Source organism: Schistocerca gregaria, chromosome 1 (assembly GCF_023897955.1).
Source record: "Schistocerca gregaria isolate iqSchGreg1 chromosome 1, iqSchGreg1.2, whole genome shotgun sequence".
In the NCBI taxonomy this organism is placed as follows: Eukaryota; Metazoa; Arthropoda; class Insecta; order Orthoptera; family Acrididae; genus Schistocerca; species Schistocerca gregaria.
Window position 1 is genome coordinate 676381584 of NC_064920.1, and position 232810 is coordinate 676614393.

Sequence of the window (232810 nt, forward strand, 5' to 3'; positions counted from 1 at the left end):
CTGTAGTATTATTTTTTCAGGATAAAATTGAGGGGGTCGGCGCAACAGTGGTCAAACCCTCTCCAATACGGAAAATGAGATATTGGTGCCATCTGTTGTCTACTGAGGTTAACTAACTTTCTATCATGTGGCATACACCAATATCACCACCTACACATTTATTTAGAAGCCACTAATTTCTTCACTTGAACAAACTTCCATTTTGTTTGAGTGCAACCTCAAACAGCCAAAGACAGGTCAGTATCTGGATCACATATAATAACATCAAGTATGGCTGACATTCAGGCCGAGAGTGATGTCTCAAGCAATGAAAATAATGAAGAAACAGTGGGAAACTGTGGAAGGAAAAGGGCAAGGTGTATACAGTCCTGGGACAGGAATATAAAGAATAGGAAAAGAAATGCAGGAGAAGAATATGTAGGGAGAACAGGTAAGAAAGTCAACAAATGTAAACAAGGCCCACTATGTGGTTGTCAACATAAGTGTTACGTATGTTTCAGTGAAGAAAAACCCAAAACAGTGTCCAAAAGCTTTTGAAATTTGTGTGACTTTGGTTTCCAAAATGTGTATATTAGTGTGTGTGTTAAAGTAAACCTAGTGGAGAAAAGATATGGTGTGAGTGTAAATGAGAGTAGGAGACAACTCACCCATGAATATTATATTTCGTTAGATGGTAGTGATAAAAGAGTTTGCAAACAGGCATCCGTATCTTTGATTGGAATCAGTAATGGTAGACTTTCGCGGGCAGATTCACAGATACAGACTGAGGGATTACCAAAACAAGATGGTCGTGTAAGACATGGAAATAGACTCAATAAAACTAGTGATCATCAGTTCAATTTAGTTGTAAATCATACTAATAGTTTTCCATTGTGTGAAAGTCATTATTCTGCTCCAAACAGAACATATTTGCCTGAAGGTCTTAATACAGCTATGATGTATAAATTTTATGTTACTTGGATGAAACAGCTACATAATCCTGAAGATATTGTTAGTGAGTATATTTACAGGGATATTTTAAATACAAAATTCAACCCCACTTTTTTTCCTCGCCACCTACTGACACATGCAAGGTGTGTGATTCAACGCGCATAAAACTTTCACATGCAGAGGAAGATGTTGAAAAAGCTAATGTCCTAAAAGAGTTAGATTTGCATCAATTAAAAGCACAACAGGCATATAATAAGCTAAAGAATGATACAGCTTATTCTAAAGACCACAGTTCTGTGAAACCCATCTACACACCAGTGAACTTTTCTACAAGAGGCAGTTGTGGACTTGTAACTTTTGTGTTCATGATTGTACTTCAGATGATTTGCACATGCATGTATGGCCAGTACATATTGCAGGATGGGGTGCTGATGAAATAATATCATGTTTAATTAAATATATTTCCAACAATCTTCAAAATATTGATAAATTAATCATGTATTCTGATAACTGTTTTGCTCAAAATAAGAATATATCCTTAGTATGCTTTTGGTTGCAACTTATTCACAAACAATATGTTAAGGAAATAGTTCACAAGTAGCTTTCTCGCTTCCCGAGCACAGGGTCCCGGGTTCGATTCCCGGCGGGATCAGGAATTTTTCCTGCCTCAAGATGACTGGGTGTCATTGTGTCGTTTTCATCATCATCATTCATCCCCATTACGGTCAGAGGAAGGCAATGGCAAACCACCTCCACTAGGACCTTGCCTAGTAAGGCAGCACGGGTCTCCCGCGTCGCTCCCCTACACTCTGTAAAGAAGTATGGGACTCATAATCATGATAATCTAGTATCAGGTCATAGCTACCTACCCTGCGATAGGGACTTTGGATTCATAGAGATGAAAAAGAGATTGGAAAAATATGTGTATACACCTGCTGGTTGGGTAGATGTTATAAAAATACTAGGACATGTAAAAGAAAATTTAATGTAACTGAAACGCAACACGTTGATTTCGTAAGTTCGAAGACTTTAACTGACAAAATAACTAATTGTAAACATACTGAGGATAAAGAACCTGTTGCTTTCAGTCGCATTTCAATGCTGGAAATCTCTGTAGAACAACTGTGGAAATATTGAGTCAGGTATTGTTATTCAGATGGTATAGAGCAAGGTGCATATCTGAATATCATTAAAGGACAAAAGAGAAAGAATAAACACACCCTTGAACTACAACATGTAAAGCTAGTACCAAAACATTCCAATCCAAGGCCAATAAACCCATAGAATCTTAAAGATATTAATAACCTTTTGAAATATGTTCCACCCATTCACCATTCATTTTACAATAGTCTGGTATCTCAAAATAGATCTGAGGAAGGTGAAAATATACAACATATTGTGGAGGATGACAGTGAAGAAATTTTTCATATTCCTATTATGTATAGTAGGCCTACTGTGTAATCTTGCAAAACACACACTTAAAAAGTTTACAGGAAAAGAAAGCTCTTGCTTGTAATGATAAGTTTATAATCTTAATATTTTACTGACAGAACCACTTTGTGTAATGTGTTGTTACTTTAAATTCATATTAAAATTTGTAAAAGAAGTATTAAGGCAAACATATGATTAATTACATTACATTTATTAAAATAACATTTTTCCTTCTTTCTCATGTACACAAAAATGTCAATGGAACAGTGGTCTAACTAAGAAAATGAGTTGCAGGTGCCTCATAAAAACTGCACTATTGCTAAAACTAATTCACAAAAAACTTTATAACATTGCGGTTAAGTTAACCAATCATCATGGAATACAACACTACCAAAAAAGTGGGATTTCCAAATTCCAAGAAAAACCACAGTTGTATAACTTTGACCTTCTGTTTCTCTATTTCTTAAAAAACGTGGCTTAGGCCACTGTTGTGCTGACACCCTCAATTGCAACTGACTGAATTTTATCTGAAAAAAGACCCATTATTTTATGATTGCACGATTTATAAATCACTGGAAGCAGTCATATCCATAAAATATCTGGAAGTGTGTGTGTGTGTGTGTGTGTGTGTGTGTGTGTGTGTGTGTGTGTGTGTGTGTGTGTGGTGATTTAATGTGGACCAACCACACAAAACTAATCATTGAAAACACAGACAAATTCATTGGAAGGATCCTCGAGAAGTTTAGTTCAGCCCGAGGAAGATAACTTACAAAATCCTTGTTCAGGCAATATGTAAAATTCTTTACTTTGGGACCCTTAACAGATAGGAATGATAGATGAAATAGAAAATGTCTAAAGAAGAGCAACATATTTCGTCACAGTTTTCTTTAGTAAAAGTGAAAACTCACAGAGATGTTCCACTGGCAGACACTAATGAGAAGTGTTGTGCATCACATTGTGATTTGATATTAAAATTCCATGTGTGTACATTCCAAGACAGTTAAACAATATTCCTTTTTCCTACCTGTATCTTACAAAAGTAACATGGGATGATCAGAAACTAGGATACAAGACCAGTAGTTTGGAGTTTAGTCTGTTATAAAGAAATTGGTAGTGTGCGGTAAGTCTGATACAAGCGGTTGGTAACTGCATAGAGAATCTCAATTAGATTTTACAAAGAGTACTCTACAGCATTGTCCCCTTGCATTTATCGTGAAACTCTCGTCTCGCACAAAGCTCTAAGCAACTGGAAAAAAGTGCTGATGACTCCAGTATGTAAGAAGGGTAAAAGAACGGACCCGCAAAATTACAGACCGATGTCCTTAACTTCTGTTTGCTGTGGTATCCTTGAATGTATTCTCAGCTCGAATGTAATAAACTTTCTTGAGACTGAGATGCTTATGGCCATGAATCAGCATGGTTTTAAAAAGCATCATTAGTGCAAAACTCAGCTTTTCTTACATGATTACTGCAAATAATGGATGAAGGGCAACAGACAGATTCTACATTTCTAGATTTCTAGAAAGCATTTGACATGGTGCACTATTACAGGCTGTTAATGAAGATAAGAGCATATGGAATAAGTTCACAATATGTGGGTGGCTTGAAGGCTTCTTAAATAATAGAACCCAGTATGTTAACCTCGACAGCAAGTATTCATCAGAGACAAGGGCATCATAAGCAGTGCCCCAGGAAAGTATGATAGGACTGTTGTTGTTCTCTATATTTATATATGATTTGGCAGTTGTTTGCTGATGATGCCATTGTGTATGGTAAGGTATCAAAGTTGAGCGACTGTAGAAAGATACAAGACAACTTAGACAAAATTTCCAGTTGGTATGATGAATGGCAACTGGCCCTAAATGTGGAAAAATTTAAGTTAATGTGGGTGTGGTCAATTCATTTACATATCTGGGCATAACGTTGCAAAGCAATTTGAAATGGAACTTTTGTGCCATCTCATTGTCACTGTAGGCTTGTACCTTGGGAAGCAAGGAGGGGATGTTATTTGGTGGCTGGTATCCTCTTTCTGTAACATAACTGCATGCATGTATTAACAGAGTTCTTTATTAACGTAAACAGGAAGGTTCTTAAGATCGACCAGGTGTTGTGGTACAATCTTCCCATAATGGTCCACATTAGCCTCACGGCTGGTGAAATACAAGTCCCTCTATGTACACTACTCTGGTCACTAGGTACTGGCTGATTCTGACTGTGAATGGGCTGCAAGTGATGACTCAACTCTGTCTGTGACTGTAATTGTGACTGACTGGATCCTCCGGTCCACAGCAGTGATCTAAATACTGGCAGTCAAGATGCTGTTGGTGGCACGTTTCTTGCGAGTTTGTCTTTGGCCTCTTTCCTGATAGGTTCACTTGCTCCAGCACCTACTAACAATTTTCTCACAGCCTCCTGGCTGTCTGGTGTGCTGGCAACAGCTTACACCAGCACATTCCTCCCCCCTGAAATGCCACACCATTTTCGTGTAGTGAGCGTTCTTGGATCGCGCCTCTTTCCCAATGCCCATAGTTGCCATAAATCCTTAAAACTTAAAAGAACGAGATCACATGGCACAAAGTAATGATTGAGGACCATTGGCGGCACCGGATGCTGCAGTGGGTGTAGCAAGTGGAGCAGCATCTGTTGGCAGCGGCCATGCAGAAGTTCTGCCGGTGATGGTCTGTCTTGCGGGTGGGAGTGATAGGAGGTGAGGAAGAGTTGCAGCACCTGTTCCTGTGTGTGGGTGGTGCAAAGCTTGGCCAACTGTTGTTTGAAAGTGCATACAAAGCGTTCTGCTTCTCCTGTGGAATGCGGGTGAAATGGAGCACTTGTGAGAGAGCGAATGCCATTCCGTTCACAAAACTGTTCAAAATCATGTGAAATGAACTGTGGTCCACTGTCCAACACAAGTTCTTCTGGCAAACCTTCTATGCAAAATATGGAGGACAATACTTGAATGGTGTTACATGGTGCAGTAGAAGCCATAGGCACCACAAATGGGAACTTGCTAAAAGAGTCTACCACTATGAGCCAACAAGTGTTCCAAAATGGTCCTGCAAAGTCAATATGCACGAGTTCCTCACGATGAGGTAACGGATAAGTGTCAACTACTGCCTGTGGGTTGACTGTAGACTTGAAGTCAGCACAAATGGCTTAGGCAACCAAATGAGAGGACTTGCCCATTGAATAGCTAGAATGGGAGCAATTACATCATTATCTTGCAGTTCTTTCAGTTCACTGGCTACTTTGGCTCTGAAAGCAATTGGAATGGGGAAGACCCGGAAAAACTTAGGCATGCATTGTCTTTCAATGTAACATGCACTAAAAAGTTACTAGCTTTTCCCATTATGTATGAAAATAGTTCAGGAAATTCTTTGAGCAAGCTAGCGACACCGTCGTTTGGATAACAAATGGATATGAAAAGTACATTGTCATGGATGCTAATTCCAAACAAATCAAAGGCATTTAAACTGAAAATGTTCTCACTGTGTCTTGATTTCAACACAGTAAAATTCAGTATCCTGGAGTGAAACTTGTAAGTGGCAAGCAAACTACGTTGTCCAAGCATTGTAATTACTTGTCCATTGTAAGCAGTGAGACACATGCTAGATTTAGAAAGGCTTGGTGAGCCTAACTGTTCGTACATGGCACAATTAAGCAGAGTTACTAAGGCACCTGTGTTCAACTGGAAGTTCACATGATGGCCAGCAATTCTTAAGGAGACAAATAGTTTGTTAGAACGCCGTTGCACAGCACTAGGGCGAGAATGTGGCACAACCTTCATTTTACTTTTGTCAGCACCTGTTGTACACTTTGTAAACATAACATTCATTGCATGTGCACTAACCTGTTTTTTCTGGGAATGGGCAAAATTGGTGTTTTTGTGCCAGCACAGGAACGAACATGTGAGAACTGTGGCAGGGAAGGCGAATGGTTAACTTCAGTTTATTGGGAGAGTTTTAGAAAAAAAGTGGTTTGCCTATAAAGGAGACTGCATGTAGGACACCAGTGTGACCTGTTCTTGAGGACTTCTTGAGTTTTTAGGATCCATACCACATTGGATTGAATGAAAACAATGAAGCAGCTGAGAGGCACACTGCTAGATTTATTATCGGTAGGTTCGAACAACACGTAAGTGTTACGGAGATCCTGCAGGAACTCAAATGGGAATCCCTGAAGGTAGAGCGACATTCTTTTTGAGAAACACTATTGAGAAAATTTAAAGAACTGGCGTTTGTACCTGACTGCTGAACAACAAGATGGCGCCGAATGAAAAGTGTAACGACACGCCTGTCTCTAGAAAGGAAAAAATGAGCGGTTCTACATGTAAGCAATGCAGAAAGCATGTGATAAAAGGAATCTTATGCGTAAAGTGTAATTTTTGGCTTCATGAGAAGTGCGCAAAAGTGAACCTGAAATTCATTAGTGACGAAGTTCCGTGGACATGCACCGACTGTTTACAGTAGGAAACATCAGAACTTGTAAGTACCATAAAGTCAAAAGAAGAAATAATTAAAGTGATATCGGAACTCTCAAAAAAGAGATTCAGTCTCTGAAAGAAGAAAACGCAAAGCTAAAAAGCGAATCGGCAAGCTGTGTATGTGAAAACCCATTACAGAATCAAACAAACAAATGGGAGGACTCATGTGCGCAAATTTCGCTGCCGAGCAAAAAACAAAACCATGTGCACATTCCGGCAAAAACAGTGGCAGAAAGCGAAACATGTGGAAATTCCGTAAACTCACGCGTGCAAACTCCGTTACTGAGAAATAAACAAACCTGTGTAAGTTCGTATGTGCAAATCCCAGTGAAAACAGTGGCGGAAAACGAATCGTGCGGTAAATCTAAAAGTAAATATAACTGGAAAACTGTGACGTATAAGAAAAAATATAATTGTGAAAGCAATCCAGCAAAACAGATCGTTAAAAGTGATTTCTTTGTGATTGGCGACTCGATATTAAAAAATGTGGTGGTTCCGAACTGTAAAGTCGATGTTCGCCCTGGAATCCGACCACATCAGATTGTGAAACATTTCAATAACATTAGGAACACTGAAAAATCCAACCAAAACAACAACGATTCCAACACAAACTTTAAAGGCGTGATAATTCACGTAGGGACCAACTCTATTAGAAGCAGCAGACAAGAAGAAATCATAAATGATATTCGTAATGTAATTCGGTCTGCCAAAGATTTGTATACAAACTCCAGAATTGTTATCAACGGAATTCTACAGAGAAGATCGGTGAGTAACGCGTATATAAACAAAATAAACACTGGCATCAGGGAACAGTGCGACGAACTTGGCGTTGTATTTGTTGCCCCAAATAAATTTCTCGACGACAAATGTCTTGGTAGGGATGGCTTGCACCTAAACAGACTAGGTGCAATTACTTTCAGCAAAATGCTCCTGGACTTATGTAAAATTATAAAAAATAAGGGAAACTAATACAGTCTGCAGGGGGTGACTATCCAAGAATACCATATGCAAACAAAAAACACAAGTGTAATCGTAATAAAGAAGCAGCTGAACCAACACAGAACGACATTAAAACGAAAAAAAGTGGGAATGCAAATGGTGTTAGCAAAAATTACTTAACAGTTGTTCACCAAAATATATGTTCCCTAGCAAACAAGACCCAACAGCTAGAAGTGGAGCTGGTGTCTACAGAGTGCTCATTTGTTTGTCTCACTGAGCATTGGTGATATGAGGCTGAAATTAATCAATTAGTTTTGCAGCCTTATAATTTATCGTGTGTATACTGTAGGACTTCTATGAAGTGTGGAGGGTGTTGTATTTATGTGAAACAAAATTATCAGTATAAGACCAGAAGCGACTTATGTGTAATCAGTGAAGAGCAACATTTTGAACTGGCAGCAGTTGAAATCAGAGACAAATACAGGTGTAGGAATTTGATTATCTTATGTATATACAGATCTCCTAGTGGAGACTTCAACATCTTTCTCTCTAAACTTAATCATGTTCTTGACAAGATATCCACTCCAAAGAACCACATTCTCATATGTGGAGACCTAAATGTAGATAAACTGAATCCTGATGCTACATGGGACTCATTACTAAGTCTTGCTCAAAGTTTCAATCTAGTTCCAATGGTTAACAGTGCAACAAGAATAACAAAATACTCAAAGACTGCTGTTGATCAGGTATTAACAGATTTAGGCAAAGAAAACTGTGAGGTGGTGGTAGCAGAGCTATCTGATCACTCAGGTCAAATCATTACTATAAAAGTGGCTCCAGAAGAAACAAAGAAAAGGCATATTTACAGACGAATTTTTTCTAAACAAAATAGATATGAGTTTGCCAAACAGATAGCAGGACTAACATGGGACTCAGTATACTCGGAGGTAGATGCAAATGAAAAATTCAAAAATTTCATGACATTGTTTAAATTAAATTTTGAAGGAACATTTCCCAAAGTGTTATGTCCATGATCAACAGCAGGAAAAAACAAGTGGGTCACAAAAGGCGTCAAAAAATCGTCTGAAACACTAAAGTACCTGAGCTCCATTAAACACAGCCAAACTAATCATGCTTTCTCACTCTTTTATAAAAGATACAGGAAAACATATAGGAAAATATTGCTTGCAGCAAAGAGAGCTCATAACTCCAAACTGGTGCTCTCTGCTGAAAACAAAAATAAGGCAGTATGGAAAATTGTAAAGCAGGAAACTGGTACCAGGAAAGTGAATCTGTCAAACCTGAAAATCAAAGAGGAAGGGACTGTAATAAAAGACCCAATATATTTGGCAAACTATATAAATGATTATTTTAGTAGCATAGGAAAAAAATTACAGGAAAATTTTTTAAGAGCCCCTCAGGTCAAAAAGCCAAATAATGGTGTATCACACTCGATGGTGTTATTCCCTACAACACAGGAAGAAGTCTACAAAGCAGTCAGCAAACTGAAAAACAAAAACTCAGCTGGTCTGGATGAAGTCCCCATTTTTATAATTAAGGACTGTATCAAGAGCCTACTTCCACCTTAAGTTGATATTATAAATCAATCTTTCAAGCAGGGCTACTTTCCAGACTATTTAAAATATGCTAAATTACTACCTCTCTTCAAAAAAGGTGATGCAGGAAAAATTGAAAATTATAGGCCAATTTCTCTCCTCTCATGCTTTGCAAAAATATTAGAAACTATTATGAAAGATAGGCTAATGAATTATTTAAATAAATACAACTTACTGTCTGTTGACCAGTTTGGATTTCAATCAGGGAAAAGCACAGAATCAGCAACAGCACACCTCACAAATCACATTCTAGAAGCGTTAGATAAAGGGAACTACACAACAGGTATATTTCTTGATCTAACTAAAGCGTTTGATACAGTTGACCACAACATATTGTTAAATAAGTTAGATGAACTGCGAATAAGGGGACTTGTGAAAAAGTGGTTCCAGTCATATCTAAAAAATAGAAGACAGATAACTGAAATCTCACATATTTCAAGTCGCTCAAACTATATTGTAAAGTATACTTCAGACCCAAATTATGTAAATATAGGTACCCCACAGGGTAGTGTCCTTGGCCCAATACTATTCCTCATTTACATAAATGACTTCCCACAGAGCATCAAGCATGGACAAACAATATTGTTTGCAGATGACTCAAATGTACTAATCAATGACAAATCACCAGATGCACTGAAAGAAAAAGCCGAACAAACACTAAACAGTGTACGTGAGTGGGCATCCAATAATAAACTAACACTAAATTTTAAAAAACAAATGCTGTAAACTTCTATGCCTGCAAAAAACCACACTATAACAACTTTAAGTTAAACGATGAAACTATAGAATGTGTAGACTACACAAAATTTCTTGGTATGCATGTTGATAATCAGTTAAAGTGGGAGGAACATATTAAAATACTTAGTAACAGAATCGCTACAGCATGCTATGCTCTCAGAATTCTGACTGCAGTGTGTGATACTACATGTGTCAGATCTGTATATTTTTCTTATATCCACTCTGTTATTACCTATGGAATAATATTTTGGGGAGTCAACAGTAAAAATATTCAAATAGTTTTCAAATTACAGAAAAGAGCAATTCGTATAATAACCAAGAATGGCAGTAGGGCTCACTGCCTTGAACATTTCCAAAAGCTGGAAATCCTAACTGTCCCCTGTGAATACATTTTTCAAAGTATTATGTATGTAAAGAAAAATATTGACTGCTATGTTAAAAATTCTTTAGTACACAGCTATGGAACCAGAAACCAATACAATCTGCATCTAGAGAGAAAAAATAAAGTTAAAACACAGCAGAGCTTGTTGTACAATGCTGTTAAATTGTATAATAAATTACCCCAAAATATAAAAGATATTGACACAATTGGACAGTTCAAAACAAAACTAAAAAATTTTTTATTAAATAAAAGTTATTATGCAGTAACGGACTATCTGAATTAAAACATGTAGTGAAATTAAAGTAGCCTGCATTGTAATACACGAGGAAATAATTAAAATATGAAATCCAAAATTTTACAGTACTATAAGAAAATTACATAAGGATATAAAACTAATGTAACATACTTTAAAAATTTGTGTAAATATTAATTTTATGTGCATAATTTGTAGGTATATTGTATTGTATATGATTTTGCTGACGAAATCCACACAATGTAAATTGTTACATGGATTAATAAAGAAATCAAATCAAATCAATCCTACCACAGCCAACATACATTGTGCGTAAGCATCATGAAGATAAGATATGAGAAATTAGGGCTCGTAAGGAGGCATATAGACAGTCATTTTTGCCTTGCCCTAGTTTCAAGTGGAACAGGAAAGGAAATGACAAGTAGAGGTACAGAGTACGTTCTGCCATGCACTGTACAGTGGCTTCCGGAGTATCTATGTAACTGTAGATGTAGTTTCAGCCACCCGCCACCTACAGTGTTACTTATAGATAAAAACAAATGGCAGCTCACTTAGAAAAGTGGTCTCAGAAAGCAGTCTGATGTTATTTGATTTCTGCGCGCAAAACATTTAACTGTGACTGAAATTTATTGGCAGCTGGTGGAGGCTTATGGAGAATATGTTGCAGAACGTCAAATGTTTGCAGCTGGTACAGAAAAGTCACCAATACGGATCACAGTGACTGACCCAGCATGGCTTCAGCATATCTGAACACAGCTCATGTGCAAAAGCTGATTCACAACAACAGGAGGGTTACATTACGGTATATGATGGTAGAATTCGGAATGCCATTCGGAAGCATTCATCACACTGTTCATCATAATTTGCAGCACCAGAAAGTTCGTTTTTGATGTGTTCCACAAAATCTGACCAACTAACACAAGGAGAAGCTCATGGGGGGCAAGTCTGCCATTTTTGCAACAGTTCTCCAGGGAGGGGAACAGCTTTTTCACTGCATTGCCACAAGTAAGGAAACCTGGATCCACCACCATCCCCCCAGCAGTTATCAATGGAATGGAAACACCCCTCCTCTCCATAGACAATGAAGTTTTAGGTGATACCATCTGCTGTGAAAGTGGTGGCCACAATGTTTTGGGACAACTGAGTTATTGTACTCATGGAGATATAGAAAGAGGGAAGACAGTGACAGCTGACAGGTACTGTGAGACCTCGACACAATTGTGCATGCAAAGGAATCATGAGGAAATGGCTATTGCTTCTCACTGAGGGCATCGTCTTCCTCCACAACACACAACTGTGACTTCATCGACTACATGCTGGACCTTGCTCCTAGCAACTTTCATCCTTTTCGTCACTCAACGTGTGTATGGAGATTACGGGCATTCAGTGGCAAGGTGATAAGTGCCCTTACACATATTAAAAGAAGTGAATCAGGAAATGGCTAAAATTGTTGACACACAGTGAGAAGGAAATCTACAACACGATGCTTACTCACTCCAACCTCACTTGAGTTGACCACACAATCACTCTATGTCACATGCTGTATGACAACGGAGAAAGAGTGAGAAGTGCTATTCATGGGATTAAAACATAAGTTTAATGACTGAGGAGTTAAAATAACAGCACACAGAAATGTGACTGGCTAGCTGCTTAAAATAAAAAAGGACCAACATGAGTGAGCCAGTCAATGTATTAAGAGCATCTCCCTAAAATCTTAGGAAACACATTGCACAAAACCCTAACCCGAGTTTCATTTGAAAATCACTTAAAATAAAGGGCAGAGCTGTTTGCAAAGCTACTGCTGCACTCTGTTTTGAAAATGAAGACAGTACAATTAAATGTGGTGCACAGTATCTATATGTCACAAGCAACACACATTGGAGGATCCTTTTACCAGTGCAAAAAGTCATGTGTCACAGGCCTGTGCCCATGTGAAGACAAGTAAAGATGACCTTGTCCCACCTGCATCACTGGAAGGAAGTATGCCATGGCCGCATTGTGGACTTAACTAGACACAGCTTATTATCTGTCACTTCCAACTCTTCTTCTCATCAAGGCACGACTCTGTATCTCAACAGTGAGGAGGCAGCATCCCAGGGGATGGCACACTGAACTGAGGATCAAGACCCACCTCCTTGACTGCTATATCCATCCTTTCATTTGCTGCAATGCCCATGTGCCCTGCACCCAGAAGAAATATACCTCCTTCTTCAGTTTTTGTAAGTGGAGAAGGGCATCCCAGATATTATGGACTGCTTTATTGGCTAGATACAAGTGTTGCAGAGATTCAAGGGCACTTGGGGAGTCAGAACAGAAGAGGAATTTACTAAGTATGGCACAATTCATCTGCTCCAGTGTCCTTAAGATCACAGATAATTTGGCATTGTATACAGTGAACTCTGAAGGTCATCAAATCTTGAAGACCCAATTCGGACAAACAACAAAGCAGCCAATGGAATCCCATGGTTTAGACCCATCTGTGAATACAGCTACATAGTTGTGGTGCTCATTTAAAATGTTGGAAAACATTGTATTAAAAACAGAAGCAGGGGTTCAATCTCTCCTGTATTGCACAAAATCTAAAATTACTTTGAGCCTCTGCAGTAACCTGGATGACATCGGTTCAAACCGTGGATTTGAGCCTATACATGCCCCACACGAAGGGTCTCCAGCATACATTTTCTATGGATCCCAAATGGCCTCACTGCTGATGGAAAAGTGGTAAAGAGGTGTTCCATAGCTGGAGGAGCAACAGTGTGGTATGCTGGGGAAATGGGAGTAGTGAGGAACATATGTGCCTGGTGCACCACGGGAAGCTGCTGTTGGGTGATAAGTGACAGTTCACCAGGCTCCGCATGGAGGTGGGTATAAGGCTGGTCCCGTAAGTGCCTGATGCCCTCTTGGTGTACAATATCAAGTATCTTCAGGTAAGAAGGTCTCGCTTACCCTTACACTGTCACCCATAGTCCAGCTGTGATCACATGAAAGCCCTATAAAACTGAAGCACATGTACCCTTTGCACTTCCCAAGACCTGTGGCTAAGGTACTTCAAAATGGTCCGTATCCCCTGGACCTTTGCCCTCATGTGTGGTAACAGCTACAGTTTGGTGTAAAAAATGATACCACACACACACACACACACACACACACACACACACACACACACACACACACACACACACACACACACCTCCAGAAAATGTAAAACCCATCTAACTAGTCTTTGCAGCCCATTCCTCCAGCCTTTTCACAGTAAGTTGCAACTGACAAGTTGCTGTTGCAGTAATGCACACATTGTGGGACTAGTACTCCCTTCTTCCAGGATTGCTAGTCCCACAAGATACACATGAGAACTTATGTGAAGTTTGGAAGGTAGCAGATGAGATGCTGTCATGAGTACAACTGTGAGGATGGGTCGTGAGTCGTGCTTGGATCACTCAGTTGGTAGAGCACTTGCCTATAAAAGGCAAAGGTCACAGGTTCAAGTCCCAGTCCACACGGTTTTCATCTGCCAGGAAGTTTCAAATCAGCATACACTCATCTGCAGAGTGCAAATTCATTCCGAAAAAATGGGCTTGGTTTCTTACACCACTTGTATGGAAAATTGTTTGATGCTAATAGCATGTGAAGCTGAACAATGCTTTTTTCATTGTTTAGTATGACTCCTTGGTTATAAATGTATACATAGTAATCACAGCAGCTAAATTTTTTTGCCATGTGCTAACTGACATGTTGGCATTTGTGGCTAATATAAATTCTACTTGAGAACTGTTCTTATTAGCGTTATAAATATTAATGTATTCATTTATTAATAACAACTTTGAACCATAAACTAATTTCCCAATAATCATAGGGTGGAGTCTTCTAGGTTCTTGTTCTTTCCTTCTACAAAAAAAAAAAAAAAAAAAAAAAACCATAAATGGCTCTGTATCCTTTACTCTTCACACATGCGTCTTAAATAATCATGCAGGACCTGTACTTGCTATGGAACTATGCACAATGGCCATTGCTGCATCCTTTTTATTGACAGAAATACTGCTGGAAAAAATCTTGAGTTCTTTCTTATCTTTAATGATGTCTGATCTTTCACTGTGTTGCTTGTCAAAATGCTTGATTTCATGTGGTGCTGATCTTAAGGGGTGGGTTGGTCATTCAGATGTTGGTGGTATCGCTTGGTGTGGCACTGATTTGTCCAATACTTCAGCTGATTGACAACCTGCTAAAGAATTTCAGTGTGTTCCTGCTGAAGACTCTTATGGTTCTGTAGAGAACTAGAATCCTATCTCATATTTTCCACCCTTCCCATAGATTCCACATGACAAGGTGAGATGTTTATAGGGTGTGAACCTTACTAATTTAATGAAGCAGTATCAATAAAATCTGGCAATGAGTAATACAATGCAACTTATTGAGGGAAGAGCACACACTTAAACAACTCAGAACAAATTGGTTAGCAGATAGTGTTTGTAAATGAGGGCACAATGAGCACTTTGCAAATTAACCCAAACAGTTCACAACAATTACAGCAACTTCCGCTTCTAGAGTATGGCCATTAGTAGGCACCTGTCTTCCAGCATTTGACTTCAATACTACCGACATATAGGATACCATCAAGCAATACACGCATGGTTTGACCCACCTCTGAGCATTTCCATGCATTTTCAAGTGGTGATTATGTGATGAAAATGAATTGATTTGTAGTGAAATGTCCAAAACATTTCATGTATTTGTGAAAATACCTTCGAAGTTACAAAATTCTCATACAATTAAATATGCATGATGTACAAATGGATAAGTACAGAATTCAAATTAAGAACCATGATCCTGGACAGTTGCTACATGCTGGGCACACCTGCTTCACGTGTTTACAATGTGATTTTGTAAATCTCTCTATGGCAACACCTCCTCATAGTTTTCTGCACAGCTACTGGTTTCACCTACAGCTATTTGCACTTTGCAGTTGAAAGCTGTCAAAAGTGCTGCCAGGGCCAGGAATTTTCTTAATTTGACACAACTGCGTAAGTGTCTTAGTAGTGAAGAATAAATCTATTAAAACTTTGTGCATGATGCAGCAATCTTCCATGTATCTCATTATTTATGACACCATATCTGTTGCACTGTATGTCGTACAATGATGTATTTGTGAAGATACATTCAGTGGCACATTTGAATACTGTCTGGAAAATGTGTTAAGAATAGAGTTAGTAGAAAAGTAATAAATTTAAATGTCAGTGTTTATGATGATATATCTCCCGACTATGTGTGATACATGATATGCGTTTGTTAGTACATTATGTGGATACTGTCTGCGAAATTCATTGTGAATACATTTAGTAGAACAGAAGTACTACATTTAAATGTCATGTATGATGTGGCAGTTTCTCAAGCATCTCATTGTGTCATGTCTCCTGAACTATTTTAGGCAGGTGAGTTCTTACTTCCACAGTGATTATTGCCTGACAGTAAAGGCTGTGTGTACCAAGTTAGATTTAATTGCTCCCGTGGTTTAGAAGGAGATGTGGAAAAAGCACACACACACACACACACACACACACACACGCACGCACGCTCTCTCTCTCTCTCTCTCTCTCTCTCTCTCTCTCTCTCTCTCTCTGTGCACACACATTATTTAGGTAAATAAGCATACATTACGGAAAGTATAAAGTACAAGAGTACTGAAAGTTCAGAGTGGAATACAAACAATGGGAAGAGTAAAGATAAGCATTTACCACAGTGGCAGACTAAGGGATGGGCACAGAAGGCATTGGGCTGCAGTACCAGACATTTTTAATCAAATTCCAAACACCAAAATATGATCAGTAGATAAGGAACAGTTTGGACTTCGCCTCAAATGTATGTAAAATATAAACATAGGTACCTACTTACCTATTATAGGACCCATGCAATTGTAATGGGTGTGTTCAGATTGCATGAAACTTAAAAAAAAACTGTTGAATGATAACCAGTTGTCTGCTAGTAGCAGTTATTCTGCATGAAACTTTTTTAATATCTATGCCATCTGAAGATGTGTCCTACAAGTACAGTTTGAAAATACGAGCATAAGTACTGTGAAGAGCTTGTCAGTGATCCATTAATTTTTTTTAACTGGAGTATTTAATTCTAAAAGTTATTTGGCAGAGCACTTGCCCACAAAAGGCAAAGGTCCCGAGTTCGAGTCTCGGTCTGGCACACAGTTTTAATCTGCCAGGAAGTTTCATACTTTTTTTAAAGGTTATATATAAATATTATATAGTTTATTTTATGAATATGTAAACCCAACTAGATGAATTAGACAAGAGTCCTCTAGATTTAAGCAATGATTTTTACCAAATGTAGACATCAAGATCAACACTAGAATCACCTAAATTTTACATGCTGGAACTAACCATAGATAAACATTTTGTGCCCCCCCCCCCCCCCCCCCAAACAAATCCAGTATCGCACAAATCTTTATCTAGTTATAATCAGCACCTTAAAGGGGTGCACTCTGTGCCTCTATGGTGACTTCTGTGCGAAACATAAATACCACATTTCTAATTAGGTTATTATTATTTTGAACTTTTCTAACACATACAATCAGAATTAGAAATGCATGGACAGTTAAAGTTCTATAAACCCTTGTCTACATTAGATTATTTATTTACACTCTTTTACAGAAAATAACAGTTTGTTTTAATATCAGAATGTGTTACAAATTAAAGAATCATGATATGTAACTAACGAATAATGGTTTATTAAATAGTAAAATAAAAACAATCTTTTTATGCATTGAAGATTTCTGCTTTATTGTCAACCACAATATAAACACTACATACAACATGCATTTGAAAATGGCCATGTATTTATGCTCATGATGGTACCTATCTGCTCTCTACTATGAGCCTACAGATTACGTGGAGAGAAAAAAGTTACTGTTAATGGATGAGTAGGCCATGATCTGTCACTGAAATAATATATAGTGGAGAAAATGATAAAATCTGAAGCTTGCTCCAATGTACAGATAGTTGTTGAGACTACAGACACAGATGAAAAGCATACTGCATGTGGTTATAATGAAGACGTTGACATTAGTGAACTAAAATTGATGAGAAAATTTTGTAGCACTGGATAATCTGTTAGAAATTTGTTTAATAAGGCGCATGTGTTGCAAGAAATAAAAAGGTTTCACTGGCATCTATGAGGGCATGCTGAAAATTAATTCCTCTGAATGTTCTATGTAAAAACTCATAAAGGTTTTCAAATAAAACAAAAGTTATTAAAATCGTGCATCTTTCATCTTCATGTCTACATGTTTCTTTCTCTGCCGATGCCCTAGTGATGAATGTATTTCTCCCAATGAGAGACCAGTTTATTGATGCTGTTATTGTAGAATATTTGACTTTGCTGATGGAACCACAATCTTACACCTCCTTGCACCGCTTCATCTCTATCAAAGTAATGTCCTCAAATGTGTTCTTTAAGTTTAGGAAACAGATGAAAACTGGGACCAAGTTGCGACTGTGTAGAGGATGGTCACCCTACGGTCTGGTATTCTCATGCCGGAGGAGAGGGTGCTCCACATAGAAACAAACTCTTTAAACTCAAAACTCGATTAAAGCACACTGTTTCTCCACCATGATGATACACATTACGATTCGGAGCTTGTTACTGGCTTAGGACTGCAAATACACTACTGGCCATTAAAATTGCTACACCACGAAGATGACGTGCTACAGATGCGAAATTTAACCGACAGGAAGAAGATGCTGTGGTATGCAAATGATCAGCTTTTCAGAGCATTCACACTTGGTTGGTGCCGATGGTGACACCTACAACGTGCTGACCTGAGGAAAGTTTCCAACCGATTTCTCACACACAAACATCAGTTGACTGGCATTGCCTAGTGAAACGTTGTTGTGATGCCTCATGTAAGGAGGAGACATGGGTACCATCACATTTCCGACTTTGATAAAGGTTGGATTGTAGCCTATCACGATTGTGGTTCATCGTATTGCGACAGTGCTGCTCGCGATCCAATGACTGTTAGCAGAATATGGATTTGGTGGGTTCAGAAGGGTAATACGGAACGCCTTGCTGGATCCCAATGGCCTCGTATCACTAGCAGTCGAGATAACAGGCATCTTATCTGCATGGCTATAACGGATTGTGCAGCCATGTCTCAATCCCTGAGTCAACAGATGGGGACGTTTGCAACACAACAACCATCTGCACAAACAGTTCGATGATGTTTGCTTCAGCATGGATTATCAGCTCGGAGACCATGGCTGCAGTTACCCATGACGCTGCATCACAGACAGGAGTACCTGCGATGGTGCACTCAACGATGAACCTGTGTGCACAAATGGCAAAACACCATTTTTTTTTTTTTAGATGGATCCAGGTTCTGTTTACAGCATCATGGTGGTCGCATCCGTGTTTGGCGACATCGCGGTGAAGGCACATTGGAAGCGTGTATTCGTCATCCCCATATTGGCGTTATTACCTGGCGTGATGGTACGGGGTGCCATTGGTTACACGTCTCGGTCACCTCTTGTTCACATTGACAGCATTTTGAATAGTGGATGTTACATTTCAGATGTGTTACGACCCGTGGCTCTACCCTTCATTCGATCTCTGCGAATCACTACATTTCAGCAGGATAATGCACGACCGCATGTTGCAGGTCCTGTGCGGGCCTTTCTGGATACAGAAAATGTTTGACTGCTGCCCTGGCCAGCACATTCTCCAGATCTCTCACCAATTGAAAACGTCTGGTCAATGGTGGCCGAGCAAACTGGCTCCTCACAATACGCCAGTCACTACTCTTGATGAACTGTGGTATCGTGTTGAACCTGTATGGGCAGCTGTACCTGTTTGAGTCAATGCCCAGGTGTATCAAGGCCGTTATTACAGCCAGAGGTAGTTGTTCTGGGTACTGATTTCTCAGGATCTATGCACCCTAATTACATGAAAATGTAATCACATGTCAGTTCTAGAGTAATATATTTGTCCAATGAATACCCCTTTATCATCTGCGTTTCTTCTTGGTGTAGCAATTTTAATAACCAGTAGTGTATGCAGAAATGAAGAATAAAGATGTACAAAGCAAATAAAATTTGTTTTATTTAAGAAGCTTTCAAGAGCTTTCACATAAAAAAATTTGGAGGCATAACTTTTCAGCAAGCACTCACACATGCAACTGATGTGAGTGTTACAATACAATATTTCTTGACCACCTGTGTCTCAGTTCCATCATGCAAGAGATGTTTTTCTAGGCTGAAACCAATAAAAAATTATCTTTGATCTACCATGTATCAGTAATGACTAGCCAATCTGTCCATTTTATCAAATGAAAGAAAAAAAAAGTTTCAAATGAAATAGATTTCAATGATTTTATTGAGAATTTCAGTAAAATTGAGGCATGAAAACCAACTACAGGGTGTTGTCCCACTCGAAATAGGCCTCACAACCATGTGTAGTAATTCTACTGAAATTTTGCCGTGTAATTTGTGACATTTGCTGTAGGAACACTGCACTCTGCAACATCATTTGATGCAACAGTGTGTTTCTGCATGTCACTGTGGCTGGAGCTCAGCATTCAGCGTTTAGTGTCAATGTATCATTATTCTGTTGAAGAGCGTGTTTTTTTGTGAAACAATATTGGATTGCTGGTTCCATTAAGACAATGTTTGTCAGATAGTTTGGTGACTAGTTGGTGAACAAGATGGAGAGCTGTGGAAAGGTGTTGGATCTTCACGGCAGGTGATGGTTGCCATTATCGGAAGAAAAAGTGTCCGACATGAAATGCTTCTTGTTTGCCTCTCTTGCAAAGCCTATTCGACATTTATCTCAGGAATGTGGAATGTCATGTAGAACATGTCACAGAGCTGCAAAGAAAGCCGTCATGTATCCATACAGGTTTACGGTTGTTAAGGAACTGAATGTCAATGACAAAGACAAATACATTACATTTTGCTGTTGGCTTCAGCAATTTAGTGATCACAGACCAGGAATATTGCAGTTCACATGGTTCAGAGATGAAGCGTGGTTCCACTTCTCTGACTATGTAAGCTCTCAGAATACGCGTTTGTGGTGTAATGAAAATCCGCATGCATTGGTCGAGCAATCCCTGCACTCACAAAAAACTGGCATGTTCTGTGCAACATAACAGTGTCAAATCATTGGACCAATTTTTCTCGAGTCTACTGTGGCAAGTGCAGTTTACATCAAAATGTTTTGGGAATGAACCAGCTGGACAATGAAGAAATTAACCTCGGATGTTGCCAAAGGATGGCGCCACACGCCACACTTCTCAAGTGACCATGGCTGAGGTCGAATTATTTTTCCTCTACACAGTGATTTTGAAAGGACTGTTGCCCGCAACGTCACCTGATTTAACGACACCTGACTTTTTCCTCTGGGGTGGCCTAAAAGGCAAGGTATGCATGAATAAACCACACAACTTGGAAGCTATACAAGACAATATCATCTGTGAAATCAAGGCAGTGATACCAGAGGTTCTACCAGCAACATTTGAGAATCTGCATCATCATGTTCAACTGTGTTCACAAGTTGGGGATAGTCACTTCCCGTACGTCTTGTGATTCACCTTTATTTCCCCATGAACAAGGTATGAGATGTTCATTTCATTTCCTCGTTTTTATGCAAAGCCTTTATGCATAATTTAAGCAAATGTTAGTTTGTGGGGCTTCTTTCGAGTGGGACACCCTATAGTTATGAAACTAACTGATACTGTAACTGTACAATCGTAGTTTCCAGATACATAACGTAAAGATAATTATCTTACTCTATTCTTTATTGTTTCTTTGCACTCTGCCTGATGATTGCTGTGCTAAATGCCAATTCACATTCTGAGTTTCTTGCTTATATATTTAAGTATGTATATTACAGTTACTGTGAGCATAGAGTACACACCTTATAAACGGAACCTGTACAGAAAATTGGAATAGAGATCAAAATAAACATCATTTCTGCCCCTTTTATTACTCATGAAAACCACACACTGCATGTTGTACCACCATATAGCGAGAACTTCAGAAGTGGTGGTCCAGATTGCTGTACACACTGGTACTTCTAATACCCAGTAGCACATCCTTTTGCACTGATGCATGCCTGTATTCATTGTGGCATACTATTCACAAGTTCATCATGGTACTTTTGGTCCAGATTGATCCACTCCTCAATGGCGATTTGACATAGATCCCTCAGAGGGGTTGGTGGCTCATGTCGTCCAGAAACAGTCCTTTTCAGTCTATCCCAGGCATGATCGATAGGGTTCACGTCTGGAGAACGTGCTGGCCACTCTAGTCAAGTGATATCATTATCCTTAAGGAAGTCATTCACAAGATGTGCGCGATGGGGGTGCAAATTGTTGTCCATGAAGACGAATGCCTCGCCAATATGTTACCGATATGGTTGCACTACCAGTCGGAGCATGGCATTCACGTATCACACAGCCGTTACAGCACCTTCCACGACCACCAGCAGCGTACGTTGGCCCTACATAATGCCACCCCAAAACAGAAGGGAACCTCCACCATGCTGCACTCGCTTGATAGTGTGTCTAAGGCGTTCAGCCTGACTGGGTTGCCTTCAAACACGTCTCCGCTTGAAAGCATATGCAACACTCATTGGTGAAGAGAGAATGTGACGCAAATCCTGAGTGGCCCATTCGGCATGTTGGGCCTATCTGTACCGAATTGCATGGTGTCGTGGTTGCAAAGGCAGACCTCGCCATGGACTTACAGAGTGAAGCTGCGCATCATGCAGCCTATTGCGCACAATTTGAGTCATAACACAACGCCCTGTGGCTGCACAAAAAGCATTATTCAACATGGTGGCATTGCTGTCAGGGGTTCCTCTGAGCCATATTCTGGAGGTAACGGTCATCCACTGCAGTAAAAGCCCTTGGGCAATCTGAGCGAGGCACGTCACCAACAGTTCCAATCTCTCTCTATCTCCTCCATGTCCGAACAACATCACTTTGGTCCAGTCTGAGATGCCTGGACACTTCCCTTGTTGAGAGCCCTTCCCGACACAAAGTAACAACGCGGACATGATCAACCCACGGCATTGACCATCTAGGCATGGTTGAACTACAGACAACACTTTTTTTTTATGTGTGTACTTGACTGTTTTTTGTCAGCTATTAAATCTACATTATTCATGTTTTACAAAATATACACTACAAATAAATCAATTTCCAAGCAGACTGAGGGTCTCATTTACTTTTGACACCCTGGGTCTCCGACGGGCTTAGTCCGACACTGACTCACCATATAGCTGTTTGTTAACCCTGTTTACTAAGTTTACATACAAGGTCAACTTTGTTTGTGTGTCTATCAAACAATGACCATCTCTACTACCAGTATATGAAGGTGTCCTTAAGCTGTGTATTGTCTGTCAGTCAACATAAAGTCTGTGAATTGTTGTAAAAGATACCTCAGTTAAGCTCAGGGAAATGTGAAAATTTCTCACTAAACTGCCATAAGCTTAATTTATACAATACGAAAATAAAATCATACTTAAGATATGATTTTTATTTTGCCTGCAGCAAATATAGCTGAAGCAACTGAAATGTTTGAGCGGCAGCTGAGAAGTGATATTCCATGTTGTGGTTAAGAAGGAAGCTTTAGGCAAATGAAAACTGGAACAGTAGTATAATGATTTTCAGACTATATTAGTAACCTACAGAGAAATAACACCTACACAGAGATGACATCCCGGTCAGAGTGCATCTCGTGTAATTTTGTATCCACTACATTTCTCCAAGCAGACATTTGGCTCAATCAGGCTACATGATTTTTTTCACAAGTTCACAATATGAATAACAATAAAAAAATCATATCTGTAATTCCTAGAATGATGTTATACCTTTTATAATAACGAATTTCAACTCAATTAATATGGTAACATAAAAATATGGCAGAGGTTTCTTGATTATCAAACAATAAGCAAATGGGCATAGTTTATCCTAGGCTAACAGATTCATGGGCCATCTAGGGGAATTCTTCAAATGACTATGGATCCCAAACCCCTCATCTGGTTCAGATTCAATGATGACAACTTTGTAATCTGAAAAAGAGCAAGAGGATACCCTATTTACATTCCTTCAGAACCTCTACAACTTCTCCCCCATTCACTTCACCTGGTCGTCATCAATCTTTCCTCGACGTTGCCCTCACCTCAAAGAAAGCTACATCAATACCTCTGCCCATATCAAACCTACTAACTCACTGAGGCCTTCACAGATTGTAATTACACTCTTAACCCTGACAGAAACAGATATCTCATGCCTTATCTCTCCCGTCACTCACCAGCTTCCAAAGTCCCACCGTCTGCCCACAGAGCAGCATTCCCATTATGGCTCAGTACAACCCAGGACTGAAGCAACTGAATTACATTCCACACCAGAGTTTCAACTACCTCTCGTTATTTCCTGAAACAAGGAATGTCCTACCCACAATCCTTCCCACAGTGGTGTTCTGGAGCTCACCGAGCCTACACAATACCCTCATCAATAACTACTCAACCCCTGCTCCCAACCACTTGTCTTATAGCTCATATCCCTGTAACAGACCTAGATGCAAGACCTATCCCATTGAAAGCAGGGTTAGCCGCGGAACATTCATATCATCTACAAGCTAAGCTGCAACCACTGGGCTACATTCTACGTGTGCATGACAACCAGCAAGCTGCATAAATAGGCACCGACAAACTGTGGCCAACGAACAGCTGGACCACCCAGCTGCTAAGCACATTGCCTGAGACAGCATTCTTCATCTCAATCACTGCTTCACAGCTTGCGCCATCTGTATCCTTCCCACCAACACCAGCTCTTCTGAACTGTGCAGGTGGGAACTCGCCCTACAGTATATCCTATGTTCCTGTAACCTTCCTTGCCTCAACCTTCGTCAGTCACTGTCCTTCACACACCTATCCCCTTCCCTGTTCCCCACTCCAGCACTACACATCCTGCTATTCCACCAATGCACCCACAATCTTTTTATTTCTCTTCTTTTCCATTCCGCACCCTTTGACTACCATCCTAACTGCACCTATCTGCCCTACATTCTCCCCTCCTCATCCCTGTATGCTCACACACAAGTAGCACTTTACTGTCTTTCACCCCTATCCTGCTATCCGTTTCCCTTCCTGTCCCAACCACCTCTTGCTCCCATGATGCGCTGTTGTTCGCAGTCTGGCCTCAGTAGCCAATGACAGTGCTTATGTGTGTGAGAGTTGTGTTTGTGGGAATGTGTGTGTATGCTGTCTAATTCAGAAGAAGGTTTTTTGACCTAAAGCTTACTTGTTCAGCAGTCCTTTTTTTGTGGCTGTCTGTGACTCAACATCTCCCAATATGGTGAGTACGTAGACGTCTTCATCACTAAATTCCATGTTCTTATGTTGAGTGTGCAGTTAATAGTAACTGATGCAAAACTGATTCATATTTTTTGCATGTGGGATAGTTACGATTCTACGAGATAATTCTTACAGTAAAGTAAACACAGCAATCAGCCACTGTTAATAACCTACACTACTATCTCTATACTACTATATTAAGGCAAGTTGTAGTTTAACATTGTTACCAAAAATCTTGAATAATTCTCACATTTTTATTATATACTATAAAGTAGAAAAGACTGTCAGCAATAATACATTCTTCACCGTTTTATGTCAAATTTTTACATGATACTGTAATAAACAATAGGGCTGACAAAGGCTATATATATTTTAATATACACAATATATAAACACATATATAATATGCAATGGGGAAATGTTGTACCAAAAATCTTGAAAAGTTCTTTACTGATTTACTTCAGATTGTTACACGGTACTCTGATGAACATTGGAGACAGGCCATACATTTTTAAAATATAAATATATATGCGACACACAAGGAGGAAATATTGCTATCAAAACTCTTGAAAAGTTCCTGACTGATTTACTTCAAATTTTTACACAATACTCTAATGAACATAGTCTATAGAATGCACATGAGCTACATATTTTTTATACAATGTACAAGTATTCAGTTAAAACTGACTCAAATTAAGAAAATCCTGTGCTGCACTCTGATGTGAAAAGGAGCTTCCTCGTAGTCATAAAAATGGTTTCTCCCATATATATTCTTTCCCATTACATTCATTTAAAAAAAACTGTATGTACAATAATTTGTAATTTTGTTTTCTTAGTTTTCACAGAAAACAGAAAGTTCTGAGTATGGCTTATTGGCTTACAATTAGCATTGTACTAGGGAACATAGACTTGCAGTAACAATACACAAGGTTCAAGGTAGGGGGAGGAGGGGGGGAGGGGGGGGAGAGAGAGAGAGAGAGAGAGAGAGAGAGAGAGAGAGAGAGAGAGAGAGGGGGGGGGGGGGTAACATAAAGAAGGAGAATGAGAAGATGGACAAAGAGAAGTGAGAGCAGGAGATGGAGGGAGAGATGGACAAGAGGAGACAGAGAAAGAGTGAAGGAGGAGGTGATGGACAGAGAGAAGGGGGAGGAGGAGGAGATGTACCAAGAGAGGATGGGAGGAAATGGATAGAGAGAGGGAAGAGAAGAAGATTGGAATGTGTATCCAATTGCCATATGTATTTAGCAATTGCAAAGCACTGCCGGGTTCATTAGTACTATATATTTTTAAAAGTTGCGAACTGACAGGCTTATCATCATAAGGCTCTTAACATTAGAATTCTGTATAGTTTATGCTGCATGTAGTATAAAATGTATGGAATTTTAAATGTGAACAACTGTATGATGATGAATGTGTCAGTTCAAAACTGATCAAGTGCTATTTGTTCCAAATTAAAAGTGGCTGGTTTTACTTTACTGTAAGAATTAATCTCACTATGACCATTTTCAAGAAAATAGCAGTTATGATTCTCTCTCCAATTCCTCACAAACAATATTAATTTAGCACCTGTCATCTCAGTGTGCAAGTCATTAGATATACTTTTCACATACATGAGAAACCACATAGTAAAAATGTATTATTCCAGAAAGAGAAAGGATGTAAATCAGATCCAGAATGAGGAATATACAACTTCTTCTGATACGGTCCCTTCAAATGTTGCAAACACTTCAATACATGTGGTTTTTTAGCAGTCACTTGTGAATGTTCAGTGTCCCTATCACATATATTACTTCGTAGTTTTAAGTCTCGATTGGAAAGATAGTCTTCACTGCAGTGATCAGTATAATAAATGACTAAGCCAATCACTAAATTCAAACGCAATTTGTTTTCCATTTATTGAGTAAGTGCATCACTGAGAACACTTCCTTATTAAAATAGGACTGACAATTGTGATAACTGTTAAATTTAATTGCAATGAAAGGAGACATAGAGTAGAAAATATAGTTGAGAGGTTATTTATGGCCTTTAAAGCCAATAAAACAAATAGCCTTTACACAGAATTTAGTGGTTAACACAAAACATATACATCAGAATGTGAAACAGCAAACAGTTTTGTATTTTCAAGTGAGTTATCAATGGGTAAATAGTGTGTCAAATTTATCAATTAAAATAATAATTTTAAATTTGTTTTATTTTTTCAAAATTTTATTTTGTAGCTGCAAATTCAGTTTGTACTTTAGTGGCACAAGCTATGAAATAATTTATAACAAATAGACTTTATCAATAGATTCCACAGTTTTAAATATCCCTTCACATACTATTCATTATCTGAAACGTGTGTTACAAAATCAACAGGTGGTGAATATCCCTCATAGCTAAGTTTTTCATCTTCAGTTGATCTACTTGTTTCCTGATTGATTGGTGTATGCACTTGTGAAGACTGATTTCCATCTTCATCATCCAAGAGGCTGACATCTTCAATTGAGATACTTAATTCCTGCTTGATTGGTACAGGTAAATGATAAGAGGCTTGTGAAGTTTGACTTTCCACAAGGATATCACCCCTGTCACAATGTAATGATGTCACATGAGATATCTGTAAAAATGGCTCAGTTCTACTGTTTTCATTGTTCACAGGTGAAATATTTCCAGCATAAGACTGAAGGCAGCATGCTGGAAGAAAGAAGAAGAAACATTATTTTTCTTCATTATCCTATAATATCAAAAAACAATAAAGAATGTATTGGCAGATTCCTCTAATCTTACAGCCAAACAAATAAAGGAAAAGACGCGCCCACAGGATATTTCTCAGTAATGTTCTGCATGATACAAGTAACAACCACCTGGCAACTTTTTATGTGTACCTAAAACACAGACGTGACCATATAAATAGTCTCCTAACAATAAAAGCAGCCTGGTAACATTTCAGTACGTGACTTGAATTCCAATGCATATAAATTCAATACATGGTTCAGTATTGCGTTCAACTACACAGATGCAGCAGGCACACAAAACAATGAGTAGAGTGCATTCATTCATTTCATTCACACACTGTTTTCCATAAATCCCATAATGTAGAGGAGCCTTTAGGAGTGTGGAGTGAGTCAAGTTACACATTAACAGCCAGAATCATAGGAAGAAGCAGGCTACTTCTGTGAAGAAATTATAACTAATGCTAATCTGATCGTACTCACAATTATGAGAACTATTACTATATTACTGTAGTCATGTATAGTGAAAAACAACCACTTTGGGAGGAAAAACTATTGCTCCATTTTTTAAACTAGTCAGTTGCTGTATTTATCTAAAGTGCCAAACAAATCCTTTACTTCATACAGACTACAATCGGATGCCTATACACAGGCAGGATCTAGATCTACCTAATATGAACATTAAAACAATGGAAAGTCCAGGATGGAATAACAACAATATGAAAAGGATAGATTCTGTTTACCACATCATAGTGGAGATGTTAAGCCGCTGACACATACAGTAAAAGAGACTGCTAAACATTTAAGCTTTTGGCTAAAAATGTACTCCCCAAAAAAGCGCGCGCACGCCAACACACACACACACACTCACTGCTGTTTTGTGTGTGTGTGTTTTCCCACAACTGTGCATTGTGACAATACATATTTATTATATATATAAGAACACACACACACTAACACACACACACACACACACACACACACACACACACACACACACACACTGCTGTTTTGTGTGTGTGTTTTTTCCACAACTGTGCATTGTGACAATATATATTTTTTATATATATTAGATATTATTTAAGATGAACAACTAAATGAAAAATACATTAGGTTTAGTTGTGTTCACTACCCAAGTATGAGGGGCATTTGTAAAGTCTGTGCAAAAATAAAAACTATTTACTTGTTTGGAGGTAAACCTTTTTTATTTTTCAACTTAGTCTCCTTTTAGACTTCTACACTTCATCTAACACTATTCTAATTTGTTGATCCCTTCTGAATAATAGGAATTGTCCAAGTCTGCAAGATAGCTATTAGTGGCTGCAATCACCTCATCATTTGAATAAAATCTTTGTCCCATCAGCCATTTCTTCAAATTGGTGAACAAATTGTAGTCCGAGGGAGCCAAGTCTGGAGATTAGGGGGGATGTGAAATGAGTTGGAATCCTATTTCCATCAATTTTGCAACCACAACTGCTGAGGTGTGTGCTAGTGCATTGTCGTGATGGAAAAGGACTTTTCTGCGGTCCAATTGCCGGCATTTTTCTTGCACTCGGTTTTCAAACGGTCCAATAACTTTGAATAATATGCACCTGTAATAGTTTTACTCTTATCCAGCTAGTCGATGAGGATAATAAAGTTGAATAATATGCACCTGTAATACTGGTAGTTTTACCCTTATCCAGATAGTCGATGAGCATGATCCCTGTTGAATCCCAAAAGATAGTCGCCATAACCTTTCCGGCCTTTTTTGGTGCATATTCTCCCTTGGTAACCAATTGTTTTGATTGGTCTCAGGAGTATAGTAATGTACCCATGTTTCAACGACAGTGACGAAACGATGCTTAAAGTCCTGCAGATTCTTCCCCAACAGCTGCAAACCATCCTTGCAAAACTTCACACGATTCCATTTTTGGTCAAGTGTTAGCAATCGCGGAACCCATCTTGCAGACAGCTTTCTCATATCCAAATGTTTATGCAAAATATTACTTACCTATTTATTCGAGATGCCTACAGCACTAGCAATCTCATGCACCTCAACTTTTGAGTCATCCATCACCATATCATGGATTTTATCAATGATTTCTGGAGTTGTCATCTCCACAGGGCGTCCTGAACATTCAGCATCACGTGTTCCCATATAGCCATTCCGAAAATTTTGAAACCACTGATAAATTGTTCCAATCGAAGGTGCAGGGTCACCATACAGCTCATCAAACTTCTCTTTAGCCTCCTGATGCGTTTTGCCTTTCATAAAGTAATGTTGATTCACCACACAAAACTCTTTTTGGTCCATTTTCTGACAGTCACTCAACTTCCTTGATTCACTCGAATGCCACACACAAAGAAATAGACCAATATGCTTAAAACTTGGCATGCGTTCTTTCCAAAGATGCTACTAATTAAACATTACCTCAATAGGTGCCGGTGGTGCCATTTCTTGGACTTTGCAGGGACTTTTCAAACGCCCTTCGTATAATGGGAACAGAAACTTTAATGTGAAATAGGATATCACAGCAATATTGTTTTCTCTAAATTGATGAAAAAATTTATAGCTGTTCTTTATAAAGTATTAACTAATACATTTACTATATTTAGTTTTGTTGTCCTTACGAAAACGTTTATGTTAATACTTCTAAACTCCAGATACAAAATTAGACTTGTAACTAGTTATTATTTCTGGAAACAGATTTTTACTAATGAAACAAACAAATTTGATGGTGTTTAAAAATTACAAATCTTACAAGTTTGGACTGGGAAGGATGGGTGTCACCCAAGTGAAGAAAGCTGCAGTTACCAGAGGAAAGGCAGCGCATGTGCAACCTGTAGCTAGAAGTCAAATGAACTATTATGTTTTCCAAATTCTGCCCGGTGCACTCAGCCATTACAGAACCTAAGGCAAGTATACTATCAAAGCACTTATTCTAATGCAGGGCTTCCCAACCTTTTCAGCTGACAGACCCCTTCTTCAGTAGAAAATACATAGCAGAACCCTAGTCACTCAAGAGCACAGTAACTTTAAATTTCAGAGCGAAACCCATGGGAACTGAAAGCTTCTTAATGCAAATGCCACATTCCCAATGACACGACACCCCCCGAAAGTATCAATAGTCTTTGGTTTAGAGATGAATGGAAACAACTTGAAATTAACAATCCAATTTGAATTTCCACTGTATCCAGACACCTACTAGTGGATTTACTGCCATTGTTGAACACACTATAGCCTGATTAAAATTACTTGGTAATTGACATTTCACACGTTGGAGCTGCCTTCCTTCAAGAGCAATCAACGTCACGTCCAAACTGTTCACTGTTGACAAACTGTCGCTTGTGGTCTGTTCACTTCCACTGTTTGGCTACTGTTGTGTAAGGAGCATGCATATATCATAACAGTCGTGTGTGTGTGTGTGTGTGTGTGTGTGTGTGTGTGTGTGTGTGTGTGTGTGTGTGGTTTTTCGTGAAATCCAAAAAAAATGCTCAAATGTATGTAAAATCTATGGGACTTAACTGCTTAGGTCACCAGTCACTAGTCTTACACACTATTAACCTAAGTTTAACTTCCGCTAAGGACAACACGCATGCGCGCGCGCGCACCCACCCACCCGCGCACCCACCCACTCACCCACCCACCCACAGTGAATGAGTTGACCACCTATTCGTATTTCTGCAGCTTCTCATCTTCAGCTGTCAGGAAATAATGCTCCAACAACGACATCATGCTTCGATGATGTTCCAGGATTTGATGAAACATAATGATGAATTTGATTTTCACATTTTTATTCAATAATTTTACTCATTATTTTACATGATTTGGTGAAAGGTGGCCGCGGACCCCCTAGAAATAGTCGGCGGACCCCTAAGGGGTCCGCAGACCACACATTGGCAAGCCCTGTTCTAATGTATGACCCAACTCTGATGTTTAACTTTACCCTAATTATTCACATTTGGTATTGGTAATAAATCTCTATGTACAACTTTTTACTTCTTAATGGCTATAAATAGCAACCACTACTGGTGTCCAGCCTATTCTTGTGATGTAAAGTCTATTCGTAATTGAAGATTGCATTGCTATTCACTTCTCATTTCGGCTAGCTTTCTGCTCATAGTAGTACTATGTCAACATTATTATTATTATTATTAACAACAACAAAACTAAATAATGATGATGATTAATAATAATGATAATAATAATACAATGGAAAGCCCAGGGTGGTGTGACAACAGCTGTGCCACACAGTTGCTAAACAGATGTCCAACGCAATGTGCTTCACTTCAATGACTGCTTCACAATCCACCATCTGGATCCTACCGACCAATACCAGATTTTCAAAGTTGCACAATTGAGAACTGTCCCTTCAATATAAAATTAGCTAGTCCCTGCCTTCCACTTATCTAACCCCTTCGCTGCTTCCACTCCAGCAAAAAAAACAGCCTTCTATTCCACTGGCACACCCAGTCCTTTTGCCCTTCTTTACTTTTCTCCTTTTCAACCCCCACCCCCCTCTTCACCTTGTTAAAGTTCCTGACTGCACCTAACAGCACTACCCTATCCCCACCATGTCCCTGCACTCCCACAAGCAGCACCTACAGCTTCCCCCACACCACCCTGCTATCCATTCCCCCCTCTCCCATGCCAGCTCCATACCTTCGCTGCTGCAATGCTGCTTCCGTCAGGCAGAATTACAAAGCAGTCCACTCACAGTGGCAAGAGACAGCTGTTATATGTGTGTGAGTTGTGCTTGTGTGTGTGTGTGTGTGTGTGTGTGTGTGTGTGTGTTCCTACTTCAGAAGAAGGTCGACTTTTGGCAGAAAGCTAAAATGTAAAGCTGTCATTTCCTTGTGTCTGTCTGCAACCCTATGTCTCATCTATATGGTGAATAGCAATCTTTCATATTGTTGTTAATAACAGTAATAATAATAATAATAATAATAATAATAATAATAATAATAATGAGTCATGTGACCTTACCCTGGATACTTGGGCAGTTAACTAACACAATAACGACCTTTTCTCTTTCTTTCACGACCTTTTCTCTTTCTTTCTCGCAAAGACAAATGATGTTCCTCTGATTAATGGTTGGTGAACTACTCATATTTCTGAGCACAGTACGAAATGGTCCATTCTAAGATTTCTCTAAATTAAAATCCCAAAGATGCATGATACACTCATAGTTGATGACTCCTGAGGGCATTTCTTGCATGTGGTGCACACTTCACTTCTGAGAGGGACCTATGTGTCTTCACTTAACCGTGTGAGTCAAGAAATACTCATCCACAATAAATGCACACTATTCATAGTCTCTCATTCAAGCCCTCTGCCTACCACCAAGCTTGAGGACTACTACCAGTTTTGAGAATGCTGCTGCAGATTGAATTCTGTGCTTCTGCCATGCAAGTATGGCTACTGGTTTTCACTGCTTCAACCAAAACCTTAATGGAAACAAATCAAGGTGATAGGCAATCCTGGTACTGATACAAGCCATTAGTTGCAGCTAGCTGCACCCAGTGTGTTCAACAGCCATCACCCAAGAGTCTTCTGTCTAATGTTTTGGTGAGATGGCTTGCTATAGCTGTCAGGAACTTAAACAACTGCTTTCCAGCCATCAGCTGTATGCATTATTCTTCATTCTTTACCAGTTTCAGCCAAAACAATCATCATCACAGTAAGAAAAAGCAGTACATCAGATTGATAAGCAGTTCATTTTATCTTAAGAAGACCTGGAAATTCTCGAAGTTACAAGATAACCATGTCATACGCCATGATTCTAAACAGAGTAAATTTGGCTGCACAATAACTCACAACCAAGAACTGAAGAATTAGCATGAGGACCAAGATCAGTCTTCATGTTTCTGTGATATAGTCCATCACCCACCTAATGCCGGAGCTCCCAGTAACAAGTATATCCACTCATTACTTTTGTATGTAATTGGGAAGAAATTTATTTTCAGCAGTGGGCAACACCTCATACCCATTGTGAAAGTGTACCGAGACCGCTATGTGGCTGGAGCCCTAATCACTTCCTGTCATAGTATTCAATCCTTCCATTGTCGGCCAATCACCATTATGTGAGTATTAACTAGCCAAGTCAATCATATTGAAAGACATAAACGGTCAGCAATAGGGAGATGATGTCATACTGACACGTAAGGACTTAACTTCATTTTGATGAATGAAATGTTTATCTTAAGACAGTTTATGTTGCATGGACACACATGAATGAAGACATCACATAAGTACATGAAGATAATGATGATGTTTGGGATGGGATGCATGATAACATACTTATTAGTGCCAAAACGTGAATTTATAAAATAGCAGTGCGGGTATGTTAATGTAGAAAGCCTTTCAACAAATTTTGCTTGCTGAGCTGGCTAGTATCATTCTGTTGCGCAAAAATAAAAAATGTTCTGTAACAGTATGAATTAAATGAGAATCTGTACAAAATTTTCTAGAGTACTTGGCATATGATGCGTGATTGCGAAAGTTCCCACACAAATTAGGGACGGTCCGCAGACCATAAAAAAAGCATTCCAACAAAATGTGGCATAATGATGTCTGCACACAGACTGAATGATCCACATTACAAAAAAGACCCACACATCCAATAACAGCATTTTACTTTAACTTAACTTAACCTTTCCTCAGTGGCTAGAAGATACACCACTAAGGTTGGTTGGTTGGCTGACTGCCCTCAACATGTTATCTTTCACTTACAGCAAATTACTCTGTCACTGACATTACATGTACCTGAACACAGTATGGTCACTTCATGTAGAACATGGGTTGGCTTGAGGGACACCTTTGGATCACACTGTCAACAAAATGTGGAATGTATCTGTTTTTACAATTTCTTCCTTTAAACTAGATTAAAAATTCATTCTAGTAGTCATTAATGGGAACAAGATAAGTCATAATGTACTTTTGTAAAACCTGTGTTTTCATTACACAGATGAACAAATGATTTCAATGAAAACACCATAGTTTGCATGGAGTGCAATGTATAAAGGCATTTTAACACAAACTATTCTGGGTATTACAGAGATCTTTCTGAACATGCAAAAATGAAAAAGTAGTGCCAAATGAAATTTTAGTTGGAGAAGTAGCAAACTATTTTTATCAAACAGAGCAAAAATAACCAGATGACAACAAGTTAGTCTTTTTGTCACATACAAATTGTAAACAGGGCCAAATGAAGAAATGTGTGCTTGCTGTGGCCAATATCACCTGTTCAAACAACAATAAGAATTTTGAAAGTATCAGCATTTCTAGTAATAACACTGAGCTAAAAAGAGGACACAAAACACAATTTGTTTGAACAGTCGACAAGACAGAACAAAATTTGTCTGAAAAGTTGATGCATAAGCTTTAATTTGATGGAACTCTTTCACATCAACTGCTCTTCCCAAAAGGCTGAAATTTTGAGTTTGTCAGAACTTCTTTATTAAGAAACTCATAATCAACTCATTTACCTGTCCCTGTGAGTCAAAGTCTTATGCCCCCCCCCCCCCCCCCCCCTTTTACTTTCCCCTCCGCCTGTTCTCTGACAGTTCAGATTCTGGGTAAGGCTTGGTTGCTAGTGAACAAACAGAAAAGTTTGTCCAGCCCTAATGCAGAGGGGGCAGCACGTATAACATCAGTAGGGCTAATGCAGTTCTCCTAGCTGCATTTGTCTTTTTGTCACTTTGGTTACCTCAAATTCCTATGCTGTACTCAGCAAAATAACACCTTTCTTAGCCTCCAAAGGTAAAAGATGTGGACCCCTGGGATGGCCTGGAGTGCTTGTTTTTGATGGGAACATGCAACAGGCTGCACTCAAGTATATAGCTTGTATGCATACATGGAATGGTCTCCCTAGATTTCTTGCAACAGGAATGTCAACACACCACACCACCTTGGAATCTCCACATCACAATGAAGGAAGAGTCCTGAATGTATACAAATCATGCATTTCTGCTTGCAGCTGAAACCCTGCTTGCAGTTGATACCCTCCTTACATTCATGGAGTGATGAAAATTTTTGTCATGGTATAATGCTGTTCCCAGTACAGCTTTCATTGTGTTTCAGTCTATTATTAACAACTCCTGCTACAAGAAGTGAATAGTGTCTGCATATGCTCCAGATACTTGGTCTCTTCCTGTATGCATGCACATGTTAACAAAAACTAGAGAAAGTACAACTGATCCTTGGCAATTAACAAACCGACGTATGACCCAGATTTTGATATGAAGTAAACAGCTGTTTTCTTGAATAGATCTTTAGTCAAAAAGATCACTTGTAATACATAAATATTTCTAATGGGACGTTCACAGTTACAGTCATCTGACACTCAGTATGTCCCCAGGAAAATGTAAGTCTGTCAGATCAATAATTCACAGTTACATTTCCTAACACAGGTGAAAGATAAGGAATATATCAACATGAAATACTTTGTTACCAAGATATATGTTAAATGTAAGTGGCTACACTTCATTCACTGGCCAACTTAAAATGTAACACAGTGGAATAACTCGACTTGCTCTGACACCACTCGTAATGTAAATAATATATGCTTTGTTTCTTTTACGTGAAGTATCTGTATGCAGTATCTATGCAAGTAAAAATAAAAATAATGATGCGAACTCTATTTTTGTATTAATTTATTGTTCAGTTTGTAACAGAGACTTGGTTGATTACAAAGGTGGGTGGGTGGGTGGGTGGGGGGGGGGGGGAGGGAGAGGGAGAGAGGGAGAGATAGAGATAGAGAGAGAGAGAGAGAGAGAGAGAGAGAGAGAGAGAGAGAGAGAAGAATAATCAAAACAAGTATTACCGCTGTCACCTTTAGAGCCAGCAGCAGTAGGCCGATTCAGAGGTTCAGCAATTCTTTTGTCTACGTCGTTTCTATCCTGTAACAAAGGTAATGCTGAAATTGGGAAGACTGCGATACATCCAGAATGATACTATCTTCATAACTACTGTAACATTTAAATAATCAATCTTGCTCACTTTAGATAGTAAAGCACAACACGAAAAGAGGTGAAAACATTGTTAGTGATGGTAGATGGTAGTTATTCTAAGAAATTACATCAAAACAAACAAAACAAATCAAATGATGACAAAAATATCATATCATTACATTGAAGTTGCTGCATAAAAGAGAGAGAGAGAGAGAGAGAGAGAGAGAGAGAGCTTGCGTGTATCTATCATTAAGGCAGAAAGGCACAACTATGTAATTTTGACCACAATGATGAAATAAATCAGGATCTTGTAAATAAAATTAGAGGAAGAACTGATCATTCACTTAACAGATGGTCATAAACAATAAGCATTATTTTCCAGATTATCCAATTTGTTAAAAAAGAAAAAATGTGCCCAAAATAGTAGGCAAGTTATTTACACAGGCAAGGCATACAGTCTTAGCGGATTTGTCAATTTTAACTTAATTTTTTGCCATGAATTTTTGACCTATCATTTTATGAACTCTAAACAGGTCGTACACATTCAATAATCACGGTGACATACAATAATTTATATTTGTATGTAGTAGTAAATTATATTAACAGCAACCATTTGCAACATTAATGTAAAAATAAGACATAAAATTGAAAATATAAATAATAAAAAAGCATAAAATAACAGGAATTAACTCAAGTTCCAAAAGGAATAATTTCCAGCTTATATTACTAGATATGTTATTGGCAGCCTCAGCATAACTTGAGAAAACATAAAATAACAGGAATTAACTCTAGTTCCAAGTGAATAATTTCCAGCTTATATCACTAGATACGTTTCTGGCAGCCTCGGAATAACTCGAGATTTGCTTACTAGCCACAACTATATGTACTTCCAAACCGATTGATGCTACACTATTCTACACTGCTCACACTGGTACATGTATGCATCAGCAATCCTCGAGTCTACACATACCTGTGTGGGTGTCTATGGATTTCTTTCTTTTTTTATGTCCCCAAAGTTTCTCTTAATTAATTTATATGTACCTGTCACTGAAATGGAGGAAATGCTTCTTGTGATCTGATGATGATGTTTGGATATTCAGAGCATCCATTTTATCTTACAGACTGAAAGTTAAGCTGCTGCCTTTCAGAAACTCTTAAATGATGTCATACTGACTATAGTCGACAAGTTTTGATTACTTACAACTGTTTGCAGATCGTACGCAAACTGTCTGCATTCTCCTTTACCCAAAGATGGGGGCATCTGAGAACGACATGATCAGTAGAGCCTTCCTCTCCACATTTAGAAATTGGTGTGTTACTACAGACCAGTCAATGCAATGTTTGGGATATGGACCATGACCTGTTAATAGGTGCATCATACATCGAGTATGGGCGATGTCGAACAGTTTGAGCCTGTCCCAACACTTGTGAATACACTGTAAACTCGCATTTCAGTGCTTCTAGTATATCAGTCAGGCTTCAGAAACTTCCATGCTCAGAAACGTCTTTTATCAGTAACATGAGTACCTTTGATCTTGTATACACAGTCTTATTGTCCATGCCCCAACCAATACAGCACTGCCCTATAACGTATCACGATATCCATCAAACATATCCCAAGAGCCAGCAGTAATCCATCAACATGTGTAGTACGAAAGGCACCAATGAGCATCAAACAAATGCACTGACAAATTCATCGCAGTACTCTTTTATAGCTGCCTCATCAAACATATGCACTGTCAAATTCGTCGCAGTACTGTTTTATAGCTGCCTAGTTGAAGGCGATGTGCCCAGGCATTGGTAGCGAAGCCCATTATGGCATTGAAAATTGCTTCCTGAGATGACCGCATCACATGCAACAGTAATTTATAATCAGCAGTGCCAGCACGGGCAATACAATGCATAAATTTAGCAGCTTTCTGAGTACCAAATTTTGCATGTTGTAGAAAATTTATTTTCTCATCTAGAAGAATACCTAAATATCTACAAACTGTGCTGCATTTTACAGGGATTCTGTCAAGCTTCAACGAGGAATTTCTGGCATGAAAAAGTCTTCCCTTTGATGTGTGTGTGTTGTTTTAGGAACAGATATAATCGGTTTGTTACCCTTGTACCAACTCTGCATCTGAACAAGCACACCATTTGTCTTTTCCTCAAGTCTCATCCTGGAGCCTGCAGACACAACTACTTGGATATCATCTGTGTATACAACACCACCTTCAGTAGTATCTGCCTCCTCTAACAAATGTAACAGGGGTTAAATACTAAGTTCCCAAAACAAAGGACCACTTATGGAGCCTTGAGGACAGCCCTTGGTAACTTTTTTGATTACCTTGCTCTGCCCAAAGCTGTTATTCAGAATTTGGGAACACTGATACCTAAGAGGCATGCAGACACCAGAGGGCACCAAAGATTATTGAATGTGCCACAATGTCAACCACGAGTGTGACTGCATACTTTGATATCGAATTTTCTACGATATGAGGAGCTCTGTCAATCACATCATCTGTACACTTCCCTTTTCTGATGCCATATTGACCCAAGACTTCCCTGTGCACCTGCAACCAATCGCAGAGTAGACGCTCCTGAACTTTGGCCAAGACATTTAATAAACAATTAGATTTATAGCCTTTCAGTAATGTCAGGTCTTTATCCTTTTCCTTTTGACTCACTACTGCTCTGGTTGTTTTCCGTATAATCAGAATCATACCTATTTGCAACACCTCATTTAGTAAGGCTGTCATATGTTGCACCATCCGTGGAGCTTCCTGTGGCATGATCTCAAGATAAACACCATCTAGACCAGATGTCTTTCCAGTTTTAAGCTTGAAAATTGTGACAACAACTGCTTCTTGAACGAAAGGTATCACCAAAATCTGACTGTCAAATTCATTACCTAGTTCACTTCTAGGTTGTGAATGTATTTCATTCTCTGTGTTAGTGTTATCATTAGGAAGTAGAGCGGTCAGCAGATATTTTACTGGTTCCCTCCATCCAGTCATAATTGAGTCACCCTCCTTATGAATTGTGGACATGATAGTAGGTTCCTTAATGTTTTCAGTCAACAGTTTATATCGTTCCCCACAAGTCAAATTGCAGTTGCCTCCGTAGAAACTTCTTCTCGTGTATTATTTTAGTATCCTGAAGCAATGTTTTGTAGTATATCTTAATTGCACTGTATTCAAGGAACTTTGCAGTGCACTCTGATTGCCCTAAAGCACGTTGATCAGCTCTCCTTCTTGATCTTACCCTTCGCTTCAGTGTGGAAAGTTTGGGGCTCCGAAGGATTGTAGCCTGACTTCTTACAATTTTCTTAGGTCTATAAATGCCCTGTGCTCTTTGCAAGGGTTCAGTTAGTAGCTGCACACACAAGTCAACATGTAGTGAAGGCAATTCCATTGGAAATGCTGGAATGTATGCAACTAAGCCACTCCAATCCATTTTCCTGATGTCTAACCCAATCAGGCTTTCCTCTCTTTGTGTCCCTCCATTACCACCACTTTCCCTTTGATGACAATTGAATTACGGTCACTGGATTGTTCGAGACTGAAGCACCTGCCAACAATTAATCTTAGCTGCTGGTATGTGGTTTGTTAAAGTAACATCTATGTTGGTGGCTTCACTTGCTCATTTCTTGAGTGTACAGTTTGCCTGCTGTGCCACAGAGAGAATTTCGCGTCCGTATCTCTTGCCATTAGGAGACACTCTACTCATCCATATTAAGCTACCACCTGGAGTTTATCTACATAAGGTACGATGGGATGGGAATACTCCATGCATATGCTTACGACAATCCACTTTGGCTGCACATCCTTCTCTTCTACTGTGACCATGTGCCTGCCACACAACTGAGCTACCTTAGTCACAGTGAATTTCCTACTTGTAGTAACAAGGCAGACATTATCCCATTGTGGCTTGTAACTATTAACATATCCACAGATAAATATGGGAGCCTATTGTTTCTACAGTATGGCTCTTGCAAACAGGTTTATCAACACTCAGCTCGTCAATTTATTTATTTTTTAATTTTGTGTGAAATCTTATGGGACTTAACTGCTAAGGTCATCAGTCCCTAAGCTTACACACTACTTAAACTAAATTATCCTAAGGACAAACACACACACCTATGCCCGAGGGAGGACTCAAACCTCCGCCGGGACCAGCTGCACAGTCTATGACTGCAGCGCCTTAGACCACTCGGCTAATCCTGCACGGCAGCTCGTCAACTAATTTTCATATTTCAGTCACAGCCAATTTACTTCACACATATTTTTATCAGTTTTACATTTACCCTTTTATGTGTATTGAGTGTAAACAAAGCACTTTGGAGAGGGGAGGGCAAGGCCAAAGAAAATGCATCCATATGCTTCTACAAAATCCTTGTGTAAATGCTGAATGTCCAACGGTTCATTTCTTCTCCTGAACGCCTGCCAAAGGAGGTTACATAATGATTTAAACTCTGTTGGCAGTCTATACATTCTCAAAAGAGTCATGTCTAATGCAACAGGTGTAGGATACATAATAGATTTCCCCTTGGGATGCCCAACTATGATAATATGTCTAAAGAGCAACCTGCAATACACTGGGATCCTCCAAATGACTTGACTTGACATTAACTTCTGAATTATTATAAATTTCGTGTGCATGTAATTGTGTATCAGTTTGAATAGGGCTCAAAGTGTTAGAAATATTTTTCTTGTGTTTGATGGAAAGACCTGATTTTCAGGGTTTTGCAGCTGTTATATTCATCAGCATTACCATGGTCACCACATTCCACTTCATGCGGGTACAGGGAGGATCGCAGATAATGTCGAAGCTGTGTGGGTGTCTGGTGCTACTGCAGGTGCGGTGCTGATGTTGTCAAGATCATCACCATCTTTATCATACACTTTGCAGGATCTCTCTGTACATGTGGTAAGGCAAGCTAAAAAGTCAGGAAGCCTTCCGTGGCAGGAGTTACTGCACCAGGAACATCTCTTCTGCGAGCAGCCCCCAGAGCCTTGAACAAAGTTCACGAGCCTACTCTGGTGTGATTGTGCATGTGACGACAAAGTGCTTTCTTGTCTTTTGGACAGGTCATTTTGAGTTATACTGTCTGTGCTAATCTTCCTGAGTGTTCAGCTTCACTTACACAATGTTGCTGCAGCTCAAGTATGTTTACCATGCAACACATCTCTATCTGCTTTATTACCCATTCAAGAGTGAGTCTTCTAAGTTCCTTTGCAGCTGCCGTCTCTGATCTCTTCTCTGGTATCATGTCATCTATGAAATTCAGGAAGTCAGCATGCTGCTTCTCAATAAACTCTGTAGTGATTTGCAGTGGCATTTTGTCATAAGATGACATTCCTCTCCCTGGTAGTATAATCCTAAGTTGATGACACCAGGCTACAGCATGAGGCCAGTTCCTGGCTACTGTCAATGGGGACTTGGGCTTCTGTTTCCTGTGCAATGTGTATTCTGTTACTTGCTTTACACAGATTTGATATGGTGTTGACCACTCTACATTTGCTATTCGTTTAGATGTATTCATAGTATGTATTCATTCTAACAGCATTGCGTTAGTTGCACAGTTCTTGCCACGTCAGTTAAATTTTTGGTTCCTGTTGCAACAAGGGATGAAGACAGGCTTCTCAATGATTTCTGTATGTGTACTTTTCTGGTGGCCCTAAAGTCCGCAGTGGGAGCACTCACATTCCTTAAACTCACAGATCTTCTTGGAGTGCCCTAAGTCACAACATTTGTAGCTTTTTGGTATGTCCCTGTAATTCATAGGGCACAGAAACTGACATACATCTTTTCTTTTTGCTGCAGGAGTTTACAAACACGAGAAGTGGCTTCTATAATGTGATTGACATCAGTTTTCTCTTGGGATCTGGTTCAGAATCTCTGTTGTGTTTTAGGGGAACATTTTACGGTAACAAGGCGAATGTCTAAAGTTTTATTTTGTACTTCAGCCTTAGGTGACAAAAGTGGTGTCATACCACTAGTGTGACATGAGGCTGAAATATATAACAAAAGAATTAGCCTAGTTATTGACAGCTGCTGAAAGATACCAGTGAAAGCCAAACTGTCTGCAGTGAAATGAGGATATACTGGATATATCTGATGTGTTCAGAAGTATATATATTTGCAGGTTCCTTCCTAATGCTTTCTATGACAAAGCAATGTTGATCATGGGGTATACAGACTAAAGAATTCCAAATCCCAATGTCCCCTAGTTTTCTACTCAATATTCCTGGATCAAGAGACACCACCAAACTTTCATCAAGAACAAGGTTGACCACTCCGTGGCCAACATGAAACTGAGCATAACAATCTCAATTTCAATTGCTGTTTCATAAATTGGGCCATTTGGGTCCTCCTTCCACCACCAGCTTCTCTGAATTATACAGATGGGAGTCCTCCCTGTAGCACATCCTTCCGCTCCTGTAATTATCCTGGCCTCAATCTCTGGTAACCCACTGTCCCACACTATCCACCCAACAGTCTCCCCTCCCTCCCTCCTAATACCACCTCCCAATTTACATCCCAATGCCACTTTCAGTGTGGGCCTAGCCAGTGCATGTGTCACCCTTCCCTTTGCATTCCTAGCTGGCAAACAGGTCTCACCGAGGCACTTGTCAACCTTGCTAACCCCTCTTCCTGCTTGCCACCTCCCCCCCCCCCCCCTCTCTCCCCACCCTACCTGACACAACACCCACCACAAACTAGGCCACCTACCGAACTATAGCACTGGCACTGAGCATCCATCTGACACTAGCGACTCATGCTTCAGCTTTTCAGTGAGTGGTCTCCTTCAGTCCAAAGTATATACATTTTACCTGCAAATTCAGGCTATTTAGATGAGACAGATCAGTTTAAATTTATATTTAGTGAAATTTTTAAATTCTTAATTAGGAATTACTGTTATTAAATATAACACAAGGAATGCAATATTTTGAAATTGAAGGAAACTGCCATTATATCCATGACAGCGACAATATTTCACAATTAACATTATTAACGTTGGTACAAATAATGGATCTGGAAGTATATGTAAGCTCACAAAAACTCAGAAGTTCAGTCAGGAAGGACATCCAACCATCAAATCCAAAAACTAACATGACTATCCTGTGAAGGTACAGCATTCAGGCCAGAAGAAAGAAGACAAAAACTCAGAAGTAACAACATGTCAACAATGAGAACTGTTGTGGAATACAATAAATACTGAAATATACATAACATTTTAACTTCAAAAAATCTCCATGTTATTGATGTTCTTGTAAAATAATGACCCCTCTTGAAATGTTGAATTAAATCTTGTGCATACAACATGTTGCATATGTTTAAGGTGATTACCAAATTACAGTCTGCTTAAAAGCTGTTCTTTCCTTTCCCTAGTACCATATGTAATGTGTGGTTAACACAAAGATGCTTAAAGAAAATCCTATTTTTCCTCCGCTTAATACTGATAACAAAGGGTAACAAAATATCTACATCTAGACACCCGAGCCACTGCACAGTATATGTCAAAGGGTACTTTGTACCACTGCTGGTATTCCCTCTTAATGCTCCACTCAAGATGGAAGAGGGGGAACAATGATTGTCTGCAAATCCTAATCTCCTTTTTTTTTTTTTTTGCCCTTATTTGAGATGAATGTTAGAGGCAGTAAATTCACTCCACATTTGATCACAAATGCTGATCCTCTAAGCTTCCTCAACAGCTTATTGTGAAAGGATAATCTGCCCCTCTCCACCAAGGATTCCCATGTAAACTCCTATGATACTGATCAAACCAACCAGTAACAAACCCTCCAGTGTTCCCCTGAATTCCTTCAATGTCTTCCTTTAGTCTGACTCAGTGGGGACCACAAAAATGTAAGGAATACTCCCAGAACTCTCCCAATAAATTGTGGTTGGCCATTTGCCCTCTATAAAACTTACTTTATGTGTTTTTTCCTTTTCATGTCGTTTCACAACATTATTTAATCATTGTGATACTGCATTTGCACATTACCAACGTATTTGTTCTGTAAATCAACATTAGTTTACATATTCTACATTTACATAAAGCTGCTGTTCATCACACCATTTAGAAATTATCTCCTTGTCATGTTGTATTCCGTAACTGTCATCAAACGCAATACTTTCATGTATTCAACACAGTCATATGCAAACGGCCCTAGATTGTCCCAACCCTATCTATAGATCATTTACAACATAGAGCACTGGAGTGGTGTTAACACACTTCCCTGGAACACTCTCAACATTAATTTAGTTTTGATGACCATGGAATTCATCATTAAGAGTTTAGTAATTTATTACAAACATAACACACGAACACTGAATTTGGCTGCTCTTGAACACTTCACCAATAGAACCACTGATATTATGCTTATTCACTCATCTGTAGAAGCCTCCAAAATATTAAAAATTGTGTGTCAAAGACATGAAGATTTTTAACATATCTTCTGCATTTTGAAATAAAAACAACGCCAGAGAAAGAAGTGGTCCACCCAGAAGGAGTCGGTGGTAGCCAATGTAACTTTGTTGATGTACCTACCATGATCATGTAAAAGGGCTCCCTGAGTGGATTAGTGTTGTTATCACTGTCTGATAGGACGTGAAAAGGGCCTCATTGTGAGTCTACATTTGTTTGGCCGATCAAATTATGTAGCACCTGGCTCTGCGGGACATTCAGATATGACAATGGCCCGATGTTGAACAGCATGGGAATGTGAGGGCAGGCATATTCATAGACAAGCAGAGTGCATTGGTGGGCAAGTAAAATAAATTCCCGGATTCCCCAGTTAAAAATACAATATTCCCTGGTTTTAAGTGTTAAATGACAACATACGAGGGTTGACTGAAAAGTAATGTCTCCACCCTCATAACTCTTTAACAGTTGGCAGCATTAGTATGTGGCAGGTACTCGCTTTTTCCGTAGCCTCTTCTCTACAACTCCAGTTGGCGGGAAGGCTTGGCATTGAACGGTTGTGTTGTTACAGTGTGAAGTATGGAACCCTGTGCAGACGGTCAATCAATGCGATTTAAGCAATGTGCAGTCATTGAATTATTGACAGCAGAAGGTGTGACCCCAAAGAAGATTCATCAGAGAATGAAAGCAGTTTATGGTGATTGTGTTGATGTGAGAACTGTGTGTCATTGGGCATGTAAGGTTAAAGATGTTTTCCTGCAACATGATAATGCCAAAACACACACTTCACATGCCACAACAGCAGAACTTCAGAGACAGAATCTCCTAACTTTATGGCATCCTCCATACAGTACAGATTCAGTACTGTCTGACATCCTTCTGTTCCCGATAATGAAATACAATCTGTGGGGACAACATTATGCTTCTGATGAAGATGTTGAGATAACTGTGAGACTGTGGTTTAGGACATAGAGTGTCAACTTCTTACGTGACGGATTCAGAAAACTTGTTCATTGTTGGCAGAAATGTATCCATCTACAAAATGTGGAAAAGTGAATATTGGTAATTAAAGATCACATCTTAAGGATTATTTCTGCATTCGATTTATCAAAATATTCCCATGCACTCCCAATTAACGAAGGTGGAGGCATTACTTTTCATTCAACCCTCGTACTTTCCCTCGGAGTTGTAAAACTTGTCATCCTTTGAATGGTAAAAGGTTTTATATAACAGCAAAGAACTTCATGGCACTTTAGGAAATGAAACACAACAAAAAAACCAATGTGTTTTGAAAAATTTTTGAGATGCATCAAAGTCTACACCGCATATTTTCATATTATGGAAGTATAAGTACAAACGGCTCAAATGGCTCGGAGCACTATGCGACTTAACTTCTGAGGTCATCAGTCACCTAGAACTTAGAACTAATTAAACCTAACTAACCTAAGGACATCACACACATCCATGCCTGAGGCAGGATTCGAACCTGCGACCGTAGTGGTCGCTCAGCTCCAGACTGTAGCGCCTAGAACCGCAAGGCCACTCCGGCTGGCAATAAGTACAGATTCCATTGAAATCGGGATTGCGAAGTGCTTTTGTCAGCCAATCATAGCTCATGTTATGTGATCTTCAGCTAATGACAGCAGATATTCAGAGGATAGAATGAGTGATGCAGTCAGCCAATAGCAACATTACTGTTAAATAGTGTGTAAACACAAACTGGCAAAGTTAATGGTTTAAATTAACATACACTCCTGGAAAATGAAATAAGAACACCGTGAATTTATTGTCCCAGGAAGGGGAAACTTTAGTGACACATTCCTGGGGTCAGATACATCACATGATCACACTGACAGAACCACAGGCACATAGACACAGGCAACAGAGCATGCACAATGTCGGCACTAGTACAGTGTATATCCACCTTTCGCAGCAATGCAGGCTGCTATTCTACCATGGAGACGATCGTAGAGATGCTGGATGTAGTCCTGTGGAACGGCTTGCCATGCCATTTCCACCTGGCGCCTCAGTAGGACCAGCGTTCGTGCTGGACGTGCAGACCGTGTGAGACGACGCTTCATCCAGTCCCAAACATGCTCAATGGGGGACAGATCCGGAGATCTTGCTGGCCAGGGTAGTTGACTTACACCTTCTAGAGCACGATGGGTGGCACAGGATACATGTGGACGTGCATTGTCCTGTTGGAACAGCACGTTCCCTTGCTGGTCTAGGAATGGTAGAATGATGGGTTCAATAACGGTTTGGATGTACCGTGCACTATTCAGTGTCCCCTCGACGATCAACAGAGGTGTACGGCCAATGTAGGAGATCACTCCCCACACCATGATGCCGGGTGTTGGCCCTGTGTGCCTCGGTCGTATGCAGTCCTGATTGTGGCGCTCACCTGCATGGCGCCAAACACGCATACGACCATCATTGGCACCAAGGCAGAAGCGACTCTCATCGCTGAAGACTCCATTCGTCCCTCCATTCATGCCTGTCGCGACACCACTGGAGGCGGGCTGCACGATGCTGGGGTGTGAGCGGAAGACGGCCTAACGGTGTGCGGGACCGTAGCCCAGCTTCATGGAGACGGTTGCGAATGGTCCTCGCCGATACCCCAGGAGCAACAGTGTCCCTAATTTGCTGGGAAGTGGCGGTGCGGTCCCCTACGGCACTGCGTAGGATCCTACGGTCTTGGCGTGCATCAGTGCGTCGCTGCGGTCCGGTCCCAGGTCGACGGGCACGTGCACCTTCCGCCGACCACTGGCGACAACATCGATGTACTGTGGAGACCTCACGCCCCACGTGTTGAGCAATTCGGCGGTACGTCCACCCGGCCTCCCGCATGCCCACTATACGCTCTCGCTCAAAGTCCGTCAACTGCACATACGGTTGACGTCCACGCTGTCGCGGCATGCTACCAGTGTTAAAGACTGCGATGGAGCTCCGTATGCCATGGCAAACTGGCTGACACTGACGGCGGCGGTGCACAAATGCTGCGCAGCTAGCGCCATTCGACGGCCAACACCGCGGTTCCTGGTGTGTCCGCTGTGCCGTGCGTGTGATCATTGCTTGTACAGCCCTCTCGCAGTGTCCGGAGCAAGTATGGTGGGTCTGACACACCGGTGTCAATGTGTTCTTTTTTCCATTTCCAGGAGTGTATATGCAGAATATCCACAAGCAAAGCTAAGCTTTCACATATATTAGTCATGATAAATGAACACAAATGTGCCATTAAAATTTCAAATACGTAGCTGGTCTTCTGGACCTGAAATTTTCCTATGCGGCTAGTCCTCAATATGTTAGGTTCTGAATGAGAGTCAAACACTCTGTGATTTGAGAAATTCTTCACACATTCTCATATGTAACATAATTCATCTTGTGGAAAGGAAAATTACTTTGAAGTAATGCTTGTCAAACCAGCATTTGCAATATTTTCCTGTGACCTGTTAAAAATAGGTTTGTTTCAACAGTTGCCAGAGAACACCAGAAAACAGGTGTAACTGCACATGTACAGCTTCAATCATGTAGGGAGCCCATGATTGGTGTTTCCTCTGTCTTTTGTCGCATGTCTGTTTGGAATTTCATGTGTAGTGGGACATCATGTGGCCTTGTGCAACACTACGGTATGTAGTTCGGCAAGGGCATATGGAATTATTGTACTAAGAGCAATAGTTTTATTGTATCGTATCCTATGCAGATAAGGAAAGCAAAATGAGAAAGAAGTGCTTGGCGTAATATTCATTTGAGAACTAGACTCTACAACTCAAAGAACCCTAATATTTTGCTATGTGGTGATTAATATAGTTTTTTTTATGCTCTGCAATACTGTCATCTAGCATTTCCTATCACGTTTACATCCACACAGCACTGAAAAAAGCTACAAAGAAGGAATACAAATCCCTTGGGGAGGGGGAAAAATACCGGTTGTTTGTATGCACCAGAACTAAGGACAATAAGATTTTCATGACTTTTTCAAACAGTTTAAAATCTTAACAAGGTTATCTGTGAGGCCAAGAAACTGTATAATTGGCAGTTTATATTCTACTCAAGGAGTAAATATAAAGCCTTGCGGGGAGTTACAATGATAAAAACATGGTGGTGTTGCCAGTCTATAATTTACCAAAGAATGCTGTTCGGTAAATTTAATATGTAAGCAATACAAATTAAGAAATAACATCAAACCTCGAGGAAGTACCAGACAACTGTTGAAACATGTCTTATGATCAAAAAACATTGTTTTTTGTGGAATATAGAATTTTAAAAATCTGCTAACGCTGTCAATATATATGAAACACAACATTTTATTCAAGGTTACTAGCCAAATTTACCTGCTTTGTCATCTTCACGCAAATATTTACATCTATTCATATGTATATAGTATTCACAGATCTTCTAGATCTACATAGATACTCCACATGCCACCATACAGTGCGTGGCAGAGGGTACCCTGTACCACTACTAGTCATTTCCTTTCTGTTCCACTTGTAAATATAGTAAGGGCAAAACGACTGTCTATACGCCTCCATATGAGCCCCAATTTCTCATACCTTATCTTCATGGTCTTTATGCGCACTGTATGTTGGTGGCAGTAGGACCATTCGGTAGTCAGCTTCAAATGCCGGTTCTCTAAATTTTCTAACAGTGTTCCTCGTAAACAATGTCACATTCATTCCATTGATTCCCATTTGAGTTCCCAAGGTATCTCCTAGTACTTACATGTTGTTCAAACCTACAGGTAATGAATCTAGTACCCCACCTCTGAATTGCTTCAATGTCCCCCTTCACTCCGAGCTGGTACAGATCTCAAAGGCTAAAGCAGCATTCAAGAAACGGTTGTACCGATGTCCTATATGTGGTCTCCTTTACAGATGAACCACACTTACATAAAATTCTCACAATAAACTGAATTTGATCATTCACCTTCCCTACCACAGCCATGACATGTTCTTTACATTTCTTATCGCTCTGAATGTTACACCCAGATACTTAAACAATGTGACTGTGTAAAGCACTACACTACTAATGCTTATACAAACATTACAGGTTTGTTTTTCCTACTCATCTGCATTCGATCCCTTACTGTACACTACAACATCAGTAAACAATCACATATTGCTGCCTGCTCCATCCATCAAATCATTTATGTACATAGAGAACAACAGCAGTCCTATCACACTTCCCTGGGGCACTCCGGACAATACCCTTGTGTCTGAGGAACACTCACCATCAAGAACTACATACTGGGTTCTATTACTTACAAAGTCTTCGAGCCACTCACATATCTGTGAATTATTCCGTATGCTCATAGCTTTGTTAACAGTCTGCAATGGAACACCGTGTCAAATACTTTCTGGAAATTTAGAAATATGGAATCAGCGTATTGCCCTTCACCCACACTTTACATGTGAGAAATGGGCAAGCTGAGTTTTGCAAAGAATGATGCTTTCTAAAACCATGTTGATTCGTGGACATAAGCTTCTCAGCATCAAGAAAATTTATTGTATCTGAACTGAGAATATGTTCAAGGATTCTGCAGCAAACCAAAGTTAAGGGTACTGGTCTGTCAATTTGCAGATCTGTTCTTTTACCCTTCTTATATACAGGATCCACCTGCACTTTTTTCCAGTCACTTGGGTCTTTGTACCTGGTGAGAGATTCGTGATAAATGCAAGCTAGATAAGGGGCCAAAGCGGTAGAGTACTCTTTGTAAAGCATAAGTGGGATTCCACCTGGACCTGGTGACTTATTTGCTTTGAAATCTTTCAGTTTTTTTCTATGCCAGGGATGCTTATCACAATGTCATCTATATGGGAGTCAGTCTGATTGTAAAATGCCGGTATGTGTGTACAATTCCGCTACGTGAATGATTTCGTGACTGCAAAATTTAGAACTTCGGCTTCTGTTTTGCTGTCTTCAACTGCCACAGTAGATTGGTCAAAAAGGAACTGAATGGAAGCTTTAGAGACACTTAGCAATTTTACATAGGACTAGAATTTTCTCAGGTTCTCTGCCAGATCTTTTGCTCAGGTATTATGGTGGTAGCTGTATGCTTTGCGCATAGATATTTTCAAGACACACAAATGTCTACTGATCTTTTCTTGTCCTCATTTACGTGTTCTCTTTTGAACCTACAGTGTAACAGCCTCTGCTTCCTCAGAATCTTCCGAATTTCATTATTAAACAATGGCATGTCTTTTCCATCCACTTACTAGGAACATAACTCTTCAGACCACAATTTACAATCTGCTTGAACTTTGACCATTATACCTTTACGTCCATCTTACTGCAACTAAGTGACATCAATTCACTCTCTAAGAGACATGCTAACTGCTTAGCTGCTTTATTTAGCTGAAACACTGCCTTCTTGACTGATTTATTAACTTTTGTTATGGTTGCTATAACATCACGATTGCTGATCCCCGTTTCTATACTGACATTCTCCTGTACGCTTACAGTATTGTCCAAAATGATCTTTGCAACTTTGATCACATATATTTTATAAATGGGAATAGGTACAAAGGTGCTGTTTATGGCATTATGTTCACACAACCTAAAGCTGATTCCCCTCCCCCATATTAGTTATTGGCTGGCCACCTTCCAGCAGTTGGCAAAATGTGTGGAACACTTGGTACAGACCAGATCTGACAGCCAGGTTCTGTGGAACCCCATAACATTTTTTTCTTTGAACAGCACTTGCACGACCTGAGAGCTCACATCAGAGCAGCAAAGCACACTTTAATCAGGACATCCTAGGTCAGACACAGAACTGGAACATTGCTTAGATAACCTGGGTGCTACAGACAGCGCACACATTTGATGTGACGATCCGTCCCTCTGTCCACCCTATTTTCAGGACAGTCACAATTTTCCCAGCTCTGTCTCGATTTTTTTCAAAAGTAATTTGGGGTAACTATTTGTCGTGGATTTAACAGTTATGAAATGATTTATCTTGAATTATATGTTCATTTAATTTGTACTGGTATGCTGATATTGAAAGGGTATTTTCCCAAACGAATAACATACAGAGCAGTGACAAAACACAACTTGTTGTAGAAACTAGAAAAGTGGTGTTGGTGACTACAGTGAATTATGATGAAACTTGAGTTGAATGTTTTCATAATGCTGTTGAAGAATACAGACATCATGGTCAATAAAATTTACAGCACCGATGAATACCGTGTGTCTGCTCACACTCCTCCATCTTAGACAGTACTATAAAATACAAATTAATGCACATTTTGTAACAAAGTAAAGTGATAATTTGAATTAATTACATTCTATTATGATCTTCTTTGCAGTGTAAATTTTTTTAATGTGTTGCAAATTTGACTCTAGAAAATAAGGTCACCTTAACAAACAGAACTCTGTTAAGAGGCTACTAGAATCTTAGATATGTATGAACATTATTCCACAAACCACGCTTTTCCACCTATCCCCATTTCTGAAATATATGTGATCAAAGTTGTAAGAGTGAGAAGGCACAACATTGAGAAGCAATCAACAATGGGAGATTGCATACGCTACAACACTACCCCACTCACCAGAGAACTGATTCATTTACGTATGTTTATATTGCTTACTGCAATTTAGTACTACGTCTGAACATGAACTTCTCTACAGTGTGCTTTCACAAATCCTTGTCACTCTCATGTGTAATTTATATTTCCTGATCTGATGGAGGTGCAGCCTGCTGGTGTTGCTGGCACTGAAACCCAAGCGAGAAAACATTCTCCCTCTCATGTCCCCAATTGTTGCGCAACATTGCGGCCATCGACCAACTTATCCTCTACAGACTGTTTGTGTTCGGGAAAATAATCCGATTCCATCCAGATGTTAGGGGTTTTGAAGTTTTTGTCTGGGGGTTGGAAATTTACGTGATGGCAGGCCTACCCAGTGATATGCCAGGTTAAGTAGTTATACATTAATGGCACCTTGGAACAATTTAATCCACAACAATATATCAGTTTTAAATGACGAAAAGAAAAATTACTCCATTCAGTACGTAATTAAATGAACTAAAAACAAAGATGATGTGACTTAACAAACGAAAGCGCTGGCAGGTCAATAGACACACAAACAAACACAAACATACACCCAAAATTCAAGCTTTCGCAACCAACGGTTGCTTCATCAGAAAAGAGGGAAGGAGAGAGAAAGACGAAAGGATGTGGGTTTTAACGGAGAGGGTAAGGAGTCATTCCAATCCTGGGAGCGGAAAGACTTACCTTAGGGGGAAGGGTGTGTGTGCGAGTGTATACCTGTCCTTTTTCCCCTCTAAGGTAAGTCTTTCCGCTCCCGAGGTTGGAATGACTCCTTACCCTTTCCCTTAAAACCCACACCCTTTCGTCTTTCCCTCTCCTTCCCTCTTTCCTGATGAAGCAACCGTTGGTTGCGAAAGCTTGAATTTTGGGTGTATGTTTGTGTGTCTATCGACCTGCCAGCGCTTTCGTTTGATAAGTCACATCATCTTTGTTTTTAGATATATTTTTCCCACGTGGAATGTTTCCCTCTATTATATCCATATCATTAATTAAATGAACTTGTATACTGCTTATTTTAACTTTGGCATACCCCTGAGATATGCCTCCACTTAGGGCCACACTCTGTCAGTATAATGTAGCACTGCTTTAGTTCAACTAAATAAATTACTGCAGGCTGGTTTCACAAGAACAAATGGATAGCCCGGTCATATAAAATACTAAAAAGTGGTTTCAATAAAACAGAAAGAAACTTCCACATGGGAAAAATATATTAAAAACAAAGATTCCAAGACTTACCAAGCGGGAAAGCGCCGGCAGACAGGCACATGAACAAAACACACACAGAATTACGAGCTTTCGCAACTGGCAGTTGCTTCGTCAGGAAGCAACTGCCAGTTGCGAAAGCTCGTAATTCTGTGTGTGTGTTTGTGTGTTTTGTTCATGTGCCTGTCTGCCGGCACTTTCCCGCTTGGTAAGTCTTGGAATCTTTGTTTTTAATATAAAAAGTGGTTTCAGTTAGAGAACGAACACGTGGTTCAACTGACAGAAAACTATTGATTGTTTTCACTTGAAAAGAAAGAATGAATAATTCAGTCAATAAGCAAAGCTACAATGATGTCAAATCTTTTCATTGGAAGCAACCTTGAAAAAAGTAAATGAATAATAATCCAACCAACAGGTAAAACTAGAACCAACTGGTTGCTCCCACATACCGGTTTCATTCTAAAGAATGAATGAATGAATGAATAATTCAACTGATACAAGTAACAACTGAATCAGTTTGACAACTGAATGAATCCAAAGTTTTCATTTGGTTATTCCCATCACTAGTTAACTCTGAACAACTAAAGATGAATTTAATTGTTAGGAAGTCTTCTGTGAAGGTGTATCAAGTGTAACATTGTTGAGAAGTTAAATGTGGATGATAAGCAGTTGAGACAAAAAGAGAATAAAGTTTTGAAATGCGGTGCTACAGAAGAATGTCCAGATTAGGCGAGTTTTTGACTAACTAATGAAGATGTAATGAATTGAATTTGGGGGGGGAAACATTATGGCACAACTTGTCTAAAAGAAGGGATCGGTCGAAAGGAGACATACCGAGACATCAAGAAATTGTCAATTTGCTACGTGAAGGAAATGTGCAGGATAAAAATTGTAGAGAGAGACCATGGTTTGAATACAGTAGGCAAGTTCAAATGGGTGTAGGCTGCAGGAGTGCAGAGGTGAGGAGACTTACAAAGAATAAATTAGTGTTGAGAGGTGCATCAAGGCAGTCTTTGGGCAGACGACCACTACAGAAACAACAGGTCAACTATGCAATATGTCTTTTAAGTGAAGTCAGTTTCCTGACACTGAAATACTCCATAGTGAATCTACTTCATAAAAAGGGGAAAATATATAATACAGACAATTACCAGCATTATTTTTGTTATTTGTATTTTCAAAAATTAAATAAACAATCCTCCAACATTTGTCCAGCACTATGTGATGACATTTTGTATACATAGCCTGTCCAATTAATAAGTGAGTTAATACCAGTACAAGAACTGTTATTAAGCATAATGTGGCAGAAATGTACAAGATGACACTAGAAATAGAAAACTAATACTTACTGGAGTTTCTGTTACATTCGGCACTAAAACTGTCATTTTCCTTGAGTCCTCAACTGAGCTGCTGTGAGATAGTTTCCCAAAATCCACTCTCTCTGAAGCACCTATTACACAGACTAATTTATCTTTTAACACATCACTTTTATTAGAATTTGAGGAAATAAATTCACTGTTTACAACACTGTTAGACTCTTTTGCTCCACAACGAGATTGAGTAATTACTTGTTCATCTATTTTGGAAATTTCTTCTTGTACACAAAAACTTTTATTTATATATGTTGCAGCACAAGAATTCTCTCCATTTAAATTATTGCAACTGTTATTTTTACAGTAATGATTATCTCTTTCACTTGAAGTTGTTATTTCTTTTAGTTTCTCAGTAAATGATGGCAATTTGCTGATGTTACCATTTTCATAGTAGTGTACAACAGAATTAAGCCACTGTTTCACATAAAAATCTTTGTAATTTGACACATGCTGGCAATGCTTGTCTCTATCCAGAAGAGAATGTCGATTGCTGTTTGAATACTTCTGATGGTATCCTGGTGAAGAAGATTTATCTTTTTCTGGCACTGGTCTTCCATCTTGCACTGTAGAATGTTGTGTAGCAGGAGACTCTTCATCCTGGTGTCTATTTGAATACAGTATATTAGTAATTTCAAACTGAGATTTGCATTGCACTTTGTTGCTGTCACTGGTTTGCAGTTTACGATATTCAGATGACATCTGGCTATTAATGCAGTCATTTACATGATTTGTAGATTTTTCCTCATTCATTTGCAAACTAAGTCCAGAGCTTGTGCTACTTGTACTGAAAGAGGGTGAAACAATACCTTCCTCTATTTCCATCCTGTTTTGTGCTGAATTTTCCTTGCTGCGCTCTGAAATACACTCACTGTTGTTGACAAACATCCTAGATTCTGTTTTGTTAAATACCTGGAATGCCTTTTTGGGTGTGCTATGGCTTCTCACATTAAGTGGCTTCTGACCTTTATCTGGAAGTGTTTCCTTAGTTTTGCTTGAATCTTGTATATACTTAACAAATCTTAAATGATCAACTGCAGCTGCAGCTTTGGTTTGTTCTCCGAGCATGCCCTTGCTGGAATAAGCTGCAGAACCATTTTCGTTTCCATATGAATGGCAGCTTCCATAGACAGTGCTACCATTGTCATCAGGACAACTATTCTGATTCCGTCCTTTGTTATTCAATGTTTCTGGGGGGGCTACAGTGCCACTCTCAGTCACTTGTTTATCAAATCCTGCTGAATTAACAGGGGTAAATATCTGAGGCCACCTGAGAGGAATGCTGAATTTTTTATGGCCACTGTTTTTTTTTATGAGACTGATATCCCCAGATCTTACACTGACATTAATATCAGATGACGGTAAAATATACAATTTGCGCCTATGATTAGGTTGTGCCCCATCTTTTACTGTGAACTGACTTTTTGTTTTATGAAATGGTGAACTTGTCTCTCTAAAGCAACGTTTTGGTTCAGTTTCCATCTCAATCTCATCATCACTGTGTGTACTGCTTGCACACGAAAATGATTCTACACTATTTGTATGACACTGTTTCACATCCAGTGGCTTCCCATTTCTCACATAATTTTCTTGGTTTTGCTTTGCTTGAGACTGGACACTACAAGAAAATTTTCTACCAATGCTCTCAACTTGCACCAGTGCTTCACTTCCAACGGCAGTTCCTGCTTGTATCTTCATACGCTGGCTGCAGTGACAAGAGCATCTTACGTTTTCACTTTCATTTGCAACCTCACAGCCATTTAAAGCCATTTTAGGACAACAAAAGCAACATTTGCCTTTAGAAACTGAGACGGTCAGTGAATTACTATCCTCAGTTGTTGTTTTACCTGAAAAATAAGTAAGAGATTTCCATTTAGAAACAAACTCTTGTTCTTCTAAAACATAAAAATAATTGATAACTGAATTTGTTAATCAAATATAGCATATACAAACAGCTGGAGTAAGGAATCCGAGGTAGATGAGGCAGACATGGTTTTCGCTAAATTTATTAACACTATATTTATGCAAAATTACATTACATCTGATAACATCTTTATACCCAGGGGAAACAAACTCCACTGACGTATATTCAAATGTCACGTGTTGTTCAAGGAGGGTTGACACTGCATTTACCGGACTATAAGATGTCCCCCACCCTCCCTTTTTTATGAGGTTCCTTGAGAAAAATTTATTTTTAACATATTCTGGCTACTCAAAATTACAAACCATTTTACTGACATAAAGTATTTGCCAAAAAGTTAACATTATGCCTATCTTTCACTGTAAACTGACTTTTTGTTTTATAAAATGGTGAACTTGTCTCTCTAAAGCAATGTTTTAGTTCGCTTTCCATCTCAATATGATCATCACTGTGTCTACATTTTGACAATACTAGGAGAAATGAAACAAACATAAAGAAATAGGTTACATTAACTTTTGGACCATTTTCTTTTCTACATTTTCTGATTACTAATCATGCAGCCTGTGGTATCACTACTTTTAATAATAATAATAATAATAATAGTCCTCATGCTAATAGTACAGCTGTTTCTTCTGAATATGTTGCTACTTTTGAGGCTGTTATTATGGTGGGACCTCAGAACACATATCTTTTTTTCCATATACATATTGGATTTTGCTTCTATACTGACTTGATGGTATAATGTCTCTCGCTTCCAAACATACTGCCTGCCCTCTGCTCTTTCGTTGGCTGTGTAGAAATAGCTGACACACTCATTTCATTATCGTCATAACTCATGGAGAGTGTTGACAACATTGCAGCAAGAAACACGTAAAGTACACCACTGGCTACTGTCTAGGATTTTAACATTTCTTGCAGAGACAAATACTACTGCTGAGTATTTGTCCAATTTTAAAGTCACTTCAATTCCAACTACAAATGGATTAAGGCAAACTGCAATTCTAACATGGCAGATGCTCTTTTTATCTTCTTTAGGGCCAGCAGCATAATATATATCTTATAACGACATGATTATTAGAGTAGATGCACCAAATTGCTGCTATAAATAATAATTTTTATTTACGACAGACTGTTTCGGCTTTATTGTCATTTTTAGATACGTCTAGATTGACGTGACATCCATATTATGTCATTAGTGGACTGTCTTATAACTGTCACTGTTTAATAAGACAATAAATAATGTCAATATGTTGAAAATAAAATGTTAATTACAATGTGACAGTAGTTTGACAGTTCCACTCTTATGATGCTACATGTTTACAAAGATTGTGCAGAATCTTTGTAAACATATGGCGTCATAAAAGTGAAACTGTCAAACTACTGCCACATTGTAATTAACATTTTATTTTCAACAACATAACAACATCATTTACCATTTATTAAGACAGTGACAGTTATAAGAGAGTCCACTAAAAACGTAAATGGTTGTCACATCAATCTAGATGTACTTGAAAATGGCGACAAAGCCACAACAGTATGTCATACATAAAGATTACTTATTATAAGCAGCTGTCTGGTGAATCTACTCTAATAATGGTAGACGTTCATAATAAGCCAAAGTACATGGTGTAGATCCTATGGTTGGCAACATGAAGAAATCTTCTGGTCACTCACTGCTCCCCTCCCCGCAATCATCCAAATTCTCAGCCAAACTGGAGTCACTGTTACCCTTCGAATCCTCCTATAATGCTGAGCTTGAGCAAATGAGAAAAACAGACTGTGATATCTTCTAATGTTCTGGTCATATGTAAAAATGCTAATACACAAATAAAAGATCGCAATTGTGATTCAGTCCCATTCTCTAACTTTAACTTGTTCTGCAGTCTAGTGACATGCGTTGGTATTATCTTCATGACAGATCTTGCCACTGTAATTTATTCTCACAATGACAATTTCAGTCAGTTTAATATGATTCATTTATTTAAAGACATTTTACTCTGAATTAATTTTCCTTCTTGTTTCAATTGAATGTCTAAAGATGATTAAAATCTGGTAATGTTTTCACCCGGTATTTTTAAAACGAGAACAGCAACCAAACTTCTCATTTGCAATCCACTTAGTAAATCATTACAGTCTCTCATAACCAAATAAAATATCTGACTGGGTTCTGAATCAACTAATGTTTTTCGAAGGACAACATTTCCATTTTTTAATGTTACCTTTGCTTAAAAAGCGGCATTACATTAATGTCTCCTCCCTGATCTCATCTCCCATCCTGTTGTTTGCATTCAGGTCCGAGATGCTGAACTTGGCAGTTGTGTGTGGGTGAGGTGTGGTTGTTTGTGTGTGTATGAAAGATGTGTGTTTCTTTTTCTTACTGTCAAAGGCTGTGGCTGAAGGCTTTACGTGAGTGTCTTTTAATTGTGCCTGTTGCAACCTGACATGTCTTCTTTACGGTTAGTACCAATCTGCCTTTTCCTATAATGCTGATATTCCTACCTCGAGTCTTCATTGTTTTATCTTGGTGTTGTGACCTCAATAGCCAAAGCTTCATTTCTTATGTAAGACGACCCCTATAAATGTAAGACTACCCTTACATATCACAATAAACAATGTAAAAATGTTGACCTCAGCAGCAATAGGTTAATCTGTGAATATAAGACAACCCAGTATTTTTTGAATGATGATTTGGGAAAAAGACTTATCCTATAATCTGGTAAATACAGTATAAGGAAAACATGGTTTCCAGTGAATCATTACTAAGAAATATGTTGGCTCTATCTTTCAAGATTGTGGTTACATTTATTTTCAATTTTTAAATTTACATATCAACTATTCAGAACTTCCTGAAGACTGCATATACAGTAACAGGAATAGATAACATGAAATTACAAAATAAATTACATGGAAAATACAAAAAACTGTCCAGCAATCCAGCAAAAGAGACTCCCCCATCCCCAATACAAGATACAAATCTCTTTAATCAGAGCACACTATGTCTCTAAAGCAGCTGTTCAGAATGCTATCATGCCCAAAACAGAACATAAGTGAATATATTAAGGAAGTAAAAAAGGAAGGAAGGAAGGAAGGAAGGAAGGAAGGGAGGGAGGGAGGAAGGGAGGGAAGAATGAAGAGTAAATCCTTATGTCCTGTTAAAGATGAAGTCATAAGAGAGTGTGCACAGTTTCAGGTTGTGGAAGCATGTGGAAGGAAATTTTCCTTTTCAAAGTAGCCATTCTATAATTTTAATTTATGGAAATCAGGGAAAACTTAAATCTGGATGACCATATGGAGGTCTAACTGCAGTCGTGAATGCAAGTTCAGAGTCTTGTCACTGTGCTATCTTGCTCAATGAATACATTACAGGTCTGCATACATGTTCTAACTATTCACAAGACTGCTGTACAGCTGCCATAATCCTAGGAACCAGGCACAATCTAGTGCTGAGACTGTTGACTAAGTTCCTCACACACAACCCTCACCCACCTAAAATCCATTGACATTGCATGATGATCATGTACAAAGCTGTGGAATGGAACTACACCAATAACATCATCACTGCCTAAAGATAAGCAACACTGAAGTTGTTTGTTAAAGAGAGTGTACCATGAGAAACTTGATGCATTTTGTATGCAACTATGACATTTATTATTCCCTCAACAACATATGTATCAGTTTAAGTATGAACTGAACGAAATGAACTTTAGTACCTGATGATTGTCCTTTGGAAAACTGAACCATTCAACAAATATTCCAGAACAACCATCAATAACTTGTTACAACAGCTCATACCAATGGTATATATGTGATTAATTTTCTAAAACAATGCTTCTATGTCTTGCAGTATAAATCTGTTTACATTATCAGCTACATACAATTTATTAAAACCCAAATCCACCTGGTGAAAGTTAAGAACACATTTAAAAAGTCTCATAAAAGAAAATTTTTCTGTAATTAAATTTCTATCTGTGAACTCTACAGACAAAGTTACTGGGTTCCAAGTTCCTTAGAAATGATAATCTGTATTTGACAACCACCAGTCTCATGAGCATGAAGATTTGATGGTTAAGGACTTTTGAATGCAATACTGGATTTAAAATACAAAGTCTGTTCACAAAGACTAAAGAAGGAACTGTAAACATAACCAGGGTCATTCCATGTCAATTCAACCAATATGAGAAAATGTTCCAGCTGATAGTCTCAGATTTGGCTGAAATTCAGCACACCAATGATATTAAGTGTGGAACACTCATGTACAAAATTTTAAATTCTCCTGCCAATTAGTTCCAGAATTATGGTTTATGAAACAAGGTGGCGTGACCTGGAAATTGTAACTCGCATCTGGCAGTCTATCTTCAGACCCAACTTCAGGTCTTAATTACTATGGAGCTATTCCGCACAGTCCAGTGAAATTTTTACAACCCAGTAACATCCACTTAGAGAACACACTCTATGAATCAAAACACCAACAACATATATTTGAGGGAAAATAAAAAATTCCAAAATGTGATTAAAACTTGTTTCTTATAAACAATGGACACACATGGATCGCAAAAGTCTTGAAACAAAGCAAAGTACAGTGGAAGATTTTGTTGAAATGTGTTGTCAAAAAACAGACAAACTGACCACACACAGCTTCACAGCAACAGCGCAATTGGCTTATCTCCAGTTTTGTAAGGATAATTTGAAACAAGATGAATTTATAGTAATACTAGACTTTTCTGAAAATTATGCATTTATAGTTCAAGATGCTATCCAAGGATATCATTGGGACAAAAGTCAAGCAACTCTCCAGCCATTTGCGATTTACTATAGATGTGAATCAGGTGATGTGTCTGTCATGAACCTGTGCATTTTTAGCGACAGTTTAATTCATGATGCCATTGCAGTTCATCCCCACATTTGCACTGTCATGGAATATATGAAAAACAAGCTGCCTCACAAACATTTTGCGAAATACTTCAGTGATGGGGCAGCTAGTAAGTACAAAAACTGTAAAAATCTCAAAAATTTATGCATGCATTACCATGATCCTCAACTCCTTTGGTTCCATCAGATTCACCTGGTCCTACTCCAAATCCCATGCCACTTTCCTAGACGTTGACCTAAATCTGTCCAATGGCCAGCTTCACACATCCGTCCACATCAAACCCACCAACAAGCAACAGTACCTCCATTATGACAGCTGCCACCCATTCCATATCAAACGGTCCCTTCCCTACAGCCTAGGCCTTTGTGGCAAACGAATCTGCTCCAGTCCTGAATCCCTCGACCATTACACCAACAACCTGAAAACAGCTTTCGCATCCCGCAACTACCCTCCCAACCTGGTACAGAAGCAGATAACCAGAGCCACTTCCTCATCCCCTCAAACCCAGAACCTCTCACAGAAGAACCCCAAAAGTGCCCCACTTGTGACAGAATACTTCCCGGGACTGGATCAGACCTTGAATGTGGCTCTCCAGCAGGGATACGACTTCCTAAAATCCTGCCCCGAAATGAGATCCATCCTTCATGAAATCCTCCACACTCCACCAAGAGTGTCTTTCCGCCGTCCACCTAACCTTCGTAACCTCTTGGTTCATCCCTATGAAGTCCCCAAACCACCTTCCCTACCCCCTGGCTCCTACCCTTGCAACCGCCCCCGGTGTAAAACCTGTCCTATGCAACCTCCCACCACCATCTACTCCAGTCCTGTAACCCGGAAGGTGTACACGATCAAAGGGAGAGCCACGTGTGAAAGCACCCACGTGATTTACCAACTGACCTGCCTGCACTGTGACACTTTCTATGTGGGAATGACCAGCAACAAACTGTCCATTCGCATGAATGGACACAGGCAGACAGTGTTTGTTGGTAATGAGGATCACCCTGTGGCTAAACATGCCTTGATGCACGGCCAGCACATCTTGGCACAGTGTTACACCGTCCGAGTTATCTGGATACTTCGCACCAACACCAACCTATCCGAACTCCGGAGATGGGAACTCGCCCTTCAGTATATCCTCTCTTCTCGATATCCGCCAGGCCTCAACCTCCGCTAATTTCAAGTTGCCGCCGCTCATACCTCACCTGTCTTTCAACAACTTCTTTGCCTCTGTACTTCCGCCTCGACTGACATCTCTGCCCTTACTCTTTGCCTTTAAATATGTCTGCTTGTGTCTGTGTATGTGCGGATGGATATGTGTGTGTGTGTGTGTGTGTGTGTACACCTGTCCTTTTTTCCCCTAAGGGAAGTCTTTCCGCTCCCGGGATTGGAATGACTCCTTACCCTCTCCCTTAAAACCCACATCCTTTTGTCTTTCCCTCTCCTTCCTGAAGAAGCAACCATCGGTTGCGAAAGCTAGTAATTCTGTGTGTGTGTTCGTGTGTTTTGTTCATTGTGCCTGTCTGCCGGCGCGCTTTCCCGCTTGGTAAGTCTTGGAATCTTTGTATTTAATATATTTTTCCCATGTGGAAGTTTCTTTATATATATATATATATATATATATATATATATATATATATATATATATATATATATATATAACCTTCAATAAAAAGAAGCAGTACTGACACTACATAACTTAATGGAACTGCATGCTGATTCTTAGATTACATTCTCCGTGGAGAAATTTTGATTACTGCTACCTTTCCAAAGAAATTTGCTACATATTATCACACTGTCATGTGGGAAATGATAAAAGATTGCAATCTTTGGCCATTTAGATTGGGCACAAGCATAATTCACATGTCCTGATTTCCCTCACAGAGTAAAGACAAAACTAAAAATAACAGAATAAATATCTGAAACACACAGAAATTTCTAGCCTTGACCTGTGAGGCAATAGACTGTTCTGCCGATTCAATTATGGCATCCAGTAAACTAAGTGTAAAAATGTCTAAGGGCACTGTAAAAGTGAACATGAAACTATGAAGCACTAAACATTAACTTTGTAGATGACTCAAACAGAATCTGTAATAATACTGATAATTTATGTGCTTTCTATACTGTAAATCCAGAACAAAAACAGCAGCTAATTAATAAAAATGAGGGATCAGCAGTTTTTTAAAGAAACAGATTTGTTGTTAACTTTACTATGTCATACATTGTCTGAACACTTATAAACAGTCTATGGCAAACTAAGGTCCCAGAAAACAGCAGTGACACAATGAAGGAATGTGAACTCCCTTAGAGTGGGATGAACTATTGCACCTGCTAATACATAACTAAATACCATCGTGTTAGATTTATTCTGTTGGGTACTTTTAACACTGACAATAAACAACAGTTTAAAAAAAATACAATCATAAGTAAGCTATAAAACTGTGTTCCTAGGATGTGGTAATTCACAGCTGATTCATAAGAAACATATCGTACACTTTATAAGAAACAAACATGGAAAGTAGAAGCAAAATAACAGGCAAGTATTTGACAAAGAGTTCTTCAGAAAGAAATAATAAAATAAACCAAAAATGTTTTTCCTTGTGATAAAGCATACCTTCAAGCTTTCTTATATCTTCATCACTTAGGTCATACCTTTCTGGATGGAGACGGATAATACGAAGCCGATTTTTCATTGACTGCCAAGATCTGTCTGAAAATGGAAAACCAAAATGTCACGCAACTAAATTTGAAAAGATGGCAATTCAATCTGATCCAAAATATTAAAAGATATTAATACAAAGGCTTCTGCAAAGGGTGTCAAAGCTGCATCATCTTATAAAATACTGTTAAAAGCAGAGTTGCATAAATTCCATCAGCAGAAACCTATCCATGCCAACAGGTACCTATACACTGAAACCCACCATTATCTGGCTTGTAGGTGTTCTGTCTTATATATGTGTACACTGAACATCCTAGCCTACCACATCAGTGATATTCTATGTTCAGTTGGAGCAGCACAACAGATAGGTGCTAGTGAAGCTCCATCGCAATTGTGGGCAGGTTCTTAAGTTCTGAGAAGCATACAAGACACAATGGTTGCACAATCATGAAGTCAGAAGGGTAACTGAAATCCTTAAGCAACTTGACAATATTAACAGAGAAGACGGCTACAGGCTTTCAGCATCCTGGCTGTGAGCAATTCCAGTATGATGGGCTACCTATGGACGCAGGAAAGTAGCCTCAGTGGACACTACTGTAACATGCTGAACAGTCAGTCACTGTTTCTCTGCAACTAACAGCAGGAAAACATGACCTTCAGAAGTTTATCACTGATTTATGTAGAGAGCTGCCAATTACCAGCATGTCGTGTAACCCACAAATAGTCTGCCACTTATCCCCTCCCTCTCTTCTTACATCAACCAGGGGCATTTTAAGGTCTTTTAAATTCTACGAAATGTGACATCACTGGTTATAAATGCAAGATATTGAAGTCCCCCCCCCCCCCCCCCCCCCACTCCAGCTAATCAATTTATTGCCCTGACGAAAGCCACTGCAAAAGTCTTTATTTTAATATTTTAACATTTGTAAGTATTTATAAGATGATGCAGTAGCACAATCATACGTATTTTAATGAGGTTAAAATGTTTGTTAAGATTATAACACAATGATACTTAAGGATTTTTTCTTTAAATTGAATTACATACTGGAAGAGTTATTAATATAAATTTAATGGCACGACTGACTCATTGTGAAAATCCGTTCGTTGTACACTAAACAGATATAAACACACTCATTTATTCCTATTGCAGCTCTGCATCAGCGAAAACTGTCATAGTAATGCACAAGTAACAGAGAAGCTTCTGCCAAAAGACATTTGTAATAGCATTGCTCTCAAAAGAAATATACAGGCCCTACTAGAAGGTCTATTCAAGACTTGAAACAGCATTTTAAATTGAATAAGAGGATCTTGCTGGCCCATGGGAGTACCTTGACGTCATGCAGACAGTTCATTGAGACATATGCCATGTGTGAATGAGCAATGCCCTATTGAAAAATAGCACCACAATACTGTCACGAGAGAGGTTACATACTGTAGTGGCAACTTCTGACATAGAATGCAACAGCAACACCAAATGTAGCGGGAAGAAGTAGAAGGCACCATATTAAGACTCGTCTGAGCTTTCCTAGTGATTTATTGTTTCCAACTACAGTACCGCGTGTCCCTCGTTCTGCGTCACCGGGTCCTGCAATGCTGAGGACACCACTTCGCTGACTGCGAAACGGCTAGGTGTGGAACGGCTGCCTCAGTGGCCCATGCACGCACTGCTCTGTATTGGCCTTGTATGGCCACGACACCAGGATGTGCTGGTAGCCGACTTAGCGGTCTTTGCCTCTGCTGCCTCAGTGCCGCACGCTGCAAGGCAACCCGCAGCGCACTCCCTCACCTGCGTAGCTAAGAACATGGCGACAATGACACCTGCGATCCAGCAGTTGAATCTGCAATCTTCGCTTTGGATATCTCTGGTGCATGTTGGGAGCGAGTCATTGAGTGGTCCGTCGCTGGCTGGCTACGGACCCCTCGTCTGCCTCAGAGGGTCAAACCAGTGACCCGCTGTGGACTGGCGCCCCATCTGCTGCTGCGTGTAGCCTGTGATGTGACATGCCCCACCGTCCAGGAGAGCTGCCACACTTGAAAGCTTTGTTAGTGAACCAACACCTATTTGTATGCGGCTGTGCACCTCTGTTTTTCTATTAAATGCGCCGCTCCGCGTCATATACTCATAACACTTGGGTTGCCCAGTGGGCCCCTTCTGCCTGTGACTTGCGCCATGCAAACTGTTGCGTGTACAGTTTCTGGCAGTGCTACACCCCTGTGGCCTCTATTTTACTTCGCAATTGCTGGTGAGCATAACTCACTGTAAACACGTCTCTGCCTGGCTGCAACTTGTGTGCTCAGAAATATTGTATCAAAACTGACTTTTCCTATCCCAAATGGTAGTGCCACTACATTATTTCCCCCTTCGGAAAGACCCGGCCCCTGCGTCGACCTTCAACTAACTCTTAACTTGTTTGGGTTGGCACTTATGACATACTTCCTTATTTTTAGAAAACTTAAATGTGGTCTAGTGCCCCTTAAAACTCATGACATGAAACAAAACGTAAAAATTCCATTCTGGACGAACACTGCTTGATCAACCCCTTACCTACTCGTCCCACCCCCACGGTAAGCAATCCATTGGGACTTGAACTACGCTTGGTTCCCTCTTGGAATTAGCTCTCCGCCTGATCAGAATAAAAATAACACATAATAAAGTTAAGGCTGCGAAGGCACCTGGCACAGAGGTGCTCAAACTGATCATTATTTGTCTTGGCCTTTCCCTATATAAAATTCTGCTCCCCTTGAGCCCTATATGTTTCACTTCTGCAAACACTCCCTGCTCAAAACAACTTGCTACTACTATCAAATTTTCGTAGGTGGAGAAGATCCAATGTATCCCGACTTGTTGCAAGCTCAATTTTGGCTCCATGATGTCCCTTGGACAGTCTATTTCTTCCCTCCTTCCTAAAAATGACTGCACCATTCACATGTCCAGATTGGTGCTTATCACCCTGGCTGGACACCCCATTACCTTCCCTCAATGGCAGCTTCATAATTCCTCCATTGTCATCTTGGCCTACCAGCTGTTAACTGCTGAGGTCAGCACTACCTCCTCAGTTTTTTACTTCTACCAACTTGCTCAACGCTCCCTTTTTCAGTGACCTGAGGACAGGGATCACCATCACCCTTCCTTCTTCTTCAGAAAGACTGCTGTCCCTAGCAGGCTCACAATGCTCGAAAACACACACACCATTTGAAAATACAATGCCTAATTAATCTATGCAAACCAAATGATACATAAAAAGAAAACAATAAACTACAAATACTACTTTCTGAATCTCAAAGTATACAGTACATCATGGTGTACTCTATCTTCCTGGTTTTCTCTGCACTGAACACCTCTCTTCACTCTTTCTCTTGCTCTTCCTTTCCTGTGAAATGCCTGGAATCACATTGGGACAACCCTTAAATGGCTGCAACCACCCAATGTGTACTATCGTTGTTCTAGTTGGCAGCTGAAGCTTAACATTAACGGGGGATGTGGCTTCAACTAATTGGTATGGCCCTTGATACCTCAGGAGGAAGTTCTTCGGTTTCTCTTTTGGCGGATAGGAGCTGGACAGCATTACCCATTGCCCCATTCTGTACTGCAGTAAACTTCCTTTCCGCTTCAATGCGTCTTCCTGCCTTTCCGAAGCCTTCATATTCGCCTTTTGTACCTATTTCCAAACATCCCGAATTGTTCTCACTAATTGACGTACAGATTCACTGGTCTTTCCTTTCTGTAGCCTCAACAAATCAAACAGTGATGGCATTTTCGCACATAGACTACCTCAGATGGAGACAAACCAGTATTTGTATGGATTTTTGCAATATATGCGCATACAATATGCTTCAAATACTTATCCCACAGATGGTGATGAGAATCCACATAAAAATTCAACATCTTCCCGAAATTCCTGTGTACCCGCTCTGTCCTTCCGTTCACCTGTGGATGCAACGCACTCATCCTCAACTTCTTCACATTCAACAATTTACACAGTTCCTTAATTAAATCCAACATGAAGTTGGTCCCTTGGTCAGTAATTATTGCCTCTGGTACACCAAACTTCATAATCCAGTTGTTTACTAACGCCTGTGTGACCATTGCTGCCTGTTGATTTGGCATAGCCACCATCTCCACATACTTCGAAAAATTGTCTATTATTGACAGAGTGAATCTGTTCCCCGATGGTGTTTGCCTGAAAGGTCCTAAGACATCAACCCCCAACATAGAGAATGGATCTGTTCCTTCTAGCAATGACATGTCGCTTCCAGCAATTGTTATAGCTGAAACTGTTTCTGACTCAAACCTGCTCTCTGCGCACATGGTATACAATTCTTTGCATACTGATCCACATCTACGCCAATACCTCTCTGCCACACTCCTGTTCGTTGCTCTACACCCACCAAGACCAGATAACATGTGATCATGTGCTTCCTTTAAAACATCATCTCAGTTTTGCTGACACTACTATGGCCCTAACTTCGTTTCCCTGCAAAGAAGACCGACGTGCATCTTAAATTGTGGTTGGGACCGATACAATTTACAATTGTTGTCCGCGCCCTGTAATTCTTGCTGTACTACTAGGTCATAACCTATGACTTCTACTTTTACCACTTTCCTACTTAGTGCATCCACATTACTGTGCTTCTTCCCAGGCTTGTGCACCACCTCGTAGTCAAATTCACTAAGCCTCACAGCCCACCTAGACAGTCTAGTGGATAGATCCTTCAACCCCAAAAACCACTTCAACGCAGCATGATCTGTCACTTCCTGAAATCTTCTCCCATATAAATAACATTTAAAATATGTGATTCCATAGATTATGCTAAGCATCTCCATCTCTGTTGATGAGTAATTCCTCTCTGCTGCATTCAACTGCCTATACGCATAACCTACAGGATGTTCTTTCCCATCAATTTGCTGACTAAGAACACACCCTAATGCTTGATTCGATGCATCGCTTGCTAAAATAAATTCCTTTTCAAAATCTGGAAACACAAGAACCGGACTTGATGTTAACACTTCTTTCAATTTGTCAAATGCTTTCTGACACTATTCAGTCCACTCAAATTTCACACCCTTCCGTAACAATCATGTCAATGGCTGTGCTAAATCTGCAAAATCCTTCACGAAGTTTCAATAGAAATTGCAAATTCTGGTGATTGATTGCACTTCCTTAACTGTTTTCAGTTCCCGAAAATCCCTTACAGCCTGTACCAACCTCAGATCTGTTTACACTCTGTCCTTACTGATAATATGACCCAAATATTTTACTTCTTCTAATGCAAAATGACACATCTCCAGGCTCAACGTCAAACGAGCTGCTCTAAACCTCATAAACACTTCCCTTAAGTGCTGTCTATGTTGCTCCATACTACTTGAAAACACTATAATGGCTGGCCGCGGTGGCCATGTGGTTCACGGCGCTTCAGTCCAGAACCGCGCGACTGCTATGGTCGCAGGTTCGAATCCTGCCTCGGGCATGGATATGTGTGATGTCCTTAGGTTACTTAGGTTTAAGTAGTTCTAAGTCTAGGGGACTGATGACCTCAGATGTTAAGTCCCATAGTGCTCAGAGCCATTTGAACCATTTTTGAACACTATAATGTCATCCAAATAGACAAGACACTGCCATGGTTTCAAACCCCTCAAGACACTGTCTAGCAAACTCTGAAACATTGCCGGACCATTTTTCAAACCAAATGGCATTCTAATGTACTGGTAATGGCCCTGAGCAGTAGAAAACGCAATTTTTGGACGATGCCCTGGAGCCACCTCTAACTGATGATAACCATTTGTCAAATCCATTGTAGAAAAGTACTGGCACTGTCCTAAGTGATCCAAAGTCTCCAGTTTGTTTGGAATGGGGTATGCGCCCATTACTGTCTTATTATTGAGGTATCAGTAGTCACAACAGAACCTGTATTTCTTAGTTCCATCCGTAGATTTTTTAGGCGCAACAACAATGTCTACTCCACAACAACTATTACTGTGCTCTATAATACTGTCCACAAGCTGTTGATCAATGAAATCCTCCACAATCAGCTGCAAATACATCAGTATTCTGTATGGTTTATAGTAAACAGGTGCTTTATTCCCTGTTGGTATCCTATGTTGAACTAATGGAGTTGTTGGTAACGGCCCTTGTGGTAAAAACAAATCCTTAAATTCCCACAATAATTCTTCCATATGCTCTCTTTCTCCTCCTTTCAAATGCTAATTTTGTCATGCAATGCAGTTCTATCAGCAGTTAGTGGTTGATTGCTTCGCCTACCTCTCGAACACCAGTCTCCGCATCTGGCACATTGAAATTTGCTACTTAAACTCCTTTTCTCAAATTCACGTCTACAGCACTAAAATTACCCACATCCACGGGAACTACTCGCCTGTTACTGGCAGCAAGAACTTTGAAGATTATAAGTCACAGCACCTGACAAAGTCATTAAAATATTGCACTGAAAAATACAACCTTCAGCAAGGATACATATCCTGCAATAGATCTGTCAATCACACTGGGAATTCCACTGTTACTACACACAGAATATAGCAAGCTTTGTGATCTGTCAGCTCACATCTGATCAGCAGTATATATGAAGCTTGATTTTTAAAAAGCCTCTAAATTAATATCAAGCCAAATATGATGTTTGGCTGCAACAAAGTAGTACATGAAAGGTGGGGCATTTAAAAACAGGAGGTAGTAGCAGTCAGAAGTTCCTATACTTACATGTCCAGAAGCCAATACCTATTGAGATATGGGCCTTTTTACCTGTGAAAAATAAGATGTAGTATTTGGTGGTGTAGGCTGTCTAACTGTTGCAGTTCACTATAATGAATAACCAGTACTATTGCAAATAACACCTTGTCACCCCAACACTTCATGGGCAACGGACTGATAGAGAAGGTCCAGTTGCATGACCTCATTCATCAGAGCTGCTCCATTGGGCTTCTGGCTATGAGGACATTTAAAGACATTGGTGTATACCCAACATATTGACAATGTACATTCTTTGATATAAAAGCAGACCGGTGGTCGGCCACTGGAGTCTAGGTCTACACCAATCGTAACATGGGACAAGTAACATGGCCATCGTGATAATTATCTCAAGTCCCAAATTGGCAACACTGTAGGCTGCGGCAATTTATGGAGGAAGTATTGTATTCCGTTTGAGGTATTTTGTGACAATTAAGCCTGTGATCTAGCAGTAAACTGTACGTCATTTGAATGCAATGTCTCGCAATCGAAACCAATCACTGCTACAATTTTACAGTGCCTTTTGTCTGAACGCTGAAGTCTTGAGCATAATGGTAGCACAGCTACAATGTATCACACTTTCTGACACACTGGTAATAATAGTTCTGTCCACTAACCGTTTCGTGGCAGACATCTAGGCAGTTGGCCTATGAATACAGCATGTGTCACAGCTCTCTAGGATTCATTTGCTAGCAACCAGGAGCAGCAGCAGCGCCGGCCTTATGCTCCTTTGGCCTTTGTTGAAAGCATCAGCAATTAATCATCATTTTGGAGAGAATAAAATCCTATCCTGTTGTTGAGTGATGTTAAACAGAAAATGAGTACAATTTGCATCTCACGCTCAATAGCAATGGAGGCACAGTAATATCCAAGAGATGAGTATGGCTCAAAATTAATCTTATAATTCGTGAAACAATTAAAATACCTCAGTAGAGTGTTTAATGGTATTATTAATGCTTTATATTTTGTTTCTTTTTCTTTTTGAAGCGAATATTCATGCCTTTCTTTGTCAGGAATTCATATTTGTTCCCCATTCCACACTGAATTAGCGTGTTATTTGATTTCTTATGGTAAATGTATGTAATAAACTATGTGAATACCTTGCAGTGCATGCTCTATAAGTGACACAGCACACTCCACATTTTTTGGCCCACGTTTAGGTTCATGGAAAACTTAACACTGATCAAAAGTGATATTTAAGGTATTCAACTGGATTCAAACCAACATAATTGCCAATTTTTTAAGATGCCCAGAGTTATAGGAAGTAGCTAATGCTGGTGTCAACAATGTATACAGGGATGCCTAATTGTTATTGCAAAGATTTAGCGCAAAAGAATTATATTCACTTCAAAACTACTCCCCTGACATACATGTTCTAAGTGACGTACAAAACTCAAATTCATATTGTTGGTGGTCGAATCGCAGCTCTTCAGAGACAGATGTACTGTGAAAACGTGTTGTAACCACAAAGCAGATAACTGTAACCATTAAAAAAGCTTACTGAGTCAAGCTTGTGAGATAACTTAACGTGTACAAGTTTTCTTCAGATTTTGAAACAGAATTTCTTTTAGCAATTGCAGCTCCATTAAGTAAATTGGAAAATAAAAACATAGAGTGAACTGGTCTGTACTGGGATTGAAACTGACAATTCACACTGCCCTTGCATTGCAGGACATCTACGGAATCACTCAACTAATGAGACACTGCAGGGAGCATGTTTCCCTCTCATTGCAAAATAGGTCACTAAGCATCATAATGCAATGTTAAAAATAAGAATGGCTGTTACTTGTGCGATGTACGGCATTTCTGCAATCCTAAAATGAAATTCTCTGTCTCAGTGTCTCATCTTACATGATAATTATGTAGGATAAGTCATCAAACTGGAGAGGGAATGCCATGCGAATTTAGCAGAACAATTCAGGACCACATGAGGATGCAAATGCACTACTACAGGGTTGCCAAATATTTACAATGGTATTGCCAATTCTTAGCTGCATTAGGGGCAACTATGTAGCAAAATGCTTGATATGCTGCTCTTACACATGCTCTCGGAGAGGAGACACGAGAGCATTTGGTTTTTATACAGAGTTATCTCCTGATTGTCTCTAATGTCATCTTTCGGGTTCTCTATCTTCAAGCCTCTCAATTACATATAATGTAGAAATCATCATTTTTGAAGCTTTTGGGGTGGAATGGGGCAGTTAATGACAGTGTTATATAGTTTCAGCACAGGGATAGCAAAATTAGTGATACTTGTTTCTCCTCATGCAACATATGGCATGTGAAATGTTGAGATAAATAACTTTTTAGACACGATTACAATTTCACCAAAATACAAACAAATCTACATTTACATCTACATCCATAATCCGCAAGCCACCTGACGGTGTGTGGCAGAGGGTACTTTGAGTACTTACTTTAGTAGACTGCAACGAAAACTTATTTCAGTGGAATAAAAAGTAATTGTATATTAACCTTGCCCCACACATCATGAAACAGTAAGATATCAAACACTTTGCACCTCAAAATTGGCTGTGTTTATGTGCTCTCTTGTGCCACATACAAATAGGCTTTCATGACTACCACAAGACCTAAGAAGTATTACAGTGGAGACAGAAGAAAGAAGAAATGTAGTCAACTCATTATTCAATACCCCACCAGTAATCAATTCATTTGAGGATTGTTGCTGTCTATTCTGAAAGCAATCCACAATGTCTGCTCCCATGAGGTAATGGTTCGAGGTTGCCAGAAGGCTTACAAACTGTATTCAAAATCGACTGTCACAAGTAAATCACACACCTGATTATCCAGAATTTCCATACTACTTTACACAGCTGAGTGAATAAACGAAAGAAGAAAACCTAATTTATCCACTGGCATAACTCATCCAAACAGCAACAGAACAAAATTATCTAACATAAGTCTTCCATTTACAGTTTAAATAATATAATCAGAAGCTGAGCCATTGGTAAACCATGGTTGTAGTCATAAATTATTAGCTGTTCTGTAGCAGTGCCCTTACAATCCATGCATATTCAGTTGTTGTGTAATATTCTGAGACATCAATTTATCTGTTGTCATGGTGTTAAATCAACAGAAATTGTTGGATAGCATTGCCTACATTGTCTTTTCATATTGGGCTTTTCCTACTGTCCAGGAAATGAGACACAGAGAAAAATGTTTATATTTCGTGTGGTGAAACATGCAGGATTCCATTTTTCCAAGACACACTGGTCATGTGTATTGATAACAAATAAGCTCTTGCTAATGAACAAATAACAATAATAATAGTAACAATGACAAAATAATATTGAATGATGTTTATTGGATTACAGCAGGTTGACAAAAATAAAAATATTTTTTTATGTTCAGTTGATGCAGCACAAAGGTTTTTCCAGCATTTTATTGCTGAGTTCTGTTATGGCTATTTGCAGAGGGGGTGGTGGAGAGGGGGTGGAGGGAGACTGATGGGATAAATATACACTCCTGGAAATGGAAAAAAGAACACATTGACACCGGTGTGTCAGACCCACCATACTTGCTCCGGACACTGCAAGAGGGCTGTACAAGCAATGATCACACGCACGGCACAGCGGACACACCAGGAACCGCGGTGTTGGCCGTCGAATGGCGCTAGCTGCGCAGTATTTGTGCACCGCCGCCGTCAGTGTCAGCCAGTTTGCCGTGGCATACGGAGCTCCACCGCAGTCTTTAACACTGGTAGCATGCCGCGACAGCGTGGACGTGAACCGTATGTGCAGTTGACGGACTTTGAGCGAGGGCGTATAGTGGGCATGCGGGAGGCCGGGTGGACGTACCGCCGAATTGCTCAACACGTGGGGTGTGAGGTCTCCACAGTACATCGATGTTGTCGCCAGTGGTCGGCGGAAGGTGCACGTGCCCGTCGACCTGGGACCGGACCGCAGCGACGCACGGATGCACGCCAAGACCGTAGGATCTTACACAGTGCCGCCACTTCCCAGCAAATTAGGGACACTGTTGCTCCTGGGGTATCGGCGAGGACCATTCGCAACCGTCTCCATGAAGCTGGGCTACGGTCCCACACACCGTTAGGCCGTCTTCCGCTCACGCCCCAACATCGTGCAGCCCGCCTCCAGTGGTGTCACGACAGGCGTGAGTGGAGGGACGAATGGAGATGTGTCGTCTTCAGCAATGAGAGTCGCTTCTGCCTTGGTGCCAATGATGGTCGTATGCGTGTTTGGCGCCGTGCAGGTGAGCGCCACAATCAGGACTGCATACGACCGAGGCACACAGGGCCAACACCCGGCATCATGGTGTAGGGAGCGATCTCCTACACTGACCGTACACCTCTTGTGATCGTCGAGGGGACACTGAATAGTGCACGGTACATCCAAACCGTCATCGAACCCATCGTTCTACCATTCCTAGACCGGCAAGGGAACTTGCTGTTCCAACAGGACAATGCACGTCCGCATGTATCCCGTGCCACCCAACGAGCTCTAGAAGGTGTAAGTCAACTACCCTGGCCAGCAAGATCTCCGGATCTGTCCCCCATTAAGCATGTTTGGGACTGGATGAAGTGTCATCTCACGCGGTCTGCACGTCCAGCACGAACGATGGTCCAACTGAGGCGCCAGGTGGAAATAGCATGGCAAGCCGTTCCACAGGACTACATCCAGCATCTCTACGATCGTCTCCATGGGAGAATAGCAGCCTGCATTGCTGCGAAAGGTGGATATACACTGTACTAGTGCCGACATTGTGCATGCTCTGTTGCCTGTGTCTATGTGCCTGTGGTTCTGTCAGTGTGATCATGTGATGTATCTGACCCCAGGAATGTGTCAATAAAGTTTCCCCTTCCTGGGACAATGAATTCACGGTGTTCTTATTTCAATTTCCAGGAGTGTAGATAGTCAAACGATAACCTTGCACAAATCACAAGACAAGACCGGTATCATGGATCAAACATGGCACTATTTAATTTTGTTCTTTGCCATTCCTCTGGCGGTTGTTAATGCAGACAGAGCACAACATGACATGCAGCACATAAAATCTAGTGCACATTCAGCTATGCGGTGTGGTCACTAAAAAGAGCAGAAATCCGAATAATATTCAATGAGTGTAATTACCATTTCTGTGACTGATTGTAAGTAATACTCAGCTAGTGATAAAGTTTCTCTCTACTGACAACAACCTACACAATTTAATAACAACATTCAGGCTGCAAATACTTTCATAAAAATCTTCCTAACATTCAAATTTGTATTTCATGTTAGCATGTTTATCTTTTCAGAAAATCTGTTGATACTTTTGCTAGTCTGTATTTTATATCCATGTTACTTTTTCTGCAATAAGGTATTTTGATGCCTACATACCAAAACTCCCTCTGTGTAGTCTCACTTAATTTGAGTACAATTTACTGGACTTATATTTATGTCTATACATCACTTCACTCAGCAAGCTTTGCCAATAAATGTGAACAGCATCTGTTAAACAAACTTTTCAATTTGCAGTCTACTTCAAACCAAATGAAAATAATAATAATAATAGTAATAAAAATAATAATAGTAATAATAATAATAATAATAATAATAATAATAATAAGAGCAGCAGATTTACCAACTTGAATGTGGGTAGGGTCAAAGCAGTGCCCTGAATTTGGTACACTTTCCTCCCAGTTTACTACCTGGTTGCTCATAAAGGCATCGTTAGAACACAAATATCAGCACTTTCATACAGGAATTATTATTCAGGTGTAATCATTAAAATACCTTGCTACATTCCTATTTTGCTGCAAAAGCTGTATCTTATCACTTCCTTTGGCTGCTGTTTTAATTGCACTGCTAAGTGTCATAAGTAAGTGGTGAATCTTAACACTACATGAGATGTCTCCTGGCAACTTCACTTGACTGCTTCGTGAATATAAAGTTACATCACCAACAAAACAGGAGAAAGTGCCTGAACAGATTTGAAGCAGCTGTCAATGGTATAACACACACGACAAAAAAATTATGGAGGCAATGGACGAGCTTGTTAGTACAGGGTGTGGAATGCAAAACTGCCCCTTAAAGTCATCACATGAATTAACATAACTGACACTCCTCTTCTCTCAAGTTTGAATAAAACTCCTCCAGGCGTCTCCTGGTTGGCTTACAAGGACTTCTAGCCATTATCTTCTGTACCTGCCTCTTTAGTTCAGATGTGCAGATAGGTGGTGTTATCTTTCTGGGAGCATTTTGAATGACATATTCCTGATATTCTATCTGTACATGACACAAGAATGGACATAGACACAATCTGTTTGTGCTCAACAGCGGGTAGTATAGTATGTTTCTTGACTATTTGGAAAAGATTTTTTGCATACATCTTTAGTTTTGCTAAAATAAGCGTTTGAAACAAGTCGAACAGTATAAGTATGCAACCCATTTGTATTTTTCAATTGCGTAATCTGCTTTCAGTTTCAAGCCATTCCTTATATCGGCATCTAGTAGGTTAGCTCCACTGAAGGCTGGTTGGAGCAGGCTGTAGATAGCAGTGTGGAGATTATGAGCTGGCCGTGGAGTAGTTCATATTGCTACTGCAGATGAGACTTGGCAATACTGCTGACAATTTTTGGTGTGTGTGAGTGTGTGTGTTGGATCCTATGGGTGCTCAATGGTGAGGTCCTCAGTGCCGTTACACTCATTAAAACAAACAAATGTGGAGGGAAGTTGCTATACATGAGATTAAAACACAGAGAAAACAAACCACAGAAGAGCTAAAAGAAAAGCCCAGGGAACAACCTCCCTAAAATCTTTGGAAAAATGTTGGACAATTCACACAACTTTAAAACTGGAACCAATTTTGTGTGAACTTTTCTTAAAATAGAGTGCAGATCTGTCAGCAAATCTGCTGCTGCCAGCAGTTCAGAAAACAGAACACAGTCCAATAAAATGTGGTGCACAGTGATATGGACACCACAAGTACCACACATTGGAGGGTCCTCTCGCCAGAGTAAAGAGCCACCCATCACAGGGCCTCGGCCTATTCAAAGACGAGTAAGAAGGACTTGTCCCATCGAAGTGGCTGGAAGGAGGTGCGCCAGGCCAAGTTGTGGGCTTTACTACATGGAGTTGGTCACTTACATACACTTGTCTTCCCATCAACGCATGACTTTTCACCTCAACAGCGAGGTTATATAGCATGCACGGGGATGGCACACTGAAATAACTGAGGATCACAACATGCTTCCTTGGATGCTAGAACTGCCCTTTCATTCCCTGCAATACCCATGTGCCATTGCACCAAGCAGAACGACACCTCCTTCCGCAGTCATTGTAGCTGGAAGAGGGCATCCTGGGTTCCTTTATGAGCTGGATACAAGCGTTCGAGACAGTGAAGGGCGCTCAGAGAATTGGAACAGACAATAAATTGAGCACTTTAAGAACATCTCATCTGCTCCAATGTATGCAAGATCGCATATAATTCTGTGTTGAAGACAATAAATTCTTAAGGTAGTTGGACCTTGAGGACACAGTCTGGGAAAACAGCAGAGCAACCAATGGAGTCTACCTGCTTAGACCACCTGTAAAGATAGCTATACAGTTGTGGTACTCATATTAAATGTCAGAAAATATTGCATTAAAAACAGGAGCAGAAGTGCAATCTCTCACATAATGCTCTAAGTCTAAAATGACACTGGGCCTCTGCAGTAACCAGGGCTGCAGGTGGTTAAAAACCTGAATTTGGGGTAGCATGTTCTCCACACCAAGTGACCCCAACACATGCTGCATGTAGATCCTAAATGGCATTGAGGCTTGTGGATGGTTGGAGACAAAGCATTCCAGAGGTGGATGACTGACAGTACGGTATGCAGGTGAAGAAACTTATTTACCTGCTGTACCATGAGGAGCTGCCACCAGGTAGTGAGTGGCAGTTCTCCAGCATCAGCACAGTGACGGCCAGCAGAGTCCACTCATGGTGGACATCGTCAATGATCTTCAAAACAGAAGGCCTCATTGATCTATACGTTGTGAACACATGAAAGCCGTATAAAACTGGAGCAGACATGCCCTGTCCATTCCCCAAGACCTGTGGCTAAGGCACTTTATGATGTTCAGTGCCTCGAGGGTTCTGGGTTTCAGGTCTCTCAGGTGTGGCAATCACAACAAATTGGAGTAAAAGAAGAGGCCCGGAAACCTCGCTGTGTCTCTAAAATGTACTATGGTGTCCCTCATATGCATGTCAGGTAAATTAAAAATACAAAAACAATTGAAAGGAACATATACACAAACTTATCTGTGGAAAACTGAATACCCCTCTTTGCAGCCCACTACTCTAACCTCCGCACTGTAAGCAGCAACTGATGGCTTGCTGTTGCAACACTGGAGGAGGAAAAGAAAACAGCAAAATCATCCAATAATAACGAGCACTGTACAGGACTCCTTATCATAGATGCACTACTGCTTATGGCCATGGCAAAGAGGGTAACACTTAAAACACACCCCTGAGGGACACCATTCTCCTGCTCAGAACCATCTGACAGTGAGTCACCAACCGGGCCCCAAAAAACTGATTATACAGGAAAGACCATATGAAGAAGGGAAGTGGCTACAAAAACTCCACTGATGAAGACATGTCAGAATATGGTTTCTTCAAGTAGTACCGTACACCTTACCAATATTGAAGAATATGCCAATACAGTTACGTTTACATAGAGAAGCCTGCTGAATGGTTGCCTCTAGCAGGGTCAAGTTGTCAACAGTGGACCAAAATCTCCAGGAACCACACCGACACAGCTAAGGAGTGGCCTCATCTCTAACAACTTGACCAGATGAAGATTAAATGGTTAACCATTTGCTCCAGGTCCTTCCCAACAGCTGCTTAAGGCAATACTCCAGTAACTACTGGGACATGTGCGGTCCTTTCCTGGTTTGAGGAAAGGTGTCAAAAGTCCCTCTCTCCACAAATTGAGGAAGTTACATGTCTGCAACATAAGATTAAAATATTCGAGGAGAATTTCCCTTAATCTTGCTGGCAAATGTTGAAGCATGCAGTACTGGATTTAGTTGTGACTGAGTGCAGAATAATGAGTCTCAGACAGGGCCAATTCCAGCTCCCACATGGAGAAAGGGTAGCTGTAAGTCTCAGAATTGTTGGATCTGAAGTCCAATTTTCCTTTCTCCACAGTCACATGGCTACAACTAAATGACATATCTTGGTTGGTATTGGCCGTATTTTTTGCAAAATGCTCTGCCAGCGTCTGAGCGATATCTCCAGGTGTTGTTTGGAGATACCGCCATTTCAGTACTGCTGCAATTGGTAAACAACTGTCTTTACCCATACTTTCACAGAACAAATGGAACAGTTTATAGAGTTCAGGAACGCTTCCCATGACCTTTTCTTGCTTTCCTTAATTACTTGTGGAGCCTTGGTTCTCATGACTCTAAAGGCTATGAGGCTGTCTGCTGTAGGGTGGTATTTAAACTGCCGAAGAGCTGTACCAGTGTCCTGGGCTGCTCAATGGCACTCATCTAGCCACCAATGTACAGGTTGCCCCATAAGATAACCTGAGGACTTTGGGATGGAAAAGTCAGCAGCATGATGGTGATGTGGTCCATCCATTCCTGGATGCTGTCATGATGTTCAAACACAGCTGGCTGGCTGAACAGCATTCAGTTAGCCCTGCTGAATATCCATTTTGGTGGGTTTTGTTGAAGCAATCTTCTACCCAGTAGGTTAACGCGGAGTGGAAAATTGTCAATGGAATGAAAGTCATGGTGGGAAATGGCAACTGCATCAATGACTTCCCACTGAACAGAGACCGCAAGGGCTGGAGAGCAGAGCAGAGCAGAGCAGAGCAGAGAGAGAGAGAGAGAGAGAGAGAGAGAGAGAGAGAGAGAGAGAGAGAGAGAGAGACGCTCAGCTCTTGGGATGTCATGAGGCCCTCCAAAACCTGACCCTGGGGGCAAGTAGAGGTCGAGAGCCCCAAATTACATGGTGAGCATTGAAGTCTTTCAAGAGGAGAAATGGGTGGGGGAGTTGTTCTATAAGATCTGTGAGAGCCTCAGAGTTTACTGCATCAGAGGGACGCAAATACAGTGATCCTCAGGCACGTGTGAATTTCAAACCCAACTGTCTGCAGGTCAGTAGCCAGAGGGAGATCAGAGGAGTGGTGTGTGTTATTTACAAACACAGCAATGCCTCTCTTGGCCCTTTCTCCAGTCAAGTCATCCTTGCGATAAACTGCAGAGCCCCACAGGACAGGGGCATTTCCTGCAGACAGATGCACACCGGGCATCCCTGTGCTGAGTGCTTCCATTCTTCAACATGTCACCTGAACCCATTAATGTTCTACTGGAGGATGAGAGCAATTTATCACAGGGATTGCAGTTTCACTCTGTCTTTCCTCCTGGGAGGGAAGCCGACAGTATGAGGCAGCTCAGCTTTCGGGCGAGATGACTGCTCCTGTCCGACATCTAGTTCCATTAGCTGTGAAGAAGAATCAAGAGATACATCAAAGACGATGAATTCTACAATGTTGGACAGATGACTTCCTAGCTCTGTCAGTAGTTGACTCTTTGTCTTGGATTTTTTGATCTTAGTAGGCTTTGGGCGCACAACGTGGCTGTGGTAGCGTCAGCACTGGACAGTGGACCAGACTGAGCCTTCAGAGGGGCAGGGAGCTCTGCAACCTTGTCCGAAGCATTGAGTGGAAGTATGGGCTTCTAAATGACTGCAGCAGAAGTAGTGCACTGGCAGATGCAGGTACTAATGCTGACACTGGCAACCTCCGTTTGTGTAGCAGCATCGCTTTTAGGGAATGGCTGTTTAAGAAGAGATGCAAGGAAGTGGCAAACATTGTGGACTGCATGGCCTTATAGATCTTTTTGGCCTCTCCATACGAGATATGTTTAGTTGTGTCTGCTTCCGTAGTGCAGCGGTAGCGTTACTGCCTACCACGCAAGCGGGCCTGGGTTCGATTCCCAGCAGGAGACTGGGTATTGTGTGTCCTTCTTTATCACTTTCATTGCCATTGACACACAAGTCGCCAAAGTGGCGTCAACTAAAAATACTTACATCACAGCCCCCGAACCTAGAAGGGGATATCCCGGCCAATAAATGCCATATGATCATTTCATTTTTTCATGTTTAGTTGTTTTTCTTCCTTCAAGAAAGACACTGCAGTTCCTACTCCAGACAGGATGATCCCCAGAGCAGCTGACACACTTCATAGGAGATGAACAACTAATTCCTTCACGGGCAGCTTTTCCACATTTCCTACAAGTGGCTTCTCCCTTACACCCAAGAGTAGTGTGCCCGAAGTGCTAGCAACTGAAACAGTACATTGGGGTGGGGACATACATGCTGAGACAAAGGAAACCTGTCTTAAAATGCTAGGAAACTTGTCTTAAAATGCTCAGAAAGTTTCGTGCTACAGAATGTCAGGATAAAGGAGTCGGATTTGATAAGATTCCCATCCACCCTCTTCACTATGTTTTGCACATAAATTCAAGGTGCTATGCAGTTCTGTGTTTACTGCATAATCCCCAAAGCATTTTACATTTTGTACAGTAGTGGCTTGCTGGGAATTTGAAGCTTCCACTAGCAGCGTCCCACTGCACAAACGATTTACTAATTTTAGGGAGCCACAGATTCCCTCTAACCCTTTTGTATATAGAAGGGCAAAACCTTCTCAAAACTACCCTCCTCCTGTTTCACTACTAAAAAAACATTCTGAAGCCCAGCATGCATTTTGTTACTATAGACTGTACTTTAGCGGGATTGCCACAAGTTTCTCTGATATTTCCATGATTTCCAGATTAAGTTACAGCGTTTTTCCCTGACAAATTTTGAGATGAAATTTGGTTCTTCTACACTCCTGGAAATGGAAAAAAGAACACATTGACACCGGTGTGTCAGACCCACCATACTTGCTCCGGACACTGCCAGAGGGCTGTACAAGCAATGATCACACGCACGGCACAGAGGACACACCAGGAACCGCGGTGTTGGCCGTCGAATGGCGCTAGCTGCGCAGCATTTGTGCACCGCCGCCGTCAGTGTCAGCCAGTTTGCCGTGGCATACGGAGCTCCATCGCAGTCTTTAACACTGGTAGCATGCCGCGACAGCGTGGACGTGAACCGTATGTGCAGTTGACGGACTTTGAGCGAGGGCGTATAGTGGGCATGCGGGAGGCCGGGTGGACGTACCGCCGAATTGCTCAACACGTGGGGCGTGAGGTCTCCACAGTACATCGATGTTGTCGCCAGTGGTCGGCGGAAGGTGCACGTGCCCATCGACCTGGGACCGGACCGCAGCAACGCACGGATGCACGCCAAGACCGTAGGATCCTACGCAGTGCCGTAGGGGACAGCACCGCCACTTCCCAGCAAATTAGGGACACTGTTGCTCCTGGGGTATCGGCGAGGACCATTCGCAACCGTCTCCATGAAGCTGGGCTACGGTCCCGCACACCGTTAGGCCGTCTTCCGCTCACTCCCCAACATCGTGCAGCCCGCCTCCAGTGGTGTCGCGACAGGCGTGAATGGAGGGACAAATGGAGACGCGTCGTCTTCAGCGATGAGAGTCGCTTCTGCCTTGGTGCCAATGATGGTCGTATGCGTGTTTGGCGCCGTACAGGTGAGCGCCACAATCAGGACTGCATACGACCGAGGCACACAGGGCCAACACCCGGCATCATGGTGTGGGGAGCGATCTCCTACACTGGCCGTACACCTCTGGTGATCGTCGAGGGGACACTGAATAGTGCACGGTACATCCAAACCGTCATCGAACCCATCGTTCTACCATTCCTAGACCGGCAAGGGAACTTGCTGTTCCAACAGGGCAATGCACGTCCGCATGTATCCCGTGCCACCCAACGTGCTCTAGAAGGTGTAAGTCAACTACCATGGCCTGCAAGATCTCCGGATCTGTCCCCCATTAAGCATGTTTGGGACTGGATGAAGCGTCGTCTCACGCGGTCTGCACTCCCAGCACGAACGCTGGTCCAACTGAGGTGCCAGGTGGAAATGGCATGGCAAGCCGTTCCACAGGACTACATCCAGAATCTCTACGATCGTCTCCATGGGAGAATAGCAGCCTGCATTGCTGCGAAAGGTGGATATACACTGTACCAGTGCCGACATTGTGCATGGTCTGTTGCCTGTGTCTATGTGTCTGTGGTTCTGTCAGTGTGATCATGTGATGTATCTGACCCCAGGAATGTGTCAATAAAGTTTCTCCTTCCTGGGACAATGAATTCACGGTGTTCTTATTTCAATTTCCAGGAGTGTATGTTCGTTAATGTCAGTTATTACCCATTACGTAATATCTATTATTTTACAAGCATTTTGTGATTTTTCTTTTGGGAAAGCGTACAAACCACCAATGACTGACATAATTCTCTTCTTCTTATCATCCATACTTTGTAACATATAAACTACTTCTGAAGTGCCCAAATGCACTAAAACAAATAAAATGCCACATTGTACAATGTACTTGAGGTGAGACAGTTGGAATTCCTGAAATCCAGCAGCCATGGTCTCTGGCCTGCTGAGAAGCACCGCAGTACTTTGTTAATGGATAAACCACGAAAATCCCCTGCATTACACCACACACAACCAGACCCAGCCAGTGCGCAGATCAGTGAGACCAGATCTGAAAGGCAGGACCTGCACATTAGTGGGAACCGAATGGCTTCAGATCGGCAAGCCCAATCCATTTCAGATAACTGCAGAAATGGCCCGCAAATCTGGCTGGTCACTGAAATTCCACTTGTGCGGCCAGCTTTTCAGGAGCCACTAACAACACGTTGATGAAACGAGATCACATTGATAAATCCATCTGACAGATAACTTGTTCAAACACTTTGATAACCAATATTATGAAAAGGAAAGATGCCAATCACCATATAGCGAAGATACTGAGTTGCAGATAGGCTCAACAAGAAGACTGTAACACATAAAGCTCTCGGCCCATAAGGCCTTCGTCAAAAGTAGACGACACGCACACATGCAACTCACAAACATGACTACAGTCTCAGGCAACTGTAGCTACAATGCGAGCAGAAGCACCAATGCATGATGGAAGTGACGAGGAGAGAAGTAAAAACACTGGGTACGATGGTGGAATGAGGGTTGTATAGACCTGGAATTGGAACAAGGAAGATGGATGGGTGAGGACAATGACTAATGAAGGTTGAGGCCAGGAGGGTTATTGGAATGTAGGATATATCGCAGGCAAAGTTCCCACCTGCACAATTCAGAAAAGCTGGTTTGGTGGGAAGGATCTATGTGGCACAGGCTGTGAAGCAGTCATTGAAATGAAGGATGTCATGTTTGGCATCGTGCTCAGCAACCAGGTGGTCCACTTGGAGGGATAAGGAATCTTTTCTGTATTGGTGCAGATGGAAGGATCAAGAATCTATGGTGGTGGAAAAATGAGAAAAATTATGTAAATATCACAGTTATGTACCTACCCCTATTGAACACTACCCTTCCCAACGCCCAACTGATTCCAAACCAACAACCTCCTTCCAAGTCGCCATGACCAACTACATCCTCATACACAATTACTTCTCCTTTGAAGGCATAACGTACAAACAAATCCAAGGTTTGGCTATGGACACCTTGCATGGCACCATTCTATTTATGAAACATCTAGAGGAATCCTTCCTATACACCAAGAATTCTACACCCCTCACCTGGTTCAGATTCACTGAAGACATCTTTGTAATCTGGATCGAGGGTGAGGACACACTATCCACATACCTCCAGAACCTCAACAACTTCTCCCCCATTCGCTTCACATGGTCCTACTCGACCCAACAAGCCACCTTCCTAGAAGCTGAACTCCACCTCAAACATAGCTACATCAGTACCTCCATCCATATCAAACCTACTAACCACCAACAATACCTCCACTTCGACAGCTGCCAAGTCCCTTCCATACAGCCCAGCCACCTATGGTGGCCACATCCGCAGTAACAAGCGGTTCCTCTTGAAATATATCAAGCGTCTCACTGAAGCCTTCACAGACCGTAATTCTCCTTCCCACCTTGTACAAAAACAACTGTCCTGTGCCTTACCCTTTCAGTCTCCCTACCACCTCCCAAAGTCCAATGGTTCGGCCACAGAGGAATATTCCCCATACAACTCAGTACCACTCGGGTTTCGACTACCCCTTGTCATGCCCTGAAATAGAAATGTCCTGCCCACTATGATTTCCACCACTTGCACAGTGGTATTCCCCTGTCCAGCAAACTTACATAATAAACTCGTCCATCCCTACACAATCACTGCTCTTAACCCCTTACCTCATGGCTCATACCCCAGTAATAAACCCAGATGCAAGACCTGTCTCATACATCCTCACACCACCACCTACTCCAGTCCATTCACAAACATCATCTATCACATCAAAGGCAGGGCTACCTGTGAAACCAGTCATGTGACGTACAAGCTAAGCTGCAACCACAGTGCTGCGTTCCACATGGGCACGACAACCAACAAGCTGTGCGTCTGCATGAATGGCCATCGACAAACTGTGGCCAAGAAGCTAGTGGACCACCTGGTTGCTGTGCGCGCTGTCAAACATGACACGAGTCGTGATTGGGTAGATCAGTTGGTAGAGCACTTGCCCACGAAAGGCAAAGATCCCGAGTTCGAGTCTCGGTCCGGCACACAGTTTTAATCTGCCAGAAAGTTTCATATCAGTGCACACTCCGCTGCAGAGTGAAAATCTCATTATGACATCCTTCATTTCAATGAATGCTTCACAGCCTGTGCCATACGGATCCTTCCCACCAACATCAGCTTTTCTGAATTGTGCAGGTGGGAACTTTGCCAGCAAAATATCCTACATTCTCAATATCCTCCTGGCTTCAACTTTTGTTGGTCATTGTCCTCACCCATCCATCCTCCCTGTTCCTATTCCAGCACTATACAGCACTCATTCCACCAACGCACCCAGTTTTTTTACTTCTCTCCTTTCTGCTACCTCTCCCCCCCTCTCCCCTGCCCATCATCTAACCTCCCGGCTGCACAATACTGCCCTACCCTCCCCATCTTGTCCCAGTGCATTGCTCAGCAGAACTGCACTGTCTGCCATTCCCACCCCAGCCTCCTCCTTACCCCCACCTAGTCGCCAATCCCATCATGCACTGGTGCTGCTGCTCGCAGTGTGGCTACAGTTGCCTGAGATGGCATTCGTGTGTGTGTGTGTGTGTGTGTGTGTGTGTGTGTGTGTGTGTGTGTGTGTGTTCTATTTTTGACGAAGGCCTTATGGGTCGAAAGCTTTATTTGTTTTAGTATTTTTGTTGTACCTATTTGTGACTCAGCATCTTTGCTGCATGGTCAGTGGCAATTTTCATTATATTGTTACATTCCATCCTGGATTTTCCATTGATTCGTTTACTCTGAGAATCAACAATACTGAGGGTAGGTAGCAACTCACCATAAATGTGATTGCTGAGCTGTAGACCAGACATGTGGAAAAGACAATTTTCAGTCACAGTTTTTGTCAGAAAATGAGTGAACACACACACACACACACACACACACATTAGCACAGTCACTCAGACACAGTTCATACACACATGACTACCATCTCCGGCTGCTGCGTCTCAATTCTCTGAGAATCAGATCCAAACAAACCACTCCTCATGCCTCCCTGCCTCTCATTGGCAGCTGCTAGGTTAGTGGCAAGAAGTGACTGTAAGCTGAGGGGTGCATTAGGAAGGAGAGAAGCAGTAGTAATGAGGGAGTAGGAAAGTAGCGCACATACTTAGCTGCACCCAGCCAGTGACGATACATGACTCCACAGTAAACAAACAGTTTCATCCATTGAGACAAAAACAAGATTTTTCCAGTTCTTTTTTTTTTATCTCCAAATTTCCGTGATGTGTTTGAAGCTCCCTAACATTCCCTGATTTCCAGAACATGTGGCAACTCTGTTTTGGAATAAGCTGCTGAGCCAGGAGGGTTGGCTACAAGAGTTCTCTAGTTACATTGGGTGTTAGTACCTTCCAGCGGCCCACCCTTTGCACTGGGAGTTGGGGAAAAGAAAATTTCAGAGGATCCATTTCGGTTACAGGTGCAGCCAGGGAAATAATAGTACACTCAGACAGACCCCCGCATGCCTGAGTAAGGCCTATAAAATTGAGGTGCAGTAGGTTCCCTAGAGATTGCCCACTAATGTCTGTTCCACCTCAACAGTCATACATCTCATCAGTGCGCAACGCAACCTGAGGATGAGTTTTTTCCTGTAGAAGTTTATTCTGTCCTCATGATCCAGACAGTCAAGCCAAGATCCCTGTTCCCTGTGAAATAAAACATTCCACCATCACACGGCACGCTGGTCACTGAAGCATGCCCAGAGCTTACAGTGACAGGACTGGCAGCTCTGGAACCCTGGGGTCGCACCAAGCCTGTACCCAGCAAATGAATGCTGAGGGCATGATTTTTGACACATCATGACTATTCACTCACTGATGGGATTGGGGCCGAATGATGCTGCTAAATTCTTGTAATATTCTCTTTTCATACACATGAAATGATCTGAATAGTCATCGTGTTTATATAAAGTGTAATGTATCTAGGAAAGATGAAAGAAAAAAGATTTTGTCTTTTTTTAATGATAAATTTATTTATTTTTGTAACATTTTAAGGTAAATTATACATAGTCATAGAATTAAGAAGACATATTATCTTTGCAATCATAAACAGAAGTCAAAGATTAGGCTACATTTAATTTGTTAATAAGCTTTTTTTGATTATCTGAATCACTGCTCGAGTATGTTGAGTGAATAAGCCATATTTAACGACATGTAGTGAAAACTTCACCTTTAAAAGGAAAATATATGTGTCTTTAGGAACACAGAAGTTATTCAACTAATTTCTTTATCAACCCGAAATTAAAAAAGGATTTCTAGTGGAAAGAAGATGCAGCATGGTGAGATGAAAAAGAATGGTCGATTATCGAATCCAGGACACACGAGAAAAATGCAAGATTAATTTTGGAGGACCACGACTAAATTACAGACTGTAATCCACAAAATGAAGAGGTGAAGCATCACTCTGAACTATTTCCAGAAAAATCAGCACCTATAATTATTCCAGAAAGGGCTAACCCTACAAATGTTAGCATTGTATAAAAATCTTTGTAGAAAATTTTCATTGTTCTTTTAGTTTCTCTAAGGGACACCTGTTGTTGTTGTTGTTGTTGTTGTTGTTGTTGTGGTCTTCAGTCCAAAGACTGGTTTAATGCAGCTCTCCATGCTACTCTACGCTGTGCAAGCCTCTTCATTCTGAGTAACTACTGCAACCCAAATCCTTTGAAATCTGCTTACTGTATTCATCTCAGGGTCTCCCTCTATGATTTTTACGCTAATACTTCCCTCCTGTATTAAATTGGTGATCCCTTGATGCCTCAGAATGTGTCTTACCAAATGATCACTTCTTCTGGTCAGGTTGTAGCACAAATTTCTTTTCTCCCAAATTCTATTAAGTACCCCTTCATTAGTTATCTTGTCTACCCATCTAATCTTCAGCATTCTTCTGTAGCAAAGGGACACCTAAAATGACTTAATTTATTGGTAAAAATCAACCAACAGTATAAGAGGCGTCTTTATGACTGTGCCTGTTCTAAGAACACTTTGATTCAACTATTGTAAAGAATTTGATTGTTCTCATAATAATTATGTGCATTTTGTTGAGAGAGAGAGAGAGAGAGAGAGAGAGAGAGAGAGAATTATATGAGTACAGAAATGAGCACACTAGTGGAAGTCAAGGTAGAACGTAGTACTATCAATTATCATAATCATTAGCACTCAGAGCCAGATTCAACAGCAGTAAATCCATGCACTATTAGTGTAAAAACTAATACTCAAATAGGTAATGACTTTCAGACCACTTAATATGGGCTCAAGAGAATCATAGCCATATTGTTGCACACAGCTAGCATACTATAATTTTCAATGAAAATTGAATACAGCTTGTAGTAATATAAACAATACTTAACATAAGTGATCTCTCTCACTCTCACTCACTCTCTCTCTCTCTCTCTCTCTCTCTCTCTCTCTCTCTCTCTCTCTCTCTCACACACACACACACACACACACACACACACACAAATGACAACAACAACAACAACAAAATGGAACCAAAAGAAAGCAATGGAATAATTGGAAATATTTTAAGTAACCAGGAAAAGGAAATAATTAACATGAGTGAACAAACTGAAATAACTTATGCAGTTAGGCAAGAAGATGACAGCTACATGAGTGAACAAACTGAAATAACTTATGCAGTTAGGCAAGAAGATGACAGCTACATGAGTGAAGTCATGATTCCAATTTAACAAAAATTTCAGACAGAAACATTTTATTAGGAAATATTTCAGTGCATACAATAGATGAATTTCTGACACAACTGTCAACAAAAAGTGCTTTTCCACCTAGTAGTTTGGAAGCAGGCATTGTATCTGATGCTGAAATTTTTGATAGCTCAATAATATGCGAACAAAGCATGTTCACAGGAAAAAGGGGATCACCAATATCAGGAAACTGCATGGTACCTGGCCCAGGTAATGAGAGCTGAATAATGCTATGTATGCGAAGTATGTTTGCAAAATTTTGTAAAAAACTTTCCAATCTGTTGAATAGATTACTACATCAAGTTTGACAGACGATTTTCCAACTTTTCCCATGATTTCGATCAACAGTTATTAGAGGGAAAAAAAGAACAAAAAAATGGTTCAAATGGCTCTGAGCACTATGGGACGTAACTTCTGAGGTCATCAGTCCCCTAGAACTTAGACCTACTTAAACCTAACTAACCTAAGGACATCACACACATCCGTGCCCTAGGCAGGATTCGAACCTGCGATCATAGCGGTCGTGCAGTTCCAGACTGTAGGGCCTAAAACCGCTCGGCCACCCTGGCCGAAAAAAGAACAGTACACAGAAGTTAAACAACTTAACCAGAGTGCAAACTAATTTAAAAAGTGTGCATGATGAGCCGTCTAGAACTGTCTCTGCAGTTTGAACAAATGTTTCACAATTGCCATCAGTATGTTATGAGACCCACAATAAGAAGAAAAAATGATCATAAGAGATTATATTTATGAGAATAGAGCAGAGTATTGATACCATTATAAAGAATTGAAGAAAATAGTAGGATAAGTGTGATTTTGCAGCATTTTCCATTAGCTTCCCTATGATATAAACACAATATGGGTTCAACATGATTTTTTTTTTAATTTAAATGAAAATTTCTCAAAAAGTGCATCTTCAAAAATTTTCAAAAAAATTAGATATAATATTTCACATTATTGTTCACTAATTCCCTAAGTATGAAAGTTGGACTGTTTAAAAAACCAGAATCATTCAGCGAAAAACAAAGGGACTACAAAATGTGCCTGAATGCATGTGTGATATGTTTCCCGACATTCCAAAGATATGTATGTGATAATTGTAGGAAGCAGACTGACTCACTGACAAATTTCAAGAACATAATGATTGTAGAAAATCTTCAGATGATGATAAAAAAGCTATGTTCTTCCACCTTCAGTTGCTCTGGAGACACTAAATACATCTCTCTAAGAATTAGGAGTATCTCCTGTACGTAAGACAAAGCTTCAGATGAAGCAGTATTCCACCAAAAAATAACGAACCACTGAGTTAGCACGTAAACAACAGTTGCTTGATAATGCAGAGGATTTGTCAGAAAATTACTGTGAGTCATTGTAATAAGTCTGCAAAACGTAACCTGAAAGCTAGTTTTCATTCAAGTAGTAGAAAAAAGAAAGTAATGCTACTCACTTGTTCGCTTTAGTCTCCGAGTATTGGGAAGATAATGCATGAGTTCAATGCTCCCAACTACATGGTATGTTAGGCAAAAAGGGTTTTGAAGGAAAGAGGTATATTAGAAAGTTCTGAACAAAAATGCGGGAAAAAATTTGTCACAAGAAATTGTGATAACAGTGCGCAATTATTGTTAAGATAATAACGAAATAAGCAGAGTGGTGTCAGGGAAGAAAGACTGTGTAACTGTCAAGGGGGAAGATGGAGGTAGAACAGTAATATTTTGTCCGATTTAAAAGAAGCATATAAAAGTTTCAGAGCTAAATTTCTGGAATGAAGATCGGGTTTTCTAAATTTGCAGAACTGTGCCAAAAACACTACTTTTTAGCTAGTCATACTGGAACACACTCAATATGTATATGTTGTCATTACACATCATGACTTCAAAATAATGACAGAAAATGCTAAATCCGGTATCTTAATCAATGAAGACTTGGCCTCTTATAAACATTGTTTGGCAAAAGTGCTGTTCAACCCAGCATCATTCCACTTGCATTATGAGAAACTGTAGTTCTTGCCCAGGAAGGGATCCCATAAAAAGAACACTTCAGAATGCATTTGACAATAACCTGGTTGAAAAGATCACTTTTCGGCAGCGGCTTTCAGTAGACAGATGCAACTTAAAAATAATACAGAAGACCTCATCGGAGTTCACTGAATTATTTTTTGAAAAACTGATTACAGTAATACTCCATTATTTTCCAGCAATGCTCTTTTCTAAATGAAATATAAGAAAACTTGAATGAGAGTGAATGTGTTGTTATATGTGACTTCTGCGAAAATTAAACTTTTGTGATACAAGATGAGGCCCAGGGTTATCACTGGTCAAGTGATCATGCAACAGTGCATCCCTCTGTAGTGTATTATAAAGGAGAGAACAAACAGAGCACAAGATATGTCATGATTTCTGTCTAGAGCATAATATCACAGCAGTCTACTGGTTTAAAAAACGGCTGATTCAGTTTTCAAAAACGAAATTTCAGGCTGACACGCGGTGTGTTTTTTAAGTAAGTACCATTTAATCTACTTTTCTACGTAAGTTCCATCAATATTGAGGCACTTGTCGTAACGTTGTACCAGTTTTTGAATACCCTTCTCATACAAGTCTGCCGCCTGACTTGTTAACCACTGCATCACCACTGTTTTGATTTCATCATCGTCTTGAAGACGCTGACCGCCCAGATGTTTCTTCAAGTGCAGGAACAGATGGCAATCACTGGGAGCGAGATTGGGACTGTATGGAGGATGATCTAGAGTTTCCCATCGAAAAGATGTGATGAGATCTTTGGTCTGATTCACCACATGCGGACGGGCATTGTCTTGCAGCAACACGACGCCCTTGCTCAACTTCCATGGACTGTTGCTTTGATTCTGGTGTGATGTAGGCCACCCGTGTTTCATCGCCCGTAACAGTTTGGCTTAAGAAATCATCACCGTAGTTGTGGTACCGCTCAAGGAAAGTCAATGCACTGTCTAAACGTTTGGTATTGTGCACATCCGTCAACATTTTCGGGACCCAACGTGTGCACAATTTTTGGTGATTCAAGTGCTCGGTCACAATGCCATACAAAACACTACGAGAAACATTAGGAAAGTCATCCCGCAAGGAGGAAATTGTAAAGCGTCTGTTTTTCTCTCACCTTATTGTCCACTTCCTGCATCAAACTTTCATTAACGACCAAAGGATGCCCACTCCGTTTTCATCATGCACATTTGTGCGGCCACCTTTAAATGCTCTCACCCACTTTCTTACCATTCCATCACTCATAATGTTTTCTCCATAAACTGCACAGATCTCACTATGAATATCTATCACTTTTAGGCTTTTAGCACTAAGAAATATTATAACAGCCCGTACTTCAGAGACGGTGGGACTCACAATTATCGGAGGCATCTTAAACACTCAGTACACAATGTAAACAAGGAAGAATCAGACTGTAATGGCGTCAGTGCATAGATTGTACAGGCTTTCCTGTAAAAATAAAATTAATAAGACATCTTGGCACATCTTTTTTTAATTTCAAAATGGTACTCACTTAAAAAACACGCCTTGTGTACAGAAGATATACGAGGGTCACCCCAAAAGAAACGCACACTATTTTTTTTTTTAATCCATCTTTTGTTCTACATGTTTGAAAGTTTTACAGGAACAATATTTCTCCACATAATTTTTACAGGAACAATATTTTCTTTTCTCCACATAATTTCCATCCCTCTCAGCTGCCTTATGCCATCTCATTAACTATCTGCACATTGTCTGGAGTGTGTGCAGTACGATGCCTGCCGATGCGAGGATAATCCTCAATATTGCCGTGCCCGCTTTCATCACGTAACCTGCTTGCCCAACGACTAACTGCACTGTGATCGACAGCAGCATCTCCATACACCTTTTTCAACCTCTTGTGGATGTTTCCCACTGTCTCGTTTTCACAGCACAGGAATTCTATGACAGCACGTTGCTTCTGAGGAATGTCAAGTGTAGCAGTTATTTGAAGACATGCTGTGATGGCGCCACTCACGGGAACAGGTTGAACTAAGTTTGAAAGCCAGCAGGAAGGATGTATCTACACACTGTAAAACTATCACACATGCAGAATGAAAACTGTATTTTTACAAAAATAGTGTGAATTTCTATTGGCGTGACCCTCGTACTATTTTTCGGCTGGTAGTGCAGACCAGTACAAGAACAAAAATAATTTTGTTAACTTATGCTTCCACAAAGAAGATTTTGGCATTGAAACAGAATGGCATTTTTTGCCTCTGTTCATGCAATGGGACCATGTTATGGTGTCGGTGGCACTGTTAAGAGAGTAACAACAAAATCAAGTCTGCAGAGGCCATATGATAGCTAAATTCTTACTCCACAACAACTTTTTGATTGGTCAGTTAAAAACATTATATTTGTACATTTTGAATATTCAACACAAGAAAAGTACACTGAAAAAGTGAGAGATTTCTGGAAGAGTGTTTTAGTCAATCTGTTTCCATAACAACGACAAGAAATTACATGCTTTTACACCAACTGTGTGAAGTACATCAAGACTTTTTTAAACAGAACAGAATCTACTGTTGAAACAGTTGCAAAATCTTAAGAAAGACTGGTTTTGAAAGACATTAATGGATATGTTATTGTTGTCTATGAGAAGAAGTGATGGTTAGCTTATATTTTAACAAAAGATGAAGATCTCAATGAAATTAAAGTCACTTTGCTTCACCCAGCTGGCCTTTTACTGTCTTATCCATATCCTATATAACCAGATGTTCAGAAGTTTCTTTGTAAGGTAAACTGAGTAACACCAACACCAACAGGAAGAATATATCAGATTCCTGGGGACGAAACCACAAAAACAAAAGAAGCATTTAACACGGAAATCAGTCTTAAAACACAGACTGTTTAATTCAGGCTTTGCTAGTGACATTTTGAATGTGTGTTAACGTTAACTTTGAATGTGTACGTAGATATATTAAGAATAAAATTATGCATATTTCTGATTACAGCTATAAATTTTACAAAAATACCTTTTTTTCCAGTGAAACATGAATTTTTTAAATTTTATAAAGGTGTGAAACCATGACTGCCTCACTTTCATACTTAGGGAATTAGTTAGCAATAATGTGAAGCATTTAAAATAAAAAAAGTAATCTCGAACCCATCTTGCAATGTATACCATAAGAAAGATTATGTCAAGCTGTTGGTATGATACCGTCATATCACTTGGAACGATTCATTACCCCAGTGATCTACACTCCTGGAAATGGAAAAAAGAACACATTGACACCGGTGTGTCAGACCCACCATACTTGCTCCGGACACTGCGAGAGGGCTCTACAAGCAATGATCACACGCACGGCACAGCGGACACACCAGGAACCGCGGTGTTGGCCGTCGAATGGCACTAGCTGTGCAGCATTTCTGCACCGCTGCCGTCAGTGTCAGCCAGTTTGCCGTGGCATACGGAGCTCCATCGCAGTCTTTAACACTGGTAGCATGCCGCGACAGCGTGGACGTGAACCGTATGTGCAGTTGACGGACTTTGAGCGAGGGCGTATAGTGGGCATGTGGGAGGTCGGGTGGACGTACCGCCGAATTGCTCAACAAGTGGGGCGCGAGGTCTCCACAGTACATCGATGTTGTCGCCAGTGGTCGGCGGAAGGTGCACGTGCCCGTCGACCTGGGACCGGACTGCAGCGATGCACGGATGCACGCCAAGACCGTAGGATCCTACGCAGTGCCGTAGGGGACCACACCGCCACTTCCCAGCAAATTAGGGACACTGTTGCTCCTGGGGTATCGGCGAGGACCATTCGCAACCGTCTCCATGAAGCTGGGCTACGGTCCCGCACACCGTTAGGCCGTCTTCCGCTCACGCCCCAACATCGTGCAGCCCGCCTCCAGTGGAGTCGCGACAGGTGTGAATGGAGGGACAAATGGAGACGTGTCGTCTTCAGCAATGAGAGTCGCTTCTGCCTTGGTGCCAATGATGGTCGTATGCATGTTTGGCGCCGTGCAGGTGAGCGCCACAATCAGGACTGCATACGACCAAGGCACACAGGGCCAAAACCCGGCATCATGGTGTGGGGAGCGATCTCCTACACTGGCCGTACACCTCTGGTGATCGTCGAGGGGACACTGAATAGTGCATGGTACATCCAAACCGTCATCGAACCCATCGTTCTACCATTCCTAGACCGGCAAGGGAACTTGCTGTTCCAACAGGACAATGCGCGTCCGCATGTATCCCGTGCCACCCAACGTGCTCTAGAAGGTGTAAGTCAACTACCCTGGCCAGCAAGATCTCCGGATCTGTCCCCCATTGAGCATGTTTGGGACTGGATGAAGCGTCGTCTCACGTGGTCTGCACATCCAGCACGAACGCTGGTCCAACTGAGGGGCCAGGTGGAAATGGCATGGCAAGCCGTTCCACAGGACTACATCCAGCATCTCTACGATCGTCTCCATGGGAGAATAGCAGCCTGCATTGCTGCGAAAGGTGGATATACACTGTACTAGTGCCGACATTGTGCATGCTCTGTTGCCTGTGTCTATGTGCCTGTGGTTCTGTCAGTGTGATCATGTGATGTATCTGACCCCAGGAATGTGTCAATAAAGTTTCCCCTTCCTGGGACAATGATTTCACGGTGTTCTTATTTCAATTTCCAGGAGTGTATGCTAGACTGCAACTTCTGAGTTCTTTCACGCACACAATTCAAAAACATAAAAGTGTCCCATGAGGCCCAGTCACTTTTCCTCTGTGAAGTGACTTTAGCCGACTTTGTATCATGCAGTCACTGATTATGATATGTCATTTTAGTGTTCGAGTGACAACTGAAAGCAGGAACTGCAATACAATCTTCATCTTTCAAACAATTTTTAAAAAATGGAATGTCACCTTACATTTTGGAGCCACTGTGGTAATTGAGTGACTTGGAAGTATGTTTTCTCTGGTTACTGATTTAAATAACACTGAAGCCTCTCACTTTTTTCAGATCAGCAGATAGAATTTTACTTTAAAATTTGTTGAATACTTCATGCATGACTCTCCTTAGACTCATTTTGACTTAATTTTGTTTCTGTTTGCCCACAAGATGTGGTTACATTTAAATCTGTGAAGAAAACTTTGCTTTCTGAGCAGCTTTTTAATGCAGTCATTGAACCCATTGTGGATCTTTTCCAACCCTCACAACTTCATTCACCACATAACTGTCACAAATGTATTGAACAATACTCTTGAACATTTTCCATTTATTCTCAAAATTTTAAGTCTTGGAGATGAATTGATTTTTCACATAATCTGCAACCTGTTTCTTGTCACACTTACTGAATAGAAATGTGTTTCTACCTATTGTTACATCCATACTTACATCTATAATCAGCATTGCTATAACAGCTTTATGATCATAGATTTGCTGCTGTGTGTTAACCGAGTAAACAATTTGGGGTATAATGTCCCATACATTTCATGTGTTCTACAAATTGCCCACACACACACGCACACACACACACACACACACACACACACACACACACACACACACACACACACCTTCAAATTATTGACAATCAGCCACGGCACACTGGAGTTGATTGCCGCAATCACTGAAAGAGTATATTATTTTACAGAGTGTTCCAAAATGAAAATCGGGGTTTTAAGGCTTTGTAGTATTTATTACATTCAACTTACAATTATAGATAATACATCAAATGAAAGAGCAAGTCAAACAGTTTTCCTTACAAGTATTCAATGTGGGTACCATTCATCACATGGCACACATCGAGTTGATAGGCAAGTTCTTCCCGATCGGTGTGTCTGGAGTAATTGTTGCAACAACTGCTTCAAACTTGCAACTGCTTCAATCCTGTTTCTTAAGTCAGGTATCAGCTGATAGCAGAGGTACATATACATGATCCTTTATGAACCGCAAAGGTAAAAATTGCATGATGTCAGATTTAATGAACATGGAGTCCAAGCGAAACAAGCTCTGTCATCTGATTCGTTGCCTTGCAGCCAATCCAGCAGTCAGGTACAGTGTCATTTAACCAATCATGCTCAGCTATGCCAGTGAGGTGGTGCACCATCTTGCTGTCATATAAAGTTCTGTGTTTCAGCTTCTTCCAGTTGAGAGAAGAGCCATAGTTCTGGCACATCAAGATAAGAAAAACCAGTTACTTTGGCATGACTAAAAAAAAAAAATAAAAAAAAGCCAATACTGACTTTCTGCGGGATATGACTAAAAGAAAAAAGAAAAAAAGAAAAAGAAAAAAAAAAGTCAATTTGAGGAAGTCTTGTTGCAACTCTACCATCTCATGGGGATTTGCTGATCCCTAGATGCACACATAATGTGTGTTCACATTTCCACTTAAGTGAAATGTGAACTCATCACTGAAGATGGCGCATCCAGAAGATCTTCAAGCTTGGAACAACTGCATTCAACACTTTCATTTGATTTACAACATCTAACAATAAAGTTTGGTTAATGAAATCAGAACGGTCGATCGGGCAATACTGGCAACTCACAACGCTGCACCCGTGTAGCAACCGGTGCTGACAATCTGCCCCCACCATAGTTCAGTTGAGCAACATGCGCGTTCCATGTTCGACCTGCTGGACAAAGTGCTTCTTTAGTGCGATGGTTCTGAGCTAAAGAACAGGATAATTAACGAGCAAAGGCTCAATAAAGTTTTGTTTTAAGCTTGGCAAAACACTGAAAGAAATGCATGCAATGCTGGTATGTGTTTATGAGGATCAAGCACTGTCCTTGATGTGTGTGTACAAGTAGTTCGGCCATTTTTGAGAAGGCTGCGAAAGTGTTTCTGACAATCCTCATAGTAGACGACTGAAGACTGCTGTCAGTGAGGAAAACACTGAGAAAGTGAGGACACTAATCGTGAATGACTGTGTGCATGATAGTGGATGAACTGTGATTCCATGTAACAAATCCTTACCCAGGAGTTAGGGAAGAGGAAAACGTGTTGTCATCTTGCGCCACATCACTTGACTGACGATCAGAAGCAGGCATGTTTAGAGGCTTCAGGGGATTTTGTCAAAACAGTGGGTGCGACACCCAATTTCTTGAACCGTATTGTCACTGAGCATGAAACCTGGTGTCTCTGGTACGATCCTGAAACGAAACGGCAAAGCACGGAATGGCATTCTCTGACATCACCTCATCGGAAAAACATCAAAGCCAAAAAATCACGCATAGAAACTACACTAATCATCTTTTTCGATAGTCAGGACATTATCTACAAGAAATTTCTACCTGAGCGAACAAAGTTGAATGCTGCACAGTTGAAATTTTGATCCATTTCATGCAATGCCTATGCAGGGTACGGCCCCAGTATGCACAACAAGGTTTCTGATTTGTTGTTCATGACAACACTCGCCCATCCACAGCCAATATCTTCAAACACTTCCTGGCAAAAAAGGGGGTGGTGCATCTTGTACATTCACCATACTCGACTGATCTCAATCTTCCAGACTTCTTCCTATTCCCTCGACTCAAACTCGATTTGAGAGGAAAGAGATTTGATGATATTCCTGACAGCCAACGAAATGTGATGCAGCTTTCGAAGACAATCCCAAAGGATGACTTTGTACAAAGTTTCCAGGACGTGTACTGCAGAGCTCAGTGGTGCATAGTTATGGGAGGTGACTGTTTCGAAGTATAGTAAGGTAACTGTAGTTCATAGTTTATCTACGTTAATGTTACACGACTATTCACTGAACTTTATTGTCACAGGTTGTATTATTTGTAAACATAAGTTAATGTAATAAATGCTACAAAGCCTTAAAACCCCAACACTCATTTAGAAACACTCTTTGTATCGTATATATCATGAATATCTGATAGCTTTCATGTAAATCCATTGATAAAAGAAATGGTCTTTGGTACTTGATATAATGTTTCAACAACTGACAATTAAATGAGACTGTGACTGGACCATAGTGTTGTGTAATTAAAATGGTGAATTCCTACAGCGTCCTGTAATTGTGAATGGAAGGGCCTACTATAGTGGTTAATGGAGAGATCATCTCCATCTATAAAGTAAGCTGTGTCTTATACGAGCTGGTGTGTAACCATTGTTCAGCTTTTATGTTGGCATGATACCTGCTAAGTTGTCAATAAAAGGGAGTCTACACTGGATATGCTGTGATGATAAGTGCAACTGGTGCCAACAGCTACCAATACAATTTACATGATGGTGGCAGCACTCCAGTCCACGTGAGGCAGAAATACAATCTGAAGAGGTCACACTAGCAGCTTGGGTGAAACCTGCGTCCGGGCCAGAAGCAACTTCAAGACGTGTGCACCTAACTATTCACTGCTTCTGCTGAAACTAAGTTTGAGCCAATCAAACACAAGTGTAACTCAAATTTCTAACCAACAACATTTTCTACTAGCCAAAATAACATTAGTTCTGGTAGTTCACCCAAAGTAGTAAAATCCAGTCTAGATTGTTTTCAAAGCATAATGTAGTTTATGAGATAACGGAAATAATCAACGTTTGAAAATATAATGTAATTGGAGATATAAAAAATCTACTCACCAAGCGGCAGCAGAACGCATATATAAAAGATATTACAGTTTGCAAGCTTTCAGAGTCTGTACTCCTCCTTCTGACAGAAGGACTGAAGGGAAGGAAGGGGAGAGAAGTAAAAGGACTGGTGAGATTCAGGAGAAAGGTTAGAGTTTGGGAAAGTCACTCAGAAACCCAGATCAGGGGAGACTTACTGGATGAGTTGAGAAGGAAGAGTCTTTCCTGCTCTGCCAGACAGCACTCTTCTGTCCCATCACCTGTACCTTGCTATATCTTCCTCTTCCCCGCCCCCTCCTAATTACTGCTTCTGTTTCACATGTAAGTCGCAATCTCGTCCATGCAGCCGGAGATGGCGGCGTTTGTGTGTGTGTGTGTGTGTGTGTGTGTGTGTGTGTGTGTGTGTGTGTGTGTGTGTGTTCCTTATATTGTTGATATTCCAACTTAGAGATACGTAATTAACTACAACTTCATGGAAGTGTTTATTCATACTAAAACTGATTGGTGAGGTGTAAATATCTGTGGGAATCCATACTGTGTACAATCTAACACAACCAGAACAGCAGGTACCAGTGAGTAACACATAGAAATCACTTTTTTGCCCTACTAAAAGCTCCTTGCTCGGTGTTATCAACAGAAAATATAAACCTAGGCAGTCTTATTTTTCTATTTTTCACTTTTGGTGTAGCTAACCACTTGGTGAGGAGGTATACCTGCTTACACACACCATCACTCTCACAAAGATGTGTGTCATTACCATGTGCTGATGATTGTACAGTAGGCTTATGTGGACAAAACAATAGTGAATTGAATTTCTTTCTGGTATAACCACTATGACGGTCAGTAATCCAAGGAAGAAGATACTTACCTCTTAAGACTTCCTGCAATTCCATCTCTTTCCATAAAGTATTAGTTCCTGCCTTTTTATAATTGTTATTTTTCAGTAAATATCTAATGATATTTACATCCTCTTCTCTACTATAAGCTTCTCTGAAAAAGGAGAATGTTGTGTATTAGCATGTAAGGTTCCATCTCTATCACAAGTTCTATGTTTTTATTCCATCAACTATTAGGGAGAGGTATGATTAACTTCATATGTGCAAGTTTTTACTTTATATCCCCTTTAAGATACAATGGGACATTTTGTTTCCAACAACAACGTATGATAGAACACCAGCAGATATCATTTCATTCATCAATATGTCTTTATTATGATGAAAAAAAAAATGGTACTAACAATATGTAAGTAATATTATTACATTTATAGGTGTTCAGGCATTTGTGTGTCTTGTCTTACCCACTGTAGTCTCCCTGAGTCCATTCTCAGAACAATATCCCAATGTTTCATGTGGAGAGAAAAAATCCAGATTCTTCCTTCACCTTCAGCCACATCTTGCATCAGCATGAACTTACATCTCAAGACAGATTTTCTCTGTGTTGCACTGCAGTGTAATGTCTGAGCACTAATTTGACAGCACCACACTCCCTCTTGTATGTGCATGTATTGAATGACCTTTATCCATCTTCCAGACTCTGCCACACATTATGGCCTTCAACTATATGCACTCATGCTGCCCCTACACATTTTCTAATACACTGCTGGCCATTAAAATTGCTACACCACGAAGATGACGTGCTACAGACGTGGAATTTAACTGACAGGAAGCAGATGCTGTGATATGCAAATGATTAGCTTTTCAGAGCATTCACACAAGATTGGCGCCGGTGACGAAACCTACAACGTGCTGACATGAGGAAAGTTTCCAACCGGTTTCTCATACACAAACAGCAGCTGACCGGTGTTGCCTGGTGAAACGTTGTTGTCATGCCTCGTGTAAGGAGGAGAGATGTGTACCATCACGTTTCCAACTTTGATAAAGGTTGTATTGTAGTCTATCGCGATTGTGGTTTATCATATCGTGACATTGCTGCTTGCGTTGGTTGAGATCCAATAACTGCTAGCAGAATATGGGATTGGTGGGTTCAGGAGGTTAATACGGAACACTGTGCTGGATCCCAACAGCCTCATATCACTAGCAGTCGAGATGACAGGCATCTTATCCGCATGGCTGTAACGGATCGTGAAGCCACATCTCAATCCCTGAGTCAACAGATGGGGACGTTTGCAAGACAACAACCATCTGCACGAATAGTTCGATGACATTTGCAGCAGCATGGACTATCAACTCGGAGACCATGGCTGCGGTTACCCTTGATGCTGTATCACAGACAGGAACGCCTGCGATGGTGTACTCAACGACGCACCTGGGTGCACAAATGGCAAAACGTCATTTTTTCGGACGAATCCAGGTTCTGTTTACAGCATCATGATGGCCGCATCCGTGTTTGGCGACATCGCGGTGAACGCACATTGGAAGTGTGTATTCGTCATCGCCATACTGGAGTATCAGCCGGCGTGATGGTATGGGGTGCCATTGGTTACACGTCTTGGTCACCTCTTGTTTGCATTGATGGCACTTTGAACAGTGGACGTCACATTTCAGATGTGTTACGACCCGCGGCTCTACCCTTCATTCGATCTCTGCGAATCACTACATTTCACCAGGATAATGCACAACCGCATGTTGCAGGTCCTGTACGGGTCTTTCTGGATACAGAAAATGTTCGACTGTTGTCTCGGCCAGCACATTCTCCAGATCTCTCACCAACTGAAAACATCTGGTCAATGGTGGCCGCGCAACTGGCTCATCACAATACACCAGTCACTACTCTGGATGAAGTGAGGTATCGTGTTGAAGCTGTATGGGCAGCTGTACCTGTACACGCTATCCAAGCTCTGTTTGACTCAATGCCCAGGCGTATCAAGGCCGTTATTATGGCCAGAGGTGGTTGTTCTTCTCAGGATCTATGCACCGAAACTGCGTGAAAATGTAATCACATGTCAGTTCTAGTATAATATACTTGTCCAATGAACACCCGTTTATCAACTGCATTTCTTCTTGGTGTAGCAATTTTAATGGCCAGTAGTGTACTATCTTCTCACCTTGCTTAGCCCATCTGCAATTTGCCTTAATTTCTTTATCATTACAATCATAATTACATCTTGTACTCCAGTACATTTCTTAATCCATATATATCCACATCTCACTGGCACCCAAGCTGATGACACATGGCAATTAAAAGGCTTTGCTTGATTCTGTTTGAAACACAACTGAAGCTTAGTTTACAAAATGTTATTTATTTTGGGACACCAGATCATTTCTATTCTTCTGTTTACTTCTTTAATTGTCCATTCCCAAAACTGTCTGAAATACAAAAACTCATCCACTGTCAAATGACAACATCGTTAATCTGCACATATGTTTTCAGTGTGTCGATTAAAAATTATTCTGATTTTACTGCACCTGGTTTTCAGTCCTATTTTTAAAATAGTTTCACCATGGTCATTTGTTCACTGTTCTTGTTGATCTGAACTAGAAACAAAATGAACAATGTCATCAGCAAACTGAAATGGGCTCAATTTTGCACCAATAACCCTCTGGTTGCTGGAGACATGCTTGCTAAATGCTGTCTTGTGCACAGCTTTCTTACTGCCTACCTGCCCCAAAAGCCTTATGAGTAGACAGTTTAGTTAAAATTATGAAGACTGTCAGAAATGTTTGAAGGCATGAAAGCTTGTCTTGCTGCCAAAAGGAGAAAACTCACAACAAATTATAATAATTTTGTTTCAGTTTATTCATTACACTTCCTTTCACAAATACCATGATTTCAGTTACAAACTCAAATCAATCTAATTGCAGAGCAACCAGTCAGATTCAAGTGCTATACACAGTCATAAAGCTCTAAATTTACTATTGACATTGCAGAATTGATCATAACTGTTAATTGTTGTTGCTCTCAGATTTTTTCCCCATATGTTTTGCTTCACAAAAATGACATTTGTTTCAGCTAACCAATGTTCTGACGGCAACTATGACAAAGAGTCTCATACAAAGCAACAAGGGACTTTAACAATAAATAGGAAGCGGAGTGAAATTCAGCCTGGAATGTTAATTTGTCTGGAGCAAAGAAGTATTATTTCTTCTTGTTCCACTTCATTTCTTCATCTATCTGATATATTCAAGATCTTTTACTCATTCCACAAACATCTTTGTTAAATTTTCTCTCTTTGGTACAGGACAAAATAATTTCCATTTTCCAAAGTGACGAGCATGGTTGTTTAATGAGGTCAACCTGACCACCCTTCTCATGACAGCCACCACAGATAAAATTTGTATTTAAGTGAATCTATTGTTATATGTAACTGATCTTTATTTCAACTTTTTTAAGTCATGTGAGCGAAGTGGCAAACAGAAACAGACCAACCATTGTTGCTGCATTTCAGGCAGAGCCAGTCATCCAGAATTAAGAAACAACAGCCAGTGTACATCAGAAGAGGGATAAGTGATGTCGTACTACATTGCCCACTGAAACTTCCTGGCAGATTAAAACTGTGTGCCGGACTGAGACTCGGACTCGGGACGTTTGCCTTTCGCGAGCAAGTGCTCTAACAACTGAGGTACCCAAGCATGACTCACGCCCCGTCCTCACAGCTTTACTTCTGCCAGTACTTCGTCTCCTACCTTCCAAACTTTACAGAAGCTCTCCTGCGAACCTTGCAGAACTAACCCTCCTGAAAGAAAGGATATTGCACAGACATGGCTTAGCCACAGCCTGGGCAATGTTTCAATATCAGAACTTTGACCACTATTGATAACAGTTAGAAAAACAAATTTGTTGTTTATCAACACACAAAACTATCAGAAAAAGTTCACTAACTTCTTGTTTGTTATGAAGTCAACATATTCTGTTTTTGTATGTGTCACTTATGAGCTAAATGCTGTGCTAAATTATTTGAAATAGTGGCAGTTGATGCACAATATACCAGTGACTGTTTGCTGTAATTTTTATTTACGGTGATATTGCATGGCTATTTGCAAGACATTATTGAGACCCTATTATGTGAAGTTGTGGGAACATATATGCTAAAGTTCCAGTAAGAGAAGATAGGTAACACTGATTAATAGGACATATTATAGCAATGTAAATTCTACACAAATGAATTTCACAGAAATATCATTTATGAGTTTAATGTTATCATTGGTGTGAAAAAATAATAAAGGACAGTTTAATTATCTGCAGATGATTACAACTGTTGAAAATAAAGGTTTAAAATTCCATGGACTTACAGGTCTCATTTACAAGCTTAATAGGGGTAGATTTCTGCTGTCAATATCTCTTAATTTCTGTAACAGTGTGTTACAATTGGAGTTAATGAGAACTGCATCATATGGACAGATAATTAAATTCTTCTTTACTCTCATCACTGTGAAAAGGAACTATGCATGACTGTGGTCTTCTATTTACTCCAAAGAGCACATACAATATGGGGGGGAAGGAGGGGGGGGGGGGGCGGAGGGAGGGAGGGAGGGAGGGAGGGAGGGAGAGGGGGGGAGGGAGAGAGAGAGGGGGGAGGGAGATATATATATAACAGCTATGCCTGTGGCCAACAACACAGAGCAGCTCAACACTGCAGCCATCACAGTAAAAATGTTAAGGTTACAGAAGAGGATTAGTAAATGACAATAAGAATTCAGTAGCTCACTGATCTGAAACTGATATTGATAAAATAATCTGTGAAGTTTGAAATAAATTCACCGAGTTATAAAATGAAAGTCTGTATTTGCCCAACCACAAGACGAGGAATTTTTCCAAATTCATTATTTGAAAAGTACAAAGTCATCTTACTTTTACAGATACAACAGTTGTTCCTTAGGTCAAAATTCTCTCATTATGTAATAGCTTGGTACAGGGGGTGTGTCACATTTAGATACGAAGCTTTGGCAATAGGCTGTCCTCCTACATTAAAAATATGGTTCTGATTGCAGTAATGCAAGAAACAGCCCCATCAGTCTTACCGGACGTGGGCCGCTACCCTGCACGGTCTTAGTCGCAAGTGTCATTTTGTCATGGAGCAGTCGCGAGAGTCGTATGCACACGTTATGGTGCGCGACGTCGTCGTTCGTTCGGGCCCTGATATGGAGGTCCGGCAATGGGCCTTGCAGTTAGAAGACCCTTCCCTTGAGGAAGTCCTGTCCATTGCTCAATCTTATAAAGTCTCTCATGCCGCAGGTCAACAGTTGGAAGCGTGGTGCGACGTCGCGGCGGTTCAGGGCAGCGCGGCCGCGTCCGGCGTGGACGACATGCGAGCGGTACAATCCGGCCGTTACGGCCGCTCCCGTATGGCGCGTAAACAGAGTTCCGGCCGCCGGCCCCTGTTACCGGGCGTCGTGCTCTATACATCATGATCGGTCAGAGTGCCCCCAACGTTGGGCCGTTTGTCGCAAATGTAATAAAAAAGGACACATTGCTAAAGTTTGCCGCTCGGCCTCAAAAGAATCGAAGGAAGTAGTTACAGAGGATATAGATGTTGACATTCAGGAAGTTTCATTGGGCCAGGCTCCCGACGCATCGGCACACAAACTCTTTATTGAGGTGTCAGTTCGGTCGCGCTGATTACAACTTCAAGTAGATACGGGCGCATCAGTTTCTTTGTTGAATGCACAAACTTACTCCGACCTTGGGTCGCCCCCATTGGCGCCAGTTTACTGGTGTCTACGCAGTTATGGTAAACAGTTTATTCCTCTACTGGGTCAATTCACTACCGACGTGACTTACAAATCAGTTACTCGGCTTATTACTTTTATTGTTGTCAGTGATGCGAGCTCCGCTAACCTTTTTGGCTTGGATGCCTTTCAAGCTTTCGGTTTTTCTATCACAGACACCATACAGTTGGTCTCCGAAGACGTTCATTATCACTCATTAGAATCTTTGATCTCTGACTTTCCAGATATCTTTGAGGAGGGCCTGGGGCGTGTGTCAGACTTTGAAGCTCACTTAACGTTGAAGGCGTCGGCTTCCCCACATTTTCTACGCGTGAGGCAGATCCCCTTGGCTCTCCGCCATCAGGTAAAAGATGAGCTAGACCGGCTGTCAGCCCTGGAGGTCGTTCTTCCCATTTCTTCTAGTGAGTGGGCTTCGCCCCTCATGTCAGGAAACCTTTGGGAAAATTACGTCTTTGTGGCGATTTCAAGGCTACCATTAATTCCCAATTGGGAATTAATGGTAGTGGCGGGAGGCCAATATTTTTCGAAAATCGATCTTTCGGATGTTTATCATGAGATACCTCTTGATGAGGACTCCAAACAGCTGGCAGTTATCAACAACTCGTTTGGCCTTTACCAATGTGGTATTGGTTGGCCTTCGGAATATCCAGTGCCCCGGCAATATTCCAGCGTTATCTTGAGCACGTCACGTCGACAATCCCTCATTGTATTAATTACCTGGACGACATGATTGTCACGGGCCACAGCATGAGGGAAAGGAACACTTGCACAATCTTCGCACTCTCTTTCTCAAATTCAGGTCTGTGGGCTTGCGTTACAACCTGCGTTAAGTCAAACTTCTACCAACCGTCCTTTGAGTATGTTGGCTACACACTCTCTCGGCACGGCGTCCAGCCACTAGGAAGTTTAGTCCAAGGTATCGTCGACCTTCTGCGGTCTGCTTCGCTGAAGGAGTTACAAGCTTTTTTAGGCAAGATTGCCTATTGCCACCGGTTCATTCCCAGGGCTTCCACCATCGCCCGCCCCCTGTACTGTCTTCTGCGCAAGGGTGTTCCTTTTGATTGGTCGCCTGCATGCGAGCGAGTATTCACCTCATTGAAGGGCCTCCTCACATCAGCGCCTTGTTTGGCTACATTTGACCCCAATAAGCCGTTGGTCCTGGCTACAGATGCTTCGCAGCATGGGGTGGGGGCGGTCGTGGCCCATCACAACGCGGATGGCTCTGAGCAGCCACTGGCGTTTGCATCTAAAACTCTCAGTCCTGCACAGGCCCATTACTCCCAGGTGGAAAAAGAGGCTTTGGCCATTGTCTACCCTGTTACAAGTTTCACCCTTTCTTGTATGGCACGAAGTTTCAGTTAATCACTGACCATAAGCCGTTAATATCGTTATTTGGCCCCACCTCTCAGATTCCGGATAGGGCACCCCACAGACTGCAGCGCTGGGCCTTGTTCCTCTCTAAGTAGCATTATGACATTCATTTTCACCCTACCGGACAGCATGCCAACGCAGACGCTCTTTCCTGTCTTCCGGTGGGCCTGGATCCTAAGTTCGATCGAGAGGAGATTATGTGTTTTCATTTGGATGTGGCATCCCGCCAAGCGGTTGATAGCTTCTCGATCACTAGTTCTAGAGATGTCAGGAAAACAGCGGCTGACCAGGTCCTCCGGCAAGTAGTTCGCGTCATTCAGCAGGGGTGGTCATCCCGAGCTCCATGCCGGGCCTCGGACCCTCTTTGTAATTATTTTGTTCTACGAGACTGCCTCTCCATCTTGGAAGGAGTTCTCCTCCTGGCTACCGATGATACAGCTCCTCGCGTGCTTGTTCCTGCAAGTTTGTAAAGGGAAGTCCTCACATTATTACACGAGGGGCACTGGGGTGTTTCCCGTACTAAAACCTTGGCTCGCAGACATGTGTACTGGCCCGGTATTGACAGAGAAATTGAGCACTTGGTGGCCGCCTGTTCCCAGTGTGCGAGCCAACAGGCATCTCCCAGGTCAGCGTTCTCTTCAAGGCCACCTGCAACCCCGGCATGGGAACGTGTTCACATCGATTTTGCGGGCCCATATCTCAATGGCTTTTGGCTCGTTGTCACTGATGCTTATTCCTGATTTCCATATGTGGTTCGGTGCTCCTCAGCCACTTCAGAAGTTGCCATCCAGGCACTAGCAAAAGTCTTTTCTGTGGAAGGCCTGCCAGTCACCCTGGTCTCGGACAATGGACCTCAGTTTATTTCGCAGACCTTCCAGGATTTTTGTAGGTGCTTTGGTATTTGGCACGTTTGCTATCCCCCCTTTCATCCACAGTCGAATGGGGAAGCCGAGCGCATGGTGCGCACATTTAAGACGCAGATGAAAAAGTATGTGCACGAATTTCCTGTGGAGGAGGTGTTGACATTTTTACTGATGGCATACTGGACCACACCAATGGGAGAATGCAGCCCCGCAGAGCTCCTCCATGGGCGCCAACCAAGAACTCTGCTGCACCTCCTCTGGTCCGGTCCTCGCCAGTCTTCGCAAAACAGACTACCTGGATTTCCACCGGGTATGTCGGTCTGGGCACATGGGTTTGGTAGCAATCCACGTTGGATACCGGCGGTGGTCCTGCGCCGAAATGGCCGCCGGCTCTATACCTTGCAGACGAGGGACCGGGAGGTACGTCGTCACCATAATCAGCTACGTCCACGTTTGGGCACCCACACCTCCGACCCCTCGGGCACCGGCTTCCCCATTGCCGACACCGGTGTTGGTTTCTTTAGGGACGCTACCACCCTTCCCCCCTGTGATTCCACTGCACTGCGATGGCTCTCAGCCTTGGCAGCCTCCAGTAGTTCCAGCACCGGCATCATCATCGTTAGCGATGCCCAGCGAGAGCCGGGCCCCCTCGCAGGCCCGGTTTCTCAGGAGGCTGGTTCACCTGTAGTTGTCCCTTCCCCATCGTCCCCGCCACTGGGTCTTGCCGCTCCTGGGGTGGACCAGGATCCGGAGTTCGACGGCCTGTCTCCCGTTCTGTCCCGGGCTCCGGTGGTGGGACGACGGGGGCCTCTTCGTGTGGGTCACTTTCAGCCGTATTCGAAGGTTCCGGCTCGAGGGTTGGCACATCCCATCGACTCCAGCCTTCCGATGGACACGGAGATCATCGCTCCTGCACGTTGCTCCACCTTCTGACGCAGTGGATCACAGTGGCTTCACCCCCCAAAGGAGGAGTGCAGTAGCCACCAGAAAGATCGCGGGAGGCGCACATCGGCATGACACGTCACGGATGGTAGTTGCTGCAAGTAGAGTCCCGTCCATCAGAGGGCACGCGAGAATTCGACCGCAACCTCTGCCAGTGGAACAACAACAACAACAACAACAACAACAACAACAACAACAACAACAACTCAGGCAAAATGGGCCATGCCCGGTCAGTTCACATCGCGCATGCCTAGGACACAGCCCCGGTCTACACTAAGTGAAGTGCGACGTAAAACGTGAACAGTGTTACTACACAAATTGTTGTTATTCTGATTGATTACAACATTTAAATAACATTTACAGTCAATGTTCTCACAAAATATTTGTTATTTTTGTGCAATTAAAGCTTAAAAAACATTAAATATAAAGATCTGGTCATGTGATTGAAAACGCTCTGTTGTTGGCATCAGCCATACAGCATTTGGCATCCACAGCAGTGTCAATGTACCCATTTATGACGTTGGAGGGATGTGCTCCCTCCAGTTCTTTGGCAAATGTTCCTGGTGGTTTGCAAGGCAAATGTGGGGATGCAGGTCAGTTGGTGTGATCTGCCATTACACAACAGCCAACTCCATCAGCAATCATCGCACAGACTTCTCCCATGCTGTTGCCCGAACTAAAACTATGGGACAATAATGCCCCCCCCCCTCCCCCCCCCCCCCCACCCCACACACAACTCGGTTATAATGTTCTCATCTTCACAGAAGAGACATTTGAACTGGCTGCCACTGCTACTGAGGGTTGCACACCACCAGATGACACTGAATTCACATTGCATCTGCAATTGTGACTGGACCATGTGTCAGATTACTCTAGGGTCTCACTAAAAGACTTGCAGGGATACAAATCAATGTTGCTAGTCTGACTGCTAGTGAATACTGTAATCTAGTACTAGTGGAACACAGATATTTAAAAGAAATTCAATAATGCAAAGTTACACATGCTTAATATTGTATATACTGTAAGGAAATATACTTATGTTTAAATTATTCTATAGTGTTCTCTTATAGAAAAATTTTGTTATGGAATTTTGTTTGTGTTGACTAATTCAGATTGCAAGCTCAAAAGATGTAATCAATTTTATTCATTAACTTGCCTGTAGTTTTTCTTACCTCCATTTCCTTTTCTGTGGCAAAAGCTCTGAATCTTGGGTTTCCTTTACCTTATTAACTGAATTATTTTGGTTTGAATTTCTGAGGCATCTGTGAGAAGAAAACATGGATAATTAATCAAGATGCTTAAACTAATTGTTACTCATGCAACAGGGACAAAATGTAATCCTTAGCAGAAATACTGTGCACAAAATTGCATGGAAGCATAGATCACGGTGTTATCAGTGTACTCGACAACACTGTGCCATTACTTGTAATACTAGCAATTAACCTTTAAGCTAGATGCAGCCCTCTAATCCTTTTAAACCAGATTTGCACAAATGTGCAGGTCACTTTGTAAACTTATTTTCTGCATTTGCTTTCACTTCCCCATCAGTGAAAACATAATTACTTTTTTGAGTGTGTCACAGTTTTTCAAAAATAAGCCTTAGTCCGTAGGTTTGAAAAGTTTTGTAATCAGGTAATGGACTTCAAAATATACCACTGTGCTTCAAGAAATCTGGATGATGCAGGGCTAGGACTTGGTCCTTCTGTGGTTCTTTGGATATTACAGATCATTCCTTGTGGAAGCTACTTGTATTTTGACAGATATTTCACTACAATATCCTTGTTGGAGAAATCTGTTGACATGGGATATCATGGAACAGGATCAAATATAACAACCAGGATAGGAGTAAATTCCCATGATAATACAAAATTAAGAAGAGGAGAATCAGCATAGACTGTTTGAAGCGATTAAAAGACTGTTGAATTCACCCAGAACAGAAGTTGGATTAGTGGTAACACATTCATTCCATGTATCTCTCTTGTACGCAGATATAACCAGACAATGGGGGTGGAGGAGGAGGGGTGGTGGAACTCTGGGATCAACAAATGGAGTGTTACCAAAGTTGGTTTTGGGCAAGGAAATGGACTTTTATGAACATTCTCCAGTTCCTCGACTTGGTTTGAGTGAGCGGCTGGATGGAATACAGAATACCTGAAAAATGGCACAAAATTCCACAGAAAGATATTCAGGACAGAACCTGAGTCTGAGGCATTTGAAAGATTCAAATATTGCAATCGTCCCGCCCTTGTTCCTTGCAATGACAAGAGATCAGATGGTTATGATCATTTCCCTGTCACTGATCATTAATTTCCCTATGAATGCTTAGGTTAACATCATGTAACAGAAAAACCAAAAACCGTTGTAAAAAGTGTGTTTTGTGTTTATATCTTTTGAGACACAAAAATTGTTTCAAGCAGTCACACAAAGAAGTACTGAGCTCTTGGTCTGTTATTGTCAATGATTTTTCAATTATTGTTTTCCAGCTATTTTAATTAATCACTTAAATTTCTATTTTAGTATGCACAGAAACCAATAACAAAGTACACAATGGTATATAGATAAGACAAGAACGCAGTTCATCTATCAACCACAGTCCTATGCCTGTCCTAACAGGCCTCGGAAGGCCCGTTGGTGCCAACCGATTGCCATGTCATCCTCAACAAATAGGCGTCACTGGATATGGATATAGAGGAGCATGTGGTTAGCATACCACTCTGCCAGCCACTGTCAGTTTTCGTGACCAGACTCGCTACTTTTCAATCAAATAACTCCTCAGTTGGACTCACAAGGGTTGAGTGCACCTGACTTGCCAACAGCACTTGGCAACCTCAGACGGTCACCCATTCAAATGCTAGCCAAACCCAGCAGCATTAACTTTGATCATATGACAGGAGCTGTTGTTACCAATGAGGCAAGGGGGTTTCCTGTATACTAGTGAACCTTAACACATACACTTTATAAATAAACCCTAACCTGCACGAATGGGTGGGTCATCTTTTTAGTAAAAAGGTTTTTTCTTTAAAAAAAATATGAAGCACTGCAATGACTCACAAATTACACAAGTTTTTGTAGATAAACCACCTGTTTCAGGGGTCTGAACTGTTTTGAAGCAAGTCTCAACATACTATATTTCCCACGAATAGTAATGTAACCACTTTATGTTATGAAATATTAATTAATATCTAGGATTTTATTTGTTATTAGTGTTAATTCACAAAATTTCTATGCACACACTAGTAGGCATAATCCGTATCACTTCAGGCAGGAGGGTTACCTTCGCAGTTTCAGATGTTATTGAATTTAGCACATATTAAAATTCAGGAGTAAGTAAGAAACAAGTATTATTTTGTTTTCACCAAAAAAATTCCTGCCCCAAGATACAGGCCTCCAAAAATGACACTGCAAACATCATTTTGAAGATGCAAAATTCGAAAAAAAATTTTAAATGCTGTATATCTCTGTAAAAGTTCTAGATATTTTGTTAGAGTTTTTTAAATTTGAAATATAATTGCTTTATGATTACAATGGTATCCTCCATTGGAACATATCTGTCAAAGTTCTTTTACTGTTACCTTCTGAATTTTTTATAATTTACAGAATTTTTTTCCTCAAAAATGCCAATCCAGAAAAGTTAGATTAAAATGATTAGTACCATGTAGTGCTATATTGTCTGTAAAGGAGTGCTTCCACTATTTCTATTGTCTTTGCTGCAGTTATTTATCACTTTCTTTGCTGCAATTATTTCTTCTGACTTTCATTGTTGCAGATATTCCTTACACTTTGTTGAGGTTCCTGTCAGTTTCTTTGTAGTGGTTGTTCATTGCAGGTTTCTGTATTGTAGTTGTTCAGTGCTAATTTGTTTACTGAAGAGGCTTCTAAGAAATCTGAGAACATTCAGTGAGTCTGTGTTTTGGTGAGGAGTTTGCCAGTTGACACAGTTGCCGTGTGTTTTATGAAAAGGACTGTTTCAAATGTCTTCTGACTGGCTGATCTTTGCATGTCCATAAAAGAGTGATGTGTAAGGGGGGGGGGGGGGGGGGGGGACCCAACAACACACACCAGACTTTGTTCAGGTTGAGAATAAGTGTTCGCATTTGAAGACTCTGTTTCGAGGTGAAGACATTTCTAGTGATGGCTTTTTGTGTTCAAAATGTTTTGGCAGAATAACAACAATGATAGTATCTGAACAAGGTAATGCCTCCCATAGTGCAGATGATGCAGATTTTGCATCAATAGAGGAAGAATTAAATACCCCGAATCAGTCAACGACAGAGGGAGGTGTGAGTCCTGTTAAGAAACTGTGGTCAGTGAACTCAAGTCATAAGCTCTACACATCAAGAAAGTGCAGAGAAATTACTAAAGCCATGGATGAATAAACTACAGCAAAACTGACCACACTCTTCAAAGTAGAAATTAGATCTTAAGTAGAAAATGAACCGAAGCACACTTGCACCTCTTGCCAGGAATTTTTCACAAATATCAAATCAGCTGTTGAATACTGTGCCTCGTGTCAAGGTGCAAGTTTGAACTAATATAACTATGTTCCATCAGTATGTAAGTACATGGTAGACAAACCAAGAAATGTGAGGTCTGTAAAAGGAGTCTTTGGAAGACCAAACCCCTATTACGGTCATCCTATAGAAGCAGCTCATGTTCAAATAGTGCAGTCATTTTATCTGGAAGATAAATGCGACTGTTCTTGCCAGAGTGCCAACCAAAAAGGTACTATAACTGCAACAGTTCAAGGTCAAAAAGTTGTGAAAGGGAAGAGGTACATGACTCGCAGCATTAAACTTTTGTAATTTATAAGAGCAACAATAAAACTTCACATACTGAAAGACCAAAATTTTATGCACTATCACCTAAGGGTAGTTCCACACCACCTAGAGATGTCTGTTTATGTGTGTACTGCACGAATTTTGAACTTTGTGTGGTAACTTTGAAGAACTTACTGGAGCACGTGACATATGACACCCCTTGGTTGGGCATGTGAAGTCATTAGTAGTCTGTAACGTAAAGTGAGAGATTTGTTTGTTTCAAGAATGTGGTGTTTCAGTTATAAGTGATGACACAGAACATGACTCAGCACATCCTTTGCTAGCAATGTGCAAAGGGAGGACAGTCTATACAAACATTTGGCCTGGAAGACGTAGCAGATAACTCTGCAGAAATTACATATGTGACACGGTAGCAAAATGAACTATTTAAGAAAACTGTTGCCTTTGACAGTTTCATTGATGAACTTGGTAAATTGTCAGTGAACGCAGTAACAGACCAGCGTCTGAAGAAATTGCAGCAATAACACATTGCAGAAGTGAAAGGGTGTGTGCAGGCTGAAGAACTAGTCTGTAATTCTCCCACAAGAGTACAAGGATATCACTGGAGTAATGACCAGATTTCAATTTTTACAGGAGTGACACATTTTCAAAACAAGACCAAATGTGTTTCAGTTATAAGTGATGACACAGAACATGACTCAGCACATCCTTTGCTAGCAATGTGCAAAACTCTTCAACTGCAAACAGGGGCACAGGAGATCATCATCATTTCTGATGGAGCTCCTAGTCATTTTAAAAATTGTTACTAGCTGTTTGAACTGAGTTAAGTCACTTGTGGCAATTGACAGGGTATACAGTGCTACTGCTCACGGGAAGGGGCCTTGTAATGGTGTAGGAAGCCTGCTGAAGCACCATGCTACAAAACATAATCTTTCTCGACCAAATACAGTTGTGATGCTTAGGATTTTACGAGGGTCGTGAAATCTTACACACCCACTACCCTCATTCTTTTGTCCAAAGAGGAAATCAAAGAATTCCACGAACAGAAAAAAGAAGAATGGTCCAAACAAACTACTCCTGTAAAATGAATTTAGAAGACACATTTTTAGACTCAAAGTGACGGGCAAACTCATATTACACGCACTTTAAAGCGCAAAAAAGAGGAAATTTCGTTCGTTCAGCGAACACCTCAGAAACAGCAGGATAACATTAAGATTCACAATCTGAGAAGCGGGTGTTTGTAGCATGTATGTACGGCTGTGACTAGTGGATTACAGAGATTATAGACACTAGTTATGATTAAATGAAATTGCAGTGAACTTTATGCTACCACATGGACCAGCTACAGGATATAGGTTTGCAGCTAAAGGACAGCAACTATGTCTTTAGTGCTCATTTCCTGTTCACAATGTTTTAAAGACTGTAAGAGCTCCAGTTCCTATTGGTTCAACAGAAAGGCATCATACTCTATCACAGGAAGATATTCAAGCAGTGGAACACATTTTTAGTTCATTGATTGGCTACTTTCAGTAAAAAACAGAGTTGTATAAATTGAACCCTTTAATTCTTTGGACCTTTCACATACATTTTGGAACCATTTAAAATGCTTGAATAATGAGTCTCTTACTCATCTTTCGAAACTAAAATTAAGTTACAATAAGGCTAGGTTTTGATTTTTATGAGCGTGTTATGGGATAATGTGGTAATAAAACATGTTTTATGTATGGCAAAAATTTCAACTGTTTATAAAAATTGTTCAATCTAAAAGTGGAAGCTCTTCTTTTCAGGGAATGTAGAACTATATGGTAATAATCAACAGAAAAATAAAATCAAAATTTTATGGATTGGCATTTTTGAAGAAAAAAGAAAAAAATAATTCCATAAATTACAAAAAAAAGTTCAGAACACTATGGTACAAGAACTTTGACAGATTAAGTCCAAATGGAGGATTTCTTTGTAACCATAAAGCAATTATCTTTCAAATAAAAAAAAATGCAACAAAATATCTAGAACTGTTCCAGAGATACAGCATTTTAAAATTTTTTCCAAACTCTGCGTCTTCAAAATGGTATGCACAGTATCATCTTTGAAGGGCTATATCTCGGAGCAGAATTTTTTTTGGAGAAAGCAAAAAAATATATGTCCCTCACTTAGTCATTCATTTTAAATACGCTACATTCAATAACATCCGAGACTATGAAGGTAAGATTTGTTCCTACCCTTCCTGAATCGATACGGACTATACCAGTAACAATATCGAGTTTTGGCAATTGTAAGATAGGTAATTAATGAGAAACTAGAATCGGATGATGGTCGAAGTAGAGAGGATTTAAAATGTAGACTGGCAATGGCAAGGAAAGCGTTTCTGAAGAAGAGAAATTTATTAACATCGAGTATAGATTTAAGTGTCAGGAAGTCTTTTCTGAAAGTATTTGTGTGGAGTGTGGCCATGTGTGGAAGTGAAACATGGACGATAAATAGTTTGGACAAGAAGAGAATAGAAGCTTTCGAAATGTGGTGCTACAGAAGAATGCTGAAGATTAGATGGGTAGATCGCATAACTAATGAGGAAGTATTGAATAGGATTGGGGAGAAGAGAAGTTTGTGGCACAACTTGACCAGAAGAAGGGATCGGTTGGTAGGACATGTTCTGAGGCATCAAGGGATCACAAATTTAGTATTGGAGGGCAGCGTGGAGGGTAAAAATCGTAGAGGGAGACCAAGAGATGAATATACCAAGCAGATTCAGAAGGATGTAGGTTGCAGTAGGTACTGGGAGATGAAGAAGCTTGCACAGGATAGAGCAGCATGGAGAGCTGCATCAAACCAGTCTCAGGACTGAAGACCACAACAACAACAACAGAATCGGAACATAAAGACCAAATACTAAATGTACCATATACACAAATATGACCTATTTCAACACCACATGGTCCTGATTATCATTTTCATCAAGCACAGCCTGTGGCTTGTGGTTCAGATAAAACTGTCAATTATATCTCTGAATATGAAGCACTACTACTACTACTACTACTATCACTAATACTGCAACTATGTACATGATGTACACATTAAATTATATTGGTGTAGATGTAGGGCTACAGATATAGATGAACTTGATTCACCAAAAGATCGATCTAGGTCAGGAGCATGCATACACACTATAATCTCAAAACTGATAACAGTGTGCTTTAGGCCCTTATGGCTTGCAGCATTTCACAGACTTCCTGGCCTAACTGTACACAATAAAGCAAATTAAATGTAGAAGATAATGAACTTAAAACAAAAATACTTAAATGAATAAATAAGTATAGCAAAATAAAAAAATCAGAACAGAGATGGCTAAAAGTTTTGGACATGGGAAATTTATTCAATTTATTATTATGCTAAGGTTTGCTCTGTTCACTATTGTTTATCTCACTGGGAAATGTGTGTGTGTGTATCAGGAGTGGTCAGCGACGAGGTTATCGGCACCATTATAAAATTATTGAAAATGAATGTTGTCAAAATGGCCAAGATGCGAAAAGAGGTAAAAAGCAAACTGAGATAAAAATACACTCACTTACCCAAAATAATCTGCACGACCATGTTGGCTCACATCATGGAAGATAGCGTTAAAATTGTTCAGGTGTTCTAAAACTGTTAAGTAAAAGATACTAAAATAGGTGCACAGGATTATGTGGCCGCCTGACATGAAAAACTTGGATGAGCCAGCCACCCTGCGAACACATTACGAAAGTCTGCCTAAAATTTTAAGAAACAAGTCGAAGAATTCAAAAATTTTAGAAACTGGAGTGTATTCATTTTACTTTCAACTAAAATAGAGGGTAAATCTGTCGGCAAATGAGCTGCTGCTCTATGATCTGAAAATAAAATGCAGTCTAGTGATCTGTACACCACAAGCATCACACATTGGAGTGTCCTCCCACTACAGCAAGAAGCCATGCATCATGAGGCAATGGCCTATGGGAAGACAAGTAAGGAGGACCTCACCCTGACTGCATGCCTGGAAGGAGGTACTCCACGGCCATGTTGTGGTCTTTATGACACACAGTTTATTGTCCATAACTTCCAGCCACTCATCCTCGATGCATGACTCTATTTCAACAGTGAGGCAACAGCATGCGGGGAGACGGCAATAAATAGTGTCCAAGGAATAGAAAAGCAACTGGAATCACTGAACAGAGGAAAGTCCACTGGACCTGACGGGATACCAATTCGATTCTACACAGAGTACGCGAAAGAACTTGCCCCCCTTCTAACAGCCGTGTACCGCAAGTCTTTAGAGGAATGGAAGGTTCCAAATGTTTGGAAAAGAGCACAGGTAGTCCCAGTCTTCAAGAAGGGTCGTCGAGCAGATGCGCAAAACTATAGACCTATATCTCTGACGTCAATCTGTTGTAGAATTTTAGAACATGTTTTTTGCTCGAGTATCATGTCGTTTTTGGAAACCCAGAATCTACTCTGTAGGAATCAACATGGATTCCGGAAACAGCGATCGTGTGAGACCCAACTCGCTTTATTTGTTCATGAGACCCAGAAAATATTAGATACAGGCTCCCAGATAGATGCTATTTTTCTTTACTTCCAGAAGGCGTTCGATACAGTTCCGCACTGTCGCCTGATAAACAAAATAAGAGCCTACGGAATATCAGACCAGCTGTGTGGCTGGATTGAAGAATTTTTAGCAAAGAGATCACAGCATGTTGTTATCAATGGAGAGACATCTACAGACGTTAAAGTAACCTCTGGTGTGCCACACGGGAGGGTTATGGGACCATTGCTTTCCACAATATATATAAATAACCTAGTAGATAGTGTCGGAAGTTCCACGCGGCTTTTCGCAGATGATGCTGTAGTATACAGAGTAGTTGCAGCATTAGAAAATTGCAGCGAAATGCAGGAAGATCTGCAACGGATAGGCACTTGGTGCAGGGAGTGGCAACTGACCCTTAACATAGACAAATGTAATGTATTGCGAATACATAGAAAGAAGGATCCTTTATTGAAGTCCTACCCTACCGACCGTATTCTCCAGACATTGCTCCCTCTGACTATCACTTGTTTAGATCAATGGCGCATGGCCTGGATGACCAACACTTCTGATCTCATGAAGAAGTCACAGATTAGATCGATTCGTGTAACGCTTCAAAAGATGAATAATTTTTTATATGTGGGATTTGTACACTGCCAAAAAGATGGGAGAAAGTAGTGGCCAGCGATGGAAAATACTTTGAATGATACATGTAAAACTAATTTGTTTCATTAAAGCCTCAAATGGTGGGGGAAAATGGTGGAAGCAAAGCTGTACACCTTGTAATTTTTCTGTTATTTAGTCCTTTAATTACCTTCATGTAACTGACAAAATGTGGAGACAATCTGACATTAGAAATTCTTGTTACTCCAGTGAGACCCACAACTTCTAAAGATGGTTATAACAGAGGTGACAAAAGATGGGTATATGTGTATGATGTCAAAACCAAGGCCCAATTGTCCCAATGAAAACTGTCTCAAGAACCAAGACTGAAAAAAAAAAAAAAAAAATTTGAACAGTTCGATCACACATGGAGGTTCTTCTAACTGCTTTCTTCAATTACAATGCATGTGTGTTGAGTGATAAAAATATGCACAGATGATATGAAGATGTCAGAAGTCTTGTCCATATGGAAAATGAAACCTAATTAGTATAATGTCAAAAATTCTACATAAAGGAGTGTGGAAAGTGAATACAGAGGCACGGAGGAAATCTGCAGGTTGTTTGTTTAAGAAAACAGCCACTTAAAAAAAGTTAATCTTAGGATTTTATTAAATTTGTCAATGTGTCTACAACACCTGGAATTAAAACTGGTGCTTGGGGGTAGGATTGTTGCAGGGATTAGTCATGTGGAGCATTGAAGTGATGGGAAAATAATAGAGATATGAAGATGTTTGCATTTATATACTATTGATTTTTTTTATTGTTACCTGAATAAGCCTTGCTTAAAAGCAGTGCATACGAGCCACATGATGATCCAGGGATGGGCTGATATACAGTGAAGCCCCGCTTTTACACTTTCCAAGGACTTCAAATAAAATGGTGTAAAATGTGGGAAAAACCATTTTAAATTGTAAAAGTTATGTATAGGAGACCCCCTTGTGTTTTTGTACTTTATTTATGAGATATGTAAATAACGGGATCAAAACAATTGTCGGGGACTCGTTTATTATCTAATAAAAACCGCTGTTGTAACTGGAACTGATAACTATCTGGGAGGTAGAAACATCCTACTCAATTTCATGCATCGTAATTAATGTTTCTGGAAAACATGCAGCTGCCATTCATTATTTAAATACTGAAACACTGTATTAGTTATGTATTTTTTCATGATTAGCACGATGTGTTTCGAATATTTTTTTTTTTTCGTTGTCAGATACAAATATCTACATAAGTATTTTGTGTGGTATTTTCATACGTACTGTTCCGGACACACACACACACACACACACACACACACACACACACACACACACACACAAATACTCTGCACTTGACAATGAGGATAGATTATCTGATAAGTTTTGCTCAGCATGAAAAAATACGTAATTGGCACTGTTTATCCAAAAACATTTGACCAATGCTAAGTGAGTGAAGGTATCAACCAGCACTACAAGTGGCTAAACGACGAAACACGCTAAATATGGTTTGACAAAGGTGTCACGACAATCACAACAGTCATGAAACTGTGCATGTGCAGTAGAGACAGTTTGGAAATGGTTGTGATGAGTCATGATATCTTTATTTGAACAAACCTAGTTACTCCCATCATCCACAATGCCGGATAGAACTTGGCAGTGGCAGGAGATACTCCACAAATTTTTCTAACTTTTACACATTTATCAGTTCAAATCTGCTGAGTAGAGCACCCTAGTGTCACGAAACTTAACCATGTAATGTTTGTAACCACTATGAGACACCCAACATCACACCAGTGTCATTTTATGTCAGTTTTTTCTCCACAGCCATTTTTTCTTAAAGCATAAATTGTGGGAAAATTATGAATATGTTGACACAAAATTGGGTGTGAATTACCATTGTGGACTTAGGAAATTGGGCAGAAGCAATACAAAATGTCATAAATGGTGGGAAAACGTTAATACCAGGAACATTAAAGTGAGGTTATACTGCATCTTGATCACCATTTGGTCATGGGTCTACCTACCTGAGCTATCACTGATTTAGGAAGATTGTCATGTTGTCAGATGGTTTGGCAGGCAGTAGAAAAACAACAATACTGCCTGTGAGCACAAGTAGGTGGAAGACAATCTGCAGAGAACTAAAGCAAGAACTGACAGTCTCGACCTGCAGTGACCGCTGGCAACATAGAGTTGCTGCAAAATTAGTGTTGGTGCGATGTGAGAGAAGTGTTCAAAAGGGGCAAGTGAACTAGTAATTATATTAGACATAACTGAATGACTTGATCTGAATATAATTGTTTATAAGTGTGTTGTTTATGTTATGTCACATAACTGATTCAAGCAGAGGTGTTATGTTCTAATAATTATCTGTTATTTCCAGAAACAAAATTGAGGCAGTGTTTGGTGCTACTTCATGTAGCCATTACAAACGTAATTTCTCCACAAAGTGGGTATATGTAAGATTACAAGTGTAAATAAAATAGAAAGAAACTTCCACATGGGAAAAATATATTAAAAACAAAGATTCCAAGACTTACCAAGCGGGAAAGCGCCGGCAGACAGGCACATGAACAAAACACACAAACACACACACAGAATTACGAGCTTTCGCAACTGGCAGTTGCTTCGTCAGGAAAGAGGGAAGGAGAGGGAAAAATGAAAGGATGTGGGTTTTAAGGGAGAGGGTAAGGAGTCATTCCAATCCCGGGAGCGGAAAGACTTCCCTTAGGGGAAAAAAAGGACAGGTGTACACTCGCGCACACACACACACACACACACATATCCATCCGCACATACACAGACACAAGCAGACATATGTCTGCTTGCGTCTGTGTATGTGCGGATGGGTGTGTGTGTGTGTGTGTGTGTGTGTGTGCGCGAGTGTGTGTGTGTGTGTGCGAGTGTACACCTGTCCTTTTTTTCCCCTAAGGGAATTCTTTCCGCTCCCGGGATTGGAATGACTCCTTACCCTCTCCCTTAAAACCCACATCCTTTCATTTTTCCCTCTCCTTCCCTCTTTCCTGACGAAGCAACTGCCAGTTGCGAAAGTTCGTAATTCTGTGTGTGTGTTTGTGTGTTTTGTTCATGTGCCTGTCTGCCGGCGCTTTCCCGCTTGGTAAGTCTTGGAATCTTTGTTTTTAATATAAGATTACAAGTGGTTATATTATGACTGATTTGATGGCTATGGTATTGTCATCTGCCGTGGAACTCAGGTTGGTGCGGCAAACAGGGGTAGGGGTGGAACTGTATGTCTAAAACGGAGTTAGCCGCAAACATATAAAGACATTAAACTTATGTGTGGGTAATTTGAACTGACTGTAAAGATATTCAGTTTCCTATGTTTATTTATATGTACATATTAATAATCTTAGAGAAATTTGAATAACTTAATGTGAAACAGGCAAGAAAGAATAAACTAGTCAATGAATAAAGGATTACTGCATTTGCAGTGAATGAAGGAGTAGTTTTAAAGGTACACAAAATATTGTTTTGTTTTAACAACCAAACATGTTTCACCATAGTTGTGGCATCCTCAATGTGTCTTTTTTTTATTTTTCTGAAATACATAAATACAGATTATGTTTAGATTACAAAATAATTTGCATTATGTACTTGTATGTATTAAAAAAATAAAACACTGAGGATTCCACAATGGTGGTGCAACATGTTTGGATGTTAAAACAAAACAGTAATCTGTGTACTTGCAGAAAGGTGGACCCATCCTTAATTCATTACTTTTCTGTACACATGGGAACAGCCTAAAAAGCCAATACGAAAATAAAGCAGTTGTTTTGACAAGCAATTGCTATTCTAGTTTCTGCAATGTGTTTAAAAGAAATAACAGTGACAAAAAAATATAATAGTGCATGATAATTATAATAGTAGTGTATAGAATTGTGTAATGTATTCAGTTCAAATACTTGAAAATTATAAAAAAAAATGGTTGTAAATATGTATGATCACTATGTTTTTGTTGTGGTCTTCAGTCCTGAGACTGGTTTGATGCAGCTCTCCATGCCACTCTATCCTGTGCAAGCTTCTTCAACTCCCAGTACCTACTGCACCCTACATCCTTCTGAATCTGCTTAGTGTATTCATCGCTTGGTCTCCCTCTACGATTTTTACCCTCCATGCTGCCCTCCAATACTAAATTGGTGATCCCTTGATGCCTCAGAACATGTCCTACCGACGGATCCCTTCTTCTAGTCAAGTTGTGCCACAAACTCCTCTTCTACCCAATCCTATTCAGTACCTCCTCATTAGTTATGTGATCTACCCATCTAATCTTTAGCATTCTTCTGTAGTACCACATTTCGAAAGCTTCTATTCTCTTCTTGTCCAAACTATTCATCATCCATGTTTCACTTCCATACATGGCTACACTCCATACAAATACTTTCAGAAACGACTTCCTGACACTTAAATCTATGCTCGATGTTAACAAATTTCTCTTCTTCACAAACGCTTTCCTTGCCATTGCCAGTCTACATTTTATATCCTCTCTACTTTGACCATCATGTTATTTTGCTTCTCAAATAGCAAAACTCCTTTACTACTTTAAGTGTCTCATTTCCTAATCTAATTCCCTCAGCATCACCAGACTGAATTCGACTACATTCCATTATCCTCGTTTTGCTTTTGTTGATGTTCGTCTTATATCCTCCTTTCAAGAGACTGTCCATTCCGTTCAACTGCTTTTCCAAGTCCTTTGCTGTCTGTGACAGAATAACAATGTCATTGGCAAACCTCAAATTTTTATTTCTTCTCCATGGATTTTAATACCTACTCCGAATTTTTCTTTTGTTTCCTTTACTGCTTGCTCAATACACAGATTGAACAACATCGGCGAGAGGCTACAAACCTGTCTCACTCCCTTCTCAACCACTGCTTCCCTTTCATGTCCCTCGACTCTAATAACTGCCATCTGGTTTCTGTACAAATTGTAAATAGCCTTTTGCTCCCTGTATTTTATCCCTGCCACCTTCATAATTTGAAAGAGAGTATTGCAGTCAACATTGTCGAAAGCTTTCTCTAAGCCTACAAATGCTAGAAACGTAGGTTTGCCTTTTCTTAATCTAGCTTCTAAAATAAGTCGTAGGGTCAGTATTGCCTCACATGTTCCCATATTTCTACGGAATCCAAACTGAGGTTCCCCAAGGTTGGCTTCTACCAGTTTTTCCATTTGTCTGTAAAGAATTCGCATTAGTATTTTGCAGCCGTGACTTATTAAACTGATAGTTTGGTAATTTTCATATCTGTCAACACCTGCTTTCTTTGGGATTGTAATTATTATATTCTTCTTGAAGTCTGAGGGTATTTCGCCTGTCTCATACATTTTGCTCACCAGATGGTAGAGTTTTGTCAGGACTGGCTCTCCCAAGGCTGTCACTAGTTCTAATGGAATGTTGTGTACTCCCGAGGCTTTGTTTCGACTTAGGTCTTTCAATGCTCTATCAAACTCTGCACGCAGTATCATATCTCCCATTTCATCTACATCCTCTTCCATTTCTATAACATTGCCCTCAAGTACATCGCCCTTGTATAGACCCTCTATATACTCCTTCCACCTTTCTGTTTTCCCTTCTTTGCTTACTACTGTGTTTCCATCTGAGCTCTTGATATTCATACAAGTGGTTCTCTTTTCTCCAAAAGTCTCTTTAATTTTCCTGTAGCCAGTATCTATCTTACCCCTAGTGAGATAAGCCTCTACATCCTAACATTTGTCCTCTAGCCATGCCTGCTTAGCCATTTTGCACTTCCTGTCGATCTCATTTTTGAGATGTTTGTATTCCTTTTTTCCTGCTTCATTTACTGCATTTTTATATTTTCTCCTTTCGTCAATTAAATTCAATATTTCTTCTGCCACCCAAGGATTTCTACTAGCCCTCATCTTTTTACCTACTTGATCCTCTGCTGCCTTCACTACTTCATCCTTAAAAGCTACCCATTCTTCTTCTACTGTATTTCTTTCCCCCATTCCTGTCAATTGTTCCCTTATGCTCTCCCTGAAACTCTGTACAACCTCTGGTTCTTTCAGTTTATCCAGGTCCCATCTCCTTAATTTCCCACCTTTTTGCAGTTTCTTCAGTTTTAATCTACAGTTCATAACCAATAGATTGTGGTCAGAGTCCACATCTGCCCCTGGAAATGTCTTACAATTTAAAACCTGGTTCTTAAATCTCTGTCTTACCATTACATAATCTATCTGAAACCTGTCTGTCTCTCCAGGCTTCTTCCACGTATACAATCTTCTTTTATGATTCTTGAACCAAGTGTTAGCTATGATTAAGTTGTGCTCTGTGCAAAATTCCACCAGGCGGCTTCCTCTTTCATTTCTTACCCCCAATCCATATTCACCTACTACGTTTCCTTCTCTTCCTTTTCCTACTATCGAATTCCAGTCACCCATGTCTATTAAATTTTTGTCTCCTTTCACTATCTGAATAATACCCCACAACAGCCTGTGGATGCATGTGCTTGAGGCACGCAAGCCTCCAAACCAACGGCAAGGTCTGTGGTTCATGGGGGGATGATCACTATATGGATATTAATTTGAATAGAGTAGTGTGTCATGTAATAAAACTTGGGACAGAACATGCAAGGCAGAGACTGGTGGGAGATGTGCAGGTAAGGTGGGCTACAACAGCCTGTGGGATGCATGTGCTTGAGTTATAAGGTAGGAATATTACTGTAACCTATAGTATTATTTGGAAGTCAAGTCTTTGGTGTGGCAGTTTGCAGTCTGAGACTTTGAAGTGTGGACTTTGTGCAACTTGCAGAACTGTTTACTTGCTTTCAGCTGCTCTGCTAGAATTATTTCAGATTCTGTTTCACCGTTGTGTATAGTATTTGTAACCATCATTCATATCAAAGTTGTCTTTTGTGAATAAAGCAACAGTATAATTCAAACGTGTGCTAAACATACATTAATACCGCATAGACCATAGCTTTAAATTCCTATTTTATTACTTACTCATGTCTTATATATCAGTGTCTGATTGATATCTTAGGCCACCTTAATAATCATTATTCGGTTATGAGAGGGCATAATGCAATGATGTGCAACAAAACCCCCATCTAGGTGAGCCATTTAACAGGTTGTGCACTTGACCTCTGGTAGCTGTAGAGTTACAATTTTTACCTGTCCTCATGTGCTGCAGAATGAAACCATCTTCCCCTGAATTTCTAAGCATAGTAGAAAGACCTCAATACTCTAGACTTGTCTCATTGCTGGGTGAATGTGCAGAATAACTTAGCACATACTCATGAAGCTGGAGCAGACAAGAAATTTTGCAGCCCGAGTATTTCTTACAACTCCAGTCATGTGTATAACTAAGCATCCATACCAGGAGAGTTGGAGTAGTGTTTAAAATTCTAGACTCGTGTTTGTGACATGCTGAAGTCAAATTTAGGTTTTCAGTATCCCTAAACTGCCAGTGGCTTTCCCACAGTGATAATGTCAGTTCCTGTCAGATCACCGAAAATAAGTGCTAGCAGGGTGCACTCAGCCCTTCGAGGTCAATTGAGGAGCTACTTAGAGAGAGAGAGAGAGAGAGAGAGAGAGAGAGAGAGAGAGAGAGAGAGAGAGAGAGAGAGAGAGAGAGTTCCTTTCAGCTACTGTTCCATCTTCAAATGAAAACAGAATTAATAAAATACAACGTTCTACAAAAAACCATGAACTCAATTTGTAACAAAATCTAGAGGATAAATCCATGGAATAGCCAAAATAGCTTAAGGGAATTCCAAATGTCATGATATAATTGAGTTGTGCCTGAAGGTAACTAATTTGGTCTGATGAACAGCTCTTCAGTTGACTTAGCGATATATCACAATGTGCTACAATGGAAATAATGAAGAATTTAAAACCACACAGTGTATTACTTTTTTAATAAGCTGTCATCAAAATGTATGAACTGTTTTAAAGTCAGCCATGATGATATGAAACTGAATGCAACCCTGATTACACAATAATATCTTTCGGGGCTAAAGAAGACTGCTGAAGATCAGATGGGTACAAAACTGTGTATGTTGTGAGCTCATAATCTCAAATTTTTTTTCTTTAAAAGACTTCAGTTTCGCCACTGACTGTACATTTATTCAAAATTCCTGTTGCAATTTCGACGTTGTGGCCATTTTCAAGTAGGTAACAAATGTTGCAAGCATAGCAGTAGTCATCAGCAAAAGCAATAAAAAATGATGTGAGCCCCTAGTGATCATGTCAGCCTTAGTTGTAAAACGATGGAGTCTGTGACTAAGGCTGACATGAGCACTAAGAGGCTCATATCATTTGTATTGCTTTTACTAATGACTACTCCTGTACTTGCAGCACCTGTTACCCATTTGAAAATGGCCACAATGTCGAAATTGCAATAGTAAATTTTTAATAAACATACAGTCAGTGGTGAAAATGAAGTCTTTAAGAAAATTAGATCGGTAGATTGAATATCAAATGAGATAATGAAATGGAGAAAAAAATGAAATTTATGGTACAACTTGACTAGGACAGATTCTGAGGAATCAAGGAATCGTCAGTTTGGTAATGGAAGAGAGTATGGCGATAAAAATTGTAAAGGGAGACCTAGGCTTGAATACAGTAAGCATTTTTAAATGGATATATGTTGCAACAGTTACGCAGAGCTGAAGAGGCCTGCACAGGATAGACTAGCACAATGAGCTGCATCAAACTAATCTTGGGCGACAACAAAAAACTTATTTAAAATAAAAGAATGTCGGAGAGAACACCAAAAGACATTCAAAAAAAGAAGTGAATGTCTGAGATAATAAAAATAATAATAAATAAAATAAATGTCAGCTTCTGGAAGAAAATACCTCTGGCTAATAATACGAAGTCCTCTACTGAGCTAAACACTGGATGAAGCAGGGGTTGAGGCAACATTATATTAACGTTAAAAGAAACTTGACTGAAAAACAGAAAATGAACAGAATATTTTTAGGGTGCATATAGGAATGTATCAGCCATGGTCACTCTGATAATTGTACCAATAACGATCACTTTGAGAAAATTCTGTCTTTTAACTACGAAGATACTGCAAAACCATAAGAAGCCTCAATCACCACCATCGGAGTGTGAGACACATCCATTACAACTGAGTCATCATTTTATCATTGTGATATCAAACTGAGAAAATTTAAAGAGTATCTTTTCACTTTTCTTGGCAGTAATGATATTTTGGTCAGTTGTTCACAGGATAAATTGTCATAACTTCTGCTATAACCATTTGATGGCAGTTTTCTTACCTCATCTTTTTTGGCCATGATGCAATACCTTTAAGTACTTCCAATGGATCCACATTTGAACAGTCTGGATTTTTTCCAAGCCTGTATAAAAAAAAAATTCATTGTAAGAAACAGTTAACACATTCAAAAAACTAAAACGAGTTACGTTAAAGACCCCCCCCCCCCCCCCCCCCGTATGACAGACCATATTCAATTATTTGGCTCACCTCTCCTGTTAATGCAGAATTACAACTGCCCAACCACAAAGTGATCGTCCATTTTGATAGGATAAAATGCTATTCAGAAACTATGCTGCCTCCCCCCCCCCCCCCCCCCCCCCCCCCCCGCCCCACACACACCTTCTAAGGCAAGTGTCAGACCTCCAGCAGGTTTTGTTTGCCCTGTGAAGTGGAGAAAACGGAAAGTTCCATCACCCCCCAGCTCAACCTAGATACGTTCTGAGATCTAAACACCCATATGCCCTTAGATCCAGGGACTAAACATCCAGATACTACTACTTACTTACAGTTACATCAGTCAAAAGAAAAAGTAACAAGACTCAAGTAACCATCTTATTATTTTCCTTTGCAGATGAACATTCTACACATACAATATGTATTTTATGCTCCCATGCTATGATAACTATGATGTCACCCTGGCCTCCCTCTCTGAAGGAGATTAACAGAACTCTACCCACCCAGCCTGTTCTGCAATGGTGTGCTGGCCTAATTAATTCGTAGTTCTAACCAGTATTTTACTTATGTTATTTTTATTTATGTGTTATGACACACTTAGTGGTCGGACAGCAGCTCTATGATCAGTACCAATACAATTAACACTAAATAAGAATATTGCATGAAGAAGTGATTGCATTAAGTAATTTTCCCATTTGAACCCTGATATCGTGAAGTTGCAAACACGTGCGCTCTGCCTGTCAGAGTCAGCTGTCAACCAGAAGTTGCACATACGGTCGCCTTTTTGTGTGGGCAGAGTCATTTCAATCACCTGACACTGCAGTTACCCCCACCCCCCCGGGTCCCTCCCCAACCTGCGCCGTCTCACTAGCCGCGTCAGCTGTCACTGCCTGCGACCCCTCCCCGCTTCCTTCCTCTCTCCGCGCGCCGTACTTGCTGCTGCCTGCCGCTGTTAAAGGGATCATGCGCTTATTAGAACTACCTTCACTATCAATCCATGAATAGCAACTTAACAAAGAAAGGTCCCATATTTTTTACACAATACCTATTTTAACTGTGATTTCTTACAGCCTTCCGTCTCAATGCCTGGGTCACTTCAATCACTTGGAAACCCACCCATAAATTTATTTGCACACCTAAGCCCTTAACGTGTACACTGATCAGACTGTAACTCCGAGGGGAATTACTTCCAGCTGATGGAATGCGAAACGGAAAAGCATCACAATAACGAAACACACGGCCATTTAGTTTGGTGGCGATTTGCATTTCCGAGCCTCCCTTGAAGTATAGTACCACCCTACCACCTCCTGTCTAGTTTGACACACATTAATAACCGGCCACCTGGTCCTTTTCCAAATTCGTAAATGGCTTCACCTTTATGTGCCCATCACGGCCCATTAACTCATACTTATCAATTCATTCGTGAATGGAGTTAGAATACTCTTTACAACAAGTACTAAACCCACTCTAATACTACTACTTTAAGTGGACTGCGTTTTGTGAATGGTTCGTTCCAACGCATTGCTCACTCAAAACATGCGCTGCTGCCCAGCTAGCTCAGCGTTACACACGCCGCACAGCTCTTCCGCTCTCTCAGTGCTCCACTCGTCGCACTGCTGCTCTGCAATCTCAGCACTAACTTGAAACCTGCCTCTGTCCGCTTCTGCCTCTCGCCAGTTTTATAACACTACCAACCTACAAGTGCCGAGTTTGATAAATTATTTTACCACTCAGTGTTAGGCGCCTTTTGTATGATTAGAGGCGTTGAGTGATGTCCGACCCACTGTGCGTTACCAGTTGATAGCTCTTTAATAATTGGTACCAAATAACTTGCATTTTTCTCCCCTTGTGGTTTTGTTAGGTTTAAGCATTTGACAATCATTTGACACCATTGCTATATCATATACGTTATTTCATGTATGTATTTTTATAATTTATGCCATTAGTGTTGTATAATATGCACTTGTATTTTATATTTATGACTCCAGAAGGTAAAGGCCCACCATAGCCCTGGATTTTAGATATGTTGCACTGCAGCAACATTCCCATTACATTATATTCCCCTTCAGTCGTGATACACGACTTTATGAGTTAGTGATTCTTGAATCCTATTATGCACCACGTTTGTGCCCAGAGCTGGATTGGTGTGTTCAGAGGAGAGTGAAGCACCCGAGTTATATAAAATACCCAATAGAGAAGAATTGAATGCGCCCCTGAAGTTGAGAAGAAGTGCGCTACCCTCTCGCTGTAGAGAGGTAAGTGAGATAGATTTTGTGGCAGGACAGAAGTAATTAAGTTTCACCCAAGTAAAAGAAGAATAGTAGTTAGCACTCCATGTGTGTGTTGCACATTTAAGAGATCACCCAGACAAATACAGGTTTTGTTGTTGTTCACCCTACTTCTTATGAAGTAATTTATTGATGAAGTAAAGATGTTACGAGCAAGCACGGAAATCGACACTGCTACTATTTGGATACAGTGGGCTCCCGTGCATTCAGAGAGTGTTAGACACCTTTTTGTTTATTCAAACAAACACACCCATGATGTAACGAGACTGAAGCACCTACTGAAATAAGCACTAGATAGTTGTTGATTAGCACCCAGGACGTGACGTCATCTCCCAAGCGCAGTAACGCGTCATCTTGTTAGAAATATAGTTAGCACGAGATTTTCACCCTAATGAGGAAAAGTTTTATGGTACAATGTCACAGTAGTTCGAGATGTAATCGCCCCATGTCTTCCTTGACCATGCATTGCACTGGGTTACTACAATTGCTCTCAGTCGCTTGTCTATTCGTTCCAACCTCAACCATTACTTTGTACCTCCCTCTTCCAGGCCCGTGTGCCTTCCATGATGTGATTAGTGCCCACAGAGTGCTCAGCTGACTGGTTTATTCTTTCAGTTTTCACTTTCATAAACTGATCGGCTACCTATCTCTTTGATCTATACTTCATTGACATTTCACGAGGCTCGACTTAGTCTGCATCCTGGACAGTAGCCAATGCTACTGAGACATATTGCCCCCCCCCCTCCCCCCCAAGAGGGAGGGGGAAGAAAAACCCTCTGACTAGTGGATATATCACCGCTGAATCATTCTTATTCTGAAACCTGTTACTTGAACTTGTTCCCGATTATATCCAATTTGTTATTCTTTAACATCAGCACCCTTCCAGTTCGCCATGGGTGGGCCACTCAGCATAAATGGCCCATACATCACGCTACCCTGGCGTTGTGATCGTGGACTGCTGTCCACGATTATGCCCAGAAAAACTCTGCATTAACGCAACATGATTTTTCCCGTTGGTCAAATCCCTTTTCCTCCTAAGCCACAACATCCATTACTAAAGCTTCCAATTCAGCAAATCACTTAGAAAACCACTAAATACTGTGAAATACACCTACGCATCAAGTGCAGGCATTGATTATTGCAACCCCACATTTTTGCACAAATGCCGATCAAGATGACGAGTAAGCCTCTTTCCAGCACAGCCCCCTCATTCGCTCGCTACCTCGTTGCTACTGATACACCTGCAGGTCTTTGGAATCTTTCCTGACTATTTATTCTTTTCTGTCCATGCCTTCCGTTTTTCGTAAGCGATAGTTCCTTGACTGGTTAACTCAAAGCACAAAGCTACGAAAGAGAATTGATCTGTTCTACCCCTGTAAGTTGATAAGAGAGGATAGATGACTTCCAACTGTTATACTCCAGAGGGCAGCAAAGTTTTGTTGATATGAGGATATGTAATATGTTGTTTTATTGAGGTTATTTGTGAACAGGCAAGAGTTCCTGTGTGTGTTGTGGTAAGTGATGTTAAATAGTCTGTTTTATGCTGCCACCCCAAAGGTCAGAGCAGAACCGTTAGCCATGATTCATTTTACCATGCAGCAAGTTTTCAATTGATACAAAGTTTTGCACTCGTTTAAATTCTATGTTATGTTACCACTGAACGCTTTCTATAAGCAGAGCATGGTGCAAACACATGGACTGGCACAGCTGTTGCCTTGCGATAAACCAGTCATGCCCCGAACACTCCTACTTCTCTCTGTATTCATTATCTTGTCTGCCGTAATTAAGTCTAATTTTCACATGATTTATGTCATAGTTGAGTAACATAGTGCACACGAGTCTGTTAACCTTCGACTTTTCACCTGCCACTACAGCCTCAGGTAATTACTTACTACTTTTTCATCCACTGTAATACTTCCCTTTCATAACATAACTACCAGCTGCAGCTAACGAGATTAGTTCGTTGCTATAGGCAATAGTATTTTCCATACTGTACCCCACCCAGTAACAGCCACTATCGTATGTTATGAATACTTTCGAGCAACCCAGTCCTACCATGTGCTACTCAACAGTAGCGGTTCACTATTTAATAGCTCTCACTGTGATGTCACTACTCCCACCGAGGAAGTGTTTTCACACTTTTCTTACACCCATAATGCGCAACTTCCTCCTCTCCTGTAGTATTTACCAGAGCAACCGATGGTACTACTGTCACTTGAAATTGGCCATCTCTCCCCAATCACTCACATTCCCAGCTGGTCCAGTCTTTAACTGACCTGGTAAACAAAGAGTTAGGGCAGATTATGCTAGACCGTGCCACCGCGCACATCATCAAGTGGCACCACCACCAGTATCTCAGTCATGTAGTTATTTCTAGTTCTGTATGTACCCCTTTCATAATTATCCTAATTGGTTTATCACTATGGGTAGCATTTAGAAAAGGACTTTTTGCACAACTTCAGTCACCACCTCCTGCTGTCCCTGAACAGCAGCCTCATGGGGAATACCATGCTTAAGTTGTCAAACGGGAGCAAGTGTGTTCCTTGCTGCCCCCATACTGTAGTAGTCCGGTAGTAAATAGTAGTGAGTAGAAAGCAATAGTAAATAAGTAAAGTACACCCAAAAGAAAAGGCATGGCCCTTTTTTTTACGTGTAAGAAACAAATTATGCGTGTGAAGTGATTTGAAAGTGTCAACCCTCTTCCCCCTCCCTTGTGATCTGTGCATCGCCCCTTCCGGAACCCACACTTATACGCTCTGGTGGGAGAGGTAGTACACCACAGCGTGCCACTGCTAACACCAACAGCTGATCGCCGCACCTTGCACCACCACTCCCCGCATCTCACAACACAGCCGCATCATCTGCTGTCGACCAAATTCTGTCACACAAGTCTTCATCACGCAACGCAAGCATTGTCATACATTCTTAAACAGATGCAAATTTAGAAAAGAAAATACGTTTCGCTGTCATTCATAGCCTTTCATTCCTCCCATGGTGTGGCCAGGGAGGGGAACGATTTGGGGTCATACACGTTAGCTTTAAAGTGAGCCCTAGAACGCTTAGAGACTGCTGGTGGCTGGCCACCAGCAAGAGAAGATGTGCCACGCTTCAATACGTGTCATCCACCCTATATGCCACCCATTCCGACCAAGGGCCCTCCCCACGGGCACCACACAGCCACAGCAAGGGCCACCTGGCAGGATGGCCATTGCCGGGAGTCCTGATGCCCCAGGGAGATAGGCATCTACTCCTTGGCATACGTGGGGAGTTAACGGCGCAGGCATCAGTAGAGCGATCCCTGTGTTGTCAGAGGTCTACAACCAACAGGGTACATGGCGGCCCCACCATAGCGGACTGGCTACCGTGATGGATATTATGTGCAATAAAGTCCACGGTCGTCACCTCTGCAAAAAGCAACACTGCACAGTGCATAGTGGAAATTGCGCTCAGGAATGCATCCTCGCCCAAGAGATGGAGAATGAGTGGGGCGACAACACGACAACGATAAAGCTGGCTAGGGGTCTCAATGCACAATGGACAAAATGCACCATGTAAGGCGTTCTTCTCCAATTGGCTCACCCTGCGAACGCGAGAGGGGACCATCACATATAGGCCGAATGTTTGAAACTCCTTTTAGTCGCCTCTTATGACTGGCAGGAATACCACAGGCCTATTCTAATCCCCGGAACCTGCAGGGGCATCATAATGAATTCCTCATGTAATACCACACAGTTTCTTGTAATATGCCTACTAGTATGGCATCAGTTGTACCATATTTCTTTAACTGCTGATCATACCACACCACACAGCGTTCTCTTTCCTCATTCCCATTTGTGATTGTAGTTTTAGAATATTCTTCAGGTTGATGGCATTCAACAGAAGTACAACACATTTGAATTGAGTCCTCTGTTTTGAAACTGCCAAAAAAGAAGGAACAATCTTCTTATAAATCCTCGCCAAGTTTGGATACCTTTCAGTTAACAATAAATGACCCAAAAAGAAATAACTTTTCAGCAACAGGTTATATCAGTTTAGCTATTTGAGCTAAATAATACAACACAGCTTTACAATGCCATATATATGTAAAAGAAAAAAAAATATTCCATTTATCCTCTCTACTGTCAACTAAGATAGCAGTAACAAATGAAGCACGTGGCCTTCCTTTCTTTTTGCAGTGTCACACCATTGTCAAATGCACGAGTATGGATTGTGCTGTGAATTCGCCATCAGCCAATTAAAAATGGAGAAGATTTACTTCTGTAGACATTGTTCACATCATCAATTGACATTAGTTTCAAAAATACTGTCTCTGAGGATTCATTAGGTTCCAACTGGACAACAATAATAATTCAGTAAAAGCAAGCAGCAAACTGAGTAAAGTAAATAATGCAGTGGAATGGTCTCTTCAAAGACACTGGAATACTCAAACTAGCTTCCCAATTCAATGGTATTTGTTGCTAATATTGAAAAAATAGTTTCAGTTGAACTCTAATTTACTCCAATGTAATACAAGGCAGACAAGTAATTGCTATGTAGTCTTTGACTCCTTACCTAGGTTCAGAATTTTGGAGCTATTATTTTCGATGAACTCCCGTCAGACACAAATTGAGAATCCTTATCAATTCAAAATAAAATAATTTTTTTTAAAGCCAAACCTACAAGTTATCTGATTATGTAGAGTCTAGAACTTTTATGATCTCTATGTGCGTGATATGTAGCAAATGTCCATGTAAATGAGCCTCTGTTCTTGTAAGAAAGATATAACTATTGTTCTTTATTAAATAGCAATGTGGTCACATAATACATGAAGCTATAAATGGAGCTTTGAGTGATAATGAACAACTTAAAGTAGTCTAACAGTAGTTAATGTAGCTGCTTCACTTTGTTAAGGGGAGTTGGAATGCCCTATCCCGACGATGTTAAATTTCGTGACCTAGCTACCCTGTATTTCAGGGCCACTGACATGAAACTTTTATAGGCCATTAAACTGTATGTTCTGAGTCTACTGAACTACAATAATTGCATTTCAGCCACTGCTTTCAGAAATACAATTTTTTAATTATATGGTTAAAATTTTGTGTACTTTTTTGTACATTGTCCTAAATAATTTTAATTATACATAACATTACGATGATCTTTTAGTTCAGTAGACTCAGGATATGTATGTTATTACTCCCTCAAAATCTGAATATTCTACTCGAAGTGGTTTCTAAGATTTAGGGAAATATGCAACAGTTTTTCCTTCTTTTCTTCTTTCTGGACTCCTTAATGGTCAACTACACTGCATACTCTGCTCTATCAATGCGAACCTTGACCATCTGTTCAAGTTCTCTGATGCAGTTTGCTCCAGGATCAATTCTCATATGCTGTAGCACTTTCACCCTACCAATGTTCCCATCATTAAAAGCAATAACAACATCACTGACCTCCCACTTTAATGTTTTCATTCCAACAAAAACATTCTTTGGTAAGCGAGTCCATATAAGATTATTGAACGACTCATTGGGATTTTGAGTCTGACCACTTCTTCAGTAATTCCGGATTTGACAGGTCTCTGTAAATCGGTTTTAGAATATCCATGACTGCTGCTGGGATGGAATGTTTATGGCTGTATGAACTGTTTGAGTACTGGGCATTGTGGTAATTGCATCATGAATCAGGTCCAGGAGGGCAAAGATGGTGTACTTGTTTTTCATCAGTTGACAGTCTGTGGAAGAAGGTAGCCCATACCACCTGCTTCATTTTCAACAAATCCCCAGAATTATATCTAATGGCCATCCCATAATCCTGCTGTAGTTCATCGATCACTTTGTCTATCAGCCTGCCTCTTACGGTTTTACCACCATAAAGTTTCTTGTCTCTCAAACTTTGTTTCAACTTCCTCAACCTGGTGCCCATCCCCTTCTAGACATGACCAACACATTCCAGTTTTGTGATAATCTTCTAACCAAAAGGCTGAGCAGCTACTGCACTGTTATATGCTTTTGTGTCTCCATCACCTAAGAATTTAGTGTAAAAAAACTCCCCTTTCGTTCACAGATTAACTAAAAATTTCAATAGCTGCAGAGGCCTCCGTACCACCCCTTGTTCCTTCGTAATTTCTGTCACAGATATGCCCTTCTACATTCGCTGATTTACACTTATAACAATGTTTAGTTGAAATCTGGAAACCTATTACCTTTCTAGTTTCCACACTGGTCATCATACAAAAGAATTCTTAGAATTGTAGCCGGGCTTCTCCCAAGTGCCATCAAACACTACTAGTATGTCAGTCATACCATCATTTATTTCAACAGCTTCATTTGCAGCATCCTTCATTGACTCACATGCAACAGATTCCACAGCAGCTCCAATAAGTCCTGCATACTTGTCGATTTTATTCATCTCGGCACACATTGTTTCTGCTGCAGAGTGTCCTTTGCCAGAAGCTCTCAATCCATAAAACCACCTAACATTTACTTCAAAATACTTATCTTTACACTTATCAGAATGCGGATGGATATGTGTGTGTGTGTGTGTGTACACCTGTCCTTTTTTCCCCTAAGGGAAGTCTTTCCGCTCCCGGGATTGGAATGACTCTTTACCCTCTCCCTTAAAACCCACATCCTTTCGTCTTTCCCTCTCCTTCCCTCTTTCCTGAAGAAGCAACCATCGGTTGCGAAAGCTAGTAATTCTGTGTGTGTGTTTGTGTGTTTTGTTCATTGTGCCTGTCTGCCGGCGCTTACCCGCTTGGTAAGTCTTGGAATCTTTGTTTTTAATATATATACACACCAACTGTATTACATCTTGAAGTAATGCACATAAAAATTTTAACATTTTCAAGCGGTGTAGATTATATTTAAAAAAATAAAATAAAATACTTCCCATGCGAGTTTATAAGTGATATATGTATCATTTTATACAGAAAATTGCAAATTTTACAATGAGATAAAAACCTGAAAATGTGAAAAAAATTCACATTTTCGCATTTTTATCCCCCTTAATGCACAGCTTGACTGAGTCCACCAACCTAGAGGTTCCCCATGATCGTATTTATGGAACACAATGAATGAATGAATGAATGAAATCTACAAATGAATGTAGATGGTCAACAATAAAGACTGTATTTACACAAAAGTCAATTGTATTTCTACTACATATAGCAGGAGAACAAAAAAAAATCCATATTTTCCCTGAAATCAGTAAGCATATAGAAAATTCACAAATTTCATGATACATGCAAATAAGTCTCCTACTGGTTTTATACAGTAAGAGTCATGCTTTGACCACCCTTTCAATACTGATAAGTTATACTTAGCAATGATGCGGTTAAAGTTATACTTAGGTACTATTTACAATGTAAGCATGATCTGAGGATAGTCGCTAGTCAACTGAAACTGGTTATCATCTAGTTGTAACTACAGTACATATAGTGGAGATGCTGAGTCACAGATAGGCACAATAAAAAGACTCTCACAATTATAGCTTGCAGTCATTAAGGCCTTCGTTAACAATAGCCACACACACACACACACACACACACACACACACACACACACACACGAAAACGGGTTTCAATTGAATGAGACTACAGTCGTGTGTGTGAGCATGTCCGTATGCATGTCTATTGTTAACAAAGGCCTTAATGGCCAAAAGCTATAATTGTGAGAGTCTTTTTGTTGTGCCTATCTGCAACTCAGCATCTCTAGTATATTGTGAGTAGCAATCAAGGTTATTTAATTTATAAATGGAAACAAGTAGTAAATATTAAAAAATGCAAAAGTCTAAATTCTGTTGTCATCAGTATCATGTACCTATCTTTAAATCACTTACCTGAATTTCGTCAAATCCAAAAGTACGTTGTTTTCACAACATTGTTTTATGTATTCTGTAGAAAATAGCTCACCATCATCCTCTAAATCTTGACATTGCCTTGCGAAACAAACAACATGTTCCCCTTTTGTTTCTACCACAATTCCACACCTCTCCTGAAAACAACAGAAAGATTGCAAAACAGTGAAGATATTATGAAAAACACACACACATTTAACATGACATACCAATTTTTTTGTGTGTTGGGAAGGGGGGAGGGGGGGAGGGAGGGTCATTGCGAGGGGCAGGTGCACCATCTGAGCAGGACTTACAGAGTCATCATCATCATGCACATAAGGTTTAACACACTGAAGAAAAACATACACAGTGGATTTAATATACAGCACATCATCATAAACACAAAATTATAGAAGCATAATATTAGAAGTTTATCTGCTCTTCTGGAAGGATGGTGTGAGTGTATAAATGATAAACATATTGGAGTATGATGCAGTTATTACAAACAGAGACCATCACTTTTATTACAATATCCATGAAGTCTACTACTTTTTTAGTATGGCTGGTGGCAACCAACAACATTCATAATGAGAAAGTGATTTCTTAAAAAGTTTAAATAGAACTTGGTAAAAACAGCAAAAACTTCTGGCACTGAAGTGCATTACAATATTTTTAATTTATTTTCAGAGAATAAAAGAAACAATCAACAAGAGGACAGACTTTCACAAGAGCTTACAGAATTGTCTTTACAAGGCAATGATCTATGTATCTGAGATACCTGTCAAAAATCACTGGATCACATTCCACAAAGTTGTTCATTAATCTCTGTTAACTAGTTTCAGTTCAATTACATGTCATTTTTAGGTGTACAAAGTTAACATTTCAGTTGGAAATCATGTATCCATGCGTGTCTCATAGCTGAAATGTGTGTAATAGACAAAATTGAAAAGTCCACTTTGCATACCTGAAGTTGGACTGTAATGTTACTTAATCTTGTTGTATGGAGATTATTAACATATAGCTGTGTGGACTGCGACACCACGATTTTTGATAAACTTACAGTAAGTATACTGATGGTGGAGAAATGCTAACTTATGATGATGGTCACGTCAATGGAAGTACAGGGGTACAAATAATAATACGATTGTGACTGAAATACAGAGTTGAACAAAAACCTAATAAAGATTACACAATCCTCATCACTAACTACTGTTATGATATTTTACTGCTTTACTTATTACTGGGGTGATTACAGTAGCTTGGGTGCAGTAGACCAGTTTGGATGCAGATTTAATTACCATTCCTGAAGCTAAGAGGCCAAGGTTCACTCTGATATGGTTGAATACCAGACCTTATCAACAAATCTCATCATAATAATTAATATGCACTTTACTTTTTTCCTTGCAGTTGTTAAAATTTAATTTAATTTAAACATCCAGTAGCACCAGAGTTTTTGTTTGATAGTTTCTTTCCTTGAAAAAGAAGTTAATGTGGATGAAAAACTATCTAGTTTCATGTATACTAGACGTGTAGTGGAGATAATAAGTTGCAGATAGGAATAACAAAAAGGCGTCACAAAATGAGTTTTCAGCCAAAAAAGCCTTTGTCGAAAATAGACAACACACAAACAGATAGACAAACGAGGGCGAGCGCGCGTGCGTGCACACACACACACACACACACACACACACACAGAAATGCAACTCATACACACATGCACACAGTCTCTGGCAGCTGAAGCCAGACTATGAGCAGCATCACATGAAAGGAGAGACAATGGGGTGGGGGTAAGGTTAGGTCAGGTTAGTGTTGTAATGTCCTGTCGACAACAAGGTCATTAGAGACGGAGCGCAAGCTTGGGTTAGGGACGGATTGGGAAGGAAATCGACCGTGCCCTTTCAAAGGAACCATCCCGGCATTTGCCTGAAACGATTTAGGGAAATCACGGGAAACCTAAATCAAAATAGCTGGAGACTGGATTGAACCGTCGTCCTCCGGAATGCGAGTCCAGTGTGCTACCACTGCGCCGCCTCGCTCGGTTGGGGGTAAGGAGGAGGCTGGAGTGGAGAGGGGGAGGGATAGCAAGGTATGGCTGGGGGACAGTAAAGTGCTGTTAGTGAGGGTGTGCACAGACACAGTGGAGTGAGTAGGGCAGCTAGATGCTGTCGGTAGGTTAGATGGAGGGGAGGGGGGATAGCGGAAAAGGAGTGAAGTAAAAAGACTGGGTGCATTGGTGGAGCAGAGGGCTGCGTAGATCTGGAATGGGAACAGGGAAGGGGCTAAATGGGTAAGGACAATGACTAACCAAGGTTGAGCCCAGGACGATAATGGGAACAGTATTTATTGCAGGAGAGTTCCCAACTGCGCAATTCAGAAAAAAGCTCCTGTTGGTAGGAAGGACCCAGATGGAACAGGCTGTGAAGCAGTCTTTGAAATGAAGAAAATTGTGTTGGGCAGTGTGCTCAGCAACGGTGTGGTCCAGCTATTTCTTGGCCACAGTTTGTTGGCAGCCATTCATGCAGACACACAACTTGTTCATTGTAATGCCCATGCAGAACACATCACAGTGGTCACATCTTAGCTTGTAGATCACATGACTCACTTCACAAGTAGCCGTGCCTTTGATGGGATAGGTGATACTTGTGACCTCAATGGAGTCGGTGGTGATCGGAGGATGTATGGGACTGGTCTTGTATATAGGTGTATTACTGGTTCAAAAGGCTCTGAGCACTATGGGACTTAACTTCTAAGGTCATCAGTCCCCTAGAACTTAGAACTACTTAAGCCTAACTAACCTAAGGACATCACACACATCCATGCCCGAGACAGGATTCGAACCTGCAACCGTAGCGATCACGCGGTTCCAGACTGTAGCGACTACAACCGCTCGGCCACCCCAGCCGGCTCTATTACTGGAATGTGAGCCATGAGACAAGGGGTTGGGAGCAGGAGTTGTACAATGATGTTGTGTAGGATTGGTGGGAGGGGTGGAAAGGATAGTGGGTTGAACATTCCTCAGTTCAAGACACATCGAGAGTTAGTTGAAACCCTGGCGGAAAATGTGATTCAGTCCCTCAAGTTCTATGTTCCATTCTGAGGGGAACGCTCCTCTGTGGCGGTACAGTGCGACTTTCAGAGGTGGTGGGTGACTGGAGAGAGAAGACACAGAAGATCTGTTTCTGTAGATGTTTGCAAGGGTCATTATGGTCTGTGAAGGCCTCAGTGAGACCCTTGGTATATTTTGAGGGGAACTTCTTGTCAGTACGGATGTGACAACTACAGTTGGCTATGCTGTATGGAAGGGATTTCTTAGTATGGAATGGATGGCAGCTGTTGAAGTGTGGGTATTGCTGGTGGTTGGTAGCTTTGATATAGATGGAGGTACTGGTTTAGCCATCTTTGAGGTGGAGGTCAAGATCAAGGAAGGTGGTGGCTTGTTGCATTGAGGAGGACCAGGTGAAGCAAATGGGGGCAGATGATGTTGAGGTTCTGGATGAATGAGGATAGCGTGACTCCACTCCCAATCCAGATCATAAAGACTCAGAAGTCCATATTTATACAGATGGTTGTGGGACCAAGCCTGTTCAGTATAAAATGCCGAATCAAACACCTTCAGCTGTCTAAATTCCCTGTTGTTATTTCACTTGAGCAACTAGTTTCAGTGCTATGTTGTGCCATCTTCAGGTCCCCAGATCGATGTGTATTAAGAATTCTATCTTTTGTCAAGTCAAAATAGCACTTGGTGGTATAGAGGAATGGGAACAGGGAAGGAGCTAGAGGGTATGAACAAAGACCAATGAAGTAGAGGCCAAGCAGGTTAGAGAGCATATGATATATTGCAGGGAGGGGTTCCACCTGTCCTATCGAAAAAGCTGGAGTTGGTGGAAACTATACAAAAGGCACAGGCTGTGAAGCAGTCACTGAAATGAAGAACATTGTATGGGGTAGCATGGTCAGCAATGGGGCAGTATAGCTGTCTCTTGGCCACAGTTTGTCAGTGGCCATTCATGCGGACAGACAGTGTGTTGGTTGCCATGCCCACACTGAATGCAGTACCCTGGCTGCAGCTTAGCATGTAGATCATGGGATTGGTTTCACAGGTAGCCCTGCCTTTGATGGGATAGGTGATGCTTGTGACCGAACTGGAGTAGATGGTGGTGGGAGGATGGTCCCATTCCAGCACTATTCCACCAATGCACCCACAGTCCTTTAACCTGTCTCCTTCTCCGCTAACCCACCCTGCCATGTGTCTAACCTCCTGACTGTGCCCAGCTCCCGTAACCTCTCCACCTCGATCTGTATGCTACCAGAAGCAGCACTTTACTCTCCCTCACCCCTCCCTGCTATCCCTCCCCCTCCGCACCCCAGCCTCCTTATCCCCACTGCTGCTCATAGTGTGACGTCAGCAGCCAGACACTGCGGTCACGTGTGTGAGTTGCGTTTGCGTGAGTGTGTGTGTGTTCTATCTCTGCCGAAGGCCTTGTTGGTCGATAGCTTATTTTCTGACAGTCTTCTTATTATACCTATCTGAGACTCAACATCTCCACTACATGGTGAGCTGCAACTATCTTCTTCATAATATTGTTACATTACATTCTGGATTTTCCACTGAAATTAAGTTTTAAATATAAGTAATTTGATTTAGTGCTTGCCCACTTTCTTAATGATGAGAATGTTAGTTAGTTGATAAGCTGTTGTCATCTCAATGATAAGATTGCCATTTCTGAGTCACTTAACAGTTTTTAGTGGATACACAAAAGTCTCCAATGTCTTTCTTGTGAATACACAAGGAGCTAAATCAGAAATAGCTGCTGTACTGGAGCAGGTCTTCTTATGTCATCATGCGGAATAGAATGTTTTAGACTGTCATTTGAGAGCAATATCATCAGACTTTATACAGGCTCCCTGCATGGCGGCAGACTGCCAGAAGCTTTACACACATTTATCTGTGTTCAGAAAAAGCTGTTGTCATTGGAGTAAAATGTCACAGTCAACAGTGGTGATTTGTTTTATTTCTTTGTCCACAGACCATTCAATGCAACAGTACTGGACATGTCAAATACATTACAGAAATAATTCACACATACATAAAATATTAACAAAGTAGGGTACGATTAGGTGAGGATAGGAGTCACTTTTATCTTGGGTTGCAACAGTAGATGAATAAGCCTCTGTGCAACAAATCACTCACAAATTCAATGTTGAACAACAACTACTACTCAGTAGACATAGCATCCAGAAATAACCCCTTGCTTTAGGATACTGAAGCCACTGTTGCACATTTTTACCTTTGTTTAATGCTCTTCACAGGGAAGAGAGATTAACGTCGGTACAGGTACAACACAACTAAACTCTTAAAGCATACGAAAAGTTCTTCTAGACTGATGAGTCATGGTATACGCTGTTGCCTACCAATCACAAGCTACAACAACGCAGAATACAATGTTAAGTAACAGATTCCACAAGCCAGAAAGGCACTGTGCAGGCAGCTAATAAGAGTATTCTCATTTTTGCAGAGAATGAAATGTGATCCTCAATTTTACTGACACCGTCTCTCATGGGCAAATTACACAAGAACTTACTGTATGATAATATGCGTCCTTTTTGTTTGCCTACAAGACACTGCGGAGCACCTGTAGATGAAACACCATCTAGTGATTCTGAACAGTGACAGAAAGGTTTTAGGAACACTCCACAGTTATATGAGTACTTCTTGCGTACCTAAATAACATAATCTCATTCCTACATAATATATCTGGTGGGCTACTGTATGAAGTTTGCATGCCTTGAACACAAGTCCAACCAAGCTTCCAGACAGACTGAAATCAGAATGGCTTTGGTGCCTCTTGGAGTCCATGACAGGATCCACTGTCATCACTGTTAGGACAAAAGGGGGTGCCACAAGATCCTAAGTAGATGTTTAACAGAGTCGGTGATAGGTGTATAAACTTACAATGTCTACACAGGCAATTTTTTGCAATGAGAAAATTAGCACAGAATACTACGTAAAATTCTAGAAAAATTATTTATTTTAAAATTCCACGCATTGAGAAAATGAACCACTCAGTGTCACAAGAACACAATGAAACTGATGCATATTTCGTCTAGAAAAACATTCACCTTGCTTCTAATTTTACCAATGAAGATCAGTAAATATTTGAATGCCACACACATGCTGTCAATGTGACAAAACTGTGAGTCGTTTAGCATAATTCTGAACTCTTTTGGTTTGCGCTGGGTTTAGCAGACAGACAGATTATGGGCCTTAAAAGAAGTCAAGGAAAAGTGATACGAGAGTGCTGTACATTATATTTGGTACATGAAATCTTAACATTACAGAATCTATTATCAATATAAGTATTCCACTCACTCTATCTCCAGTTAGATTTATGTAGTAAACTACCCTGTAACGTAACACACAATACCTCCCAAATATGATGACTTGAGGTCCTGAGATCTACTGCAGATAGGGGTGGGGATTTTACTCATTCCAGTTCCACCGGCACAGCTTCAGTTTGCTTTCAAATGAATACATGACATCTTTCTTGATGGTAAAAGGTGTCCAAGGTGCTCGGCTCGACACCCGCATCTCCTAGTGCCGCTGCTTAGAAAATCTGTACCTTACCTACAATCAGGCGAATAGCCCAGTCACAGGCTTGCACCACAAATCTCCAGCACTACACACATGCACACACTACAGTATCATCTTTTTGGATCTGCTCTCTTCTTTTATTTATCTCCATGCTTCTCAGATTACTAGGCAGAGCTGGTCATAATACAATTATTATTTTATTATACCAATCAAAAGTACTTTCCATTCCACCCATGTGAACCCTAGGTAGGAAAGACCTACATACTTCAACATGTGAAGTGATTAAACTAGTGTGTTAGGTTTCCATATTGCCAGTTAATCAATGTTTTTGCAAACATTGCACATTCAAGCAATATACCACCACACTAGCAAAGGCAGAACAAAAATCTTTAATAGGTAGGAATTTTACATATATGCCCTTATTTTACAACATGCTAAAGATCAACCATACAGCTGCAGATATCTACACTGTTACTGATATCTGTATAACGAATTTTAATGTAGAAAATTCCAGCAATTTTATGTAGTGTGATAGAAATAACTTCCAACTTTTGACAGTAAATAAAAATGAAATAAAACACAAGGCGCATAGATAATTCTTTTATTTACGCATGAGGGCACAATAAATAGTTCCCTGCCTTACACAAAGATGACAATGACAACAACAATTTGTTTTTGTTACAATGGTATAGGCCACACAATAAAGTGAGTCAAGCGTCGATCTGGTATGTGAGAAGTTTTGCAAATAGCTTCCCCCCCCCCCCCCCTTTTGCATTTGTTTCATTCAAATGGATGAGCTAGGATATTTGACATCATTGAATTCAGTATTTTGGATAATTTACCACCACTGAAAATTAATCAACCCTTTATAAGAAGTCCATTTCTTCATTTTCAACAGTTTACAGATGGCTAATGCAATCCTTACCTGGCCAAACATTCCTCAAAAATTATCAATATGAAGAATGAGTCCAAACTGAACTACTGATGATGTTTGGTTTGTGGGGTGCTCAACTGCGCGGTTAACAGCACACGTACAAATTACCAACCTTTGCTCAACCCAATCTCGCCACTTTCATGAATGTTGATGAAATAATGAGGACAACACAAACACCCAGTCATCTCAGGGCAGGTGAAAAACCCTGACCCCGCAAGGAATCGAACCTGGGATCCCATGCTCACGAAGCGAGAACACAACTGCGAGACCACGAGCTGCAGACTCAAAACTGAACTGAGAACTGAGTAAGTGCGTATATTGCACTGGGCATTAAATAACTAAAGAGTTACGAAATAGCTTGCACCATAGACACGTCAAAAGAAGAAGTATCATGCATTTTATATTATAAATTAACTATGAGAAAGCTTTGTGCAAAGTGAATGCTACGTTTACTGCTTGCTCATGAGAAGGGAATGTAAAACCAAATTTCTCAGTAATGATACAGCAATTTAAAACTCAGTCCACCTTTTTGAGCTGGTTTGTTACTGTGGATGAGATGTGCATCTCATCATTTCAAAATAAAACAAAACAGTAATTAATCTGAGGTAGTCTCTTCCCCCCTCCCTAAGAAAGCAAAACTAGTTCCATTTGTGGAAAGTTTTCTAAAATATACAAGGAATAAAGATCATGTTAAACGTACTGTCAAAAAAGAGGTCAGTAGAGATAGAGCACTTTTGGTCTGGGGAAGGAAATTGAAAGCTGGATGGCCGTACATGGATTTTATCTGCCAACCTCCTAAATGCAAGTCACATGTCTTATCACTGCGGCACCTAATTCAATCCAAAACATGAAAGGGACTCAAGGTAGCACTCTACTTTTTCAGTGTAGGCACATGAGAAAACTTAATCTTAACATTTCTAAAGGATACAATAATAACTATCAACTACTATCCAAGTCTTCTGGAGCAATTGGATAAAGAAATGTGTGCAACATGGCCAGGACAGAACGGGAGGGAAATTTCTGTCGGCAAAATTTATCTGCTGTCAAAGGTGATTTGTCAATGGGAAAACTGAAGGATTTTAAATACAAATTGCTGAAACATCCACTATGTCTTTCATCTATAGCCAAATCCAAAGCAATTTGTAACTGGAAAACATTTAAGAGTTCAATGCTGAGGTTATCAAAGATGCAGAGGCATTTCACAGAGCTTTACAAAGCAGACTTAAGTGATGGCATCTACCCACAGAAATTTTTTTGGACAAAATGCATTCATCTAAGACAATTAAGTCAATAAATTAGTGTAGTTTTGATCTACAAAACAGTCTGACTTCCAGTCCCAGAACGTTTTTTTTTTTTTTCTCTCCAATTAGGAGACCTCTTTTTTTCCCAACCTATGGTAAAGGTAATGTCATTCAAGTGGTAGCTACCACTGTCACAGTGTTTAAGCCATTTTAGAAGTTGTCCATAACTGTTCAGGTTATTACAGGTGAAATGTTAGTAACCTCATCTTGTTTTCTTTTCACAGTCAGCAATTTATGGGCAACATTGACAGACCTTTAGTTTCATACATCCCTTGGGAAGCAGGGAAAAGGGAAAATGTCAAAGTAGAGAGTTTCCTTATAAGCTCAATTGTCATAGGTCCATCCCAGTCATGACATACAAATGTCTTAACAAAAACTGTGAATTTTTGGTTTTCACAAAGAGTCTTATTTATTCATTACATCAATGTTATCCCCTTCAAAGTAGTCCTCATTAGATATCATACACTTATGGCAGTGCTTTTTCCAATCCCTAAAATATTTTTTGAGCCTGATATTTGGAATAGCTCTTATCTTCCTCAGTAACACATTTTTAATCTCATCTTTGATTGTAAAATTATTGTCCGTCAAGATTTTCTTTACTTTTGGGAACAAAAAAAAAAGTAACTTGGGAAAATGTCTGGCAACTACGAAGACTGGGCCATCGTTACAGAACTGTTTCTGGACAAAAATTCATGAACAAGCAAAAAAGTGTGAGCAGGTGGATTATCATGGCATAAAGATCATGAATTCTTTCAATATAAGCTCAAGCTATTACTGATCATTCAGTCCCGTGACACGAACTCATGGTGCCTACTCCATTAAAATCAAAAAACACATCGAGCATAACCTTCACATTTGATGACACTTGTATAGCTTTTTTTGGTCTTGAGGATCCACAATGACTTCAGTGGGAGGATTGACTCTTAGTTGTAATGTCACATCCTTATACATATATTTCTTACCCTGTTATGACATGTTTTAATAGGTTCACACTGTTGTTGACTTCACTAACGATTCCAGAGGAACTTGGACTCACCGCTGATTTGTTTGAGATTCAACAACTTTGTAAAAAAAATATTGCTGTCGCACATTTCATACCCAAAACGTTCAAAAATTTTACATGGTGTGAGTCAACTGATATGCCACATTAGTGATCATTCACAATCATTTCTTTCACTTTTCCTAAATTTCATCAACTGATGATGTGTGGGGCATCAAGCACCCAACATCTTCACAGCCTTCTTCGAAATGCTTATGCTACTCATACACCCTTGTGTTATTCATAGAAAAATTTAATACAAACTTTCTGATCCATTTTATGTAACATACATAAACACTGACACTACTAAAACACATACAATATTTTTGATAGACAACAACATTGTTAACACTGTAAAGACACTTTTCAGAAATGTTTACCAACACAACAATGAAAAAACTGTGCAAATTGGATGACCACAATATGCAAAATCAGACAATGCCAGTTAGTATCTGAGCATACCTCACATAACATTTACTATGCCTTCATCTAGCTGACAATCCATTACAGACAGCATTGTTGCTTCCAAGGACTTCTTTAAGACACAATTTCAGGCCAGAAGATGATGATTATAAGAGTATAAAACACTGTCAGTTGCTTCAGACCAAGCAGCACCTGTGGTAAGGCCACAATGAGAAAGTGATGTTAAGGACTGAAACTGTGAAAGTTTTAAAATGTATCACATGCCCTGTATCCACAAAAGACATATGTCCTGATCAAGACACATTCTGTTCCTATAGATTGCAAATTTTTCTAAAGAGCTTGCAATTCAGGAAAACTGATCTTACCTGGTTAAGTCAGGATATTCTAAAGGACTCAGAGATTTCATCCATTTATTGTCTGAAAAAAATTGTACTGCTCCATTTTATTACAATCAGCAAGCAAGATTCTGCTCTAGACAACAACTGCTCATAGAGTCAATTTGTGATGGAAACCAAAGTAGTCCTCTGTGTTGGAATAGTATTAATTATTGAGTCATAGCCTAATCCAACATGCTTGCCATCCTCAAGACTCACAAAACAGTTCTCCACTTCTTATAGATGCAACATGTGTCAGAATTTGTCACATAACTGTGATTTCTTCATTCACATTTTCGATTTTTGTCCAAGACAGTAGACAACAATAAATTAAAAGTAAGTACAATCCCACAGTTTCGATTGAGGTTTTCAAGTGGTCTCCCTTGGTCGCCAGGTAAATGATGGAACTGAAAAATCCCTCTCTAGTATTTCCATTAGGATTCTCTTTGCCCCATCCCCAGTCTACTGGGGTATTTGGCTCATAAGGTTGAAGTTCTGCAATGGGTTGCCTAGCTCCACCAAGGACGAGGTGCTACTCTTTTGTTTCTATAAATATGGATAGATCATTTGTTGTTTACCACCACTAGATATTCAGATTTCCTTTTCTTTCCTTTTTCTGTCTTTATTACTAATTTCAATACAGATTAGTAATTCATGACATGGCATACCCTCAAATTGGTAACGAGCACTGTCAATAAGGCAACAAGTGCCAATTTTGAAACAGGATCCAGTGTTATCTAACTCTGTTTATATTTCTTTGACATGATGGTGATTTGAACCATGTTTCCACAAGGATCTATCACATGCTTACGGTTGTTGCACAATAATTCGTTAGGACATGGGATGGTGCAAAACAATTACAACACTCAGCTATCTAACACAAGAGGGTGAGGCACTAACTTAAAATAAACTACTGTATAATTTTCATTTCAAGCTAATGCTACACAGCCTCAAAATTCTCCATCGGTGTACTCCAAAAATTTTTACTACATTTTTCTCTGTTCTGTGTGTAATTGAGTTAATCAGATAGAACAGAAAAAAATCATACACCAAAATTCACCTTCTATGTTATTTAAAGAATTTTTTTGATCCTACATTACTACCACCACCATACAAATGTTCTCTTCTTCAGTCACCTACATGACCCAAACAAATAAATAGCATTAAATACCAGACTATTCATTTTTCAAATCCTCTGTGGTATTTTATCTGCTTCAAACAGTATTGTCTTACATTTTGGAAGAATATTAAGTCTGGGGACAATTATTCATTTTATTTCTTTCTACTACAAAATGAACAGGTTTATTTACATTTAAAGCAATTGTCAGCAATTGTTATCACTGCTTATTTGACATTGCCACAAGAAGCAAACTCACACCGTATTCAAGACTGCTTTATTGTGACTATAAGCAACACAGCTATTTTGAAGCCACTACAACTAAATCAAAATGACAGCCTCAGCTTTCTGGGTAGTTAGATGTGGATGACATTACAAAGGAAAGAAAAATTGTGCACAACTGTATGATCTAGTTGCCAAATACCAAAAATGTAGTGTATATTCTGGTACACAGTCCCCTCCTCCACCCACACACAGCTTTATGATAATCATCATACTGAAAACAGGTAGAAAAAATATTTTAGACCTAGTTATAAACATACCCAATCTTTCTGAGAGTATCACCACTGAGAAAGGGATTAGTGACCATGATGCTATTAGAGAATCGATGGTCACCAAAGGCAAATAAGTCGTCAGGAAAGATAAGAGACTGTTTGTGTTTGATCAAACTGGAAGGATCACTATCGAAACTATTTAAAGGATGAAATGAGAGCCCAGAAGAACTGTGGCTAACACTGAATGCATTTACAAAAGACGGTGAGGATCCACCCTGTTTGAGTATAATTTGTAGCCTGTTGTTTAAGCAGACTGCTACACTTTTGCTTTTTCAACAATCTCTAAGGTATTCTGAAAAGTTGGGTAATTAAAATATACTTCCTATGCAAGAAAAGTGTTCTACCAACCATGAGAGTGAACATACATGTCAATCACCAATAATTAAATAAATGAAAAGTGTGTGGCTCCATTACCTCTGGACAGGCATTCTAAATTAAAAATAACTTTACCTGTATTTGAAAGTTCTGTGACAAGGTAGGCTGCGAGCTCCTGGACTTGGGTTTTAGGGTTAAGAACTTTAGGGTGCCCCTAAATGGGTCAGGTGTGTACTATACATCAGATGCTGCTACCAAGGTATCTGACTGTGTGTGGCATACACACAAGGATTTTTTAGATTACGCAACTCTCCATCCAATCCAGATAATGATAGCAGTAGGAAACCCAAAAGTGTAAGAGTAATATGGAGAGAAATGGTCCCCATAAGTGAAGGTATTAAAATTCCAGTGGTGAACTGCCAAAGCATTTGCAACAAAGTACCACAGTTCGATATGCTCCTAAAAAGTGTTGAAGCTCACATAAACACTACGTACAGAAAGTTGGTGGAAACCTGAGATTGATAACAGTGAGATTTCTGAGCAAAATTAAAGTGTATATTGAAAGGATAAGCTGATGGGAAATGGAGGCAGTTTATTTGTCCCATTACACATGAATCTCAAATCCACTGTGATACAAATTGAGGCTGCAAGATCAGGGTTAGTCATAAAACTATAACTGGATCCTTCTTTCACCCACCAGACTCATCTCCTGATGTAACAAAAAACTTCAGAGAAAACCTCAGTTCGCTTGTAAGCAAATTCCCTAAACATGCGTAATCATAGGTAGAGATTTAAATCATCCAACAATCAATTGAGAAAATTACAGTTTTGTTAGTGGTGAACACACGAAAACTACCTAGAACAGATAGTTTGAAACCCACTCATGATGGAACTATATTGGATATAATGGCATCAAATAGACCTGACCTCTTTTTGAGGGTGTCCACATCAAAACTGACTATCAGTGATCAAAGAATAAAGGGCAACTAAAACAAGTAGAAAGATATACAGGTTCAGTCAACCACACAAAAAAATCTGTAGTCATATCTCAATGAGGAACTTGAAACTTTCAGCACAGGGCAGCAAGAGCATGTAGAGGAACTGTAGCTCACATTCAGGCTAATTGTTGACCACACACTGAATAGACATGTATCCAGTAGAACAGTGCATAATGGGAGGGAACCTCCATGATACACAGTCGCTGTAAAGATACTTCTAAAGAAACAGAGATTACTGCATAATAGGTGTAAAGCAAAGTGTAGCACTGTACACAGACATAGGCCGAACGAAACACGTTTGAATGCCAATAGAGCAATGCATGAAGGCAGCAATAACTACCATAGCAGAATATTGTCAAGTGATCTTTCACAGAACCCAAAGAAATTCTGATTGTATGTAAAGACTGTTAGTGGCAGCAAAATTAGTGTCCGGTCCCTAGTGAATGCGACAGAAACTGAAATTGTGGGTAGCAAAACAAAAGCAGAAATGCTTGACTGTTTTTAAATGTTCCTTTTCAAAGGAAAACACAGGAGTATTGCCCCAATTTAATCCTCGTATCACTGAAAGGATGCGTGAAATCACTAGTTGTGTCAGTGATATTGAAAAACAGCTGAACTCATTAAAACTGAGCAATGCTCCAGGGTCTAAAGGAATCCCTATCAGATTCTGTACTGAATTTGAGGCTGAGTTCACCCTTTTCCTAACTATGAACTATCGTAGATCTCTCAAATAAAGAAGTTGTTCGAAGAAAGCACAGGTAACACTCAGATACAAAAAGGGTAGTAGAAGTGATTCACAAAACTACCATCCAGTACCCCAGACATCCACTTGTCAAATCTTAGAACATATTCTGAGCTCAAACATAATGATGCATCTTGAAGATAATGACCTCCTCTGTGCCAACCAGCATGGATTCCAAAAACAATGCTCATGTGAAACCCAACTCACACTTATCTCACATGACACACTGAAAGCTTTGGATGAAGGTTATCAGATAGATGCAGTATTTTGCGATGGGACCGCTGCTGCTCATGTTGTATATGAATGATATTGCAGACAATATTAATAGTCTTGATGCAATAATTTACCAACAGCCATATGTATTGTAGAAATTTATTTTATGAACTTCTTATGCGCTACCAGTTTCGGCATTACATTGATGCCATCTTCAGGCCCCACATGTCATAGTCGAAAAATTGCTTTATACGGAAGAAGCCATATAACAGGAGTCATGAATCAAATCGCTATGCAACAGCTCTTGGTAGCCAGGCGACACAGACTGTGTTTCAGCCCATCGCAGGGGCCATCTTCAGAGTGAACATATGGTTGACTGCTGGTGGCATCACGTCTACCAAGGTGTGGCAGGAGGTGTGACAGTCTCCTGCCACACTCTGGTAGAAGTGACGCCACCAGCAGTCAACCATATGTTCGCCCTGAAGATGGCCCCTGCGATGGCCTGAAGCCGGTTGGCACAAAATAAACAAAAAAGTGATTAAGACTGTTTTCTTAATACTAAGTTAATTTATACAAATCACTGTTATTCCACAACCATGTTGCCCAAATATTTTAACTGACACTTACATATAAATGAATGTGCTTTAAGTGCCTATAATTTCATCAACAGTTGCAGATTGCTTTACGAATTCTGCCCGATGATCTGTGTTTATCCACTGGCTAAACTCAATTTCATTATCAGCATCTTTGTAAACTAATTTCTGTTTTAATAATTCTGACAGTTTGTCATCACTGGAACAATTATCACAATGATTAAGCATCACAGTCACAGTTCTCAGAGTCACATACAAGAAAATTTATAAGTTCTTTGTATGTTTCTTCAATGTGTTCTGCATCCAAAAGCAGTTTTACATTTTGGTGGATAACACACAGACAAACACTGAACGAGTGCCGGTGGCACCAGATAAAATATGCCACTTCGGCCTTAGGGAACAAAATTTAGAAGACCAATGTTAACGTTTAATTTCTCCCATTTAAAACAAGAGTACAGTTCTCTTAAGTTGCAAAGAAAAAAATGGCTCTGAGCACTATGGGACTTAACATCTGTGGTCATCAGTCCCCTAGAACTTAGAACTACTTAAACCTAACTAATTTAAGGACATCACACACATCCATGCCCGAGGCAGGATTCTAACCTGCGACTGTAGCAGTCGCGCGGTTCCGGACTGAGCGCCTAGAACCGAAGTTGCAAAGAACGAGTTTTTTTAGCATATACACATTCTTCTGAATTCTAACTTTGTCTTTTGCTTCTGGTAACATTCAAGTATATTCATCACTTTGGTAGAAATCAGTGACAGTCTTTATGACTTCAGCAAAACTCTTTTAGGTTTAGGAATTCATAAAATGCCCATTTCTGTTTTCAGATTCTTTGCTTGTGAAACCACATACACACTAACATCGAAGTCTGACATTATGTTTGCTCTTGACCAAGAGGATGGAGGTAAAGTCTTTGAATTTTTTCAGATACTCTTCCACTAGGCACTTGGATTTTATTAACAATATCATGGCATCAAAATCTTTGGATTTCTTGACAATTTCATCATCAAATTTTTCTTCTCTAAGGTCAAAATCTTCAATACTGCAATAAAATGCCTGGCACACTTTTCCTTCTCAAATATGCTTCACGTTTTCTAGCTTCTTTTTGCCAAATGAAGCCTTGCTGTGTTTTGGAATGCAGTGAAGTTTTAAGAAAAAGCACTCCAAATCACGTAAAGTTTTCTTTGCGTGCTCAATACTTTGACTTTTTAGTACTAATTTGTGAAATGTCTCCTCCGGGTCATCTGCATCACTTTCATTTCTATCACTGATGTCAGTTTTCTGTTCACAAATCTTACAATGTGTTGTGCACAGTTTTTGGCCTGCTTTTACATAGATTCTTCTAACACTTAATGATTTAGGTAAAGACAAGCAAGCTGACCTTAAGGATCTTTTAACTATATATGACGGTAGTATCTGTTCCCGAAAGAACAGTTACCGTAGGTGACTATGCAACTTTTCTAGAATAAAATGATGATTAAATGGACACCCTAGCTGCAACCAGGTGTTGATATACTTCAATGGGGGTTGGGTTGGGTTGTTTGGGGAAGGAGACCAGACAGCGAGGTCATTGGTCTCATCGAATTAGGGAAGGAAGTTGGCCATGCCCTTTTAAAGGAACCATCCCGGCATTTGCTTGGAGCGTTTTAGGGAAATCACGGAAAACCTAAATCAGGATGGCCGGACACGGAATTGAACTGTCGTCCTCCCGAATGCGAGTCCAGTGTCTAACCACTGTGACACCTCGCTCGGTTACTTTATTGGGGACTTGTTGAAAATGTGTGCCCCAACAGGGACTCGAACTTGGGATCTCCTGCTTACATGGCAAACGCTCTATCCATCTGAGCCACAGAGGGCACAGAGAATAGTGCGCCTGCAGGGATTTATCCCTTGCACGCTCCCCGTGAGACGCACATTCCCAAGATGTCCATACCACTACATTCGTAGTGCGCCTAATAGATGTTTGCCCATCATACTCATTACTCATGGCAGATTAATCTACCAAGTCCCATACGAGTTCGGGCATACCATGTGCGTTCGCACAAGAAGGTCAATGGCTGTGAAGCCATATTTTAACTATATATGTAGTATCTGTTCCCGAAAGAACAGTTACCGTAGATGACCATACAGCTTTGCTAGAATGAAATGATAATTAAATGGACAACCTAGCTGCAACTGAACTCGTACGGGACTTGGTAGATTAATCTGCCACGAGTATTGAGTATGATGGGCAAACTTCTATTAGGCGCACTATGAATGTAGTGGTGTGCACATGTTGGGAATGTTCATATCACAGGGAACGTGCGAGGGATAAGTCCCTGCAGGAGCACTATTCTCTGTGTCCTTGGTGGCTCAGATGGGTAGAGCGTCTGCCATGTAAGCAGGAGATCCCAGGTTCAAGTCCCGGTCAGCGCACACATTTTCAACATGTCCCCAATGAAGTATATCAACACCTGGTTGCAGCTAGGGTGTCCATTGAATTATCATTTTGCTCTTTTAACTATTAGTCTGTGTTTTTTGAAAGGATCACAACAAGTTCCTTGACGACTTTCAAAAACTTTATCTGTGATGTCCACATACAGTAACACTTTCTTGATCTTGTGGAAAGCATATATTGGATCACATCGATATCAAATCTTGTTCATCTTCACTTGGCTCTTCTACTTTTTTGCAGAGTTTTGACTAAGGTATAGGTTATCAAATGACATGATGTTTTTAGTAGTTTTCCAACATTGTATGAATTCAAATTTTCCACTGAAATTAACTGAGCACTAATTCACTTAAAACATAGTATATAAAAGTGGAATGAAACAGCCACATCACAAACACATACAAACTTTCTGACAGAAAGACAAAAGAGAAACCGAGGCCAAATAAACTAATTATTGCATGCCAGTTATTCTCATCAATGAATTTTCACAATTGTTACATTTATTTCATATCTATAAAGGTTTGAAAGAAGCTACTGCTGTCTAAGAACACTTTTTTACTAGTGTGAGCAGGTGATTTGTTGAACACATAAATCACATAGATTACAGTCTTTAAAAAATAACTGAATTAGTCAAATGAAAGGAAATAAATTTTTCACACTTAAAGTTAACTGGCATGGCTAGAATGAATTTGATGCCCTTGCATCTGAGGCAGGGAGTGGATGAACTTACTTAAGATGACCCTTTCCCACACAACAAAAGGTATTTTGGTTTCAGATGTGTGTGTCAACTAGCAGAAGACCCATTAAAATTTTTATTTTATTAAAACGCTTACAATGAAGGGGATTATTAAAGGCCAAAATCGGGTTCCCAGCACGTTGGAGAAATGTGATATAAATGTTTTTCCACATCCTCACAATTTTTCTGAAATCAAAAATTGACACACATTAACATTTTCAAAAAATTTTCTTTGCAACTTTATTGCTTCAATAACTGGGCATCTGTTAACTATATTCCACATCAAAAGCTTTGTAAACATCTTTGTTATGGGCATGTATGTAGATAAGTGACTTTCTTGCAGAGCCCAGTTATCAGAATATAACTACATTTACAATTCAATATAAAATAAAGTCATAGCCTCAGACCAAAAAGATTTTGCAGAAGATCCTATGTTATAATTATATGCAGATGTGCGAAGTTGTGTGAAAATCTAAGATAGAGGGCTACCAATCCTTGAATTATTGTGTGTTTTGGCATGGAATGACTCCTGTTTGACCATCCTGACTTTGACTTACCTCAAACATTTCGGGCAGGTGTTGAGGGTAGTTCCTTCAACGAGGACACGGCCAATCACCTGTCTTGTCCTGCCCTTTTATTATTATTATTAAGGTGACAATTCCAACATCATCGTAAAATGACGCTTGGACAAATAAATTACTGATACAGCCAAGTCATGTAAATACCCATTAAAATATTCTTGTCAGTTCTAAGGGAAGTTGACATATTTTAATTGGGAAAATGAAGAAAGAATACATGTTAATGGAACATACCCTAACGATCTCTGCTTTGATGATGATACTGTATTGCTTACATCTAGATAACATAAATTTCAACTACAAATGGAGCAATGTGCAAGAAAAGATTGCAAGTAAATCTACAAATAAATTACAATCAGACCACAACAATAACATATCAAGAGTACAGAAGAAATGAGAAAAAGTTGATAAGAAAATTAGTGGAATAGGTAATGAAAACATGGAAAGAATTTTTTTGTATCTTAGGCAGTTAAGAAGCATAAGATACACACCAAAATAAATTTAAAAATGGAGTAAAAACATGGAGTACTTTTGGCAAATAAAATAGGATTTCCAAAACTTTAGCTCCAATGTGTTTGAAATAGAAAGTTTGCAATTAGTCTGCATTGTCAGTTTTTGAATCATGACAGTGAGGCACTTAGCCTGCTTTTACTACAATGTCTTTCAAAAAACTAAAAGCTACAAGCAATGAATTACAAGACGCGTGTTATCTCACAAGGCACGAAAGGAAAACAAACAAATTGGTCAGTAAACACAATATGTAATAATAACTGTAGTCCCCTAATGAAAATGAAATGGAGACCAGTAGGACACGTTGCCAGACAAATAGAAAGTAGATCGTCCAAGGAAGTTTTTTGCTGAAGTCCAAGAGGGAATATAAGAGAGAGGTGATAATGAAATATAGTTTATGATGATATTAGAAAACATCCTGGAGCAGCATGGATGCAAGAGATTGTAGAATCTAGAGGAGGGATGTAGCCAGTAGTGGATGTCAAATGGCTGATTAAATGGAACCAGAGACTGGAGGCAGAGGCAGGAAGGTGATGAGTCCTTAATGCACCTAGGTGTTTCAGTTGACAGAGGTAACGGCATATGATGATATGGAGAAAAGTAAAGACAAAAAACACTAGGCCTATTTAAAAATTCATAACAACAGATGTCTCCTTTCTGTTTGGATGTTTACAAATTACTAAATGACACACACACACACACACACACACTGGGGGAGAGAGAGAGAGAGAGAGAGAGAGAGAGAGAGAGAGAGAGAGAGAGAGAGAGAGAGAGAGAGACTGTAACTAAAACAAATATTAATACGAAGTAAGAACACACACACACACACACACACACACACTGGCAGAGAGAGAGAGAGAGAGAGAGAGAGAGAGAGAGAGAGAGAGAGAGAGAGAGAGAGACTGTAACTAAAACAAATAATAATACGAAGTAAGTTGGCAATGCTTCATATGGTGTCATGCATGGAGAAGAGAAATTTGTAATAATAGCAAACCACGGTGTTTGTGCTAGTGCTTTTGGATTAACATCAGCAGAAATCACGAGCGTGGTACACAAGAAATTGATTATAACAATTTTAAGACTGCAAGTTTGATAATTTATTCTCAAAATGGGTGTACTGAATATCCTATTATTGGCAATTTAAATAGCAAACAATCCGATAAAGATTTATACAGTGAGCACGATTCCCACCCAGGGGACATGACTATTATTACAGTTTTTTTTTAAATTTTAAAGACAAATAATGCTGACATAATTATGTTGGCATTGTTTACAAGAGAAACTGACCGCTAGCTGACGAGTCTCAATCAGCGTTAACTTATTGAAACAGTAACATTTTTTAGTCACCGACTCATCAATTCTAGCCTTTTACTTTACAATTAAAATTTTGTGTAGACATATATTGTAGATGGTAAAAAACACTTTCGTGGCGACTCTAACAACATATGTGAAATATGAGTTTGAATACACACATCAAACACGATTAGTAATAATGAATACTTCAGTATTTCAAAATTGTCAATTTATATAAGTGTTCTGTTCTGCACACACCTGTATCATTGATTTTAAAGCATCCCTTTCCGCACATTCGTAAATGTAGAATTTCATACGATGTAGGCGCACACCATCCCGAAACAAAAAGAGAGTTCTGTTCACACATTTAGAAACCATTATGATTCATTATGTGAGCCAAGTCGTACGAAAAAACGTACACATAAACATAAACAACGATTAAAAAACGAAATCACAAGTCCCGCTAAGAATTCGAACACACCCAATGCACTTCGACCACAACAACACACTACACTGGCAGCTAGTGTAGAAGGAGAGAGAACACACTTCGAGTATCGAAACTACTGTTGCCAAGATGATTGACTAGTCCACACGCCACGTTTTGTCCGCTCACGTATCATCTGACGTGCATAGTCAAGTTGTAGTGAGGGGACCAGAATTTTGCGCATATTTCAGATGTGCCAGAAACTCAAACCTGGGGCGCAATTCACACCTGCACATACCAATAGTAGCGTGTGGATTGGAAGTTGCCGCAAATGTGGCGAGCGCAAGTGTGTGACACGGGTTTATTAAAGTTGTTTGAAATCTGCTTTTGCATCAACCAAAATTACGGATTTGAAATACTTTCAGTAATCACAAAGTAACTACAAACACTCTAACTCATCTGTTTGTTCAGTGTGGTGTTTCTGTCTTTACGTGCACAATGCCGATGTGCGTCAGTGCTCTAAGGTCTGGAGAGTTCATTATTGAAATGGTTGAATTTAATATTAAATGACTGTTGACAGCCACGATAACCGTATTAATACACGGTTGTTATGTCACCACCGGTCTCGTTGTTTTAGAACGTCATCAGGTTGCAGAGTCGTGTCTATATCATGATGTCATGATGTAAAAGGTCTGATTGAAATATGTAACGTCAGAGGCACAGTCCAGAAACAACGATACGAATTGCAGACCGCCTGGCGAGCAATAAGTGTATGCGGTACGTATTCTGTGCACACCAGCACTTACTGCTCTCCATACTTCTGCCAGGCGGCCAGCAGAAAGTTTGTGTGATCGTCGTTTCCTGCTTTTGTTTCATATGACACCTAGACGTTTTATATCAACGTCAAGGGCGCCCTCGTCCTTGGGATGAGAAGGCAGCTGCTTATAATTCCCGACTAAAGAAAATTAGAGCAGTTGAGCCTATGGGAAAAAAGGGAAATATTAGTATGGTTCTTCAAGTGTTTAGTACTTCTCTGAAGACCCAAAGAAACTGGTAGACCTACCTAAAATCGTGTAGGGCCCCCACGAGCACGCCCAAGCGCCACAACACGACGTGGCCTGGGCTTGACTAATGTCTGAAGTAGTTTTGGAGGGAACTGACACCATGAATCCTGCAGGATTGTCCATAAATCCCTAAGAGTACGAAGGACTCCCAGATACACTCAATGATGTTCATGTCTGGGGAGTTTGGTGGCCAGCAGAAGAGTTGAAACCCAGAAGTGTGTTACTGGAGACACTCTGTAGCAATTCTGGAGGTGTGAGATGTCGCATTGTCTTGCTGGAATTGTCCAAGTCCGTCGGAATGCACAATTGACATGAATGGTTACAACTGATCAGACAGGATGCTTAGGCCTATGTATGCATCACCTGTCAGAGTGGTATCTAGACGTATCAGGGGTCCCATATCACTCCAACTGCACATGCCTCACACCATTACAGAGCCTCCAACAACACGAACAGCCCCCTGCTGACATGCATGGTCCATGGATTCATGAAGTTGTCTCCATACCCATGAACTCCCATCACCTCAATACAATTTGAAACCAGACTCATCTGACCAGACAACATGTTTTCAGTCATCAACAGCCCAATATCGATGTTGACAGGCCCTGGCGAGGATAAAAGCTTTGTGTTGTGCAGTCGTCAAGGGCACATGGGTGGGTCTTCAGCTCCAAAAGCCCATATCAACGATGTTTCGTTGAATGGTTCGCATACTGACACTTGTTGATGGCCTATAATTGAAATTGCAGAAATGTGCGGAAGGGTTGCGCTTCTATCACACTGACCGATTCACTTCAGTCATCGTTGGTCCTGCTCTCGCAGGATCTTTATCCGGCCCCAGAGATATCGGAGATTTGATGTTTTACCGGATTCCTGATATTCATGGCATACTCGTGAAATGGTCGCAAGGAGAAATCCCTACTTCATCGCTATCTCAGAGATGCTGGGTCCCATTGCTCGTGCGCCGACTATAACACCACGCTCAAACTCACTAAATCTTGATAACCTGCCATTGTAGCAGCAGTAACCAATCTAACAACTGTGCCAGACAATTGTTGTCTTACACTGGCATTGACGACCGTAGCGCCATATTCTGCCCGTTTACATGTATCTGTATTTGAGTACGCATGCCTATACCAGTTTCTTTGGCACTTCAGTCTAACATTCGTTTTATAACTTCAGACGCATTTCTTCGCTACAGTAGGCCTATAATATTTATTTATATTCCAGAGAGGTATTGCCTTTTTATGTTAAAGGCATTTTCAGTGGAGTTTTTTTTCTGAAATAACAGTTTTATTTTTACTTATAGATTCGAAAACAGTTCTCGCCAAGGGACCTGTAAGTAAAAACCAACTGAATGGTTCTAGCCAAAAACCCACTGCAGATACCTTTAATATAAAAAGGCGAAAAGCTATGCTTCAGGAACATCAATAAACATTATATTACAGACAGAAAAAGGCATTTGAAGTTATAAACGAATATTTATGTACTTATTGCGCAAAATAACCACACCAACAAACTTCTGCAGTATTATTTTACTCAGTGCTTGCTTGGACAGTCCAGCTGAAGATTCCAAATCATTATAACCTCACGTTGCCAGGAATCGTAATGTCGTTCTCAGTCTCTGATGTGGTGAAATTGATTTGCCCATACAGGTATATTGCCGTACCATGTGAGGAGCTAATGTGTGGGCTTCCATAAATAATTGTGCGTTTTTTAAAGAAAAATGTGGTAAAAAAAGTTCTAAGGACCAAACAGCTGAGGTCATCGGTCCCTAGGCTTACACACTACTTAATCTAACTTAAACTAACTTACGCTAATGACAACACACATACCCATGCGGAAAAGAAGGACTCGAACCTCCGATGGGGGCAGCTGCGTGAACTGTATCAAGGCGTCTTCGACTGCAGAGCTACCCTGCACGGCTGTGCGTTCTTATGTGAATTCAAAAGGAGTTTATATAGTCTTCGGTTAGTGGTGAAGCTCGCGAATTAAATTGATGTGGTACAATTACTGTTGCTTAAGGAGTCACCATCTTGACCATTTAGCCCATTTTTCGCTCTTCTGAAACTTTGTTTTCGAAGACAGGTTGCGAACACTGACCACAGAATAACTTCTTCCGTTACGAATTGGTGTCCTGAACTGAATGTAAACTATCCTTAGCGGAAGTGTGCCACTTAGTGCCGAAAGCTTCTTCTTTCAGAACGAATTAATTATGGGGAGCTGGCAGTAGCTGGAAACTGTGACACGTGTGGAAAACCAAGATTTACGGCGATTTACTGTAAGCAAAGTCACATTCCATAATTGTGCCAGGGCAATAATGTGATAAGCTCTTTACCTGTTCAAATGGCTCTGAGCACTATGGGACTTAACTTCTGAGGTCATAACTCCCCTAGAACTTAGAACTACTTGAACCTAACTAACCTAAGGACATCACACACATCCGTGCCCGAGGTAGGATTCGAACCTGCGACAGTAGCGGTCTCGCGGTTCCAGACTGAAGCTCATAGAACCTCTCGGCCACACCGACCGGCTCTTTACCTGTCACCTAAACTATTGAGTATGGGGGAAATGACTCCAGAGTCTAAGTAAGCCTATGAGTGTGATGGTGAGTGGTTCAATATTGATGTATTCTTAAAAATCTTCACGTTTTAAAACAGATATTTCGTTAGTGAACTGAGAGTTGTTAATGTTTCTGTCAGTGCAGATGTTTCGCTGTTTCTGTAATATTCACGGAAGACTGAAAGAAACAGGTACTATAAAAGTTAAAAATCCTCACAGTGGTGACCCTGTAAAATGAATGCAAGAGTATTTGGAAGTACTACATTAACGGCTAACAAATCACGCCAACCATTTGGTAAGTTCATCAACTGTTCAGCACTTTGGGGTGCTTTCAACATCAACACAAGGTAGCTGTTGCCAGAGATACAGCTCTAGAGATTACTTGGGGATGAGTCATTAGAAGACAGGTCACCCAAACAGATGTTGGCAAATTTGTTGCTGATATATATCATCCTCTTATTGTTGCTCAAATGACTACCACCTAACGTTTGGACCATTTAGCAGCTAACTCTTAGATGACTGTCAGTGTTATTTCAGATAAAGCGGAAGTCATATCAAACAGATTGCAGTATATTTTTTTCAGTGCAGAGGCAATCAAAAACTTTGTGGAGGACCCTGAACCACGCATACTAGGTGTAGAGCTGCTCAGTGATCCCAGACTTCGCTTTTTATCCAGTGCATCAGTAGCAACTAGTGATTAGCTGGTAGCTAGTGTAAAAGAGCAGCACTCACAAATACACTCCTGGAAATGGAAAAAAGAACACATTGACACCGGTGTGTCAGACCCACCATACTTGCTCCGGACACTGCCAGAGGGCTGTACAAGCAATGATCACACGCACGGCACAGAGGACACACCAGGAACCGCGGTGTTGGCCGTCGAATGGCGCTAGCTGCGCAGCATTTGTGCACCGCCGCCGTCAGTGTCAGCCAGTTTGCCGTGGCATACGGAGCTCCATCGCAGTCTTTAACACTGGTAGCATGCCGCGACAGCGTGGACGTGAACCGTATGTGCAGTTGACGGACTTTGAGCGAGGGCGTATAGTGGGCATGCGGGAGGCCGGGTGGACGTACCGCCGAATTGCTCAACACGTGGGGCGTGAGGTCTCCACAGTACATCGATGTTGTCGCCAGTGGTCGGCGGAAGGTGCACGTGCCCATCGACCTGGGACCGGACCGCAGCAACGCACGGATGCACGCCAAGACCGTAGGATCCTACGCAGTGCCGTAGGGGACAGCACCGCCACTTCCCAGCAAATTAGGGACACTGTTGCTCCTGGGGTATCGGCGAGGACCATTCGCAACCGTCTCCATGAAGCTGGGCTACGGTCCCGCACACCGTTAGGCCGTCTTCCGCTCACTCCCCAACATCGTGCAGCCCGCCTCCAGTGGTGTCGCGACAGGCGTGAATGGAGGGACAAATGGAGACGCGTCGTCTTCAGCGATGAGAGTCGCTTCTGCCTTGGTGCCAATGATGGTCGTATGCGTGTTTGGCGCCGTACAGGTGAGCGCCACAATCAGGACTGCATACGACCGAGGCACACAGGGCCAACACCCGGCATCATGGTGTGGGGAGCGATCTCCTACACTGGCCGTACACCTCTGGTGATCGTCGAGGGGACACTGAATAGTGCACGGTACATCCAAACCGTCATCGAACCCATCGTTCTACCATTCCTAGACCGGCAAGGGAACTTGCTGTTCCAACAGGGCAATGCACGTCCGCATGTATCCCGTGCCACCCAACGTGCTCTAGAAGGTGTAAGTCAACTACCATGGCCTGCAAGATCTCCGGATCTGTCCCCCATTAAGCATGTTTGGGACTGGATGAAGCGTCGTCTCACGCGGTCTGCACTCCCAGCACGAACGCTGGTCCAACTGAGGTGCCAGGTGGAAATGGCATGGCAAGCCGTTCCACAGGACTACATCCAGAATCTCTACGATCGTCTCCATGGGAGAATAGCAGCCTGCATTGCTGCGAAAGGTGGATATACACTGTACCAGTGCCGACATTGTGCATGGTCTGTTGCCTGTGTCTATGTGTCTGTGGTTCTGTCAGTGTGATCATGTGATGTATCTGACCCCAGGAATGTGTCAATAAAGTTTCTCCTTCCTGGGACAATGAATTCACGGTGTTCTTATTTCAATTTCCAGGAGTGTATGTGCAACACATAGGCAGCAGACTACAACCAAATGACTTACCAAAACTTTTCTCCAAAATAGGACGACAAGGAATGGGTCGATTGTAGTGACTGGTGCTGGTATCATCAAAGATTTTGTAGTGAGGCTCAAAATGTGTTGCACACTCTGGTCACCGTAAATGCATCAGACAGCCACTAAAGGTTACCAGTGCCCATCACGAACACTGATTTAGTCACCCTCTGTCCTTCCCTCTACTCGTGGCTACCACATCAGGATTCCTGGGGAAATGAGTTCCTTCTCATGTCCAAGGAGCTCAACAGGTTGCAACACACAAGAAGATGCCTCCAAACAATTCGCTGCAACGACAATCCATCGGCATTCATGTCAAGGAGCCAGAAAGTTAGACTGGTTCAAGACAGATCCAAGAATCATATGTTGAGGTTGTTGGTTCATCAGTGACTACTGAAAGATAAAAGTTGATCAGACACTCTCAACACAGTAGTTTTTCAGAATCTGCAGAGGCGAATGATAAAACTTTTGTTCAAATTTTGACAGTTCTACTATTTCTACTGGAATTTCCAAGGTGAAGTTCACATCATCCTCAGGTTGTAATACCATTGCAAAGGATGAAATAAGCAAACTAATCAACACTAGACGCCATTACATCACAGTTATGGACGGATTTGAAAACATAATCTTCGAAGAATTGCATTTCAAAGGCATGTTGACTATGGTGAACCTCCAGCACAAGGTGGTGGATAGATTGCAGAGACTTGGTCTCAAGCATACTGCCACGGGGGTGGGGGAGGGAAGGGGACTCGAGACAACTTTGTACGAAAGGCAGGTTATCAGGAACGACATTCCCAGTGGATACACGATCTGACCTCAACATTCTTCTGCGGCTCAGTCACGATGTTGGGGATACTTCTAATATATGGTTACTGATGTCTGATAACAACTCACATTTTCAGACTTATGGTAGTACGTGTCCAGAAGTGAACATCAAAATCAACAAGAAGTTTCAGTGGAGATTCATAGTAACTGACGCCACAGAACCTATCACTAAGTCTGATTTCCTCCCTGACTTTGTATTGGCTGCTAACCTCTACAGTGGGAAGCTTCTGTTATTGGCAGTGATTGATTCAATGCCCATCAACGTTCCTTTCAATGTACAGAAATTTTCCGGTGATCACGTCCACAGACAAGGCCGGGCATATGCGTAAACACCGTATAATGCACTAAGTTTAGACATTTTTCAGGCCACCATTTGCTACGAAGCCTCGCCGATTAACACTGCCAAAATTTTTGGCACCTCAGGAGGACATAAGCAGGCAAATTCAGGCAGCTACAGTGGTACCCCCCAATATTTAGTAGGCCTCGCCACTCCACGTGGTTTTGAAGAAAAACAATACATGACATCTATGTGGCGACTACAGAGCTTTAAATACAGGGACAGTCACTGATTGTGGGAAAACTTACTCGCAAATACCAATAGTTCCAGATGATGTCAAAAGACAGTTGTCATTATCCTGTTCTGCCTTGTAGTTTGAAGAAAGTGGTGCAAACCTGGCAATGACTCACTCATCAAATACTTTGAGACTTAGATTTTTGTGTTCTGTTACATTGATGATATTTTGAAGTTACCTGTTCACCAGAACAGCACAAGGCTTATCTCAGGCATCTTATCCAAAGCCTATGACATTACGGTATAGTCATCACCAAGGACTAATTCATCTTGTTTAGGGACAATGTGGACTTTCTCAGCTTTAACGTGTCTGCAGTGGGCATAGCTCTTATGTTGGATAAAGAGTCAGATATATGTAACATTCTGATGCCACAAACCTGCAAAGATCTGAGGCATCTTTTAGGAGTGCTTAATTACTAAAGACTGCCTATGCTCGAAGCAACGGAATTACAAGCACAGCAACGGAATTACAAGCACCACTCACGGATGTTTTAAAAGGTAAATATACACTGAGGTGACAAAATCGTGGGGTAGCTCCCAATATCGTGTCAGCTCTCCTTTCGCCCAGTTTAGTGGGCATGGACTCAACAAGTCGTTAAAAGTCTCCTGCAGAAATATTGGGTCATGCAACTTCGCCCATAATGGCGAAAGTTTGCTGGTGCAGGATTTTGTGCACGAGCTGACCTCTCGATTATGTCCCATAAATGTTCGATGGTATTCATGTAGGGCAGTTTGGGTGGCCAAATCATTTGCTCGAATTGTCCATAATGTTCTTCAAAACCAATCGGAAACAATTGTGGCCTGATGACATGGCGCATTGCTATCCATTAAAATTCCAACATTGTTTAGGAACATGAAGTCCATGAATGGCTACATATGGACACCAATCAGCTGAATGTACTCATTTCTAGTGAATGGTAGGTTCAGTTGGATCTGAGCTACCAGACCATTCCATGAAAACACAGCCCACACTATTATGCAGTCACCACCAGCTTCCACAGTAGTGGGGCAAAGAGTGTTTCTGCAGTTTGTTAGTGCAGGATGCCACATCAGGGGCAAGTATGCACTCAGGGGCAAACCTATTGTTCTCTTTTCATTAACAGGTAATAACCGCCTGGGAATAATCCTTGCTTTTGATTGACAGGTCCTTAACCTATTCTTACAATCTGTGACATGGTCATGAGTAAAACAGTGACATGAATATAGAATACATTTCCTTTACTTTACATTTATGGTCACAAATTTTTTGTCATCAGACAACCGGTTTCGTTCTACTTCGAAACCGGTAGTCTGATGACAAAAAATTTGTGACAATAGACATAAAGTAAAGGAAATTTAGCCTTAACCTATTGTTCCCCAACCCTCCCCCTCCTCCTTACCACCCCCTCAGGAAATCTACAACCCACCCCCATCCCCCTCGCTGATACAGATACACTTTTCGGCCTGAGTTATTCGAATAACCCCCTCTCACTTATCAATTAGATTAGCATCATCATCATCATCATCATCATCATCATCATCATAATCATTTAAGACTCATTATGCCTTTCAGCGTACAGGCTGGAGCATAGCAGCCTTATAAAATTCCTCCATGATCCCCTATTCAGTGCTAACATTGGTGCCTCTTCTGATGTTAAACCTATTACTTCAAAATCATTCTTAACCGAATCCAGGTACCTTCTCCTTGGTCTGCCCCGATTCCTCCTACCCTCTACTGCCGAACCCATGAGTCTCTTGGGTAACCTTGCTTCTTCCATGTGTGTAACATGACCCCACCATGAACTCAATTTACCGTCAACTCTAACTGCTGCCTGACTATCCATGTAAAGACCTTTAATTGCTTGCAAAAGTTTGCCTCCTATTCCATAATCTCATAGAATAGACAATAACTTCCTCCTAGGAACCCGGTCATATGCCTTTTCTAGATTTATAAAGCATAGATACAGTTCCCTGTTCCACTCATAACACTTCTCCATTATTTGCTGTAAACTAAAGATCTGGTCCTGATAACCTCTAAGAGGCCTAAACCCACACTGATTTTCATCCAATTGGTCCTCAACTAATACTCGCACTTTCCTTTCAACAATGCCTGAGAAGATTTTACCCACAACGCTGATCAAAGAGATACCTCTGTAGTTGTTACAGTCTTTTCTGTTTCCATGTTTAAAGATTGGTGTGATTACTGCTTTTGTCCAGTCTGATGGAACCTGTCCAAACTCCCAGACCATTTCAATTATCCTGTGTAGCCATTTAAGACCTGACGTTCCACTGTATTTGATGAGTTCTGACTTAATTTCATCCACCCCAGCTCCTTTATTGCTCTGCAATATATTGACCATTTTCTCCACTTCCTCAAATGTGATCCTATTTCCATCATCATTCGTATCCCATTCTACCTCGAAATCTGAAACATTGCTGATCGTATTTTCACCTACATTGAGCAACTCTTCAAAATATTCCCTCCATCTGCCCAAGGCATCCACAGGCTTGACCAGCAGTTTTCCTGACCTGTCCAAAATACTTGTCATTTCCTTCTTACCTCCCTTTCGAAGACTGTTAATTACACTCCAGAATGGTTTTCCAGCAGCTTGACCCATAGTCTCCAATCTGTTTCCAAAGTCTTCCCAAGATTTCTTCTTGGATGCTGCAATTATCTGTTTGGCTTTGTTTCTTTCTTCAACATAACTTTCTCTGTCTACCTGAGTTGTAGTATGTAGCCATTTTTGATACGCCTTCTTTTTCCTTTTACAGGCTGCCTTGACTGTGTTATTCCACCAAGCTGTTTGCTTCATCCTACTTTTACACACTACTGTTCCAAGACATTCTTTGGCCACTTCTAGTACTGTGTCCCTGTACCTTGTCCTTTCCTTTTCCAATGACAGCCAACTAACTGGTACCTTTCTGTTATGTACTTGTGCCTGATTTCCTTATCCTGAAGTTTCTCCACTCTTATCCTCCTACATATGGACCTGGCTTCCTGCACTTTCGGCTTCACAATCCCAATTTCACTGCGGATTAAATAATGATCAGTGTCATCAAAGAATCCCCTGAATACACGTGTGTCCCTCACAGCCTTCCTGAATTCCTGATCTGTTATTATATAGTCAATGACAGATCTGGTTCCCCTGCCTTCCCAAGTATACCGGTGAATGTTCTTATGTTTAAAACAGGAATTTGTGATTACTAAGCCCATACCGGCACAGAAATCCAAGAGTTGTTTCCCGTTCCTGTTGGCCTCCATATCCTCTCTAAATTTATCCATAACCTTTTCATACCCTTCTGTTCGATTTCCAATCCTGACATTAAAATCACCCATTAGCAGAACACTGTCCTTGTCCTTTACTCTAACAAGTACATCACTGAGTGCCTCATAAAAACTATCCATCTTATCTTGATCTGTCCCTTCACAATGCAAATATACTGACACAATCCTAATTTTCTTGCTAGACACTGTCAAATCTATCCACATCAGTCGTTCGTTTACATACCTTACTACAACTACGCTGGGCTCCATTTATTTCCTGATGTAAAGCCCTACAAAAAAAAAAAAAAAAAAAAAAAAATGGTTCAAATGGCTCTGAGCACTATGGGACTTAACTTCTATGGTCATCAGTCCCCTAGAACTTAGAACTACTTAAACCTAACTAACCTAAGGACATCACACACATCCATGCCCGAGGCAGGATTCGAACCTGCGACCGTAGCGGTCACGCGGCTCCAGACTGTAGCGCCTTTAACCTCTTGGCCACCCCGGCCGGCTAAAGCCCTACACCCCATTGTGCTATTCCTGCTTTGACTCCTGACAGGTAGATCTTGTATTCTCCCACTTCCTCTTCTTCCTCACCCCTTACCAGAATGTCACTAACAGGTAAAACGTCCAGCCCCATCTTACTTGCAGCCTCTGCCAGCTCTACCTTCTTCCCAGGGTAGCCCCCTTTAATATTAATAGCTCCCCATCTCATTACCATTTGTTTGCCAAGTCGTATCTTAGGAGTCCCTGGTTTGTCAGTTAGAGGTGGGACTCCGTCACCTCCAAAGGTCCGAGGCATTTTGCTCTGATTGTTGCCAGCATCATTTAAAATATCGGGGAAGCAGGTTGCTAGCCTTACTTGCCCCGAGTCCCATTGAGTTTTACCCCTAATGGTTGAGGGACTAACCGATGGATTTGGTAGTCTTTGCAGTATGAGCACAAAGGTGACCACGACTCAGAATGTGTCCGAGATGCCCAGCCTTATTCCAAAGTATCTGATATCCCGACTGTCAGGACCACTTACTTGGCCACTCATACGTTGCCCGTGGTTCATGAACTAGGACATGAATACAGGAACCCACACCATGATTAGCTATTTAATTAAATTGATCACTAAACCCTCCTCCTCTGGTAAACCCCCAACCCTCCCTGTACCCTCTCTCCTATATGGAAATTGGCGACTCTGTACTGGTGAGGAAGGATCTCATGACAGGAAATTCAGTTAAGTAGCAGAGGATATATTGTTTATTTATAAAAAAATTCAGTTTGCAGTGTTTGGGTTTCTCTTACTCACCATTCTGTGATGTTTGCTAAGATGCAGATCTTCTAAGAAATAATTACATCGATCGCTTCTTTTATTCTGGCTGTGCAAGGAATATCATAATGAAACACACATCACACATATTCCGCAGGGGTTTACTGCGTAAATGCCGCTTTGCCTGCAATTAGGTCTGACCTTGACGACAGTGCGCACATGTCCAACAGGATATGAGGAGAAACAGAGAAAGAGCATGTCTCAAAACAGCTCAATGTCCTAATTACATATCACGTTACTAAATACCACTAGCCACAGACTGGATATCGGCCTCCTTTGATCTCACATCTTCCAAACAAAGCATCAAGTGACAGCGTTCTGTTGATCAGCAAATTCCGGGCTTGCTTCCTGTCTCTGTTGCTCTGAAGATGTTACTCCCTGCTTGTCTGTGTGAACAAATGTCTCCAAACATGAAGATGGAGGTTTTCGTCTCTCCTCAGAAAACTGTGTTCCTATTGACTAATGTTGAGACAAAGTGAAATCTGACGCAATTTCGATATCAAAAGTAGAGTGAAATAATCCATTTTCCCTACCCTGTGAACTTAATTGTTTAACAATTTACAAGAGTCAAATATATCGCTTAAAACACTCATTTCCACCTTACAATGATTCTTCTTCATAATAAAACATATTTTCCACATTTGCGTATCAAAGCAAACATTATTCAGATCAAGTAATGATATTTCCATCATAAATACATCGTGGCACTAAATATATCCGAGGTCTCTTACGCGTCCTCCTTTACCACAAAGTTTCCACTAAACACATCTGGTGAAAAAAAAAATCCTGATGATCACACAAATTCGCGATCATGAAGTGCACTGTCTGTCGACTGCAGGGTAGTCCTGTCCACACTGGCTGGGAGAGGGAGAGACCCACACCCATGCTGGCCACGCCTGTCCACACCGAATGCAGGCTTCCACACAGTACAACTATCGGAAACCATGAACTGACCAATAGGGAATTTAACGTCGCGATTTGGGTTTTAAAAGTACTATAGACTTCCTAAATTGATTCTTTCCACTACATTTAGAAGGAGGGAGGAAGCTTATACTGCATGATAGAATAGAGACAACAGCAAATACCACTACGAGACAGATTCCACTGTGATATATTGAGAAGCACTAAAGATGACACACTTAAACCACAATCCATTCTGTAGCAATAAGCTGTCAGGGGTAGATGTCGGAGACAACTGTAAACGCATGCATATCCCCATGTGCTTTTGTCCCGAGGTCCACACTTGGCATACCCCATCCCCATGTATATGGCCAGTGCCGACGTAAAGACGTCAGTGAAAATTTCCACCATGGCGGCAGTCACAGTCATTGACGCATGTGTATGCCAGAGGGCACCAGCCCTGGCCATGGAGAGCATCCAGGAATGATTGGACTGGTAGGAATTCGGATATCATCAATATGTCCAGCACATAGTCCATCATTTTGAATCTTCTCTCAAGTAACACACAGACATCCGCTTCTGTCAGCTCACCCAGCATACTGGCCACTTAGCCAGCCCTCGTTGTCGTGGGCCAGATCAGACAGGTAGGCGCATCCTTTGTACACCAAAGGATGAGCTAATCCAGTACTTCCAGAGCCAACTACTCATGACCGCCTATGCAGGCAGTCACGGTGCACTGCAAAACAAGCAGCTGTAGCTTGGATGTATACAGTAGTTCTAAACAATCCCACACCTAAATAAACCCACCAGTTAAAAAATCTACTTTACCAAGTCCGAGGCAGTGATGTTGTAGACCACACATCTCGAATTTCTCAAGCGGCATGTGGATTCTTCCAGTTTATAGGAGTTATTTTCGAAGATATAAGAAATCGGACAATACACGCGTTTTCACGTCGCTAAAGTATCAATACTTGTGAAAATTCTGTAGAGGACTATGATATAGACTACATTCCTTCTAACCGTTTTTTCCTCTAGTAGAAAAACATATTTTTTTACTGTCACATCATGCATCATGGAACTAGAATATTAAACTTATTTTGGCTCATGACGGAGTGCTGAGATCTACCATTGTCACAGGACGCGCCCTCACTTTCGAACTCTCTCTTAAGGTAACCAAATGTCTCGCCACATATGTAGTCTCCTAAGGCAACTTACAGAGAAGCTGTAAATGTAAGTTTTATACTACGTATCACTTTATAACACATCTGATTTTATTACGATGGTTGTCTCTCCCACTGTAGGTGGAGACTGAAATATCGTTAAAAGATATCACCACAACGAAAAAAACACCAAGTGAAGAATCATATTTGTGGTGCCCTAGCCATCGCCTACACCCACAGGCAGCACGTTTCTGATATCAAATTGATAGGCTAATTAATTAAACTGATCATGAGAGTCACTTTGCAAGACGAGTAATATGAGAACCTACATTTGAAGCTGACCACATAAGGATTGTACTGCGGCAACAATTATTACGCCTAAAAACAGTGCCATTAAAAACATGATCACAACGACTATATTACTGTCATCGTGCATAAAAAGCAATATTGGTTCTACAGGCACACACAAGAGTCGCTGATAGTGTAACGCTTTCTGGTAGATATCCTGTCATCGGTTTGGAATCAAGTCTCTCCATTCAGCCACATACAGGATGATCAAAAAGTCAGTATAAATTTGAAAACTTAAGAAACCACGGAATAATGTAGATAGAGAGGTAAAAATTGACACACATGCTTGGAATGACATGGGGTTTTATTAGAACCAAAAAAAACAAAGTTCACAAAATGTCCGATAGATGGCGCTGGACAAGAAACGTCAGTGACTGCGCATGACAGTCGCGTATAAAAGGAGCTGTAATAAGACAGAGAATCAGATGCGCCAGCAAGAGGCAGCATGTTGACATTACCTGAAAAGACGCTTTTAGTGAAGCTTTATTATCAGAATGGGGAATGTTCTAGGTTAGCGTTACGGTCCTATCGCCATAGGAAGGGGATTCGAACGGGTAAAGGTCCGTTGACAAATGCAGCTGAGGTGAGAGTGATTTCGAACTTCGAGCCACGGGTTGTTTTGAAGATAGACCCCGTAGTAGCCGACCGAGTACAAGGCGTAATGCTGCTGAGACAGGTCAGGAAGAAATGGAGACTGTAGCGAATTCATCAATGCACGGGGAAGTCAGCGATCGTGCAGTCGCACATGGCATTCCATACACTACAGTTTGGCTGGCACTTAGGCGTACCCTCCAATGCTGTTGTTGTTGTTGTGGTCTTCAGTCCTGAGACTGGTTTGATGCAGCTCTCCATGACAATCTATCCTGTGCAAGCTCCTTCATCTCCCAGTACCTACTGCAACCTACATCCTTCTGAATCTGCTTAGTGTATTCATCTTTTGGTCTCCCTCTACGATTTTTACCCTCCACAGAGCCATCCAATGCTAAATTTGTGATCCCTTGATGCCTCAGGACATTCCTACCAACCGATCCCTCCTTCTAGTCAAGTTGTGCCACAAACTTCTCTTCTCCCCAATCCTATTCAATACCTCCTCATTAGTTACGTGATCTACCCACCTAATTTTCAGCATTCTTCTGTAGCAACACATTTCGATAGCTTCTATTTTCTTCTTGTCCAAACTATTTATTGTCCATGTTTCACTTCCATACATGGCTACACTCCATACAAATACTTCCATAAACGACTTCCTGACACTTAAATCTATACTCGATGTTAACAAATTTCTCTTCTTCACAAACGCTTTCCTTGCCATTGCCAGTCTACATTTTATATCCTCTCTACTTCGACCATCATCAGTTATTTTGCTCCCCAAATAGCAAAACTCCTTTACTACTTTAAGTGTCTCATTTCCTAATCTAATTCCCTCAGCATCACTTGACTTAATTCGACTACATTGCATTACCCTCGTTTTGCTTTTGTTGATGTTCATCTTATATCCTCCTTTCAAGACACTGTCCATTTTGTTCAACTGCTCTTCCAAGTCCTTTGCCGTCTCTGACAGAATTACAATGTCATGGGCGAACCTCAAAGTTTTTACTTCTTCTCCATGAATTTTAATACCTACTCCAAATTTTTCTTTTGTTTCCTTTACTGCTTGCTCAATATACTGATTGAATAACATCGGGGATAGGCTACAACCCTGTCTCACTCCCTTCCCAACCGCTGCTTCCCTTTCATGCCCCTTGACTCTTATAACTGCCATCTGGTTTCTGTACAAATTGTAAATAGCCTTTTGCTCCCTGTATTTTACCCCAGCCACCTTTAGAATTTGGGAGAGAGTATTCCAGTCAACATTGTCAAAAGCTTTCTCTAAGTCTACAAACACTAGAAACATAGGTTTGCCTTTCCTTAATCTTTCTTCTAATATAAGTAGTAAAGTCAGTATTGCCTCACGTGTTCCAACATTTCTACGGAATCCAAACTGATCTTCCCCGAGGTCGGCTTCTACCAGTTTTTTCCATTCGTCTGTGAATAATTCGCGTCAGTTTTTTGCAGCCGTGACTTATTAAACTGATATTTCGGTAATTTTCACATCTGTCAACACCTGCTTTCTTTGGGATTGGGATTATTATATTCTTCTTGAAGTCTGAGGGTATTTCGCCAGTCTCATACATCTTGCTCACCAGATGGTAGAGTTTTGTAAGGACTGGCTCTCCCAAGGCCGTCAGTAGTTCTAATGGAATGTTGTCTACTCCTGGGGACTTGTTTCGACTAAGGTCTTTCAGTGCTCTGTCGAACTCTCCATGTATTATCATATCTCCCATTTCATCTTCATCTATATCCTCTTCCATTTCCATAATATTGTCCTCATGTACATCGGCTCTTGTACAGACCCTCTATATACTCCTTCCACCTTTCTGCTTTCCCCTCTTTGCTTAGAACTGGGTTTCTATCTGAGCTCTTGATATTCATACCGGTGGCTCACTTTTCTCCAAAGGTCTCTTTATTTTCCTGTAGGCTGTATCTATCTTACCCCTAGTGAGATAAGCCTCTACATCCTTAAATTTGTCCTCTAGCCATGCCTGCTTAGCCATTTTGCACTTCCTGTCGATCTCATTTTTGAGACGTTTGTATTCCTTTTTGCCTGCTTCATTTACTGCATTTTTATATTTTCTCCTTTCATCAATTAATTTCAGTCGGACGCGGTGGTCTAGCGGTTCGGGCGCTCAGTCTGGAACCGCGGGCCTGCAACGGTCGCAGGTTCGAATCCTGCCTCGGGCATGGATGTGTGTGATGTCCTTAGGTTAGTTAGGTTTAAGTAGTTCTAAGTTCTAGGGGACTGATGACCACAGATGTTAAGTCCCATAGTGCTCAGAGCCAATTAATTTCAATATATCTTCTGTTACCCAAGGATTTCTACTAGCCCTCCTCTTTTTACCTACTTGATCCTCTGCTGCCTTCACTACTTCATCCCTCAGAGCTACCCATTCGTCTTCTACTGTATTTCTTTCCCCCATTCCTGTCAATTGTTCCCTTATGCTCTCCCTGAAACTCTGTACAACCTCTGGTTTAATCAGTTTATCCAGGTCCCATTTCCTTAAATTCCCACCTTTTTGCAATTTCTTCAGTTTTAATCTACAGTTCATAACCAATAGATTGTGGTCAGAGACTACATCTGCCCCTGGAAATGTCTTACAATTTAAAACCTGGTTCCGAAGTCTCTGTCTTACCATTATATAATCTATCTCATACCTTATAGTATCTCCGAGATTCTTCCATGTATACAACCTTCTTTTATGATTCTTGAACCAAGTGTTAGCTATGATTAAGTTATGCTCTGTGCAAAATTTTAACAGACGGCTCCCTCTTTCATTTCTTACCCCCTATCCATATTCACCTACTATGTTTCCTTCTCTTCCTTTTCCTACTGTCGAATTCCAGTCACCCATGACTATCAAATTTTCGTCTCCCTTCACTATCTGAATAATTTCTTTCGTCTCATCATACATTTCTTCAATTTCTTCGTCACCTGCAGAGCTAGTTGACATATAAACATGTACTACTGTGGTAGGCATGGGCTTCGTGTCTATTTTGGCCACTATAATACGTTCACTATGCTGTTTGTAGTAGTTTACCGGCACTCCTATTTTTTTTATTCATTATTAAACCTACTCCTGCATTACTCCTATTTGATTTTGTATTTATAACCCTGTATTCACCTGACCAGAAGTCTTGTTCCTCCTGCCACCGAACTTCACTAATTTCCACTATATCTAACTTTAACCTATCCATTTCCCTTTTTAAATTGTCTAACCTACCTGCCCGATTAAGGGATCTGACATTCCACACTCCGATCCGTAGAATGCCAGTTTTCTTTCTCCTGATAACGACGTACTCTTGAGTAGTCCCCGCCCGGAGATCTGAATGTGGGACTATTTTACCTCCGGAATATTTTACCCAAGAGGACGTCATCATCATTTAAGCTTACAGTAAAGCTGCATGCCCTCGGGAAAAATTACTGCTGTAGTTTCCCCTTGCTTTCAGCCGTTCGCAGTACCACAACAGCAAGGCCGTTTTGGTTAACGTTACAAGGTCAGATCAATCAATCATCCAGACTGTTGCCCCTGCAACTACTGAAAAGGCTGGTGCCCCTCTTCAGGAACCACACGTTCGTCTGGCCTCTCAACAGATACCCCTCCGTTGTGGTGGCACCTACGGTACGGCTATCTGTATCGTTGAGGCACGCAAGCCTCTCCACCAACGGCAAGGTCCATGGTTCATGGGGGGAGGCCTCCGATGCTAGCCGTACAAAATCCATCGGCATCATGAACTGTTACCTGGCGATTTAGTGAAGCGGAGGGCATTTGCGGTGTGGGCGTTTCAAAAGAAGGCGGAAGATGGCGATTGGTTGAGTAACGTGTTGTGAACCGACGAAGCTTATTTCACGCTCCGAGGGTCTGTCAGCGCCCACAACTGCAGAATTTGAGCTACCGAAAATCCTAGAACCTTCGTGGATAATCCATTGCACGACGAGAAAGTCACGATATGGGTTGGGTTTACCACATCTACCGTTATCGGGCATTCTTTCTTCGAGGAAATGCGCGATTCTGGTTTTGTAACTGCTACCGTGACGGGTGAGAGATACGCCGATACGTTACAGAATCACATCATCTCCAGCCTGGCTGATAAACACCTGCTGAAACATACGACGTTTATGCAGGATGGCGCTCCGCTCCATATTGCTAGACGCGTGAAAGGTCTCTTGCGTGCGTCGTTTGTTGATGATCGTGTGCTCAGCCGCCACTTTCGTCATGCTTGGCCTCCCAGATCTCCAGGCCTCAATCCGTGCGATTATTGGCTTTGGGGTTACCTCAAGTCACAAATGTATCGTGATCGACCGACATCTCTAGGGATACTGAAAGACGACATCCGACGCTAATGTCTCACCATAACTATGGACATGCTTTACAGTGCTGTTCACAACATTATTCCTCGACTACAGCTATGGTTGAGGAATGATGGTGGACATATTGAACATTTCCTGTAAAGAATATCATCTTTGCTTTGTCTTACTTTGTTTTGCTAATTATTGCTGTTCTGATCAGATGATGCTCCATCGGTCGGACATTTTTTGAACTTTTGTATTCTTTTGGTTCTAATAAAACCCCATGCCATTCCAAGCATGTGTGTCAACTTGTACCTCTCTATCTACATTATTCTGTGATTTATTCAGTTTTCAAATTTATACTGACTTTTTGATCACCCAGTACTTGCATTGGGTCCTATGAATACGTCTTTTAATGATTACAGCTACTGGCGAATAATATTCATGCCACTCTCATATCTCGAAACAAGTTACCTTTTTCGAATCTATTTGTTACAGCAAAATTCCAACGCAATTTTAGTTCCTCTGCAGCATGTAACTTTTCCTCAGTCTCTGCCCCAGCCTCCCTGCAGCTTCGTCCATGTGATTATTCAAATTTAAGTTGGAACTGAATTAAAGTCAGGTAGCGATATATCCACCACCTCCTGCAACCCGTGTAGAAACAGTTTGAACTGAGTTAATATAACAAGACAGTCTTTTGGCCACCCAGTAGAAATGGGAACATATTATCGTAGCTCCATCAACGAAGCTAATCATGGAAGGATTTTACGCCGGCTGCATACATTACTTGTAAGGACAGCACTATTAAAAACATGATCACAAGGACTATGTTACCGTCGCCATTCATAAAAAGCGGTCTTGGTTCTACGGATACACACTAGAGTCGCTGATAGTGTTACACTTTCTGATAGAAATGCTTTATGCGATTTGGAATCAAGACTTTCCATTCAGCCACATACCTGCGTTGGACCCTATCGAGATGGATATTACAGCCACTAGTGAATCATATTGGTGGTACTCTCATATCTCTAAACGAGTCACCTTTTTCGAACGCATCTGCTACACTAAAATTCCAACGTTGTTTTAGATAGCCCCTATGCATCTTGTAACTGCTCCTCAGTTTCTGCCCCGCCATCTCTGCAATTTTGTGCATGTGATCGTTCTGATTTAAGTCAGAACTGAGCAGAGGTTGGAGGGTACTGTATCTACCACATTCTGCAACCCATGTAGAAACAGTGAGCTGAGTTAATGCAACAGGACCGTTTTTTGACCATTCAGTGGAAATGGGAACATGTTGTCGTAGCTCCACCAACAAGGTACGATGTGTAAGGTCAGCACCAAGCGAAATGTCCAAATATCCAAATGTGTGTGAATTCCTAAGGGGCCAAACTCCTGAGGTCATCGGTCCCAAGACTTACACAATACTTAAACTAACTTATGCTAAGAACAACACACATGCCCATGCCCAAGGGAGGAGTTGAACCTCCGGTGGGAGGGGCTGCAAAATTTGTGACATGGCACCTCCAACTGCATGGCCACCAAACGAAATCTGCTCCTGCAACACAAGGTAGTATAAAAGGAAGAACGAACGGTGGTGTTTCTTATTGGAAAAGTTAGGAAGATACCACATCAAACAGGTACTGCAGTCCGAAGGAGATCTGCATCCCTCGGGCTCCATTCACGTCTATCATCCACACATCCTATCATCGTTATTCTGTACCATCCAAAAGAAAAAAAAATTACGAATTGTAAAAGCTCCGCTAACTTTATTTGATGGAGAATTAGACAAGACTTTTACCACATCTCTCTCTTCCAATATATCGAAAAGAAATACTGTCTGAATGCTGGCATCTAGCACATGTGGCGATCCTATTAAATATGCAGATACTGATCCACTGGAACAGGTGGGCAGTGATTGAAGTCGCTTGTACAGACAAGTGTAAAGTTTCATCGCCTGTACTGCAGGAGGACCATATCCCACAGACTATCAGTCACAAGAGAGGGTCCCTCTTTTGTTATTTGATACATTGTTTTTTTCTGCTGTAAAACGCTTTGTACATAGCCATACATTTTGTATGCTCTCCATGGCTGGGGCTGGTGCCCTCTGGCATACACACATGTCCACGACTGTGACTGTAGCCATGATGAAAATTTTCACTGACCTCTTTATGTCAGCACTGAAGGTGTACATGGTGACAGAGGGCACCGTGTGCGGACCTGGGGACAAAAGTACAAGGGGAAGCGCGAGTGTTTCTAGCTGTCTCTGACATCTTGCCCTGACAGCTAATTGCTACAGACTGGATTGTGGTTTAAGTGTGTCACATTCAGTGCTTCTCAATACATCGCAGTGGACTCCTGTCTCACAGTGGTATTTGCTGTCGTCTCTATCCTATCACGCAGTAGAACCTTCCTCCTTCCTTTCGAATGTAGCAGAGAGAATCAGTTTAGGAAGTCTATAGAACTTTTAAAAACCAAATGCCGACGATAAATTTCTGACTGATCAATTCATTGTTTCATATTGTTGTTTTGCAGGCATACACGCATTCGGTGTGGGCAGACATGGTCGGCTCGCCATGATGAACAAGAGCAAGTGGCGCATTCTTCGTGATCGCAAGTTTCTATGATCGTCGGGATTTCTTTTCGCCTGATATCTCTGGTGGACACGTTGTGGTAGAGAAGGGTGTATACAATACCTCAGATATATTTAGAAATACGATCTATTTGTGATAGAAATTTTATTACCTGACTTAGATAATGTTTGTATCTGATACTCAAACGTAGAAAATATGTTTTATTACAAAGAAGGACTATTGTAACGAGGAAGTGAGTGTTTTAAGCAATCTATTTGACTCCTGTAAATTGTTGAACAATTAAATTGAAGGGTAGAGCAAATGGATTATTTCACTCTATTTCTGACATCGAAATTGCGTCAGCTTTCCCTTTGTCTCCAGCATTAGCCAATGTTTTTGTTGCGGTCTTCAGTCCAGAGACTGGTTGGTGCAGCTCTCCGTGCTACTCTATCCTGAGCAATCTTTTTCATCTCCAAATATCTGTCGCAACCCATATCCTTCTGAATCTGCTTAGTGTATTCATCTCTTGGTCTCCCTCTACGATTATTACCCTCCACACTGCCCTCCAAAAATAAATTGGTGATCTCTTGATGCCTCAGAACTTGTCTTATCAACCGATCCCTTCTTCTGTTCAAGTTGCGCCACAAAATCCTCTTCTCCTCCATTCTATTTACTACCTCCTCATTAGTTTGTGATTTACCCATCTAACCTCGAGCATTCTTCTGTAGCACCACATTTCTAAAGCTTCTATTCTCTTCTTGTCCAAACTGTTTATTGTCCATGTTTCACTTCCATACATGGCTACACTCCATAAAAATACACTCCTGGAAATGGAAAAAAGAACACATTGACACCGGTGTGTCAGACCCACCATACTTGCTCCGGACACTGCGAGAGGGCTGTACAAGCAATGATCACACGCACGGCACAGCGGACACACCAGGAACCGCGGTGATGGCCGTCGAATGGCGCTAGCTGCGCAGCATTTGTGCACCGCCGCCTTCAGTGTCAGCCAGTTTGCCGTGGCATACGGAGCTCCATCGCAGTCTTTAACACTGGTAGCATGCCGCGACAGCGTGGACGTGAACCGTATGTGCAGTTGACGGACTTTGAGCGAGGGCGTATAGTGGGCATGCGGGAGGCCGGGTGGACGTACCGCCGAATTGCTCAACACGTGGGGCGTGAGGTCTCCACAGTACATCGATGTTGTCGCCAGTGGTCGGCGGAAGGTGCACGTGCCCGTCGACTTGGGACCGGACCGCAGCGACGCACGGATGCACGCCAAGACTGTAGGATCCTACGCAGTGCCGTAGGGGACCGCACCACCACTTCCCAGCAAATTAGGGACACTGTTGCTCCTGGGGTATCGGCGAGGACCATTCGCAACCGTCTTCATGAAGCTGGGCTACGGTCCCGCACACCGTTAGGCCGTCTTCCGCTCACTCCCCAACATCGTGCAGCCCGCCTCCAGTGGTGTCGCGACAGGCGTGAATGGAGGGACAAATGGAGACGTGTCGTTTTCAGCGATGAGAGTCGCTTCTGCCTTGGTGCCAATGATGGTCGTATGCGTGTTTGGCGCCATGCAGGTGAGCGCCACAATCAGGACTGCATACGACCGAGGCACACAGGGCCAACACCCGACATCATGGTGTGGGGAGCGATCTCCTACACTGGCCGTACACCTCTGGTGATCGTCGAGGGGATACTGAATAGTGCACGGTACATCCAAACCGTCATCGAACCCATCGTTCTACCATTCCTAGACCGGCAAGGGAACTTGCTGTTCCAACAGGACAATGCACGTCCGCATGTATCCCGTGCCACCCAACGTGCTCTAGAAGGTGTAAGTCAACTACCCTGGCCAGCAAGATCTCCGGATCTGTCCCCCATTGAGCATGTTTGGGACTGGATGAAGCATCGTCTCACGCGGTCTGCACGTCCAGCACGAACGCTGGTCCAACTGAGGCGCCAGGTGGAAATGGCATGGCAGGCCGTTCCACAGGACTACATCCAGCATCTCTACGATCGTCTCCATGGGAGAATAGCAGCCTGCATTGCTGCGAAAGGTGGATATACACTGCACTAGTGCTGACATTGTGCATGCTCTATTGCCTGTGTCTATGTGCCTGTGGTTCTGTCAGTGTGATCATGTGATGTATCTGACCCCAGGAATGTGTCAATAAAGTTTCCCCTTCCTGGGACAATGAATTCACGGTGTTCTTATTTCAATTTCCAGGAGTGTACTTTCAGAAACGACTTCCTGACACTTAAATCTATACTCGATGTTAACAAATTTCTCTTCTTCACAAACGCTTTCCTTGCCATTGCCAGTCTACATTTTATATCCTCTCTACTTCGACCATCATCAGTTATTTTGCTCCCCAAATAGCAAAACTCCTTTACTACTTTAAGTGTCTCATTTCCTAATCTAGTTCCCTCAGCATCACCCGACTTAATTCGACTACATTCCATTACTCTCATTCTTCATTTGTTGATGTACATCTTATATCCTCCTTTCAAGACAATGTCCATTCCGTTCTACTGCTCTTCCTGGTCATTTTCTAGCTCTAACAGAATTACAGTATCATCAGCGAGACACTAAGCTTTTATTTCTTCTCTAAAAGTCTTTATTTCTTCTCCATGGATTTTAATACCTACTCCGAATTTTTCTTTTTTTTTCCTTTACTGCTTGCTCAATATACAGATTGAATAACATTGGGGAGAGGCTACAACCCTGTCTCACTCCCTTCCCAACCACTGCTTCCGTTTCAGGCCCCTCGACTCTTATAACTGCCATCTAGTTTTTGTACAAATTGTAAATAGCCTTTTGCTCCCTGTATTTTACCCCTGCCACCTTCAGAATTTGAAAGAGCGTATTCCAATCAACATTGTCAAAGACTTTCTGTAATCCTACAAATGGTAGAAACGTAGGCTTGCCTTTCCTTAATCTATCTTCTAAGATAAGTTGTAGGGTTAGTACTGCCCCACGTGAGACAACATTTCTAGAGAATCCAAACTGATCTTCCCCAGGGTCGGCTTCTACCAGTTTTTCTATTTGTCTGTAAAGAATTCGTGTTTGTATTTTGCAGCTATGACTTATTAAACTGATAGTTCGGTTATTTCATCCTCATCTATGTCCTCTCCCATTTCCATGATACTGTCCTCAAGTATATCACCCTTATATAGACCCTCTATATACTCCTTTCACCTTTCTGATTTCCATTCCTTGCTTAGAACTGGTTTTCCACTTGAGCTTTTGATATTCATAGAGGTTGTTCTCTTTTCTCGAAAGGTCTCTTTAATTTTCCTGAAGGCGGTATCTATCTTTTCCCTAGGGATATATGCCTCTACATCCTTACATTTGTCCTGTAGCCATCCCTGCAAGCCATTTTGCACTTCCTGTCAATCTCATTTTTGAGTTGTTTGTAATTCTTTTTGCCTGCTTCTTTTACTGCATTTTTATATTTTCTCCTTTCATCAATTAAATTCAATATCTCTTATGTTACCCAAGGATTTCTACTAGACCTCGCCTTTTTACCTATATGATCCTCTGCTGCCTTCATTATCTCATCTCTCAAAGCTACCCATTCTTTTACTACTGTATTTCCCTCTCCCATTCTTGTCATTCGTGCCATAATTCTCTCTCTGAAACGTTCTACAATCTCTGGTTCTTTCAGTTTATCCAGGCCCCATCTCCTTAAATTCCCACCTTTTTGCAGTTTCTTCAGAGATAGGGACCAGAGATTTTGTCAATTGCTGGATCACAAGGTTTGAGATGTCTTAGACATTGACAACAGATCGTGGGAAGCAGTTCAAACCACTGTTATTCCATGAACTTCTATGCATATGTGGCAACTCACATATGAGAACCCCAAGTTACCATCCCCCAAGCAACGGGAAGGTAGGAAGGTTCCACAGAACTTTGGAGGCAGCTGTAATGTGCAGGAAAGAGCTGTGGACGGATTCATTATCGTTGTTTTTTTTTTTTTTTTTTTTTTTTTTAGATCTGTGGACAGCTGTTAAAGAAGATCTGGACTGCTACAGAGCCTGGTGTACAGAGAACAACTATGACATCTGGCTGAGCTCATTTCCGACAAACCAAGAGACCTTCCAAATGAAGAAGCCACAATAGATTTCAGCTAACATCTTTAGAGAAGAATGGCTCAAATTCAGCCAACAGCACCAAGAAGGGGCCGTTTTCAGGCGTCCAATGGAAACAGACTCGTCCTTATCATCCCATACTATTTAGAATCTGTTGACTCCTTGCTGGAGAACTCTGCAAGGCCCCGTATAGGGAAGTCATAATGGTGGCTACTGTCGTCCCTCTCTCAGCCAGACGTGTGTCATAGTCAGCAGGTCCTTTGGACGGAGATTGATGGAGATAAATCAGTTTTCTTCCACAAGGACCTGCTGACATGACAAACGTTTGTCTGAGAGAGGGACGGCAGTATTACAGCCGCCTTAATGACCTCTGTACACAATGCATTATAGAGTTCTCCAGCGAGATGTCAATACATTCGAAATAGAGTGGATGCCACAGCAGAGACTGTTTGCATTGAATGCCTGAAACTGGCTCCCTTGGAAGAGGCCATGATGTCCTGGCAGCCACCAGTCATGGGGTCTACGCCTACAGGAACGAAAACCAAAATTTACTCTCCACCTCTCAGGCCAGCAGCCACCGAAGATCTGGAGGACGCTCTGGCTTCTACTCAGACCTACCAGCGGTTACAGACATCATCCCCACCACGGCCAGCAGCGGCTGCAAGGGTTGGAAGAACGGCGAAACACCAGATTCCTGCCATCACAGAGGAGGGCTGGTGTAGCACCCTCAGAGCCGACCTGTCAGTCGACGACAGTGAAACATACACCTTAAAGATCACTTTCTTTTGTTCTGGCTTTTTTCATGTGCTTCCGTACTGTGACATGCTTTTGTAGATATTAAATTAATTCAAGACAGTGTTTGATTCAGTGGAGTAAGTGTCTACTTACATTACAAGCTACAAATCTTAGAGGTGTAACAATTTGTGTTACTGTTCTTTGTTGGTGTCCCTTACACACTGTCAGCTCAATGCGATATGGATTCCAAATACATGAGTACTCTATAGTATCCTAGTACAGATTGCACAAATGTAATATAACCAGTCTCTTCTATCAGTTAAATGCAGCGTCCCTATATATGTCAGTTACCTGAGCTTGCGATTTAGTTTTTCAAAGTTGGTAGCGTGAACTTCTACAGTTCTTCGTCGGTTGATAGTATGTAGCGGATCGTATGTAGCGTGTTGGTGGATAATGTTGTTGACTGCTAGCCTCAGAATATTCGTGTTAGGTGTTCTGCATGTGACGTTTTGGAACAGATCATGACGCTTTTCATGGCTGATGCTGCGGGGGTCATCATTTATTAGTGCTGACACTTCTGAGACTTGTGGACAACGATGCTGCGAAACTTTTTTGTGAGCTTGATCTCGCTTTCTGAGGTGACGGCGACAAACTAAGCGCCTTTTTCTGTGTACATCATCACTGACGAGGGTGATGGGTAACAAACTACTGATATAACTATTGTATCAACATCACTGGATGTCTGGGTGCTCGAGTCAGATGATGGCGTTGATTGACATCAGTTGACTGAGGAACACAAAAAAATGGTTCAAATGGATCTGAGCACTATGGGACTTAACATCTGAGGTCATCAGTCCCCTAGAACTTAGAACTACTTAAACCTAACTAACCTAACGACATCACACCCATCCATGCCCGAGGCAGGATTCGACCCTGCGTCCTTAGCGGTCGCACGGTTCCCAACTGAAGCGCCTACAACCGCTCGGCCACAGCTGCCAGCAAAAAAATAAAAAAGATCGTGCTATATTTTAGAGCTAAAATAAGTAACAGTGTAATAATCGTGGAGGTAAAAAAAGAAGGGAGTTGTCATTACATCACAAACTTGAAGTGAACGTCCGCTGTCTTATGTAGCCCAAAGCATTAGGTTCACGGCATTTATACCTTAATGGTTCACCCTCGTGATTTCACTTTGACGCGCTCGTGCCCAGTTTCAAACGTTGGTGACATCTGTTGACTTTTGTGGCTGTATCCCAAACAGCGTCTGGTGCTTTGATTTGTGGAGATATAATTGTTTCATCAAAAACGCCAGCTTGCGTCGTTTACGAGTGTACTAATCGATACGATCATAATCTTAAGTTTAAAGGAATCACACTTCGTTCGTAAGTAGAGCCGTTGGAGCAATATTTTCTTTTGTATAAGTGATTTATGGCTGCACTGTTTACTTCTGTTCTGTCATGTGTTTTTAGCTGCCTACCAAACCGCAAACGTTCCGATATTCGAGCCATACTGTATCAACGGTCTCGTTCCCTCTTAACGCACGGCTACGTGACTCGCCTTATTGTTGATGCAGCATCTCATTTGCTAAATTCCTCCCGCCGATAATTATTCAAGATTCTGGCTAGAACATCCGGAGATAGCAGTTATGTGTGTGTCATTTTCGTGTCTATGATTATATGGATGTGTGTGTGTGCTTTGCTTTGTTTCTGAAGAAGGCTTTGTTCGAAAACTTACGTGAACACGCTTTTCATAGTGCTTGCCTTCTATTCGCCACGTGAGCTGCAATTACCCACTTACAGTATAGTTATCCCTCAAGAAGATTGTTGTAAATAAGAAGAAAAAATTGACATTCGTTGCGCCACGTCAAGGTTGTCGGTAGCATAAACATGGGTTCACAATGCAACAACTAACTGTTTTGGTAATTTATCCAACCAAACTTTTTGATCACTTACTCAGTGATGTAAAATGCCTAGCAGAAAGCAAAGTAAAATTTGAAACTAAACTGAAAACGTTTCTTTTTAACAACTCCTCCTATTCCGCACAAGACTATCTATATTGTAATACGCTAAGGCGCTGCAGTCAAGGACTGTGTGGCTGGTCCCGGCGGAGGTTCGAGTCCTCCCTCGGGCATGGTTGTGTGTGTTTGTTCTTAGGATAATTTAGGTTAAGTAGTGTGTAAGCTTAGGGACTGGTGACCTTAGAAGGAAGTCCCATAAGATTTCACACACATTTGAACATTTTATTGTAATACGGAAATGGTGATGGGTAGAAATTACTGACTGTCTTTAATTAAAAAATAAAATGTTTATAAAAGATCAGCATGGAGACATATTTAGAAAATTATTTGAATATAAAATGACTCCTTCCACTTCATTCCGGATCGTGAATGAAACTGTTAGTGTAGAAAAGAAAACTTAAAGTATATAGTATATAGCTAACTATGCCGCTGGATCTGCGATTGCCTGCCGCTAGTTTTAAAACGAAAATAACTCTTAACACAATATTAACTTAAAATATGATTATAACTGACTTCATGAATTTCACACGAAAGAGAAACAGGAGCTAAAAACACACATATCGCGCGGACATAAACGTCGAGTGTTGCGCGTTGTTGCTCGTCGTCAAAATACATCACTTTTTACCCGGGACTGTAAAAAGATATCGCTCTCCTTCCACCGTTAAAAACAAATTCGATATGTTAGCTATATTTTGTAGGCAGTAACTTATTTCCAAAAACCCACTACACGTTCCCTGGTCAGCAACTGCATTCTTCCCTGGAAAATTTGCAAAATCGCCATTTCTGCGTGAACTGAGCCTTACAGTGGTCTCCTGGATCTATTCAAGCTGGTCACTTCATTTACAATATGGCATTGTACCACACCAAGAAAACTTTCTTGTTAAATGATTCATCGTTCATTTCAACCCCCCGACCAACTACATAAATTTTAAAGTATTTTCTTCTTGTATAAGAATAAGTCTAGATACTAGAGCTCTACAGATGTCGGAATAGTACCACATTATTCATTCTTCTTTAGATACCCAACATGAAACAGCGTACAAAAAGGTTATTGGAGTCGTACAGTCGTATCTCTATGTCTTACTCTGTAGCTGAGTGATGAATACGACTGACTATCGTGTGGGGGTCCCGTATTCGATTCCCGATACTACCGGAGATTTTCCCTTGGTGAGAGTACCGGTTCGGGGTGCACTCAGCTTCGTGAGATCAACTGAGGATCTGGTCGACCGATTAGTAGTGACTCCAAGGTCAAGAAATCCGAGAACGATGTGGGGAGAGATGTTGTGACCACATGGCCCTCCATACAGCATACAATGACACCTTTGGCACAAGATGACACGGCGGTCGGTCGGTCCCGATTGGCTCGTCTAGAGCAATAACGTAAAACAAGGCACTAGATCTCTCACGAGATCTCTGTACAATGAGTAGGAAACTTACTAGGGCATGCAACTTAGGCAATTTATTTTATACACAGTTTTGTAATAATTTTTAAGACAGATGGTACAAATTTACCGCAAATTTAAATTACGAATGTTGGTATGTTTCTCGCACTGTGATATCCTCTAATGATTTTGTTGTCAGTGTACATCATACTGTGACCATCGTTTGTATCTTCTATCTGTACAAGGTGTAACAAAAATACACGGCATAAATTGCAGGACACATACCTCACACGTAGTTGAAGAAATTATGTTACATAAACATAGGCCTGGAAACGCTATGTTTCCATCTTACAACTCATTTTCTCCAACTCATTAATCATGGGAAACAAACGCGAACAGAAGGCATCAAGATACCACATGCAACCCTTTCTCACAGGAGATGTTCAGTACGCCCTCTGTGGTCACTGATGCATACATCAACTCGCCATTATAGTGAATACCGGATGCAGTGCTGCATCCCTGGAGTATTGCGTATGGTTTCGCAGCCTTCCATAAGGTGGACGGGAAGACTCTCAACATCTTGTACTGGGTTTCCATAGCCAAGAGCTTCAGAGTGCCCCCACAAATAAAAGTCCAGTGGGTTTAGGTCAGAAGAGCATGGAGGCAAGGCTGCCCTGCTGCTCGACATTCAGGAAGGCCAATATACACAACCACAACTGTTGGTAAATGCTTCACTGTCCTCATTACACATCTAAATTGTCATGGAAAAATTCACCACACGTAAACAATGGGCCACAATGCAACACATCTACTGGGGATTGTGAAAAATCATTGTAATAACCCAGCTACCGCAAAAATCGACCCCAAAAGATTGCACCAGGAGAGAGGGGCGGACGCTGAACATGTGTTCTCCTCGATGTGTGGTCACGAACTAACCAGCTAAGAGCCAGTCTTATCTCCCCAACTACCACCCCTCATCCCTCTCTTCAATGTATGTAGGAACACATGCCCTATTTTATCTTGTCGCTGATGGTACACAAAGAGATCCATCTGATGGCACTGATATACTGTCTCCTGTCTGCAGAAATCAGACAAAAGGCAAAAACAGGACACTTCCTGCCTCCCCCCCCCCCCCCCCTCCCCTCTAAGAACTCTGCAGATCACTTTCTCAAACATCTGCTGCTTGGAAAATAGGCAGCAGTCACTGCCTATGTTGACTGCATCCCCTGCCGTATCTGGGAGTATAGTCTCTGCTCCAGTGCTTTCCTGGTGGAGCAAATAGCTGGGCAGTCAGCGCTGTTGATGCTGGCAAAAGCTACATGACACAATACGCCACGGTACCAGAGGGCCACAGAACAAAATAAGGTAATTGACGGCTACCCTGACCACAGATTATTTGTCTAAAGGTGCACCTGCAGACTCTATGAGATTTGCCCTAATGCTTCCTGTTGCTCCGCTCATAAGCGCACGCCATTCTGAGAGGGAAGACATTTCACTGTAACAATTGTATTTAATGTTAACGCACCTCATATAAGCAAGCATCTACTAAAATAAAAAACACAATCGCAACGACAATAAAAAATACAGTCTTGTTTCCATGAAAATAGTCACAGTCCATTTTCTTTCATTTTTATCAGCAAAATCGGTATAGCTTGGGAGCATTCCTCATGTTTGAATAATAAATTGCCATGCAGGAGGGCGTTACATTCTTTCCAGATGATTGTATTATCAATATAGTGTGGCATATATAAAGTCATTCTTTACAGTCGAGTCCGCAGCTCGTGGTAGTGCGGTAGCGTTCTTGGTTCCCACGCCCGGGTTCCCGGGTTCGGTTCCCGGCGGGGTCAGGGATTTTCTCTGCCTCATGATGACTGGGTGTTGTGTGCTGTCCTTAGGTTAGTTAGGTTTAAGTAGTTCTAAGTTCTAGGGGACTGATGGCCATATATGTTAAGTCCCATAGTGCTCCGAGCCATTCGAATTGTTTTACATTCGACTGCAGGATACGATTCTCATCTCTCGCCCCGCCTCCTGATAGTCTGTGACATCTAAGAATGCGAAAAAGCTACAGCACTGCCACCGATTACAAATGACCAAAGTGTAAAGGTTGCAATACCCATAAAAAATTGACAATGCGATAGCACTGACCTAATCTCACTGAAAAAAAAGTTCACAACACCACTCTAATCTAGTGGAATACATCTGACAGGCGTATTAACTTATCTCCCTGTGTAAAATCGAAGAAAACGTTTACTATTTTGCTGTGGAAGCTACTGACCACTGTAGAATGTCCTCATTATTTCGAAGCTTTCATCGGAGTTGAGAAAAAACAAGAATTTAAAACCTGAAGAAAAAAAGAAACATCTATGTTAAGTGATTTCTTTCAGTTTGAAAGACAAAATGACATGGCGTTCAAATCAGTGTCTGTAAATAAACTGTCCTGCATGTGAGAATTGCAAAAATTTCAGACACTTGAAATAACATTACAGAATACAGCCTTTCATGTCATTTATTCGCATTTTAGAATAAACACAATCATTTTACACTCACCAACAACAGGCTACAATTCAAGAAGACATTGTTCTTTTGTACACTACTGCCGATCTAGTTTAACCAATGCAATGCTATATCACACTGATATTTACAAAACATAAGAAACAAATCGTGACAGCGTGCCTTGTGTCAGAATCTCGTAATGTCACCGAGTTGAGAACCCTATAACATTCCTCCGCTACATCAAAAACAAATACCATCTGCGTGGAGACATCTGATATTTTTGCTCCATAAGTCCCCTCTATCGAACCGTGTGTAAAGCTTTTGTCACCTGTACTTGAAGAAGAAGTCCACATCTGGCAGACTATAATTTGGAATAGCAACAGATTCTTTTGCTGTAGTTTTGTAAGCAATTTGGTCCTCACAGACCAGTCTGTTTCATGTTATCTACTCATATATCAACAAAAACACTATCATTTCTAGGTTCCACAATGCGCTATAATTCGAATAGTGTCTCCTTTATAATTAGAGGTTATGAAGTATGAAATAATACTGGACATGCAGTAATACATATTTTCAACATACAATCGTGATGATGATAACAAAATCAGTCATCATTCTGCAAGAATAGATACAGTCGATTTCTATTAGTTTCATGAGCAAAATCTGTGTACTCTGAGAGAATTCCTCTTGTACAAATTACAAATTGTCATGCATGAGGGCATTCCATTCATTTCAAATGTGTGGAATACCGATACAGATCAGCATCTATAAAGACATTTATTATATCTGAGGGCACTCATCATCGATATTTTGTACATTCAGATGCTCAGATGCTCAGTGATCGAAGTCGCTTGCACAGAACTGTGTAAAGTTTTGTCGCTTCTCCTGGAGAAAGACAATATCCCACAGGCTATCAGCCATAAGAGTGTTCTTGTGTTGTTCTTTCATCAGAAGTCTGATACAGTGTTTTTCTGCTGTATTACATCCAAGCAGTGTATGATTACAGCTTTGTACAACTGCCATACGTTTTGTTTTTCTACCATGACTTTGAAGTCTATGTCAGGTGATAAACTGACATTAACACATTTTGATCCATTGGCTCTCACAGAAAGCTGGACATTGTTTGATGTAAACTATCGCGTTCCCACAGCACACATGATGGTAGAAATAAAACACAGAGGTGATGTTTCTTATTGACAAAAATGTGGAAGACGTCACAACATGTGTAAACTGATAGACGCAGAAATACAGAAAGTAGAGCAAATGCACTGCATCTGTACAATATATTTTTGCAAATGACTGGGTGCATTCATGTACAGTGCTATATTATACTATCTGACTAATGTGCTGTTCTATCTCGTACATAAGAATAACGCTCTCGATGGACTGTCTCCCTCCACCTAACAGACATCTAGCACACTGAATAACAGAACTGGAATGATAATGTGCTGTCATCGTGGATCTTTCAGAGTATACAAGGAGGTGTGATAGGCACATCAGGATGGTTACGAAATATTGGTAATATAACTTACATCAAAGATGTTATGCTCTTTAGCAGGAGGAATTTAAATGTGCTTACATCCCCTACACAATCATTTTACGAAGAGTTTTCACTATTTTCAGGGCTGTAACACTGTGGAAAATAAAGTACAAATGGTTGAGATGGAGACTTCGATACTGGTAATATCCACACAGAGTCTCTAAGTGTGTGTCTGTGGCGGACGGTTGCTGTCCGAATGCATAACTTGCTAACTGTTTGTCTCTAAATGACACTGCCAGGGAGATGCACTCTGTGGGTAGGGAGATAGGAAACTCTCACAGTCCATGATACTAAGTGCAGTAGACACACTGTCAACTAACAAAAAAGTTACTACGTAGGTTGGAACTTAAATAGTGGCAACTATTTATTCACAATTGATACAAAAGAGTTAGATGTTTGCACCTGTGACTGTCATTCAAAGTAGTCGCCAGTGTTGTATAGAACCCGTTGCCAGCGATGTGGAAGGCATAGTATACTGTTAACAGAAGCTATTCTGTTGGTGGTGCGAATGGAGCGCCCTACTGCCTCTCGAATCTCTGGAACATTCTGAATCGAATGCCACGAAGTGGTTCCTTCATCTTCGGAATCAAATCAAAGTCACAAGGGCTTAAGTCCGGGGAGTATGGTGGATGATACAGTGCTTCACAGTCCAATCGACTGAACAGAGCAGCCATAGCTTGCGATGTATGCGCCCGCGCATTGCCGTGCAAAATGATGGGTGGGTTGTGCATAAAGTGTCTCTGCTTCTTTCGCAAAGCTGGTCGTTTTTGGAGCATCACCTGCGACCAGCTTTGTGAAAGAAGCGGTGACGCTTTCTGCGCAACCCACCCATCATTTTGCACGCCAATACGTGGGCGCATACAGTGCAAGCTGTGGCTGCTATGTTTGGTCGATGGGACTGAGAAGTATTGTACCATCCACCTTACTTACTGGACTTAAGTACTTGTGACTTTGATTTGATTCCTAAGATGAAGGAAACACTTCGTGGCATTCGCTTCAGAACTGTTCCAGAGATTCGACAGGCAGTATACCGCTCCATTCGTACTGTCGACAGAACAGGCTCTGCTAACGGTATACTACGCCTTACGCTGGCAACGGGTTCTACACAACGTTGGCGAATACTTTGAAGGACAGTAACAGGTGCAAACATGTAACTCTTTTATATCGGTTTCGAATAATTAGTTGCCACTATTTAAGTTCCAACCCTCGCACTACAGTAAAGAAAGAAACCTGAACTCTACAGTTTTTTGATGTCCTGACAGGGTTGTGGGAATGTATCAAAGCTGGAAGGTATAAACAAAAGTAGCAAAGTTTGCCTGGAAAGCAATAAGAGAATATACTTATGAAAAAAATATCAGAGCAGCAACAGAAATCAACTATGTACACATGCCAACTCGCTGTTGCATATCCCTACATGACAAAGTGGAAGTCAAATGAACATGTAGAACTGTTACCAGATGTAGAGTCAAGCACATCACTACATGAGTCTACAGACAAGCTATCTAATGTGTCTTAGCAGTACACAGAATTATTTACAAACTTCAAGTTTCCAATCTGCACCACTCGCTGTGCTTCATCTAGGTACAAAGCGAGTGTTACTATACTTTTCATGATCGTCCAATTCAAAATTCCTGCATGTAGATCATTTGGAAGAGGGGATTTCATAGGATTTTAAAACAAGCATGTATCCCTACCTACAATGAAGAGAAGGAGAGATAAAGGTGATAGCAGAGGAAGGTAAGACTGGCTCTTAGCTGGTTAGTTCGTGACCACACATTGATAAGAAAATACGTGCAGCTGCCGTCCCTCCGTCCTGGTGAAAACTTTTGAGATCATTTTTGTGGTAGTTGGGTTATTACAATGATATTTCAAATCCTCAGTACATGTGTTGCGTTGCGACCTGTTGTTTATTTGTGCTGTTTTTTTTTTTTCACGACAATTTCGATGTGTAATGAGAAGAATGAAGAATTTTGCGACAGTAGTGGTAACGTGTATTGGCCTTCTTGAATTTCGAGCAGCAGTGCTCCAGGGTGATTGTTGAGCAATGCAGCGGGAGGCGCCTGTAGTGAACTCTGACGTCAAATAGCGATGGACATACTCCTCAGCTGTAAGCTTACACGTAATGCACTTATTAAACTCCTCTCTCTCCAATACAAATACCTCGTCGGTTGAAAACAATTCCCACCGAAAATAATGATAGTACCTTCCACTCCAACTGTTTCCCGCCATGTTGTAAGTGAAGGGATCATCCTATGTAGAGTTTGAGTAGGTCTGCCACTAGTTTCCAGTGGTGTGAAATTTTTTCCCAGCAGGATAACCCCTGTTTTATGAATAGCACTATTCATGTAGATGTGCAATTATACCTGGTCTTTATGATTAATTACGTAATTAGAACCAATCTTTCCTTTAGTTTCCCACCCAAAATATGTGAAGTATATTGACCTAATCTTCCTCTCTTGCATCTGGACAGTGTCTCATTGTTTCGGGGGGGGGGGGGGGGGGGGTTGCACTTAGGCTTTCTGCACAGAAGAATCTGGGTTTGAGTCTCAGAAAGGGCACCGCTATTTTGAATTTCCCACCAATTTCCGGTTGGGGGGGCGGGATGATATGTCAACAAAGCCTTGGGACAAAGACATTCCCGCCATTTTGAAATCCCATAATTTTTTGAATTTCCTGTCAAAATTTGAAATTGTCACCAAAACTCGAAATTCCCGCCAATGGGGAAGATGGGAAGGGGGAAGGAGGAGGGAGGGGGAATGAGTGTGAACCGAAGTACCATCTGGAGAAAACACATGATGTAATCTGTGGGTGGGGTTGGGTGTGGGTTTGCGGGGGTTAATTAATTGATAAATTTAATTAATTTGCATGTCAGTTTGATTCTGAATTGGTGTGGGAGACACATCATCCCATTACTGTTGGCAACATTCGGTGTTGCAGTTACCTGTCGTGTGCTGACACTAGTGTCGTCAGAACTGCTTGGAGAACTGCCTCCTCCGAGGCAGTGTCCCTGCCGTTCTAGGCCTCCCCTAGTCGCGAGTATCAGGTTTAAATGCTCCATGGTCCCTAACATGACAACCAATGGCTTCAAACGTTGTCTTGTCAGGGCACCTTCGTCCTGGAAATCTTTCCCAGTAGAAACGTTGAGTGCGAGGTCATTGCCATCAGCTGATCCATATATCAAATGGACTTATGCAGCCTCTGCATTTTTGTACCCTGCCATCACACGAGCCATGTGTGTCATTAACTCTATGTACTAACCCCGGTGCTTTTAACGTTCGTACTGATCGCTGGAATACCTGTAAATAAGCAGTGATGTGCATCGCATGGCAACAGAGACATGCAAAACAAAACACTGGCGGTGTACAATGTAACCAGACGTCACCAAGAGAGCATGTTCCCCATGACACTAACGTTCTGTTCGTGTGTGTTTCCCACGATTAACGAGTTGGAGAGAGTGAGTTGTAACATGGGAAGAAAGCGTTTCCAGATCCATTTTCACATGACATAATTTCTTCTTCCTGAAATTTGTGCCATATATTTTTTTCTGTATTATACAATGTTATCATATTCTTAGTTTATATGTAGAAATTTTAATGCAAAGTCTGAGATGTGCAGTATCTATAAAGTACTAATGTTGCAGTTTATTTATTCTTATTTTCACTATGGCCATCGGATGCGGCCAATTTATGTTATTGAAGAAACATACATTGTGCAAATATTTCATTTCTAACATATAGTTCACGTAGTGAAACGCGACAACTTTCTTGCAGTATTAATACAGCAAAGTCAATATACTTTGGTCATTTCTTCATCTGCAGAATTGTTCTCTATTTTTCTTCAAGTGAAGACTAACCAATCTTTTTAAATCCAAGAAATAAAACAGCAAATGAGAGTGGTAGCGTTTCAGATACAATATACTTTACTTTGTAATGGTCACCAGTTTATTTCGGTCATTTGTTGTTTAAATGTACTACAGTAGTGGGACTTTCTCTTCAGAATTTTGGAGTTGGCCATAACTGTTTCATCTTTTCTCTTAAGGTGCACATATTCGTTTTGAAGAATGATAATGGAACTGTTCCCTGATTCTCTTCAGAATTTTGGAGTTGCTCATAAGTGTTTCATTTTTCCTCTTAAGGTGCACATACTCGTTTTCATTACTGTTAATGGGACAGTGCCATGATTCAAAGGTTATTATCAATAATCTCGTTTCCTAGTATCTCATATATATATATATATATATATATATATATATATATATATATATATATATATATATATATACTCCTGGAAATGGAAAAAAGAACACATTGACACCGGTGTGTCGGACCCACCATACTTGCTCCGGACACTGCGAGAGGGCTGTACAAGCAATGATCACACGCACGGCACAGCGGACACACCAGGAACCGCGGTGTTGGCCGTCGAATGGCGCTAGCTGCGCAGCATTTGTGCACCACCGCCGTCAGTGTCAGCCAGTTTGCCGTGGCATACGGAGCTCCATCGCAGTCTTTAACACTGGTAGCACGCCGCGACAGCGTGGACGTGAACCGTATGTGCAGTTGACGGACTTTGAGCGAGGGCGTATAGTGGGCATGCGGGAGGCCGGGTGGACGTACCGCCGAATTGCTCAACACGTGGGGCATGAGGTCTCCACAGTACATCGATGTTGTCGCCAGTGGTCGGCGGAAGGTGCACGTGCCTGTCGACCTGGGACCGGACTGCAGCGACGCACGGATGCACGCCAAGACCGTAGGATCCTACGCAGTGCCGTAGGGGACCGCACCGCCACTTCCCAGCAAATTAGGGACACTGTTGCTCCTGGGGCATCGGCGAGGACCATTCGCAACCGTCTCCATGAAGCTGGGCTACGGTCCCACACACCGTTAGGTCGTCTTCCACTCACGCCCCAACATCGTGCAGCCCGCCTCCAGTGGTGTCGTGACAGGCGTGAATGGAGGGACGAATGGAGACGTGTCGTCTTCAGCGATGAGAGTCGCTTCTGCCTTGGTGCCAATGATGGTCGTATGCGTGTTTGGCGCCGTGCAGGTGAGCGCCACAATCAGGACTGCATACGACCGAGGCACACAGGGCCAACACCCGGCATCATGCTGTGGGGAGCGATCTCCTACACTGGCCGTACACCTCTGGTGATCGTCGAGGGGACACTGAATAGTGCACGGTACATCCAAACCGTCATCGAACCCATCGTTCTACCATTCCTAGGCCGGCAAGGGAACTTGCTGTTCCAACAGGACAATGCACGTCCGCATGTCTCCCGTGCCACCCAACGTGCTCTAGAAGGTGTAAGTCAACTACCCTGGCCATCAAGATCTGCGGATCTGTCCCCCATTGAGCATGTTTGGGACTGGATGAAGCATCGTCTCACGCGGTCTGCACGTCCAGCGCGAACGCTGGTCCATCTGAGGCGCCAGGTGGAAATGGCGTGGCAAGCCGTTCCACAGGACTACATCCAGCATCTCTACGATCGTCTCCATGGGAGAATAGCAGCCTGCATTGCTGCGAAAGGTGGATATACACTGTACTAGTGCCGACATTGTGCATGCTCTGTTGCCTGTGTCTATGTGCCTGTGGTTCTGTCAGTGTGATCATGTGATGTATCTGACCCCAGGTATGTGACAATAAAGTTTCCCCTTCCTGGGACAATGAATTCACAGTGTTCTTATTTCAATTTCCAGGAATATATATATATATATATATATATATATATATATATATATATATATATATATCTGTGTGTGTGTGTGTGTGTGTGAGTGTGTGTGTGTGTGTGTGTGTGTGGAAAGAGGGAAGGAGAGGGAAAGACGAAAGGATGTGGGTTTTAAGGGAGTGGGTAAGGAGTCATTCCCATCCCGGGAGTGGAAAGACTTGCCTTGGGGGGAAAAGGGACAGGTATATACTCGCACACACACACATATCCATCCGCACATATACAGACACAAGTTGACATATCTAAAGGCAAAGAGTTTGGGCAGAGATGTCAGCCAAGGCAGAAGTACAGAGGCAAAGATGTTATTGAATGACAGGTGAGGTATGAGCGTTGGCAACTTGAAATTAGCGGAGGTTAAGGCCTGGTGGGTAACGGGAAGAGAGGGTATATTGAAGGGCAAGTTCCCATCTCTGGAGTTCTGATAGATTGGTGTCAGTGGGAAGTATCCAAATAACCCTGACGGTGTAGCACTGTGCCAAGATGTGCTGGCCGTGCACCAAGGCATGTTTAGCCACAGGGTGATCCTCATTACCAACAAACACTGTCTGCCTGTGTCTGTTCATGCGAATGGACAGTTTGTTGCTGGTCATTCCCACATAGAAAGTTTCACAGTGTAGGCAGGTCAGTTCGTAAATCATGTGGGTGCTTTCACACGTGGCTCTGCCTTTGATTGTGTGCACCTTCTGGGTTACAGGACTGGAGTAGGTGGTGGTGGGAGAGAGCATCATGTGACAGGTTTTACACCGGGGGCAGTTACAAAGGGACGAGCCAGAGGGTAGGGAAGGTAGTTTGGGGATTTCATAGGGATGAACCAAGAGGTTACGAAGGTTAGGTGGATGGCGAAAAGATACTCTTAGTGGAGTGAGGAAGATTTCATAAAAGATGGATCTCATTTCAGGACAGGATTTGAGGAAGTCATATCCCTGCTGGAGAACCACATTCAGAGTCTGATCCAGTCCTGGAAAGTATCCTGTCACAAGTGGGGCACTTGTGGGGTTCTTCTGTGGGAGGTTCTGGGTTTGGGGGGATGAGGAAGTGGCTCTGGTTACTTGCTTCTGTACCAGGTCGGGAGGGTAGTTGTGGGATGCAAAAGCTGTTTACAGGTTGTTGTTGTAATGGTTCAGGGATTCAGGACTCTTTTATTTCTAAGAATCATGTGTATGCCTTGCATCCACAAGTGCTGTCACCCTGATATAGTTCATTAAGAAACTTTACTGTGGGGGAGGGGGGCAATGCCAGTTCATAATGTAACATAAAATTAAAACAATGATTACATTAAGTAACATGAATATTCCTACGCTCCTATATTTTGTTTCACTAAATATTCTTTCTTAACTTGTTTGTTCACAAAATTTGTAGTGTCTACATGTCTTGATGTCTTGTTATCTGAGGGTACTCTAATTGTATCTTTTCCTTCGGTTCACTCACAGTTATTCATATCATAGATTCACCATTTAACTTTTGAATATTTTTATAGTTTAAAGTGGAGCCCTTTACTTTCGTCTCTGTGATGTTATCGTTTTTCTCAAAATAATGACTTTTAGGTCCCGTTGAAGCCCTGTCTGAAATTCAATTATTTCCTAAATCATCAGTCCATTTACATGGCACACAACCTGCTTCCACAACATTTTCACCACTACCAATAGGTACTATTCTATCCATATAAAAATATATATCAGCTTTTCCTAGCTTATTTAACATTTCATGCAACCTAAGCCTTTCATTTGACATGGTGAATGCTGCTATAAAGTATTTGTAGCTGTAATATTTTCTACACAATGACCTTTGAAATTAATGCTTCACCTGAACCATATGCTCACTAACAAAATATCTATTTTTATTATCTACTCGATCATCTAATAGCATCTCATAAAATTGTTGTAAATCAGTCAGATATTATGTTTGCTCCTATTTTGCTGTTGTCCAAATTTTCCCCATAATGAATTTAGGCATATATTAGCAACAGTTCGTTTTTTAAAGTAAATTATACATTTCAATGTTCCTCAGTTAAGAACAAATTACGTGCAAGAATTAAAATTTAACTTCCACTATTTACAGACTTAAGACTTACATCTGCTTTCCATGCATCATTCACACAGTAGGTAGTTACTTGGCTGTTGCAACCAGGTATTGTCAAAAATTAAAGTATAATAAATTTTCATTAAAATGGTCTACTGCACTTGTTGAGAAATTCATTAAACTTCTTTTAAATTATGTTTAAATTGTGCCTTGTCTGAAACTACTCTCTTAATGGTTGCTGGTAACTTATTTAAAATATGAATTGCTGATTACTGGACTCCTTTCTGGGCAGGAGTAAGTTATTTTAAACCTTCATGTGTATTGTTCTTATTCCTAGTATCGATACTGTGTACTAAGCAGATATCTGGAAAAAGAGATGTATTACTTACAACAATCTTCATTAAGGAATAAATATACTGAGAATTCTTTGAATAGGTTTCGACATGATGTTCTTAGATTTACACTACTCATTACTCCTATTATATGCTTCTGTACTCTAAAAATGTTTTCTCGGTTTGTGGAGCTACCCCAAAATATGATACTGTATGACATAATGGAGTGAACATAATCAAAATTTGCGAGTTTTTTGTATTTATGTCTCGTATGTCTCACATGATTCGCATTGCAAACACAGACTTGTTTAGGCGCTTTAGCAGTTCGTTGGTAGGTTGCTCCCAACTGAATTTATTATCAAGTTGTAATCCTAAGAATTTTACACTCTCAACTACTCCTTTTTCCATGTCATCATATTTTGTACACACATTAGAAGGAAATCTCTTGGAAGTTCTGAACTGCATATAGCTGGTCTTTTCAAAGATTAGTGACAGTGAATTGGCTATGAACCACCTATTGATGTCAGCAAAAATTTGAATAGCTGCCCTTTCTAAAGTTATATTTGACTTACTATTTATTGCAATGTCTATATCATATGGTAATGTAACAGATGACAAGGCATTAATACACACAAGAAAAAGTAGTGGACTAGTATGGAACCTTGGGGAACACCATATGTAATTTCTTCCCAGTCAGATGATCTCCTATTGCCTACTGGTGAAGTGTTATGTAATGACACCCTTTGTTTTCTATTAGTAAGATATGACTCAAACCACTCTGCAGCGCTATTAGTGATGCCATAATATTTTAATTTACTTAAAAGAATGCAATGATTCATACAGTCAAATGCCTTTGATAGGTCATAGAATATGCCAGTCCCCTCTTAATTTGTTGTCTGATGAATTAAGGACATTTTCACTGTAAGTGTAAATAGCCTTCTCAATATCAGAATCCTTAAGAAACCCAAGCTGTGACTTTGACAGTATGTTATTTTCACTAAGGTGCTTAAGTAGACACTTGAACATAACCTTTTGAAAGATTTTTGAGAAAGCTGATAAAAGCGAGATCGGCCGGTAATTTGACAGCATTTCTTTGTCCCCTTTCTTGTGGAGAGGTATAACTTCAGCCTATTTAAGCCAGTCTGGGAATGTTCCTGTGATAAGTAACTGATTACACAAAAGTTAAGATATGACTAAGCTCACATGAACACTCATTTATTAGCTTTGTTGATATGTTATTGTAACCACTAGAATGCTTTGATTTCAAGGACTTCATGATGTTGGGTTCTATTTCTTTGGGTGAAGTAAGTGTCAATTTCATTTTACTGAGATTGCTTGTGTGCACTGGTCTCAGATGTTCCATTGCATTATTTACTGTAACTGACAACCCCATGCTATCAGTAACACAGACAAAATACTTGTTTAAATGGTTTCCTAAACAACATGCATTTATTACCAGGGATTCATTTATTTTTAGAGCTATTTGTTCCTCCTCATTTCTGGTCCTACCTGTCTCTGACTTAACTACATCCAATATCGTTCTTATTTTATTGCTGGGTAAACTTATCTTCTTCTCATAATGCAGGTGTTTAGATTTCTGGATAACCTCCTTCAATATTTTGCTGTAATTTTTGTAATGAGCTATAATGCTAGTATTAAAAGTGTCCCTACATATCAGATAGCGTTTCCTTTTTGTCTCACATGATATCTTTATCCCTTGTGTGATCATTGGTTTCTTATTAGATTTCTGCTTAATTTTAGTTACTTTCAGAGCAAAACAATTTTCAAATAAGGTGCTAACTTTATTAATGAATGTTTTGTAGTTTCCATTTGTGTCTTAGATACTGTAAGCATCCATCCAATTAATTTCTTTGAGCAATCTTCTAAATTTCTCAGTTTTTGGCTGTTTTATTGCCATTCTGTATTTAGTTCTGATAGATGTTTTACCCTGACAATTTTCAAAATTTAATGTTAGGTGTTGCATGTCATGGACAGATAGTCTCTTTACTACTGGTTTTGTAATGTGGCTTAGTTGCCTAGAATTGTCTATAAAGGTATTATCAATGGCAGTCTTAGAACATTTGTATACATTAGTTGGAAAATTACAGTAGAAATTAAGATGAATGACAATGTAACTGATTTCAGTAACTGTTCACTGACATTTTTTCAGGTATCTATATTACAATCACCAGCAACAACTAGTTTTTTGTTTTTTAATTTTAGATGAGATAATAAATCTTCAAGACCGTTTATAAACAGGTAGAAATTTCCTGAAGGAGCTCTGTATATGGATACTATCATAAAGGACCTATTATAAAATTCTATCTCTGTTGCACATACTTCTAAGTGCTTCTATAAGCAAAATTTAATAATGTCAATATTCTTAAATTTAAAACCGTGGTTAACAAATGTGGCAAGTCCTCCTTTTTCCGTATTTTGTCTGCAGAAGTAAGAAGCTAACTTAAATTCTGTAAGGTTTAACGTATCTATACCAGTGGTCACATGATGTTCAGCGAGGCAGATTATTCATGCGGGGTTCAATGACTCTATTCATCAATACATATAAGTAGTTGATTAATTTTACTCAAATTTTTTGATGCACTAAAGATAGTTGGCATTTCACATTTACCAAGATGAAATCGGGTGGAAATAAAATTTCTCTGATTGCTGGAAATTTTTAACCAACAACTGTGTTGGCTGATCCAATGTGCCAGGATTATGCTGCTTGATTTCTTCCTCAAACTGAAGTTATGTTTCAATATTTATGTCTCTCATAACTTGACTTCATTCTGTCCTACCTTTCCTAAAAAAAGGTGCTGCTCCAATACCTATGACCACTGGTATATTACCACTCATGGCAGTGGCTCCACCCCTTACATCTCCTGCTATTAGCCCAGCCAGTGTACCCTTCCCTTTCCTGTTGAGGTGTAGACCAAATCCAGTATAATCCCACCTACTGAGAGAATCAACAGGAACCAAACCAATATGTGACCCCGCACCTGACCCAAGTAGCTGTTTCAACTCCAAATTAATTCTCCCAACAGAAGAGTTTAAATGAGGTCGGTCATGGCACTCAGAACAGACACAAACTCAACATTGGTATGTCCCATTGCTGATGCGATCTTTGCCAGGTCACACTCTATTTTGTACCCAGGATCTCTATCAGTACTATTGCTTGGTCCAGCCACAACAACCACAGTGTCTTCTATGGTAAAATCTTTACAGAGTGAACCTAAATCCTCTGGCACCTGACCCAGACCAGCAATAGGTTTAAAAAAAATTGTGACCTGGCATTCTGATCCTAACTGGTCATGCAAATGTTGGCCCACACCTCTGGCATGTGAACTACGTAACAACAACACTTTCTTTCTCTTTGCTAACTTCCCTACATTGTTATTCAATTTTCTATTGAAAGTTTGTTGCGCCCTCTCTACACCTACCGCTGTCTGAGGCTCATCAGTTTCTAACTGAAGCAACAGGTCAAACTCATTCTTCACATTCACCATAAATCTGTCTGACAAAGTTCTAGGTCTGTTCCTCCTGTTACCTGTTGCCACTTTCCATCTCTCTTTACCCTTCTCCCTCCTTAACCTGTTCAGATCTTCCCCAGCCTGCTCTAACTGTGGCTGAAGGGCAGCAATTTCCTCCCCCCCCCCCCCCGTTCCACCATTTTCCTATCTCTACAGACTATCCTACAGAACAACTGATGAGTCTGACCCACTTCCCCATTTCCCATGCCGCTACAGCCACCCCAATGGAAAAAAAACTACTGCACCCATCACACCAAACCCTGGAGTTAACAATTCTACTGCACAACAGACATTTTTCACTCGTGGTAAAAATCTTACTTTAGCGATAACAAGTCAAATTAAATTACTCAAAAACAAGAATACAAGTTTACGAAAAATTAGGTCTAGTCTCAATCGTATGTAAACAAACTTACGTTAGTGACAATAAGAGTACCGAAAAAAGAAGAAAAACACGTTTACAAAAATTAGGCCTAGTCGCAACAGTATGTAAACAAAGCTACCACCCGCATGTGCAAAGTTTCCAGATATAGGAACTTAAAATTCACGCTGTGTTTCGCAAAATAAGAGTTAAACAACAAAGGGATACGCTTCACGCTGTGTTTCGCAAAATAAGAGTTAAACAACAAAGGGATACGCTTTTCTTAACTTACTGGAACGGAAATGAACAATTAAATGAGATTCTATAAGTTTTACTGCGCTAAAATGTATTCAAGAATACGATCGTAACCCTACTTTATGTTCCTTTCGCGTTTTCTGGAATAATATGCAAGGAGAAGTGAAACCTTTAAGAGTGAGCTTGCAAAACACCCTAATACACGTATTAAACTACTTTCCTGAACTAAACTGAGTTTTATTTCAGTCTAAATCGCTTATCCATACGGCAGCACAAAACTCAAGCGTCTCGCCTGGTGCAGGACTGTTCTTAACAGAGGATCATTGAAACGAATAATTTACTTCAATTTTTGACAGTACTTGGTTGGTTGTAATAGCCAAGTAACTAGCTACTGTGTGAATGATAGATTTAATGAAAGTGGATGTATGTATTAAACCTGTAAATAGTAGAAGTTTAATTTTAATCTATGTACATAATTTTACCTTTTATTGACTGAGGATCATTAAAATTAATGAAACTTAAGTTTTTCTAATTACATTTTTGTAATGTGTTTATCTGACATGTTCCACACCCAGGAGGATCCCCCCTTTCGTGGGTCTATGAAGTGAAGAATTAATCTAATCTGATCTTCCTGGGTTTACTTTTATTCTGTCGACATCTGAGTCATTACCTGTTTTTGCTTTCACGTATTTTATATACATCTCATTACTTTCAAAGTTATGGCGACTGGTTTCTAATTTTATTCTCATAAAGCCTTGCACGTAATTTTTAAATGATATTTTGCTCTTATTTCTAAAATTCCACACTTGATAGACATCTAAAATTTTGTATCCTCTTCCTTCATCAGTGGTCCAAGTTCCAGTGCGGTTTTGCAATGGTTTCTATCAGTACATAATATACACTGTCAATGCACAATGTTTCGAGAGTGGATTAACAAAGAAACCAAGAATGCTTCAGGTGATCTACACTCATGCTCATTAAGGATAATTGCACACAGATCTGTAAGTCCACGTAATGGTGATGAGCTGAGAAAACCGGCATGAAACACTTGTGCTACAAAACGCCACTGTTTCCTGCCCATGTACCCTGATATCAGTATGGCATATGATCACAGGTCGCACAACGTGTTGGCATACTCTGGATCAGATGGTCGAGCAGCTGCTGGGGTATAGCCTCCCGTCCTTTCACCAGTGCCTGTCGGAGCTCCTGAAGTATCGTAGAGGTTTGCAGACGTGCAGTGACACGTCGACCGAGAGCATGGCAGACGTGCTCAATGGGGTTTAGGTCTGGAGAACAGGCAGGCCACTCCATTCACCTGATATCTTCTGTTTCAAGGTACGCCTCCACAATGACAGCTAGGTGAGGCTGTGCGTTATCATCCATCAGGAGGAAGGTCGGACCCACTGCGCCCCTGTAAAGACGAACATACAGGTGCAAAATGACGTCCCGATACACCTGACCTGTTGCAGTTCCTCTTCAAAGACATGCATGTGTTTACATGCACCAATCATAATCCCACCCAACACCATCAAACCACAACCTTCATACAGGTCCCTTTCAAGCACATTAAGGTGTTGGTATCTGGTTCTTGGATCACGCCAGATGAAAACCCAATGAGAATCACTGTTCAGACTATACCTGGACTCGTCCATGAACATAACCTGGGACCACTGTTCCGATGACCATGTACTGTGTTCTTGACACCAGGCTTTACGGACTGTAGACTGTGTGTCTGGAGACAACTGTTCCAGTGGCTGCAGTAAGGTCCCAAGTAAGGCTACCTGCAGTACTCCATGGCCATCTACTGGCACTGATGGTGAGATATCGGTTTTAAGGTTGTGTTGTACACTGTGGACGTCCCGTACTGTAGCGCCTGGACTCGTTTCCTGTCTGCTGGAATCGTTGCCATAATCTTGAGATCACACTTTGCTGCACATGGAGGCCCGTGCTACGACCTGCTGTGTTTGACCAGCCTCCAGTCGAACTAGTATTCTACTACTCATAATGTCATCAATATGTGTTCTTTGAGCCATTTTCAACACACAGTCACCATTAGCACGTCTGAAGATGTCTGCATACTTACTCGCTGCACCATACTCTGACATGCGCCAACATACCTCTGCGTATGTGGACTGCTGCCAGCGCCACCATGCGACGACTTCAGGTCACATGCACCGCATGGTCATACCCCAAGGTGATTTAAACTCGCAAACCGCCACCAGAGCGTTGTTTCACATGTATCAGCATTATCCTTAATTTATGAGCATGAGCGTACGAGGTGCGACAGTAAAATAATGAGACTGATGTGAAAAAAAATGTTGCTTACTGTTTTAGTCAATATTTGTGTTGTCTCCTTCGAAGTTGTTCCCTTCTGACTGCACACACTTTTTTCAGCGCTTCTGCCATTGATGGTAACATTTCTGGAACTCATTTTCTGTAATATCCTCCAAGACCCTCGTCACAGCTTTTTGGACATCTTGTGTCGTTTGAAAATGGTGTCACTTGACCGGCGTTTTGACTCTTGGAAATAGAAAAAAGTGACGTAGATCGATATCTGGTGAATAAGTTAGCTGTAGTAGTACTGAAATTTTTTTTGAGGTTAAATATTGCTCTACTGACAGAACAGTATGGGATGACACATTATCGTGATGCAGAATCCAATTATCAGTAATGTTGTCACGGATATGAAGAACTCTTTTACGAAGTTTGTCTAAAATTTCTTTGTAGTAATATTGGTTAACTGTTTGTCCAGGAGGCACCTACTCTTTATGAACAATTCCCTAGGAATTCCCAGGTTCATGGTCGTTCACTGTGGTCTTAATCTTCAACATTCGTTCTACCTTCACTAAACTTTTTATTCCAACGAAAAACTTGAGCTCTTGACCTAACCTCCTCTCCAAAAGCCTTCTGAAGCTCACCCTAAGTTGTCGTTGCTTTTTCACCCAATTCAACGCAAAAAGAAATGGCATACCATTGTGCAATATTATGCGATTCCATTTCTGTGACAAGTGACACAAACACGTGTTAATTTATTACAGCACAACTCACGACTGAGCAGTTGCATCGATGTGCTGCTTGGACTAGAAGCAGCTTACAGACCAAGGTCATAGATATTGTTCTTATGCAAGCCTGCAAGCTTGCCACATCTTGCAAAGAAAATCAGTCTCATTACTTTATTGTTGCACCTCGTACATAGTGTATCTCCACTTGAGCATAATGTGCAGAAGTGCATAAAATCATGTGAAACTGCGAGAAAGCTACTTCTTTGGGATATTATTCAACTCGCACCTTGCATTGTGAGTCATCGGGGCTTTCTCGCAATGTATCGATTTCATCGTTCATACGATGTCTGGCTAACATGTTGCTGTTGGAGTGCAGCGTTCTCTGTGTTGCGGCTCCAAGCGTGATGGCTGATTTGGCAAAGTCAGGATGAGCTGAGGAACAAAGCTGTAGCTAGCTGTCTGTGGGTCTCTACGGCACTGTGTTAGATGTTGGTGGGTGACAAATACTGGGGTCATGTTAGCCCGCATAAGTTATCGAATACCGACATGGGCTTGTGCTGTCAGGGCAGTGTTCAGTGTCATTTTCGTCTGTCTTCCTTTGTGTTTTATGGGTTCCCTTGTCTCCATGGCATTCAAAGGGCAATATGATTGCAAGATGTGGTAGACATTTTAGACAGATTCATTGTTTGATATCTCAATATTATGTGTTTTATGAGTTCACCTTATGTATCCGTGATGCTTGTGATCCTATAGCCAGTGTGCAGCCCCATGTTCCAGAAGAAATCTTATTTTAAATGTTGGCAGCGTGCACTAGTATATGCGTTACCTGTTCTTGTCTGGCTTGCGTAATTATTCTGACTTTTAAGGTAAATCATTGGTCATGTAATTTTCAATTGGGGTGCGGTGAAATATTCAGTATTACCAGTTACCATGAATGATTAACTATTCATGTCAGAATGTATGTCTGTCTTCCTATTTCACTGGCTTTTGCTGTTCTAGTTTCTCTGAAGCTAATTCTAAAGGCCGGTGCTGTCTAAGAAATCGTGTAATGTGTCTGTTCTATTTAAGTGGCTCAGATAAATTTTAGTCTGTTGCAGGATGCATTTGTTCTCTCCGAACTGGTATGGGCTAATGTGTGTACGGGTGTGCACTGAATGTCATGTGAGCGTCTTTGTGGTTGCTTTACGATTTCCCACGAAGGTAAATTTTTCTGATATTACTATCTTATTGCTGAAATTATTTTTAAAAAATTGTAGCTAGTTTCTTAAGTCTGTTAAGAAGTTAAGTTGTCATGGTCTTTGATAAGAGCTCAGATTAATTCAACCTTAAGAGCTATTTACTTGATGCACAGCTGCATTTTGGAATTCTGTCTAATTGAAATTATTTGTGCTGCAGGAAACAGTCGTTAATAATATATTTCCGGTATGTGTTAGCCAGGACCGAGCCCCACTTTCTCACACCTCATTGACTTGCTTAGCCAGCTGTTTATTCATTAGGAGTGCATACAATTGGAAGCTCTCGCCGCTGTCTGTCTTTCGCGCTGTTTACTCCATCCGCAGCCTCATTACTTGGTGTTCCTGTTTTAGCTAAGTTTATAGTTGGCATAATTCTGACTTTGTATTCGTTAGCTTGTGGCCTTCGCCTTAAGCAAATTTCGATGTGCACTGGGACCCTAACATATACCTTAATCTGTTGTAAATGATTGTTGGGTTTTTGGAAAATGTGTTAATTGTTCAACTGATGTATTTTTCTGCGTATTATATTATCTTGCTTAGATACTGGCGTTAAATTGTTTTTCACTGTTTTAAGTATGGTTTTAGTTTTCTTTAAATTATTCAGGTTCAAATTATGCTACATTTTCACCATTTGATAATTAAGGCCGTTCTGATCTGTTCTGATGCTGCTGTTTAGATTTATGTCTGCCTTTAATACAGCTGTAGCCTTATTAAATTCTGTGCCTTACATGTGGCATGTCTTGCCTTAAAGAATATTAAGTCACCTTGAGTTAAAGTTAACTTTAAATTTTCTGTAAATTATTTAAACTGGCATTGAACTTTAAATGAGTTTCTCATTGTTTGGCCTTTTAATTAATTTCAAAAAATAAAGAAAACGTAATTGGCTGTGGTGTGATTGAAACTGTGTAAAACAAAATTTATGTTCTACCAGTGAATCAAGTATGTAAAATCTCACTGGTCCAGCCGTTCCTTGTTCCTTCCTGGCTGAATTAAGAGGCCATAATTATCACCATTCCACAGTGGCTTGAAAGTCACTTGCGCCGTCATATCCTTGGCGCTTCATACAAATTTCTACATGTTGTTGATGTTTGGTATGATGGTATGATAATCCCAAGTCTCGTCATCTGTGATGATTTTGATCTAGAGAATTGTCCACATTTTGTATTTCAATCAAGTCACGGCAGGCGTCCATGCATCGGTGTGTTTGTTCGGGAAGCAAGGCACTCTTGATACGCTTTGTACATACTTTTCTCTTCTTCAAAACGTTGTGGAGAATGTCGTGAATACTTGATTTAAAAATGTTGTTCCATTGTGATTTGTGACACAATAACATTGACACACTATGGTCTCACGTCCACTGCTTAGCACCATAGAGTGAGTATCTACGCTTAACACCGTCGCCGGCCGGAGTGGCCATGCGGTTCTAGGCGCTACAGTCTGGAGCCGAGCGACCGCTACGATCGCAGGTTCGAATCCTGCCTCGGGCATGGATGTGTGTGATGTCCGAAGGTTAGTTAGGTTTAATTAGTTCTAAGTTCTTGGCGACTGATGACCTCAGAAGTTAAGTCGCATAATGCTCAGAGCCATTTGAACCATTTTAACACCGTGTACTCGCTGGTCGAATGCTCGCCTGTTGTTTACAGTTGTCGGTTCAAGGTGCCGCCGTAGTTACTGCTTTGAGGTAACTTATACATCAGGAACGAAATCAGTCTCGGAGTTTCTTTGACGGACGCTGTAGATTACTGGTCGGTGTGCACCGTTGTAAGATGTTTGAAGATGGCTTGTAAATGGAGAGCACGTGAATTTGACGTCCATAAATACAGTTGAGTGATAAGACAATGAAAAAGACGGAAATAAATAAGTACTCGTTTTCCTACTGTAAAATGTTTCATCAGATGATGTCTCTTTCTTTTTCTACCATCATGGGAACGACAAGTAAAAATGTATTTGTGCCTAGTAACGTAAAAAAGTCACCTCCTTTTTGAAGGATGTCTTTAAAGAAAGCTGCTGTAATGAACATTGATTCGCTAACAACTAGTTTCGGTCAAACGATCATCAAAAAACACTACATTACGTCTAAGGAAGATTTATGGACGCAAAACTAAAAAGTTGCAGCATCTGTCATATTCTTACACGTCACGTTATGGCACGACCTTCGTCAGACATTATGTTTAACACTGCAGCAAACTATTGATTTTTCCACTTTGTGTCTAATGAAAAATGTATAATAGATGTTCATACAGCCAATATTGCAGATGCTGCAACTAAAAACAATTATTTAGGCTAACTCAGGTCAAAGAACCTTTGCATGAACTTTATGTAACAGTGATCCGTGACATTAAGATGATCATTGAGGATACATATTCGTTAACAACAGCTTTTGGTTGTTCCATGATACCGTGCGTTAAATACAATGAAACTGTGCAGCACTGCCTATAGAAAGATGTCAGTTTATTCCAGAAGCTATATAAGATATCCAGAAAGCGCTCTACAGCAAACCAATATGATCGAATGCTTTAACTGAAGGCAAATAAGAAGACGATAGATGAAGACAAGAAGTAAGATCCGTAAAACCATCGTTCAGAGTGACTTATCTGTTCTGGTAAATCAGGGGGATGCTTGTACGACACTGATCACTGTTTAGTGGGATATCAGTCAAAGATGATTATTATTATACTTGTTAACAGAAGCCAGCTTGCAGGAGAGGCTGTTCCTTATAGCCGGGAATCCATACATGTTTAATAATGTTCAGGCTAATTTGCTCGAATATGTGGTGTGCCGGCCGGTGTGGTCGAACGGTTCTAGGCGCTACAGTCTGGAACCGCGCGACAGCTACGGTCGCAGGTTCGAATCCTGCCTCGGGCATGGATGTGTGTGATGTCTTTAGGTTAGTTAGGTTTAAGTAGTTCTAAGTTGTAGGCGACTGACGACCTGAGAAGTTAAGTCCCATAGTCCTCAGAGCCATTTTGAATATGTGGTGTAATCTAACTGGACGAAGAAGCTATAATCATATGAAAATCATTGATAGCAACGAACGGCAAAGACGAACAGAATGTGACGTTTAAAACGTAAATGCCGTTAGTATATAAAACAATCGTTTTATTTTTAAAGGGTGGTGAGGAATTGAAGATAAATTCCACCTTATGCAAGACTCAGCTTTTTTGTGCTTTGCCTACAAATATTTCAACATTTTCTGTGCTATCTCAGTGGATTTTTGTTTATTATTGTGTCTGAAAAGTATTGTGACATGGTGACTTCTCGTGCAGGTTGTGTGAATTTCAGCTTGAAGCTATTTCTGTATACAAAGGAGTGATAATTAGATGTTAAATTTTACTTTGGGTAACACACGTAGCTAAAGAGTCATACTACATAATTAAACTATGAAACATTACTTTTATGCTGCGTTGAAAATTAGGCTTAGAATACTAATTTTAAAACAGCATAGTTAAGTAGCTGCTCACGAACCTCACATTATACTGTAAGTTATATTATGTAAGTATTTTTTTTTAATACGCATTATACAGCGAGTCCTCTGTTAACAGCAAAATGTTTTCTGTGTTTCAGTTTTTCATCCATTTCAAATTGAAAATTTCTAAATGGTATCTCTGCTCTTACTTACGTCTTCTGATGCTGTTGTCTATCGTTGTTTCTGGTCGTATTAGGACACCTGTCATCTACCTACAAAGGGACAGTTGTTGATAGTAACCAAACGAACGTACACGAGCACGTGGACATGGCACGCCAACAAATTTTTAGGTTACTGCATAGAATGTCAACGCACGAGCCAGAAACACCAAGTCGGATAGCCTGGCAGGCGGTGCACGAGCTAGGTAAGAGAGTAAGAACCCTGTTAAACTGACGATTGGACTCTCCGGCATAGATCCCAGGAATTTCGTTTACAATCGCAGGCTTCGCCCTCACGAACAAAGACATAAATGCCTTGATGTTATTCTGAAACTTTACGTATTTCTAGAGGAGAAACGCATTTAAAGCTCTGAAACGAAAGTTCTTGCTGTGTCCCAAGCGGTAAATACGCAGTACAGAAAGAGCAATTCTCACACAAAATTGTTAATGAAAGGCAGCCTTCATTCCTAGTCTGCTTAAATTCATGTCAAAGAAAAGAGATTTATTGAGACAAACAAATGCCAGACGCGCTCACTGTAATTACAGTCGGACTGAAACGAACTGCAACCAGTCGCAGGATCCAAAAGAGAATTACGTAGCGGCAAAGAAGTGGAAGGAAATGGCGTCACGCAATGCGCAGTGGGCTAGCATTATTTTGCGGTGAAGATATCGAGCGGGACAGGTTGTGAGATGATATCTGCGTGCGGACAAAATGCATGTCAGTCTCATACATTAAAATTCCGACAAAAATTGAGAGAAACGACGCACTATTGCAGTTCATATTCCGAGTATGAATCAGTGAATGCGGAAGATCCATTTTTCTGTCTGCTCTAGTAGACTATTGCCTATGGCAGAAAGTTGGGACAAGAGTGTATAAGAGTTATGCGATCCCGTTTGTGTGTACGAACTCAACATTTAAGCAGGGAGTACTGCAAACGTATTTTTCCATTTAAATATTTTCGGAACAGATACCATTGCTAATATTAAGGAATATGGCTGCTTTTGAAAAAATAAAATAAAATAAATCAACCTAAAAGTGTAGTCTTACAATTAGAACCTATAATTTTCTGTAGAATACACTACTGTGCAAAATAATTTTTACTTGCACACAAACAAATTGCACACAATCATTATCTACAAGGCTTTCCCTAGAAGTGTGGAAATCTGCTGAAGTAAAAATAGGCATACACCAGATCAATACTTGTTCCGACTATGCTTAAAACAACATATTTTCTACATCACGGAAACTGTTATGAACAAGACGGTGGGTTTCCAGTGGGCTTACGTTTGTCACCTGTCATGGCGTACTTTTGCATGGAAGACTTCGAAGAGATTACACAAAAGACAGCACCTATCTCGCTTAAGAACTTGGAAGCTGGTTGTTACATTGCAACATTCAATATTTAATTTGCTATTTTTACGCTTCAGTTCTTTTCGTACTAGTCGCAGCAGACTCATTGCAAAGATACCAGTCATCGATTGCGAATAACTTAGTTATCTTTGCGTCAGTCTGTCACGTGTCCTGGAAGTGTTCTTTAAATTTCGCGTGTGCTGTGCAACCAACTCACGGCTCGCCTCGTTGAGAATGTTGGGATGGAAGCTGAAGGAAGCACTCTAGTGTTCTGCGTACAGGAGGTCGGTTGTGTTTTGGAGTCTGCATTGTTGTGTTGCTGAGTGGTGAGGTGATGGTATGTAGCTTGGTTGTGTGCTAGCTGAACACACTTACAGTACGATCTTGCTGCTCATTCACAGTGATCGCGTGGTTCATGTGCAGCTATGTCTTGGTTTGCTTCGCGAAGTTGATGTTACCTTTCATGGGTCGGGAGTGTCTCACAAGTGGAGATTTCAGAATGAAATTTTCACTCTGCAGCGGAGTGTGCGCTGATATGAAACTTCCTGGCAGATTAAAACTGTGTGCTGGACCGAGACTCGAACTCGGCATCTTTGTCTTTAGCGGGCAAGTGCTCTACCATCTAAGCTACCCAAGCACGACTCACGACCCGTCCTCACAGCTTTAATTCCGCCAGTACCTCGTCTCCTACCTTCCAAACTTCACAAAAACTCTCCTGCACACCTTGCAGGCAAAGGTTCCGAGTTCGAGTCTTGGTCCGGCACACAGTTTTAATCTGACAGGAAGTTTCAAGTGGAGATCTGGTTTCTCTGTCTTGGTGACGAGAGTATGTTTCGAGGCTCGGTACAGTATCTGCTTGTTCTTAATACATCCAAATGCTAGTATGGTCTGTTCGTTGACACTTCCTGCCAATGAATCTTTGTCACTGTTTTGCTATTTGCAAGGAATATATTTTGTTTGATTTTGTTATGTACTGCAAGGCTGTTTGGCACGTGTTTTCTGAGAAATTATGTTAAAGGTACTAATGTGACTGTGTTAGATTCTGGGTCTCAATTATATGGATTTTCATTCAGAAATTCTTTCAAATTATTTACCTTGCCACACACTTTCCTATTTACAGAAATTGTACCGACTTGCATGCAGTAATTAGAATATGGTAACTTGATATGAAACGTGCTACTTGCATTCAGCAATTGGTCAAATCTTTAGACATCTCTCACTGCGATGAACTGTAGCGTGACTAAAAATCCCCACGAATATTACATTTCGCTTACCTTTACATGCTTTACAGCAGGGAAGGTAGGTGTCCAGATACCGGTGTTCTGGCGGGCAGAGATGCAGTGCTCTGTTCTATGCAAAATGTGCTCGTTTGCTGCTTCCTGTTTCAATAATAACAAATCAAGTACACATGCCCGTTGCTCTGCACAGGTCTATAAGCCACGTTGTGTTAACATATTTATGCTTGGTGAGGTAATTGGTGCGATTAGTCATGTGCACTTAAATTCAAATTCCTTTTGTTGTGTCCTTCGTAAATCGTAGCGCTATAAAATATTGATTGATCACTGTACGAGTATAGACCAGTGCAGTAAATTACTACAATCTGTTGATATGTATGTCTATACTCGTACATTGTACTGAATAGGGCATTTTTCTTAATCCAGGGCATATCCGAACTTACATTCATAAGTAATCCATATCTAGAACGTAGCATGAACTTTACAAGTTCTGTAGCTATTTCGACAACACATTAGTGGTGTGACAATATGGGAGGGTTTCTCTAGATGATTGCCTCCATCACCTCAACAAGATTCATGAAAACATTAATTTTAACACGGAGGTTTTAGAGAATAACTGTCTCCCGTTTCTGGATGTCAACGAGCCTATGAAACGTAACATCTCTCTGGGATGTGGACTATACAGAAAACCTCCCCCCCCCCCCCCCACACCCCCACCCCATACACACAACGGACCTGTAGTTTCCAGTGACCAGGTGCCTCCATTCAGGACTAAGAGACTATTGTCTGACGGCGCTGGTGTAAACAGCGAAGACGGTATGTGATGATAGCAACTTGCCGATGGAGATGGACCACCTAAAAACGATTTTTGCTTCTGACTGCTACAGAATGGAAGAAATTAACAAGGTGCTGGGGGCACACAGACGCAACGACGAGAGCAAAGAAGGAGAAAACAATGAAAGAGTACAGAAGATTGAATTGCTGCGATACGTTATGACAGCTTCTGCAGGAATCAGCCTTGCTCTGTTCAAGAAAGGTATCAAAGCCCATATTTCGACTACGTGCAAAAATAAGGAACTTTCTTGACAGTGTGAAAGATAATCTTAGACTTCGTACATCTGGAGAGTTTTATCACATTCCGTGTGAGTGTGGAAGATCTTGGGTCGGACGAATGTAGTACTGTGTATCCCTAAGTTGCACGGAATACACAGGACGTTTCAAACAGAATCATCCGATCTGGCACGTGTATATTTCTGAAACTAAAAAACATATACAATGAATTTGGTTTTCTGATGAACGGGAAACTCAAATTTTTTTTCATACCCCCCCCCCCCCCCCCTCGTGGGATGCACGGCGTATGTCAATGTGATATTCAAATTGTTCCCACAATGAAGCGAGCATTTCTTTAGTTACTGCTTCCACAGCTGCTGTAATGCGATGTCTCAGTTAATTCATTGTTAAATGTTTTTTATTCCAGTCTTTGACCACAATATCAGTTCTTTAGACGATGACCGGTTTCAGTCCGTAACGACCATCCTCAGATCTACAATATACAAATATATACACCTAGTGAGCAGTGCGTCTTTCAATACAATGCAGCAATACGTATCACAATATACTATCATACAACCAGGGAAATGCACAGATAAAATACGGTAAAACGTACCTTTTTTACACCATTTCCTAAAGAGATATGTCCTTAATGGCATCGTCAAAACATATAAATATAATCAGCACAGCATCGTCACATAGATCTAAAATAAGGTGTAGAATAGGCCACATTGTCCACACAGTCAATGTTGCAACTGGCCACTGAAGTACAGTAGCTACCAGAAATCTGTTTGTCGACATCCTCCCTAGATGTTACTACTGTGGTCTTAGATGTAGCCATGATTTACTCAAAAAACATAATCTGATAAAAACACATTAGGTAAACTACAAGTAGCAGACTTTCAAAATTGATAACTATCATAGAAACCAATTGTGATACATTAAATGTACCCATATAAAATTATTAAAAGGAAATATATGAAGAGAATAGGACCGAGAATAGGATCGATCCTTTTTATAGTGAATTTATGGGCAACAATTAATATACTTAATACATTGCCTGTAGCAACTTATGAAGTGCCTATGAAAGTTAAAATGTCTGTATGACAGCTGAAAAAAGGACAGATCAATGATCAGCGCCCTCTGTTGGGTCGGCCGCCAGGCTGTTATGTAGGCGCGCACCGATCTTAAAAACTTAACCACTAGAGGGCTTTACATACAACGTGATGTGTCTCCCACAGAAAACGTTTGAACAATATATTAACAGCTGGCTATACATTCCATGAATAGGTAGGACATAATTGATTGCTGTTGGGAACGGAGGCACATAAAAAGAGTCTTTTACAAAACTCCAGAAGAAATAACCACATACAATCTGGTCCAGTGACCCTGGAGGTCAGTAATGTAAGGCTGAATCATTTGGTCCAGTGCGACCGATCCATCATTAAGTAAACCTTTGAGTTAAAAATCCCCGCACTTCCAGATGCCAGTGTGGCGGTGCCCCATCCTGTTGGTAAATGAAGTCGTTCGAATCAGTCTCCAACTGTCGGAAAAGAAATTTCTAAGGCATGTCGGGATATATGATTCCTGTAAAGCGTTCTCGACAAAGAAAAATGGTCTAACACCTTTTCCCATGAAACTGTTCAAAACACTTTAAATTTTTCAGAGTCCTTCTCATGCTGTACAATTTCATGTGGTTGTTCTATACCCCATACTCTCACATTATGATAGTTCACCTTTCCATTTAAAGGGAATGTTGCCTAGTCACAAAACACTAAGCGTGGAAGAAAACTGTCATCTTGCATCTTGCCAAAAACTAAATTACAGAACCCCACACCTTGTTGTTTGTCACCTTCAAAAAAATGGTTCAAATGGCTCTGAGCACTATGGGACTTAACATCTGAGGTCATCAGTCCCCTAGAACTTAGAGCTACTTAATCCTAACTAACCTAAGGACATCACACACATCCATGCCCGAGGCAGGATTCGAACCTGCGACCGTAGCAGTCGCGCGGTTCCAGACTGAAGCGGCTAGAACCGCTCGGCCACCACGGCCGGCTTTGTAACCTTTTAAATGTGTGTGAAATCTTATGGGACTTAACTGCTAAGGTCATCAGTCCCTAAGCTTACACACTACTTAACCTAAATTATCATAAGGACAAACACACACACCCATGCCCGAGGGAGGACTCGAACCTCCGCCGGCACCAGCCGCACAGTCCATGACTGCAGCGCCTCAGACCGCTCGGCTTATGCCGTGCGGCCTTTGTCACCTTCACGAAAAGCTTGCAGTAGCTGAATTTTGCATGGTTTCATGTGTATACGTCGACGCAACATACGCCAGATGGACATCGGGGGCACGTTGAGCTGTCGAGCAGCGTGGCGAACGGATTTCTGTGGACTCCTTGGGGGACTATGCCAGATGCGTTCGAGGTCTGTGTCAGGCACTCGGAGATGGCCCGGCGATTTGTCTTTATACAAACAATCTGTTTATCGGAATTGCTCATGGCATCGTCTAACGCTCAGTGCTGTAGGAGGATCCACGCCATACCTAGTGCGAAAATCACGCTGTACAGTTATTACTGACCCGAACTGCGCGAAATGTAGAACACAAAATGTTTTCTGTTGTCCCGACACCATTTTTACTAGAACTGAAACGGGCGCAAACTGCTGCTATTTAGGGGGGGGGGACAACGTAAAACTCGAGAGTTTGCTCTTTCCAACAATACGTTGTTCTCGCACATATATAAAATAACGTAATAGTTATGGTTTTTTAAAAATCGGATTATTCTTTTTGATACACTATGTATAATGTGCACTGTAAGACACGGGCAAAAGAATAATTCTGTTCTGGATGAGCACAAACTAATGCAAAAAGCACAGGTTAGATTTCAAAAAGACGACTGTCATTTGCTGAGCTAATGGATTTTGGAATACCATTATTAACGACACACTCGAGATACGAGCAACGACGCTTCTTCTTAATCCAGATATGTAATTTGCCCCAAGCGCAGCTTGGAAACTCGTGTGTGTGTGTGTGGTGGTCTTCAGTCCTGAGACTTGTTTGATGCAGCTCTCCATGCTACTCTATCCTGTGAAAGCTTCTTCATCTCCCAGTACCTACTGCAACCTACATCCTTCTGAATCTGCTTAGTGTATTCTTCTCTTGGTCTCCCTCTACGATTTTTACCCTCCACATTGCCCTCCAATAATAAGTTGGTGATCCATTGATGCCTCAGAACATGTCCTACCAACCGATCCCTTCTTCTAGTCAAGTTGTGCCACAAACTTCTCTTCCCCCCCATTCTATTCAATATCTCCTCATTAGCTGTGTGATCCACCCATCTAATCTTCAGCATTCTTCTGTAGCAACACATTTCCAAAGCTTCTATTCTCTTCTTGTCCAAACTATTTATTGTCCATGTTTCACTTCCATACATGGCTACACTCCATACAAATACTTTCAGAAACGACTTCCTGTGACTTAAATCTATACTCGACGTTAACAAATTTCTCTTCTTCAGAAATGCTTTCCTTGCCATTGTCAGTCTACATTTTATATCCTCTCTACTTCGACCATCATCAGTTATTTTGCTCCCCAAATAGCAAAACTCCTTTACTACTTTAAGTGTCTCATTTCCTAGTCTAATTCCCACAGCATCACCCGACTTACTTCGACTACATTCCATTATCCTCGTTTTGCTTTTTTGATGTTCATCTCATATCCTCGTTTCAAGACACTGTCCATTCCGTTCAACTGCTCTTCCCAGTCCTTTGCTGTCTCTGACATAATTACAATGTCATCGGCGAACCACAAAAGTTTTTATTTCTTCTCCATGGATTTTAATACCTACTCCAAATTTTTCTTTTGTTTCCTTTACTGCTTGCTCAATATACAGATTGAATAACATCGGGGAGAGGCTACAACTCTGTCTCACTTCCTTCCCAACCACTGTTTCCTTTCATGCCCATCGACTCTTATAACTGGCATCTGGTTTCTGTACAAATTGTAAATAACCTTTCGCTCTCTGTATTTTACCCCTGCCACCTTTAGAATTTGAAAGGGAGTATTGCAGTCAACATTGTCAAAAGCTTTCTCTAAGTCTACAAATGCTAGAAACGTAGGTTTGCCTTTCCTTAATCTTTCTTCTAAGATAAGTCGTAGGGTCAGTATTGCCTCACGTGTTCCAACATTTCTAGGGAATCCAAACTGATCTTCGCCGAGTTCGGCTTCTACCAGTTTTTCCATTCGTCTGTAAAGAATTCGCGTTAGTATTTTGCATCCGTGACTTATTAAACTGATAGTTCGGTAATTTTCACATCTGTCAACGCCTGCTTTCTTTGGGATTGTAATTATTATATTCTTCTTGAAGTCTGAGGGTATTTCGCCTGTCTCATACATCTTGCTCACCAGCTGGTAGAGTTTTGTCAGGACTGGCTCTCCCAAGGCCGTCAGTAGCTCTAATGGAGTGTTGTCTACTCCCGGGGCCTTGTTTTGACTCAGGTCTTTCAGTGCTCTGTCAAACTCTTCACGCAGTATCGTATCTTCCATTTCTTCTTCATCTACATTCTCTTCCATTTCTATAATATTGGAAACTAGCTTTTGAAATAACAAGACGGGAGATGCAGCAGTCTGCATCGCGCACGACGAAGGTGGATGGCACATGCGAGTTTGGCTCAAAACGGTTGAAATGGCTCTGAGTACTATGGGACTTAACTTCTAAGGTCATCAGTCCTCTAGAACTTAGAACTACGTAAACCTAAATAACCTAAGGACATCACACACATCCATGCCCGAGGCAGGATTCGAACCTGCGACCGTAGCAGTCACGCGGTTCCAGACTGTAGCGCCAAAACCTCACGGCCACCCCAGCGGGTAGATACGAGTTTCCAGCCACGTTTAACAATCGGCAAGGCTGCCGCTGCGGGGGCCATTGAAAGGTTTAAATGCCCGCCGCCGATAGCTATATAATGATACTGACTGTGATACATGTGCGCTTTACCCCGGGAGAGTCGCAGGTATCACGGTGTAGTGGTCTGAGACGTCTCCAGGGCGCGTGATTCCTTGTGGAACGACGGTTTCGCGCATAGACTTTTTGTACGCGGGGTGCGGACGTCGCATGGTCGACTGCTGCTAGTTACATTCCCAGTAATTTAAGTTGTGCTCTTAGACTCCTGTCTAACCGCATACTCGCAAATCGCTACATATTCGGAAAAATTGTGAATTATTTCTGTCAAGTAAAAATATAAAGGTCACTGTCGGTTGTTTCACTCACAGCAATTTCATCTCCAACAATTTCATATTTCGTATTTTAAACACACAGAAATCACGAAATCATTACTGAGGAAGTAAAGACGAATATTGGAGAAAAATCTTAACTTACACGAATAGCAATGTCTCAGCACGTGTTGCATGTATGAAGAGGAAAAAAAAAATTGTTGCATCTATCCATGCGCGAACCTGTGCCTACAAGTACCGCATTCGCGCGCGGTAACTACTTCAGACAGTCCACGTAGGCTGACTTCGTTGCCAAATAACGCTGCGTAAGTCATAAATGCGTGCTAGTTTGGAAGGTTTCCAATATCAGGCTTCACATAATTGCTTTCCATTGTTACTTGAAAGTTGTAAACACGTTTCGATAATTACTAACTAAACCATTTGTGGGGAAAAGTACACAAAGGCACTAGTAACGTCAGTTCACACTCATCATCATCATAATCATTTAAGACTGATTATGCCTTTCAGCGTTCAGTCTGGAGCATAGAACCCTTATAAAATTCCTCCATGATTTCCTATTCAGTGCTAACATTGATGCCTCTTCTGATGTTAAACCTATTACTTCAAAATCATTCTTCACCGAATCCAGGTACCTTCTCCTTGATCTGCCCCGACACCTCCTACCCTCTACTGCTGAACCCATGAGTCTCTTTGGTAACCTTGCTTCTCCCATGCGTGTAACATGACCCATCCATCTAAGCCTGTTCATCCTGACTGCTACATCTATAGAGTTCATTCCCAGTTTTTCTTTGATTTCCTCATTGTGGACACCCTCCTGCCATTGTTCCCAGCCTGCATCTCGTGGTCGTGCGGTAGCGTTGTCGCTTCCCACGCCCGGGTTTCCGGGTTCGATTCCCGGCGGGGTCAGGGATTTTCTCTGCCTCGTGATGGCTGGGTGTTGTGTGATGTCCTTAGGTTAGTTAGGTTTAAGTAGTTCTAAGTTCTAGGGGACTGATGACCATAGCTTTTAAGTCCCATAGTGCTCAGAGCCATTTGAACCATTTGAACCATTGTTCCCATCTACTAGTACCTGCAATCATCCTAACTACTTTCATATCCGTAACCTCAACCTTGTTGATAAGGTAACGTGAATCCACCCAGCTTTCGCTCCCATACAACAAAGTTGGTCGAAATATGGAACGGTACACAGATAACTTAGTCTTGGTGCTGACTTCCTTCTTGCAGAAGAGAGTAGATCGTAGCTGAGCGCTCACTGCATTAGCTTTGCTACACCTCGGTTCCAGTTCTAATTTCCATAAAAATAACAGGTTTTTTGAGAGATTATTGACCGAAAACGTGTTTTTTGGATCTAATCATTAACAGAAACAACCTAATCTAACCATATTACTAACAACGGAAAATAGTCTATTATGAACTCACTTTCCAACCAGATGCGCCCTCTGGTGATTCTTTAGTAACACAATCACTAAATCCAAAGCTAAAACCGCTAAATATGTTTAAAATAGCAAATTATAGGGGTACATAAGCCACAGCTCACCGATCGACAAGGCCAGACCGAAATCCAAAACCTCTCGGTACAATTGTCGTAAAATCGGTGGGAGGGACATTCGGTAAAAAATCTCAGAAGCTTACTGAATAGGATGTTTCGGTAAAGAACCGAAAATGACGTCACTACCGAGATTAACCTACTACACCGATCGATATGAACGATACAGAATAGGGCTCCAGTTCGCCTGCGACGCCATTGCTAGTTTAATGCCGCTAAGAATCCGCCGCACGTATTCACGAGGAATACGCCCCCAGTCACAACCACGGGTGACCGCATCCCGTGGTCCAGGACGGGCATAGACCGGGGGTGAACCTGAATCGACCTCTGATGTAAGACATAGCAACGCGCTGGGGCGTCTGCGCATCCTCTACCCTCTCCTCAATCCGGAATCGACTCTGCCTCCACATTATGGCGTCAAGCTCTACCTGGCGTCAGTCAGACTGGTGCAGGAGTACATGGCCGTAGTGTGGGGAAAAGCACTGCCACGCACTCCAGATGGAGCAAAATCGAGCCCTCAAGCTCGCCTTGCATCTTCCACTGGACTACCCTTTTCTACGACAAGGCATAAAAGTGGAGAGACATGCTCATCCGGCACCTGTGACAACAGGCGCATTTATGACTGACCACGCGACGCTCAGACGTGCTGCGAGTCTGAATCACTCTGGCAGCAGACATGCGAAGAAGGAAGATGCCCTCAACCTAGAAGACAAACGATCAAGCTATGAATGAAATGACAACCATCAGACTCAGATACTGCAGGAATAGCACTTGATTGCTTGGCCTGCAGGTAATCAACCACGTGGGGGACTGTCATTCGAGAGTGAGCTGGAGTACATCATCACTTCGCCAGAATATGGAAAGAGGATGAGAGTAATCTTTCAGAAACGTCGCTTTCAAACAGCGATATTAAGCTGTAAAAGAAAATCCGCGAAGATTTTATTGCAATTTCTTGGTGGGCGCAATATTCACTCTCTGTGTTCGCTCGCAAGTAAACACAGAAGTAAGTAGATGACAGTGCACTGATGGCTGGTATGCCACCGGATGGTTCAAATGGTTCAAATGGCTCTGAGCACTATGGGACTCAACTGCTGTGGTCATCAGTCCCCTAGAACTTAGAACTACTTAAACCTAACTAACCTAAGGACATCACACACCCATGCCCGAGGCAGGATTCGAACCTGCGACCGTAGCAGCAGCGCGGCTCCGGACTGGAGCGCCTAGAACCGCACGACCACCACGGCCGGCCGCCACCGGATGCCAACACAGGAAAACCAATTTAACGACAGATTCCGTCAAACAAACTGGTAGCACACAATGAAATATTATAACCATTTTGAAACATCTAGAGCAATTTACATTCTGCATGTATAACGGAAACTAACAAAAAATGCAAGACAGGGTGCCGTCTGCCATAAGAACACACGATGACGTCGATTAGGAATTATCTGAACATATTTTACTGCATTTGGTTGCTATTTAATCGTCTCGGCGCTTGGTCCAAAAGCTTTCCGTTGCACTGTCCTTCAGCCACCTTTACATTTCAAATGTAAAAATTTGGCCACTAAGTGAAACAACGAAATGAAAAGAGAAATTAAACAAAAAGAATTAATTTAGATAAAGCATTTACCATTATCCCTTTCTTTGTTTACCTGTAAGCAATACAAGTACTTTACCTTTCTATCCCGATGAACAGCACTCCACACCAATCTCTGGTGCACTGTAGACGTCTCTGGGTTCACTATTCCTGCATTAGAGCATCTCGATACACGGTAACCTCACTGAGTGTAATGAACCGTACCGCGCCGTCCAGTGTGCGCTCTTCGTTGAAGCACAGTAATGGGCGTCGACCTCTGCACCTACTGGTCAACGCCGTCTACTTACTCTGAAACGGAGCCACGTATTCAATTTCACGGACTTCCATTCTCCAGAAATCGCAAGCACCGTGGACCGCAACGGACACATGACCGCAGTAAATGGGTTGCTGAATGGCCCAATGTATTATTGTCCGACGAGACTGTTAGTAACTTCCCCTACCGCGGCAGCTAAACACGAGCTCGGCGCGGCGTCACCGTGTAGACGCAACTTGATATCCTGTATTGCTGAGCAGCGAAACGGGCGAACGCCGTATGCGGTTCTTCGACGTGAGACTGAACATAAGCAGGGCTGGTTCGAGAACAATTTTCCATGCAAGCGACTTATCATTTGCCCCCCCCCCCCCCCTTTTTCCCTAGTAGACTTACACCTGTGTCAGTTTTTGCTGCTAACTGTGATGCTGTATACAAATCTTGCACTGGGGCAACCCTGGTGCTCCTCTCAGCTTGGCTTCAAGTGGCCTCTACTAATTGTGATATGGTCTGTACAGAAATCTTACAGTTGTGAAAACTCGGCGTCTCTCTCAGTTTGGAGCCCAAATCGGCGACTTGTATCGCTCGACTCTTAAACTGATGCCCGCATCTCGTGGTCGCGCGGTAGCGTTCTCGCTTCCTGCGCCCGGGTTCCCGGGTTCGATTCCCGGCGGGGTCAGGGATTTTCTCTGCCTCGTGATGGCTGGGTGTTGTGTGTTGTCCTTAGGTTAGTTAGGTTTCAGTAGTTCTAAGTTCTAGGGGACTGATGACCATAGATGTCAAGTCCCATAGTGCTCAGAGCCATTTGAACCATCTTAAACTGACCCAGACATAACATCCAATCTCCACTACAAGATATTCAGGGCACCCTAAAAAGCATCCACTACATCAGGCAACTCCACAAGCCGTAATTGAACAGAACAATGCCTGGCCATATGTGAGGAGGACTGTACCAATGATTTCCTGGCCCATACGTTTTCATGTCATTCATTGAACCTGTCTGGGTACAGTTGGCCGGTAACTATTTCCTCCCAGTTCTCTAGCAACCAGTGTTTTCGCTTTATGGACATACATATCAATAATGTGTAGGAAAGTTCCCGAAGAACACATCCAGGCGTTCTTTGATTCCATGCTATACGTTTAGGTATTCTGAATACTGTGTGGGTGCGTAGCGTAGCGCTATACATCGCTCGTGTAGAAATCGTACGATAGCTAGTAGCTTCACACATCTGGTGAGCAACGGCTCCGTCGTGACATGTTCTTTCATCTTAGTCACCTGTTGGCTAGTAGCTGCACGTCTGGCCAAGATGTGTCAGTATTGTCCAGGTAACTACAACGATGAGCCAAAATATTATGACTACTGCCCTCCGCGAGGCTGCACGCTGCTGGTGGCTCTGAGGGCATGTGACGACGTAAAAGAGGTAGATGAGCGGAGCAGAGACAGTGGGGAATCATCTAGCGATGACAAGTATCGCAAATGAGGAAATCCCCCGACTTAAGCGACTTTGACAAAAGCCAGATTATTGTGGCCCAGTGCCTGGCAGCGAGCATCTCGGTAAAGCTGGTCGTCCGTACGCGTGCTACTGTCATGAACATTTATGGAAAGTGGTTGAAGAATGCAGAAACCAGAAGCTGGACGCTTTGGCCTCATCACAGAACGTAGGGATTGGAGGCTTGTCCGCTCTCTAAAGCAGGAGAGGCGGCGATCTGTGCCAGATCTGATGACAGAGTACAGTGCTGACGCAGGCACACGTGTCTTGGCGCACACCATTCAGTGTTGAACATGGTGTTCCACAGCAGAGGACTCCTACGTGTTTCCCTGTAGACCCAACGACATCGTCAATTATGGTTACTGTGGGCGTGGGATCATCGAGATAGGGCGGCGGATCTATAGAATCGTGTCGCCTGGTCGGATGAAGGCTGTTTATTGTTGAACCAGGTCTAGGGGCGTGCCCAGATACACCGTCATCCACAGTTGCACGAAACACGCACCACGTCACCGACACCGGCCGGTGAGGGCAGCATTGTGGTGTGAGGGACATCCACATGGGCTTCGATGGGACCTGTGATAGTAACTGAAAGCGCCATGTCAGCTGTGGACTGCGTGGACGTTATTGCAGACGCCTTGTGTCTTTTATGCTCGATATTTTTCCCCACGGCGATGGCATCTTTTAGCAGGATAACTGTCGTGTCAAAAGACCAGAATCGTGCTATGGTAGTTTGAGTAGCAAGACAGTAAATTTACGTTGATATCTTGGCCACCAAATTCACCTGCACTGGACCCACAGTCGTTTAATGAACAAGGTAAGAGCATCTGGACTATCAGACCAATTGTATGATTGGATTGAGAAGTTCCTAAATAACAGAACGCAGCACGTCATTCTCAATGGAGAGAAGTCTTCCGAAGTAAGAGTGATTTCAGGTGTGCCGCAGGGTAGTGTCATAGGATCGTTGCTATTCACAATATACATAAATGACCTGGTGGGTGACATCGGAAGTTCACTGAGGCTTTTTGCAGATTATGCTGTGGTGTATCGAGAGGTTGTAACAACGGAAAATAGTAATGAAATGCAGGAGGATCTGCAGCGAATAGCAATTGATTCTCAATGTAGACAAGTGTAATGTGCTGCGAATACATAGAAAGATAGATCCCTTATCATTTAGCTACAATATAGCAGGTCAGCAACTGGAAGCAGTTAATTCCATAAATTATCTGGGAGCACGCATTAGGAATGATTTAAAATGGAATGATCATATTAAGTTGATCGTCGGTAAAGCAGATGCCGGACTGAGATTCATTGGAAGAATCCTAAGGAAATGCAATCCGAAAACAAAGGAAGTAGGTTACAGTACGCTTGTTCGCCCACTGCTTGAATACTGCTCAGCAGTGTGGGATCCGTACCAGATAGGGTTGATAGAAGAGATAGAGAAGATCCAACGGAGAGCAGCACGATTCGTTACAGGATCATTTAGTAATCGCGAAAGCATTACGGAGATGATAGATAAACTTCAGTGGAAGACTCTGCAGGAGAGACGCTCAATAGCTCGGTACGGGCTTTTGTTGAAGTTTCGAGAACATACTTTCACCGAAGAGTCAAGCGGTATATTGGTCCCTCCTACGTATATACCGCGAAGAGACCACGAGGATAAAATCAGAGAGATTAGAGCTCACACAGAAGCATACCGACAATCCTTCTTTCCACGAACAATACGAGACTGGAATAGAAGGGAGAACCGATAGAGGTACTCAGGGTACCCTCCGCCACACACCGTCAGGTGACTTGCGGAGTATGGATGTAGATGTAGAATACGTCTGGGTCACAATTGGGCATCAGTTCCGGACCGACAAACCACCAGACTGTAGTTTTTGTGAATTGTGTGATCTTGGCGTAGACATCTGACGCCGCATACCTTCGGAAACCCACTAATGACTTGTCGAATCCATGTCATGCGGAGTCACTACCTAAGATAGTCTAACACGTTACTAAGCAGGGTGTCATAGTGTTCAGGCCCATGAGCGTGTAACCTGAAACAATGAGAAAATATTAGTTTGTTTATGTCTCACACTGATACAGATTTTTACGAAAATATTGTAAGATTATCCATAATTTCGTCATGCTTACATTATTCCAATATTTTCTAAGCAATAGATGGTATGTTAAGAAGTATTAAACATGAGAAGCGTATTCAGTCAGACGTCGTACAACTGTATTAGACGATTAAAATCTTGATGCAAGATCCACTTTTCTCATAGTCATATATCTTATCTTGACTTCTACAACAGAAGTACGACGAGATCATAAAAGCCCTGAAATACGTGAAAATACAAAAATTTTAAAAAGGAAAAGGGAAATACTCTTCAAAAAAAGACCATTAGGTACAACAACAAATAACATCAGCCACACGATATGTCACATCTTGCTGTAAACTGTACTCATACAAAAAAATTCGAGTTTCTGCGGAAGCAGGTACGACCAACAACAGGAAAACGATATGATACACAATATTACAACACCCAAAAGTTATAATCTCGATGGAAAAAGAGAAATATTGTTCAAAAGCACGAACTCGTCACATGTTTCCATCATGTTTCAAAATCTGTGGAAGTAAGATAACAAGTCACTCCCCATTTCCTTCTAAAGTTAATGTAACGCATTAGTTGCTGTGTTGCAATAGAACAAATCGTTTATGTGTATCAGGAAGAACTGAAAATCGTGAGTGAACACATATGTTGATATTACAGTGACCTACACAGGCATGTGTAACAGAAAACCAGTTACAAAAAAGACGTTTTTGTCGGCTGACTGCTGGCTGTTGTAGAAACAGAATAAATGACCATGGGGCAGGAACAGATATTAGGCGACATTCAATTTACGTCATTTAAAATTCTGAAGAAGCTGTTAAATACAGATCTGATGCAATATGCAGCACTATAGTATTTAAAAATATAAAGGTTATGTTACAGTTGCTGCCGGCTGCGGTGGCCGAGCGGCTCTAGGCGCTTCAGTCTGGAACCGCGTGACTGCTACGGTCGCAGGTTCGTATCCTGCCTCGGGCATGGATGTGTGTGGTGTCCTTAGATTAGTTAGGTTTAATTAGTTCTAAGTTCTAGGGGACTGATGACCTCAGATGTTAAGTCCCATAGAGCTCAGAGCCATTTTTACAGTTGCTGTTTTTAGGTTCTCATACGTACATAAAAGAAAATTTGACAGTAAACTGGGG

General features: G+C 41.1%; 1 protein-coding gene and 1 long non-coding RNA gene across 4 annotated transcripts; both read right to left on the bottom strand.

The window, feature by feature from the left end:
• Positions 1-1372: 1372 nt before the first annotated feature.
• On the bottom strand, positions 1373-7600 carry LOC126363123 (uncharacterized). The gene is made up of 2 exons (XR_007566241.1): positions 7141-7600; positions 1373-1739 (listed from the first exon to the last, which is right to left on the bottom strand). It is a non-coding gene; the product is annotated as an uncharacterized LOC126363123 (long non-coding RNA).
• An 18709-nt stretch (positions 7601-26309) lies between these two features.
• On the bottom strand, positions 26310-161950 carry LOC126363034 (uncharacterized). Of its 3 annotated transcripts, none has more exons than XM_050007932.1 (9): positions 161649-161950; positions 140647-140801; positions 130374-130454; positions 112335-112424; positions 102229-102350; positions 64714-64809; positions 55291-57158; positions 36649-36724; positions 26310-27803 (listed from the first exon to the last, which is right to left on the bottom strand). In XM_050007932.1, the coding sequence occupies exons 1-9, from the start codon at positions 161766-161768 to the stop codon at positions 27448-27450; spliced, it is 2964 nt and encodes a 987-aa protein (XP_049863889.1). In that variant the 5' UTR covers positions 161769-161950; the 3' UTR covers positions 26310-27447. The 3 variants fall into 3 exon arrangements, with proteins under 3 accessions (XP_049863889.1, XP_049863890.1, XP_049863891.1); XM_050007933.1 differs by having other exon boundaries at positions 36658-36724; positions 161649-161920; XM_050007934.1 differs by lacking the exon at positions 161649-161950 and adding an exon at positions 155873-156053.
• Between the last annotated feature and the right edge of the window lie 70860 nt (positions 161951-232810).

Excerpts from the sequence above, each read along its gene's own strand:
- LOC126363034 (XM_050007932.1), bottom strand. The coding sequence starts at position 161,768 with ATGGTTTCTAAATGTGTGAACAGAACTCTCTTTTTGTTTCGGGATGGT. Across the intron at positions 112,425-130,373 it reads TCATGGCCAAAAAAGATGAG|ATGCCTCAGAAATTCAAACC; the intron begins GTAAGAAAACTG and ends TTCTTCTCACAG. Across the intron at positions 102,351-112,334 it reads CCACAGAAAAGGAAATGGAG|AGAAGCTTATAGTAGAGAAG; the intron begins GTAAGAAAAACT and ends CTCCTTTTTCAG.